This window comes from Aulonocara sp. 'chitande type north' Nkhata Bay, linkage group LG1 (assembly GCF_057382095.1).
Source record: "Aulonocara sp. 'chitande type north' Nkhata Bay isolate Kocher_YH1m ecotype deep benthic linkage group LG1, A_spYH_male_GT1.1, whole genome shotgun sequence".
NCBI lineage: Eukaryota > Metazoa > Chordata > Actinopteri > Cichliformes > Cichlidae > Aulonocara > Aulonocara sp. 'chitande type north' Nkhata Bay.
In genome coordinates this window covers 12,765,287-13,053,644 of record NC_141344.1, presented here as the reverse complement: position 1 = coordinate 13,053,644, position 288,358 = coordinate 12,765,287, and the positions used below count along the sequence as shown (strand labels likewise).

At 39.0% G+C, this 288,358-nt stretch overlaps 10 protein-coding genes, 1 non-coding gene and 1 pseudogene across 23 annotated transcripts; 4 read left to right on the top strand and 8 right to left on the bottom strand.

Moving 5' to 3' along the window:
* Window positions 1-155: 155 nt before the first annotated feature.
* On the top strand, window positions 156-4,762 carry isl2b (ISL LIM homeobox 2b). Of its 4 annotated transcripts, none has more exons than XM_086276145.1 (6): window positions 156-291; window positions 651-840; window positions 1,235-1,497; window positions 2,579-2,862; window positions 3,557-3,724; window positions 4,008-4,762. In XM_086276145.1, the coding sequence occupies exons 1-6, from the start codon at window positions 234-236 to the stop codon at window positions 4,122-4,124; spliced, it is 1,080 nt and encodes a 359-aa protein (XP_086132271.1). In that variant the 5' UTR covers window positions 156-233; the 3' UTR covers window positions 4,125-4,762. The 4 variants fall into 4 exon arrangements, with proteins under 4 accessions (XP_086132271.1, XP_086132118.1, XP_086132182.1 ...); XM_086275992.1 differs by having other exon boundaries at window positions 2,579-2,874; XM_086276056.1 differs by having other exon boundaries at window positions 2,576-2,862.
* Window positions 4,763-90,036: 85,274 nt separating this feature from the next.
* LOC147338770 (proline-serine-threonine phosphatase-interacting protein 1-like) lies at window positions 90,037-101,155 on the top strand. 2 transcript variants are annotated; one of them, XM_086275731.1, is made up of 15 exons: window positions 90,037-90,163; window positions 90,738-90,838; window positions 91,473-91,547; window positions 92,349-92,383; window positions 92,472-92,578; window positions 93,030-93,092; window positions 93,328-93,420; window positions 93,795-93,840; window positions 94,034-94,113; window positions 94,775-94,873; window positions 95,586-95,682; window positions 95,897-95,993; window positions 97,517-97,605; window positions 98,262-98,377; window positions 98,535-101,155. In XM_086275731.1, the coding sequence occupies exons 1-15, from the start codon at window positions 90,131-90,133 to the stop codon at window positions 98,664-98,666; spliced, it is 1,263 nt and encodes a 420-aa protein (XP_086131857.1). In that variant the 5' UTR covers window positions 90,037-90,130; the 3' UTR covers window positions 98,667-101,155. The 2 variants fall into 2 exon arrangements, with proteins under 2 accessions (XP_086131857.1, XP_086131784.1); XM_086275658.1 differs by lacking the exon at window positions 90,037-90,163 and having other exon boundaries at window positions 90,654-90,838.
* On the bottom strand, window positions 98,148-108,201 carry LOC147338769 (tetraspanin-3-like). The gene is made up of 7 exons (XM_086275844.1): window positions 108,018-108,201; window positions 106,546-106,737; window positions 105,489-105,563; window positions 105,013-105,114; window positions 102,967-103,119; window positions 102,767-102,850; window positions 98,148-102,282 (listed from the first exon to the last, which is right to left on the bottom strand). Exons 1-7 carry the CDS (start codon window positions 108,078-108,080, stop codon window positions 102,190-102,192), a joined length of 762 nt encoding a protein of 253 aa, XP_086131970.1. The 5' UTR covers window positions 108,081-108,201; the 3' UTR covers window positions 98,148-102,189.
* Window positions 108,202-115,523: 7,322 nt separating this feature from the next.
* Window positions 115,524-116,485, bottom strand: nmbb (neuromedin Bb). Its single transcript, XM_086298558.1, has 3 exons — window positions 116,302-116,485; window positions 115,887-116,074; window positions 115,524-115,791 (listed from the first exon to the last, which is right to left on the bottom strand). Exons 1-3 carry the CDS (start codon window positions 116,456-116,458, stop codon window positions 115,738-115,740), a joined length of 399 nt encoding a protein of 132 aa, XP_086154684.1. The 5' UTR covers window positions 116,459-116,485; the 3' UTR covers window positions 115,524-115,737.
* A 1,868-nt stretch (window positions 116,486-118,353) lies between these two features.
* On the bottom strand, window positions 118,354-123,347 carry sec11a (SEC11 homolog A, signal peptidase complex subunit). Its single transcript, XM_086275536.1, has 6 exons — window positions 123,169-123,347; window positions 122,625-122,734; window positions 121,520-121,669; window positions 121,071-121,190; window positions 119,077-119,134; window positions 118,354-118,988 (listed from the first exon to the last, which is right to left on the bottom strand). Exons 1-6 carry the CDS (start codon window positions 123,217-123,219, stop codon window positions 118,938-118,940), a joined length of 540 nt encoding a protein of 179 aa, XP_086131662.1. The 5' UTR covers window positions 123,220-123,347; the 3' UTR covers window positions 118,354-118,937.
* A 5,622-nt stretch (window positions 123,348-128,969) lies between these two features.
* alpk3b (alpha-kinase 3b) lies at window positions 128,970-142,949 on the bottom strand. Of its 4 annotated transcripts, XM_086275248.1 has the most exons (14): window positions 142,617-142,949; window positions 142,278-142,447; window positions 140,969-141,090; window positions 139,542-139,659; window positions 138,152-139,406; window positions 134,609-136,652; window positions 132,482-132,629; window positions 132,242-132,369; window positions 132,097-132,132; window positions 131,734-132,008; window positions 131,440-131,528; window positions 131,113-131,330; window positions 130,543-130,591; window positions 128,970-130,415 (listed from the first exon to the last, which is right to left on the bottom strand). In XM_086275248.1, the coding sequence occupies exons 1-14, from the start codon at window positions 142,617-142,619 to the stop codon at window positions 130,100-130,102; spliced, it is 4,971 nt and encodes a 1,656-aa protein (XP_086131374.1). In that variant the 5' UTR covers window positions 142,620-142,949; the 3' UTR covers window positions 128,970-130,099. The 4 variants fall into 4 exon arrangements, with proteins under 4 accessions (XP_086131374.1, XP_086131295.1, XP_086131456.1 ...); XM_086275169.1 differs by lacking the exon at window positions 142,617-142,949 and having other exon boundaries at window positions 142,278-142,599; XM_086275330.1 differs by lacking the exon at window positions 142,617-142,949 and having other exon boundaries at window positions 142,212-142,409.
* A 3,979-nt stretch (window positions 142,950-146,928) lies between these two features.
* On the bottom strand, window positions 146,929-151,518 carry LOC147338765 (cryptochrome-1-like; annotated as a pseudogene). The gene is made up of 11 exons (XR_015126412.1): window positions 151,151-151,518; window positions 150,475-150,691; window positions 150,177-150,371; window positions 149,956-150,074; window positions 149,662-149,816; window positions 149,427-149,567; window positions 149,045-149,212; window positions 148,749-148,882; window positions 148,422-148,573; window positions 148,118-148,329; window positions 146,929-148,014 (listed from the first exon to the last, which is right to left on the bottom strand). The product of XR_015126412.1 is annotated as a cryptochrome-1-like (transcript).
* A 68-nt stretch (window positions 151,519-151,586) lies between these two features.
* Window positions 151,587-151,658, top strand: trnah-gug (transfer RNA histidin (anticodon GUG)). Its single transcript has one exon. It is a non-coding gene; the product is annotated as a tRNA-His (tRNA).
* A 1,067-nt stretch (window positions 151,659-152,725) lies between these two features.
* LOC147338763 (FERM domain-containing protein 5-like) lies at window positions 152,726-246,376 on the top strand. Of its 3 annotated transcripts, none has more exons than XR_015126382.1 (15): window positions 152,726-153,083; window positions 222,158-222,262; window positions 224,115-224,157; window positions 224,281-224,359; window positions 227,086-227,183; window positions 229,501-229,624; window positions 230,934-231,021; window positions 231,136-231,224; window positions 231,878-231,941; window positions 232,366-232,457; window positions 232,539-232,613; window positions 232,720-232,788; window positions 232,904-233,010; window positions 237,491-239,749; window positions 242,131-246,376. XR_015126382.1 is itself a non-coding variant. In XM_086274650.1 (14 exons), exons 1-14 carry the CDS (start codon window positions 152,982-152,984, stop codon window positions 238,081-238,083), a joined length of 1,728 nt encoding a protein of 575 aa, XP_086130776.1. In that variant the 5' UTR covers window positions 152,726-152,981; the 3' UTR covers window positions 238,084-246,365. The 3 variants fall into 3 exon arrangements, 1 of the variants encoding a protein (XP_086130776.1); XR_015126379.1 differs by having other exon boundaries at window positions 237,491-238,323; window positions 239,507-246,368; XM_086274650.1 differs by having other exon boundaries at window positions 237,491-246,365.
* wdr76 (WD repeat domain 76) lies at window positions 242,788-248,463 on the bottom strand. 2 transcript variants are annotated; one of them, XM_086274846.1, is made up of 15 exons: window positions 248,211-248,461; window positions 247,902-248,012; window positions 247,729-247,818; window positions 247,472-247,564; window positions 247,147-247,205; window positions 246,692-246,809; window positions 246,444-246,545; window positions 246,185-246,225; window positions 245,892-246,045; window positions 245,498-245,656; window positions 245,306-245,421; window positions 245,096-245,194; window positions 244,815-244,967; window positions 244,672-244,725; window positions 242,788-244,568 (listed from the first exon to the last, which is right to left on the bottom strand). In XM_086274846.1, exons 1-15 carry the CDS (start codon window positions 248,253-248,255, stop codon window positions 244,313-244,315), a joined length of 1,650 nt encoding a protein of 549 aa, XP_086130972.1. In that variant the 5' UTR covers window positions 248,256-248,461; the 3' UTR covers window positions 242,788-244,312. The 2 variants fall into 2 exon arrangements, with proteins under 2 accessions (XP_086130972.1, XP_086131054.1); XM_086274928.1 differs by lacking the exon at window positions 244,815-244,967 and having other exon boundaries at window positions 248,211-248,463.
* A 240-nt stretch (window positions 248,464-248,703) lies between these two features.
* LOC147338761 (pro-cathepsin H-like) lies at window positions 248,704-253,363 on the bottom strand. 2 transcript variants are annotated; one of them, XM_086274318.1, is made up of 12 exons: window positions 253,237-253,363; window positions 252,332-252,363; window positions 252,075-252,180; window positions 251,741-251,811; window positions 251,536-251,640; window positions 250,745-250,831; window positions 250,589-250,644; window positions 250,387-250,468; window positions 250,228-250,296; window positions 249,826-249,932; window positions 249,264-249,392; window positions 248,704-249,178 (listed from the first exon to the last, which is right to left on the bottom strand). In XM_086274318.1, the coding sequence occupies exons 1-12, from the start codon at window positions 253,310-253,312 to the stop codon at window positions 249,109-249,111; spliced, it is 990 nt and encodes a 329-aa protein (XP_086130444.1). In that variant the 5' UTR covers window positions 253,313-253,363; the 3' UTR covers window positions 248,704-249,108. The 2 variants fall into 2 exon arrangements, with proteins under 2 accessions (XP_086130444.1, XP_086130535.1); XM_086274409.1 differs by having other exon boundaries at window positions 252,332-252,360; window positions 253,237-253,326.
* Window positions 253,364-253,503: 140 nt separating this feature from the next.
* LOC147338760 (ras-specific guanine nucleotide-releasing factor 1-like) lies at window positions 253,504-285,092 on the bottom strand. Its single transcript, XM_086274208.1, has 27 exons — window positions 284,208-285,092; window positions 278,742-278,848; window positions 273,935-274,082; window positions 273,081-273,173; window positions 270,979-271,232; window positions 270,773-270,852; window positions 270,169-270,362; window positions 269,813-269,922; window positions 269,307-269,425; window positions 268,757-268,917; window positions 268,468-268,531; window positions 267,578-267,720; window positions 266,966-267,048; window positions 266,008-266,256; window positions 262,395-262,768; window positions 261,875-261,991; window positions 260,022-260,192; window positions 259,567-259,673; window positions 259,314-259,426; window positions 258,791-258,851; window positions 258,585-258,691; window positions 258,288-258,372; window positions 257,992-258,189; window positions 256,766-256,845; window positions 256,573-256,690; window positions 256,376-256,444; window positions 253,504-255,246 (listed from the first exon to the last, which is right to left on the bottom strand). The coding sequence occupies exons 1-27, from the start codon at window positions 284,481-284,483 to the stop codon at window positions 255,154-255,156; spliced, it is 3,774 nt and encodes a 1,257-aa protein (XP_086130334.1). The 5' UTR covers window positions 284,484-285,092; the 3' UTR covers window positions 253,504-255,153.
* Between the last annotated feature and the right edge of the window lie 3,266 nt (window positions 285,093-288,358).

Genomic DNA, 288,358 nt, shown 5'->3' with positions numbered 1-288,358 from the left:
ATACACATCAACGAGATTTATTTATTATTTGCCAGAATGGAGGAGAGGTGCGGTGGAGCGATTGGAGAGTCCGATGTTGACGTAATGACGTCAGAAGAACAGCGCGTGGGACCCTGCAGCCTCTTCGGCCCCCCTCCAGTCCGGAGAGACACAAGTTATCAGGGAGGCAGGCGAAGGGGCAGTTCATCTTCTTACATCTTTTCCTCGTCTACAATCCCCTCTACCCGTCCTGTATGGTGGATATTATTTTCAGCTCTTCTTTCTTGGGTGATATGGGGGATCATTCCAAAAGTAAGTAAGCCAAGCTGTTCGGTCAAGTTTTAAGTGGCAGATTTTGTTTTCGTCGCTGTGGCTACATGATATATTGGGCAGTGCGCCGATTATTTCACTTATTTTCTCAGTAATACTAAAGTAATTTGTGTGGCTGTGTGTTTCAGGTGAGATTGTGATAAACGAAACGATTCCGTATTTTGCTTTTTGAGTACTGGCTAAAGTCCCCAGCTGTTACATAACAGCAAGTGTTGTCAAGTCTGCAAAACAGAGAAGTTACTTTAAAACCCCCCCTCACAGTGAAACATTATAGAAATAAATGGTGCAGCTGTTTGTCGTGTTTCTTTCGGGTGCATTTTCAGTCTGTGGACTCTTTGCAGAGAAGCCAGGATTCGCGATGTGTGTAGGATGTGGAAGTCAGATCCATGACCAGTACATACTGAGAGTCTCTCCCGATCTGGAGTGGCACGCAGCCTGTCTAAAGTGTGCGGAGTGCAGCCAGTACTTGGATGAGACCTGTACTTGTTTCGTCCGGGACGGCAAAACCTACTGCAAAAGAGATTATGTAAGGTAGGATTAAAAAAAATCCCCTAATTATCGAGTGATATTAGTCGGTATAAATTTAATGTTGGATGTATTTAGGCTATTGATTACAATTTCTATTATGAAAAAAGTGCGTGAACTGTGGACACAAAATAAAATCTAAATCACAAGAAAACCTCTGTAACATACATCCTAAATGCGCAATTTATTATAAAATTTTGCACTAACGAAAAACATATCTAGGCCTACACACTGCTTTAACATGTTATCAATGAAAATATATGATATGATGCCTTAAACGCTTAAAAGAGCTAAAACTTACATCTTTGACTGAACACCCCAAAGTTTGTGTGTGTGTGTGTGTTGTTATTTACATTTCCCGCAGATTTTTAATGCTATTCAATGAATCTATTCTTGCCAGGCTGTTTGGAATTAAATGCGCAAAATGCAACCTGGGATTCAGCAGCAGCGATTTGGTGATGAGAGCTCGGGATAACGTGTACCACATCGAGTGTTTTCGGTGCTCCGTGTGCAGCAGGCAACTGCTGCCGGGAGACGAGTTTTCTCTCCGGGAAGAGGAGCTGCTGTGCCGGGCAGACCACAGCCTGCTGCTGGAGAGGAGCTCCGCAGGAAGCCCCGTCAGTCCCGGACACATCCACTCCAACAGACCGCTGCACCTGGCAGGTCAGTTATTATTATTATTATTATTATTATTATTATTATTATTGTTCTTGTTGGCCCTGTGCATTTATTGAAACTATGTCCTAAAAACGCTCTTTTATAAAAACTTGTAAATTATAAGAGTTTATGTACAAATTATGAATAAAATCCTTGTAAAATGGTCAAGGTTTATTCTTATTATTATTATTTAAAACTTCTTCCGCTCCTCAGCATGCAAGTAATTTGTTGTGATTGGACTGTGTGTGTGTGTGTGTGTGTGTGTGTGTGTGTGTGTGTGTGTGTGTGTGTGTGTGTGTGTGTGTGTGTGTGTGTTTGTGTGCGTCAGCTGTGTGCTGCGACCTTTCTTAGGGCTAATTTCATAATTGATCTCGTTAGGAGTAACCTGCTCTGTTGCCATTATCTGAATAATCTGGTATTTGAGTCGGCTGTGACAGTGTGTGCGTGTGTGTACGTGTGTTCGCAGAGATCCTGAGGGCGTTTGACCACAGAAAGAAAATAAAGTAAACGTGAGAATTATGCTCACAACTTCCTGATTAGTAAAACAGAACAGGTTTGTACACGTCAGTAAAACACAGGTCTCTAGCTGTGCCATAGCTGCTCCTTTTTCACATTTAATAAAAATGTTCCATTTTATGGCGACAGCGATTCACGACGTGAGTTCAGCCGGAAAGTGCAGCCTTGAAAAACAGTTATTAATTGTAACAAATCGATTTTTACGCTTATTGTGCGTTATTTTATTACACTGCGAGAGACTGTAGAAATCATAATTGTTTTTCTTATCTTCAGATAAAAATTAAAGCAGCGGGCATTTCTGGCAATATTGATTTAAAGCAGTTTACTGGAACGTGGTTTAAAAACGTTGCAGAGTTTTTTTTCTTGTCTTAGTTTAATTCACGTCAGGCTGATGAATATGGCTGGTTTTTCCTGCATAATGCAAATCCATCTAAAGTGATTTAGAAGGCGAAAGTGCACAGATTGAGACGAATGGGCTGCAGAGTAATTGTATCAAAACATTAATGTTTCCTGTACAAGACCTTCTTAGTGTGTCACAGTCACTGACAGACCCTTTCTCCGTCCTCAGCAGATCCTGTAACGGTGCGGCAGGCTCCGCATCGGAACCACGTCCACAAGCAGTCGGAGAAGACAACGCGGGTCAGGACGGTGCTGAACGAGAAACAGCTCCACACGTTGCGGACCTGCTACAACGCCAACCCGAGGCCGGACGCGCTGATGAAGGAGCAGCTGGTGGAAATGACTGGCCTGAGCCCAAGGGTTATCCGGGTCTGGTTCCAGAACAAGCGCTGCAAAGACAAAAAGAAATCTATCCTCATGAAGCAGCTCCAGCAGCAGCAGCAGAGCGATAAGACTGTAAGCATCTTCGTAAGTTTGACCGCTTAATTACTATCTTCAATCGTTCTTTCATTTAAAGCCATGACCTGAATGTGAACTCGGTTATTTGTTTGATGCTGCCATACATCTTTGTGACATACAAGTTCTCCTGCAAAGTTGCAAACAGATGCAACTCCCACGAAAATAACCTGATAGCTTGTGAATTTTTTCTTTTTGTTTGCTTTGTGAATTTTTATTTTTCCATTAGTAGAAGCTAATCCTTTGCGTTTAACCTTTTGTAAACTTGTGATTCGACTTACCTTTACTTAGAGTGAGGCCCAGTGCACCCTTGCAGTGCTATGCTGTATTCAAACTTTATTTCAATGAATAATAAATCACCTACTTTGACTTCAGCTGCCTGCCATAAAAGATAAAAAGGGTTCTCTGTATACAAGCTTTCTCTGTATTAGATCAGTTTTTCTGTCTTTTTTCCGCCCCTAAAAAAAACTTCAATAAAAACCCCGTCCTTTATTTATTATTTATTATTATTTATTTTCCTCCCACAAATATTGCACTCATCACAAGTGGTCCATGAAGATGAGCATGTGCAGGGTTTATAGGGGTCAGAAGGATAAACAGAAGTTCTCTGGACACCACAGTTGTTGACAAATTCTTCCTTGCAGAAAAAAGACACATCGTTCTTATTCTGTGTGTTTTTGTAAAATATTCTCAGAGCCTGCAGGGCCTCACGGGGACGCCACTTGTGGCTGGGAGTCCAATTCGACACGAGGGGAACGTGCAGGGAAACCCAGTGGAGGTTCAGACCTACCAGCCTCCGTGGAAAGCTTTGAGTGAATTCGCCCTGCAGAGCGACCTGGATCAGCCAGCTTTTCAACAACTGGTGTGTGTGTTCAGGACAGACTGAATGTGACATGATTTATACAGGCTGCTGGTGCACTGCATGTGCACGAAAACAATAGCCAGTAAATTCTGTAGCATGCGGTCAAATACAGATATGCAACACATGCACGCACTCACATGCAAAGTAATTATATTGGGCCACGTGTGCGTCGTGTGCTTTGCAAAAGTAAAGCTGGACTTTCACACTTTCACACTTGCAAAAAACAAAAACTAAAAAAAAAGGTACTAAAGCAGTATTCTGGTACGTTGTTTTCTGCTCTCAGGTGTCTTTCTCTGAATCGGGATCTCTCGGGAACTCCTCGGGCAGCGACGTGACTTCTTTGTCTTCTCAGTTACCGGACACCCCGAACAGTATGGTACCCAGCCCGGTGGAGACGTGAAACGGGGCCATCCATCGTAATGGTCATCCCTCCTGCAAGGACAGTTGCAGCATGATCCCGGTCCCTTGCATGTGACCAACTCATCACATCGCCCGAATTTTCAGTGGAGAAAGCATTTTTTTTCCTGACACGCAGAAGTCGGAACCAAGAGAGCACCAATTGACTCCGACTTTTCTTTTTCTTTCTTTTTTTCCGGAGTTTTCATTGACAAAAAACTAAGCAGAACAATTGTTGCATGACTTGATACGGAGAACGAAGATGTACAGAATACCTCCCGATGGATATATTACAACAAACCAACCGTCAGAAACAAATTGGAAACATTTCCACGGTGATCCAGATGGACATCTTGCAATTTAATGTGATCATAATGTGTCTTGTTTTTTTTCAACATGAGAATTTTTGATACATTCATTTCGTTGTCGAGTCCAGTTGACGTTTTGTCTTAAGGTCAGAGCATGATAATCTGCAAAGTATTCGTGTTGTAAAATATTTTATCTTAAGGGCAAGAAACAGGTTGTTTGAGCTTCTCGAACAAAAAGTAAATTATTGTTATATTATTTATTGTTAGGAAAGCGATTCGCTAAGGGATTATTAACTGAGAAAAAAATAAAAACACTGAATACATAAAGTGTCTTCGTGACCAGTCATTGTACAGGCGCATTATTATTTCACATGTGCATTTATAAAGCAATGCAATTTAATATATTTTAAAAAACGCTTTAAAATTAGTAACTACTGCCCATCTGCCACTTTATGGACCTAATTAAGATTTTCAGGCGCTTTTATTGTGATAAAAATAAATTCAGTCCAGTCCCAAATACAGGGAACAGATTTTCACTCTTCCTGACAGCGTGTAATTTCTGATTAAAAAAACACAGCAACAAATTACCTACAAATTTCATTCTAGGGCGTGTTTCGTATTTTAAAAGCATTAATTTCTGCTACGCTGAATATGTTGTTTGTCCTGTTCAACCTAAGTGAAGCTGGCTCTGTGGTCTTATCACCCCCCTCCATCTTGCGGTGTATTCCCCTTCGGTTATATGGCAGGAATCGGCCAGTGGTCATTTACTATCTCGGGGGCAAAAATCTGCTGTAAATTCTGCTCAGTCCAGTTACTCTAGTTGAGTCACAAGCCGGTCTAGACAGCGCGCAGGGATCGGCGACCTCTTATCTAGTCCTGGCATCACCTGCAAACGATACACTGACTGAAGCCACAACAAACTAAACACCCCCCACCTTTGACACACTCAAACCCTCAGCAAAGCCCCTCGTAACTGAGGGGAACTGAGAGCAGCTCGTAAAGGGTCACTTCTCCTCTTCGGTTTATTTTCCTTTACTAAATTGCGTTATTGCACTCGGGTCAGCCGAGATGACAGCTCAGACTAAATGGACTGGCATATCTTGCACTGTGTAACAAACCACACACAAACCAAAGTCATCATTTATGTGAAATCTGTGGATAAAGCATTTTAAGATGTACGTAGGAATTTACTCACTTTAATTTTTTTTGTTAGGTATTTAGTCTATTACATTTGCTCTAAAGAATTTCTCACTCAATGCACTTTTGGTTCTGTGGAATCTAAAACAAAAGGGAAGATACAAGAGTGAAAAGCGTCTTCAGTGCCAACAACAGACTTAATGGTTTCGGATAATTCTCTTAATCGATTTCTATCGGAAATAACTAGAAACATTTTGAGCATCGTTTCCTTTCTTTTAGACTCAATATAGTGATTTATTTTTCGTATTTACACCGGGCGCCTTTTCACCAAAACAAATGTTTGCAGTTTTTGTTTTTCGTGCTCTGTCAGTGTCTTAATTGTGAAGCTGAATGACAAAGGGCAGATAATAGATTTGTAATCGAGCTATTTCAAATAAGATAGGCAAACAATGCGAGCTGATTAAGATAACATAGATAAGCGAGGAATAACAATGGCGTTTACAGGCAAGAATGCGAGGCCTATTAACTCTCCCTCCCAGAAAATCATTAAGGGACGTTTTCCTATAATGTATGGACGCTGTTGCAATTTCTATTATTATTTTAAAACAATAATAATAAAAAAATAATAAAATCAAATCGAGCCACATTTGTTAAAATAACACAAACTCAGGCTTTATTTGTGGAGTTACATCATCGATTCTGCTTAAAGTGAAAAATAATTCCTTTGTTGCTTAGATGCTCTTCAAGTCTGTTTTAAAATCCGGACATGCTTCAAATGTAACTGAAAAAAAGAGAACTTTCACTGAATTAGAAAAGGGCGAACTCTTCAATAACCTTTAAACGCACAATTACACTCGACAAAAATCATTTGACTCAGGCGTTCGGGTGTGAAGTTTATTTTCCATCTTGTGTTTTCAGTTCTTATGCGATCCCGCGCTACCAATACAGATCAGAGATCAGACCCTCTGACATCTATACAATGAGCTTAAGTAGCCCAGCTGCTGGGAGTACGATCTTCTATCACGTCCATCAGTTGGCGTTTCCTCCCAGTGTGTTAAATAAGAACCAAAATAAACACCGCTGATCCCTGCTCAGTAGACGCACTAACACACACGCACCTAAGGCTACTTTGTCTGCAGCTCTCACTCTTTTCCATACAGACTTAATTTTAATGGAGACATTGTAGGCTTTGTTGTGTCCCGGTTCGTTGCATTAAAGCTATGACAGATACCCTGTTAAATCTATACCTCCCAACTTTGACCCAGAACCACCGACACCCGATGAACTTCTAGCAGAGCTGATAACGAGTCTGCGCGTGTCATGTTGCCACAGTGCAACTAGATGCTGTTGGAGGGAGTGACACGATGTCATTAATGATTAAGAGGAGGAGTCCATTTAAAGGTGTGATGTAATTCTCTAATTGGTGGAGGGGTGGGCGTAATTAGATCAGGAGGGAAGTAGCAGTGCCGTCCTCCTCAAGACGCATCTTTCACGAGTGGATCACTTATTTATTTATTAGATTTTTTTTTCGACAAGTTTTTGTTCTGTTTTCTAGAGAAAAACAAGAAATGCACAAGGAAATAACAATGCCTCGTTTTGGATTTCCACATCCGTTTTTGCGTTCGTCCCCCCCCCCCCCCCCCCCCCCCAAACAACAACTGTAGCTAATATTCAAAATGGCACTCTATATGATTTAATAGAACGGGTCAGATATTTATGGACCTTCATCACTTTATAATTATTATTTATTCTTATTAATGATCCTTAATTGCTGTTAAATTTTAACGTTTTCTAGGTATTGCTACGGCACTAGTTTATCTTGAGCTCTTTAGGCCCCAATGAAGTCATTTCCTCATGAAATTGCTGCTTTCTTTCTTACTTTTTCTTGCTTGGTAATTTTTAGTAATAATCTACAGTAATCCTGCACTGAACACGAACACATTCATAATACACATTCGCGTTCATCAAACGTAGCAGTTTGCCGTTTACTAAATGTGATATTACATCTGATAAAGTTAAAATAATAATACAGAAAAATAAAGACACTCCGAACTCGTTTTTCCTTTTCTTTTTTTTCTTTTGATGAATTTTAGGTAATCAGTGGTTAAAGTGAAGCTATCCAACTATTTAGGCACATAGACAAAAAAAAATGGGACACAGAGTAAAGAGATTAATGTACTTTGTGTCGATTTGACTTGCATAAGTAATTTTAAAAAATGTAGAACTGTCATATTATGTGAACCACCCACTTAATCTAACAGCCTTGCCATTGGTAGACCACAAATTATTATTATTATTAGTATTATTGTTAAACTAACATCCTCATGTTGACCGTCTCTGATTTTCTCATCAAGACAGTTTATATTCTGCTTTTAGAAAGGTTGAATTTCGTACGGATAGAAAAACAAAAAGAAAAAAAGTGAACGACAGAAAACTGCTTTTAGAAAAAAAAGTGAGCTCATACTGTTCAATTAGCATTACTACATAGTCGAAATTTTGTAAAAGTGGCGTGTGCATGATTTCTGTGAAGTCTCTGAGTTCCACTGTGACCTTGGTGTAGCTTTGGGGGCCACCAGCAGAGGAACAGCCGGGACGAACTTCAAGTCCGAAACTCTCAAGGGAAGCTTTCTGACAAACTGACTTAATGCAGAGACATATCTGGACGTTTTGTTCTATTTTAAAAGAGGGAGAGAGAGAGAGAGAGAGAGAGAGAGAGAGAGAGAGAGAGAGAGAGAGAGAGAGAGAGAGAGAGAGAGAGAGATAGAGAGAGAGAGACAAGACAAAAGGGGGCTCAGTGTGGTGGGGTAAGAGAACACGTTTGGAAACAATGAGTTGACTGAGATTCTCAGTAGATTTATTAAAATTAAATAATTTAATATGACAAAGATGTGAAGCAAAGTCTACTTATTCTGGCATTCTGGCTAACTAACTAGGAAGCAAACCTAGAAATGAATTACTCCTTTAAAAATTATTGATTCCTATGAAATAAAAAAAAATCTTTATTTGTCTTATTTGTTCTAATGTGAAACAGCCAAAAAAAAAAAACAAGCATTGCCCTCAGTATGAAATTCAATGCATCTTATTCTGTATTTACACGTTTTCTCCACCTCTGGCAAGGTGTTAAATGTGAAATTTAAGGACCAATTTATCTTAGATGGGTAATAGCCAATTTAACATCTGGTGACAAGAATTTAATCATCTGTACTCTTAGGTTACAGTGATGATGAAAGGATAGTGTCAACATCTGTGTGTATTACCTTGCATCTTGTGCACTATTGATCCTGGAGAATAAATGCTGCTTTTACGGGAAAATGACACAGTGAGTAAATATCCACATATTATCCTGTAAACATTTTAAATCCCTGAGGTGTGATGAGATATTTTAGAATGCTGAATTTAAAAAAATTGTCCCTTTATGTGCTGTGACCTATTTTGACCGACATGTTTTATTTTTAAGGCCAATTTTCTATCTCGATTTAAATGAGTTAAAACTGCAAAAGGAGGGAACTTTGCATGCAGCAAAGTTTCTTTCTTATATTCTATGGTACTTTAGGTGAATCTGTTGGGAAAGACATTGCAACAGTAGCAACTTGCATTACACCACAAAAGCCATATGTGTGTGCACTGAAGCATGCATGCTCTCATCCGTGCATGCAAAAGTTTCTGGGCATGTTGTGTGCGTGAGCAGGGATGGTGAGCAGACCTCAGGCTTACCTGGAACACACACAGAGAGCCACAATCAGCCTCTCTGGTATCGCTGCTGAGACAGTGTCAGATCTCTGTAAATCACAGCGCCCCACCCACACATAAATCTACTGCAAAAACAACACACCAACACCCATTAGGAGGAGAGAGAAAGGCTGGAGCCGCCCCGCTTTACAATGACTTGCTATAAAACACAATGAGGGTTCACCTGTACTTGCCACCTCCCTTTGAGAAGGAAAACTGTCATTAGCCGAACAAAAAGGATAAACAAGTGTCACTGGAAGCAAACAATGAGGCAGTGAGCGTGAGTCACTTAAGATGAGAAACGGCATCAAAAGGTTTGAGGGAGACACACTGGCGTTCGTGAGGGTCATATCAGTGTCAGTTCAGGAGTTCAAGAATGTTTTGTGTTTTAGATTTAGGACTAAAGCTCAATTAACCTCCTGACTCACGAGTTAAAATTTGGAAAGAAATAACCTTTAATTATAGCATTCAGAGCAGAAAATGAAATGTAAATGCCGCTGAAATACTGTTCCTGTCAGCTTCAAATACAGTGACTCATCTTTTCATGAAAGAGGGAAATTAAGTTCAAGTTTATATTGATCTTTTCATCCAAGGGAGGCCATAGTTTGTCAAAAACACATATATATGCACTCACTGAAGTATACGTAATTTTATATATGTGTGCTTTACATCTATTTGCATCTGTTGGATGTGGAAATATTTTTAAATATCAATGCAAAATCGTTCCTAAAAAACAGGCGTTAGGTCCACCTTTTCATCAGTGCCACAGCAGCAGCAGCAGCAGCAGCAGCAGCCTGGAAACGCCCACATACTGTGACCAGCTTAAGAAATGGTCCTCGGCACTGAGGACACACAGGGAGCAGCACAAATGGTCCTGAGTCAGTGAGAGATAAAGAGAACAAAATGAAAAAAGGGGGAAGAGGGTACAAAAAGGGAGGGGAGGGCTCTGTATGCCAACTGCTGTGATCCCCTCGTCCCAAGACAGTCCTGCCACTTTAAGAAATGAAGCAATATCATTAATGGAGGCCTCTGAGGGCTGACATCTTGCTCCAATTCACCAGTCCCCCGTCCATCACACTATTACGGTAGGCCCAGCAGTATTAAAATCCAATCACTCCTCTGGCTAGTTTGATTAAGGAGGGCAACTGCACAAAGGAGGGGCTCTGACCCATTGTTGCCTTTGCCAGGGAGTCCCCAGAGGCTGGAACAGGTTTTGGCCACAGACAGGGCCCAGTCACAACCCTTTAGACTGATGCAGAGTCAGTCCAAAATGTTGAAATTTTTTGTTTTGTTTTCTCTTACACTTGTCAGCATGGGCAGAGGCTCATGTCAAACAATGGTCAGACATAGCTTGCAGAAATGACTCATGCTGGATGAAGCGTGTTTATTTGGGAAAAGGAAACTGAATTTTTCAAATTCACTGTGGGTTATGTGAGGCCAACATCCAAGAGTTATATTAAAAAAAAACCAAATACAGCGCCACACACACTTAGGATATCAAATAATACAGAAAGACAGCTACTTAAAAATGCATATGCTGTTTTTATTTTTATTTATTTATTTATTTATTTTTACATCAACACAGCGGATCTTTCAACTGTAAGAATATGGCCGTTTGCAACTTTGATCCAGACTCATATATCTTCATGTCTATTTGATAAGTAGACATTCATGATTCCCAGAGGATAAATCCAACAACTTTCAGGTTCCCTCATTCTTCCACCAGTGACACTGATATTTCACAACAGTGGATGAATAAGTAGCTGGGAAACATTTTCTAGTGCTCAGAGGATGTAGTGGCTTTGACTTGGTGATACTGTTATATTACTACACTATCAGCACACTACACAAGTCAAGTTTTCATTTATTCTGTCAATTATAGCATCATAGCTTTTAGATTTAATGGACTGACACAAAGTCTTTTACAAATATTTAAAGGATGAGTCCCATTAACTTAGGTGATGATGGGATTTTTACTCAAACGACATCATCATGATGTACGCACAACGCTTCTAATTTAAATTAATTCTCAAACCACCGCTGTATTCTTAAACACTTCATTCTCATACAGGTGCTAGTACTGTGGACTTATTTGTTACTGTTTTCGTTTTCATTAGAAGTTTCTGGATTCCCTGTCTGCATCATTATATTCAACATCCCTGTTTTTTCTCATTTTGTATTCGAGTGTCTCAGTATTCCAGTACTGGTGAGAAATGTGACATTTAAAAAACTAAATATTGAAAGCATCTTCATAATAAATCATCATCACCAATATAGATGCAGATTCCCAAAATAGAGAAGAAAACACTGTGAATGAAAAGACTGATGTCCGTTCACAAATCTTTTTGACCTTTTTTCCTTGTGTTGTTATTTGTTATGGAAAAGTGATTAATTGGTTTTTTAGCCAGTAAATTGCTTTTTTTGTTCATTTATTTATTTATTTTTATACAAGGCCACTGCTGCTCTGCTTGGGTTCCATTTCATCGGTCAGATTGTGTCTGGGAAAAAAGGCAGCATCACAGGTACAGACCCTAGAGCAAATTAAAACCAGAAGGCCAGGGCGAGCCTCTTCGACCACAGTGACATAAATTACTGGGATTTACAAGATTTTTAAAACACTTTTAACAATACTCCCCTTTTAATGTGCTCTCTGTTTAATAATGCACTTTAGGTTTTAAGAGCATGATAAACAAACCAATAATTCACTTTTTTATCATCTGAGGGTGAAGCCCTTCAGGACTGCCTTCTACAGCAGTGTTCAAAGGGTCCACAAACAGATGAAATGAATGGCTGTCGCAAGATGTTTTGGGCAACAGTTGAGACGTAACTGGTGATCACTTTTCTTTCTTGAGGATTAAAGTACACTAGGGTTCATTTTCCCAAGAACTGGGCAACATTTTAAAGGGACACCGATACTGAAACGAATAAACAAAAGTACTTGTAACAGAAGTTACTGGCTTGTGTCATGAGATGGGGCAGGAAGACTCTTCGGTCATGTGCATGGTCCTCTGGATATTCAACATTAAAAGGCGAGGCAAGTTTTTAATGTAAGAAAAGAACCTATCACTGTGCGTCTGTTTAAGTGGTAAAAAAAAAGGCAGCAAAGAGCTAGAGAACTATAGATTTACATCCTGCTCCCCCTGTAAAAAACTGCATTTTTTTAGACTCATGTTAAGTCAACATGGCTCCGTTGTGCTATACACTCATTTAAGTGTGTGTGTGCGTGCGCGTGTGTGTGCGTGTGTGTGTGTGTGTGTGTCAGTAGGTAAGTGAGATCTGGGAAAGCTCACGGTAGCGTTTGGCTGGACTTTTCAGTGTGCAAAGCCTCACAGGATAAGTTAATGATTCTCCTGACTGCCAAGACATATAAAGAGGACTCAGCAAGGCTTTCATAAATCTTCAAACAATGAAATTCAAAGATTAGTCATCTTTCAGCAAGCAAAGAATGTTATAGTGTGAAAAAAGGATAAACATAGAACAAATGTCTTCCTATGGGAACTGAGACGCTATTGTCATAAATGTAAGCATAAGCAGTGCAAGACCTAGTCTGTGCTAGAGCGAGGAACTGGAACTGAACGCACACCCACACTGACACACTCACAAAGACTGATGCGCATGTATGCTTTATGGACCTACGCTCTCCCCTTGCACTAACACACATTACCCAACCCACTACCAGCCACCACAAATCACTAGGCCATCTCATATAATCCTACGCCAGGCAGTGCCACAGCATTAAACGTCCAAACAAATTGTCCTTCGTCAAGTGCTCGCTGCAGGGGAAGACATAAAGCAAAACCAGATAGCTGGGCAGAACTATAGGCTTGGATCTAGAGCAGTGGCAGTCTCTTCGTAGCTTTAGGAAACAGAACGATAAAGTCTTTGCGACTCTCAGCCTGTCAGCCTACATTAAACTTCCCTTTGCAACTTTTTGTGAAAGAGATTTCAAGGATAACAGAGGCACTGAAGGACCACTCGATAAGACAAACGGGCACATGTGCTCTTCTCTCATCTTATTCCTGCAACGGTTTATCAGAGTCAAATAAAGTAAACTCCTTCAGTTCTTTAGAGTCACAAGACTACAGTTTCACAAATAACTCCTTTTTAGACTAGATTAAAAATAAAACATGCATGTATAAGCGAGCAAATCCTTTGAATGCCTGCTTTCAAGTAGATTTATAGATTTTTATCTGCTCTTGTTCTGTGGCTCTGGAGATGGAGATCCACTAGTGGATTATTATGAATTTTTTATACAGATAGCCATGGTGCCCAGATGGTGACTCCAAAGGATGATTGTAACTTCTGACTATTCATCTAGCACCAACTTTATCAAAAAAGTATTTCTGGGAGTTGGGTGTTATGTGAAATTGTTACCTGTATTAAATAAAGAACTATGAACAATTCATCTAAGATAGAGCTAAATCTACACATATTTAAGCTGGTTGTTGTTAGCTAGTATACTTTATTCACCTTTAACGTTAAGCATCAATAGCTGTACAACATTTGATTTTTACTTTTTTCATATTGTTTTTTATTTCAACCGTAACCCATAAAGGAAATGGTCATCCCCTTGCTTTATTTGGTAATGTGCTGTTTTTTGCAACAATGACACGAAGCACAAACAATAACGCAACATATTAAAGAACAAAAGAGATACATGTTTGTTCCTAGTGTAGACATCCTGGACATCCTTTACTGGGAGATCTGAGATATGCATTGGTCTAATAGGAGCTGGAAGTGGGCATGGTCAGGTTTCTGATAAGAGTGAGGGCACGGCTGTATCTGGGAGATCTGAGAAATGCCGAAGGCTCTTGTGAAAAGGAAGCTAGACTTAAGCTGCTGAAGAGACTTATCTTTACAGTTTCCTATACCACCTGCTGACAGATCCCAAGACTGTGTAAATTCCTCTGCCCCTTGAAATGACTCCGACCAGACAATGAGACGACACTTTGTGTACTGATGTTTACTATAACACAGAGAACAGAAGAGATTTTACAAGGTATGTGGGACACAAAGACAAACACAAGTTACATGTGTTGCAAATTGTGTTTGAAAATGGACAATCCTTGAAGTAAACTAATGGAGCGTGCTTTATACCCTGTCTGCATATACTCACTCTGTGATTTAGCACAAAACTCCTGCAGGATACATCAGTATATTAAGTAAGTATATTAATTTACTGTATTTATCAGAAGCTTTGCTTTGATGGCTCAGTAGCATGAGTACATTTTACTTAAAAAATCTCCTCTAAATAGTCATACAGTTTTGTTCAAATTTGTAGATGACAAGAGGATGATTCAATGTGTGAAGAACTCCAGGGTTGGAAACATGGCTCAGTGTTATTGTAAAATGACGGTGTATAAGTCACTCCTGAGATGGCTTTTGTACTATTGGAAAGAGTTATTTACATCCGAAGAGCTGGGGGCATTTATCATCCGGGGATAGTGGCTCCCCTTCAAAGTTTTCCTTTTTATGACGTGCATTATTTCTCGTGCACACACATAAACAAAGCCAGGGCTGCCGGCACTGAATCAGCAGACTGTGTCACCGAGTGGCCTCTGGGTCAGGCCAGCTTTCTTGTGCCGCCAGTGCTTACATTAGCATGTGAAAGGCTAAAGCTGTTCCAAATATTCCCTCTAAACATTTATCCTGCCTGAACCCCGCATGGAAAAATTCCAGGGAGAGGGATGGATGTAGGATGCAACTACTAATTAGCTTTTGTCATGACAAATCAATTAACAAGGTGACAAAATGCATGTTCAACCAATAAACAGAGAAAAAAGGATTCTTACTGACTGAAAAAAAAAGTTATTTACTCTTGGGTTTGATTAGGAAATAAGTTTGCGTAGTTGGGATTTAGGAGTTTATATATTTGCATTTTATTTCCATTTTCACATGGGTTTAAAACATGTTCCACATGTCTCTTCCTTCATCAGAAAAGTCCAGCCTGTCTATAGTATGGCAGGCAGGCAGGCACCGGGACTCTGTGTTTACACTGGAAGTGCCTGGAAATGAATTTCCCCACACTAGTCTCATTTGTCTTATCAATCTGTAAATGTGCTGCCTTGATGATGGAGAGGCACATTTAAAACATTCAAAAAGGTGTTTCTCATATGCTCGAAACTGGCTTCATTCCTCTTTATGCAAAGCAATAAGCACCAAGGAGCAGCTAGAAGTGAAAAAACAACATCCTGTTACTTGGAAGCACCCAATTTTTGCTGCTGCACTGCTGCACATTTTTTAAATTAGCAGAGTGCGTCTGCTGGGGGAGGACCTTGGTGGGGCGTATAAATATTCAAAAGGTACATGTCGTATTCCCAGTCTGCTCATTCTGTTAACTTTTCCACACTGCGAGCTGAATCATCTGTCATTCACCCTAATTTAATCATCAGCCACTCTCATTCAATTATCCAATATAATATGCAAATGAGGTGAACAATGGCCAGCTCGTGCTAATTATGTACATCAGAATAATTAAATTGGATAGAAGTGGTGGAGGGGAACTGGACAATCATAAAATGGGGAGCAGATTCTTTAATTAAGGCTGCAAAAATTTTATTAGAATCTGTAATCTGCCCGTAAATTGTTGAATGGTGGCCATGCACAGGGGGGACATTACTCTTATTGGAAAGCGCTCCCTGAAGACTGGTTCACGGAAGCACAGTGGCTCATATCAAGGGCAAATCCATTCTAAAACAGGATTCCTATTTATTATAGCAGTGATCCTGGAATGTGAGCATAAACAACTTCCCTCAAAAGACTGCAAACCGTAAAACTGTTATCATACTAAAAAATCTTTTACAAAGAGAAGCGATGACTATTGTTGGCACTGTGACAAAATAAAGCAAATAAAATGTCAATACAACTTAGTGAGCAAAATGTTCTCTTTTCTTCTTGGTTGTTGCCCCACCTTAATGAACAATCAGAACTCTATTTAAACTGGATTTTCAGTCAGCAATAAGCAGAACTAAATGATGTAAATTGTGCATTCTGTGCCAAGTCAGCAGAGCATGCCTGGCAGCCAGTTAGACAGAGAAACACCACCCCTAATCCTCTCCTCTGCTACTGCATGCATGCAGGCACTGCTGCCTTCCTACAACAGCACAGCCATGTCCAGCAGCACAACACAAAACAGTTTGCCATGGGACACACAATGGCTCAGTCCGAGGACCAGCAGACAGCGAGCAGCAGGGCTCTGGACGAGGTGCTGAAGCCACTGAAATATTTACAGAGGAGTGTTTTGTTGCTTTTGTGCTGAGTGATTGAAGGGAGCTGTTCAGGCAGTCTGTGTGGTGCTGCTGCTGTTGAAAAGGAAGTCACTGGATTAAATACAGGAAAGGGCAATACATAGATCACTTTTTGTCTTTTAAAATTAAAAATATTTGTATTTCAAAGATTTATCTGTTTTTCTGCCTTGAAGAAAAGAGCAGGGGCGTTTGAAGTTTGAAGAAGTTAGAATCCTGCATAATCCATCACCCTCTGTGGCGACAGACAACAACACCTCGGTAACACCGTGGTCTATCCCGCCTGAACCAGACAGTATTTGTTAAACATGTCAGGGTGACAGAACAGCAGCAGGTCAGGAGCTCAGTAGATTAAAGTGGGAGTGAGTTTGAGTGAGGATGTAGAGACATGTAAACTGACACATGACAAAATACACTGCAGTGATAGCTTGTCCACTATCTCCCGCTCTGCCAATATATCCACAGTAGATGTGCCCATAGAGAAATACGATTGTTTACACTGCACATCCTCTTTGTAGTGCATAATCTTTATGTTAAACCAACATAAAATACTAGTAGATTCTCTTTTTCAATCAGTGAACTTTTTTCCTTATTTAGGAAATTTGCAACATTGACGGTGTTAGGTGTGCAAATAGCTTAAAGACAGACATTTTCTGAATATTTTTTTCATTTTAGATCATAAATGCTGCTCTTAAACTTTGTTTCAGTGTTTAGTGACTATGTTGCATATATTCTAGGATAACCAGCTAACAGTCAGTTGACGTGACAATAAGAAATCACAGTTTTGCGTCCCAGTAAACTTCAAAAAATAAATCTTAAATTCATCTTTTTTTTCTACGTTTGGAAGAAATGTAAAGTATATTGACTGCAAGCACATATTTAGCATCTAATTTTTAAAGTCAGCTGATTTCATTTTGTCACCATTGTCGCTGACTGAGTGAATGCTGTGCTCCTCCTTTTAACATTTTTTCCCAAACCTTGTGGGGATTAGGTGTGCCTCAGTGTCACTACATATTGAAATAAAGTGTAGTACCTTTAAGATCTTAAATTGAGTTAGTGTAGCCTGCATATTTTTGTAAAACTACTCCAAAAAGTCATCACTACCATCTGAATAAATATTTTCATTCAAATGGCACTGCATTTAGTAATCTCGCATGAGTCATTCCACTCGTGTCTGTCACACAGCTTATTGTCCAGCCAGCTGTACAAACTTGGAAATATTTACTCTTCTCATCGTGACTGGTTCTGTAGTAATCAAGTTAAAGAAACCGTATATATTATAGACAACTGCAGTCTGACTTTTGGATTTCTTTAAACTTGAATCACTGACCACACATTCAACCTTTGCGTCACGTCTTTGACTGGCTCTGAGTCTGTGCTGTCTAACAGATTTTTTTTTTTAGGAGGAAATATTTCACAAGTAAGCTCTGAGTTACAGCAGGGGCAAGGGAGGAAATCACATTAGAATAATTCAAAGTAATCACACTGAAACTCTGATATATGGACTCTTTCTCAGCTCTTGTTCCTCCTGTTTGTTTGTTTATGGCTTAGTGCCTGTCTTTCTCAACAGAACAGTTTGCAGATGATCTTAAAAAGCAAACTTATTTATAGACACTTCTCCTAAAACACCCAAAGCAAATAACAGAAAAAATGTGTTCTCTGCCTTCTCATATTACTCAGGTTGCAAGCTTGAAAAACAGCAGGTTTGCTGAGTTTGGCTGACGCAATAAACAACACTATCTCATAGCTCTGTCTTATCCACCCTGAAGATGGATGGGCGGGGGCCAAAGGTCACACTTGTTCATTCTTGCAGAGGAAACATCTTATCCTAATGACAGTTTAGAGGTAAAATGAGAATACTTTTCCCTGAGTACTGGCACATTAGGATGGACTTGTGGCAAACAAGACTTAGTCCCTCACATATGTATTAATATTAAGGCAACAAAAAAGCGATCATTTGGTAGTGATTTAAAGCGATATACTGAAGAAGTCATACACTGTGTTTTTTGTCCTAATGTCTGTTAAGTAATGAGTATAAAACGTAATTTACACATTGAGTAAAGCATAAATATGTAACGTAAGTAGAATTGAGTGACTCAAGTAGAGTAACATCTCAGTGACATATTGAACTGTGCTTTCAAATAAATATAAGGTATTTATTATTTTGACAGCAGAAAATCTGCTCATTGTTCTAAACATTTTTCCAAGATACTCCCTTTGTGAGAATATTACTTGTGCAAATCATCAGGGGTGTAACTGACTTACATTCAGCATAATAAAAAAAATGTTTGCAGTCTGTCGGCAAAGAAGGAGACGTTAAATGTTGAGGTTTAGCTGTCAAAGTCCACATCCTGAAAAGAAATCACTGTGCTGAGATGAAAGGATGGAAAGCAACAGGCTGGACAAGCGATTACTTGATTTCACCTAATTATCCAAGTTGTCTAAACTAATTATGTAATTAGTGTCCAGGTCCAACCCAATAAATGTTAAACTTGTTCACAGCAAGTACACAAACAAACACCAACATGTCTGATCTCTCAGAGTGCTGTGACTTAAACCCCTTTCAGGATTTGTAATGAGTCAGCAAACATTTTCATTGCACATTTGCACCACTTTCCACCCTAAATCAGAGAGACGGACTTCCTCCTATAAATACCATGGACAGGTATCTCTTACTCAGTGGCATGCTTAGCACAGGATGGAGACCTGTATGCCAATACCTCCACAGTGTAAGGGACTGATTGTGTGTGGGGTTGCCTGGTCACACTTAATGCTGCACTAAGACATTTGAGTATGGAGCACATCTATTGTACCTCAGCCAACGGTGCTCTGTGGCACTCTTGTCCTCTCAAAACCAAGGCAGGAAAGAGGAAGAGAGAAGAAGCGCTCATTTCCACCTCCTCTGCCTAAAATCAATGCATCTCTTGGACACCACAGGGTCAGGGCTGTCAAATGGCACTAAAGAGACATCATTAGGTCTCCTAGATGCCACGGGGTACTTCTTGATGGACTCTTCTGAGACACTATCAAAGACAAGTGAGCCTCTGTGCAAAAGGTAACGTTTTAAAAGATAGATACACACCAGGGTATGAGGACTAAATCTTGGATAAATGCATAGTGAAGTGAAGCCTCTTTTCTCCTTCTCACCCGGCCATGCTGCTGTAAGTAACACAGCTCCAGAATTCCCAGACAATAACTCTCTCATATCCATGACTATAAGTTACATTTACTGGCTACTGTGAAAACTGCTGTTATGATGTGACTGTGGAATGAACAAGGGAACAAGGGGCAGGTTTCTCACACATATTCAGTGACAGGAGCACAGCCGATCAAACAGCTGGCTGTCATTAGAGCATGGCAGCTGGGGCTGACATGGTAGCTGGCAGGAGCAGACAGTGAGGGCCGACGCTGACACAGACAGGAATCAGTAACGTAGATGTAAGATATGTCATACTGCTGGTACAATTTCTTTTGAAGAACTGGAATAAACATCAGGCAAAAAAGAAAAGTGACATTAATCATGTTTATTAGTAACGTACTGTGCAGTGAGTGAGAGGCAGAGTACATCCTGAACAGGCTGCCAGTCCACTGCTTTGCCAAACAACAGCCTTAGCATAATATCTCAATGGACTACGACTAAAATGCAAACCATGACCATCAAAATCCGAGGAAATAAGGGGATGTACTTCTATTTCTCCTAAATAAACTTAAAAAACCCTTCCTCACACTTACATTTGTACCTGAATGAAAAATTGGCAACTTTTAACTGCTACAATGAAAAAACAAAACAAAACAAAAAACCCCAAAAATAAAAATAATGAATAATGCAGACAGTAAATGAAAGGCACCTTTTGCTGGATGGCAGTGGAAAGTGACAAAGGAAAATTTGATAGTCGAAGAGGAAATAGAGGAAGTTCTGTGCCAAAACGACTGCTTCTGAAGCAATGCCAGCAAGCTGTAGTGGAAAGAGACAAGACAGATCCTGGAAAAGTGGATATTCTTGGGGAAAACAATTAGACATACATTAAATAAAAATAAACCTTATATCATATTTCTCTCTGTTTATTTATTTATTTTACCTTTTTAAAAAAGTATTTATTTTTTGTTCATATGAAATGTCCATCTGGCATATAGCAGCAAAGTACAGAGGAGCAGGGAATGACAAAACATTCTCCAACAATGGGAAAATCCACCAACAAAGGGAAACTGAAACTCAATACTCTAACCTTTAGAAAGAGTCCACCATGACAAAGCACTATTGGGATATCACACATTTGTCTGGCAGTGACAGTTCCAGAGAACTTTCTCTCTCCGCCCACTGTAGGACAAATCACTGGTAATTGGCCTATTACCCTGTCACCAGGTCTGCTTCTGTAGTCAGGCTCTATGAGCCCTGTGACGAGCCAGTGGAGGGATCTGTCTCACCTTGTCTGAGTGGCTCAGGTATGTCTGCCCCCAAGGGACTGCAGTCCACTTCTCTTAAAGGTATACCCTGCAGAGAGAGCTGTCCATCACCAGACCTCCCAGTGTGTCAGAATACATCAAGTCAGCTCTGCAGGCTGCGCCGCGTTCGATCATTGCTGCTAAGAGCCCTTTTTCAGCTTTCCCCTTCTCCAAGACAATTCCACTCATTCACATCGTTGTTAGAGCTGTCAGTCACTGCGGACTTTACATGCAGCAGTAATTACAATTTCAAACTACTCACAGTCTCCCTACTCTGTGTGTCACATGTCACGATAGGACTTAAGCTTGTTGTTATGACAATCTTTACCTAAAAGGGTTTGCTAAAGCATCTATTGTCAGTTTGTCAGTCTTTGGACATGAACGTTTATTGTGATTTACCTCAAATTACAGACTTCTCTGTGATCTTTTAAGAGGTAGGTTATGTTAAAATGCACACCTTTATGATGCTATGTCACTCATTTTATGTAATGTGGCTCTAGTTTCAAATTTCCAAACCTAAAAGATATCTTTTGCATATAATCACAATAGTAATTTGTATATCATTTGTATATATTTACAAATTACTATTGTGGAGTGACATTTACAATAATCATGAAGATTTGAAAGTCTTAAGCATCTTAAAATAACATGTTTATATTTCTCTGGCTTTTAAGCAGAAGAAATATGGCTCTTGCAATTATATCATCATAAACAATGAAAAAACTACATGAAATGTGAATAGCACAAAAGTATTTACAATAACTAATGCTGAAATCTAAACAAGCTGAAATGTTTACAGGCAGCAAGCTGAGAAGAATAATCCTTCAAGCACTGTCATGTAAGACAGTGCTTGAAGGATTTGAGTCATTTACTGACTGACCAGTACTTCACACTTGCTCTCAATTCAGCCGCATTTTGTTTATTGTGGATTAAAACCCCTTTTCCTCGGCCTCTCCAATAATGGATGGCTGGCCTTTCCTCATTCCATTAACTCAAGCATAATTTGATCTCTGAATAAATTTTAATGAACACAAATTTCACTGAGAGTGACAGTATCTGTGCGTTACCTAATTGTATCTCAGTGACTGGCCGTGATCATTTACGCCACAAGGCATCACTAGAAGACTCTGCCAGCACCCAGTGAAAAGTGGGCTCAATTAAAAACTCTTCATAAATATTAAACACTATCTATCAGCAAGTTATTCATATAAATGATGTATCCACTTGTAAGCACAGACGATCAACATCTGAATGTCCTCTGTAAATACAGCTCAGTCATGGAATCCTTGCTCTGTTCTAATTCCAGAGCTGGCCAGTTTTAAACAGGCACCGTGCCAGGCCAGCACTTCGCCATGCTAGCTAACAGAGAGGTGGTAGTACTAATGTTTGGCTCATGTTCATACGGTAAGTGATCGCCTTCGTCAAAGCAGGGAAACCCTGCACAGGGCTGATTCGTCTGTCACCATGATGAAGGAGGCCTGCTGAAAGACAGAGAAAGCTTGGAGGGAAAAATAGGACTGGTGAATTTATTCATAGTTACAATAAAGCATGTGATATTTCACAGCTGAAACTCATAATAATGCAATTTGCTAGAGTTGTTTCCCCACAAGACAGATGTCAGATTACTAAATATGAAAACAAAAAATTCTACTAAAAAGCATCAGATGATACTTTGATAAATAAAAAAAAAAAATGGCACAATTTTAAATTTAAATTACTTACATTTTCATTGCATAAAATTTCAAAGCGCATTGTATCTTCTCATAGATGATTAGTCTCGGTGAGAATCCCACAGCATTGCAGCATGAATAATAGCACATGTCTCTATATTATTAATAAGCTCAGGGCTGAAGCTGGTTAGTAGAAGTCACGGTGACAGATGCTTTCTGGTTGGGTGCCAAAAGAAAGGCAAGTGAGAAGTCTCGGAAGTGTTTGCAGCAGGGTATAACAGAGCCCTGCAGGTCATGTTAGCCCTGTTCAGAAAACCACGGCTAAACACTGAGCCAAACTAGGGAAGCTTTACAGAGCCAACCTTCCAATCCCAGAATTAACACTTCAGAAGGACATTATAGTCTGAGCTCAAAGGAAGCTTGTTAGATAGAAAGAATGTAAAGCACAGACAGAAAAGGACAGAAGCACGGAGAAATAAAGAGGAGGAAAACCAGACAGTACAAGTAACAGTGGAAAATAGGAAAGTCATCTTTTAAACTTGATATCAACTGGAGTTTTTGGGACTGTGACACACTTACTGTAAATGTATAGGAGTCTAGTTAACAAAAAATAGCGAGTAATGTCAAATGAAGAACTGTGTACCACACTTTGTGATAATTAGGAAATAGGATTTAAAAAAAAGAACAAAACAAACTTTTAATAATATGACATCCTATCATGTTCCCTCGATTCTAGCTTAGATATTTTTAATACCTGATGATACATTATAATAATAATTACAATAATAATTATTTTGCATAATAAATCACATAATCTCTAATGCTATCTTTATACAATGTGTAATTTGTGTTTTATAGTTTTATGGTATTTGGAAACACTTCTTAGAATCAACTTTCTGTTAGACTCTCAATTCAGTGGCCTCACAGACCACAAATGCAACAGTCAAAGCCATTTGATTTGGGTGTTTTCTAATATGAGCCATGTGTGTTTCATTCTTTTGAATGATTCTGACAAGTCCACATTGTTTAGTCTGCCTCGTTCCGTTTATATGAAAATGTGACAAATTCAACATCGCTGCCGTCTTTTGATTAAAAGATAGGCTTTAAAAATAACCCATTATTGCACCGTGAAACAAATTAAATTACCAGAGAAAACAGAGAATTTCTTATATAACCAATAAGGATTCTTTCAGGGAGGTATTTATGTGAACGCTACAAATGTGTGGCTCAAATTTTTTAGCTTGAAAAGCTATAGACGAGCTTTGAGCCGTTGAGATTTAATTTTAAGAAATCCACGCAAACAGAGGTGACTCTATCTTGCATTTATACTGTTGCCGGATTCATTTGTGACTCTGAATGCAGTGCTAATTCCTCAGACACTGTATTCAATTATTCATGCCAAGTACATAACTTTTCAATTAACTAATTGCCAGGCTCTGGAGAGCTCTGTGTACATGGTGCCCCGGGCAGGTCATCAGCAGCTATGAAGGCAAATTCTTCACCTGCATCCTTAATACACACTGACTTTAAGAGAAAATAATTTCATAAATATTTAAGAGAACAAAGTGAGCTTTTAAAATTATATACCCACAGAATGAAGTAAAACCTTGATCAGTCAAAGATTTTATAATTTTGCAGACATGCCATTCAACCACCTGCACATCACCTATGTTATCTTTATCTGAAAAAAAAACATAGCCAGAAATATTTAATGTTTTTTAAAAATATGCTATGTATCCTATTTTAATTATAGTAGCATTCAAAGATTTCAATAAGCACGAAATGGGTTGGAGCAGTGATGGGTGAGGAAGTAGCAGACAGCTGTAAGGAAACTGTTTGACTCACTTCCCAAATTCTGCCATGTTCCTCACAATCTAATCTCTCTGACCTGCTGACCTGCCCACAGAGATAAGAAGCAAGAACAAAAGGGGGTTCCCATGACCAAGCGAGCCTGCGGTTCTACATTGACAGCTATGATGGATTTGCATGGATTCTGTAGTTTCTCATCTTCAAGGACTTGCAACACCAGCACATCAAATAAAACCCTTTTTAAAAAATCTTTGTGTTTATGAAACATTACTAATATATCAAAACAAGACACATATAATATCTAAAATCCAACGGCCAGCTGCGGAGATAAAAAAAAAAAAAGGAGCCAGGGTGGAAGTGGCAAAAACTGCAGTAACTCCCAAGACTTGTAACATTTCAAACTTTACAGCAATAAAAAAGCATGTATAGAGCCTGGTACAGAATATAGTTTTGGCCATATGGATAGCTTACCCCGTCATAACTGCTTTTCATGGTATTTTATTATTATTATTACTGGATAAGTGAGTTAGGGATGTGGCCTTGCTGACAGACAGATGTCCAGATATAGGCTGCAGGGTGTGTGCTAGGCCTCATTCATTGCTCTGAGTCTTTAAATAGTAAATCTTTACCTTGTTGATATGCTGTTTGTACTTTATGGATTTTATAGGGTTCTATGGCTAATATTTTGAATTACTTTGTGGTACAGGCCATTCCAAAAGTTTGTGCTTCAGTATTTGTAAGTGAAATTCTAGCGTTCAATAATTTGTTAAGTTGCTGATACTAATTAGCTGATATGTGTGTCTGCTCATTTCCCATAGAGTGTTTGAATATAGCTTGCTAACCCAGCTATTTAAAGAGCACTAAAAATGTAGCACATTACCCTTTCGTTCATACAAGGCAACTTCTGGCTCAGAAAAAAAAAAAATCAGCTTGGTAGAAAAATGGTCACACAAAATAAGTTGAAAAAAAAAAACCAGCTGCTATGTCCAACTTTTGCAAATCCTAATTATAGATAACTTCATTTTGCAGTATATAAAGGCTGGAAGTTGTGAATAGCAGAAACTTTTTTCATCTGTTTTTCTGCAACCATTTAAGATTTCAACATGAGCGAGACCTCACTCAGAACAAAAAAATGTGTCCAACATTTCAACCAGAAATAGAAGTCAAGGGGAGAGGCTGAGATTTGTGATATTTTAAAGCAAGCTCCTGTTTATTCCTTGTCATAAACATCTCAGTGTCCATGATAACTTTCTCCATCTGGTCCTCATTCTCAAACCAATACTCACTGGAATAACAGCAGACATTATAAACCACAAAATATATCAGCCTAAAGAAGCTAGGCACGGAGCTGTGGCCATTCCAGATCGAGCAGATTTGAATATGGTTACAGTACGACTGCTTCCTCCTCCAGGCAGGTAAACAATGTAATAGGAAACTGTCACAACTGATTTGAGGGGCATACAGCCAATGAGGGGGGACGATATGACATGTCTCCTCAGATCACAGCTTTCTGATGGCAATCTGTTTAGCTGGAGAGTGTGTAAAGAGTAGCAGATCATGCGAGGGGAGGGAGAAGTGGAGAATGCAGGCAAGGGCAAAAAAGAGAAATGATGATGGTAGAAGCGTAGAACGGGACCAAGATGACGAGACGAGAAAGAGCATGAGGAGGAAGCAGAGGAAAAAAGAAAGGGGAGGTGACAGGGTGAGTGCTGGATAGTGATAATACTGGCTCCTTTCAGTCCATGCACAGGGGTAAGGTGAGACTCCCTCCAAACTGTGCTTTCTGGGCAGTAGCCCAAACCTGGGGCTGCCTGATTGATTTGCCCAGTAAAAAGCCCACTTGTGCAGCTGTGCCATAGCTGATTTCTCCCAACCAGCCTTATGCAGCTCCCACTGCGGAGAAACCACATTAACCAACATGTAGAAAAGGCTGCTGAGAGCAAATGAAGGTGACAGCACTTTTCTTGACAGCCAGAAGATTTAGAAACAGTTTTTACTACATAAAATACAGTGTAATCAGAATAAATAAGACATGTTTGACCTGCTTCTAGGTATGTAATATGTTGGATCTATTTTATTATGAAATGTATAATGTTATTTAATGAGACAAAGGATAAAATGCAGAAATATTTATTTACCATTGTTTTTATTGCTGTAGTAACAGGTACAGTTTAAAGCACAGTGGAAAACAGCTGAGTATAGGGGGATGCTACAGGAAGCTTCTTCTCAGTTTCTTACAGGTGGGCAACGTATTCCCTAGATGTACATCTCTCTAGATGTGCTGGTAAATCATAACTTCAACCAAAATTGATCTGATATCCATTATTGTTCCTTGTTGTTCCCTCCTTTGCCACTGATACAAAAACATAAACATGGTTAAAATATGTCTAATGTCAGTTAATACACAATATTAACAATGTCTTCTTTTGGCTGAATAAGTGAGTTTTTACATTGAGATCTGTGTGCAGAGATGTGCTCTTTCTGTTCCTGTGTGAATCAAACCTTCCCCGATTAGACATTTAGAGTGGATGGGATAAGGCGGGCCCCAGGTGGCCCCCTCTGTTAAATGGCAGATTAAAGAGTGCACAACTAATTTCTTTAGGCTAATCTTATTAAAGGAAAAACAGCTGTCAACTGTCACCATGTGAATACAAACGGTCTGCAACAAGCTCAGAAGTGCGTCTGCGCCATGTTGGTGGGATGCACATACAAACACTATTTCATGTATGTTTGTTGCCTGCAAATTTTAATATAACACATATTGTTTATTCAAAACCAAGGGCATCCTAAAAGCTGAAACACAATATTGCAACCTCTTTGTCTTCCATTATATTCGCCCCTAATCATAGTTTCTAGGCTACGCTAAACTGCATCAAGCAATACATACAGCCTTTTTTTTTAAAATCTGTAAATATAGGCAAGGATTAAAACTGGCTCTTTGTAAAGCAGTAACTCATTGTGAAGCTAAGGTATATTTAAACTGTGATTTTACTACACTGCAAGTAATTAAAGCTATATTTCCATTGGAAAGAATGAAACTTTTTACAAGATCAGCATCTTTTCATGGTCATCACTCGCTCACATTCACTGTAGTTGGAATTTTGGCCCTGTGCCCTCTGACATGAGCTGACACCAGGTGCTCAGTACCCCAGGGTATTTTGAAGACCCCCCAGTTTAAAGCCGCATCACCTCTGAATCCCCACCCACATAATCCCACCACTCAGATACACACAAACCGACAGGATCCCTTTTTAACACTACATTTCTTTCAACATTTTACATAGGACCATTATTATATTCTTTTCATCATTTGAAAAAAAGGTTTGTTTGACTAGCAGTGGCTTATGACACCCAAGTACCGCAGCCTACACACTTCAGCGCCGCACCATCACGGCCTTTTGATTGCTCCACCTCTCTGTAATTGCTGGTGATTAACCCTGGCATGGGAGTCGGCCAGAAAGAGTTCCTCTCCCTTCTCTGCTGACAGTTCTTGTCAGTGGGTTTGAGGGGCAATTTGGCTGCAACATGCCTTCCCCAGTCTCTTGTTACTGGGGAACTATGCTGTGCTTGACCCAGCACTGCGAGACTATCTGCTGAATTTCTCCCCCTCCTTCTTTCTCTTCTCTGCATTTCTCCTTTTTGCTCTCAGTTTGTTCGTCTCTTTTGTGTCATTACGTCTCTTATCCTTGCTCTAACCTTATTCTTTTTCTTCCACTTTTGCTTCAACACTCCTTCGATCTCTCTTTCCCTCTTTCTTTTTTATATTTGTCTGTCTTTCTGCTAGAGTTCACATCGGACAACCCGACTCCATGGCTTTAGTGCCTGGGCTGCCTGTGCCTGCCTGCTTGCAGGACTGCAAGGGGCAACAAACAATGGGCATATTGTTAATCTGTCCGTAAGAAAGCCTTATCTTGTTGTAGACATGGTATTAAATTTCGGAGTGGCCCCATGCGGCCAGGCTGGGGGAGGGACGTGTGAGGGGGGGGAGAGAGAGAGAGATGGGGGGGGGGGGGGGGGGGGGGGGGGGGGGGGGGGGGGGGGGGGTGAACGATGTGAATAATAAGCTGTGTAATCTCTTCACCTACTCCAAACAGCTTAACCCTGTCAGTAGTTGCTGGTCCAGTGGCACCCTGGACCTAGGTTAATATTTACTGTATGCAACCCAAGCATGTATGACAACACTGGTTACAGTTTAATGAGTGAATGTAGATGTTATCCAATAATTCAAGTGTTTTTGTTTTTGATTTTGTCAGGCAGATTGTAAAACTGTTTGTTTGCTTGTATATTACAATACTGTAATTTTGATCCTTTGGGTAACTATCATAATATCATTTCAGCCTCAAAATCCCTAAAAATAATCTACAATAATAAGCAAACAATAAATATTGATATTTTCAATGTGCTGGAATGATCTTAAAATTGTGGGATATTGTCTGTTTAGCTCATCTTTCTTAACTCTAAGATCCAATCCAAATTCCAGAACAGATGCTTTATCTGGTTGAGGGGAAGAGGATTAGAATAGCTACAAATTACATTTTATAGTTTGGGGACAGTACCCATTCTTCCCTGAAAAATCTTTACTTGTCATTTGTTCACTCACACAATGTCATAAGGAAGACGTAAATATTTAGTTTGAGATGCTTACAGTGGTTTCAACATTTTTAAACTAAAAAGACTAAAGATCCCACCTGTGGTGAGGGATCATTCAAGATGAGCTTACTCGGGGGTGTGCACCCAAAGTCCGGATCCCAGAGTTCAAAGTGGACCCCCTGTGATTACAGGAAATAAGAAGGTGGATCAGGAGATCAGAAAAGTGTGGAACACATGCACACATTGCCATCCTTTTTACATCCAGGACCACAGCGCATTGTTGAGTGAGATGAAAACCATGATTATGCTACTTTAACAAGCAAAACAGATGTTGTACAGCAAAGATTTTCCAAGCTGCAGATGAGAAACTAAAAATGACATTACAGCAGTGTTGCAGAGTTATAAATTCGTCATTTGTTTCATTAAGTAAATGAAATAAGTAACATCACAAATCAGCAACTATGTCAAGTAATATTGGCGCTACTTGTACCTGCTGTCAGGTGTCTGGCAAACAGCAATGATAAAGTTGATTTTTTGTTTTTTTGAGACAATAAAAAAAAGCTGACATTAAATTGACACATCCGCTGTGACAAAACACCATTTTTGACTTGTTCTCCTCTTATACCACTGCTGATGAGGAGGTATTGAAGCCTATCATCCGCGAGAATGCTGCACTGAGTACCTGGTACCTGATTATGGTCAAAAAACCCTTTTCAAAGCCCTCTGTGAAGCAACTGTTGCTATTTGTGAGAAGGCACATCATGAAACAAACACATCAGTAAAATAACAGAAAGCTTAATAATAACAAGCTTGTCTTTATTTGCATGCAATTTCCAGGTATAAGACTGTACTGTGAACTTCCTGTGTGGCATAGTGTAGAGGGAAATTTGCAGGACTTACTTAACCTGTAAGGAATACCAGACTAACCTGGCTTGACTATAATTTCACAACTTTCCTCACCATGAAATAAACTGCCTTTATTGATTTGTTATGAACATATGAAAGAGGTTTATGTTTATGACATGCATGCAAAAATGAGAATCTTTTATTGCTTTTATTTCTATCTGATGCAACAAAATCGCACACACTATATATTGTAATAAAAGCATGATAAAGTGTAATTTGCAATTACTGTCTCAGGTGTGAAGTGGCACTCAGTGTTGCTGCAGCGTTTTCTATCAGTGTCTCCCTGGAGACGATGTGATTCGTGGTCTTTTCTGCTGACAGGAGGTTGGTGGCAAGCCCAGACAGCAGAGACAGAAACACCACTGTCAACTCAAGCTGCTCTCCAGCAGCACCTACTGGAGTATGCATGAGCCTACAGACTAAATACAGAGTCTATGTAGAAACACAGCCCATGCCACCTATTGCACTGTTTTTTCATCTTGTTATTTAGAATATTAGACTTCCTTAAGGCAATCAACTAATGTGTACTGACAGCAAAACTATCTATACCTAAATGTGTTTTCATTTCAGAATCCTGCAGTGACCTGTTGCAAAATTGTTTGGCGTTATTAGTTGAATAAAGACTGAACATTATCACAATTATAAAGGAAAGAGGCGGTGGACACTGTGTGTGTTACCGTGAAACCCTGGTGAGAGACAGTACAATAGGGAGAAGCTGCTGTTCCAGGTTGGAAGGAAGAGGATTATTGTAAAGAGTGGATACTTGAGCTGTATAAACTGTGCTTCATCATGTCTTACCATTCACATGAATAATCACTACGGAACACACAATAAAGCTTTGATACACAACAGAACATAGCAGAAGTGAGAATTTACCGATATAGATATAAGAGCAAATTCAATTCGAAACTGGAAATAAAAATGATAAAAAACATACACAAAAGTACAATGATTATATATGAGTCATGACCATCTTTTTATCATACTAAATGCATGGGGGTAATAAAAAGTCCAAATTTATACAATTAATATCATAGTTTTCCTAAAGTCCAGTCTTTGCTCATCAGTGTATAAATATGGCAAGTAGTTATTATCTCGCTCCCAAATGATTTACAGCAATAATGGGAAGGCCAGTCTGCTGGGTCAGTTCAAGGAAACCTGTGGGGAAGCAACATTACCAAAATAAAAATCAGTCATTGTCCATTTCAGGCTTACAAAGAATCAGGAAGAAAATTTTTGTGTGTGTGTGTGTGTGTGTGTGTCTAAGAGGGAAAGACAGACAGACAGAAAAGCAAGCAAGAGGATGGATGGGCACATCCCTAGAAATGGCAAATGCTACTAATGTGTTGTGTGTGAGCTTGTCTTTATTTATTAGGGACGTTTAGGGTCAATGTCTTGGAGACTGTCCATGTACATTACATGCATATTCTGGCTGCAAGTTCAGGAGCTGGTTATTTATGTGGACAAGAGCAGCTGCTTCTCCCTTTGAGAACTACAGTCATCACTCTTTGCAGGGAGAGAGAGGTGTATTTTATTTGCAGTTACTCAAAAAACTGAAGGCTCTCATACAGATGCGCAATAGCTACTGATACAAAATCTAAGGAACTGCCTCTCATTGTCATTATAGCTGCAGAATAAGGCTAATGCAACAAGAAAAAAATCATGATGAGCAATAATAATAAAGAAAATATACATAAAATGTTGTACAGGCCACAGGTTTAATATAAACTGATATGTATTTATAACATGTTTTCCCTGAGTCGGTCTGTATTTTCTGCTAGACTCATGTTATTTGTTGGATCAGTATAAGTCGATCACAAAACACTCCAAGCTTCAGTAAAGATTTTGAATCAGTTTACTGAACAATGTTCAAGAATCCAACAGAAATAAAAAAAACATGAGAACCATGCAATTTTTTTCCCCTTTTTTAGCCTCTATTTTGGACATACTGAGGATGATGACTTTTTGTGCCTATTGCATGTATTCTGTTTGGCAATGATATCTACCTATGAGGTGCATGACTGGAAATTAGAAATAAGAAATTACAAGTCTGGCTTTCTTTACCTTTGTCTGAAATCTGAAACAGAACAGTTGCTTCAAAAGTTACTCTGAATATTAAGTTTTGCTTTCTAAGTGAAGAGAAAGCAACAACTATAAGCATGATAGGTGCAGCTTAATGAACTCTCAGTTATGTCTGTCTACTCTCAGTCCTGGCACTGAAGACAAAATTCTCCAGGTTGCATCTTTAGAGAATAAGCAGATTAACAAATCCCAGAGGTTCTTTGAAAGGCAGTTGTTGTGATCTAGGTATCTTTTTTGCCTCTGTAGTCTTTTTAGTTAATGACTTGACTTACTTAAGTGGTGCTGATCAATATGCACCGGAGGTAAACTTGCTGAAGTTACTGTCTGGGCTGGCATCAGCACACTTCACACCAGTAGGAAGTAAAAACACAGGATTAGGAGGGGAGAATGTGTTGATCCAAATGTATCATTCATATGAGTTTGACCTTGGTGACGGAGAACACGTAATAAAGACAGCAGTCTTTGGTGGTGCATTCAGCAAAAAATGAAGTTTGAACTGAGTGTGAGGGTATGAGAGAGACAGGGAGGCAGACTGAAACATTAACAAAATATGAAGGGAACAGAAAAACAAGTTTTACAAAAACATTAACCAACAGTAAATAAAATAAAAGAGCGCACGAAACAAGACAATAAATGACTGAGGATAGTTGTTGCATGCAAATACAGAGAAAGAATGAACGATGATAAAACAATATGTGTGAGAATGATGTGGCTTTTGTGTCCTTCCTGTGGTCCATTACTGTAAAGACAAACCCCGAACGAAACAGATCCCAGTGGACCACCATGGCTGTTGTGGGTTTTTACAGCTTCCTGGTTTGTCTCAGTGTGAATGTGTGTGTGAGTTTCTGTGCTCCAGGTATTGCTCATATTGTGGGGACCTACAGTGGCAATAGGGGGATGTGTCATCCCTACAAAAAAAACAAAACAAAAAAAACCAAACAAACAAAAAACCCCAAACAAATTCCTATTATATAAATATGTAAAGTTTAAAGTTTTTAGGTGAGGGTTTGGTTAAAGTTTGGGTATCTGTTGGGTAAATTAATGTAATTGCATATAAGTTATTATGTGTAAGTGTGTGTGGGTTCCCCTGCTATTTTATATGCACTTATAAACAAAATGCATAAAAGTATTTTTTGAGGTCTTAGAAAATTATTTGTAGTCGATGGCAAATACCAAAGATACAAGTATGTGTGTTATTGTTTACCCCAGAGCGTTAGCACCATATCTTTATGAGGAATAGCTAGCAACTAAAGATGGGATCCCTCACTAGCATCACAGTCCTCTCTGGCTCACACTACTCAACATTAGCGATAACGCAAGAAGACTAATCTCTCTCACACCACATAAGCACACACAAACACTTCACACATGGGAAAGAAAGGTTCAGGGGAAGCCCACTTTAGATGAGAACCGTACCCACTTGCTTATCTTACATACACTCTTCACACAAGAAGATTTACAGGAGACTGTCTTCAAGAGCCAAAAAAACACAATAAAGTCAACTAACTTTTGTAACACTCGACAGCCTATAACTTTGGCTAATGTTTGCAAAATGTGCAGTGTGTCAGCCTTCCTGACACACTGATCAAATTTTAAGTGGTATTCATCCATTTCGGGTAGTCTGCATTTTCTGTTTTGGTTTTAAAAAATGAATTAGTAATTGCTTGGAGAGCTCAAAAGTTCCAAGATTCGATAGAGCAAACTTTCGAGCCATTAATAAGTTTTTCAGTAGCATAAACAGAATCTCTTTATTGTTCTACCTATTGCATTAGGATTCATATATCCCCTTTAAACAACAACCACACCCATATCAAAGTGTTTTCTTGTTTTGCAGCTCAAACCAATACTTTCTCCCTAATGCACACAAAAACCTTACTTCATATTCCACAATCGTGTAGATTATGATATTGATCGCCCTTCTCTGTAAAAGCATTATAAATATAAAGAGCATTTCTCCATTAACGGAGAGTAGGAAGCTGGCTAATGCTAATGAGCCTCAGAGTGGCCATTCCAGTCCATTAAGGGCTCTTAGCGCTGGGAAATGATTGTGTTTTTGTAGGGAGAAAAACTAACACAGTCACGCGGACTCACAACTTACACACAGGGAGGTTAATGATAAATGGTACTAATGGACTTTCTGTACATTTAAGGGGAGAAAAAATAGGAGATTGGAAAATGAGAAAATGTATTTGTTGCTGTAAACTTGAAAGACTCAATTCATTTGAGGATCTAATTTGATTTCTAATGCATGACATGGAAGTGAAGGAGTTTTATGAAGCTCAGGAAAGTTACACTGCTAATGTTACGTCATGGATTTTAAGAAGTTGTTATAAGATTAACTTTGTATGGCAAGGATGCTTCAGTAGTTACTGATGTAATAATAATGCAAAATTATATACTAGGATACAAGGGTAAGAACACCTTGAATAATGATGTATGCAGTCATGTCATAAAGAAAATTTCCACAGGACTCTAAGCAACCTAATGAATCTTGGAGTGTACAAGTACACCCTATAAATTAAACTTGAATCATTAGCTTGAACCAGCTTTAGCAGCAATAACTTAAAAAAAACATTTTCTCTATTACTTCATCAGTCTCTCACATTGTTGTGAAGGAATTTTGGCCCATTTGCCACATTGCTTCATTTCATTGAGGTTTGTGGGCATTTGTTTTTGCATGGCTCTCTTTAGGTTTCACCACAGCATTTTAAACAGGTAGAGGTCTGGACTTTGACTGGGACAGTGAAACATCTTCATTCTTTCCATTCTGTTGGAGATTTGCTGCTGTGCTTTGGATCATTGTCCTGTTGTATGAGCAAATATCAGCCAAGCTTTAGCTGTTAGATAGATGTTTTCACATTTGACTCTAGAATACTTTGGTATACAGGTTTTATGGTTGACCCAATAAAAGCAAGGTGTCCAGGTCCTGCGTTTGCAAAACAAGAAAAATCATTACCCCTACACCACAGTGCCTCAAAGTTTGCATGAGGTTTTTGTGGTGGTAAACTGTGTTTGCAGACTGGCCATAATGTGGTACTATGCATTATGGCTAAATATCTCCCCTTTGGTCATTATTCCAGAAGTCTTGTGGTTTGTTCAGATACAACTTTTTCTCCTGACAATCCTTCTAAACAAGCTATATGCATTTTTACAACTGTATTGTAATGAACTTAAACATGTAAAAATGTTAACTGAGTTACAGTGGGGCAAAAAAGTATTTAGTCAGCCACCGATTGTGCAAGTTCCCCCACCTAAAATGATGACAGAGGTCAGTAATTTGCACCAGAGGTACACTTCAACTGTGAGAGACAGAATGTGAAAAAAAAATCCATGAATCCACATGGTAGGATTTGTAAAGAATTTATTCGTAAATCAGGGTGGAAAATAAGTATTTGGTCAATAACAAAAATACAACTCAATACTTTGTAACATAACCTTTGTTGGCAATAACAGAGGTCAAACGTTTACTATAGGTCTTTACCAGGTTTGCACACACAGTAGCTGGTATTTTGGCCCATTCCTCCATGCAGATCTTCTCGAGAGCAGTGATGTTTTGGGGCTGTCGCCGAGCAACACGGACTTTCAACTCCCGCCACAGATTTTCTATGGGGTTGAGGTCTGGAGACTGGCTAGGCCACTCCAGGACTTTCAAATGCTTCTTACGGAGCCACTCCTTTGTTGCCCGGGCGGTGTGTTTTGGATCATTGTCATGTTGGAAGACCCAGCCTCGTTTCATCTTTAAAGTTCTCACTGATGGAAGGAGGTTTTGGCTCAAAATCTCACGATACATGGCCCCATTCATTCTGTCCTTAACACAGATCAGTCGTCCTGTCCCCTTGGCAGAAAAACAGCCCCATAGCATGATGTTTCCACCCCCATGCTTCACAGTAGGTATGGTGTTCTTGGGATGCAACTCAGTATTCGTCTTCCTCCAAACACGACGAGTTGAGTTTATACCAAAAAGTTCTACTTTGGTTTCATCTGACCACATGACATTCTCCCAATCCTCTGCTGTATCATCCATGTGCTCTCTGGCAAACTTCAGACGGGCCTGGACATGCACTGGCTTCAGCAGCGGAACACGTCTGGCACTGCGGGATTTGATTCCCTGCCGTTGTAGTGTGTTACTGATGGTGACCTTTGTTACTTTGGTCCCAGCTCTCTGCAGGTCATTCACCAGGTCTCCCCGTGTGGTTCTGGGATCTTTGCTCACCGTTCTCATGATCATTTTGACCCCATGGGATGAGATCTTGCGTGGAGCCCCAGATTGAGGGAGATTATCAGTGGTCTTGTATGTCTTCCATTTTCTGATGATTGCTCCCACAGTTGATTTTTTCACACCAAGCTGCTTGCCTATTGTAGATTCACTCTTCCCAGTCTGGTGCAGGTCTACAATACTTTTCCTGGTGTCCTTCGAAAGCTCTTTGGTCTTGGCCATGGAGGAGTTTGGAGTCTGACTGTTTGAGGCTGTGGACAGGTGTCTTTTATACAGATGATGAGTTCAAACAGGTGCCATTCATACAGGTAACGAGTGGGGGACAGAAAAGCTTCTTACAGAAGACGTTACACGTCTGTGAGAGCCAGAGATTTTCCTTGTTTGAGGTGACCAAATACTTATTTTCCACCCTAATTTACGAATAAATTCTTTACAAATCCTACCATGTGAATTCATGGATTTTTTTTTCACATTCTGTCTCTCACAGTTGAAGTGTACCTCTGGTGCAAATTACTGACCTCTGTCATCATTTTAAGTGGGGGGACTTGCACAATCGGTGGCTGACTAAATACTTTTTTGCCCCACTGTAGCTGACTCTGAGGCCTTTAGACTGTGAATGCTCCAGACCTGCAAACATCTAAAACATATGGTTTTATAGAGGCGCTTAAAAGTGCATTTCTTCTAGATAACATCTTGATTCTTGTTTTGAAAAGGACATATTAAAGACAAAGGACCCTTATTGTGAAAAGGTCTGGTAAAGGTCAGGATATTAAACAAAGGGCAAACAGTGTGTGCCTGTGCTTTATTCTGAAACCCAGCAAAGGAATGCACATGGGACTGTGTTAAGGATTGGTGGTGGAGGTGCAGTTGGGGTCTGACTAAACAGTCTGTCTATTGAAACAACAGGAGACTGAGGGGGTGAGAAAGGGAGAGAAATACAATGAGAAAATAAGAATCAGGGGGGAAAAATGGGAAGAAAGATCATCCAGGGGTGAGAGCAAGCATGTGAGAAAAAGAGTTGGAGGTAGTGTGTAGCTGAGTGTGAGAGACACAGGAATAAATGGTGGATGCAGGGAGGAGGAGGGAGGGGCAGTGACTACCTGTCTGGAGAATCAGTGTTCCCTTCCGACCTGTAACGCTACTCCATCTGCATTGTTCAGTGACGGACAGAACAAGACACAGTCAAGAACGGCTAGCCAAGCTGGGGTATCAAATTATTCTAAGGGAGGAAAGATTTACCCTGCACCCCCGCCCCAGCCAGCCCACCCTCATCTACCCACATTCTCCTTCCTTCCTTTTTCTCCCTCTCTCTTTCTCTCTCCCCCTTCTCTCTCTCTCTCAGTCTCCCCCTTTTTGATCCCTAGCCATTCCTGCTTAATCTCAAAAGGCAACGCATGCGCTTAACCTCCACATACACACACAAATGTCCATGGACAAACGCAACAGAAACAAATAACATACCAGCACACAATTACACACACGCTGAAACATGCTCACGCACTACAATGCATGTGTGAATGCAGACTCACAGACACACAAAGGGGTTAGAATGGAGAATGAAAAGTTGAGAAGAAGCAGGTCTGTGTGAGACCAGCAGCAGGGAGGTCTCTTCTAATCCTGGGAGTCCAGAAAGAGAAGGAGCAGGAGGAGGAGGAGGAGAACACGCAAGGAAACTGTCAGAAGGAAGGCGTTAGTCAGCCACCTGGGAGAAAAGAATACATACATAGAATTATTTTTGTAGACTTTAATAAATGAAGGAGGGGATCAGGAAAGTGTCCACAATGAGCCTTCATATTTGATTACCAGGCTCTTATTCTTTGGAGCTGCTTCTTTTAAACACAGCTGTTGTTTTTGAGTGTTAAATGCTCATTGCTGATAAGAAGTCTGTAGTAATGAGTTTATTAATAAAAAAAATCAATATGTTCCATGAGAAATCATTCAGCTCCAAGGTTTTTGTTTGAGAAGGAGTTTAAAGTGAAAACAAACTCTTTAGCTAACCCTAGAAGTCAGATCATCAGATTGATACGAAATTCATCAAATCTGTGAATGTAATGCTGCCAATGAAACTTTCTTCAGATATGATATGCAGCTTATAACATAATGCCAACCTGACAGATTTTCAGGGTGTCCTATAGCTTTTGTGGAAGACCTGTGTGGAAATGGTGAACCCGCTAAAACTGCTGGAAAAATGTATAATGTGTGAGTTATAAACACCTCCCACTTCAAAGGGCTAAGAGGTAGAAAAAAAAAGAAATATATGCTCAAGGCTTAAAAAATCCAAACTGATAAATTATTCAATTAAATGTTTAGATATAAATGAAGGTACTGAAAACACTGTATGTATCCAAATGAGTATATTTTATCCTTCTTCCTTTAATAAAAATCAGATTAAAATAAAGTATACATGACACAACAAGTAAAAACGCTTAAAGTGTGTCACATCTAAAGCCAAAATCTCATATATCTTCATGATTTTCTGTGCCAGAGTTTGTTTTGCAACACCTGGACTTTGGCAAAGTTGGCAATGATAAGCAAGCTTTGTCTTAAACAGATCTGAAAGTTCAAAGATGTACAATATAATTTTAACCTGCCCTGCCAACTTCAAACAGACACTATGACAGTCTCACAGTGTGGGTGCTTTGTTTCCGACATATTGCAAGTCCCAACGCGTTACAGATGGAAACATGGCAAACGTTCCCCTCAATTGCATCTGTGCAGCTTCCTGTCTGTAACTTCAGCAAGCCAGTGGTTTCATCATTCTTAAGTCACCAGCAAAATGACATGTTGGCATGCAGCAAAACGCTAAGGTTTCAGCTGGCTGGATTCCACTTATTCTGTCGACTACCGTCTGAATGGTGATTTCCTGACGGGACATGTATCTTTGAGAACAATCATGAAAGTGTTTACTTAACAAAACCCTGTGGACGTGTGTTTCTGTGGGTGATTACCACAATGGCAGACTCATCCCAGCACAGGCGAGGGCAGGAAAAAGTTTACCATATAAAAGACATTTAAATACACATGTAGGGAAATCAATGGTATAAAGATGTTTTTATGTTTAAAAAGCTGTTCCCAGTAATACTGGTCTGTGTAGCTAGAGTGGCCATTGTGTGGCCATCTGATCAGTTGTAGATTTTAAGAGACATACTGTAGTTTTTAAGGTCATCAAAGCATTGTCCATATACATCTGGTGTTTTCCAGGAGGAATCCTCTAAAATATGCTGTTATCCTCTTATTTAAATGCTTGTCTTTGCAATGTCAGTTGTCTTTGTTGTACAGTTGTCTTGGTAGTTTATGTGCATTAAGAAAGAGCATGTAATCAGAGGACATATAACCATAGGGCTGGCAAGAAAAACAATATCTCTTACAATGACAGACAAAGCACAGAGACAGAGACAAAATGTTTCCTTCACTGACCAGCGATTAGATTAGAGGCTCAGTTCTTGAGCAGCAGACCAAAGATAAGCAAGAGAGGTGGACGGGGTGGGATGGGAAGAACGCTGTCCCAAAGGTAAGTGACACAACTCAGCCTGTTGTACCCTATGATTAGCCCTTTGTGTCCAGTCATTTTTGGCTGTAATAAAAACACTAAGGCAGGGCTAATAATTAGAGAACTTATGCCTCGGAAAAGGTGGAACAGGGTCAGCGGATGGTCCAGACAAAGTCTTTGTACTGCCTATTCCTCACCCCCCACTAATTAGCTGGAGGGTAGAGGAGGGTGGAGAAAGAGAAATACAGGGGATGGGAAGAAGTGGGAGAACTCAAAAGGATGGCTGGAGAAAGAAGTGGAAAACATGACTATTCAGTAAGATCTCGGGCAACAGATGGAGAACAGCTAGGAATGAAGTCGATCAGACAGCAGTGGGAGTGGTGAAAGGGGCCAGGCCTGCTACTGTTACAGTACAAGACACGGGAACACACAGTGTGATGGAAGTTGACACGCCATCACACACATTTTAACATAGCTAAACAAATCCTTAGTCAAGTAGCAATGAATGCCCTTAGGTATTCCATTCAGCTGTGCCAGAGTCCTGCTGTTTAATTTACAGTAACATCAATTATAAATGTACTGCAGCGACTACATCAAAATGTTTACAAAAGCTAAATGCTCTGAAAGGTTTATGGATTCATGAAGAATGAATTCAATGTACGAGGTGGGGGGTACTAATTTTAAAGTTGTTGTCATTGTATATAACAGGACATAGACATTTCACTTTTATTATCCATTCTTTTTTCAAAATAAAACCTTATTGTGACTATAATCAATATTGCCATAGCAGTGAATTTTTAAAAAACGTGCACCTAAGAAAGCTATTCCTAAATATGCATATGCAGCAGCCACAGGCTTAATGCTCTTGGTTACTTTTCAGTACTCTCAGGACATATTGTTTACATCTGTTTTCAGTGAAAAAGTTCCCGAATGTCAGTACAAAGACATTATTTGGAACCAGATACTGAACATAAATGAGCATTTATGAACTAAAGTTGTACATGTTAAACTGCAGAGTTGTAAAAGACTAAAAACCAAGCAAACAACAGAAAAACAAAAAAACAAAAAAGGAGGACTGCTTTTGGTTGACTTGCAAGTAACCAACTTCTTTATTAAACAATGATATTGTTGGTCAGTGTTGTGTATGTAACTTGTCTCTGCTGAAGAATCTAGTAAACTCCCACCGTTTAATCTGCACAAATATCACTAACTGATAACCCATCTCTCATGTGACTTTGGCATACATTTCCTTGCACTGTCTATACCATACCAAACCAATCTCCAATGCCTTTCAAGTAGAAAGTAAATGAAACATGAGAAACCTTTTTCTACCTTTTTGCAGATGTAATATTCTTTTGGCTTCTGGAGACCCTCTACTAGACTTGTGTTTTGTCAGAGTGAGGCCATTTTTCTTATCATATTGTTCAATAATAGTCAGGTAGCTGAGGAGCCAGGGAAATCTGCACGGCTGTGTTGAAAGTCAACAAACTTAATACCATACCACCTTTATTTATAAAGCACTTTAACATAAAACCAGAGTTCACAAAATGCTGTACATGCTAATAGCATAAGTAAAGAAAATTAGAGAACAGATGAGAGACTTGGCTGACATTCAACTTCCAAAAAGATTATCACTGGGTTTATATTCCTTCGCTCTAATGATTATAGGTTCAGGCAGTAAGAGCCCCACTGCATAATGCACAGGGTAGTTTTTTTTTTACTTTGTGCTACTTGAAACATGTTGAGAGTCTGAACTGTGGCTGCCTGAATGGGGTCCTGAGTCGATTTGACAAGGGAAGCCTATAATCATCTGTTTAATAATAGTATTTATAAAATAGAATAAGGGACAAGGGTCAATGCAAACATGCCAGAAGCAATAAATTAACACTTCCTGTTTTTCATGAAGCCATAGTACTGAGGAGTACAAAGCAAATGGCCATAATCTATTAAACCACTGTTTACACCACTATAACTTACATGCCATGAGAGTGACCATGAAGTGTCAAGACAGGCATCTCTTTGCCGCACAAGGGAGGTACGGGAAAGCTCAACAATCATCAAATTAGCCTCTAAACACCCTCCCAGTGGACAAAGCTGCCAGCTGTTGTGCCCAGCAGCCCCCAGCAGCTCCCGGTATCCTGTAAACACTGTCTATCTTGGCTACCTTTTATTTGAAAGGTGTGACAAACAATGGCAGCCCTGCATTGTAAACATGTGAGCTCATGACTGGTTTGAATTGCACAACTGCTGAATTTGTGCTGCAAATTTGAGCAGAGTGGAACCAAAATGCACTTTGACACAAAATAAACCATTACCGGCCACTGAGGGAGCTGCACTTGGAGGGCACGGGCTTTGCCAAACAAGTATATGGGTGGAAGGAGAGAGGGGCAGACTGTAGGGATGGTGTCTGCATTTTCTTCTCTCATTGCTTTTAAGCAGAACTGGAGCACAAGGTCAGATAATCCAGAAAAAAAAAAAAACTTGATGTAAAGGTGGCTCCAGGATATAAGAAACGGTAGTTAAGTTTAAAAAAAAAAAAAGACTTACATGAGTTGTCATGAGAAATGTGCACAAAATGGTCAATGTTTCCTGGAGCATAGATGGTTGATTCAACTTCCTTTCCTGCGCACAACTTGAACTACCACGAGAAGAATGAAAACTGTGATGCCAGATTAGCATCAGTACATCCATTTTTTTGCTCTATTAGGATTAGAACTTGAAGTGCTGTCCACTTGGTCCCTGATTGCCAAAGACATGAGTCGGTAGTAGCTCAGAAGTAAACTAATAAAGTTTCAGTCAGCCAAAATGAACAGAAGTAACTAAGGCAGGCACATTTTAACACCACATCATGGCACCAGCTCAAAGATCAAACAATATTCTTATACATATTTGAAACTTAAAATGCAAACTATGTCATTTATATAGAAAAATGCTGTAGTAAAGTAAGTAAGAATTAATAAATGTACAGTAAATCACGGCAACAGATATCCAAAGACAGTGAGTCTTTAGAAAAAGGAACAGTATTGTTGGTGTCTGTAACAGTGACAGCAGCCAGTTTATTGACTGAAGTTGATATATGATCTGAGTGTTCTGCAGGGGGATACCGTGACCTTTGACTTTGTAGCCCTCCGGCATTGCCCTTGTGCTCAATGGCAGATGTGACTGCAGCAGACCTTTCTGCTGTGTGACAGCTTGTTAGCCCCCTACTCCTCTCCCCACCCCATTCTGCACTCACACTCACAGTTTTAAGCACAAAACCATCACCAGTGCCTGTGCTCTTATTGCAGGTCTTCTTCTTACATTGAACCCACACGATTTCTGCACCCCCCGCCCCAACCTCCATCCCACCCCAGGAGATTGACTAGAAGGTCCAGCTCCTGTGCATTTAGCAGTGATGGATACTGTCTACCACCTATGCACTAATCTCCACATACAGGATCAGTCCTAGGCTCTATGACCGACCGTGATATAAGGTATCCAAATAAGAATGGTTATGTCTCTAGTAATAAATGCAATAGTTATCTACCTTGTCTAGCCTTTTTGACTAGCACAAAGGGGTGGGAATAAAAATAATAAGGTTTTACATCATGATATTGTTTACTAGCCTGGCTGTTGCTTTGTTCTCTAATTTAATTATCTGTCTTTTCACATGAATGCCAATGACATCTTATACATTTGTTTCTCATTACGCTATGGTTCTCATAAAAAATAAGAAATACAGTTTGCACATATAATAGTTGTGTTTTTTCTTTACATTTGTCATTTTAAATACCATCTTTTATCATTCTAGATACTGTAACAAGTTTTTGTATAATCAGCCGTACAATATTGCACTATAGTCTCCACGAGCATATCTTGTGCTACTCTGCTGTGGCTAAGTGGAAAGAAAACAGTCAGTGCTTGCCAGTGAGAGGTGTCACTTGTTCTCAGTATTAGCAGTAGAGTAGATAAGAAAACAGATGGGACAAGGGAGGTCAGAGGGCTATGCTACGGCTGACAGGTTTGTTTATTTGGCCTGTCTCTGATATCCTGCTTTCCCCCTCCACACCCTGAGCTGACTCTGCCTACAGTCTGACCTGGAAGTGACCACGCAGAGATGGATCAAGGCCACTTTTCACCAAGAAAGTCAACACTAACTGCCCCACTCACCACTCAAGCCAACTCAAAACACATGGGGCAAGTGTGGGCCTATTACCCCTTCTCTGACAAGAATAACAATTGACTAATTTGTAGTTGCATAGCTGAGCTAAGTGTAAAAACTGTAGGGGGGATTTTAGCCAAAATAAATATGGCTGACTCTAACAGCAAATACACATATCAAGTTAAATGATGGAAACTGGTTGAAAAAAGTCTCTTGACATTTTGCAACGTACTGTTACTATTACATGGATATATGTTACTTAAGAACTTTCTGCAAGGAATAACTGGCTAAATTCCAATATCCAGTGTCTGTGTGAGGTCTGAGGTCCTTATTCCTGAGGTAGGCCAGAAGTGATAACCCTGCCTGGGCACCAAGATAAGACCATTTACCAAGATCCCACTAACACCAAGCCTAAGAGGCTCTGTAGGCAAAAGGAAGATAAACTGGATCCAAATTCCCGAAGACTTCTAGAGTTGACATGACTCATTTCCATTAATGACAGATGGCACTAAACAGATGGCTGAAGTCGGAAAAAATTTATAAAATTTCTAGGGAAACCTTTGAGTCTTATCTTAATACACACTATTTTCCACTAAAAGTTTATTATAAGTATCAGATCCATTCCAGACTCATTCAGTGAAATCCCCCTCCTTACATTTATTCTCCAATCGTCTGTAGTCTTGGTTGTGTATTTAAGAAAATAATCATCAGTCGTCACAGAGTAGTGCAGGAATGACTAACACTCAGTAACTGGAATTTTACTGTGATGTAAGATGAAAATCCCAAAATTGAGTAATCTCAGTGTGTTACCATGGAGTGTATAAGGATTAAAACAAAGACTGTGTTTTGTAGTATAAGCCCTTTTTGAAGTGTACATTATATGTAGGCAGCATCAAGTGCTGTATAAACACAGGCAAATAATTTTCTAGTCAAACTTGAGCTCTGCTGAAAAGCTGGTACAACTTTTCTAGAATAAAAATAAAAGGTCAAATGAAGTGTTTAAGATGTGTTTAACATACTATGCCATGCTTAATGTATTCCAAAGAAGGATAACAACTGAGAAAGCTCTTCTTTTCATCTGGCTTAACCTTGTAAATCCATGTTTGAATGATGCCAAGATAACCAGATGGCACAGACAGGGTTTAACTAGCACCTTCAAACGTCCCTCAGTAGATGGGAATGGGATGTAATCCCTCCAGTTCTAAACAGACGAAGGAAAATCAAAAACAATGTAGAGCTAAAAACAACCAAAACATCTGCAGGACAGCCACACGGAGGCAGAGGGGACAGCAAGCACATGATTTAGCCAGACAGATGGTTTTGCTCCACCATCACTTTTACTCACATAGCCTACTCTCTCTCTCTCTCTCTCTCTCTCTCTCTCTCTCTCTCTCACACACACACACACACACACACACACACACACACACACACACACATTAGGGCAGGGCAGGAGTGAGAAGCGGAGCCTGGGAGTGTAATGCTGCAGTCCAACCCACCATTCAGCAAGGGGTGGGAATGTACTGCACAAAACACCAGTTGGTTTACAATTACCAGTCGAGTTGTTCAGTTTACAAAATTACACTCACCATGTGTGCAGTAGAAGTTGAACAAACACCAAATTATATCTGCACTGCACATGTGAAATAAACACATATGACTGCAGAAACATAGAGTTACTTACTTTATTCTGTACAAGTGTCCTCAAGGTCATCATACTCATTGCGACAGTAAGAACATTGCATTAATAGTCTCCACTTACTAACAAACAAATAGCATGTGCATGCAGGAGGAGATATGTGTGTAAAACATGGGGAAGATCTGAATCTTGATTTCTCTCTCACTCCTTGGTATATGCTCACTGTGAATCAGACCTGCTCAGACAGCCAGCAATGACTCCTGTTTAGACTGGTCCGGCGCCAGCCATCCCCGCACTTCGCCTCAACAGCGACAGGTGAGAGCTTTCGGCTGACTATCATCACACTCACCACTGACAACACCATTGCACATCACAGTCAATCCATCATTCTTGTCATACAACAAACTTGTACTTCTACTGGTGTTAAGGAATTAAGCAGGAATAGTCTCCAGGAATAGTTTCTCCCACTCTAAAGGGGTTTTCTTTGGAAAACAGTGGATGTAGCAAAGGACAAACTGGAAAAATTGAGAAAACCCCCGCAAATACACAATAAAGGACAAACATGTAGGAATTGTTATGGTTAAATTTTTAAATGTTATTTTATTTAGAAATATGTGGATTGCAGTCATGAGATGAAAACACCAGAAATACAATTTTTGAATTTAAGAAAAATAATTAGCACATAAACCTGTGTAAAACTTTGCAAGACAGGCACTCTCGTCTCTTTCAACATTTAAAAAAAATGTGTCAGTATATTGTAGTATGTAAGGCAGTTTAAAAATCAGACCACACAGTGGTCATGAGAACAAAATGAAAGGTGAGGTACAGTATGTCAAAAAGATGAGCAGCTGCAGCCAGTTCAAACACAAGCTTTAAACATGGCTGGCTTAAAAATAGCATCTGTATTGATAGATGAAGTTCATTAGAGACCTGTGTGCATAGCTTGGAGAATTGTTTTGGGTAAGTTATTAATAGTCATGTGATTTCACGTGCATAGATGGTTTAGATTTTCCAGATCTATGGTGGTGCAGTATTGTGTGTAAAAAGAATAAAAGTGACACATAAGTACAGACAAGCACACTGAAACAGAACAAAGATTAGAAATGCATTTATTTCTGGCCCTGGATCAACTGTGTTCTATTTCCGTATGACTAACTTTTTGAGGAGGAAGTGACCGATTAATAAGTGGATTAAAAATATATCAAGAAATATCACTGCCATAAAATCAGATCAATTTCAATTTAACAACAGAAAACTAAACCCAAGAGTTGGATAATATAGGAATTACTGAGCAGCATTCTGTGTTGTAGCTGCATAGTTTTCTTAGTAACGTTTTTATGTTATTTTCTTAAGACCAGACAACTGAAAAAAAGTCTAGAGTTATATAATCCACCTTGTCAATACAGCCTGAAAGTGTAAACCAAAGTTTTAGTCTTTAGTCACCCACTGTGACCTTTATAAAGGTGAATATTACACTATTCCTTCATGACAGCTTTACAGTCTTCTAGGTGAAAATGAAGACCAAGTGTGAAGTAATATATTGTAGCTAGTCTGGACTCAGTTAAACGGCTGGTGGTTATAAATATTAGCAATCAGCTGGGGCAAAGAGGGGGAAATATGCAACTTCAAAGCTGAACTAATAATCAATTAATCAAAGTGTCCCTGCATTCACCCCTTTGTGGGACTGATGCAGACAATCCTCGTCATAAAAAGAGATCAGTGAGGAATTTGGGTTTAAAGGCTGGCTGCTTATCAAGCAAGTCAGTAGACATCTGTTTCCAAGTCTTTGTCAGTGCATGCATCCATCGCGTTACATTTTCATAATGTGTAGTCACCCAGTCATGTGTGAGAAACTGTGTAAGATTTATTTTGTAATGTGAAAATTAATATTTTCACTTGGTAACATGTGTGGGGATTTGAATCAGTCTACATGTGAAATGTCACACAGCTATCATAGTGATTCCAGATGACAGACACAGACATTTATTACCATAGATGATGAAAAAAACAAAACAAATATTTTTAAATTTTTTTTTTTTTGCTGATAATAAATTGTTGTAGAAATAAGTGCAGATTGAAGAATCTGCATTTATTTCTATTTTTTAGCTTAAAACTGGTCGTTAGTGTTAAAGACAGGATAAAAACAGTAATGTCAGAAAGGCACAGCAGTGTTTCATGTACTACAGAAAAAATGAAAATAGTCACAGAATCACCTTTTCTGACATTTGAGTTAACCTGTCTTGCCAAATCCCTGCTGTACATACTTCCTATGTGTGCAATGTACATGCACAGACTCACATAAAGTTGTGTCTATGATTTCAGACCACCACTAAACTGACTCACAATCATTGTTCTAACCAAAGCTATTATTAATACCTGTGAAATGCAAACTCTTACTGTACTGTATGCCAAAATGGAAACATTATAACTTAGAACATGTGCATACTGTACACTATGTCTAAGCATGGCACATACACAAACATGAATGAGACACACAATGTGCACAAACATGAAAACTGACTTTCTATCTCTTTCTCGGTCTCACACACACACACACACACACACACACACACACACACACACACACACCGAATTGTCCGCTGTGACCCACCTCCCTCGCTCCTTCCGCTCCCCATTTACAGCCTCTAAAAGCCTTTTCCATTTAACAGTGGGCCTGGGGCTGTGAGTGACAGGGAACAGAATGGACCTTATGTTGTCACTTTCGCAGCGCTGTGGCCTGCAGGGAGGCCTGGCACAGCGGTCTGCTCCTGGTGGCAAAGTGGGTGGTGGGTGAGAAAGGCTGTGGGGGAGTGGAGGAGGGCAATGCTACACAGACCTGCAAGGGCACAAACAAAAACTTTGCTAGTTTCAAATTTATGTAGAAAGTGTAGCCTGAAGGGAGGCATGGTATGGCTTTCTGTAGTTTTTTTATATATATGAAAGGAATGAAGGTGCCATTGATTGACATTTGACCAGAATTAAGTGATCGTAATGGGAAACCATTGGTAGCACCTGCAGAGAATTATTGTCAAAACAATATTTGATTGATTCTTGAGTTCAGAGCAACCCCAGTCAGGAAACACGCTGTAGAGTAAAAGCTTTTAGAATGTTTCCCTGCTGCTCGAGAGTTTGACCAGGACTTATTCTCACTTTTGAGCTCAAACCATGTCCTGAAGTTGCTTTGAATGCCAAGTACAGTGTTAAATGAGTTAGAGGTTGAACACAGTTTCATTCAGAGGAACATAATATGCTGAAATATCTCTCAGCCTGACAACTTTTGGATAATTTTACATTTGTTCTTTGTTCCTTCAAACCAGACACTTTCTGTAAAGTATGCTTTTCATTTTTTTGAATCTCAGTTTTTTTTTAAAACTTTTGCCATTATTTAACACTCACCACACATCCAGATAAGAAATGTAGAAACACATATGCACAACTCTACAGTACTACAGTGCTGTTAAGCTTCATGATGACCAGCTTCCTGAAATCCCCAAACTGAATTTTATTGTGAAAAAGAAAAGTTTTCCTAAAAAGTATATCCCTCCCTGGAAACTGTGAGGATCAATGAAAAAAAAACAAACCTGGATGAATCATCTCAAAAAGATGCCGGTCAATTGTTTGGCACCCATGTGTGTCTGCCCAGATCTATTAAAATGATATAAATCAGTTATTCAGGGTTTGGTTACAATTTTCTTTTACTATGGGTCCAAGATTGGCTCAACAGTCAGGCATGCAGCGAGAAACGGGACATGTGACATTGACATATGACTAGGTGTTGACAGTGAGTGGCAGGTAGACTACCTGTTTCACAGTTCACTTGGAGATTCATTAAGCATTTTGGACAGGATTCTTTGGAAAGGGTCTCTTTGGTGAAATCTGATCTCCGGCCTAAGGGATACTGTAATGTTTTTACATGAATTGCCCCAACTATGGGTGAAGGCTCTGCTGCAGGCCAGAGGAGCAGAGGAATAGTGAAGCGAAGCGGAAAAGGAAGGAGGTGGATAGGTTTGTGCAGGGTAAGCCCTACATCCCTGTCTCTTTATCTCTCTTCCTCTCTCATGACAAATGGCTCATCCTGCAATTTACTTTCTATTCAAACAGGTTCTCAACTTTTTTTATGTCTCCCCTTCGTCCCCATGTTGTGACAGGCATCTAAATTGATTAAGCTGTGCCCCAGGATCTGACACTACAGCGTGTTGCCTTCTATTTGTTGATTACTATTGATTTTCTTTGATACTTCATTTAAAAATCAATGGTCAGAGCAGAAGAAAAATAGGCACAGTTTACACATACTTTAACATACTATTGTGCGGCAGAGAAGGCCGCAGTTTTGGCAGTCGCTGTGATGGCAGCAGCCAATTACGAGGAAAGCTCTTAACAGGTGAAAGAGAGAGGGCCCCAGATCGATTCTAAGCTTTCTTCTCCAATCACAGAAAGTGGCCATAAATTAAAGCGCATCTGTTTTGTTCTGAAGACAGCCATGAAGCATGGAGGCAACTTTTTATTTATTTATTTTTTATTTCTTGATATCCCTGGGTCTTTATACAACCACCACTGAAATAGTGGCTCTATCCTCCAGCATTACATGACAGACAGAAAGGACAAGCGTCAAATAACAGGCAAACAGTGTGCCTACAGCTTGATATATCAGTGAAATTTGACCTGTCCCACCACATTTGAATTTACAATGGCAGCATAAAGTAATTTACAGTAAGTTATGCTTGAGATCAGCCACTCAAGCTGTATTACTTCAGAGTCAGTAAGTATGAGGTATCTGTGTGTTTTCCATAAAGCTCCGGTCTGTAACTCTTCACTTAAGTTCATGGATATATTCAACAGTTACTGTTTTTGTTAGCAATAACAGAAATAGTAGTGGTTGACATAGCATGAGATCATTTGAGGGCAGTAAAGATGAAATTGACTGACAGATGCATGCAACAAAACTGAAATGCACTCAGTTGTTGGATGCAGTTAAAGCTCACTTAACTTCTAACTTCTTCAGTAACACACAAACACATGCTCATACGCACACACACATACAGAAGCTCTCTAAATGGCTTTTAACTGCTAAGTTGACCTATGCTAAACAATTAATGTTAATTATTAAGGTTCTTTACTGAAATACAACAGAGGTGATTCTGATCTAATGTGAATTTTAACAGAAAAATCTATCTAAGATCTAGGTGTCTTTTGTATCTAGTATGGGCCAAAGCACACTTGCAAGTCAATTTTTTAGTTTATTTTAGAAACCATTGTAGTGATAAACTAAGTAAAAATTTGTGCACTTGTGTTGATTATGTATGTTGCTGGAAATTATGCTCTTGAGGTCAGAAAACACAATAGTTTTGAAGAAATCTGCCTAGAGCCAAGGGGAACTGGAAATTGTCTGTAGATTCACTACTTTGATGCACAGTCAATGATCCGCTGCTACTATACAAATATTACAAATGTGTTGGAGATGACTTTAGATGAATTAAACTATGTTTGCAGTGTTTATAGCATCTTCAGTTGTTCAACAGTTCAACTGACTAATAAAGAGGCTCACATCTTATCACTGCTGGTGCTATTTTTTTCACATGTGTAACTCCCACTTTATCTCTCTCTTTTTTTCGCCCTGCCCATGGCATTCGATGTCTGTCATTTCTCCTCGAATCCCTTTCTCTCACCTATTCTTCTCTCTCTACCCTTGTGTCACCCCTTTCCCAAACTCAAGCAAGCAGAACGGAGCACGCAGGTCTTCTCCAGTGGACCAGAACACTCTGTTCTCAGAGTTCTCACCTTTCACCCTGGGTGAACGTGAGGCGACACTCAGGCCCCCAAGCCCCGCGGAGACTAGAACACAACACCTACCTGACTAGCTGGGCTGTATGGAGAATCGGCAGTACAGTGAAAGACACAGGCTTGTAGGGAGAAATGAAGTAGAGCTAACAAGTGACCGACATTATAGAAGAGTGTAGGTGATGTACAGACATCAAAAGCTGGTTTTAATGCAAAAGTTTTCTGTTAAAGTCCCAGTTCTAGTGAGATGTTGAGATCTTCAGTCTGGAGACAACATTGCAGAGTGGTATGAATATGCATTATGTAGTTGTCCTGTTCACCTGCTGTCCAAGAATAGAGTGAAAAAACAAGTTGTCACAAAGACATATCAGAACTGTGAATGTATGAATACCTGTTTGCTATATAAAGTGATTAATTGTGTGTGAGTGCTGGGCTGCTGGTTTCACATTGAACCAACATAAGATTTTAGCTAATTACACTCACTGCTAACACTCAAGCAAACTGTGCTAAAGCGTCATACAACACACACTATACATTTTTATCACACTGCCATAATAATTCTAAAAAATCTGTGTGCATGATGGCCTGTTGGCCTGTATACGGTGTGACTGTGCAACTGTGTGCCAGCAGTAGCGACCTTGTCCCTGCCCCCTCCAGCAGGAGTGCCAGATGCTCAGTAATCTGTGTGAAAGGCGATCCACCACTTAATGGGATTGTTTCTGTTGCACCTTAAAGAAGAGGCGAACAGCAGACCAGAGCTGAGCAGTCATCCTCCATAACTGCTGTCCTGGGACCTCAGGTGGACACAGTGGGTGAAGATACACCACAAGATTGCTGGGGAGAAAGGAGGGGGAGCTTCACACCTCGGAATCATAAAACAGAACTGAGCTCCTCTTCCCTGCAGAGTGCATTGTCTTAAAACAGATGGCTGACATATTGACAAGGCGGAGAGAGATGATATGGTTGCAAGTGTGAAAACCCTCGAACATATGGAGGCCTGATTATCTCAGTTAAATATGTTTTGAGGCTATGTCAAACAGGTGTCTTTTCATGCTAATCAATAGGTAAACTGCTCGTTATAGAAGGCAGCAACAATAACCTGATCTAATTAACACCTTGAGAACTGTTCATATCTTATTCATCATGGCTGGACTAGCAGTTCAGCAAAATGAGCAACTGTCATCAAGGGTCTAGTTTTTAATTAATTTTATTTCTGCAAATTGATCGAGTGATTTGTTCCCAATTGCTTTGGTAATTTGTGCTACTAAAAGCACAGCAGCAACCTGATTTGTCCACTGAGTCTCAACAATGAGTTTTGTAGAAGGCACAGTTTGAGTTTTTGAATATAGCTTTGAGTGCCAGTTGTTCTAAAGAAGAAAAATCCAGCTGCTGAAAATTATGATCTCACTTTAGCAATATATGCCACTATTGAATATCATCAGTGTTTTTCAACGTTCTTCACTTTCTTATTTGTGATCGATCAGCGATTCCGCTCTCTGAGCCCAATCCTGCTTCCTGTTAAAAGGGAATTCTTCTTCCCCATCATCACCAAGAAGTTTTGATAGAGATTGTCTAATTGTTTGGGTCCTTGCTCTTCATTTTTCGCTTTTCCTTTTTCGGTAGTTTTAGAAAATCTGAAATTATTATGTATATAGGAAAAACCCACAACTAAATAAGACCCTTAATGGATTAACTCTGCATGTTAAAATGGGACTTACTCATCGAGCTCAATTAAAATGCCAAGAGACTGTCTTTTTGATGTTCAAACTGGGCACATCTTGGCAAAAATCCAGGACACTTTTCCATAATCTGAATACATCAGTGACTTTGACAAAACACCACTATTTAACACCCTGGAAAAAAGAACAGGTTGGTTTTATGCAGATAAGCTTATGTGGTATTATTTACTAGGTTCTGTTGGGCTGTATCTGGCCCATGTTTATTGTACAATTTAGGTCCACATGTCAAATTTAGGACTTATACATATTTAGCAGTTAGGCCTACTACACTTTCTTCACCATCAAGCCCAGTTCTGTGCCAAAGTACAATATCTGCATTATACAGTAACCTATTTATGACATCAGACGCGTTAAAAAGCTGTAAATTCCTTTTTATCTCTTACGCACAAAACAGTATCAGTTCTCATCCTGTATTGCCATATAAATATGGGACTAATCAGATCCTTTCCTAATGGTAATTTGTGATCAATAAATTGTGGCTAAAAGGCACAGTTTGAAACCAGTGGGGTCAGCAGGGGCCAAACACCAACTGTTTGCCCCGGGGCTGCCTTATTAATTATTCAAGTCTGGTCATTATATACAAAGTTTATTATTATTCTGCTTAATAGATGTGGGGGTGAAAATGACTTTGATAAACATAATAAAAATTTACTGAAATACATCTTTTAATCATTATTGTCACCAAAGACGCACGGCCTGGGACAGAGACATGAACAGCAAAGAGAAGACAGAGAGAGACCGGATCAAAGAAAAGAGCAGATACATAAAAAATATAGAACGAGGCAACAACATATTTATCTGTATGTGCGTAACATGAGAAGTGGTTTCCTTCCTTCCACCTCTGGCAGCAGTAAAACTGTCCGTGTCATAACGCCCAGCGTGTCAAAATGATATGTTTAACCATCTCCTACTTATTATGCAGGACAATAGTTGCTCAGGATGGATTTCCTCCCAGTGTGAAACGACAGATTCTTCTTCTTTCTTGCCGAATGCCCACTCGGCTCACCGCTTCTCTTCAAAAGACCGCGACTATGTGTCACCTGTGTAGAATGCAAAGACACGTTAGATAGAATTTCACAGCAGACCTCTATTCATGCTTATGATTGCTTTGTTTGGTGGAGAGATTTCAGTATCCATAGGGGATGAGAAGGTGGGACCTTTGCTTTATAAATGAGCCGTTGCTTTGTCAACAGAGGAGTGGGGTTATCTCAAGCAGCAGCTGAAAGAGTGATAGAGGGAGATGATTATCTGGGAGACACCGGTATGGCTATTGGGCCATAAGGATACTGTATGCATCGAAGATAAAAGAATAAAGAATTAAAACTCAGTAATTCTATCACTGTTCCAGTGCTCCAGTGGGGACGGAATAAATTCAAATCAGAGCTCCAATCAGTTACTAGTTGATAGTTTCTCAACTGAAAATTAATCTGCAGCTATTCTGATAATTAAATTGAAACAAAGTTTGCAAAATGCAACATTTAGAGGGTTCATGCTTCTTTTCATTTCTTTTGACATATATGCTGCGGACTGAATAATGTGTGGTTTGTGAATGTGGGAATCGGATATGTTGGCTAATTACTTTATGCTAATGACATCCATTACTGACTCATTCAAGAGTAGGCAACAGGTCAAGGGGATAAAAACTGCGAGTATGCTTTAAAACTGTATTGAATTTATTTAATTTTGTCATACATTTTGTGTTCAGACATTAGTTTTTGCCTGGTTTAAGCACGTTGTTACTTTTTTTTAACAGTTACTATCCATTAACTACAACCCCTGAGTTATATAACACCACTCTATGTTTACATCACTATTTTTTCTTTACATTTTGTATAAAAGAGAAAGATATTAACAATTGTGTATTTTACTGAAATGTGAAAATTCATCTGAATTTCTTCTTGAATTGTATATCTTGATGAAGAGATCAATGGATGATATGAATGAACAGGAGAGGGAAAATGGAAAACAATAAAGAACTTTAATTTTAGTTAATTTTATTGATTACAAGTTAATTCGGGTTATTTTTAATTACAATTTTTATAAACTAAATAGACCAGTTTATGTTTTCTTCACAACTGATAGTTAGAATTTTGAATAAAAGCAACACCAATACAGCAGATCCAGATCAATCCAAATAACTGTAATGAGACCTGTCCACTCTACAGAAGCTATCATTAAGATGCATTTATAATGTTTCAAATGACAAACAAATAACAGGAAAATAAACACACATCAGAAGACTGCAGATACTTCAAAGTATTTTTAATGTCTGAATCCTCATTTAAACTTAGTCTTTATTCTGAAAGACAGAAAGAGACACATGCACAGTTGAATGAGTGAAGACCAGAGGGTCACAAGGGAGGGGTTGGGGGCTACAGATCAGGGGTCCTGTTCCTTTTCCAGCCTTTTCAATTAAGCCCCAGCACACTGGTAACAATTTATGAACATGACCTTCCAACTTTCCAGCTCCCACACTCAGCTCTGGGAGCCAACCTCTCCAACCCCCCAACAACATCAAACCAGCCCCCAGTGCACCTCTGACACTCTGACCCACTACACATAGCCCATCTTGACAGGAAAAACCTACTGCTACATGCAAAAGCATATGTGCATTATGTATGTATTCAATGCAGGCGCAGAACCACACACTTGCGCACAAGACTGGGCCCCCTGCGTTCACTTTGAGGGGTCAGTGCTTATTCTTTAGCACAGGCTCAAAGGTGAGTAATAAAAAAAAATCCAATACAGTAAATGAAGAGGGTCACCGGCATATCAATATATAATACAGAAAAGGGACAGATGACAACCCATAAGCCGATGGAAAGCAATTGAATTCTCTGTTTCTCGCTATCTCTGGATGCATCAATCTGCAGCTGTTGATAATTGAATTAAGAAGGAGACGTGATTAACAAGTTCTTCAAAAAAGCTGGAATTGCCTGCAATCTGACGCTTGAAGGTCTTGATGGGCTTCCTCGGGTGCAGAAACTATTTGTGACATCTCCACAGTTCAGCCAGCTGTCTTCATTTTAATTAAAAATCTTTCACGGGTATAAGAGTTATGGAAGGTGCAGCGAGGGCTCCTGGCAGCCGCCTGAATGAAATACCACATAACAAATTGTGTGTGTGAATATAGTAAGCAACAGCTACATCAATCGAATGAGACGGAGGATGCGATTTCCCAAAAAGGGGCCATATCCGAGGCAGCCAGTGTCCAGTGATGCTAGACAACTTTATTGAAACTATGAAACTTTATATGATATTATAGGACCTGCTGTCATTAACCTGAGCACATTGCATCACCGATAACTTTACTGCAGCGCTGTTTGACTTTGGCAGGACTGTAATAGATGCCTGTTTCATATCTTGACTTTTATTCAACCTGATACATGTAGTCAAATATCTATTAGAAGTATTACCTTAAAGAGCAACTAAGTTTTGGTGCCAGCACTAAAAGCCTGTGAATTTTTATTAAGCTGCATTAAATAAATGTTTCTGATGTTACAGTGTTTTCATGTCTTTCATTCTTCTTTCTTTTTCATGTACTTTGAAGTTGCAAACTTAAATGTTATGAATAGAGAGGCTATGTCGGTCAGAATTTCAGTTAAAATAATTCATTTTAGATATTTATTTTATTCAGCATACCTCTCGTTAACATTAGAGGTAATTGTACACTGTTTACTTACTTATATTTGATTTTTAACTGTGATTTTTAACCAGAGAGAACATAAGCATAATGAAAACGTGCAAACATAAATCTTGTTTTAAAAAGTTATTTTTTATGCTAAATGGAAAAAAAGACAGAGAACACTCTACTGGGCTTATGAATAAGATGTCAAACAGATACTGGATTATAGGAACAACTTTGCTGTCAAAGTAATAATAATAACAAATACAATTAACACTGCTGGCATAGCAGACACATGACATTGTTCATCACAAAACAAATTAGTTCTGATCTCATTGCTTATTATGTCATGTCTGTGCAAACCAATGAATATAAAAAAAGACTACATGCTATAGCTACAATATATCGACTGTGGCAGTAATCCGAGACACCTGTGTTTAATGACTATGTATGTGGGGGCCACATTTGCAAATCATTTTAAATACCAATGAATGAGACATAACTCACTGACCCTATGAGTCTTCTAACAATTACACCTTAAAATGTGTCTGTTCTGCATGAGAATGTAAAAAGGAAGGTAATTTTTTATAGTTGGTTATTATCCGATTTTTATTATGCAAAACAAATTACACTCTCCACAATTCCACAGTCTGTCATCTTTATTCAAGTTCACTCTCGAAAGACCTCCATCCAACTCGCCACTACTCCTTAATAGACTCGGGTCCTCTCAGTGACACCATAACTCACACACACATCTCTCCTGAAGCTATTGTTCTCTTCGCTATATCGCTACAGCAGGACTTCTGCTGCAGGGATAAAGAGTCAAAAGTCTGTCATGTGTAAGTTTACATTTCTGATCGCATAAATTTTTACTTACATTAATACAGTACGTTTCTTCAGTCGTGAACACACTGTCTCAGTTCTGCCTTCATAAAAACAAATATCAGATATCAGAGAGATGCACTAAAGATCAAACAGGCCCCAGCCATAACAGGGTCCAGTGTTGTGCATGTTATTAACCCTTTAATGTCATGACCCTTGCAGGGCAGTGGAAAAGGAAGTAATGAATTAGAGTGGAGCTGGGAAGGCATTAGAGATTAGGTAGTAGAGAGGGCTCAAGTGAGGAGCAACTGCAGGGTCAAGGGTTAGGTATATGCCAAGATTTGTCAAACAATCCCAGCATGTGTCGTAGGTCGAGTTATTGTGCTAGTAAGTAAACAGACTGTTGTACCGCAATGCAAGAAAGATTTCAAGTTGTGAAGCTCAGTCTCAAAGTAAGATCAGTAACCGTGAAAAATTAACATTATTTGCCTGTAAAAATGGAAAAATTGAAAGTCATGTATTATTTGCTCAGGCCAATCAGAAAGATTTGGCAATAAAAATGCCTGACATCCCACAAGTTTATTGCTTTTTATTGTGCCCCAGCATGGCTACTTTTAATCGGGTTTTTGAATTGAACGTTTAATTTCCTTGGTAACTTTTAATTTAATTTAATTTACTTTTTTTCCAGAAAGTGCCAGCGGTTCCTTTCTTTTCCATATTCCATAAGACTAGGCATCCTAATTGTTTTGGGGTTTTTACTTATAATTTTTTTTTATTGTTATTTTTTAATTTATTTTATTTCTATTACTTTTAATGTAGCAATACTGTCAATGGTAATTTTTTAAAATTTCATATGCACATCTAACTCTAGCTCAACCTTTGAAAGTAAATTAATGCAGGATTCATTGCTTTGTGCAGCTGATCCTTCCCCTTTCGAATGTAAAGAAGCACTTTAGAAAAAACCCTGACGAGGTATAAATTGCGCAATGCTCTGTGAGAAAAGACCTAATTGTCTTTCCCTGCATGCCTGCCATCATAGGTGCCATAAGTAAAGCATCCCAATAAATCTGGCGGTCATCAAAGAAGTTCTGCTTCCAAGACTCGTAACAACAGACTCTGATCTGAGAGACAGAGGGGTCAGTCACCAAGCCTGACTCACACAGAGATCGTCAATAACAAACTCTCCTCAACTGTCCAGCTTCGGGACTTGGTTCCTCTGATACATCATTTTGTTATTCTTATGGTGAAACATTACACACAGAACAGCCAGACATACTGACGATGTCATAAATGACGACAAGCCCCAGATGTGGGAATCTAAGTAATCTTCAAAGGTCAGTAGATCTTGTTGTGGTGTCTTTCCTGGCGGCAATGACGAGAAGTCATGTTATGTTTTCTGCTCATCATTTGACATATCTGACAGTTATTTACAATGGTGGCGTGGTAAAAGGCAAACCCTGTTTAGGAAAAATGTAAGTACACAAAGCAACAGTGTATAAACTGCTTTGATACATCTGCGGCTGATAAAGTTTTTCTCACTGGTGTTTAAGTTAGATACTAAACTGGGAATGGCCTGTTTCTTATAAGAGTTTACATATCGGCAGTGCAGCCATCTTTGCCGGGATCAACTGACTGTGGGGATACAAGCACTTTCTCTTAATATTTAGTAAGGCATGGTATTTATTATAGCATTTTGTGACATCTAAATGCTATACATACAGGGAGTGCAGAATTATTAGGCAAGTTGTATTTTTGAGGAATAATTTTATTATTGAACAACAACCATGTTCTCAATGAACCCAAAAAACTCATTAATATCAAAGCTGAATGTTTTTGGAAGTAGTTTTTAGTTTGTTTTTAGTTTTAGCTATTTTAGGGGGATATCTGTGTGTGCAGGTGACTATTACTGTGCATAATTATTAGGCAACTTAACAAAAAACAAATATATACCCATTTCAATTATTTATTTTTACCAGTGAAACCAATATAACATCTCCACATTCACAAATATACATTTCTGAGATCCGGCGGGCAGCCCGGATCTCAGCTGACCCTTCTCACCCTGGACACAGTCTGTTTGACCTGCTCCCCTCAGGCAGGAGGCTCCGGTCCATTCGCACCAGAACCTCTCGCCATAAGAACAGTTTCTTCCCCTCTGCTGTTGGACACATGAACAATAACCACATGACTGTCCCCGCCACTAACACATGACCCTACGCTGTGTCACTGCATCATTTCATGTTTGGCACTGATCACCACCTGCACTCATGTATATATCTTTCTACGTAGCACTCATAATTCTTATTCTCATGTATATATCTCATGTATATCTCATGCACATATCTTTCTTTCTACATAGCACTTTAATTCTTATTGTTTGCACTGAAGCACCGCAGCAATTTCCTAATGTTGTAAACCTCAACATCTGGCAATAAACCCATTCTGATTCTGATTCTGATTCTGACATTCAAAAACAAATCAGCGACCAATATAGCCACCTTTCTTTGCAAGGACACTCAAAAGCCTGCCATCCATGGATTCTGTCAGTGTTTTGATCTGTTCACCATCAACATTGTGTGCAGCAGCAACCACAGCCTCCCAGACACTGTTCAGAGAGGTGTACTGTTTTCCCTCCTTGTAAATCTCACATTTGATGATGGACCACAGGTTTTCAATGGGGTTCAGATCAGGTGAACAAGGTGGCCATGTCATTAGTTTTTCTTCTTTTATACCCTTTCTTGCCAGCCACGCTGTGGAGTACTTGGACGCGTGTGATGGAGCATTGTCCTGCATGAAAATCATGTTTTTCTTGAAGGATGCAGACTTCTTCCTGTACCACTGCTTGAAGAAGGTGTCTTCCAGAAACTGGCAGTAGGACTGGGAGTTGAGCTTGACTCCATCCTCAACCCGAAAAGGCCCCACAAGCTCATCTTTGATGATACCAGCCCAAACCAGTACTCCACCTCCACCTTGCTGGCGTCTGAGTCGGACTGGAGCTCTCTGCCCTTTACCAATCCAGCCACGGGCCCATCCATCTGGCCCATCAAGACTCACTCTCATTTCATCAGTCCATAAAACCTTAGAAAAACCAGTCTTGAGATATTTCTTGGCCCAGTCTTGACGTTTCAGCTTGTGTGTCTTGTTCAGTGGTGGTCGTCTTTCAGCCTTTCTTACCTTGGCCATGTCTCTGAGTATTGCACACCTTGTGCTTTTGGGCACTCCAGTGATGTTGCAGCTCTGAAATATGGCCAAACTGGTGGCAAGTGGCATCTTGGCAGCTGCACGCTTGACTTTTCTCAGTTCATGGGCAGTTATTTTGCGCCTTGGTTTTTCCACATGCTTCTTGCGACCCTGTTGACTATTTTGAATGAAACGCTTGATTGTTCGATGATCACGCTTCAGAAGCTTTGCAATTTTGAGACTGCTGCATCCCTCTGCAAGATATCTCACTATTTTTGACTTTTCTGAGCCTGTCAAGTCCTTCTTTTGACCCATTTTGCCAAAGGAAAGGAAGTTGCCTAATAATTATGCACACCTGATATAGGGTGTTGATGTCATTAGACCACACCCCTTCTCATTACAGAGATGCACGTCACCTAATATGCTTAATTGGTAGTAGGCTTTCGAGCCTATACAGCTTGGAGTAAGACAACATGCATGACGAGGATGATGTGGACAAAATACTCATTTGCCTAATAATTCTGCACTCCCTGTAAATAATTATGAAATATGAAAAACTATCAGTTAATGGTATTCAATTTGATCATATATGGACATTTTTATGAAATTTGAACCCTGAAAAATCTTCACTGCCTGATTCATGTCAAATGACACGTGCATCCATTCTGCAAGCAAAATGAATCTTGGTGAAGAGCAGCAAGCCATATCCTGAAAATGTCTTTTAAACACAAAGGAAGGAGGAAAAAAGGGGAACGAAAATAGCCAAGCTACAAAAAATTTGTTTTAAATTAGTAAAAAAAACCCTGAATTCCTGATCTGTTTGTGTTGTTTATACACACCCATCTTCTTTGTCAATAGAGCTCAAAAAGTCTTATACACGGGCCTCTGAAGACATTGAATATGTTTTTTAAATGAATCTTTTTTTCTCTTTAGTGATTTTAAATGAGTAAACGATTAACATCTCATGACAATAGAACTAAAAATGAAGACACAAAAAACATCATATATCACTAAGCAATTATTGAGCTAACCTGCTATTCTTTAAATAATGATAAATAAGTGATTAGTAGTTGCACATGTTAACTTTGCTGTTTTGCTTGTAACGCTGTAAAATTCGGTTCATTGTCATTTTACTGGTAAAACTAGTGGTCGGCATCTCCCTGAGAGAAGCATGAATTGTGTAGGTTCTCCCTGAATCTCTGTGAAACCATGCCTAATGTCAATTAAACAGAGTGGCTTAGTGACTATGACCTAAAGATGATAGCTGGTGTCAGCTGCTGGCCAAGGTCACGCCACAGCGTTAACAAGATTTGATCCTCTGTGCACTTTCCTCGCTTCGTTCATTTTATCCTTTCTACTTGTCCTCTCTCCAGTAACAATATTTCACTGTCAGCTTTTGATGCTCTTGGTTTTTACTATACACACACTTGGACTCTTTCCTGTCCAGTTTATGTCTCCAGTCCAGTCCAGTCTTTGTCTCCCCTCTTGCTCCTCTGTCTCCATGATCATTTTAATCAACAAGATGCTGGGTGACATTCATTGTCTCACCCCCCATTTCATTTTGTCCATTTGCAGATAAACGTTCAACATGTTTTGATTTATGGCTTGCTGTCTCTCTTTTATAAGCATAAACATAAAAGATCATTTATCACCATGGACACTTCATGTTCAATGTAAGTAGTTAAATGCTCATTTAAATATGTTCTCAGCAATAATGAGAGAACTCTATATGACAGTAAGCATGCTGAAAGAAATGGAAGAGTAGCATCTAATATCTAATAAGTCTCACAAGTCTCAAATTTTTTGGTAAATGGTAAATAACTGTGTTATTTGAATTTAAATGTTTAATTTTTCCCTTATTAAAACCTTAATTTTTATAGTCATTATTTACAAGCAGGAAACTGATAACATTAAAAACATTAAAGGCTTCACATTACTGACATTTAACTGCACTTTCAGAGAGAAAACAGTAAAATATTAAAACGGCATTTTTGTGCGTCCGTTAAAGCGTTGTTTTTTTTTTGTTTTTTTTAAAAAAAAAACTTTTATAATGAAATGCTTTTTGGCATTTGTTAAAAACGGGATTTTGAAATCCTGTTCAAACATACTTTGAACTTTAACTAGTCTGTATGCATTTGAAATTTATTCGATATTAAACTTGTGATAAATTTTACGATACTTGACCACCACCTTATGTTTTAGTGATTTTTGGCTGTGTGATTTTAAATTGGTTGTAATGGAGCAGAATGCTTATTTCTGAGTGGGTGAATCAGCGGTGACTCTAGCATTTAGATTGTTTTACTTTTTAAAATTTTTGCTCCTCTTGTTGTGCCCACAACTTTTACTAAAGACAGCTCAAACATTAAAATAAAGACAAATGTGTTCTCTTGCACAGAGTTTAACTTCCAAAGCATAGTGACACACAAAACACGGGCAAGTGTCCTTCCTCTTTTTCAATTCTTTCCCATGTTAAACTTATTATACTTTTTTCTCTATGAGTTTTATTTTCATTCTTTTGGTGGGAAAAAATTGATTTGACTGGCAAATGTCCATTTCAACCATCCATCAGTTCATTGGTTGAACAGGCCCATTATGGCTGTATCCTTGGGGCTGTGTAACATATTAACTGTGTCCTGTTTTTGCACAACAGATCATAACATACTTTCAAAGCAAATCAATAAAGCTCTTACCAATTATATTAGCTATAAATAGCTTTTTAAGATTTAACTAACAGTTCAAAACTACTGTCGTTCACATGCACACATACTGGTGCATATCTCCATCTTCAAACTAAAAGCCTTTACTAGATAACAGAACCTTGATGAGAAGGAAATTCCTAAAATAAATTGAATTTCAAAATGCTTGTGCCAATAAAAGCCCATAAATATTAAAAGTAGAATAGCATGGGTTAGTGCACCAAAACAAATGGGTTAGTGATGCACTGTGCAGTAGTAGTTTTTTTGTTTTTTTTTTCCATAATAAAATCATTCATTAGAGGGAATGCCTTGATTCTTTGAAACGTGCTAGACTGTCAAAATAAAAGCTTCCAGATGGTAAATACATGCAGAGCTGAAAAAAAGAAACCAAAAACAACAAAAACTGCATTTCCTCTGAATGTCAGGCAGCAAAAGAAAGTCAGTCCCCACAGATTCCCTTGTTAAATGTCCAACTTAACAGCATAGAAAATTATGTATAAGCCTGGTACAAAAAATTACAATTTTTTTTTAGGTCTTGTCCACTACATTCAGTTATACCTCTTTTGGAGCTTTTTGAAGTATTTGCAGTGAATTATCTGGTAAATGGTAAATGGCCTGTATTTGTATACTGCTTTACTTAGTCCCTATGGACCCCAATGCTTTACAATACATTCAGACATCCACCCATTCACACACTGGTGATGGCAAGCTACATTGTAGCCACAGCTGCCCTGGGGCGCACTGACAGAGGCCTTAACTTTGGTACAGGCCATCCAAGGCTGTACTTTAGTTTTGGTGAGTGCAATTCTAGTATTTTCTTATTCTGTGTTACGTCCCCTGGCTAGTCTAGGGGGTTGAAGGGACGAACATAAAGGTGGATAGAGAAGGAGGAGCCAAGATGGTAATTTTAGAAGGTTTATTTAATACTGGTGATGGGATCAGACTGAGGTATAACGTCAGGGTGAGCCAAGGCCAACATAACAAACAAAACATCCCTGATGTTGAAATAAAAGAAACTTACCTAACTCCAAAGAAACAAAATATACAACCCATAACCATAACCTACCTAACAACACATAAACAGGAGAAAACAGGGTGTCAAAACAAAAGGCAGCTCTCCCCTACAAGCAGTCCGAACATGAAACAACAATGCTCACACAAGATACAAAGGCATGCAAGCCTGCACAAATATGGCAACCAAAATGGCCAGAGGGCCCAGAAGCACAGCTCCACAGGCCTTAAATAGTGCTCTGCTGATTACCAATTAGCCGGACTCTGCGCAGCATCCAATCAGGACAAAGGATGTGGAGCCTGGACAAAACAAAGGGTTAGTAGGGAGAAGAGACATCCTCCTGGGGGATGTAACATTCTGTTACATAGCACAATTTAGCAAATTGGCGTGTCTCTGCATTGCACTGTTCATGAATGCAGCTTGGTGACCAAGATTCATAGATGAGCTGCTAACATAGTTCCCTTTCCTCCATATAAGGAAACTTCTGGCTACAAAATACTAACAGAGGCCAAAATAGTAACACTGAAGCTAGAAAATGCAGGGTCCAAAACCAATGGATCACATCTTTTATACTGACTGTGTAAAAGGAGCTCTTAACTCTGTTGGCTTTTAAAAATAAAACATACTTTATCACAAAAAACAACTTACCCTTGTTTACCATGTTATAATATAAAAGCTCTGTCTGGTAACAGAATCATATAAGAGAGTGAGGTCAAGCTATTTAAAAATAATCATAAGAAGAACTGAGAGCCAGTGAAACTCTAAGAATAACAATATCTCATTTCTCACTTTGAACACAAGATTTGAAAAGATGAGGCACACTCATAAAGCCATGTCAGTGTTTCTGTAGATATTTGCTACAGTTACTGAGTCATCATCAGAAAATCAATTCATTTTTACCAGACATACAAAAAGCCATACATTCATCTCCGGTAAGTAATGCTTAGCTCATCACTCAGGCTCAGTAAAAATGATTACTCTGCTCAATAAAGACATTTTTATTAAAAGAAAAAAATCCCAATAAAACATGGTTTCAACAAACAAATGGCACAAGGAAAACCACTTAAACACAGGTATACACAACAACACAAACACATTCACTGTGGACTCAATCATGTATGTGACTTGAAATCATCATGTTACATTGAAAACGCATTGCTCAACAGAGGTTCAGACACACAAGGATGTGCACACACAAAGCTCACAATCCACAGTCTTTTTTGGGGCCTGAAGCAACACAAGTATTATCTTTAACATCATCATTATCATCAGCAGCAGCATTAGAGGCCTTGCCAGGCTTTACAGGTCTGACTCAGATGATGTGATTATCTGCTCCACTGGCCACTGTCTCCTGGCTGGTTAGAACATATTAGCAAGTGGGATGTTTCTGCCTGGCAGAGCCACCACCCTGTGTTTTATATATATGGTTGCACTGGCCCGATGAAACATATTACCCCATCCCTAACCCTACCCACCAGTAAAATCCTGCCCAGGAGGGTCAATACGCCATACTGCTTTGTTTCAGCTGTAAGAAGAGATATGTGCAACAAAGGAGAGGGGAGCAGAGCTTATGTGTGCATGTGTATTATTTTACACTTGTGAGGAACATTTCTGATATAGGGTTAGTGTAAGGGGTTAAAAAGTGGCAGGATTTTCTTTCTGGGTAAAGACGTCATGGGTGATGATTGGATGATTTCATGTCTTTGTTGCAAACACAGATGTGCATCATGCATTCATACATACAGCATCTACTATGAGGAGGCCCCCTACTATGGACAAAGCAACCAGACCAATATTCTCTCAGTCAGAGAAGCAGTGAGATGAGACAAGGATCAGTCAGCCATAATGGCTGAAACCTGTCGGAGCGCCGGGCTGGCCCACCAGAGATTTACTCCCAGACACAGCAGCACTGTACAAGAGCCTTTAGCACACCTGCATGCTTCACTGAAGCCATGACAAGTGTGAATATCTCAGCCCAGGTTCAGTAAAAGTGAATACCCCAGTGGAAACATGATAAAGGTTTCACAGTACTAAGAGTCTAAAATGGATAATCATGATGAAACCACCTGTATAGAACTATATTTGCCCTTTTGGGAATTTCCAGGTGTTTATTTAATTAGACACGAGGCAGATTTTCTACCAAATTTACTGGGAAGGCATGCAATTGAGCAATAAATAGGAAAGATTTTTATTTTGTGTTTCCAGAATGTAAATTAAAATCCACTCTTAGCTTTGTTCAAACCTTTAAGTAAATGCTACCAGTGATTTCAATACTTCATAGGTATGCCACTGTCAGATTTTTCCTGTGTTTGTTTCAAGTGATTTCAGGTGGAAGACATCAGAAACTTAAAAATTGATGTTTCCACATATGAGCTACTGCATAGACAGTAATAAATGCAGGCGTGAAATCTATCCAAACATTCCTTGTGAAGATTTAAGCATTATTTTATGAAACTAAAATGAGACTACATGAAAGAACTGATAGGTCTACTGGGTGCTTTGTATCCTAACAGCCACCTTAGCCAACTTACTGTGAATGAGCTCTCTGTTAAGTCCTGCAGTAAATTTCTCACCAGTTAATAGCTTCTGGAGGGCTTTCACTTAACCGCTTTCACACTTCTCACTGTGGCTGTTACTTGGCTGCTGCTGATGCCAATGTAGCCATCACCCATCTCTCAGCTGCTCTCCATCTATGGATGCCTACACTGTTAACTTTATGGCAGGTCTGTCTGCGAGGGCGGTACTACCACAGCTCTGTCAACATATTGCCAAGAAACCTGTTGCCTGAGGTAAAAAGTGGACACACTCGTCTTTTTGTCTATTTAAGTTCTTTCACACAGCTCTGTGCCTTACATAAATTGCCTCCAGCCTTTGGTTTGTGTCTACTGCATACCCACATGTAAGACCGTCAGGCAGCATACACAGGCCAACACATACAAGATAATAAACCCTCTACTGCAGACATCAAACTACCCTGTACTACCGCAGGGATCGAGGAAGTGTTTCACATCAGATGGTATGAATTATTTGAAGGGGTTTTTGAAGGTGAAATATTTATGGGGCCAGTGTTAGCCAGTGCAGATGGGCACCTCAGTGTTCTCTTGTTGTGTATTTGTGAGGAAATGAAGGTAAACCACAAACAGGGCGTTGGTCCATGTGCTAGATGATTTCTGACTGCTCTCTCATGTGTTATCAGCACTGACTTGTCAGCTATGGTTATGTTAGCTGTCAGATAAGTTTAGATCAGGCTATGAGGAGAAGCCTTTCATGAACACAAATGGTAAGAGATAGGCCATCTCACTGTGCTTCAATCTGCCAAGACTAATATCATCTATGATATGAAAGAAACCTCATCTCTCCAGAATAGAGTCTCAAAGTAGCATAAATAATTTCGACATACAAGCTGAAATTACAGTTAATAGTATTATTATAATGCATTTGGCATTTTTTCCACTTAGAAACTTGGTTGCCTGGTACAGTGGGTCAGTGCATTTTCCTGTATTGTATCAATTTACAAGGCCACTAATTTAACATTGTTGCAGTTCATTAGGTTAAAATATACAACTGACCTCAAATTAAAGATGCAGATAAGACCAATAAATAAAGCTAAGTGAGGAGACTTTGCAGCAAATATCTTACTGAAATTTCTGGTTTACTTTAACCCTCAGGCTCAAATTAAACTGTTTGTTGCTAATGCACAACCAAGTCCTGCAGTGGTACTTCTGAGTAAAAAAAACCCCCATAAAACATGTATGTGGGGTAATCAGGTTGTTAGTTTTTAACTGTTGCAAATCGGCAACGCCTGCCTTGAGAGGGTTAAAGAGAAGCCTCAGTAGAATATGACTCTGGCATAAGGCTAGCTTGTTGTGCATGTCCATTAACAACAAGCCGTATTTTGTGCATTTATGTCTCAGCTTTCATATATATTAACTTTCAGACCTCTAAACAATGTTTTAGTGAACCATATATAAGTTGTTATGGAGGCAAGCTGTCTGAGCCTCATGCATTTAGTTTTGAAACACTTATCCTGCTGCTGACAGATAAGACTAGAGTTTTTCCATGACAACCCCAGATTCAGACCACCTAACAATAGCTCCACAACACTCATTGTGGCAAATGGACTACAACAGGCCTTAATGAGGACAAAGAGAAACCAGCTTTTTCAGTGATCTGATTGTTGTCACGGTAGAAAAGTTTAGACTGAATCTTATACTTTCTTCAATAGTTTAACTATAAATGTAAACATACAAAGGGCCTAAAAACACCCTAATTTACTGTTTTTTGTAAGAATTTTGCTGAGACTTGATTATTTTGAAAATTAAGAATATATAAAAGTGCTTAGGCTGATGCTGATGTCTGTAGAATTGAAAAGATACAATCGCTCGCAAAACATTTAATTGAAAACCCAGTTTTATTAAGTACAAGAGAAAAATGTGTATTTTAATTATTTGAATCAAGTGCAAAATTTTACTTTGTTATAGATACGTAGTGTGTGGTCTTTCATGTCTACTGCAACTCTCTGTATAATTTTACACCATGGATGTAAGCTGGGCAGGAAATAGTCCTTGTTTAACTCCTTTCTTTGAGTAATGAGTGGATATTGTTTGGGTGGCATTCCTGAAATGTGCTGGATAGTTTCAGAATTGCTGGACAGTCTGTCCTTGTTGCCACCTAATCTGGAGTTATAGCCCACACTGAGAGAAAGAGCTTGACCAGCTTCCTTAGATTAGTATCAATCCCAGAAGGCTATTAAAAAGCCATTTGTCTCAATACAAATGGCAGGCAGTCATATGTGACCCAAGTGTTGCTTGTTTTATTTTAACCCTATAGAGTCTCTGTCTGCCACAACACTGCTTGTGTTACAGCAGAGTTGCTAATTTAAAAAGGCAAAGGGGGCCGTTTTACCTTACCTATATTGGATGTGCATGTGGCAAGTCCATGTGAACTCCTCTTGTCTAATTATACGGATGAAGCATAGACTAAATAGGCTAAATTGGGAAACCAGAAAATGAGTAACTGAGTTTGAAATAATAAAGCTGTTCTGTTATGACAAGTCAAACAATTCCCATTAGACCATAACTGGGTAAAGCTAACCTTTATAGAATATATGGATTGTGTGATTATCCTAGCCAAACAATGCATGACACAAGAGTCAGCTATGCTACAGTTGGTAGTGTGTATGTTTTCAAAGCTAACTTTAAAAAAAGTAAGCAATTTCCCCCAGTAGATGTTAGGCTACATTTTAAGCATTAAATTAAAGGCATTTTCCAAGATACTCTACACCCTGAATGTTTTTAAAGGTCTTTTTGACATCTGATTGCTACGATTTTTGCCTCATGAGAACACTAATGCTAACAGTCTGATAAATTCACTGCTAGCAAGTGATCATTCTGTATCCTGCCCCCTGCATGCTTATACACAGGTAGCAGTCTTGTCTAAACCAAAGCTGATGCAAAATTTCAAACAAAGTCCCACTATGATTCACCTGACATTTTCCAGAGTGTGCTGCAGTTACCTTGGTGAAAAATGTGTTATGTCTGGGGTGGCAAGGTTGCTCATGTAGCAAACCAATACCCAGGGATCTTTAAAGCAGTAGAGGAGCAGCGCTGTAGAGAAAGAGAGCGAGACAGATGACAAAAGCAAGAGAAAAGAAAAAAGAGATGAGGATAGAGACAAAAAGAGGGCACGAGTGAGAGTTGTAGAGAGCAGGCAGGTTGGAGTGTGCTGGCAAGGCCCCAGTGGAGCCATCGATCCAGGCTGGCCTTACATCAGAGACAGGAAACCTGAGCTGCATGCTTCATCACCTTCCCCACGGAGTCCTCCCTCACTTCTCTCTTCTCTTCTAAATCTCTCCCCACAACCATCTTCTCTCCTCAGCTCTCCTACACAGCTTACTAGCGAGTACGCAGCTCCATTTTTACAGCCTCTTCTCTCCTCTCCTCTCCTCTCCTCTCCTCTCCTCTCCTCTCCTCTCCTCTCCTCCCGCCTGATCTAGAGCCTGTCAGCTTCTACTACATGCTTCTGTCAATTCATCATCTACGGCTGAGACTAGCTGCACCAGGCACTAAGTGCACATAGCTATCCATCCACAACCACTCATTCATTATACTCCATGTGTATGCGTGCACTTGTGTCATTCATTGTGCGCACACGCATGCACATCAGTGTGTAAATAATGCACAGCTTGTCTCTCCTGTGTGCTGAAGCGATTCTTTTGAAAGTGGAGGGGTATTATGGGGGCCAGCGCAATGCAACTTGGGGGTAACAAGGTTAGGTTATCGAATTTGTTTAGGCGTCACAGTCTCCTGAGGGAGCAAACCCAATCCCCACACCACCTCAATTTCATCTCTCACCCTGCTCAGTCTAAAATATCTCACCAGCACAGTGCTAAGGGGTCCGCTGAGTGGCAACTTGGGAGTTTGCTTATATATGTTTCATGACACTGTAAGACTCCATTTACCATACAGTTTAAAAGATGTTATCATTTAAACTCTGTAAATAGCCACACCAAATTAAAAGCGGAGTGTTGTAGAGTTTCTTAAGTTTCCTTGGTGATTATGGTAACAGTGACTATTGTAGAGCCAAAGTGGCTCTACAGTGTGTGTAAAGCACTTGTTTTGATCCTGTTTTTTTATATCACCAGTGTTCCAAAAACTTTGCTGTAACTAGTAGCCTGTATTGCCGTCACAGTGAAAGCAAAGCTGCTAGTTTAGCAGTTCACCGGTAAAAGTGTGTTAAATACCGTCAGAGTTGCTGAAAATAGGAAATATCAGGATAATTAAAATGATTTCATACACTGAGTGTAAAAGAACAGCCACTGAAGTATTTACACTAAATTAAGATTCAGATCAATTTGGATTAAAAAGAAAAACAAGAACAGGTTTATAATACTCAGAAATATTTATTTACCATTTTACCAAAGCTTCTTTATCAGTGAAAGAAAAAATATTTGTTGCCAGTGTGTCTCATATGGTGAATGAAACAGTTGTGATTTGGCCACTAGAGGAGAAGCCCACTCTTGCATTAGTCATGCGAGCTTTTTCAACTTAACAGAGCTGTAAGCATATAGCTTCAGTTATTATATATTAGCAATGATAGCTGTGCATTCAGCAAATGAACTCTAAATTTAAATGTCCCACTAAACACCTATCCATTGTTATTCATCAGTTAAACATCATCTTTCAGGCCACACATTCTACACAGCACTCTGTGAGGAACTCTCATCTTTCACAAGGAGACATGAGAATAATGAACAACCCAAACAGGACAAACACACGTTTTCTTATTTCTTATACTGTATTGATCTTTTCTATTGATATCATCCCCTTCCTCTCTCTGTGTATCTTGAAAGACACGCAGACACACATGCACACACATTTTCCGTCTTTCCTCACACACCACTCTCCATCAAGGCTATATTTCTTACAGTTTATAGTAGTATTATAGTATAGTATTCCCTCCCTGTAAATTCCCTGCCTTCTTCATCATATTCCCATCCTGTGCAGCCTGTTCATCTGCCGTCCAAATCAATGCTGATGGAATTCCCCGGACGAGACTGTTGGAAATATACCATAAATATACTGTATATACAGTATCTGTCTCAACTAAATGTGATTACATGTATCTCTATAGGGTATCTGCCTAATATATATATATATATATATATATCTTGGTGAATGTTGCTTACTGAACTTCAAAGAAGGGCTGCCAGGATTGCAGGTGGTAGACTCAAGGAATGAAACACCTTCTATGCAAAAATGTAGACGTAACAGAGGAGAGCCTTCATGAAACATTACCCCCAGGAAACCAGTCTGGCTGTTATCATGGCTACTCTAAAAGGGCATTAGCCTGTTCTTTTTACATGCATGACTAGTTGGTGCATTTGGCCCCTCCAATGAATTTTTCAACATCACAGGTATGTTCAGCATCCCGATAAAGAAAAAATGCAGACACTAACAGAAACTGAAAGGCACGGTTTTAGATTTAGGGGATCTGAATAATATAAAACCAGAAGAGAGAAGATTCATAAATAGCTCAGAGAAGAAGAGGATATGGCTACATCACGTGTTGATGGCATGTAACAGAAAAATAGCTTTTTTGTTAGTTGTGCCATTAGTATAAAAAATTTTATTCATTTTAAAGTGGCACCTAATGTTTGCTGAATTTGTTTGGGGTTTTTTCCCAAATTTATCTGTTCAGCCTGGTCTTAATTAGGGACTTGTGAAATAGTGATGAAACGTGTAAAAAGGGGATTTGTCTATCTGAACAGACATGGATTTAATATGTGTAGTATCTTGCATTATACTTGAACAAAATTGTCTGAGAAGAAGCAAGACAACCTAGAAACTGAAGCTTTCAGGCTTGTGGACACACCATCTGTTTCTTAACCTAGCAAAGAGTTTTTGGTTAAACTAATTTTTAGTCTTTGTTTGTCCTCTGCTCTCGTTTCTCTTCTCTTCCCCTCACCCCCAACTGCTCATGGCAGATGGCTCCCCCTTAATGGTTCTGCTGGAGGTTTCTTCCTGTTAAAAGGTAGTTTTTCCTTTTCCCTGTCGTCTAGTGTTTGATAATAGAGATTGTTTTGATTGTTTGTGTTTTTCTCTCTGATTCATTACCTTTACCACAAACTGACTGTTGTGATTGCGTGCTGTTTAAATAAACTTGAATTGAACTTGAACTGAACTGAATCGTTTTATGGACTAAAAGCCAAATTCTAAATTTTTTAAAAGTGGTCTTGGACAATAGTTCTTCAGGGTTTCTAAAGTACTCTTTGTACTTAACCATTTTCAAAGTAATGTTTTTATCTACAGATCTACAGATCATTCAAGCACAAAAGAAGGATAAACATAACAGACAACTTAGGGAATAACTGATTTTAAACTGAATCTTTAGGGATTTTTTTTTACTATTCAGTTCAATTCATTTGAATTTTATTTATAGCGACAAGTCACAACAAAAGTTGCCTCAAGACAATTTATATTGTAAAGTAAACAGAGACTTTAGACTTGGCAGACTGCAAGTAAAAAGTAAAACAAATACTTTTCTTTACTTTAGGCGTTGGACACAGATTCGAATTGTAGGCAGATTTTTTTCATTGTTTGTTTGAGTCTTTTTATGTTTTTTCTTATCACTGGATTTAATTATTAAAGATACACTTGTCTCTTTGAGAACTAAGAGTTAATGGTGCCATCTTTACTAACATCTTGGTAGGCCTTACTTTGCCTCTCATGCAGCCACACAGTGAGTAAATGGTAATCATGATCAATATCTATTTCCTGTGGTGTCAAGTTTCAGAATAATGTCCATATTGAACCAATGTTTCAGCAGACTCCAACCACAGTTTTTCTCTCCCAGCCATCCACCGTTTCCGTTGCTGAAGGAGAGAAAATCCCTACAAATCAGATTAAACAAATGATTTTCAGACAAGCCATTGATCATCCATCTTGTTTCACTGGCCTAACTAGGAGATCCTAACAGTGCAGACTGGGCATCTGAGAAGGGAATGTGCCTCTAATAAGGTTTGCGATTCCTGTTTATCCTGCACAGATCAGCAGTGTTAACTTAATCTGTGGAAACTCTTGATCTCACTCCTGCTCTGAGAAATTCCACCCTAAAACTGAACTCAGCTGTTATGCTCTGAGCACAAGTGTTTGATGTGAGAACACAAGTCTTTACAAGGCAGAAACTCTAGCATGTGATCTCAGTAAAACCAGCTTACGTTCATGACATTTCTGTGGACACTAATTTTGGAAAATTTAGGGTAGGTCAGGTCACATTTTCTTGTGTTGCTGAACGCTGTAAATCAAGGGATTCGTGATCTGGCATGATTTTGGGGTTTTAACGGTGGGAAAGAGTTAAATTCACAGACATCTCAAGATCAAAGATCCAAAGGCCATATATCCTGCTCAATATAGATCTTTGCTTTTAAGGGCAGTTAATATTAATAGAAATCTTTGTTGAAATGTATGAATGGCATCTATGATGGTGAGTAGAGCTCTCAGTTACTAACTCACCCCATTGGGAATCTTTGTAATACTGCAAAACAGCTCATGTAAAATGCATTTCTACATCAGTAAACTGAGTTATTACTCTTGGGGGAAACAAAAAGACTAGAACCCATGCTAAGGACTAGTAAGGTAATCAATGTACAGTCTGTGCTGAAAGCACAAATTGGGGGAGGGGATACCTACTTAAAAGCTTGCACTTTTATGTCTTAATCAATTTATGGGTGTACTGGTCATTCTGTTTAAGCCAATAAACTGGTGGATTACTTTGAAATACTGCTTAGTCCATTGACCACCTGTGTTTATGACAGAAGCTACAGAGGTCGTGTGTGTGTGTGTGTGTGTGTGTGTGTGTGTGTGTGTGTGTGTGTGTGTGTGTGTGTGTGTGTGTGTGTGTGTGTGTGTGTGTGTTGCGAGTATGTTTTTGTCTTTTTTTCTAGTTAGTTGAACTCCTAACATGGTGACTGGTACCAAGACTTCAGTGTCTTGTTGGATTGTTTACCACATCATTAAAGAATTGAGGTGAAGAAGCAAAAAGCTGATGTAGTAATTCTACACCTACCAGATAAGAAGGCTGACATACATTTTTAATTATGTGTGAAAATGCCATTTAGCTATTGGAGATTCAGGTGACACAATAATCCACCATTTTCTGCAAAACTTAGAAGTCCTGTGTTATATAACACTTATCTATAGCTGCTCAAGACTGACTTCTAAAATAATTACAATTTATTGTGACTAACTAACTGTTGTTAGCTGCCATTAACCTCCACGAGTTAGCAGCAGGCACGAAATGTCGTGAATGTTTTTCTTTTTCCAAATATCTGTTTGTTTAACCTACATCAGACCCACAGGGTAACAATATAATTTTATGATCACTTGGGTGTATGGAGGCTGTGGACCTGCCTAAACTTTTGCTGCATGAGGATTTGTTGTGTTCACCTAAGTGGGAATATTTATGTTGATGAGTGTAATAAATGAAATAACGAGAACTGCTGGTATCCTAAATTTCACCAGTCAGAGTTGAGCCACAACCATCTGTTTTAAAAATGCTGCCAAGATGTAACTGAGTTGCCATTTTCCTGCAGTTGAAACTGCCCCATAACCTTATAGGGTTATGTGGATGAAAACATTAGGTAAAGGTAAAACATTAACATATTTCCCAAGAACTTCATCTTGACTCCATGAAAGATGTGTACTATGGACAATAATTTACAAATATCTTAAACCTTCTCATAAATTTTATTTTATATTTGTTTCAGTGTAGCCATTTTTCTTAAATTTCAGCATTTAAGAAAATCCGCACAGGAGCAGACTGTATATTTGTATTCCAGTGACTCCCTTATAATACGGACTCACTTGTTCCATTTTACAGACAGGTCCAGGGCTCCTTTCACTCTCCTCCTTTCAGTTTCATTTTTCATCCTTCACACTTTCCCTTTTGCATCCTGCACTCCCACTCCTTTTTCGTTTTCTCATGCTCAGGCACACAGGAAGTGTCAGGCCAGGCCAGGTTATTTCAGGCCTAATTGGGAGATTGATGTTCTTCCAGAAACCTGGCACCTTGACATGCCTTTCATCCTCCCTCGTGCACTTCCTCCCAAATGGCAAGAGCCAGACATGTTGACGGCTGACTGAAACACAGACAACTGTCCTTTTTGGGGACTTTGCTCAGTCAATCAAAGGCAGGACTGACATTTGAGTGAGAAATGACGTCACCAGGAGAAAACCACAAGCACCAATGCACTATTTTAAGAAATTACAATTTGTCTTGAACAACTTTATCTAAGACGATTTCATAGCACCATTTATACCTATTACTAAGGCTATAGAAAGACGATAAAATAGGATATAATTTATTTATCCCAGAGTTAGGAAATTCTTGAATGGGCCAGAAGGACTGGGGCATCCATTCCAGCTAATGGGCTTATTTGTGGGGAATGTCGAGATGGGATCAGTAGGAGCAGTAGCTCTATCATGCCCTATCATTAGGCCACGTCGGAGTGGGCTGTAACCTGAAGCTCGTGTCGACCACTTCTACAACACAAGCAACAAGAAGCTGGGGCAGGCAAGGGCCACTGGAGCATGTCCTGACTGGTGCTGTCTGCCTAAATAAGATGTGACTTTGAGAGGTCTGGACCAATTTGAAATGGTTAGTTCACCTAATTACAAAAATCACATTTTGTCACAAAGGGGCCAGTATGACTGACAGTGTGTCTCAATGCCAACACGTTGCCAACCCTTCCAAATTCAGGCTTTAACTCTATGGAAAATTAAATCTGAAACCAATTTTATTCTAGAGTTGGCTGGACATGCAGAGGTAAGTCTCTCCAAAGTTTGGAAAAAAGGTTTTTAATGTGTTCCAATAATATTTTTGTTAGAAACAGTGAGACCCTCTGATGCTTTTGAAAGAGAAATATCCAAAAGAAGGACTAGTAGTTGTCATTTGAACCATGTCAGTATGTCCTTGTCAGTGTAGCTGTTGGTTCTTATTTTGAGATATTGATTTGTGCTATGTGAATCAAATTTAATGTATTATTATTATTGTAATTATTAGAAAATATGCATGTCTTTACCAAAAATATACAAAAAATGTTTCTGACAACCACACCCTTCACATAAAAAATGCTAACAGGCAGAAAAGTGAACTATGACTGAACCAAAGCTGTCATCGGTTATTTCTGTAACACTCTAACAACTGAGCTTTTGGCTTGGCCTAAAGCTAAAAGGTTTGCTTTGTGTGGGACAGACTACAAAAGTCCATCTGAAGGGTTTCCACCGAGAACACCAGCACCAATGGCCACAGCTAGATGCCCATCCATGGCTAGATGGGCAGCTGAAATTACCAATTAGTTTACCAATTGGCTGCAGCAGATTCGATTGGTTTGTAATTAATTCTAGTTACTGGCCCGTAGAGCAGGACGGATGGCGCCATGCCTTTGTCCTACTGACACACTATCCCACAGAGCTGGGCCTCGGGGGGGAAGCAGCGGACATCAATACAGGGCCCTGCAGCTACTGAGCCCTCCACCTCCTCCTCAACACACACACACACACACAGACACATAGACAGACACACACATACAGGGACACAATATACCTTACAGACTCTGCTACGCAAACACACATAGATGGACCCCCTTGCAGCGCACAACTGATTCCGGAGAAGGCGAAACCTCAACCGCCTGAGAAGGTGCTGACGACAAACAAAGACAACAGAAATCTTGTGTTTCGAGACCCTGACCCTATCCATGTGTGTTATTGTGTGTATGTGCTTGCTTGTGTGTTTAGATAGGTAGGTAGGTAGGTAGGTAGATAGATAGATAGATAGATAGATAGATAGATAGATAGATAGATAGATAGATAGATAGATAGATAGATAGATAGATAGATAGAAAGAATGTGGAATGTGCAGGCAGAGATGAAAAAGAATATCATATTTTCAACATTTTACCAATTTTTTTTTCTGTTATTTCATCCACAACACTCAAGTAATTTTGCATGTGCAAGCAGGTGTGTGTGAGACTCTGTGTGTATTAGCAAATTGTGGCGTAGCACTGGCCCAGAGCGGAGGTCACATGGCTCACTGATACCTCCCACACTGAAGGTCAAGGCTTCTACACCCAGAAGGAGAGGGGGGAGGTTGAAACAGATCGATGATCCAGATAAAAATACACTGCACCTCAGCGAGTCTGCTTTATAAACACAAAGGCACACACACATCCACAAACATATTCACACACCCCCAACAAATGACTTCAGTGCCACTACAAATGATCCTGGCCTCTTCTTAATGAAAGTGATATCAAAGTGAGACGCCACAGCAGTGACTGGTGGCTTTTAGCATAACGATACAGTAATAGAAGACCATTAAAAGATCATAACAGCTTAAATGATGAGAGGTCTCTGTTGTTGCTCTGGCCTAAACCTCCTGCAATCAAAGCACTGTTTGCACTCAATATAAAGGAGAACAAGTTGAGAGGTAAAGTTACACCTCATAATGATGGTGTATGAACCTCCTCAGAGCATGCAGGTGAACAAAGTCCGACACAGAGCGGAAAGAGCGACTGTGGGGGCCTGGAGAGAGACCAGAGAAAACCAGACAAGACTGTAGCTCATGAAAGACGACAACGCGTGATTTATGTAAGCTGTGAGAGGAGTGGTAATTGGAAGTAAAGCTCCACAATGCTTTTAGTTAATGACAAGTCGACTAGTGAAAGATGTCTGTGCCACCACCGCCCATTATTAAGGATGCTGGTTAACAGAAGCAAAAGGGCCGAACCGGTGAGCACTCATCATGTAATAAATGAAGAGCAATGCTGACAAGGAATAGAGACCTTGGCAGCTACAGTCCCAAACAAAATGTGACTAATCCGGCTTTGCTTCTTAATGTCATGCCCAGCATAGTACACTAATGGCCAGCTGGTATTCTTGCTTTGGCTTTTAAAATATGAAAAAATATTGCAAATTTTAGTCTGCTCTCTTCTGGTGCTCTACATAATTGCTGTAAGTCCCAAACTTTTCAAATTTGAAAAATAACCCACAGAATTAAACACAGGAAGCCCCGAATGACCAATAGCTCTCAAGACATCTGTGTAAAGAAATGACCACTTCATCCTAGAAAATGAATGAGCAACACATCTGATCTCACCGCACTCCTCATCATTAGTATGAGCCGCAGAGACAGATGAGTAAAATCACCAAAGAGAGTTAAAATCAATATTGTTACTATCTTTCAGCATGAGACGACTGCTGGCATGACAGTATTTATTAGTACTATAACTAAAACCTATGTTGTTTATTAGCTCATCTGTACAATCAAAGGAAACAAAATTGTTCTGAATTTGAATTTTAATGAGTTTGCTGCATGAGGTGCTGATGATGAGATGATGGAGAGCTTTCATTTGCAAGACAGTGCGAAGTGCCTCTTGTCCTGTAATGTATGAAGTGACATAAATCAAGACAAGGCAGGAGAGAGCATTTGATAAAAACTAATTAGGCATTCAAGCTCTGGGTTAAAGGGGTCCTGGTGTTATTCAAACAAATTCATTAATCACAATGTGCATGTCAGTAGACAATATACAGACAGAGGCATAACAGCTTTAGCTAATTCGTTTGCTGATGTTAATAAAATATAGATGAATTAAAACTACAGGCTCATGATATATTAGTTTATATCTTGATAACAATACTAAGCACAGCTTTACATGCAGGCGTGAACAAGGTTTTGTCTACAGACATATAGACTACTATACATTTACAATTTACAACCACAATTCCAAAAAAGTTGGGATGCTGTGTAAAAAGACAGAAAGCAATGATTTCCAAATCTCATAAACCCGTATTATATTCACAATAGAAATTAAAAAGCATATCCAGTGAATTTTTTTTTATAATTTTAAAGAAAAATATTGACTAACTTTGGGTAACAGGGACATGTTTACCACATCTTCTTTAAGTCCATAAATATCTGGGAACTGACGAGACCAGTGACTGAAATTTTGGGAGACCTGGAGTTTTGTGGTGTGAGGTTTGTGATAGAGGATTTCAACTGCTAAGCAGTACTCGGTCTTCTTTGTCATTTTTCTTTTTATGATATTCAATTCAATTCAATTTTATTTATATAGCGCCAAATCACAACAAAAGTCGCCTCAAGGCGCTTCATAGATAGAGAGAAAAACCCAACAATCTTATGACCCCCTATGAGCAAGCACTTTGGCGACAGTGGGAAGGAAAAACTCCCTTTTAACAGGAAGAAACCTCCGGCAGAACCAGGCTCAGGGAGGGGCGGCCATCTGCTGCGACCGGTTGGGGTAAAAGAAGGAAGACAGGATAAAAGACATGCTGTGGAAGAGAGACAGAGATTAATAACAGACATGATTCAATGCAGAGAGGTCTATTAACACATAGTGAGTGAGAAAGGTGACTGGAAAGGAAAAACTCAATGCATCATGGGAATCCCCGGCAGCCTACGTCTATTGCAGCATAACTAAGGGAGGATTCAGGGTCACCTGGTCCAGCCCTAACTATATGCTTTAGCAAAAAGGAAAGTTTTAAGCCTAATCTTAAAAGTAGAGATAGTATCTGTCTCCAGAATCCAAACTGGAAGCTGGTTCCACAGAAGAGGGGCCTGAAAACTGAAGGCTCTCCCTCCCATTCTACTTTTAAATACTCTAGGAACAACAAGTAGTTCTGCAGAGCGAGAGCGAAGTGCTCTAATAGGGTGATATGGTACTACAAGGTCATTAAGATAAGATGGGACCTGATTGTTTAAGACCTTGTATGTGAGGAGCAGGATTTTGAATTAAATTCTGGATTTAACAGGAAGCCAATGAAGGGAAGCCAAAACAGGAGAAATATGCCAAATGTTTTCAGTTGGTCAAAGATCTGGACTCAAGGTAGGTCAGTTCAGCAACCATGCTGCTATAATAGATGTAGTATGTTATTTAGCATTGCCTTGCTGAAATATGCAAAGGCTTCCCTGTAAAAAGTTGTCATGTGGATTGGATCTTATGTTGATCTAAAATATAACCATAAGCAGTGATGGTGCCCATCCAGATTTGCAAGCTGTCCATTCCATAGGCACTATTGCAGCATCCTACCATCAGAATTGCAATCTTTTGACCTGAGTGCTGAAAGCAAGCTGGAGGATGCTGCATTCAGGAATTTATATTTCAGTTCGTCTGACCACAGAACAGTTTTCCACTTTCTCTAAGTTCTTTTTAAGTGTGCTTTGCATGATAGACCTTTAACCTGCATTTGTGGATGGCACAGCAAACAATGACTTCTGGAAAGTTACAGAGCCCATGCAATGATTTCTATGACAGAATCATCCCAAATTTTTATTCAATTCAATTCAATTCAATTTTATTTATATAGCGCCAAATCACAACAAAAGTCGCCTCAAGGCGCTTGTGTGACATATTACAGTGCCACCTGATGGGATGAAGATCATAGTTATAATCTTTAGGAATCTTCTGATGTTACACACTGTATGATGAGAAACTGAAATGTTTTACAGTTTTATACCTAATCATTTCACTGCTATGTTGCCAATTATCCTAAATGGTTTCAAACTGTGGCAGCACGGTGGCACGGTGGTTAGCACTGTTGCCGCACAGCAAGAAGGTCCTGAGTTCAATTCCAACACCAGGCCGGGATCTTTCTGTGTGGAGTTTGCATGTTCTCCCCGTGTTTGCGTGGGTTCCCTCCGGGTACTCCGGCTTCCTCCCACCGTCCAAAGACATGCAGCTTGTGGGGATAGGTTAATTGGATAATCCAAATTGCCACTATGTGTGAATGTTTGAATGAATGTGAGTGCAAATGGTTGTCTGTCCCTGTGTGTTGGCCCTGCAACAGACTGGCAACCTGTCCAGGGTGTACCCCGCCTCTCGCCCTATGACAGCTGGGATAGGCTCCAGCACCCCCCGCGACCCTGAAAAGGATAAGCGGAAGCGAATGGATGGATGGATGGATGGTTTCAAACTGTTCCTGTAGCTGTTTCTTTTCACTTCCTTTTCCACTGAATTCAAAATGGTCCAATATAAAAGTACATTTTCTCAGTCTAAACATTCAGATTGTTTACTGTTTCCTATTGTTGATAAAATATGGGTTTATGAGATTTGCTAATCTTTGCATTCTGTCTTTATTGACATTTTACACAGCTTCACAACTTTTTTGGAATTGAGTTTGTAGAAACCAGGTCACCAGATTGTTCTTAGGTCATGCGTTCGGAAGTGCGTGATGATTAACTAATGTTTGGCCAATAAAATGCTTGAACAGAAATATTTTGTGTAAATGTATTTATACAGTCAATTTCCATGGTTACCACAGATGACTGTAGCCTCCATCCATTCAGGCCAGAATAAAGCCTTCTAGTTTCAATTGTGTTGTGAAAATTTGTGCAAAAGTGCATTAACTACACTATAATCAATAGCACAATGTGTCATGACAAGAATCAGGCAAAGTAAACATTAAATACATCACATCGGACAATTGACTTGATGTTGAATAAGATGTCCCCATTCCACCACGGATGTATCGAAGCCACTCAAGCTTGCGAAACATACTGAGGGAGGACAGAAAAAGGATGTTTAGGGTGCTCGGAGCATGCCTGTGGCAAACCTCCGTCAGATATTGTTTGTGTTTAGTGCTTGGCCCCATGAAGAATTTATGAAGCTCTCTGGAACAGTGGTATCATCGGGACAGGGGAGAATCAGAGCATAGCAAAAACTCCATCTCTGCCTTTCCTGTGCAAAGCTCTTGGCATTTATGAGAGCCATCCATTAGCGTCAGCCAGAGGGCCCAAATCTTGCACATGTATGTGGTCAGTGTGGAACGTATATGTTGTGTATGTGCAGAGAGGAGGGACAAAAAAAGAGAATGGGGTTAACAAATATTACTATAAGTAAGACAAACAAAGGAAAGAGGAGGAGGTAGAAGAAGAACATGCTCAATTGACATATTTTATAGTTTTTTTCTATGACAACTCAGTTAGTCAAGCTGTAAGATGATTGGATAGAATGTTTATTGCATATTAAATTATACGCTCTGGTACGGGCATAGACTCTCGGGCAGCAAGGCCATTAGTACTGGTGGCTTGTTTGAAGCCTTAGGCAATTCCCAAATGCTCAACAGTGAAAGTGCATGTGTATTTTAAGAATCTGTGCAAATGATGTGGCAGGAAATTGAACAATTGCACAAAGATTTAAAAAAATTAAAAACAAAGAGACAAAACTAAGTCAAGCAGTAGAAAAATTAGCTTGGAGTGGAAGGAACAAAGCATGAAGACAATAGACGAAGAGTCTAGCACAGTAGAAGAAAAACACACACTCATTCGCTCACACAGATGATCTTCTTACACAGCCTTGGCTGTCTGTAGACTAACCACAATCCTGCTCCCTGCAGTGCTGACCGCAAAGCAGTCAACAGAGGCACACTGGGCCTTATCCTGCATGACACGCTGGTCGATAATCATGCACACCACCGCATAGCACAACACCACTGTAACTGCGATACCTGGGCCTGCCTGCCTGCTTGCATAAACAAACACGCCTGGATGGAGCCACACTCCATCACTATTTTGTTGTGAGAAAATAAAGATATATGTATTGAATATTTGATATTTTCCACCCACATGGCTATGTACAGTACATCTTTTGTAGGTTATTTTATTTGAAAAGGGACCATTTACAATATTAACATAAGTGTTGCCATTCAAGGCATTGTACCAGAGCTAGCTTAAGCTAAATTGCATCAGTAGTCCTATGCAGAAGATCATAAAAGAACACGCGAGAGAATGGTTTACAGAAAAACAACAACAACTCTGAGCCTCTTGAATTTGAGTGTATGGAAAATTAAACAGGACCCAATTTAAACTCCTACCTATCACATTAAAAATAACAAAACATTTATATCTGTCGTACAAAATCTACAGTTTAGAGGTACTTTTAAGATAAAAGTAGTGGTTTCACTGGTACCTCTGCTGAGGCCTTCCACCACCAGTGGTTTCTGTGTGGGTTTGTTTCAGTTCTAGTTTGTATGAATGTTTACATCTCAGCAAGATTACACACAAACCACCTGAAGGAATATCATGAATGGAGTAGGCAAAAGATGGAAAAATATGTGGCTCCATACCAGATTAAAACCTAAAACACAGACAAATCTCTCACCACCGCACCTAGAAAAACTGAATGAAAAGCACAAGAAATTTTCCTCAACTCAAGTCGGGGTATCTTTTACTTTGATAAGAATGAAATAAAAGATACTACAATAACTATAAAAAATGCTACAATCCCAAACAGTAAATGTAAAACGTCTCAATCTTAAAAAAGCAAAGAGAGAAACAGCAATAATTTGCTGATACGCCACCATTTAGATAAAGACCACAGAAGGATGAAGTTAGGGTTTAAGCATTTAATAATTAATTTTGAAATCTCTTTTCTGTGAGCAGCACAGGCTTCCCTATCTTCTCCACTTATGGTGGATGAGTAGAAGAGGAAACCTTGCTTTCACTGCTAAAACTGAATGGAAAACAAAAGGAACATGGATGGGCAGATGGCAAGAAATCCTTTATACTACAAACCTAAAACAAACCTCAACAGTCCCACCTGCTGTTCCATATGTGCACTGCCCATAATAATATAACATAACATAACTTGTTGTCATTTTCATGTAACACTGGAGTACAAACAACAATTGAGGACTAAAATAATTTAATTTAATTAAAAATCAGGCTACTATTCAAAAATATTTTTGGAATAATTTTTGGATTCCATAATCACCGAGAGCAGAAATCTAACAAAAAAACTTCAGGTAGTCGAAAATGTATTGGCAGAAGAACCATAGCCATGAAACAAGTGTACGTAAAATGTTAGTGTTTTATTCTTCACAAGATGAAACTGATAGAGCACCCACAACTGAAATAAAAATGCCACAATTTTCATCCACTCTAAACTTAACACATAAATCACACAACCATTTCTTATGGCTTCCATCACCTCACAACATCAAGTCATTTTGCATTTATAAATGTTTGTGCTGCTAGCATATAGTTCTCTCATTTAAGTCCTCTGAGATCAGTTTGTTATGTTTGTGTGTGTGTTTGTGCGTATGTGTGTTTTAAAACACTTTTTGAACTGTAAATCACTTAGTGCCTTACAATTTTTTCAACAGGTTCTTCTTCTTTTTTTCTTTAATAAAATTAATACTGCTATAGGCTGCGTTGGTAAAGATCATTTCATTTCATATATTGAAGCTACAACTTTGAAAACCCTAACCACTAGAAGAGAATGAATGAATGAATGAATGAATGAATGAATGAATGAGTGAATGAACGTTGGGAGTGAAACCCTAACACAATGCTGGCTATAAATGTCGACCTTCTGTTTTTTAAAGGGTTTTTTAAGGACCGTGTGTATTGTAAGATTAGACAAATTAGTAAAGCTGTGTTAGTTATGTGGCAAAAAGCAGCTGTACTGTAGATGAGACAAACAATAACATTATGCACAACTCTCTGAGTTACCCACATACCACATAACACACTGTCAAAATGCTATAGCTCAACTTAAGAAGATATAATAGCCTAAAAATGTAACTTGGATATTAGACTTGGGTGACAAAACACTTGCTAATTTCCATTCTTTCTGCTGATAATATCTCAGCTCTTATTGTCTAATCCACTTTTAGTAACCTGAAGATATTCATTAAAACATAGTTCTGGGATTTGCAGTCTTCTAGCAGTACATCCAACTACACTGCAGCTTTTCAGACATTTGTCATCATTTTACTAACAGACTGAATAAACAAAGACACACCTTCGCATAGAAATACTCAGTGTGAGACAGTAAAATAAAAATTTAAGACGCCTTACTTAACAACAACCTGAAATTTTAAGAGATAACACAATATTTTGAGTTAGAATTGGCTGAAATAAATATATAGTTTATAAAAAATAAACTATAAGAAATAAAGTTCTTGCAATGAATTCCCCCTTCCCCCAGTGAAGCTAATTTAATTTATTTGAAATGTCCTGAATTAAAGAAGTAGGACAGCAACTGACAGCATCAGGATGAATGTACTCAGTCCATGTCAAAGAAAACAAACTTGATACCTTTAATCAGTTTGTCAAATAACAGGGTGCTTTTCACTTTATGGCCCTTTAAACCTTTCGAACAAATGCAAACAAAGGATAAGTGCAGGTATGCACACGCGCACACATGCAGCCCATTTTCTTCCACTAAAACGACACAGTCCTACATGCATGCAAACACACATAGCTACACTCTAAAAAACATTTTTTAGTCTCTTTGAACAGCAACAACAAAGCAAAGGTGGGACCTGGTCAAAACAGAGTGGCCACCTGTCTTCACCTCCATCAGACTTTGACTTGCCTTAATTAGGGCAGTGAAGCCAAGCATAATCTCTGTCCTATGTCAGTAGATGAAACCACTTAGCAAATTAGCAGCCTTCTCTTTCTAGATTCACAACACACACGTGGACAGATGTGGATGCATAGTATAAACACATACTGTAAAAGCAAAAGTACAGGAATGTGCGAGTACATACACCTGCATGCACAAACAAGCACCATGGGTTATTAAAAGGTCTGGAGAAACTATAGCACCAGGAACATGTAGAGGCTGGATGAAGAAAAAAAGTAAGAGGAATGGAGTGAGAAAGAAGAGGAGAGCATGAGGGAGGTGAGAGAAGAAGGGAGGACGATGACATCGGGAGTGGAGGTGGAAGAACTGAGGCGAGAGGAATGGAGAGGAAACAAAGGCAAACAAAAAGTAATAAAAAAACTGGGACTGGGAGGCAGGTGAGAGGGACATGATGTGTTGTAGCGGAAAAAAATGGCCACTGGTAACACCACAGTCCAGTCTGCTGAAGGGACCATGTGGGGGGAAGAAAGGAGAGGAATAAGATGGAGGGGGAATTGCTTATGGCACGCAACCCTCATGCAAGGGTCAACACCAGTACACATCAGCTTAAATGGACAGCTACATCCAAACAAGTCCTCATGCACCTTTTCTTTTTTACTAATATGGTATCCATGTATAGAAATTCACTCAATCCACTGAAAAACAGATGTCAATGCTAATCAAATATTTATGCAAACAAACAAAAAAATGTATGTGCATTTATACATGTGTGCACTTGCTGCGTTCATCTCAGTGTCCAGGGAAGCACACCGGGGAATAAAGAACACATGAGGATCAAATTGATTAAAGCTGGAGTTCTTAGCAGTAATACTGAGGATTAGGACAGCTAATAAATGTTTCATTCAAAGCCAGACATAGATCAAACGTGAGAAAGGTCTCAGCTCACTCTCAGGGTTTGGTGTGACTCTGCTCCTTTCGCTCCTCTTCCTCCCACTTCTCATTCTCCTCTGCCTCCTTCAGCTGTTAGTTTTCAGCTGTATTATGACAGCCACTACAGATCATCTCACTAGCAACTACAGGCCCTGCCCTTGCGCCTACACATCATTAACCCTCCATCTGTCAGCTTCCTAACAGGTTCCCACTAATGTGGCCAAGGATTCATTTCATTCCATTCTTAGCCAACAGGCAGAAGAAATTAACTTTCAACTTTACTTTGTCCTGTTCAATCCAAACCTGCCTTTTTTCTCTGACTTTTACTCCTCTCTCATTTACCTTCTGATTCTGCTTCCTCTTTCATCTTTACATCATCCCCTTCCTCACATTACCTTTGCTTATCCTTTTCCATCTTTCTCTGCACTCCTCATCCACTTTTAACCTTTCTACTGAACAACTCTCACACCCTCCCCCGTTTTCGTTCACTATACCTGTTCTGTATCTGGTGAGATTTAGGGCTGGGGCCAATGGTCAGCCGGGGATTAACAAGATGGAGGATAGAGAATGTGTGAAAACCAGTTAAGTCACACACCACTCTGCCTGTGAGAGGCTAAAATGCACAGAGAGAAGCGCAGATGACTTACATATATGTCCAAATCCAAGCAACCAGGCAGAAGCAGTTTCTGACATCACTCTCAGCCTGTGCACACTGTTTGGACCACTATTAAGTGCGAAGACACACAAAATCAATATAAAATTATTGCAAGTCTTGTTGCAGAATTGATCTAGAAAATCCAAAAATCAAAATGTACTGAAATTTGATACAAAAAATTAATTTTGTGTAGAATGCGCGGTAGGATGTAATGGTTCATGGTAGCGCTGGTGACACTGGTCTTGGCAAATGGGCTGTGTGGCTATGTGTGTAACTCTATCTGTGGAGGGGGAATACAGCAGTGGTTGGGTAATGGAAAGGTCATTTAGCCAATCCCCCAGGTAGGGGGGCTGGTCTGACACGGCTCGTTTGTCACAGTTCAATAACTACCACTCCGGAGAGTGTGAGGGAGACAGAGAAAACATGTGAGAGAAGGGTAGGAAGTGTGTGTGTGTGTGTGTGTGTGTGTGTGTGTGTGTGTGTGTGTGTGTGTGTGTGTGTGTGTGTGTGTGTGTGTGTGTGTGTGTGGGCTTGTGTTCAGCCCCTGGAAGCACAGCTGATTCCCAGGGCTTGTCCCTCCATTTGAGGCTTCAAACGGGGTCACAACGAAGGCCAAGCATGATGGACTCAGACATCATGATGTGAAAACTTGTGAGCCTTGGCCTGGAAGAATTATTTTCGCTCTAACTGGTAAGTGTTTTGGCTTTCCAAGTGGGAAAACTGAATTATTATTCTCCTCTTGAACCCAGCAATGGCCACTCTACTGATAGCTAGCTTTAATCTAAAGCATTTGGTAAATAATCAGAATGAAAACCAAAACAGCATTTCCTGAATACAAATTTTCTGTGGTTTGGAACTGATGAAAAAAAAAGTTATTGTAAATACTGACGTAATTTCCTACTATTTTATGTCAATTTATTGGATGCTTTTTCGTTCGTTATCTATGTCAGCATTGGTATCTGATATTCCACCATTTCAAATCTGAAGGAGTACCAGAAATTACTTTGAGAAATGACAAACACTGATTAACTGTTACTCAGTGAGTTGATGGGATTTTAATGCAACCTATTTAAAAAAGAACACTAATTGGATAAATAAAAAGAGTAATTATAGAACAAAATGCATATGCAATGCAAATAAAAAAACAATAAAATAAATAAAGCCCCATTATTCTGAGTTAGATGTATTGATTTGTACAGTCCCTTTAGCATGTTGTTCAGTGTGTGACAAAATGATTTTCCAGCTTTGTGAGAGAGTCAAAGATTTTCACACATCTCACTGAGCGACTGGTGAGAGACGCCACAGCCTGTCCTTCTTCTCACTTTGAAAATCAATATTAACCTTCTATGTGTTCATTCACGTGTCTCTGTGGCTTCCCTTAGAGATGCCCGAGGCACAGATTTGTATTCATCTCAACTGGGTCGAGAGATTTGGGATTTTATGTCAGACATCCCATACAGATTTAGGAACTGTTGATTCAGGTGGGTTTGATTCCCATAAAGTAGACTTCTTATATTTAGCCAGTATAATATTACAAGCCTTGATGTTTTACAAAGATTTTTGGCTCCCTCTTGTGGTAATCTCTGGAATGTACATGGCAACAATAGTTTCTGGAGCTCTAATGACAGAAGGTTAATATGCTGATGATGACATATTATTAAAAATAATATTATCTAATTTTGCAGCACTTCATAATGTCATCTTGCAAAACAACATGGTAAATGATTTAAGGAAGAAAAGAGAGAATCAAAGTAGTCTAACATCACCTTAAAGCACATTTAATTGTATAATATTAATGTCTTAAAATACTGATAAAAAATGTCACTGCAACATAATTAAAATAAGACAATTATGATTTACCACTAATGCTACTTGCAGCAAGTAAACCATCAACTTTTGGTTACAGTATGTGACACTTAAACATATTGCTTGTCTCTGTGTAAGTGTTGATTACATCAGCAATGCAACACATCACACATAACACATAACAATGCATAACAATACAAAGACATACTGACACCTTTACCTAGCAAGGCACATGTAACTGCTGTGCTCTGACACAACTGTTAGACCAAACATAAAGTGAAAGAGTTGCCGTTTCACAAATGGGCTGAGCTGTCTGTGGTCAGTGACATCACGGGACAAAAGCTCTTCCTCATTCAAAGTGACTCACTGACGTTTCAGCCATACAAGGTTGTTGGTAAGCTTTTAAATTTGGAGAAATGTCCTGTAAGTGAGGTCGGCACTAAGAGTTGTGCTTAGTTCAAGGAAGTAAAAAATACAATGGCTCCTTTGATGTTTAAGGATGCTTTCTGGGTAAGTATATTTTTGTGGTATTGTTGTCTACTTGCTTTGTTATAGTTTCTAAACTATAGTATGTATTAATTATGTTGAACAGACTGTTTTAGGAACCCGAGAAACACCACGAGAAACACCACGTTACAGTCAGCTATCGCTTGTTAAAACATTATATATTTTACACCCTAACTGTCATCTGTAAGTTACAATTTGCCAAATCAGGTAAACCACAAGTGATTATAGTTTATACTAGTATAGACACACAGCAGTATGGGGTGGGAGTGGGGGTGGGGGGGTTAAGGTAAGCTTTACAACTTAAAAAAAATACTTAATATGCACAATTATCAACATCATACATGTAAAGACACTGTAACGTGTTGAATCACCACTGCGTGCACTTGAAGCGATCTAGAGGGTTGGTTTACCAAGTGTATTAACTCTAAGGCTGCCATGCCACATACAGATATCTTTGCAGTACACAAGTGCTAGTTCTGCATTTTACCACAAAATGAGCCTAGAACATGTTGCAACACCTTTTTCAGAAATGCTGTTTATTGCAGCAGTTTTCGTTTTTTGTGTTTCGTCAATGCAGGGGTCTGACATCACTTGCCACGCTGGGTATGAAGCCGTGACCCAAAGGTTACGAGATGGAAGGCAAATGTGCAAAGATGTGGAAGAGCTATTGAAGATGAGGTTGGATCAGCTTGTATTTGTGCAATCAAAATAAACTTAAAATCATGGGTTCTGTGATTTTAATCATAGCTGCGCTTCTCTTTCCATGATCTTTACTTTACATGACTTCATACATGGAATCAACTTCCAGCTTGATCATAACATTAAGAAAAAAATAGCTATCTAGTTGTCATTTCACTCATTAAACACCACATGTGGCTAGTCATGTATGAAAGATAGCAGGCCCATGACTCATTTAGGTCACAAGATATGAGAATTTAGCTATTTCTTCTTTTAATTCTGTGTCTTGAAATATGAAAATATTCTGCATTAACACTCATTTGTGATTGTTGAAATATATTAATTGATAATGACAAGTAATTCAAGATAAACCTTAAGATGTCACCAAAATCATCTTTGTGATGTTATGGCCTGAATAGAATGACGTAACATAAAGTCAGTGATCCTTTAGGTAAAAGAGCAACAAGAGTTTAAGTAGCAACAAAATTTCAGGTAAAAATGTTGGTATATGCATGTCAAGGCAAATGTTGGACTGTTATAACAGACTTTATATAAGCTAATTCAGTTTTACAAATAAATACTAAAATATACATTCTGGGTTCTAATGATTTGTCTGCTTATTTATACTCCACAGGGCACTGGCAGAGGAAAAGTATGGAAAGGAACTGGTGACTATTGCTCGCAAAGCTGGAGGACACATAGAGATAAGGTGAAAAACTTGTTTTGAGGTCAGCATTATGTATTGTATAGACTGCCCAACTAGTACATAAATATAGCAATTTGGACAAAAACTTTTATTTGGAAGGGTTTTGGTAAGGGATGGACATGTTAAGGGTGACTGGCACTGACCAGGAAGACTACATATAAAACTACAGTCAGGCACATCATCGCCACATTCTTTAAGAGGAAACACATTTGTGCGTGATACAGAAAGTGAGACACAGAAAAAAAGAGACTGAAGTGTAAGTATGTGTGTGTGCATGTGTGTGTGTGTGTGTGTGTGTGTGTGTGTGTGTGTGTGTTTGTGTGTGTGTGTGTGTGTGTGTGTGTGTGTGTGTGTGTGTGTGTGTGTGTGTGGTAAGCCCCTCGCTCAGTGTACAGTAGGTCATAACTTGTCAGTTTCCTGTTCCCTGCTATCTCAGACATCTGTACTGAACTCAATATATTCTAAGAGCCGCAAAAAGGAAACAATGAGCCTCCAATAAAAGAATCATCTAAGTGCAGTAAAACCAAATAAATCTTTTTCTTTTTTCTTTTCTTTTCTTCTTTAAACAAAAAACAAAACAAAACTAGGGCACAAAGTCTGCCTGTTAAGGTTTGGGTGTCCTCACGGTCTTGGCAGCTGGTTAAACAATAAAACACAGTGCAGAGTTCTAGCAATAAAATTGTACTCAGCTGCTATTTTGCTTAAAATTTTGCTTTAAAAATGTTAATCTGCCTCTTTGTGAAAGAAACACAAAGTGCAAGCATGGTGAATAATTTTGATTATGAATGTGTGTTGTTTTTCCAGCACTTTGAGGGCATCATTCGAACAACTAAAAACTCGTAAGTCCATGTGCTGTGTAAAGTTACACCCATATATGTGTCAAATGTCAAATGGTTCACAGTGCCATTTCGATGTTTTTTGTTGCAGAAATTGAGAACATTGGAAACTTTCACATCCAACTATCTGATATATTGAAAGAGGAGGTGAAAAAGATTGAGAGTTTCAGAGAACGTCAGAAAGAGCAGAGGAAGAAGGTATTTGGGAAATGTGTGTTGCTTAACAACTGACTTATTAAATAACCCCCACCCCAAAAAAAATGGTTAAGGTGTGAATACTCTGAGGATAATATAATTCTTTATTACTTTTAGTATTGCACAAGTCATTAGAATAATATTGTAACTAATGGCTGTTTCCTGTTTGGAAAACACTGTGTTACGTAAGTGTTGACTTAATCCTGCAACCATTTAAATCACTTTACAGACACTGAGTGTGATAGCAGCTGATAAGGGGAAACCTATAGTTTCAAAAATCAAACGATTCAAGACTTGAGTAAAGACTAATTCAGTCTTTATCAAAGTGACATCAAGACTTTTATCACATTAACAGTAAAAATCCAGGTCTTTTATTCATTAATGAACAATAACTGCAAGTATCAGGTTTGCATTGAAGCAACATATGCAAGTAATTTCAACCTTTTATCTTTAGTTTGAAAGCATCATGGAGAAGGTTCAAAAGAAAAAAGTTTCATTCTTCAAGAAGACCATGGAGGTAGGAGACACTTCCACTCCTATCATTTATCACTAACACATGGAACCAGCGTGATTTAGAAATAAACATGAAAACTTAACCACATAAAGGTTGTTTAATTTATGTTCAAGCAAGCACAAAAAATAGAAGTCAGATTTTTTAAAAAATAAAAAAATTTTGCATCACTTACAAAAAGTGTTCTTCCTGTTGCTTTGTCGGAAATAGAACTAATAACTTTTGTTTCTCTTTTTCTTAGTCTAAGAAGAACTATGAGGTGAAGTGCAAGGAGGCCGATGAGGCAGAGCAGGGGGCTGAGAAAACAAATGCTACGTCCAAAAACCCTGAAAAGGTAAAATAAGTGCATGAGCTACCTCGCTAAAAGACAAATGCTTTTATAAGCAACAAAATACAAACTTTTAGATTATTTGAGAAATTCACCACAAAATATGCAAATGCCCACTGTCAGTTCTATTTATGAACTACAAGTTTCCAGCTGTCAGCGGTGCAGTCTTTATGATGGGACTTTTCTGCAGTTGTGCAACAGTTTGCAAGGCGGAACTAAAGTGTGTTTGTGTGCTGGTGTGAGATGTTTTCTTTTCTTCTTCTATCTCTTTCAAGACCATTCCCTATACAACGTATTTATATATCAGTCTCTCTGACTGGTGTTAAAATGGTTACATAACTCACTGAACGTGGCTTCCTGTGCACCGATTTCATTCACAGGTACGTCACAAGATAAAGCAATGCAGGCAGGCGGCCAATGATGCTGGTATGCCTTCACATTTTATTTTTAACTTGCATGCATTTTTAGTATATTGCATTCATTGTCCACTACTTTTTTTGAGAATATTTCATGGAAAAATAAATTAGGAGAGTGGAAAACAGTGCGGCGGTCATTGTTGTGTTCTTTACCAGTGTTTCATTTGTTAACTGTAACTATTAACTATGCTCTATTCTCACAGAGAAGGTGTATTTTAACAACATTGTTCAACTAGAAGCTGTTCGCCAGGACTGGGAGGGGACACACAAAAGTACATGCGAGGTACTGCAGAATATTTTCTCGTTAACTGCTTTCTAATCATGTCTCTATTCAAAATAATGGCTTTTAACCACAGAAATAGCTTCACACCACAACCCCTATAACTGTGAAAACCTTCCTGGCAGCGACCATTTGCAGAAGTACATTTCATCTTGCGCTGAGAGAGCCACAAATGGAAAAACATACAACCATGCAGAAACACACTTAATCACACAAAAGTTCTGCTTTATTTTTTTCGAACGACAGCCTCTTTGTGTTGACTTTGCTGTCACTAGTGGACACACACACACACACACACACACACACACACACACACACACACACACACACACGCACGGCACCGCTTGGTGGTGCCCCTGTAAGTAAGAAGAGAAAAAAGAAACTATAATGAGCTTTGTATATGTTAAGGCAATTCAACCCTATGTCACGGCAAATATCACGTTTTGCTGTGATACTGAGTTGATCATTACCCAACAGGGTATCATTTCAAAATGCGTAACAAACACACAGGTTCACTGTGCCCATTTTGCCTCTCTGAAACGTGAAATGGGCACGCATGCAGAAGTTGCATTACTGCAACCCAGTATCATGGCAAATCTTGAAATAGTACATAGTACAATAATACATTGTTGGTAATAACACAGAATTCATTTGATAATTATAGGTGTTCCAACAGTTGGAGGGAAATCGCATCAGCATGCTCAGGTGTGCTCTCTGGGACCACTGCAATCATTTCTCCATGCAATGTGTCAAAGATGATGAGGTGAAGTAGTTTTCCCTTTATTTAATATTTAAACAGAATAAAAATGTCAAGAAGAATAAAAATGCAAATTTCTATTCTTAAATCAAGTATAAGTACATTGTCTTGCTGGATAAACCTAAAAAAAGTTTTCTTAAAAAACAAAATGAAACATGTAAGTTCGTAACAGTTACAAAAAACTGATTTTAAAATTTTATTCCCAAATGTTCTTTTAATGAGAATTTATCAACCAGAATTGTAATAATAGTGCAGTTTTCACTCTTTGTCGTTCTTCTGATCACATTTTAGTTCAATGAGGCTTTAATTTTCAAATCTTAAGTGTGCTTAAGTTGAATGTCAGACCACAGCTATGGCCTGCTACTGGATAAACTAATGGATTGTGACTTGAAGCATGTTAGTAGGCTCATGTAGCCTTGACTTCTTCTTGAAAGTTATTACAATCACTTGGCCGATAGTTTTATGGGCTCCGTACTTGCCACTTTCTTAACCATTCTAAATATAAATAACTGGCAGACAGAAAAAGTGTGTTTTCCAGGATTTAGGAATCTAAGATTTTGTAAGAGCTGGTGAGCAGCATTGGTTGATTGTATATAAACCCAAACCGGGATCTTTTCATAAACCTAATTAACTATCACTTATGCATAAACCTAAATGAAAAGTGAAAGTAATATAATAGTAATATAAAATGTACTGAATTCCTCCTTTTTAAAACCAGTCTTACGAGGAGGTGAGGAAATTTCTGGAACAGTGTGACATTACCAAAGACAACAACTCTTTCATAGAAATGAAAGGCACTGGATTGAAGCCACCAGGTGAGCTTTCACAATTTGTATTTACTGGAAAGATGGTTGTTTTGTTTCCTTTACTTATAAGTACAAAGTTGAAGTGAGAAAAGTTCCACTACAAAATAACAGGATATAAAGAGTGCAGCTCAGCTTCTTGACTTTTTCTTTCAATTGACAGACAGGCAAAAAGTATCACTTGGCCTCATTTCTCAAATGAGCAGGTTCACTTTTCTTCTTGCAGAGCCCATAGTGTTTGAAAGCTATTACAAGACGGGGACAGTCAGGGACAACAATGGCCAAGCTCATTCTGTAGGAGGAGAAGAAGATCCCTCAAAGAGGTGAGACAGAATTAAAATCTTCTTCTTCCAAGCAGTTCATATCCTGCGATGCAGGGTCCGATGTTTTGCATGTCTTCCTCCAATTCTCCCTATCCAGGGCGTCTTCTGGTGTAACATTCGCAGCCTTCATATCATTTTTGATTCGGTCCATCCATCACTTTTTTGGTCTTTCTCGTGGCCTGTTGCCACCTAGATCTAATTGCTGTGCTGTCTTGTCTTTGCGATGGAGTTCTTATCGCTACAGGCAACATGGCTGTACCATTGGAGCCGCGCCTCTCTTGTCCGTGATCGGTGTCACTCCCCATCGTTTCCTGACATCTACGTTCCTCGCTCGGTCTAGTCATGTGAGACTCAAAGGCCACCTCAGCATCTTCATCTCCATGGTGTAAAGGGCTTGTTCGTGCTTGGTCATCGCTGGCCAGCACTCTGACCCGTAGAGTGCCATTGGGCGCACGATCGTCTTATAAACTTTCACCTTAAGATAGATTGGCATTCTCTTGTCGGATAAGACTCCACTGATCTGACGCCACTTCATCCACGCTGCGTTGACACGGAGTCTAGCGTCTGGTAGAGTTTTGCAGTCCGAGGTGACAAGGGACCCGAGGTACTTGAATTGGGCAACTTTAGTCAGTGGCTCACTGTCAATAGTGATGGTACTGTTAGTCTGGGGGCCGCATTCAAGGTATTCAGTCTTCTTGATGTTCAGGTGCATGCTGTTTTTGGAGAGCCGATCTTTCCACACTTGTGTTCGGGTTCGCAGGGCTAGGCAGAATTAAAATGGGAAAAAGAAATCCAGGTGAGGCCCCCACTTATATCACTGAGCTTCTGCAACCCTACTCTCCAAACCGGATCCTTAGATTCACTGATAGTGGTCTTCTAACCATTCCACGGACCCATCTGAAAACAAAGGGGGATCGCGCTTTTCAAACCTTGGCTCCAATATTGTGGAACAGTTTACCTCCCCCACTACGCAACATCAACCCTTTAGCTACTTTTAAAACAAAGCTCAAAACACATCTGTTTAGACAGGCATTTAGGTAATATTCATGTGTAGCAAACTGTGTTATTGGATGTGCTATTATACTGTGTTTTACTGTTTCAATTGATATGCTTTTATACCTTTTTTATACCATTTTTATTGTTTCATTTGATATGTTTTTATTCCAATGTGAGTTACTTTGAAATAACTTCCTGTTTTAAAAAGCGCTATATAAATACATTTAACTTACTTACTTATTAATTCCAGAGGAGACCTGCTTCAACAGTATTTATAACATACTATATACTATACTATAGTGTATATAATATACTATATAATATACTTTAGTTCATATAATGTATATAATATACTTTGTACTCTGCAAACTAAACACAAACCATGTCCTGAAAATATTCTCTTTGTTAATCATCATCTTTATCTTCATCGTTTGTTGTTATTTTTTTAATGTTAGAAATTTGGACCTTTGCTCGGTGAATTCACAAAAGTAAACATTTGTATCTTAAATATCTTTCTTGATCTAAAGGTGTTCTGATCCCCTGCTTGGAAGGTCTCTGAACATTGGCATGGACAGTCCACTCAGCCCACGATCTACACTGTCATCCATTGGAGAATGTAAGTACTGCAACTGCTCACTCAGTTATATTGTTAAACTGTAGGAAAGACCTAAATCTTCAATATTTTGTTGGTTCTGCTATATTTTATGAATTACATATATAGAGAGTTGGTCTTTCTATTCATATATTGGAGGTTAGAGCAGTCAATTAATTTGAAACATTTCACTATATGAATCAGAGATAAAAATGATATTCTAATATTATATCAAGAAAGTACACTTTAAAAGTAAGAAAGAACTTTAAATTTGCTATAGTGGACTTGATGAGAGGCCAATCTCTTCTCCAATGAGTCATGTATGTGCCAAATGTGTAAAACTGTATAGACTGTTGGTTTTGAACAGTAACACATCACAGGCCCTGTTGGTCTCTTAATGTATTTGCATGCATACACACTGCAATTATAAAACATGGGGCTAGAAAAAGTATTATATGTAGTCATGGGTCAAACACATAGGTGTGTGAATTTGTTGGTTTTTGTGCTATTTAAAGTTGGACTCTGTGGGTGGATGTGGGTGGCTACCTTTGCCCTTAGTGTGAGAAGCTGCACTTTGAAAATCTTTGTCATGGAGCTTAAAAGACATAACAGATTAATAAATTTATTTATTTATTTTTACATTTTGTGTTTGCACTTTCTGACATTTAATTCTGCTTTAGTTCAGCTTTCAGATGACGGATATGCACCCCTTCCATGCATTCACCAAGAAGTGCCACTGTCCACGGGTCCACCTGATGAAATCTTCTATGTTGTGCTTTATCAATACACTGCAAAGGTGATTTGCATGATTATTTTAAAACCTACAGCAAGAAAGTGAACATTGAGCAAGATGATCGAGAAAGAAAAGAAGAAAATAGACAATATTAGCAGTACTGTATTTAAGCGATATTTGCCTGTAATTAAGATGTGCTTTCTTTACATCGACTGATCAGGAAGAAGATGAGCTATCTGTGAGCCGAGGAGAAGTAGTTCGAGTGCTGGACCAAGAACAAAATGGGTGGTGGACGGTGGAGAGGAATGGGTTTAGTGGACTGGTGCCAGGAAATTATCTAGGCAAAATTTAAACATGTACGCAAATACAGTAATTTTCTTTATATCTCAGGAGAAATTCAATTTATTTATAGTAATTTCATGAAAAAGAACCGTAAATCCAATTCTTACTTGCCTGCCCCTTTACCTTAAAAAAGTAGTTCACAAAATGTGGGTGGGCTATTTCACTGATAATATGCAACTTTATTTAAGTAAAATGCTATGTGCATCATTTTTTATCGTTAATATAATTAATCAAATTAAATACTGTGGGGGGTGGGGGGTTTATAGCTTATGATATAGAGCATGCAAAAAAAAAAGAACTTTGAGAACCACTGCCTTACAATGAGTTTTATCATAAAATGCAATAATTTATGTTATTGGTATCTGATTTTTGCCCCCAGAATGACTGGTTTTGGGGGACAAACACACTGTGATTGTGTAAACACAATTGTGCCCCCACAACATGCGTGGTATACACAGAACAACAGTTGCAAATGCAAGAAAGTAGACACAAAGAATGTCAACACATCAAAACAGATGTCTCATATGCTTAAAAACTTGCACGCTTGCAAAGACACACACCAAAGCGAACACATGCCACACACAATACAGCCTACAGACACACACATTTTTGCCAGGCTTTTTTTCCCAAGTGCTCTTACAATACTGGCTAACATGAAAAACTAACCAAAAACCTGAACTAAAAAAGATCATTTAGTAAGCAGTAGACTACCTAAGCAATTAATGCAAGTTAAAGGAAATGCATTCACCAGCTTATATCAGCCTCATTGTTTAAACTGGTTTGGATAATCAGTATAGCTATACTGTTTATCTCATCTTTAGTTCCTATACTTGTAATATATGACTAAAGAATGGTTAGCCATCTACTTTAGAAAACCAATGAAGAATTTTAAAATTCCCTTCATTCAGTCAAGTTACCATGTTTTCAACATGAATCTGTATGTTACTAATAGTAGCAAACTAGTACTGCACCAGTACATTCTAAGCACTGTAACATCACATACTTTTTTCATTAAAATTTGAACTTAAATGACTTGTGATAAGATGAATCATCTTATTCATCTCAAATGACAAGAAAACAGAATGAGTACCATGTGTAAACCACCAGTGACTGCTAAGTTTAACAGCATTAAGCAGCCACATATATACAGCGGAAATGTATATGCTTCTGGCTGTCAATCCTTCTTTGTTTAGAAATGCAGTTTGTGACTAAACTATGACATAGTCTTTTAAATCATCCATTTATTTGGTGCACATGTGAGCTGGTGAAAATAGAGGGCTGGATTTCTAGGAAAAGGAAGGTTTTCATAGAACTCTATGCTGTCCTTAACAACTGAGTACAAATTATGATTCACTACCTTGTAGAATCACCTTTAGCAGCAATAACATGAAGTAATCGTTTTTATACTTCATCCGTTTCTCACGCTGTTGTTGAAGACTCATCGTTACAACATTGCTTCAGTTCATTTAGGTTTGTGAGCATTTCAGTCATGTTGAGGTCTGGACTTTGCAACATATTTTCTATTTCAGCCATCCTGCTTATGTGTTTGGGATCATTATCCTATTGCATAGCCCAGTTTTGGCCAAGATTTTGCTGTCGGACAGATGGCCTCACTCTTGACTCTGGTGTTCTTTGAAATACAATGGCTGCAAAATGAGCCCAAATTATCAGCCCTCCAAAACCATGCTTAACAGTGGTATGGGGTGTTTGTGCTGATGCGCAGTTGGCTTCCAATAAATGTGCCCCTTTGCATTATGACTAGGCATCTCTCTTTGGTCTTGTTCTGGAGGTCTTTTGGTTTGCTCAAATACAACTTTGCAAACCTAAACTATTATTCCATCTTCTCCCTACAATTCTTCCAAACAAGCCATACTCGTTCAGGAATTGTACTGTCAGGAACTTAGATATAACACCCTAAATGAGGAATGTAGCTCTTGGCCTTTTGCAATTTTTCTAAGTATTGCATGGTCAGACTTTGGGTGAAATTGCTGGGGAATTTACTACTGGGAAGTAGATGTGGTCTTGTAGCGTTAACATAACAAAACTAAATGCTCCAAATTAGTAATCTGCCAAAACTTCTTCTTTTACAGAGGTGGTCACACTTGCTGATGATCAGTTGCATTTGATTAGCAGCACCAGGCTGATAATTACCCACTGTGTAATGTGTTTTTCACAGGACTGCATAAAATCCTGCAAAAACGTTCCTTTTCATATGACTGTAGTAATCATCATTTATATCTGCTGTACATAAAAGTTTTTCTGTAAACCTTCCACAGACCATCAGCTACAAAAGTAGCACATACAGATGAACAAACTACTAGAATAAACTATTTTTATGCTTGTCAAGTGACGGCACATTTAAACATGTTTAATATAATTCCATGCGCCTGATGATATAGCCATATGATATTGCTTGTTTAAGTACTTTGTGTCGGTTTGGGTTTTTTTGGTAGCATATTTACTGTCACGTGAAAAAAAAAATTAAAAGAATCCAGTTGAGGTGTATGAGTTTATTTGTCTCCTTTTATCGCTCATATTTTTCTGTGGAACTAGCTAAATATGGGATCAACTTAACAGCTTAAAAATATTAAAAGGGTACACACTTTCACTACAAGGTACAAAGAATGTGTATTTTTTTAAAAATCAGGTTTAAACTTAACAAATCAAACTAAACAAGTAAATGTGTGACTGTAACCGATTAAATCTACATATATAAATCTTTAGGTAACACTGATAATACTCCTACTGATGGCACTGGAGACCAAATAGTTAATTCACAATTTATATCTTAGCAATGCCTTGTTAGTGAAGCCTGATTTGGAAATTTACAATCGGAATATTTGTGAACATAAACAACTCTTTCACCAAACATCGCTTTGAGAATGAGATGCTGCTCCAACACCTAAAAAAACCAAACATTCATAATTCTTATTCTGCAAATCTTAAAAACTAGACTGCATTCATGGAACAGCTAAGATTAAAACGTCAGATCTGTACTATGCTAAAAAGATTTGTCTGGTCAAACCAAGGCCTTGGTAACAGAGTACATGTTATTTTTAACACAGCTTATACATTTGGACAACCACTAAATATCTCCAGAGTTCCAGCCATGGTGCAAAATAGCACGCCAAGAAAAAGCTTTCATACAACACGACCAGTCTTATTTTCACATTTAAGCTTCTCGTCATCCTTATTGGGCATATACACAAATTTTATGAAGCCACAATTTAAAGAAAAAAATTGCACATCAATAATCAGAAATCAATTAGCCATATACAACTTTGGCTTTTGTAAATATTTCAGTATTTGTAACAAAAGGATAAACATTTAAAAGTAACAGGAACTTGGAAAGCATGTCAATAAATAAATGGTTTTCCCTTGAAGCCCCCACCCAAAACGTCAGTGTTCGCTACTTTATCATGAATTGTGCAAGGTGTGCTTGAGCTTATATAACTATAGCTGATAACTAGTGTGAACATGTCCTGTGACGCTCCTGTTGATTTTCTTAGTGTTTTGTTGGCCGGCTGCATTCTTCATGCATAGCTGTTGGTTGTGACCAGCAGCTCATACGCTGGGTCGTGGCTCCTCCTGCACAGCACCACGCAAGCACAGAGCATGCCCAGCATCTGCAGGCAGACAGCACAACTGTGAATTTCATTAAACAGCACAACTCAACAGTTTCAAATTTTAACAGGAATATTGGGACACACTATAGAACATACTCTGTAATGTATAAGAACTATACTTGTATTTATCACTATATGGACTCTGGCTGTAAAGTTGGATGTTATGCTGACAACAACCACAGCATAGATGCTTTGTTAAACATAGATGCTTTGTTAAACATAGAGTCTTTGACCACATTTACTTTGTCTCAATTAGGTCAGAGCTACTTTCAGTTCACTTGTTACCAAGACAACTGCAGTTTCAATAATACACCCTACTCACCTGAGTCTATTGCAAGACTCTTTAAATATAGTTCTGATTATAAGCTTTAGCTGAGAGATGATGCGGCATATAAATATGTAAAATCTCACTATAACTATCTGCAAGACAAAATATAGGTGTCAACATTTTAAGACCCTTGTGTTTGCAGCTTATATTCCTTACCTGTATAGATGCAAAAGTCAACGCAGCCCATATGACATACATCATAATCTCCTTTAATTTATTCACAACAAGAGCTTCACATCCCTAAAGATGAAAAATAAAAAAAGTTCTCCAGCTATAAACACACTTGTAACATGCTGGAAAATACTTACAGTCTCTGCAAACGATTTAATTACAGACACCAAACTAGTGGTGTGTACCTCTTGGTAAAGATCTGCTGGTCGAGTGAGCGTGCCTGTACAGTTGCTGATGTTGGGCTGACAGCAACTGACGGGGACGCTGTTGTTCTTGGATTCTTTAAACCAGTGGGTGTTCTTCCAGTCAGAGTAGTTGTGAATGCCGCAGCAGTGAAGCTAGGACAAACGGTGGATGAAAATGTTTAATTACAATTTTAAAATTCATCACCTAATATATATATATATATATATATATATTAGGGGTGCAACGATATTCGTATCGATATTGAACAGTTTGATACAGTGCTTTCGGTTCGGTACGCATATGTATCGAACAATACAACATTTGTAATTTATTTTATCAACTTTCCTTCTGACGATGCTGTCTGTGTTGAGCGCTCAGTGAATCTGCGTTTGACTACTCCGCCTAGGCTGCACTGTCGAGCGCAGATCCACTGAGCGCTCAACACAGACAGCATCGTCAGAAGGAAGAGCGCAGGGCACCTCCCCCACCCTCATTCAGATCTGGCGTTTGGAATTATTTTGGTTTTCATGTGAAGTATGACCCTGAAGGTAAGCGAGTCATGGACTAAAGTAAAACAGTATGTTGGATGTGCCATACAATGCTTAATTACATTGGTGTGAACTAGTGTGTTAGCGCAGTTAGCTCGTTAACGTGTTGGCCGTCTAGCCCCACGCACGGGGCGATCGGCGGTAGCTCGTTAACGGAGATTTGCCGTGTTGTGGCGTTAAGGTCATTTCAACGAGATTAACCTGAAAGCACTAGTGGGAACACAACGAATATGACTGCACATTTACGCCGACATCATCCTAGTGCAAAGACAAAAACAACAAGCATGCTACTAACTTTACCCGAGTCATTTAGACAGCTGTTAGCACATGATTCTCCTTATGCTGCTGAGAATATAGCCCAGAAGAAGTGGATAGTATAGCTTTTATTTTGGAAAGAGCCATTTCTCTGTAATAAACTCTCTTTTCCAAAGATGAGTGATTCCTCAATCAGATACAGGGCTTGCAATATCGCTAGCCCGACGTCCCGGAGCTAGCGAAAAGTCGGGCTACCAAAATCTATCTCTTCCCTGCCCGTCGGGCTATTGTAGGAAGGAAAAATATATGTCAATGCTTTTGCATTCTTTCAGAAATGTAGCTGGGTAATTATGTCATTGGCATCGGTGAGCCACTGTCAATATGTGACATATTGAAATCGCGTTTGAATTTGCGCTTGTTTTTTTGCTTTCACTTTGCAATCGTGCGAACTGTGTATAGAGAGCGACAGCACTGATCTGTGAGTGATGATAATTTGTGCACCAATGCCTCTGACATCGTCTTATTAATCGTTAGCTTACTATGCAAACATGACAAGTGAAATCTCCTGCAGCTTAAACATGTGAGAGGTTGATCGCGCAGAGAATCGCTGAGCTTATGTGAGTGCGTGTGTAAAAGCAGCAGGATTTATATTTGACTACGATGACCTGGATGACTGAGAACCTTCACAGACAGATATATATTTTAGTTCTGCTGAGCCAAATAAGACAGGTCAGGGTGAAGAAGTGACAGCCAAAGAAAAGCTTACCACAAAACGGAGAAGTTATGACAAATCAGACTATAAGGCAAAAAGAAAGTGCAGCTTTATGGTTTCATGGACAAAAGAATTTCTGTGGCTGCAATATGATGAGCTAAATAACCAGGGCTGCACATAAGTGGTCCGCAGGTGCGCATTCGCTGTCAAAATAAAAAACACGCACAAGGGTTAGGGTTAAATTTAAAAACTGTACTTTTGAGTTAAAATATATATTTATAATTTTAATAAATGACAAATTAAAAAGGCATGAACATTTTTTTTGTATCGAAAAAATATCGAACCGTGACACCAAAGTATCGAACCGAACCGAACCGTGAATTTTGTGTATCGTTGCACCCCTAATATATATATACACACACACTACCAGGAAAGCATAAAAAGTAACGTAATTAAAAACTGCACGCACTCACTTTTTCCTCAGTTTTAGATGACAAAATCATTTGTCACAATAGAAGTTTTTTTCTCACCTGCCTCTGCACATAATCAATCGCCCGGCTAGGAGCATCAGTGTTGGTGCCGCTGTATTCATTGTAAACTTTTTGAATGGAGTGATTCACCTCATCTTCTACCTATAAAAACAAAGAAAAGAAAAGAAAAAATAACACAACTGTCACTATTCACCACTCATTGCTCACTCAAAGTAATTTGCTGACTTAGTCTTATAACATTGTCAAAAAACTAATTATAGAAGCACTTTAATCCAAACAGATTAAGGATAAATGAGAGCGGCTAATTTAATTACATTTATTCTTCACAGCAGAAGGAGCTGTTTTACACACAGTAATAAACCATTTATTTGTAAATTACATAAAAACTTCCTTGTTCACAAGGGGTTGCCACAGTGGGTAATTTATCCTGAAACAGGAGACAAATTAAGATTTAGCAGCAGCATTACATTGTCGCCTTTAACAGAAGAGAACGTGACCAGCAAAACAGTGTTTACCTTTGCTCTGTATATGTAGCCGAGCACCACCACCACACACTCCGTTACAAATACCAGCAGGAGTATGGCAGCAAACTGAAAAACAGGGACAGAAAGCTGATGGTAAAATTGATCTAAAATTAAAGAAAATATTGAACATAAGACATTTCCTCTCTGTCTTAAAGCCTATATTAAAACTCTTAAATCAATAGGCATTGGCCACTGAATGCATTAGTAATTAATAATAATAATAATAATTGTCCCCATTTATAAAAAGTGTCTTTTCTAATGTAATTTCAATGCAATGTGAGGTTGTATCAATCAAAATTGCCAAAACAAGTGAAAATGTCAAATTATTGGCATTTTATTTTTAAAATCCCTCCCTGCATTTTTACCGCATTTTAAGTATTTTCTTCCACTACTGCAATTTAATTCAATAAACTCCCATTAAAACCCATATTGCATTATTATTGCTTTAGCAAAGCCATGTATGTACATTCCCAGCAAGAGTCGGTTGTCAGCATCCCCCAGTAGTAAATTAAAAAAGGGAGTTTCTTCACCAACTTTCAACAAAGCAAAAAGTTCTCAAAATGTGCAACAAACTGTTCTCACTAAAGACATAAACTTCTTTCAGCACTTGAGGCAAAAACACAACCATGCTATGAAGATAATATAAAGGCTATGATATACTAGCAGCTGCTGATGTCTGACTGAAATGTAAACAAACGACTCCCCCAAGCGCAGCACTTGCAAGTTATGCTCAACACCACCATTAGTGATGGTCGAAAGGAAGGGCTTTAAAATGCTAGTTAAGAAGCTCAAAGCAATATACAGCATCCCAGGTAGAAATGAGGTTTTAGTGCCAATATTGTGAAAATGCCCTTCCTTTACTTACAATATTAATGGTGCTGCCTGAAAACTGCAAGCATGAAAAACACCATTCAGTATTTTTTACTTTATCATCAGAAATATAGCTATTGCAAATTTTCTTGATATATATCACCCACTTTCCTTGGCACTTCTTAACATGTTTCCTACAGTTTCCTACCATAGGCATACAACCACTTTTTTCACTCACCGTTGCCAAGCCACAGGAGCTTTCACGTATTGTTGCGCAGCAGCCAATCAAACCGATGATGAAGAGAAGAGTTCCGACAGCTATGATTACAACAGCTGGAATCAACGTGTACACATCTTCAAAGAAGTGGTCATAGTCATCATATGTGATAAACACATAAGCTCCAATGTAGCATAAAATTCCAGCTGCAGCCTGCAGAGAGAAACAGGGAAAAATAACCTGCTTTTCCAATGCTTCAATTTATGTGAGTGCAAATCATTTAATAATACATTTTCGGCCTAAAAGAATTTAACTGACACTTCTTGCAGTTGCACCACCTGACTTAAGCCATCTTTGCAACTTTTGTAATTATTTTCAATTCAGACAGGCTTTTACTTAATCGTCTGTGTTAACGTTTTTATTTGGTAGCAAAAGCATACACTTCTCCCCTATTATTAGTTTTTTGATTTCATAATTAAACTATAGTTTTTGTATGGTTGCACCACCCTGACATTTGAGAACATGCAAACCATTAAACAATTATTTTAATGAGCTGAACAGCTTTAAAATGATTGTTATATCAGATTTTGAATGTATAATAATTTAAACCCCAGCTTTAAAAGTGTTCTTAGTCTTCTCTTTTTTCACTACTTTTATTTAACCAAGAGAGTCCTGGACAAGATAGCAGCCTTACAAACTCAAAACATTTTTTCAAAATGCTACAAACACAACATTATATATAAGATCTACAACATGATATCCAATAGAGAAATATTCCTTATGCTGCTTTTATACTCACACACAAATATAGGCATGTTTACCAAAACGGAAAAATTGTAAATCATATATATTTTTTGAATAAACTCAAAATATAAATATATTATTTATTTATCAAATTAAAAACCTACAAGTAATTCATTTAATAAATGATTTTAAATAGAAATCATGAACTTGGACACAAAAACAAGACATTTCAATCACCCACATGTGCTATAACGACATCATAGCTTCACATGAATAATGGTAATTCAGGCTCGCAGACAAAGCACGCATAAGCAGTGTGGACTGGGCCTCACGTCTCTATATTATTCAGTCATCCTGCTTGATCGTATATTTTGAATTTTGCTCATCTATACATGCTTTAATTTAGCTCTGCTGTTCTTTTAATATACTAGCATGATGCAGCTCAAACTGCGCTGGAGGTTAACTCAGCTGCTGCTGCATAACGTCATAGCTATAAGTTGTGGGCGGCAGCTAAAGAACACGCTACAGCTACAGCTACTGCTAACCACTCAAATGGGTTTCCAGTTAAGGTCCGTGCATCTTACAGTAAACACTAACGTCAGAGTGAGTCTGTACACATAATTACCGCCATATAATGCATCTGTTTTATCGCCTAACTGCAGTGCATCTCTGGCGCAGTTTGCTAACAGTCTCCATCCTTGGCCTTACTGGGATGCTGCACATTGTTCAAGCATCTGCCGTTTCCTTACCCAAAATATTAGATTGAGGAAAACCAAGACGGTTTTAGAAGACGTAATCCCACACTGGCCCATCGTATCGAGAGAGCTTAAATGGAAAGACTTAGTATATATGTATATTTAAAAAATAAAATACTGATGCACCTGCACCTTTGCTGTTAAAATAATAAAATGGCTTCGTCCTGCCCCACTGTGCAGATTCTTCTAGGTTTGACCAATAAAATAGCCGCAAGGGAGCGCTGCTCGGTCACGTGCTCTGGTGACGTCACCATTCAAAACAAACAAACTGGGGGTAATGCTGGGACGTTTGTCTACAACATTGTACTACATTTGAGCTAATGATCTGTGAGTCTGTAAATCTATCGTGCGGTGTTATTTGAAACAGCATCTATTTCATAAAGTTCTGACACAGCACCAGAGTTAAAGTGAGCTTGATCAGTCTTTTAGAAGTAACTCAACAAGTTTGATATTTAGAATTTGCATGTGGGGTGTTTCTTTCTTCTCCCTACATGCTGCTCTCCACAGCTGCAAGTTTCCTTCATGCCAACTACCAGCTGTGCTACTCCTATTTTACTGCAGCTTTCCAATATTGTAGGCAGGAGGTTTCTGAGAAACATAAACTGGCATGAATAGACTAATGCATGTATGTATTTTTTAATTTTATTTAAAGTCTTATTATCTTGATGACTGCACTCATTAAACAGTTTTTCCTTATCTATGTCCTTTGAGTTTGTTAACAAAGCTAGCAAAGTAAAATAGCTTCATGGTGTCAAGCTCAACCCTGTCTTTAAACCTTAAACCTTATCACTTAACTCATTAATGACTGAAAACTTTGGGAGTCTTTTTTTTAAAGCATGTTAACACCGATATACAATGAAACTACCTAACATGAACTGAGACTGAATGCCTTGTTTTTTATTTTGACCTATCAGATTATATTATAAAACTCAAGTGTGAACAGATTAACATTTGGTATTTTGCTGTTTGTAATCTCATAAATATACAGCTTAGACAATAGCAAACACACTGAAACTTCCTAAAATCAAAAACACTTAAGTGGGTGAAACTGAAATGGTCACAACTAGTATTTAAGCATCATTATAGACCAGAATTTGTCCTTTAAAACTCATGTTGAAAAGCTTGTGTCCAAACTGAACTTTTGCAAACGAAACTGAAATTGAAAATTAAGTTTATTTTATACAAATAAATACATTCCTCCAGGTGAGGAATTTTTATTAGATTATGATGATCTCGTTATAAATGCACCTGGCCTAGCACCTGTACCTAAAGAGGTTAGATAATGTCTACCATTGTGCTTTACATGTTATTACTGGTTGATGAAATTGTGTGTGCTGCTGTCCGCAGACTTCCCTTTGGTTGTTTTTTCATATATAAATCTCAGCTTGGGCTCTTTCCTTCTTATTTGTCTGTTTTTATGTGTAAAACCTGCTGCCAGTATGCCCTATCCTCTCATAATATTTTACAAGTGTTTATCTCTAGAGTCAGAATGGAATTAGAAAAAATGCTTTTAGATACCCTGCACTGTTTCCTTGAATAATCTACACAAGGACCTAAAATTGTCAGAACTGGTTATGATGTGGGAGTAGTAGTAGTAGTAGAGAATAGTTCTCTTGTGACTGTTTTTGATCCAAGTATTGTAACAATCTGCTGTTGCATATGATTCAGGTTCAACTGTGTTCACTCGCCTGTATCAAATGTCAGTTTTATATGTTTATTTACTTACATATAGACTCCCATAAAGACAAATATTGATTTACGTGTTTTTCGTTTTATTTTTTATACTTTCATCAGCACCTTCCTTTGAAGCTCTTAAAAATCCAACAGGGAAATTCCACACTGAGATGTCAGTGATGTGTAATGAGTGGTTTTATGCCAGAGGGTGGCAGTGTATCATTGCTAGTTTTACAAAGGCACACAAATTGTGAGACAGAGATTTATCAAGAATGAGCAGTTGGCAAGAACAGCCTACAACCATATAATAATCTGTTTTTCAACTCCATGAATTTTTTAGGTGTTCAGTATCAGGCTTGAATAAATAATAACAAGCACAGCGTGCCCACACAGTCCCCTGGCAAAAATAAACAAATGTAAGAAATACATGTCACCTATGAGGCTCGCATGTTTCTTAAGAGTGCAGGATGGATTACACAGGAGAAAATTAGATGCAACACTCTATCAGTAATGACCTAAAGTGGTGCCCAAAGCCATGGCTTTATTGCAAGAACACTGGATAAATTCGTCTCTGTGAGCTTTTGGTGTTCAAACTAACAACAATGGAATTTACAAATTTCACTAGCAGAGATTGCCTGTTTTGACACAACATATATTCACTATGTGAATTATGCATCAGGTTTGCCTGTGGCAATCACTTAATTCATGATTAAAATAGCACAATATAAAATATAAAAAGAAAAGAAAAGACAAAAAATGGAATACCAAATGTTCCAATGGCAGAGGCATACATAACTGTAACTTTGGGCCATATTCTTAAAACTAATTACCCCTCAGTAAAATCATGAAATTCTATATTTTTATCTATGTATGTGCAAATTTTATTTATGGGCAGCACGGTGGCACATTGGTTAGCACTCAGGACCTCACGGCAAGAAGGTCCTGTGTTCAATTCCGCCACCAGGCTAAGGTCTTTCTGCTTGGAGCTTGCGTGTTCCCCCGTGTTGGTGTGGGTTTTCTCCGGGTACTCCAGCTTCCTCCCACAGTCCAAAGACATACAGTTAGTGGGGTTAGATTAATTGGTAACTCTAAATTGCCCATAGGGGTGAATGTGAGTGCAAATGGTTGTCTGTCTCTATGTCTTAGCCCTGCGACAGACTGGCGACCTGTCCAGGGTGTACCCTGCCTCTCGCCCTAAAACAGCTAGGATAGGCTCCAGCCACCCTGTGACCCTGAAAATGATAAGTGGAAGAGAAGGGGAGGTACACATTTAAAAACAGGACCACACTGGGACTTGAAATTGACTTGAGATGCAGACTGAGTTGCTTAGTGAGGATGTTTTTTTGGACAAAGCTTTAATAACAGAATGATTTCATAGTTTTGCATTATTAGGTTCGGTTTAAGTAATTTCCTGTTTTATTCAGTAATGACTGGTCCTTGTGCATTTCTATTGTTTGCACTTCCTCTAGATGTTAATTTTCCCTCCTTGGTATTTCGATGTGGTCAAGTAGTCAAATTTGCTCCAGTGTGAAATGTCCAAGAAGTATGTATGTGGCAGTCATAACACAATCTGGTCAAAATCTCTAACTACCAAGGAAAGGTGCTTCCTTTAGCATAAGATATACTGGACCATTCTATATGAAAGAAAAAGAGATAAGGTCAGAACTCATAAATATAAAATAATCAACAAAAATAACAAGTGATGGACCACTCTTGTTCTTCTTCTTGTTAGCAACAGGGATGAGACCGACTACAGAAGTGAGGTGAGACGCCTGGCCACGTGGTGTGCTGACAACAATCTCTCTCTGAATGTGGAGAAGACGAAGGAGATTGTTGTGGACTTCAGGAGAATGCACACCCAACATGCTCCTCTGACCATTGACGGAGCGTCTGTGGAGAGAGTGAGCAACACCAAGTTCTTGGGTGTGCACATCACAGAGGATCTCTCCTGGACGTACAACACCACAGCACTGGCCAAGAAATCACAGCAGCGTCTCTTCTTTCTCCGCAAACTAAGAAGAGCAGGAGCTCCAGCCCCCATCATGTACACTTTCTACAGGGGCACCATCGAGAGCATCCTGTCGAGCTGCATCACTGTGTGGTTTGGAGCCTGCAATGCGTCCTGTCATAGAACCCTCCAACGCATAGTGAGAGCTGCAGAGAGGATCATTGGTGTCTCTCTCCCCTCCCTCCAGGACATTTACAGCACCCGTCTCACTAAAAAAGCCCTTTGCATAGCGGCTGATCCCACACACCCAATGCAAAGCTTCTTCAAGCTGCTGCCGTCGGGGAGGAGACTGCGGAGTCTCCAGGCCAGGACCAGCAGGCTGAAGGACAGCTTCATCCATCAGGCTGTCAGGAAGCTTAACTCCCTCCCGATTCTGCCCCCTCTCCCCTCTCTCCTCCACGGTCTCACTGAACTCTGTCACACACACACAAACACACACACTCTCTGACTCACTCACTGGCCTGCACCAGTTACCAGTCACTTTGTGGAGCATTGGACTGCCATTACCTCATAAGACTTTGTTGTTACACTTTCTCTTACTGTACATTACTAAATCTCCATTTGCACTATTTGCCTATTTGCACTACTCTGCCTGGTTTACACTCAATGTCACTTACCCATTATATTGTATATTATATAGCTTTCTTGTTATATGTAAAATTGTATTTATTTAAATTTTTACTTTTTAATTATTTTACTTGCATTTTTTAATCACTTTTATATTTAAATATATTTAAATGTTCATTTGCTATTTATCTAGGGATTGAAGAGTAACGCAATTTCTATTCTCCGTATGTCCTGTACATGTGGCAGAATCGACAAATAAAGTTGACTTTGACTTTGACTTTTGACTTTGTTTCAGTTGGTCCCTTTAGCATCGCCACAGCAGATCTGTCAACATATCAATATCCCTAGCATCCTCTTCTGTCACACCAATGCTCTTGATGTCCTTGTTTGCTACATCCATACACCTTTTCTGTGTTCTTCCTCTTGTCTTCCTGCCTGGCAGCTGCATTTTCAACACTCTTTGCCAGTATATCCACCATACCTCCTCTGCACATCTCAAAAATGCTCAACTTGACCTGTTCCTGACAGTGTGTTTTCCATTTGATGCCATAAACTTGTGACACAGTTCACATTATCTCCAAGAAAGTTCTGGCCTACTCCTACTGATACATCTCTGAATCTTTCTGACACAAGCTTTTTCTGACACGTTGGCTCAGAGATCCTTCTCTATCACTCTCTAGTTCTATCCCATCTATAATCAGCATTCTTTCCTCAGTTAAATGAGCAATGGAACAAGTGCAAAGTAAACAGAGAATAGAGGAACAGTGTTTCTCACTTTCCTAGTAGTAAGTAAGCACATGCTCAGATTTTATTAAAACATCACCTTTCTCAAGAGTTAAACATGCAACATGTTTGGACTTTACTAATTATTTTACCACTACATCAAACTGCAACAGTCACTTGCCTCACATTTAAAATAAATAAATAAATAAGAAAAATACCAAAATTCTCATAAAAATCAAATGCTTGTACATTTTGCATATCTATGTGATGACTGCAAAGTTCCAGGACACATGTTCGCACTTTTAAACAAAATAAAAATGAAAAGAAAAGAAAAAGGAACGAGAATGTTTTTTTTATCGATTTTCCTTTTGTCATTTTAAAAGCATGTTTTAGTGCTTTTCATTCTCCTTTAAATTATTGTGCAGGCTTATTTTCCTGTAAAAATTGTGGCCAATTTTCTAGCCTACTAACCTAGTTGGACACAGCATCCTGCACCTGAACATTCCAGGATCTAAAAGCTGTTGTTTACTGGACAAAGACTTAATTATAAATGTGTGTGCTCCAGATTCTAATGTGAAATACAAAAATCAGAAGTTACAAACTTAAGGGTCAATTTTGATAACCCAGTTTCTAACAAAAATAGACAAAATGTTAACAGCCTACAGCAGTCTAGAATTTACCACTCAATAGAATATGGCACAGTTACAATTGTAGCCAGGTAACAACAGTTTGTTATTTGCAGTACTGTGATTTGTGGTTGAATTGTGCATGTCAGTGGGACTCCCACACTACTAAGAAGCAGACACATCTCCACATGTAACTTTAGCAAGGAAGGAGCTCTATCCAGAAGTAAAGTAAATCTCAACTCCTCTTTATCTATAGTGACCCTTCCCTGGAGTTGATTGTAAATGAAAATGTATTAGAATTAATTATTCATTCATCTGTTTATTGGAATAGCATTTCAGCAGTTTCTGAAATACTCAGGCCACCCTGTCCAGCATCAACAATCACGCTATATTCAAAATCACTTCGATTTCCTTGTGTTTGGCTAAACACTCGTTACTCTTTTTTTAATGAAGAGAAAGAGAATTGATTAACTGCAAAATAATTCAGTGTTGATTTGGTGTCATGAAAAGTAGGTTTTGAAAGCGTGAGCAAAAGTTTTGAGGATTATGATTTTCTGATCAGCACTAGACACGAAGCAGCCATCGTTGTATTTTTACTCAGTTGTATATAGTATTTGTATTTGTATTCTATTTTTATCTTAATTGTATATTTATTTTATTTTATTCTACTGTATATAGTATTTTATTTTATTCTATTCTGTACAGTTGTGTACTGTATTTATTCTTATTGTATTCTAATTTTTGCCTCATAACTTTTGCACTGTCCACTTCCTGCTGTGACAAAACAAATTTCCCACGTGTGGGACTAATAAAGGTTATCTTATCTTATCTTATTGAGACAGAGAATCATTTGGTTGTAGGCATTTTCATGAATTACATGTTTATCTGAGTTTGGCACTAGTTCTTTTTTCGTGTAACAAACTCAGTGAGCCAAGTGCCCAACAAAAGAAAATTATGGATTTTTCTTTTTCAAGAAAGCTTCCCACTTTGCACAGGGCTCAAAATAGTTATAATATCTGGTTCTTACCCATCTTCAAATGTACATATTCAGCAGAAACTGGCAATAACTATCATGGATACAGAATTATGTTTTTTATGTTATGTTTTTGCATGACTATAATTTTAAAAGTTTTGAACAAATGGTGTATCATAGGTAATAGGGTTCATATCGTACTGATATCAAGATAACAGTTCTTGACCCTCTCAAAAACACTGCCGGAAAGGTGTATTAGAGCTTATAAAGACTTCCTCTACTCACACCTCTCACCACGTTGGATTTGATGCACAATCCACACCTTGAAATGACACAAAGCAGACAAGGCATTGTGGGAGAGAAATTGAAATAGCCTATCCATTTCAAATACAACAGAATAGCTCAAGGCAAAGAAGTTGCATGGGCCATCTCACTGCGCTCGACCAATATTGATCGAGAGAACAGATCATCCCTTTATGCAAAGGACAAAAAAAGTACAAAGATTATATTGATTTCATGTCGAAATATTCAGGAAACTAAGAAGTGTGATTTATGTAAGCTTCCTACATTTATATTTATATAAGTGTTATTTTTATAAGGGAAAAAAAGGTTGACGCAAATGTTAATGAAAGGTGTATAAATAAGACCTTTATCCATATCTGTAATACTGTGTTTTAGGCCACAAGTGTTACCAAAGTATGAATTCAACTCATCTCAATGAAAGGTGCCCAGACATTATAGCATTATCAACCTGCATCTTTTCTGTGTTGCTCATTCTTGTGCAAGTGGACACCAGCGGTGTATATATAATAAAATCAGTGTTTAGGCTCACTAATGAATTGTTTGGGAGGGGCTTTTGCAATCAGAAAGAACAAATCGATCTATAATTTATCACACATCAAAGTCAAAGCAGTGCAAATCATTATTTTATTTAATACAAATAACTAAACAAATGACAAGAACATGTAAAATAGATCCATCAAAATAATTGGAAAAAAAGATGTATTGCAAATGAGCAAGCCAGTTACAGTAAATTACAATCATGATGAGCATGAGACTGTACACGATTCTTATTTATTTTAACTCATAAGCCCAGGTGACCTTCGATCCATGTTAATGCGTGCCAGGTTTGTATCCTTTACATCACTTTCTGGTTCGGATGTAGTTCTCTAAAATCTTCATCAACAAGTCCGCCTCCTGAAAGAGAGAGCATGACATTGCGAGTTAGTATATTATAACACAGAAACAGCCTTTTGACATCTTATATCAAAAACGTGGGAAAGTTTTCTCGCCTGATTTTTCGAACGACTTTCTTGTGTATCCATCTGCGCTTGCAGCGCCACCCGCAGAAACTCTTGGAAAAGCTCCCCGAGCGCACTCTGCTCTGCAGGAAGGGTGACTTCCAGCGCATCGGCACCTTGGTCCTCATTTGAAGGCAGCATAGGAGTATCCACGACACTCTTCTTGCCCATGAAATGTCCTTCCAAATCGAAGAAACACCCATTAATTATTGCTTAAACTAAGCAAAAATTGGAAGACATAAGACATAATAACTTTTCAAAAAAACATAACACAATAAAAATGTTTTTTAAAAAAAGAAAAGAAAAAGAAGGAAACATGCTATCTATTAAAATACATACAAAGATGAGATGGAACCCAACATAAATACGACCCATGTGTCTACAGTGTAACTTCAGATATTCTTACCTGTAGCCCAAAGATTGCCTCTTGGATGCACTTTGATTTTTGCAACTTTATTTCTGAGCTCAGTCAGGTCGAAACTCACTGCAGCGGTGAAAGAAAATAAAACAAGATATGTAAACAAGCCACACTGGCAGACATTATTCAGTGTAAACCCTCTCATTTCAGCGTGTCAACTAGTGAAGTGTCCTCCAGCGCGCAAATTTCCAAGTGTCTCCTGTTGGTTGTAGATTGCTCCGATGTATCCAGCTTTTATAGGCTCTCCCGACCGGGGTGGGCTCTTTGTATGATGCTATATTTTTCAGTCAGCTTGCTGCATAAATTGAAATGAAGACAGTTGAGTCATTCTCAAGGTTTTGTTGGTCTGCGCGTCGGGCTGTGCGTATTTCACGCGCCACGCGGTTATTCTTACTCAGAGCAGACAGGAACCTTTGCTGAAAAACACTGCTCTGACCAAGCTATGAACAGCAACATACCGGTACACATATGTGTGTTTATTAACTGAAATAAAATTCTGTATTTGGAATTGTTTTCAGAAGTTCCGGAAAATGGAAAAGGTATATGCGTGGATGCATATGGCATTTCTTTTAAGAGAATTCAATCAAATGCGTCATCATGACCTTTTAGTTTATTTTTAATCTGTATGATTCTATATAGCATCGCAGTAGACTATATTTTAACTATTAGTATAAAAGTGTCATAGGTGACCAAAAACTAATGATTTTTTAAATGTTGTGCACTGTTGGTGCAAATTGCTGGTTAGAGCCACAAAATTACACAGGGGGTAGCTAATGCTTTCCTCTCCAGCATAATCACACATATAATCATTTCCTGCTAAGGTCCCTACACCCCTTCTCTCTCCCATGGCCATGCCTAGCCCCTTACAATGAGCAACATGACATTTGGCCAGTTGCAACATGCCACTGTGATCACCGTCAGTTCTCCGTGGACAAGAGAACCTGCTGATTCTCACTGCTAATTTAGAGCTGAAAAGACAGATGGCCTCTCTGTCACTTCAGGGTGCTAAAGTTACAAGTATAGTGAAAGAGCTGCAGTTTTAAATCTTGCTCTTTTATAACCTTTCACATTAGCACACAATCTTGTGATTTCATAAATTGTGCACAGCTGAATGTCAGTTTAATTAGGAAACCACCTCACCATCAAGACAAACCTATGTTCACAGATTAAATGGTAAGAGACAGCCACGGCTGCCTTACGATATGTGGACATCAGCATCTAAGGGTCAAAATAATAGATTTAGACACGAAAGTCTACAATTAACTTCATGGATTGACTAATGCTTGGGGTTACTTGGATTTGCTTTGTTCATTGAAGGCCAAACCAAAATTAATTAACAAAGCTTGGTTCAAAAATCAGGGTTTGAGAAAATACTTCTTTAACACTTCATAACTCATATGAAAGTTTAGTGTCTGAAGTCAAGACTGCATCATATTTATGAAATATTGGTTTATAAATATACATGGCTTCAAATGGAAGTGGCAATCCACACCTAACAAGGTCGTCTCTCAGGTCAAAGGAAAACTGCAAATGCAATCAATTTCAATCCGAGTTCAGGTGCCTTAACACAATTTCAAGTGGATCCATAGTAAAATTATAGTTTACACCTCCCACTATATGATTACATATTAAAGCTGGATATCCAAGATTTGATTGCAAGTGTGTTGATGTCATCAACAACCATTTCTGCAGTCATTAAAGCTCAGCCCATAGAAATAAAACACTGGACCCCACTCCACTGACCTTTAAATAGAAATTTACCAAACAAGCCATTACACCATTTAATTTGCAACAAAATGTGCGAGCAGCAAATTATCTCTGGCACAGCCCCAGTTTCTCTCTCTCACACAGCCCCAGTTTCTCTCTCTCACACAGCCCCAGTTTCTCTCTCTCACACACACACAAGAATCAGATGGTGAATTTATGGGGGGTGGGGACACACAAACAAACCCCAAAACCAGAAAGAACTAATTATTTACCATCAAAACTCTTAACTTTCTTTACCAATTCCACATGAAGAAATACATGAATTCTATAGCATTACTAACAATGCTTGAAAACTTTAATGACAACCAGCAACAGAAATACAAAAACTCATTTTTCAAATATTTGAAGAACTCCAAACAAATAGCAAATAAACTGTATAATTTCTTTTTTACGAGAAGGTATAAGATGTTTGACACTGATTTCAACAGGCAGAGGAAAAAAGAAATCACAGAGACACAGAGTAAAATAATTCATAGTGGATGGTAACCAGATTTCATATTTAATTTTCATTCATATTCAGTTGTCATAAAATACTTCACATATTGGTCACATAAGACAATGAATTTAACAGGAAAGAAACGACTGAATTAGTCATTAAGAACGCCGTTTCACTTTCCAAAGATTACAAATAAAGAGCGACTACATGCTAGTTTTAGCCTAATTCCCTCACAAAAATATTTTTAAAGCTTGGATATTTCAAATGTAAACACCCTATCCACATTTCTACAAAATGTTCAAACAAATGGTACAAAAAGCCAGTTGGGTTTGACAAAGTCTAACTTAATTCTGTTCTGAAAGGCATGACTGAGGTTTCCTGGACGTAGTTTATCCTTCTCAAGTGCTGAAGCTTGGGCACCTCACTCCCGATGGACCAACACAAATAGACCCAGCAAGAAGAGCACAGCGTACTGCAGAATTATAGCAGAGGAAGAAGAAATCAGAACACATTCTACATTTTTAAGCCTAAAAACCAGAGATTGTTTGCAGCCAACATACTTTAAACTTGGGGTAATCATTCATGAGGATGGTGACAATTCCGATGTATGGCACAAACCTGGAAATGATTAAAAAGAAAATGCTGTTAAATGTTATTGACACATACTGTAACACAATGTAATCCACATAAACAAAACGTCTAAAACTTCCTTCAATGAATTTTAGAATGAGCAAGTATGAATGTTACACTGGATTTAAAATGCTGTTTTAAGCACTTACATTTACTTGTTGTAGCTATTAAGTGCATAAGCTTCAAAGTCAACAGAATAAACTTCTATATTCAAGCGAGTGGCCTGTTATTCAGTATCGAGACCAACCTAACATTAAAGCTTCCTTAGATGCATTTGTTTTTTAAACCTACATGGACTGTTTTCCTGCTTGTACTGTTCTGGACCACTCGCTATGTAGTATGTGTGTGTAAACTATTCATATTGTTCTTCTGGCTAGATTTAGATAAGGAAATGTGTTAATTAGCTGTCACACAACAGTTTCCTTTTGGATCTTGGCTTTAACCTGGTTCACAAACAACACCTAAAACTTTTCATTCGTTTCCATGTCCAGCAAGAAGTTTTTCAATATTCCAGGATAAGCAGAAAAAAATGTAGCTTCACAATGGGACTTCACCAACCAATAGTGGCTGTTATATTAGTTACATATATTTATAAATATACAGTCCAAGTGTGGAACACCCAATCATCGCAATATAACACAAAGTTGGTGAAAAGCAAACGATACTGATGTCATATGAAGCATAAACCCTTGTGAATTCATTTATCCTGCTTTGATCCAAATGAAAGTGACAACAGTTGCACTCGAGAGCCAATAACAAAGCAGGCCACAAAAACATTTAAAGGTTATGGCCACAGTACATTGCTTTCTCCTTATGGTGTTTTTATGCTCGCCGTGCACCCCCATCATGGGTAGTCACATGCCGATTTTGATCTCACATCACAATGCCTGTGGCACTTTTGCCAAACATGCACCTCGATTTTGTAACCTGGCACATTGTGCCACAGCCGCTGCAGCAGGATTTAGACAACAAGTCTATCACAGTGTTGATTTCCACTGCTACTTTAATTGATATTCCACTACAGAAGCTCAGAGATGCACAGATATACAGAGGGAGATGTTGATTTTGTTGATAAAATGCTGTGCAAGTGTTTCCTTCCAGTTTTGACTTCCTCTCTTCCTATATCAGCGCTTATGTGGCGCTATTGTCTGAGGGGCAACACCTATCATTCAGGGTAATACTGCAACAGCTTCCCGTGCCTTAATGGCAGGCATAAATAAAAGCAACTGTGTGACAATATCGCAGCAGCATGCAAAGCAACCACTGCGAAGAGTATATCTTAATACCTTATCCATCGAGGCTGATTTCTTTCTAGTTCTGATTTTTTGCTTGTGTCCTTCTCACTACTGGTAGCATAAGATGGTACACGCAGCACCTTTGGGCTGTACAGGTAAACCATCTCTTAGCACATCCATATACATACCATGCAGGAGCAAAAACCTTACAAGAAGGTTTACTGTGTCTTCAACTACAGTCGCAAGCATTATGTAACTTCAATCGAATTCTCTAAGAATATGGCTTCCCAGGCTATCGCTGAGCCTCCAGAACTGGTCATGCTAGATGATGTTGCAGAGAGTATAACATCACCACAACTCTGGACTCTTTCACATCTACACATGTTTATTTTGAACCTGCTCTCACCTGTGACAAGACTAGAGCATCAGTCGACATAGCGTTTTCAGTGGGAGAAATGTGAAATGAAAAGTCATTGTGCAATGTATTGTTTCTAAAGTTGGAGAACCTGCAGTCAACTGAGGCTGAAAAAGTCACTTGGATGAGTGACGAAAAGTTTCTCCCACTGAAAACGCTACGTCCAGATGAACAGAATCAACCTTTTGGGATACATTTTATTGGAGTTATCTGTATCAAATATGTTTTAGGACATCTGTCCTCCTATGCATTTTTTCCCAACCAAAATACTTACCCCCTAGCTCGTCCCACCACATCTTTTTTCTCCAGCCAGTGTTGACCCTGCTTGTACAGCCCTCTGTCATCAACTGCGTTGTTGTCCCCTTTGGTCAAGAACTTAATGTCTCCATTTTCCCTGTGAACAAAGTATCAGCATGATTTTCAGACCGCAGCGTCACTAAATACCCATTTCAATACTGTGTAAGGATGAGGATTCATGTGTGTAATATAACAGAGGCTTCCTAGAACATTAAATACAAAACTGGTGACAAATCAAAGGAAATCCAACAAAGTGCAGCAAGGTGTTAGATCACAACATGCTACATTAATAGCTTAACTTTCTGCTGCTCTTGAGTGCCCCATCCTTTTCACCACATCAGTCAAAATATAATAAAATTCCGGTTTAACAGATGGGAATGGGAATCCAACCTAACAAAACAACACTCATAAAATACACATTCATACTTTTCATGAATCTTTAGTACTCTGTGTACTATTGGGATCTCTCTGCCTTCTATCCTGAAGACAACAATCTCTCCAACTCTGATTGGATCCTCTACCCGGTTGGTCAGAAACAAGAGGTCTCCTCTGTGGAAAGCTGGCTCCATACTTCCACTGAAATACAAAAGATGCCCACATTAGTAAAGCTGGCAACATTTAATTTTTTTAAGTTTGGAATAAGCATTAATGCCTACTTTAAAAATGACAGTTTTATGCTGCATAGCTTATATAAGGTTAAAAATAAATCAAGACACTAGCTAAGAAATTTTTAATTGGGTTATAAAACAAGTTTACCTATGCCAATATGAATCTTACTTACACAGGGTCATAAAGTAATCTGAATCACAGTCATTACCAGCTTTGGCAAATAATGGCGTACATAAAGTGGTAAACATGCCCCTCGCTCAGTCTTGAAACCTGTTGCTGCTATCAGATGTAAGTAAACAGTTAAAATTCTAACTTTCAGCATCTTGATTTTCACTTAAATATACGCTTTACATGATTTGCAAATCATCACATCCTGTTTGAAATTAACAGTTTACACAGCTTCACAACAATGAAACAGTTCATTTAATTCATAAAGAGTATGTTGTCAACCCCCAAAACTATACAAAACGCCATATAAGAAAGAGCTAATAAAAGTATACAGGAAAACTGAGCTTTGCATCCTAATAGGATAAGGCAGTGTTGAGTGTACAGTAAAGCATGGAGAGAGTGAGGGGGGAATGACACATGGTGCATCTGAACTCAGTCTGCTGCACATTCTTGGACAACCATGTGAGCTCAAACGCATTAAAATGTAAAGAAGAAATGTGCCTTTTGAAGGATGTGTACAACTCTCCTAATATGTACTTCAAAAATCATAACGTTACCCACTTCTAAGGTATAAAGCTTAATATCCTTGGAGAATATCATTGTTTTTTTATCTGCAAGAAAGTCCAATCACCACCATATGGAACATGGTTCTTTACTACACAGAGGAATTTCCTCCAGTTTACACAAACATAAATTATCAGCAGATATTAAAAAGGGACAAGATTTAAAGTAACAACAAAAACACCGAACTCACCTGAGAACAACAACAATAGGACTCTCACTGCCAGTGACAACCATGAGTCCCTTCCAGATCATCAGCGCAGAGGAAACAATCATACCAAAATTCAGCACCTGATAGTAGAGCTGCAAACAAAACGAGGGAAAAAAACTAGTTATTTCAAAATACAAGTCTGCATGCTTAACAAGTATAAACTAGCCCAACTTACTGAACACGGCAACATTGCTGTGCGTTTGTGAATTCAGTGGTGATTCATTTTTAGCACATTCGGCATTTGACTTTTGCTAGCGGTGCTATGACAGTAATGTTAAACCAGGAAACCAGCTAGCTACACCAAAGTCATCTATTTTTATTTTATTTTTTACACGTGGTTAAAATAGGCCCTTCGTAATGCATTAGAGAGGACGAGCTTTAAAATATAAATGCGCATGAAACAAAACACTTTTGATGGCGCAGAGAGGTTGCAACGGTAAAAACGGGGTCGGCGGCTAGTCATCATTAGCTATGAGCTCACTTGCCATACAAAGAGGTGGCCGTGAACTAACGGTCTGGTACCTACCTGCCGCTTATTCATGCGACGAACATCGTCGAGAAAGTCTAACGATAACATCTTTGCAAAACTAGGGTGTAGAAAAAGTCCTAAATCACATTAAAACGTTTACAGTGACGACCATATGGATGCACGGTCGGGCAGTAAAACTTGCATCCGAAACTTCCGGGTGCGCTCCACCGGAAGTCCCGCCCGCGCAACAGTGCTGTGTTGAGGTGTCAGTTCAGGATACGAGACGCGAGCAGAGGGGGGTTTCCAAAAAAGGACACCACACTGTCTGCAAGCGTGCAGCTGGCTGCTGTGTTTTCTGTTGGAGTTTACTGTAGAATTTAAGATATGTCCTGAAAATGAAAACAATGAACATGGACACTATATTGAAAAAAGGACAAAAAAGGACACATCCATTTTTCATTCTCTTTTTTAATTCAAAATGAAATATATACATAACAAATATATACATAGATATATATTATTTTAAATTAGTTAAAAAATAAAAGTCTAGGAAATATATAAATATATTTGCACACTTTGTCCAAATAGAAAATTCTAAAGTAAGGCTCACTTTTGGGGGGAATGGGTGTTGGTTAACTGTGTGGCAGAGCTTTGGTGCTTTTTCACAAACAGCTCACATTTTGACAGATTTCACCTTGCGTTAACCAAAGGAATTTTAAACATCTTCTGTGGGAGAAAAAAAAAAACAATAATCAGAACACATCACACTTTATAAACCATGTCTGTGAAGGTTCTCAGTCATCCAGTTCTCGTAGTCTAAGGAGCTTGGAAAGAAAAGCGCTTGGACTTCTTTAAGTTGCTTGAAGACGTTTCACCTCTCATCTGAGAAGCTTCTTCAGTTCATTTTTTAAACCACTTCCTTATGTTGCACACACACATCCACATACCCACATTTCTTAATTATTGAATTCAATATTGCTATGGGGTTGTATTTCTAGTGTTTGACACGGGCCCCTTAGGCCCAGCATCAGGTTGGATGAGTTTGGTGTGGGAGAATGTGACTGGCCCGCTCAGAGCCCCAACCTCAAACCCTGAAAGCTTTTGTGATAAACTAGAAGGGAAATTGCAAGTCAGGTGTTCTTGTCCAACATCAGTGTGTGACCTCACAAAAGCTCTCCTTAGATAGGAAGACATTCCCACAAACACACTTCAAAATCTTGCAGAAAGGCGTCCCAAGAGACTGGAAGCTGTTGTAGGTGCAAAAAAGGGTAAAAGTTTAGAAAGGGCTCTCAGAAAAGCTCCTTTAGTAGGTGTAATATGTAGGTGGCTCAATACTTTGGCTGATATAGTGTATGGCAGTACTGAATGTTAATAATCATTTTCAGTGTCCTGCCTTAGAAGATTTGTGCAGGTTAATTATTTCTTTGGAATAAGATTGATTTTCAATATTCACTGGCGTGTGTTCTCTGCTTCCTTTTTCACCAAATCCTGGCTTATTTCTAGACCCCAATTGCTCTGCTTACATTATCAGTTATGTACTAACTTTGGCTGATATTTGGTTTGTGGACAGGTAGTCCTCATTGAGTTTATAGGATCTTTTTTAGTAGCAATTTCCTGTTACTCATTTGATTTGAAAACCAGCACAATTGGCTCATCAGTGCAAAATCACTACAGAGTTGTGATGTCCTAACCTTCCAGATTGCATCAGAGTCCCTGAGTCATTACTTTCACATTACTGAGTGCAGCTTTAAATGTTCACAGTGCAAACAGCAGCCATCCTGTTTCCACTTGTGATCCAGATGAAGTAAAGCTTGTAAACTGTGATGTACTTATTGTGACTGGGATAGTGTCATTATCTAAACAGCCAACCATAAAATAATCACTTAAACTAATAATTTATTACATTAATTGCTGCCTTAAAGGTGGCTAAAGTTTATTCTGCAAATTAAATAGCAAATGTAATTGCATTGACTTTCCACTGCAACTTTAAATAATGCGTCTCCTAATTAAAAGTGCAATAATGTAACAAAAATGACCAGTAATTATTAACCATTTTCTTCTATCATAGACTACATCTAATTTCCTAGAGGAAGTGCGTTTGACTGAGCAAGTGATAACATAATTAGTGGACACACACGTGAAACCTACAAACATTGCTTGGTTGTTGACTTAGTCTGATAACATGATCAGTAGAATATATGTCACGTGTGTTTGAGCCACAATTAAAAAGCCATTTAATTGTGTTTTTGTTCCCAATTTGTTCCAAAGTCCATTTTAAATTCTGCTTTTTTCCAAATAGGGTTATGTATATTTGGATATGTGTTTGAGTAACACTATTGGATTTATGTGACACATTGTCATCTGATATGTATGCATATTATTGACAGGGCTGATCTCATGCAACTGTGGGGGCCTAAATCTACAATAAAAGGTAAGCTTTAAAAAAAAAAAAAAAAGCAAATATACTATGGTTTGTGCTTATTATGCACAACCTCCAAATGCAGGAAATGCAGCTGTCCAGTTCGCACACACCACAGAATTTAGTTATTCATTAATGTCTGTTTGGCTTCACAATTGGTAACCTCTAGAGTAACTGCTTTTGTTTATTCCTTAAAGACCAATGCGACTTAAATTCTGTTTGAATTTATATTTTCGTAAAAGCACAAATTATCAAAACAGACTATTGGACTGAATTTGTTTGTCATGTCTTTACGCTCTGTTACAATAGTTAAATTGTAGTCTTGTAACTACTAAAGGTTAACATTATGATGCAGAGAATGCTGTTGTTCCTGTGTGTTGTTTATTGGTGTTAAAGCAGTCTTCCTCCTTTGAATAAAGGACAGCTTTAATAAGGTGATGGGTTGTTCTTTCCAAGTCATACTAAATATAGCAGGGGTGCTGATTGGTATTGTGAAAATTACATTTAGCTGATTTACTGAAGCCGTTCACCTGCATTCTACAATGAACACGAATATCCCTACAAAACTTTTACATGATATCCCAGGGATGTTGTAGACATACCCTTTGACTCCCTGTTGTCAAAACAGGTTGCTGTCTCCTCTATGTATCATCACTGCTTTCTTGTCTCCAACATACAGTATGTAGACAACATTGATTTTATTTAGATTTAGCCTTTAAGCTCTCCTGTGAGAGAAAATAACCCGAGATATGTATCAGAACTGTTTTGTTTCATAGTCAGAAAAAGCTTCCTGTGATATGGTAGAATAACTCACCACTGGCAGTCAACTTAGCGATGCCACTGAGACCACTGGCAGCCTGCGACTTTTGGAGAACTGGAGATAAAACTTTTTTCAAATGCCAGCTAGTCTGTGGCATTTAGGAATGTGTGATCCTTTTCATATAATCTACCTAAATGGTCACACCCATGATGAACCAGCAATGGTAATTGAGGTCAGTCAGCCACAACAATGTGAGTCAAATAGTCAGCTCTGTAAGAGAGCACGGTCTCTCTGTTTCTGCTTATATCCTGTTTTTCTATTTTAAACCTATTTTGAACCTTGCACAGCCTGTAAAGAGCATTTTTATTCTTTCACAGGTTTCTGCCAGTGTTCTCTGCTGAAAGTATCGAATGCAAATAAGCTCCTTTGTGATCATCATGTTTTATATATTGCCACATAATAAGCCAGAGTGTGAAAATCAACGCTGCAAATGTGTTTAATGTGCTAAGGATCTGGGTGCTGAGTGTGAGATCTTGACATTAACTCAACATTACGTCCTATTAAGTGAAATGGAACTTCCTTTGGCTTAAATGTGCCAGTAAAATTTCTACAGTTTGTGACTAATAATTCCCTCATTTACTGTGTCATGTCATGAGTATTAATGCTTAGTTCACGGCTAGTGATCGAGCTCCTTATTGCATTTTATCAGAGCTACTCAGTGCACCATGAAGAGCAGTGTCAGTGCAGCTTTTCTCTGTAATTTTCTCACCTCACCCATACTTTTTTTTATTAATGTCTTGTAAGAAACAGTTGGATCATATCATTAGTGCACATCATTTTCTGACGCAGAACAAAGGTACAGAGGTATAGAGCATTGTCAGAATGAAGATGATGTTAATTAAATTCTTAAGCAACATTAATTTTAAATACATTTTTTTCATTCGGTGGCAGTTTTGTGGTAGAAATATGATTATTTAAAATATTTAAAAAATGCTAACTCTCTCAAGTAGCATAAAAATGTACTCAGTAGTTTTAAGCCCAAACAAATGTGACATTAACACTAAGAGACACTTCTCATTTTGGCCCACTACAGCATAATATTCACCTAAAAATTAGTCAAGTTTAAAAGAGACATACTTTAGATGTCCAGTTAAAACAGACAGAGTTTAATGTCAGTGTGAAAGTGTTTTTTCTCTCTCTTAGTTTTTGTCAAGAGCACAGTGATTGAACTAACAGTAGGTGGCAGGAGTGTTGTGTCTTCCTCATCTTGTTACCACGCCTCAGTCACACTTCATCCATGGTAAATTAATAAAGTAATGAATGAAGCAGACCGTCTTCAGTGTCATGTGAACATGATAGCTATTTATTAATCTGTATAGCTCATGGGCCAGTCGGTTCGTTTTTTTTTTCTATTTGACATTAAATAAAGATTTGCTCTTATTGTTAAGATTGTTTGTTTTTCCCCAGCTTGCTGGAAAGTCTTTTATTGCTATTATCCATGCTTATGTATAGTTACCTGTTTTTATGAGGCTATCAAAGACCTTTTTTGTTCATTTCCATGATATAAAGATATATCAGCTGTAAATTACCTATGAATTAGTTACATACTGTAGTTGAATAAGCTTCAAGGAAGTATATTTTACTTGTGTCAAGTGAAAATATATTTCAAAGCTGCACTTAATTGCAAGCTATTATATTGTTTATTAAAATTGTAATGAAAGGTTTCTTTTACAGGCAAATTTGTAATGCAGTACATTCATGGTAGCGTGTAGGAAGTATGAAATGTACAACATAAAGCATCAGGTATTCACACCAATGTCTGTCATCTCTCCCCTCTGGTGACAACCTCTAACCCTCTTGTGCTACTAGACAACATAAGAGGTGACACTAAGTAACACTTTTTTGCATGAATTTAGCTTTCCAGCACTGTTCACACTTATGAGCGAGGCCACCACTTACATCAGCAATGACTCACAAAATCAAATATGATTAGTGTGATGAAGTTAGCCTTTCACGTAGTAAACACACACTGCTTGTGTGATCCTATCAAAGATATTACAGAATGTAATTGCATTTGCCCCTCAGCGGTAGTGTTATTAAACATGCAATGGCCAAATTTGAACACTATCCTGTTTCACAGGAGCCACAGCATTTGATTAGAACACAAAATCATAGACATTACAACACATTTAATGTCAGCACACACTCTTTTCACATTAATGCACATTTTTGCCACCAAGTGTTGTTTATGTTGGATTTTGTACCATCAGTTAGATGATTTACTCATTCCAAGATGTGCTGTATACTGATGCTCCACTAATGTGACTTGAAAGACAAGACAAATATATTGTTGTATACATTTTCTGCTGTAGGTAGGAAAAATAAAGCTAAAGCATTTAGAATTTTAAAAACTGTCTTAAGCTGTTCTCATGCTGTAATTAGAAACTTCATGCTTTGATGAGATTTCAAAGAGTCTGCATTAATAACAAGGGTCACTGAGATACAATCTTACTAATCTTTCTAAGTAAAATACATATATGATAATGAGTGAAAGCTGATGTCTGAGACAGAGTGGGATGGCTTTTATTAGTCAGCCCACTCCATAATAGGCACATTTGTAAGAGAGACACTCCAAATTTAAAAGGTACATTTTGGACTAAGACAGAGTCTCAGAACATACAAGATCATATCTTTTATTGTGCAGCCAGTTGCATTCAAATGTGCAATTTCTAAAAATGCAGTGCAAATTACAGTAGCAAGTAAACATGTCAGGTTATAATATAAAAGCACAGCACCGTTAGCCACTGTACAACAGTGTCACGTGAACAGCTGCATTTGGCTTGATATTCCTGAAAGAGAAAACTGGCTGGTTACTCTCAGCCTTTAAAACCTGCATTGCGTGATTGGCTTAATGCATATCCTGTTTCAAATATCTTTTATTAGAAGCAAGTATCACAGTTGTTACAAATTAATAGAACTTATGCCCCCTTTTTCTCTAAACAAAACAAGACAAAACAGACAAAAAAAACAAAAAAAAAAAAAACAAAACACCCACTAGGAGCCCCGGTCCCCCGACTGCCAAAAATTTATATTTTCCCAAGATATGCAAGTAAAGGGTGCCAAATTAGTTCAAAATCTTTCACATTGCCATTCATGGTATATCTTATTTTTTCAAGGTGAAGAGTATTTGTAAGCTCTGCAAGCCACATCTTTAACACAGGAACCTCTTTGCCTTTCCAAAGCTGCAGGATCAGTTTCTTTGCGATGATCAATGCATATGAAATAAACCTTTTTTGAGAATGTTGTAAAAGGTAAGTGTGACCTCCCTGTGTTAGATCAGGTCGATCGGCTTAATGCATATCCTGCTTCCATTTTTCTTCTTGACTTCATTTATGTGACCACAAAAGAGTAAAGTTGAGAATTACACATAGACAACATAGAACACAATTCCACTTCAGTCCAAAGTGTCTGACATTCATATAGGATGAATACACTGACCTGTGAGAGGCATCCACAATCAGTAACCTATGGTATTTGATGAATAGAACAAAAGCTTAATGCATTTCTTTACAGAACAGCTTTAGCCCTAGGATTTGCTACACTAGATAAATGCCTAAGTCCACATTAAATAGCAAGGAATGATGGCTGTTAATAGTAAAAAGTTATATCATTAATAAACATCTTTTCCTGTCTCTGTAAGATTTATACTTCCTAATAAGGTACCAGCAGGCTTCTATCATTCCACAAGCTCTTCCTGGGCTTGCTGTGAATATATCCAACATCTCACGTCTCATTAAGAGATATTTATTCTATGCCATTTTCATTGTTTTGGGAGCATCAGCAGCTTTCTGTTTTGTTGCCATCTTGCTTCCTTCTTGCTCAGTCTTCCTCGACAGTCTAGGGCTACCAGCAGCTTTCCTCCCAGTCTGTGGGCTGGAGGAGCCTGCAGCCATCTTGCGCTGAAGCAAGGGACTCCTGGAGCTCTTTGGCTTTGCTGGTGTCAGCAAAGAGTCCATAACTTTTAGTGACCGCAGGCCAAGTAGACCACAAAAGTAGTTACACTTGTGCTGAGAGACAAACTGTTCAAAAACTTTGGGATTCGCTTCGATAGATAAACCTTGATGCCTGTAGCAATGCAAAACAGAGAGCAAAGCTAAATGTAACAGACATGATTCCTATAAATGTAAATTACCTGTAAAATGAGGTGTTCGCAGTATAATTTGCAGAAACGAACAATTCAAATAATACTGACCCTGTTGATTTGACTGAAATTCCAACACCGGTGATCTTAGTGTCAACACCTGCAAAATGACACCCCAAAATTACTTGTTCATGTAACATAGTCATATTGAAAGATGTACAATTTAAATACCCTCTGCAGTTTTAGAAATGTGAAAGACAACATGCACATTTTCCAAACCTCACAACCTAAAATATATCAAAATAAAATAAATGTCCGTATTGGGCCTGAAAGTATCTGGAATACTGTTGCTACTCTTTCAATTTAAATGTTAAAACTGAAATATCCTTTCATTATTGCAAGCACAATTTTAGCCTATGAGGTCATGTATGTAAGCAATATTTTCTTCAACCAGTTTGAGCTTCATTTGCTCACTGGACCTTTATTATACTGGAGAATTTAACACAAACTTGTTAAATGTGAATCTTGTGATGTGGGGTAAGGTGGGACATAAGTAGACAAGGTGGCCTCTGGTAATTTTCTGTGCCAAACCACAAGACATATTCCAAATTATAGCAAGTACAGGAAAAACACAAACGTTTTACTTATTAAATATTACTCTGGCTTCATGTGTGACCATACCTTCAAGTCGAGTGAACAGCAGATTTCCATTGGTCCACTGAAAGATCCAATGCTGCAGGGTACAGCACTTCTGCTCCACCTCAGAGCCAGTCCTCATGTCTATTCTGCCAGTATAGTCCAGGTCAGAGAATTTCTGATACACTCCTGTGAGATCTGTCTCCACTGTGGCGTATGGTACAGCGTTCGCTGGTCGGTACATCAAATAGACTGGAATCACCCTGTTTAACAAAGATTGTCAGGGTGTAGGAGATGCTTAATGGTCCCTGTTGTATAGATAGATATACAAAATTATTATAACTTTTTCAAGAAAAAATAAAGTGTACTCACTCAAGAGAGGGACCAAAGTTTTCTATAACTCTTGTCTCTGCAGCAAAGATTTTACAGTATTCCCGAGCCAAGTTCTGAATTTTACATTCCTGTATGTAGAACATTGGAGAATAGCCAATAAACATCAGCTCCACCTACACCATTTATTCAGTCTTTACTGGATTAGTGCCATAGTAATCCTATTAAGGTGGCAGAATTGACACCTGATCCACTTTAATACGGGAATTGCTGTTTATCGAATGACATATTTATGAAGGCATGAATAAATTATGACATTAGCCCGTTCTTATATACCTGCTTCATGATGTCCAGGTTTGTATCTATAAGACAGCTGTCCTCTTTGCCTCCATAAGCGATGGGGTTGCATACTTTAATGATACATGTGTTACCAGACTCAAACACAGGCTCCAGACCGTAGATGACTTTTGCCCTCCAGACTTTATGAGAACAGCCATCTCCAATATGAGATTCCTTCATCATTATGCGACCAAAGAATTTGTTGCCCCAGACACCAGAATCAGCCACTCCCTTGCTGAATATTAGGGGTGTCATTTCGATTTCCTCCCCAACTGCATTCACAAGTTTTTAATGGTGATAGTTAGAAAAGAAAAGCACAGGAAAAAAAATGTTATCTTAAGATGTGAAATGTCATCTTACCCCCAAGGTCCTCGCGTATGGACAGTCCAGTCAAGACTGCAAAATAATAAGAGAGAATACAGAAAAGTAATCATGTTGCAGACAGGAAATGAAAGGAAAAAATTAAGTATCTAGTATTCCAAAGTTATTTTAAAACAGTACATACTATCTGCACTGAGCAGAATGTCTGTGGAGTCTGTCCCATAGTCATTTGTGATTGAGCATCCGTAAACACCGGCATCTTTGGAAGACGCCTGAACAATGGTAAGATTGACCTGGGCTTCATCCCCTGCTCTTGAAGACATACAATTAAGAAATAATATAAAAATGTTTAAGAAGACCTAAACTTACAGTACATATTGAAAGAATGTAACATATTTCCAAAAAGATCACTCTGAGAACTTACTTTCTTTTAACCTGAGTAATCTCCACCTCATTTTTGTACCATTTAATAGTCGAGTCACTGAGAACGTTGAAAAACTGGCACCACAGTTTCAAGTGTCCAGAGGCATCTGCAAAAGTTTCAGCCCTAATCTTACGGATAACTTGAGGAGCTGGAGAGAAATAAAATTAAACAAACAGACACATTTTTCCATAAGTGCCCAGTTTTATAAGTTTTCCTATACAAATTAAATAGCAAAGGTCTGTTATACAGTGGGGCAAAAAAGTATTTAGTCAGCCACCGATTGTGCAAGTCCCCCCACTTAAAATGATGACAGAGGTCAGTAATTTGCACCAGAGGTACACTTCAACTGTGAGAGACAGAATGTGAAAAAAAATCCATGAATTCACATGGTAGGATTTGTAAAGAATTTATTTGTAAATTAGGGTGGAAAATAAGTATTTGGACACCTCAAACAAGGAAAATCTCTGGCTCTCACAGACCTGTAACGTCTTCTGTAAGAAGCTTTTCTGTCCCCCACTCGTTACCTGTATGAATGGCACCTGTTTGAACTCATCATCTGTATAAAAGACACCTGTCCACAGCCTCAAACAGTCAGACTCCAAACTCCGCCATGGCCAAGACCAAAGAGCTTTCGAAGGACACCAGGAAAAGTATTGTAGACCTGCACCAGACTGGGAAGAGTGAATCTACAATAGGCAAGCAGCTTGGTGTGAAAAAATCAACTGTGGGAGCAATCATCAGAAAATGGAAGACATACAAGACCACTGATAATCTCCCTCGATCTGGGGCTCCACGCAAGATCTCATCCCGTGGGGTCAAAATGATCATGAGAACGGTGAGCAAAGATCCCAGAACCACACGGGGGACCTGGTGAATGACCTGCAGAGAGCTGGGACCAAAGTAACAAAGGTCACCATCAGTAACACACTACAACGGCAGGGAATCAAATCCCGCAGTGCCAGACGTGTTCCGCTGCTGAAGCCAGTGCATGTCCAGGCCCGTCTGAAGTTTGCCAGAGAGCACATGGATGATACAGCAGAGGATTGGGAGAATGTCATGTGGTCAGATGAAACCAAAGTAGAACTTTTTGGTATAAACTCAACTCGTCGTGTTTGGAGGAAGACGAATACTGAGTTGCATCCCAAGAACACCATACCTACTGTGAAGCATGGGGGTGGAAACATCATGCTATGGGGCTGTTTTTCTGCCAAGGGGACAGGACGACTGATCCGTGTTAAGGACAGAATGAATGGGGCCATGTATCGTGAGATTTTGAGCCAAAACCTCCTTCCATCAGTGAGAACTTTGAAGATGAAACGAGGCTGGGTCTTCCAACATGACAATGATCCAAAACACACCGCCCGGGCAACAAAGGAGTGGCTCCGTAAGAAGCATTTGAAAGTCCTGGAGTGGCCTAGCCAGTCTCCAGACCTCAACCCCATAGAAAATCTGTGGCGGGAGTTGAAAGTCCGTGTTGCTCGGCGACAGCCCCAAAACATCACTGCTCTCGAGAAGATCTGCATGGAGGAATGGGCCAAAATACCAGCTACTGTGTGTGCAAACCTGGTAAAGACCTATAGTAAACGTTTGACCTCTGTTATTGCCAACAAAGGTTATGTTACAAAGTATTGAGTTGTATTTTTGTTATTGACCAAATACTTATTTTCCACCCTAATTTACGAATAAATTCTTTACAAATCCTACCATGTGGATTCATGGATTTTTTTTTCACATTCTGTCTCTCACAGTTGAAGTGTACCTCTGGTGCAAATTACTGACCTCTGTCATCATTTTAGGTGGGGGAACTTGCACAATCGGTGGCTGACTAAATACTTTTTTGCCCCACTGTAGGTACTATAAGAACCAGCCTGTATACAGAAAACGAATTCATGAAAAGGAGAAACTTCTTTTGTTAGATTCTAATGAGGAGGTTGTGAATCACGTCTCTCTGATGACCTGCAGCATGGATTGCTGCCTTTCACGGTGTCTTGTCTGATATGGCCAGAAAAGATGCAATAGTGGCTTTTCAAAAGTAGTAAAATACAAAAGTACTAAAACATTTCCTTTGTCTCACATGAGTGAATTCTGATAAAGCATGAGACCTTCAGGCCTTTTTTTTCTTTTTACCTTTGAACGGGTTACGCTTGTCCTTCTCTTCAGGTTTCCTTTCAGTTTGAATCTCCTCAGCAGGCAGCTGGCTGGGTGTTTCTGATGCCATCTTCTTTCTGCTCAAGATGGGTGAACGCCTTTCTAGTAGAGAGGTTTGTTCACCTGTGGGCTGAAGTGCAGATGACCGTCGCAACACGCTTGGAGATACAGAGAGGGCCACAGCAGTTGTGGAAAGCTTGCTGCTCTGCGTAGATGCTTCCCTTTTCAGAGTCTGGTTATCAGTTGCTGATGTGACCTCTGTGGTATCGTCAGGTTTGGCCTTGGGTGTTAGGATTTTGCGGCGAGCCCCAGAGGCCAGCTCTTGTGGAGTAGCAGAAGGGATGGGAGAAACACAGGTTCTTTTCTTCAATGATGGGCTAGGTTCTGCAGTTTGATTGGCTGTGGAGTCTGACGGTAAACCTTCCTTAACCTCCTTGAGAATAAGTGGAAGATTATTCCCTTGAGTGTTAGACCCAGTTTCAGAGGGAAACCTTTCATTACTTTGCAAAGAACTTGTATTTGTGTACTGCTCTTCCATTTTGCACTGATCAGAAACTGTTGTCAAATCCCTTTCATTTGTGCTGCTGAGCTTAATTTCTGGAGTTAACTTTTGCGTGAATTGCACGTCTTTGCCTTGAACATGTTCATCTTTGGTACGCTCCGAATTTACTATATTTGCCTCTTGAATACTTTGCTTCTTATTTGTCACTGTAAGTGGAGACTCAGGTTCCTGACTGGCAGTTCCACATAGATTTGAAAGTGTACTGATCAGTTTGACTTCAGAAGTTAAAGAGGGAAAATTTAGTTTGGGTGTTGTTTGTTGAGAAACAACAACAGAACAATTTTCTGGCTGAACTAGAATTGAAGGTTGGATTTCCTTGCCAATATCCATGGCACCTCCATTATACTTTTCAACACTTCCGTGAAGTCCTGCCATGACTTTATTTGTTCCACTGTCTATAGCAGAGATGGGTGGCATCAAAAGAGCCTGAAGAGGCTGTGATGTTGCACTTTGAGTCTTAGATTGCTCGTAGTCTGTTTTATGAAGTTGATGATAAACCTCCATAAGTGTTGCCTTTATGGTTGTGGGGGGTGACTCGTCAACGCCTTTCTTATTTTCTCTTTTAGGCATGAACTTTTTCACCTCCAGCTTTCTGTTATCTTGTACTAATTCCTGGCGTGCCCTTGCTGTTACACTCTGATTTTGTAGTAAGTTAGAATGGGGTGGTATGTCAGATACTGGATTAGCCAATGCTGATTCAAGAGCTTTTATTTGTGATCTTAAAAGTTCAGCAATAGAAATTATTTTTGTTTCAGGTTTTGAAATTTCTTGAAAACCTTTGATGTGTTCTACTGAGGTTGTGTTCTCTGCGCTTTTTGTTAAGCGCGAGGGAGAGGTGTCATTTATATCTTCCATCAAATGTTTTAAGTCTAAACTAGATTTCTTCACCACTTTTGATATGTGCTCTTTCTGCCCAGTTTCATTGCAAGGTGCATCCACAATGATTCCTCCAGTGTATTTGTTCCTTGCATCTTTGCTCTCTTCTGTTTTAGTTTGTTCAGTCACATTTACAGCAGCAGTTTCAGTTTCCATCTTAACTATCTTCTCATTTGGATTGTCACTCTCTACCAACAACTTAGTGAGCTCTGCCTTCTCATCATGTTGTATTTCTGTCCCTTCAACAGCTTTTATAGTTGTGTTAACTTGACTCTCCAGGATACTGAGCGAAATATTACACCCTAAAGCGTTCTCGCCACTGACAGGGCTTTTGAGGGGTGACTTCTGCACTTTTGTGGAAAGAACTTCATTTGATGCCTTGGGATGATCCCATGCGTCCTGTGTCATTGTGTCAATGGCTGTTTTAAAACCACTATGCAAAAGAGGGGTCTGGATGTCATCTGCCACTGTCGGCCTTTCTATTGCAGTCTTTTGTTGTCGCGAGCTGACCATACACTGGTCTGGTGGTAGCTCAAGGCTGACAGGTGCATCATTCCTGTTCATCTTTGTGGGATCTTGTGTAACCTAGGGACATAATACAAGCACAGATTTTCCAAGCTGTAAATACATATTCCCTTATCCCTGGCTATGCTGGTCATGGATAAACACATGCAATTTTTATCAATAGCAACTGTGTAACCAGCAACAAACAGGGAAAGGAATGAGAAGACCTTAGGACAAAGAGAAATTTATGAACTGGAGAAAAGTTTAAGTGTGTTAATCTGCTCCATTGCCAACGCCAAACAAGAGTTGAGTTTTAGTCGATTCTTGAATTGATAAATAGGTTAAGAAATATTGCTCATCATTCAGTAGACAACTTGCCAATATACTGGAAAACCTCAAAGAAGTGTGATTTCAATTAAGCATAATTAATAAAGGAAAACATAAATATGGTATAAAAGCACGTTTGTGGAGAGGCAGTTATTAAAGTCTGCTAGTGAACTGAACCATGGATGACATAAGCCTTAATATGACCCAATATAGTCTAGGATATTAAGCAATACTGTGCCTCAAAAAGCAGCCTTTAGTCTACACAATCAAGAGAATTACTCTATATTTCTGCTTCTTTCTCTTATCCTCTTTGCAAGTCTGGTATGGGAAGGCCTGTTTAAAATGAAGGTTGCTATCCTGCACGCAAGACTGGCCTCAAAGGAATGCAAATTATTTTAAGTGCCGCTCCAGCCATTCAGTGTTTTGTCTCAGTCATAGGTGCCGTCAGTATTCAGCTATGCAGTAGAGGTTGATGTGATTGCGTAAGCAGTATAAAGACTGACAATCAGTGATAACTTTGTTTCCCAGCCAGTCATTTATTTATTTTTTAATGCAGTGAATTAAAATGACAAATTTTGTTCCTATCACAATTACTTTCATTCAATTGCAAGGAATGATAAAACTTTTAAAGGATGACACTTTTTTGTTTTCTAGAAAAGGATCTAAAGAATGGGATGTGATAACTGATCCAACTCTGCATCATTTTAAGCTGCAGCTGGCAGTGAAATATTGACAGGAAACAGCTAACCAAAATCCATTTGCCAGGATAGTCGGCTTACCGAATAACATATTACATCTCAGCTATTTGATCTGTGCAAAAACATTTTACAAATCTTGCTTTACCCATTCACAGTCTTTCTGCTAAGTTAGACTAACTGAGAGAAGCTTTAATTTACAGACATGAGAGTTGTGTCGATCCCTCAATAAACCAAAGTGTAGGCTTCTTCAAAGTCATTACTTTAACTTTCTGGTAGTCTGCTTATTTCTTGTAATAATGTTTCAAAGAATAATAAAATTGTTTATATTTAAAAATGTAGAAAATCTCACTTTCAGACCTTTAAACTTAAAACAAAATCAGACCCACTACATCAGTATATCTACTGCAACTGTCAACATGTGCGTCATTTAATTCTTGTGACCCAGTGGGGGATACTTGTAAAAGCTGTAAATAGATTTTGGATGCCTGTGTTAGTGATGGGACTGATTTTGGCAGCACAAAGCACTCATGAGCTCATGTGAAAAGGTTCCCTCACCTCACTTGGCGTGGGTAGTTGAGACGCAGGCCCCTTTTTTTGGCTGTGGCTTGTTTCCTTCTCAGACAGCTGGTGTCCAGCCGGTTTACATGGATGCTGAAATAAAGCAGTCCTGCTGTCACAAGGTGTATCCACTGACTCACTGTGTTCGTGGACTAGAGATCCATCAACTGAAGGCTTTGTCTTTACATCACCATCCATGATTGTTGCGTGAATGTCCTCTTTTAATTTGGTTAGGAGTGTTGATCTAACACTTGACAGTGGCTGTGTTGAGGAAATGTAAGGTATTTGCTGTTGTCTTTTCAAACTTTCTTCTGTACCATTACATCCAATTTTCGGCTCATGTTTTGCAGCATTTTCACCTTCGGTTTTTGACCCAGGATGGCGTGAAGAAGCAAAAGCAACAGGGGACAGTGGCACAGTGAGTTGCTCTTTCTTTGAAGCCACTGTTACCTCTGTACATATCTTTTCACCCTGTGACGGCCTTTGAGGAAACACTGCCACCTCTGATGCAGATTTCTGATCTTCTTTTATCATGTTTGTCACTTCTGAATGTGTAATTGATGAACTAGAAATAATCTCTACTTCCATAATCTCATCTGAATTCCTCTGGATCTGGACTGACTCTTTACAGGTCAGAGCTGCAGAGACCGAGGGCTCATCTTTCAGCCTTCTCTCCTCAGACACTCTCTCTGCTAGACCATCTGCTTTTCCAGCTTTTGCACTGTTGGAAATTTTAATCTTTTTCTTGATAAAGGGAGCTTTCGTTTGGTGTGTCGTAAAAATCTTCTGGGGAGCGTCATATAAACATTTCTCAGCCTTACTGCCAGTATTATTAACAGGCTCTCCTTTAGATAAACTAGACATTGTGCCATTAGGGATTGGGACTGGCTTTTCTTTAACCTCCTCCCCAGGGGCCCCTTGTAACCTGGGCTTTGTCTCTAGAACAACAGCTTGATGGTTCTCCTCGTTACCATCATCCTCCATTGAGCTTGGTGTGCTAAGAAAAGCCTCCATTGTCGAGCGGCGTTTCCTCTGTGTACGATCGGGACTCATGGTTCGTGGTGGCTCCTGGTTTTCTTTGCCTTCTGCTTCCCTGCGTCTGCTCTCAGCCTTCTGTTTGACCTTGGCAAAGTAACGCTGGTGGATTTTGAACTCATTCATCTCACCCACCTCCAGAACACCAGAGCAAGAAACAATACCTTTACTGTTGATGGCTGAGGCCTGGTATATAGCTGCATCCTCCACAGTGCACCTGGAAATTAATCAATATCACATCAAGCAGCAGTTGTTGGAAAGGAAAAACATTTTAGATGGCAAAGCTATTATTTGAATTTTCTTTATATCTCCTTTGTGGATTTCATCAAACAGCATTTTCAAGTATACATACTTGTAAATATGCAGGGAATGATTTTGTCCATTGTGGAATATTTCATATTTAGGAAGTCCACAGTATCTATCCAACTGCATGTCGTCTTTATACCACGTAACCTGAGGGGCCGGGTATCCTAGAAAACAAAACAAACAAACAAAACTGCAATCATTTGTAAATAGATACTGGAATACCATAGGTCAACAATATAATTTAAACTGAGACATTTTAATATTTCATAACATGTATTAGCTTATTTTGATTTTGATGGCAGAAATATGTCTCAGAAAGTTGGGACAGGGTCATGTTTACTACTGTGTAGCATCTTGTTTCACAATACGCAAAATGTTTTCAATTAATGAAAAGTCTGGACTGCAGGCAGACCAATTCAGCACCTGGAGTCTTCTACTACAAGGCCATGCTGTGTTAGATACAGTGTGCAGTTTAGTACTGTCTTGCTGAGATAAACTGAAAAAGATACAGTCTGAAGGCTGTATATACCTTTCAGCATGCTGACTTCCCAGATGTGCAAGCTGCCAATTGTTGATTTTTGGAAGTGTTTCTGAGATCATACACCTGGATCATGCAAAGCTGCTTCATGGCCTAAAGATCACAGGAATCCAATATTGATGTTCAGCCTAGCCCCTTGTGTAAAGATATTTTTCAGATTCTCAGAATCCTTTGATAATATTATGTATTGCAGATAATGACATTTTTACAGAACTAACAATTTTATGTTGATGAGAATCAGTCTGAAATTGTGCTACAATTTGTGGATACTGTTTTTTGCAGATTGGTGAAGCTCTGCCCAATCTTTGCTGCCAACAAACTGCCTCTCTACTGTTCAACTTTTTATACCCAGTCATGTTTTTGACCACTTGCGAGTTAACCTAATTAGTTTCTTCTCTTTTGTTGCCCCTGTTCCAACTTTTCAAAGATGTTTCTCTGCCATCAAAATCAAAACGAGTCATTCAACCACCCATCCATTTTTTTTTTTTTGCTTTTCCGTGTCAGGGTCACGGTGGGGCTGGAGCCCATCCTAGCCACCAGAGGGAGAGAGGTGGGGTATACTCTGGACAGGTCGCCAGCCTCACACAGGGATAGCAGAAAAACTAATACACATCAAGATTTTTCATTAAACTGTAAAATGTCACAATTTAAACAATTAATGTGTTTTCTATTTTTAATGTGAATAAAACATGGGTTTATGCAATTTGGAAATCATTGCATTTTCTTTTTAACTTAAATTTGACAGTTTCCCAACTTTGTCGGTGTTCAAAAGGTTTATCTTTGTATTATTCTTGTCTTTGACCTTCTTTAAAAAAAAAAATGCAGCATAAGCACAAAAACGTACAGTGCATTGTTTTTTTTTAGATTATTATTTTTGTTTCTTTGTGCTATATTTCAGTTCAGTTGCTCAGATGTATGGAGTAGGCAATGCTTACCTCTAACCACACAGGAAAACTTCACGTTTGAATTTTCGGACACAGCTTTTGACTTCAGGGTAGCTTCAAAGGACGGCTGTGTTTCTTCAGTTAAATGAGCAATCACACTGCAGAGTGTGCTCCTTACAAGAAAATGGAGTTGGTCAGTCATGGTACTTATTTGGATTCATATGTCTTTTATCATTTAAAAAACCTTGTTTATTGGAGTTTTTTATCTGTATATATTGGGCTTGATTGTTTGTTAGTTTTTTCATATCATTTAAAAGAAAGTCCCAAGTCAAAATATATGTAAAATGATGAATGTAAGAACTGAAATCAAAGGCCAAAACAGTTGTGAGTTTTGGAGGCAAATACAATTAACTTGTTTTGTTTTTTTGGTTTTTTTTGGTTTTTTAATAAAATGTTTCTTTGATCTTTCACTACAGTATTCAGTATAAAAAGCTTTACATTTAGCCCATATTTACATTCATTGCATGAAAAATTTGATCGTCCAAAGATATGAATGAAATATGAATATATGAATGAAATGATAAAGGCTTGAGTATTAGATCAGTGTACAGTCAGGTGAGATCATTACGCTTCACTGAATATTACTCATGATTAATAAACAAGGTACTAAATGTTATACAGTTGGTACTATTATTGTTTTGAAGCAAACACTAAACAAGATATTGTGAATATATATACATTTAGCAAAACAATACAGATGGAGAACAGAAAATTAGATTCAGTAATGATTCAGTAACTAAAATCAGGAACACAAATCACTGGTAATTCTTGATTTTAGCTTTGGTAATACACTAGATATGATAAGTAAAGGACATAATCAGTGGTCTCTGCAAAGTTCAGCTGAGGCTGACAGAGTGAAAGTTCCCCTAAAGCAACGATGCAAGATAACTGGCAGATAATGTTACTCGGTTTGTCCTGCGTCAGTAGTTTAAAGAAGAACAGCAGTTTAATCAAATATTACACAAGATTAATTAAAAAGGGGACCTGAAGAGCAACACCTACTTGTGCTATAAACAAATCTTCCCATGCAGACGCTGTCGTGTATCCTTGATGTGAAAAGGGGCCAATGGTGCATAGCTGAGATTGTGCTCTTAATAAGCAGTTTATTTAAACTCTGCCGTCCATGGCAACAACAAACAAAAAAACACCATGCAACACATGCTCATCCCAGGTTAGGTAAAACCCTGAATTATAGATATATTATAGAATAAATACATGCTGGGATCATACATACTGCATGTTCCCAGCAGAGATGGTTCAAGTGGAAGGACAGCACCCTGAGTTAGTCTGGATTCTGTACCTGTTTTCTGGCCTCACATTAGAGAGGTAGCTGCAGCCACCAAGGCGGCCACTTCCATTGACATCTTCCCCATTGGAAGACCGCCCATTCCCATTAGACGAGCGTCTTGTTGTCCTCCATGAAGTCATTTTCCACCAGATGTTGTTTTGTTGCCAAAAGAAGAGTTTAAACTTTAAAACAATAAAGTTGTAAAACATTAAAAACAAATGTTGTATATTAAAAACACAATTATTCAGCACAAGAGATGCTAGGTTAAGATATACTTTACATCTTCTGCATGTGCTTATCCAGTAGCTACATAAACAACATTCAGCAGTCTATTTTACACAGTTAACTCACCATACACAAGTTTCATTCCTTCCTTTGACAGACACCCCACAGCAATGGCTTAAGGCACTGCAATTTCCAATCAAACATGAGCATGCGTAGGTTCCTGGACTATTTATAGTTGGCCTGCAAATAGGCACAAGAGCACATCACACTTTCCAAAACTCATCTTTATAGCTGTTTTATAAAGAGGGGGGAAAAAACTCTAATGGATTCACCAAATATATATCTTAAGTAGAGAAATAAATGTAAAAAAAATCAAGAAGATGCTTTAAAAACAAAAACAAAACAAAACATTTTCCATGTCCAGATCTGTTAGTTCACCAGATACCAGGAAAAGAATTTAAAGAAACACGGTTAAGTCTTTTTTTCTCATTCTGTTATTAGTGAATTACAGTTTCGCAAAGACAAAAAAGATTTTCTCTTTGGGTATCCTCTGTCCAACTTTTTAGCTGTGTTTACAGGCTGTGGTAAAGTATCATTTGAGCCTGTCAGTCAAAAGGATGACGCCTTTAGTTTTGAGTGCATTAACATGAGCAGCACATTCTTACGGTCACGTAGTTTCCTATTTAAAAAGTGTGGCGTTAGGAAACTCTCGAGTATAAGTAGAACATAGCAAAAACAGCTTGAAGTCATCATGCAACAGCATTTAGCCCAGTATTTCCCAGAATCACCTCTTGTAAAACCATTTATATATATATGTTTATTCAAGACAGTGAAGTTTGCTAAGTTCTCAGACATGTATTGTTCAGTGGCTGACAATTGCATTGTGTCCCCAGAGGAAAAGCAGTAGGAATAGAACAGCCTTATATAGGCAGATCCCACTGACTCCCAAAGAGATATGGGCTCTAATCTTCATACAAGGATGCACAGACACATCTACACACACTTTGCTGCACACACACAAACAGAGAGAGAGAGGGAGAAAGAGAGAGAGAGAGAGAGCGAGCATTTATGAACAAGTTCATTTAATTTTTATTTATTTAGTCAGACTAATGTGGTTTTATTCTCCAGGGATTCAAGACTGATTCAAATACTTGGCTCAGTCTGAAAACAAAATGCTGGGACAATCTCAATATTAAGCAGAAATTAAATTAACTTGCAAGGCTGATAACTGGATGCATAAGTGACATTAACAAATGTTTTATTTGTCACCTATATAGACTTCTTCCATGATAAACACACTCCAAACCCCCAAACTTGTCTTTGAACTGACTGGCACTGATACTACTACAATGAGTTACAGCTTCCCGAGTGTGTTCGTCCAAGTTCAAAGGTATCAAACTGCATTATCTCTCGGGTTACTACGTATGCTCATCATATTACACATGCCTGCATGACTTCCTTACATCTATTTACATTTTTCTGTTCCATCCATTCGTCATATTCTTTTGTAGCTCCCTGCCAGGGCCGTGACGCAGTGATTTGATTTAACAACCTAGATTAAATTAAGAATTTAATTTTAAAAGAACATTTTTAAATGGAATATGTTAAGACTCTTGGAAGCAATGGAAATTGAACACACAGTTGGGCAATTCATTATGGATTCCATTAGTTATAGCATACCACGCACACACACACACACTGGTGACTGACATGTATAGGCTGCAGGATCTTGTATTTGGCTGTACGTCAGTCAGCTGTAGAGAGGCTGGAAAACACAGTTGCGTGTTGTGGATATTCTCCAGTGGGGTGTATACAGAGTGATGAAAGCACATCAGGGCGGTGAAACAGAACAGAAACCAGAAGACTCTGGGGATACGTGTTCAAAGACTCTGTCATGTGACTGTGTTTGAACATGTATCCCCTTAAGCATGTAGGAAACCTGCTGATGGAAGAGGAATTTCCAATATATAATAACTGGAAATAAAAAAAAGAAACATATATTTATGCTTCTGGTCAAGTGGAGAAAAATCTTAAGTACACCAGTTTATCTGCCTGCAAAATTACCATCCATATAAAAAATAAAGACCTGGTTAGATACCAGCTAAAACATCAATAACCATTCCAAGGTTTTCTCAGAAGTTTGTTTTCCTTACTATTTGGAACATCCCAGGAATGTTATGCCCTGTCCCATGTTAAGGTCTTAATCTCTCTCCAAATCTCAGTGCACGTGAGGTCTGTAGTGGAGTGCATAATTTTAGCATTGCATGTCTATTGCCTCATGTTTTGCCATTTATAGCTCTACACAAAATCCTGTAGTGGCTTAGTGGTGCAGATTTATAGGGGGGCTACTAATGATGCTCTCTGAGATCACTACCTCTGGCTTTGTTTATACCATTATCTCTTTTGCAAAGATAATTGTGCTTCTATCAGAAAATAAAAGGGGGGTCCTGTGGGGCAAATGTAAATTGTTATAATCAGTCATTAGAACCTGTGTGGTAATGGACATCCCACGACAACAGGACCATTGTCATTCAGGATGTGTACAGAGGGGTGTGTGCGTGTGTGTCCCCGATGGTGACAAACATAGAGCAAAAAAACTGAAGCAGATTGGACACCCATCAGCTCTTCAGTTTCACTGTGGCATTTATTTACCACCTCTATGGACTTCTAATAAATAGTGACCTTTCAGCACGTGTTCATGAACCTTTTACTCGCAGCTTCCTCTTGTCCTTCAATGTTTCTCCAATTATAATGTCATTGGTACAACAAAAGAGATAATTAGATTTTTCTTTTAAAAAAAAAAAAATTAGCTTCACTATTCTTCCTCAGCTTAGTCTTACTTGGCCACCAAAGAACGTTACCCTTTGGTCTTTAACAAATAGTTATGACTGTTTATGTACTTTTTTTGCAATTTAAGAGTTATAACATTTGTTTATGAATAGATGGTCTGCAGTTTGTCATGTAAAACCATATTGGTACCTTTGTATTGATCAACAGAAATGTATGTCTGTTATTTGTCTGCTTTGAAGCCTATAAATAGACGGGCATGTTCACTGGTGTTGTGGTAATCCTCATAAAATGGTGATGTAAACTTACACTGACCCACTTGACCCACCGTGCAGTAGCTTGTATTGAGAGCTTTGCTAATCAAGTGTTAGATTGAACTCATATTATTTTGTAATGTAACCTAAAGAAGAACCGTTTTTGAACCTTGGAGAGCCCCTGTCCTATTATTATGGCCATAAAAATTTGTTGCATAAAGTGGGGATTAACTCTTTCATGTTGCTGCCTGTGGAGCAGCCTCCTGAGATAAATCACTACTATTTCAGCTACATGAAACACCAGCTGCATGGGAACACACTGTTCTAATTCAGCTGGGATGTTACAGTTCCCAGATCCAAGATGGTTTGAGTGGTGAGGTGACGACGTGGACCCATGGGGAGAGGGGTACACCCACGGACAAACAGGAGGAGCCAGCTATTCTTGGAATTTTGATTGAAAATTAATTATTCTTTTTGGGATTAAGGCTAAACATTTTCATAATATCAGAAAATGTTGGAATGCATGCAGGTACATTGTTGAATAGGTGATTTCGGTTCACCCAGGCTTGCTGAGCTCTGCTATGAAAGTTTACCGGAAGAGTGACCCAATGCCAAGTGTACCCCAAAACACCCTTGTACATTAATGCACAGTCAGAGAACAGATTGTTTTGATGTTTGACAGGTCTCTGTGGAAACTGAGCTTGGCTTTGTATGGCCGCCTGGCCTGCTACTGAGCCTGTGACATCATCCTCTGGTTATTCACACCAGTGTCAACTCCAAGGAAGCAGAAACAGGAGAAGACTTGAGCTCCAAGAACAGCTGTGTGCCCCAAACACACTCACTTACATCTTTGCCTTTATGTCGCACAGCCCTGTTCATACTGACTTTCACCAATTGTGCACTGACACAATTAGTAATTGATTAACAGGCCTTATGTAATACTGCATCTCAAGCATAATCCTGATAAGAAAAAAAACTGATGCTCATTGCTACATTTAGAAAAAAAAAGGAAAGCAAAGTTTTAGGAATGAGGAAGCTGGAAAAATGAATTTCTTATAGAAAGCAGACAAATGACATTGTAGCTAGAATCAAATTAAATAAAATTAAATTTGATTGTTTTTATTTTTAATATTCATTGAGATTAATTGAGATTCAATATTATTCACCAAAAATATTAACAGATCACTTCTACTTTCTGTTTCTTTTCTGCAAAGAGTTAACATATAAAAGGTCAGATGTTCTGTGCTGACCACAGATACTCTAAAAATTTATTTCTTTATTTCTCATTTTTATGACAGTTAAATTAACTCCATTACAAATGTTCCAAAACACATAACAGATTAAATCTTTAAATAACTTTTAAGAATATACTTGGGGGAATATTCTCTGTATACATGTACTTGAGTTGAGTTTTTCTTCAGGTATTGCAGCGCCATCTAGTGGGAATAACAGTACATAGACCTAGCAGTTTTAGGACCCACACATTTTATTAGTTAAGACACAATATTAATTTTCCATTTTGACATTTTATTAAAGAGCAACAATTTTGAATGATATGGAAATGACATAAAACTTTGCAAGCTGATAAAATGAGCTGAAAAGATCATTTCACCTAAACAGTTGTCTTAGTTTTGAGTATATGAGACAGCTGTACGATTGGACACAATCCTCTGTGTAGTCACGTCCAAGTTCTAAGTGTAAGATTTTTTTATTTTAATGGCAGCAGATAGAAGACAGAAGTGTATGCTTACTATTAATATAACAAGAATCTTATTTGACAGTGATACAATCTGACTCATAAACAAATCATGTGTAAATTGTGTCAGTTTGTTTGCAAATGTCAACAAACTGACACAATACAATTGATGTCTGATGTCAATCAAACTGAGATGTTGGATTATCTTATCCAAGATTTAAAACTTTAAATTTTCCACTTTTCTTGATTTTCTATTTTTTTTAGAACCATTCTTTCATTGTCTATAATTAATGTACTATTTTCTGATGTGCTCCTTGAATTGTATGGTGGGCGAACTGACCGAACCATTAAAGTTAATGCATATCTACCATATTTACTGTCTGCATTAATTTTGTTTTTTAACTTAAGTCTATTTTTACACCCTTCTAACATGGAGACATTCAGACCTGCTTATTTTTTTCCCTATGTAACATAATAACAATTTGACACAAGGTTATTAACCTTTAGAAAACATGACCTAATCTCTGTGCAGTCTCTCACCTGACCTTTTTTAAATCCAAGAGGGACTTTTAAACACTGACATAAATACAACATAAAAAGTAACAATAATAATGATATAAAAAAATAACCAATGAAAATCCCAATAAAAACACAATATAGAAAACTGTGGACTGAGATAAAACTAAAGTACTGGAAAGATACCAAAACGTGAACATGATTTCTAATTACTTTACTTTTGCTTTCTTCTTGATAATTTCAATGTTGGATGGAGCCTTCCGCTTTACACCTTGGAGCAAAACAAAGAAATAAAAACAAAAGAAGAAACAGAATTTAGTTGAAGCATGACTAATATAAAAGGACATAATGCTCCTGTATGTTTCTTGCAGTACCTTTGCTTTTGCTAGGTGACTCTGGGGATCTCTTGGCATAAGCAAGTTTCATCCTCTGAATATTTTTCTTGCTGATCACTTCGTGCTGTACAATGGGATGTGGGTAGTCTTTACCCACAATACATCCTGCTGCCTGCTGGATACTGCGTGGAGCTTTCCAAGGTTCATAGATATATTCTGCTGGGAACTTCTTCAGAAGAGGGAGGTACTTCCTGTAAACATAGGAGAAATGCTAAATCATTATAAACGATACATGTAATGAATGTGAATTGTTTAGGTAATACGTTTGGCTGATAGATCTTACCTGATGTAGTCTCCATTTTTGTCTGTCTTCTTCCCGAAGGCCACTGGAGAGTAAACCCTAAAATACTGGTGGAAGAAGGTGCTCGCTGATAGCCACTGCCAATTTCCAGCATTCAAAGCCCAGTCGCCATCTAATAAAAGCTGCTCAAACACCTTCATGAGCAGTGAGAAAATGTTACAGGTACCATACTGATTTAGCATATGTACTGCTGGACTCATGATAGAAAAAAAACCCACAAGTGTTGTGTATAGCTAATAATAATTACTATTAGTAGCAGTAGTATTGTAATATTTGTGATATTAGCAGCTGCAGCCTTTGCGAGCTGACCTTCTGCCCTTCTTCCCAGCTGATCCAGAGGTCTCCCCTAGTAAGGAAACAAGCAACAGCATGTCTGGCCAGGTGGTGGATCCAGCCCTGAGCTGAGTCATGATAGCATCAATGAAGGGGTAACCAGTCCGAGCCTTTAAGGAGAGTGTGAAATAACAATGAATCATCTATGACACAGAAAATTAGATTACTCCACATTTAACAACAATTGCATAAGTACATCAACATGAAAACTCCTCTTCTCGCACCATCAATTTTCTCTAGAGACACTTCATTCAAGGACTCAATCTCAATACCTCTCTCCAAGCAGCTAGATAATCAGGGTTTGTGTCCCAGTCCACCTGAGTACACACGCTGTTACCCTCCATCTTGTTAAAGCTAGGAATGCCCAAACTGGCTGTGTAGAAGAACTCTCTCCAGAGTAACTGGCCATGCAGAGAAACTGGAGGATCTGAGTGTTTATTCTGCAAAAATCACACAAGTCAAAGACAAAGATTACTGCAAATACAAGCACATTGCACGTACAGTGTCTCACCACAGGAATCACACAAGGAAAGTATTTGAAGTGGCAATGATTAATTCAGTTTCTTTCCTGTTGAAATGTATTAAACAATACTACAGCATAATTTTCCTTACCATTATTAACTACAATATCTGTATGTAAAGTGCATCACTCACCCCTCTATACACCTCTGTGAGTCTCCACCAGAAGGTTCTGACTGATAAGCATCCAAAGGTGACATAGGGACTGAGAACAGTTGTACTGGGGCTCAAAGAGTTTGGAGAAGTCTGTGGCTTCTCAAAGGTGCAGACCCATTTCTGAAAGGCATACACAGAAATGTTTCAGAGAATGTAGGCATGTCTGTTGTTACAATCCTGCAAATAACAGGATGTAGATGTGAATCTAATTTACCGTTCTTTTCATATGTTCATCTAGTCTCCTGAGAGCCTCCTGTTCTCCTCCTGGAAACAGATCCTCTCCAAGAGGAGCAGTGTCCAGGCCAAGCTCCTCCAGTGTAGGAATCCCATATTCCTTCTCGTGGTTTTCTGAGGATGGTGTCTTTACATCTTTGACAGTGGGGATAGATTTAATCTAATCACTTCTAAATGTTGACATTTGCTTTTTAGATAAATGTCCATACATCATTGCAAATAACTTTGTCTGACAATTCAGTAACACTAGTCTGTTTTTCTGGTATTGTGATACCTTTCATATCGTCCATGGTTGGAGCAGGGATTGGTCTCTTAGGGGGACCAATCGTCTTCGCTATTGCTTGCAACTTGGTATAGGTAAGTGGGGGTTTTCCATTATTTTCCTCAATTATTCTATTAAGACAAAAAAACAAACAAACACACAGTCAAGAAATGACAACACAAGTAGCACAGAAAAAAAATCCCCTGTCTGAAAATGCTCAGCAAGATTTTTACCTTTCAATATTATAAAGAGTGTGTGAGACTTTGTAGATGACTTCAACTCCACGTTCTTTGGCCAGTGACGTCACTTTGCTGTCGCGCTGCAGGCTGTAGGGCTCTGTGTCATACTCATAGGTCAGCCTGGTTACTTTCCACTTGGTGAATAACTTGGGGAGCACATCTTCTGGCTTCCCTCTCACAACAAACAGCCTAAGTAGATTAAACATACCATAACATGACAATATAGGTTGATGGCAGCTGTCTGACTTTTTAAAAAGTGTTTAATGTTGCTGAGTGTCGACTGTGTCTCTACCTAGAGTTGAGCTTCCTGAGGCTTCCGTCAAGGTCCTTCAGCGCTCCAATGAGGAACCTCCAGCGGTTGATACCCACACACGCGTTGTTGTGGAGGTAAGGGTCCAGTATGAACACAAGGTACAGCTGCTTACAGTCCTTGAGAGCAGCCATCAAAGCTGGGTTGTCATGCAACCTGAGTCCCTTGCGGAACCAGTGAATACACGTGTGAGCCATACCTGCGGACACGTGAATCACAAACATAAGGCACCAAAACATCAAGTTAATGATCTTCAGTGAGCTTGTGTCAACGCGTCACATAAACTAAAATTTTAAAAGAACTGATGCTGTAGGTTAACATCCATTCCTCCTCTCCACCTCATGAATTTCAGTTAATGGAGAGCACATCCTTACACAGACACGAAACCTCAGAAATGTAAACGACTAAGAGTTAAGATCTTTAAAACTACGGTAAATACAGCACAAATCTTAAACCAAACAAAACAACATAACGTTTCACAAAACAATATGATGATTCCTTGGAAGTTCTGAGCATCCGCTTAAATTTACACTTCAGCGGCAGAACCTGCAGAAACCTCTAAACTGCAACTAACATGCAATGCAATAAATCAACGGTATGATAACTACAGGATATAATAACATTCAAACATTTCAAGCCAAAAAAAGAAAAACTTTACCTTCTTAGGGCTTTTCAACTTTGCGCGATTCAGATCAACTGCTGTAGAAAAATTCAGTGTTTGGTAACAATCACATTCAGAGTGTTACAAAACAGGAAGACGTGTTACGTCTGCAGCAAGGGCAGCCAACCAGAGCGAGGAGGCTTAGCAAAACCACACGTGGTGCGGCTGTAGCAGTTTGTCGGTTTATCCACCAGGTGGTAATGTCGGGCAGACAATAACCGAAGTTATGCTCTTATAATGTCACACTAACTCCATTTGCTGCCGATAATTATTAAAAGTTGTGCAATGTATGTGTGTATATTGCTTATTTAAATCATATATCTGAAGCTTACCTCAATCACTAACAATAGCACCACTTTGACAAAGTTCCGGGGAGGGTTTACTAAAGAGACCTCGTTTTTGCCTCTCTAAACCCGTCAGCTCATCGTAGCTCGCCGTGATCGTATAGTGGTTAGTACTCTGCGTTGTGGCCGCAGCAACCCCGGTTCGAATCCGGGTCACGGCATTGTGAAACAATGTCACGGCAGATGAGTTTCTTTTCGACTATGTAAGAAAAATATGTGGCTTCGTGATTATTTTTTAAAATTCCGGCCGTAAATGTGTACGACATGAAACAGGTCTAAAATACGTGGTAGTTCACTCGTTTCCTACCACTGGGAGTATTTTGGAAACCGTATCCAGCCACAATACAAAGGACTAGGGCCCTGTTTCCCCCATTGCTCCATTGTAATTACCATTAAGCACCCCCAGAGAGAGACGTGGTTGAAGAAATTTGAGTTTTCAGTTTTCTGTTTGGTCCAAACTCATCCAGCCGAGATCTTTCTCTGTACAATAAGCTGATCAGTTGTAGGATAATAAATACCGCCTGTCCTCCGCTGCTCGTGAGCAAGGCATGCCAATGAATTATGTTGGGTCGCACTCGGGCATAAAAGCAGGGAAATAATAAACAAAAAATAACTTGTCATTTAAAAATAGCCTGGCAGAAACACAGATACATAAATATTCTACTTTCTGATAAACAAAGTGCATTTGAGTTTAACAGCTTCGTCATCTATAAACAATGCGTCTCTCTGACTACATAATTAAAGACTGGAAACCAACCTGTGGAGGTGAAGCGGATTGAATGCTAATATGCTGTTGCCTTCACGTTCTGTCGGAAATATCCATTTTAACACACACAATAATAAATTAACTGGAAAATTTGGCACGTGAGGTGTGACGTTGAGCGTAAGTATGTTTCGGGAATGTTCAGCTGACGCATTTCTTCTTTTATTGCGTTAGTTATTCGTTTATCACCTTGAATTAACTGAGCAACTTCTAAAACAGGACAAAGCACCTGCCTGTTGTTTTACTTGTGAAGCTGTGTTATTATTCCATGTGGATTTAGTCACGACTTGCGGCAGCCTATCGGAATTTCGACTTCTGTTTTTAACTCTGCGAAGGCAGCATCAGTTCCCGCTCTGTTGGCTGACAGATTCGCCATTCATCAACCAGCCCGCCCAGCACCATTGAGAGCGGCATGGCAACGGCGGAGACGGGGGGAGAAGGTGTGGTGAGGGGGTGACAGTTTAACCGGACCAGAGAGGAGCAGCAGCAGCAGTTACAGCAGTGTTCCCACTTCTCATTGACTGGAGAAACGCAGCACCCCGCTCAGTCCGCGCTCACACACTAATAAAACGATGCACCACCGCCGCCTGTCTGCACACGCGCTGCCGCTGACCAGGTGTTGGAGCAAAGACCAGGGACGCCGTTAACGCCTCAGAACATAAACTTGTATGTATGTGCTGTGTGCACCTCTCTGTGGTCCCGTTCGCAGACGATCGAGAAGATGCTGAGCCGACTAATGAGCAGCAGCATCAGGAGTCTGGACAGGGAATGCAATTGCACCGTGAGGCTGCTGGACGACTCGGAGTACACCTGCACGATCCAGGTCAGTGGAGACCAACATTTCCTGTTTCTCAAATCACCTTGTTGCGGAGGACGTGCTTTTGACACGTAACAGGGTGGCGATCAGGTAAAGTGACGTTTTCACCGCTCGCCCGTCACATTCAATGTGATGCTTGCAGGAAACATTCAGATTAATAGAGGTGTCATCTACGGCAGGTCCAATCATCTTCACATTACACCTGATTGTATGTTTTATGGTGCAGCCTGTCATTGTGTAGCTGCGGATGTTAGGCTTTCGTCAGAGAGATACCTGTGTGGACATGCCATGATGAGCGCATGTGGTTCGTGCATTGCGTAGCAAATATCAAGGATGGCCAGATGACTCTATATGCCAACAGAAGGAATACACTAATGTTAAATAAATACAAAATAAAATATCAGCATGAGCTGTGTTTCTTGACAGCTTTTTGCATGCATTGATTAGAATGCATTATAAAACTAATCTGGATAATCTGATCTTGAACGATTTCAGTGGAAGAGACAGTCAGGATTTCTAGATTCTTTAGCTACATCAGCCAGTCTGGTTTTATCATAGAATGACAGAATGTTAGATGTTTATATACTAATTATGTTTATAGTTAGTGTAACCAACTCAGGTGTCATAGTCCCAAAGGTGGTTGACCTTCAGACTGACCTCATGTTTGGCTGGTAAACTGCACTTGTGATGAGAGGGATGTACATACATTTTTGCATTTGTGGTTGTTGTTTTGAGCCATTTAGAAAGTCTTTTATATCTGAGTCAGCTTTAACACAGAAATATTCTTTTCCAAATCTATAACGAGTATCATATTTACATTTTCAAAGAGTTCTGCAGCACAAACCTTAACGATCTAAAAATTGTTTGAGTTTTTAAAAATGTGAACATAAATGACAAATACATGGCTCCAAAAATTATTTCTCAGAAAATCTTATCTTATAGAAAAGGTAAAAAAACAGAAGCCAGTTTCTTTCTATTGTGTACTTTTGCGTCATTAACTGACATTGTAAGTAAAATAAAAATCACATTTTCCTTTAGTCTGAGTTACTTTAAATAAAATAAATTGGCACGAATAAAGGCAAAACATGATTGCAGTCAATAAGTGCAGTTTGTTTATAATGAGTGAATGCAGGAATAAGAGTAAGTGATTAATGTGCACTACCTCCTCTGTAAATCAAGTGTGTTTGTGTCTTTTGTGTTACTGCATACATTATAAAGTATGATTTGTGCGTCGTCTAACCTGGTCTTTGATTTGCTGGAGGTGCGTTTGATGCCTCTTACTGGAAGAGATTCCAGCGGTGCTGAATTAGAGATGACAGCAGAGAAAGGCCATCAACACCTGCTCATTTCTACGATCTGACAGCAAAGGCAAAGCAAGGCTTTCAGCATGTAACAACTTAAAGTGGCGGTGCTCAGGGGACAGATAAAATAGGGATTTTGTCAGTATCAGGTCTTTTCCTATCTGTAAAAAAAATCAGCATTATCAACAAGTTGGGAGAAACATGAATGTTTTTCATTCAAATTATTCAGTTTTTTTAGTGTAGCATGTTGGTGAGTACTCGTTTAGATGACTTTGAGGCTGTCCTCATAGCTCAATACACATTACTGTTGAGAGAAAATGATGTGCTTTGTAGATGAATTGACTTTTGACCAGCTTGCCAATTTACCTGAGTGAGTTTTAACATTACTGTTTAACAAGCAAAACACCATGTACCATTTGTTGGGACGACATGGTGTCCTTGTGCTTTCTTTTAGTTTCAGCCTGTACTTTTTCCCCTTTGACTTCTAAGCAGCTCCTTCCCCTGAGTGTGATTCAAAGTGTTTGGCTGTCAAGATATGCTGATCCCATCCTTTAAGCAACTGAAACCACACAGCAGGGACAGAATGCCTAATTTCTAGTGGAGCTTGTATTGAGAAGGATTAGCGCTCTTTTGGCGTATGTCATTATTTCCAGCATGGGAAATAATGACATACGCCATTATTTCACACTATGGGGCCCTTGATGAAGCACAACTGGTCTAAATGGAGACATAAATAGGATCATCGGCTTAATCAATCGTCTATTATTCACAACAACAATGCCATTTATTTGCTGACATCCGAATGGGTGAATGCAGTATTTAGGAAACTCTATTTTATGTCTTACACAAAGCATCTCTAAAGCTAAATAGACACTGGTGTTCACTTCATTTTGCATCGGAGTAAAGGACATTACAGTGTCCTTAGTGCAGGATGACATAATTGTGGGCTCAGGGAAATTGAGAGTGGATGGTAGCTGTCCTTTCCTGGCCCACCTTACAGAGGTGGCCCAGAATAAAGGGTCCTCGTGGGGCCCAGTGGTCACATTCTCCATTTAGCTCAATTAGCCTACACCTTTAACAGCTGCTGTTAAGAGTGAAATAACATCTTTTGGGAACAATGGGAGATACAACCTCCATAATTGGGAGAATTTCTCAATGTGAAGACAAGCTAAAGTGGAGTAGGAGAAGGTGAAGGTGTCCTGTTGTTTTAACATGGACTTCTAACTTTGCCTGTCAGTTGGCCAGGCCTGCCTACAGTATAATCAGACTGAAGAACGGAGAACCATGTTCACTCATCTGTCCTGTTCTGACAAGACTGCCCTTCACAATATTCACAGACGTCGCACATCCACAGATGTTTAAGCCTCAGCTCATGACTGAGCAGTTTATGCAGGGAAAAATTAGGAAGGTAAATGGTTGCTGTAATGAAAAGGTGGAAGGTGGTGCTGAAAACCCCAAATTTTAAAGAATATCAAGTTCAGTAACCACAGGATCAGGACTGGGACCACCTGTTGCTTATGAACCCCATCAGGAAAACTTTGAGATAGTTTTGAAAAAGCAAAATTTCAGCATTTAAAGGTAGAAATGGCCGTGCAGAAGGAGTAACCTAATGGACATATAGAGCTGTGCAGTTAATTGGATTTTATGTTCAGTTACATTGTGTAATAAATCCAGTGTTCCCCTTTTCATTACAGTTGAGACTTACTTTAAAGGCTAAAAGGTCAAATTCACTTTTCCACAGGCTGCTTAAGATTTACTTTAGATTTAGCCAAGATAGAAAGACATTGGTTCAGCTGAATTCAGCTGTTTAGAAACACTGTGCTCAGAGTGACTATAGCTACACTACCAGTCAAAAGTTTGGGCACACCTCCTTTAATGGTTTTTCTGTTTACCTTGTAGATTCTCACTGAAGGCATCAAAACTATGAATGAACACATAGAATTATGTAGTAAAGAAAAAAATGTGAAATAACTCTAAACATGTTTTATATTTTAGATTCTTCAAAATAGCCACCCTTTTCTCTGATTACTGCACAGTCTTGGCATTTTTTCGATGAGCTTCATGAGGTTGTCACCTGAAATGGTTTTCCAACAACCTTGAAGGTGTTCCCAGAGATCCTGAGCACTTGTTGGCCCTTTTGCCTTCGCTCTGCGCTCCATCTCATCCCAAACTATCTCCATTGGGTTTAGGCCATGTGACTGCGGAGACCAGGCCATCTGGCACAGCGCTCCATCATGTTCCTTCTTGGTCAAAGAGCCTTTACACAGCCTGGAGGTCAATGTCCTAAAACTAAATGCAAACCCAATGGGATGGCATATCACTGCAGGATGCTGTGATAGCCATGCTGGTTCAGTGTGCCTTCAGTTTTGGAGAAATCCCCAACAATGTCACCAGCAAAGCATCCCCACACCATCACATCATTCCTTGTGTTTCAGGGCTCAACCAAATCTCTTCTGCTTATTGCTTTTCCTTAGTAGTAGTAGTAGTTTTTTTTTAATCAGCTATTTGTCCATAAAGGCCTGATTCATGCAGTCTCCTCTGAACAGTTGATCTAGAGACGTGTCTGCTACTGGAACTCTATGTGGCATTTATCTGGGCTCTAATCTCTAACACTTGATGGCTTTGCGACTGCACTTGGGGACACAAGTTTTTGCAAGTTCTTAAAGTAATGATAGACTGTTGTTTCTCTTTACCTAGCTGATTGGTTCTTGCCATAATATGAATTCTAACTAATAGGGCTGTCAGCTGTGTACCAACCTGACTTCTGCACGGCACAACTGGTGGTCTCAAAACTGGAAAGGCACACCTGTGAAGACAAAACCATTTCAGGTGACTACATCATGAAGCTCATTGCGAGATGGCCAAAGGTTTGCAGTGCTGCCAACAAAGCAGAGAGTGGCTACTTTGAAGAGTCTAAAATATAAAACATGTTTTGAGTTATTTCATACTTTGTTTACTACATATTCCACATGAGTTCATCAATAGTTTTGATGCCCTCAGTATGTATTGTCACAACCTGGCTCAAAGAATGTGACAAGGATAAGGGAGACCACACCACTGGCTGTCACAGTATCTACAATGTAAATAGTCATGAAAATAAAGAAAAACCATTAAATAACAAGGTGTGTCCAAACTTTTGAATGGCAGTATATATGGAGAGGTATAGCTTGTATAACCTGAGAAAGCTTTAGTATTACTGGAACCAGTCCTTTTATTCTTAGTGATCTTTGGCCAAATATAAATCGACTGGATTTATGATTTTATACACTTTACCAAGTTCTATTGCTGTTTCCTTTAGGGGTATCCACAATGAACCATCTGCCTTCATCTAATCCTATCCCTGGCATCCTCCTCTATCTCACCAATCCTCTGGATGTCCTCCGCATCCATTAATCTTCTCTGAGGTCTTCCTTTTTTCCTCATGCCTGGAAGCTCCATATTCAACATCCTTTGTCCCCTATCTCTCATCTGCACATGTCCAAACCATCTCAGCCTTGCCTTTCTAATTTTTGCTCCAAACTGCTCAACCTGAATTATCCCACTAACTTTCTCATTTTTAATCTTGTCCATCCTGGTCACTCTCAATGAAACCCTTAACGTCTTCGACTGTTCCACCACCAGCTGTGCCTTCCATGTTTTATTAGTGCCATTATCTCACAGCTATACTCTCACTACCATCTTGTGAACCTTTGTCCTCTCTGGTACCTGCGTCTTACTGCAGATCACAATGTTGCAAGCATCATAGTCCACGGGGCCCCTGCCTAATCTCATCTGTCCACTTCTCAGTGTTATGGTCCTTGGGTCTCGGACGCAGGTTTTTGAGTTCTTTTAAGGTTTAGTTTTCATTTGTGTTTAAGCATGTGTTATATTTGAGTTTGTTTGTTGTTTAGAGTTTTTCCTTTACAGTTTTTCTCAAATGCTAAAACACATGTCACAAACGTTACCACCAGGTCCCCCAATGTCCAAACACAACACCCTTCTCTAAAGCTACATAAACACAACCACACCTTCCCACTGCAAAACTCAAACTCCCACACCAAGAGAGCAGCTCGAAGCTGTCAAAACTGTAAACACTATACACTGCATTACACACTACAGCAAAACAATTGAAAACACAATGCTCAATTTGTGAGAAGGTTCTTTGTTCCATAACTGCCAATGCATATTTTAGAAACTATACAGTAACGGATCGTCGTAGATCTCTGCAGAGGATTAGGCATTTAGATTTGTGAGTTTCATATGAGTAGTATAAATCTATAGAAAATCCTGCATGTACGTACACTACTGTAACACAACTCAATGCAAAAACAGAATCTATTGCACACAACAGTAATCTTGAAAACATGAACAGGGTGTGAAGTGTATTTACGTTATTCACACCACACACACACCACAATCGCTGTGCGGCATCATGTCGCTGAGCTGTTGCTCGCATCTCGTCCGTAATGATGGTGCGAGGTTGTCTTGCTCTCCCTCCTGGACCTTCTCCTCTCCCATGTTGGCCTTCTCCTCTTCCTCGTTGGTCGCTCCTCTTCCTCCTCTCATTTGAACTCCTCTTCCTCATTGGCCTGCTCCTCTTCTTCCAGGGTCAGCTCTTCTCCCTCCTCTGCATCAAATTCCTCTTCCCCTGACTCTGCCTTCATCCATTGTGTTTGTTTGGAACCTTCAGCATACTGTGCACTCTGAACTTGCTTTTACATGTGGGTACAGCATTAGCAACAAGTGTCTTCAATTTTGAGTCATTGTGTGTAGTGAATGACGCCAGGTGTGTTCCCTGTGTTCAAAGATTGGTGACTGTGGCAAGCATTTTGCATCACATGGGCTTTCATTTGAGGATATGAGCAGAGTTGTTTTGCAACATGTGTTTTAGCAAGGAAAAATGTGTTTAGATTTATGAGTACAGAGGGTTGTGTTTTGTGAATTGTGTCTTCATGTGACATGTGTTTATGGTACTGGAATATGGTGGCTACATTTAGTAAATGTGTTTAGACTACTGGTCATTTGGGTTACAGGATTGGCTTTTGTGTTTTAACATTTGAGAAAAACTGTAATTTAGTTCTTCTTATTACAAGACTTTCAAGTCTTGTTTTCTTATGTTTTGTATAGATTCTTTATCGTTTATTATTTATTTTATTGATTATAGACTCTTCATCATTATTATTGTTATTAGAGTTGTCTGTTCTTGCTCACTAAGGAAATTCTGTTTATTGTTAATTGATTATTCATATTTGATTCCTTGTTTTCCTTGATTCCTGCTCCCTCTGTGTTCCTCATGTCCTGTGGTTGTCTCAGTCGCTGTGTTTGTGCTCATATTTTGGTAGCTTCCTATTTTATTTTGGTAGTCCTTTGTGTCCTCTTGTGCTCTGTATTTAGTTTTATTTCTCCCTTTTCTTGTTATCTTGATTTCTGTTCGCCTTGTTTTCTCCAGCAATATTTGCTCTTTCTGATTACCTCATCTTTCTAGTTACAAATGTAAGTCTACATATTTGTGTTATTGTGTAGCATTGTTTCCCTGCCTTCCTCTTTCCCTGTTTGTTCTTGTTCTTTGTATTTTTGTTACTTGGACTCTGTTTTAGATTTGTATTATTTTTCAACCTAATAAATGACTCATCATTAATTTTTTTGAATCCCACCTTTGCGTCCTGCATTCTGGACCCTCACTCCTTCTGAAAATCACATTCTTGATGATCTGCATGTTTGATTTGGTAGTGATTTTACGCCGGATGTCATTCCTAACACAACCTTTCTCATTTATCTAGGCTCGAGCGCTAGAAGTACACTCACTTGTGGCCCCCTGTGGTTGAGTTTACCCACAAACACATTGATGGTGGCATGCTACCATGCAAGGCATTGCCTTAACCAAAGGGAGTAATTTGGGGTACTTAATGTAAGGCAGCTCGTGAAGAGGAGGAGCATAGATCGAATCACCAATCTGCAATAAGCAGATGCCCTCTACCTGCTGAGTCACCCTATCCCAATCAATACGAGGATGAATAGTTTCTTCATTCAGTATTACAAAAAATAATAATAGTATTTTATCCAGACCATTCAACAGTACAGGCATGATTGTCTAAATCAATAAGATGATAGGACAGGGATTTAATCTTTAAAACCTGTTAAAATAAGTGAGACACACTGTTGATTCACTACTGTGAATTACATTTTCCTCCCATCTGCAATGCCTTGATGCTTCAGGTACCTTGCAGTTGATCTGCAATATACATTAAAAAGAACAAGTTTACATTTAACTTCAAATTTTATTGCTTGACCAGTTTCCTTTATGTGCGTCTTTTGCCTTTTATTATTTTTGTCCTAGAATATATTGACAGTGTTACTCTGGTTTGGATTTAGCCTTAGCTCATGAGTATCTGTGTCGGCTTCTTTACTCTTCTGAATTAATCACTGTAATTAAAGAGGTGTACAAATACAGGGATTATTTGGATCTACGTGTTGTTTGGCAGTTATGCCCTGGATGCCTTTGAATTATGTAGTCAAGGAGTGTGGTTAAACAGCCACGGTCTAGCACTAGTAATAAGCAGTGTCTCAACACAGAACAGCAGAATCAATTCTCCAATAGCTCACAAACCAGTGAGTTACATTTCATGAGATTATTCTATGAAAATACAAGCTATGTAATTCACTCAAAGCTCAATATAACATACAGTTGAGCAAATATCATCCAGCAGTCAGGCAGTTAATATTTGGAGTTAAATATTGCGGGCCATTTGCTCTAACTTAATATTCCTGTTGTGAACCAGAATATGTATGTATTAGTGATTGAAAGCTAGGTGAATGATAGAAATGCAGTGATGCAAGGAAAGGTACCTTATCACTGTGATTAAGTGACTCAGTCACCTGGCACCAACTCAAGCCCTGGATAAGTCGCTAATGAAATTAGGATTGCTGTAATGCAGCCAAATGCGCAACTTGGAAGAAGCTTGTCTTGTTTGCATTGTGAATGCATTATTGAAATAGGCTTCCGTCATCTCCAAAGTGGTCTCTGTCCACTTGTATTGTTTTCCACTTGGTGTACTCTGCTAGAATTTGAGTAGACGTTGTAATATTGTGTTTGGATACATGCAAGGGCCTCTACTGATTATGGTGTCTTCATCAAGGTTCCACACTAAAATAATGAACATAAGAAAAATAGCAAATTACAAATTTTTGAGTATCTCTCACAAGAGACCAGAAGGCACTGGGGCATTCAAAAATATCAATTTGGTGTTAAAAGATTGTTCTATAGTAAAACTGGCAAGTTTATAAATGGTCTTCATACACTGAACTACAGCAGGTATTGATTCACTCTTGATAAATATTATACTTTGGCTCCCAAATGGTTTGGGTTTCAGGTTGTTTTCAGTTTGTACCTTGAGGACAAACAATAGTCAAAGCACTTATGCTGTGCTAAAATTTCATTTGTATTCTTCGGTTAATCCAATTCATGGTCGTGGTGGGGCTGGAATCTATCCCAGCTGTCATAGATTGAGAGGTGGGGTACACCCTGGACAGGTCGCCAATCTATCACAGGGATAACACAAGGAGACAAGACAACCACTCATCCTCATATTCACACCTACGGGCAATTTAGAATTACCAGTTAAACTAACAAGGATTTTTTGGGGTTTGGGAGCCTGAGTACCTGGAAATAACCCACACAGTCGCAGGGAGCACGAGCAAACTACACACAGAAAGGTCCCAGCTGACCAGTGGATTCAAATCCAGGACTTTCTTGCTGTGAGACAACAGTGCTAATGCCATTGTGCATATTACTACTTCTGGTAGTAAAAATCTTGATATTTCATGGCACTCCATCAAGATATTTCACCAAAAAGCACAGACATAAACCTCCTGGTGGCCCTTGTGGAAGAGCTAGGGGATCACGTAATGATTCATTATCTGAATGTCTGTGCACAATGTCATAGCAGTCAAACTAGTAGGTACTAAAATACGTTGTTCAGAAAAAATGTGGTGCAAGTTTTTTTTTGTTTCTTTTTTAAAAAAAATGCCATTCTTATTGCTTCATATTCTTGTTCATTTCAGGGGTTGTAATTTAGATTGCAGTTACTGACGAATATAATAGTAATCATGGGTTTTGCCCTAATTGAACAGCCCTGGACAAATCTGACCAAATTTCTGGGACTTCATTGATTCAATAGACAACTAACCAGCCTTCAATTTGGACTGTGCATTCTGTAAATGTTTGCGCATCAGATCAGCTGGTGCAAGCACGGATGCTGTCACTCCTGTCAAAATATCTTTGATCAGAGCTTTCAGTCTCAGCTCTGTTGGATCTGCCAGCTGGAGATAACAGAACTGTCTTTGAATTTGGAAGCTCCCAGATGTTAAAAAAGAGCTAAATGAGGTGTTCAGCCTTTAATTTTTGGACAACTTAACAATGAAAAACTGTTGATAGCTTTGTTCTCTCATCACAGTTCGTGGCGCTTCACGTAGCACCTTCAGAGGTGCTAAAAGAAAAGCCCAGCATGTAACTCTCCTTTGATGAGTGTTTGGGATATACTATTGAACATATAGTTACAGAATATGCAGATATAAATTTCAACTGATGGCCAAAAAAGCACAAGCATAACATTCAGGGAAAGAATTTGGCCTCCTAAGTAGATTTATTTCTAACCTGTAAAGGCTTAATATAGAATAAAAGTAGGATGTGCTTTAAACAGAGCTCTTGCTTATCTGCCTCGCTTCCAGCTATGTGCCACCCTGCTGACATGTCTGTCTGATGAGAAGGCAAACTGCTAAATAACATGTTAATCCATAATGTGCAGAATTGATGGGATGAGCCTTCAAGGCTTTGGTGTGCTTTAATCCTGGGACTTTAGGTGTTGGCAATGACACTAATGTGTAGGACTCCAGTGAAGTCAGGGCAACTCTGATTAAGAGGCTGATTCATTGTCTTAGTCAGATATAACCCATAATCCATAGTAGATTGTATGCCATTATGTATTGTATGCCACAACTGTTCAGCAGCTCACATAAACTTTTAACCACTGATGTACTGTTCAACGGTTAATTGAAAAGTGGATATTCTCTGTGTACACTAGTACCAGCAGGTAACTGAGCTTAATGTAATTACTTTTATTAAGAATTAGAGAAGAGAATTTAGTATGTGAAAATTAATCATAAAGTGAATCGCACAGGGACAGATCTTTTACATCCAAAACTGAGACTCCTAAAAAACATTTTGTAGCTCTTGTTGGCTCTCAGGTTGCTTTTCATGGAGCTCATCCCACACTGGCTAACCAGTATTTGTATAAGGTGTAATCAAAAAGTGACTGTGACTATAAAAATGAAACATTATACCTGATTTAAATTTGCTTGCTATCCCCTTCAGTTTAGTCTCCTTTAGCAGCTATACACTGCTCTCAATCGGCCATGTTTGAGTCGTTCCCTTGAAGTTCTGTTCTGACCTTGAATGTGATAACAGCCATACTGAGATCCAGTGAAGTTTTTAGTTTTTCTAGGCATAGTTTGGGGTCTTCTTGATTGCATCTCATATTTTAACACTGACACTGGCACTAAGTTGCTCAAGTAGTAAAAGGAGAATTTTCCAGTACACATAAAGCATTTGTCTTTGTTATGCCATTTGACTTGTTGTATAAAAGCATATGAAAAGAGCCGTATAGTAAAACAAATCTTACTCTCAATGCTCTAACACTCTTTTTTTCTTTGTCCTCTGTCTCTTTATCAGTCTTGTTCTGTCAGCCCCGTTTGAAGTATCTTTCATCTCGCCTCTTTTTTTGTTCTTTGTCTCTTGCCTGCCCCCTAAATTCTGTAAAATCCCCTCTTTGTTCTGTCTCACTTTCATTCCCCACTTCTTCTCTATGCCTGTCCTCTCTCAGCCCGTAGCACTGCAGCTGAGCAGATTAATGAGCTTGGCCTGAGTGAACCTGACACCAGTAAACATCGCAGCAAAGACATTCTATACATGACACAGCAGATAGGATGGTAGAGGCACTTAACTCAAGACTAGAGATTACAGCCATTGTTTCATACATGGAGGACCCTGTGTTTTATCTACACTAGCAGCATGATTCTAGAAATGGCCACTTCTTTGGTTCTTTAACTCACATTGAACTCTTAGGGTAGACTGATGTTAAATTTTGTGCAAGATTCAATGTTTACAAGTTACCTTTTTGACCACAGTGTGAACATCTGGATATCCATACCTTGGTTCTTGACCAAATTCCAGCAAAACTGTTGACATCCCTGTGAGGGTTGGGTAATTGAGCCAGTACAGTGTCCATTGGCAGAGTTCATGATAGGATGACTTTTACTTATTTTACTTTTTTGTGATGAGGAGGTCAGTATGTAGCCTACTGTTAAAGCACTATGTTGGAGCTCTATTCTAGATAAACTATTGCCTGTTGCTAGAAGTGTGTCTGGTTGTGGGAAAGTTGTGTTGCACACATGTCAGCAAATATATTGACAATTAGTGGTGGTTATACTGATGGTAAGCTGAAGGTTTTAAGAATTAAAACAGTTTCTCTTTCAGACAATACTAGCATGCTACAGTATGACAGCAAACTGAAGCACAGTAGCATTGTGCTCAAGCCTAATAGTGCATTCCAAAGGTTGGAATTGGAACACCTGCTAAAGTCGAATTTCCAAATGGTAAAGCTGAAGTAGAGCTACCAAACCCAGCTTAATCCAAAATGCTGTTGCGTATTTGTGACAGGTTGAATAACATACATACATGGATCACTACTCTGTCCACAAATGTGCTGTAGTGGTGTTTTTAAGTGCCAAAAACAAGCATTGTGTTGTATTGCTCGAGATACACTAATGGAGCTACCCTGCTAAGAGGGACAATAAACTGTATTTTTCATTGCATTACTGACTTTACTGCTGGAACTGCACCTCGAGGTCCAACTTGCACGATAAATGAAATGCACCATCTGTACAGTGTCATGGAGTCAGTAACATGGCCTGGCATATCAGCGTTATTTTAATGTCTAGCATTCGTACATAACAGACAGCAGTTGTTGTTTTTTTTATCCACATACCTATCACACTCAGAATGCCAGAAAATGAAATACAATATATTTATTCTCTGCTTCTTTTTCACGGTGGTGATTTATGTCTCTCAGGGAGCTGGCGTGTCTTTTGCTGATGCCTTTGAAGCATGCAGGAATAAAAATATGAGAAAAGGTGTAGAGAGCCGTTCACTGTTGGGAGGCAGTAAATATGAGTGTTTCTGAAGCCTGCTGATACAACCGAGGTGTGCTTAATTCTCAATAAAACATAAGAGAATGCCAATGTGATTGTAGGTCAATACAATATTGACTCAAGGTGAGATTCATCAGTTTAATTCTAATAGTTACGCTTGGCGTTAGAAATGATCTGCATAGTATAGTGTGAATAGAAGACACCTATGTTGCTAATTTTAATTATGCAGCTGAAACACAATCAAGTAATTTTCCTGTCGTACTTGGGAGGCATCAAAAAGATTATGGTATAATGTGGGGAACTGAGTAACAGACAGACTGTAACCACCCAAACTAAATCACCCCTCTGCATGTATAGAAGCAGTTGTAGCTCAGGGATTATGTACTACGATTCCCATGAGACTGCAAACACCCTCAAGGTGATGGTCTGTAAATGGATGTTTCTCACTTTTGCAATTTCCTCTGTCTGTCTCTTTGTAACACCAATTTGCACATTACTCAATTAGTGGATTCTCCATCTGCAGCGTTTGGCTGCAGCTACAATCAGGTGTTAGCGGTACTGTATCCCACATCTTCACAAAGAAGAAAAAGGAGAATGAATGAAAAAAAATAAGCAGAATGGATGTGTATTAGCCTTTCAACACTAGTTGATATCAGAAGCACAAAGAAATCTTCTCACCCTGGCACAGGCTTTACAGCAGGGAAATCTTTAAGACTTTACAGAAATGAGAGAGCAGTCTCTTGTTCTCGCCGCAGTCTTCTCTGGTGCTCCTATTCCCCTTTTGTCTTTCCTTTTATGTCAAACTTGAAAGGGGAGACAAAGCTTGTTTTGGAAATGCAGGGGCTTGCTGTGGAGTTGAGAATGTTGCTTGAAAGGGCGAGCTGAGGCACAGTGGCAATTCTGCACACGCTGATGTTGGCCTCACTGATGTCGGAAATCGTTCCGTTGCGATTTTTGCTCAGACACGGGTCAAATGTTTTATTCATGACTCAGTTCCCTATTTAATCATCATACTGATGATGTTCTCATCGAGGTGCTCTTAATTGCCAGTGTGAGTATTAGTGTGTGTGTGTGTTTTCTTTGCCTGTGTTTCTGATGTGTAATTGTGTGTGTCATTGCTGAACAGTTTATTTGCGTATCTGATTTTCTTCTTTTCAATGTTTGTGTGCAATTTCTGCGTTAATGAGAGATGGCACAAAAGATTTTGCTGGTGTCCACTGGTGGAGGGTGCCTCATAAACAAAAGGCATAGAGCTTTAATTACACGTGGATGCTGACATCCTGTTGGGGGGCTGCTGGCTTTGCAGATTGCAGACAACAGTATCCTCTGTTTGTGTGTGTGTGTGTGTTTGTGTTTGCATGTGTGCATCCAAGTGCTTCTGAATGGAGGTTTTGGACTGGACAAAGGAGAATGGAGACATAGCACCATAAGGATCATTATAATGACTTTGGGATTCTCACTTGGGTAACACTCTGTGCGTGCTAATTACTTTGTTGCAGAGACAAAATGAAAATGCTAAATAATTAGCGATGCTTCAAGAAACAGCCGAGATCACTCAAAGCGGTAAAGGATTGATTTTGGGCCTGTCAGTTAAATCATTTTTCCTTTAAGTGAACACTATGTATATGTTGCATTTTGCATCTCTGTGGGCTGAGATGCCTGTTGCAGGGGCACCAACGAGTATTAAGGCTGTACATATCCATGCAAGTTAGTTAACTAAGAGTGCCTCGGTCTGTGAGGTAATTATTGAGTGTGTGCTGTGGTTTGTGGTGTATGTTTGTATTGTAGCTGACTTGTTTGTTGTCTCTTGGGAATATGCGCTTGTCTGTGCCATACTATGAGATGATGGTGTGCTCTTCTTCTCTTCTTTGTCAATTCACAGGACCAGTTTAAGGGTAGAGGTGGAAGCCACACAGTATTCAGCGCAGTCTGATCATGTTTGAAAAGAAAATCTGAAATATGCATGTTGCATCGCTGAGCATACAAGAACATAATGATGCGAGCAAATAAAATATAAAGTGTCAATATCTTATTAGTTAAGGTATAAGAGTCAGCATGCAACAAGTATTCATACACTTATTTACAGTATTTTCTTTTTTAAAAATTTGTGGCCTGATAAAAAATTGAGACAGATACATTTTTAACCTCCTAGGACCTGGCGTCTACATATGTGGACATCACATTTTGGGTTGTCTAGACCAAAATACTAAATTTTGCTCTACAAGGGCCTGATATCCACTTACGAGGGCATTATACAGCCACTGTTCTATCAAAATTTAAAACAAATGTCCTCTTATGTGGATCTCATTTTTCTCAGAAACAAAAATCAGGTAAAAAAAAATAAAAAATCAGGTAATTCTTTTTTTTTTCTTCTTTTTTTTACATTCATCAGGTCCCAATCAGCCCAAATAGCAAAGAGAAATTGAAAATGCATGCCACGAAAGAGTTCGGGTCTTAGGAGGTTAATGCATTTTATGATGTATAACAATACTGTGCACAACATTTCAACTAAAATAACCTTCATGGATGTACACAGAACTGCAAGACTGTGGTATGCCATTTATTATATTTATTTATAATAATTATTTATAATACCTTTCAATGTGAAAATTAAGAAAACGTGGCCATATATGTGTTTCTCAGTATGTAAGGTACTGTATATGTTCTGAGACTGCAGTTGTTCCACCTGGCATTTCAGCAAACGTCTAGCAGGGATCTAGCTTCTAGTTTGTGTTGTTATCTTGAAATGCACATTACCATTTTTTTCATCAGCAGTGATGGTGTGAAATCATCTGTGTTCCATCAGCTAAATTGTTTGCAGTGGCTGCAATATAACAAAGCTGAATACACTATTGTAGTGTACCTGTAGTTGTATTAGGAGTCTACTAACATGTCCTTAAAACAGAATATAATGCTAACGTGTATACCAGTCACCCAATCACCATGCTAGTGGTTTTTTAAATGGCTTCTTCTTGTTTTTTAACAAAATACTCAAAGGCTTTTATTTTGAAGCAGCTAAATAATGTGCAGATTTAATTACAGATAGTAGCATGCTTTTTTTCATTAAACCAAACATTAAGCAAAACCAAGTTAATGCTGTGAACCATTGGGCTGGACAGAGAGGCACACAAAAGAAAGCGTCTTTCTCTGGTGGGGAAAATATTATTTTATTTTTTTCATTGTTTTAAAAAGATAATTCGGCATGCTTTCTTTTTTTTCAGAATCACAAAAGTTACATTCGACTTTTAGTCACAGTTATGCAAATGCCAGTGGACATGTCTTCTAGGAAAATAGAAGTAAAGAGCAGAAGTTAAACAAATCACTTCAGTCCTTCAGATGGCTGGATTGAGATTTTCAAGAGATCAGCTGGGAAAAGAGCAAAACTCTGGCTGTGGTTTGCACTGATATAAACTGTATCTAGGCTTATGAATCTTTTACAAGGCTTTGGAAGAGAAATGCTGCTCCCATGGTCCCATGGCATTTATTAACTCTGAATTTAGATATTTCTGCAATATAAAATGGGTTTATTGTTTTCAGTTCTGCTGTTGTTTGCATACAGAGGGTTTTTTTGCCCATTAATAAAATCAGCCCTCTGATCAGATCATTTTCCCTCAACATCATATAATTTAGTGAGCTCAGTAACTTCAAAATGCATTATGTCACTGTAAATCTTTAATAGCTTACTAAAACACATTAATAAATCTTTAAAATTGTGATCAATGTAATTCAGTAAATAAATAAATCTACACCAGTGCACTTTCAAGTATAAATCCTGCTCTAGTGTAAATCCTAGACTTCACACTCTGACTGTTTACTTGTGGTTCCTAGGCTATTTAAAAGAAGAATGGGAGGCAGACCCTTCAGCTTCCAGGACCCTGTTCTGTGGAACCAGCTCCTAGTTTGGATTAGAGAGACAGACACTCTCTATAAAATTGGCCTTCAAACTTTCCCTTTTGATCAGGATCAGGTGACCCAGAACCCTCCCTTAGTTATGCTGCAATAAGCCTAGGCCGCTTGGGGCTTCCTCTGATGCACTGAGCATTTCTTCTTCACTCACCTCTTTTCTCTCTCTGTGTGTGTTTATACAACAGTCTGCATTCAATCATTAATCATTATTAAAGTTTCTCCCTCTTTCACAGTGTGTCTTTTATTCCGTCTTCCTTTCCAACCAGTCACAACACATGGCTGCCCCTGCCTGAACCTGGTTAATCCAGAGGTTTCTTCCTGTTAAAAAGGAGTTTTTCCGTCCCACTGTTACCAAGTGCTTGGTAATCAGGGGTCGTCTGCTGGTTGGGGTTTTCTCTGTATTATTGTGTCTAAACACACAGCCTCAATATAGTTTACTTAGAATAACAGCCAGAGGCCGCGGGACTGAGCGCTAGATTGATTGTGCTCACGGACTCCAATAAAATCCAGAATTATTAATTTTTTTCTCTCATTTGTTTAAATATTTAAGGTATTGATCAGTTCTCAAATTTGTTGAGACAAAGTAAGATAAATTACTGCATGAAGTAACCATTATTTAGGTCTTGCCACTGTTTTCATTTTATGTGGGTCTGTTTAATCTTAGCACCCATTTTTTTCTTTTAAATCTTTTATATCAATCAGTATATTATAGAATACTAAATTAATACAATACATTTCTAAGGAAACAGCATATTCTGATCTCACATTGATACCAGTGTCATGTGTTAGGTCAAAACTCTACAATTCATTAATTATCATTACGAAGGACTAAGCCATTTACTTCCCTCCCCTTCACATCATCCAGAGCAGTCTGGATCCCCCTCTTCATACGCTACAGCGCCTCTCTTTTTAGCTCATCTGCGGTCTATTTTTAAACTCTTGCTATAGTGGAGAGAGTCTGTGTGCATGGAATATTAAGCGCTCCCCCTGTTCTTACACACTCTTGCTCTTCCCCTCTCTAACTGTGGGTAACTGTAGTCATCATCGGCTCACTTCTATGCAAAGAACAGGCCACACTTCAGTCAAGTATCATTCAAAGAACTCTTGCTTTTTCCTCCTGGATCTGTTGCTTTCCTTCTTTTGCTCTTCTCTGCACACAGAAATAGACAATCTATCTATTTTGTTTCATCTTCCTTTCATCACCTTTCTAATATTCCTTTTTATCTCTTTGCGAAACTTAGTTTTTTCAACACCTTCTGGCACGGTAAGCAGTATAAACAGTGAGCAGAATGGCTAACTGACTATTTTGTAATCTTATGACGTCTTGGCGAGCGGCTGTTCTGATGCACAGGGCAGCTCAGCGTTGCCTTCCACTTAGAGTGTGCGTGTGTTTCTTAAAACTACAAGAGGGAAGATTCAGCAAAGGTTTGTCTGCACTGTGAGAGCTTTCTTCTCCTTTCTTCACCTCTCTCTGAGTGAGGTAGACAGCATGAGAGTGACTCACTGAGAGGGTTTGATCTCCTCTACATATAGCTTCTGGCATTTTGTATGCTGCTATGCTAAAACTGAATTGGTGTTTTGGATGTTTACAGACCCAACACTTGCATTGCTAGTGGAATGGTTTGTGAATTCCAGTAGGGATGCACCAGTATATTGGGAAATCAGCTGATATCAGTCTTATTGTTTGATATCATTCTTCCTGCAAATAAGATAATAAGATTTGCTGGTAGTTATTTGTGGTGTCACAACAAAAAAGAGGAACCAGTTACAAAAAGTAAAAAATTTACTGCACATTTTTATTTTAAACATTGTGATCCATATTGGCCCTGTATTTCAGAATCAGAATTTCTCTAGCATCAAGGGATTGAGGCTTTTGTGTGTGTGTGTGATTCTAAAATAGTTGACATACACTAAAATACAGATGCAAAGTAGGGAAAGTTAAGCATATTATGTTACATAAAAGTTCTCGATTTAGTATCATTTCAGAAGCAACTCCTCATACTCATGTCACACAGAGTCAAACGTGATCGATGGCAACAGTTTCCTTCATTCATCAGTGCCAAACACACAGCACTCATTTTCTTTTTGGATGTGACTGTAGTATACAATAAAGATCATTTGTCAGTGTGCACATATTTGCATAAAGAATAAGTGACAGACACACATACACAGCAAAAATAAACACACACACACCTTCTGTCATTAGCACCGCTGCTGGCAGTGAATCTATTTCAGACACATTTTTCATCAGTTACTGCTGATCCAATGGTCACAGTATGAAATATGGATTTGAATGTCCACTGAAAATGTGATGGCTTAGATTGGCTTCCAGCCCTGATGAGAAGAGTTTCAAGTTGCCCATCAAAACAGATAAGAAATGGGGAATGTGGACTTATGTTTGTGGATATATTTCCCCCTTGAAAGGCACTTGGAGAATCGAAGACATTTAGGATTTGGATTTTTAGGGTCAGAGTTTTGTGTAAATAGCATCAAAAATATGAAATCACGGCTCCATTCGGCCTTATATCAATTGCTTAAGCTGCTGCTGGTGATATATTAGTGGGCAGGATATTTTCTTGGCACATTTTGGCCCCCTTAGTACTGACAGAGCATCATTTAAATGCCATGGACTACCGGAGGATTGTTGCTAATCTTTTTGACCACAGTGCACCCATCTTCTGATAGCTGCTTAAAACAGGATAACGTGACATGTCACAAAGCTCAGATCATCTCAAACATGACAGCGAGTGCACTATACTCAAATGGCTTTCACAGTCACCAGATCTCTACCCAGTAGGGTGGAATCTGGAATCTAATTGGAATCTGACAGAATGGGAGATTCACATTATGGATGTGCAGCCAACAAATCTGCAGCTACTGTGTGATGCTATCATGTCAAAAATGGACCAAAATCATTGAAGAATGCAATTATATTGTCATTATGTAGCTAGGTACATAGTGACATTATGTACCTAGTTACTTCCAAATGTTGTTCTTGGGCGACAGAAATGCTCCTAATCCAGATTTTAAATTATTCATTATGTCCCTCAGTCAAGGCAAGAAATGATTTAAGTTAGCTCTTCAGATGAAATGATGTCCAAAAGCTCCTGAAGACATTATGATATGCTGCTTTACAATGTTTTCCATTTCCACTTTTCAGTTACACTTTTGTGTGGATTTAAAGAATGAAGCCATTAATCACAAGATGATGTTTATCTAAACAGACGTCTACTTAAATTCCCGGGCCCTGTTTCAGGCCTCAGAAATCATGACTCCCTTTGCATGTTTAGTAACAAACCCCAGTCTTTAATCAAAGATGTGATATAGAGCTATAGTCCTGTTTTCTTTGTTTTCTATTGTTTTTATTTTCTCGCTGTCCGACTGTCCATATTTTTAAACTCTTTATTTTCCAGTCATTGCAGGGACTCTGTACCTCATCTAAATCAAGAGAACAACAAGCTTCTCAGTCTTGATCAGTGGTGTGTTAGGTTTGTGCTCTGATTTCAGGTTAAAATTTTTTGCTTCATATGGCTTATGGGATGAAAAACAGAAGAGACTTTCTTTACCGCTCCCCCTTAACACAATTGCACACAGATGTTTGATTGAAAGATTTAGTTCCTCTCTATTCGCTGTGGATTTGGGCTTTCCTGATTCAGCCGTTTTGACACCAAAGCATATTTTAACAAGGTTTCAGTGACTTGGCATAAAAGCCCAACCGTTTTCCAGTAAAGTCTTTTTCCTATTCATGTTTCTTATGAAGCAAGTGGAAAAACCTTTAAATCTAAAAATCTTTAAAATCTTATCCTGCATGGATTAATAATTGAGCTCCTATGACTCTGAATGTGCAGCCGTGCATCGTCTCATCACAGCAGCACTGTGTCCCAGCCAGCCAGCCAGCCTAGTGACTTTCCACCGCCCTTGAATTTTTGGAGATGCTGGGGAACCACTGGTCTCCATGGCAACAAGATTATTACATCACTACTCTCCAGCTGCTGTCGTCAGGCTGGTGTTTGGCCAAGCTCTGCGGCAGCCCGGTAGTGACTCCACACACTCATCACATACACTCACTGCTGTGCATGTCAGAACCCTCACTGTGAACTCTTCCAACTGTAAAAGGAGGTCCATATGTCCACAAATATCACGATTTTGGTGTGAGACTTTTAGCTGTGATTAGCATAAGTTAAAATGGATTTGTTTTATCTTATGAGTAAGGTTTACAAAAGTTTGTTAATCCATTTTTAATGTTTTTGGGACATTTTACAGACAGAAAAGTGTTGGTTAGTCCAGAAAATTATTTGATAGAGACAAAAATAGGTAATTTCATCTCTTCTTGAGGTTATATATATAATCAACATTCCTATGAGAAAAAATAGTAGTATGAATTAATAAAATAAATACAATAAATATATGAATACATCTAAAAGGATGTGTAGTTTTATATTTTACCATAATTACAAAGGATCCAACCAACATCAAATGACTATAAATTGGAGATGTTATTCCTCAGTGCTTCTGAGACTTCTAGGCTGTCTTTACCCCAGTTTGGCTTTCGCCTCAGGGAAGGTTAGTTCCTAAAACATTTGGCACTATTTAAATGGGGTTAACAGTTTGTGTTAGCCCAGTTTTCAGTCAGCTTGGTCCCTGTGGGTGCCTGTGATAGATGGCTACATGAAAGTAACGTACCTACAGTTGGCTGTAATGTGCAAATGCAGAGGATGGGGTTATGATTGGTACAAAGTATTCAAGGCTTCAGGCTTGTCATCTGTGTAGCTTCAACAATCCTGTCTCCCTTTCCTTAACCCCTGTACCTGCCAGCCAGGTTTTCTCTGGTGGAAGTGCATGAAGGCAGAATAATCTACTATGTCCCTCAGCTACATCATTCATCAAGTTGTCATTACTGTTGCAGACTGGACAGCATATCCCAGAAGAGCATGTGTACTTTCAGCTTTAGCAGAGGTCAAAGTGACCTTGCTGCCTGACTGAACTCTTCAGTCTGACTTTGGTCCCTTGGCTATTGAACATTTATTTGCATGCAGCTTGCTGCATGCTCTAGGGTCTCACTAAGAGGAGGGAGTGATGGATGGATGAGACAAGTATCAGGTGAGCTGTAACTGGAATAAGAGTAGAGATGACAGTGGGAAACAGTCGGTCGAGGAGTGAAAAATCATAGTCAAATGGGTCTCTGTGACTGTGGATCATAATAAGTTTAAAAACACTGTCCACTTGGCATTTCAAGGCAAAAGTCTTCTTATGTAGTTTAATCTAAAATGAGAACACATCTCTGCAGAACGGTCATGAAAGGTACAAATGAAAATATATACATCTTCAAGAGAGGTGAACAATCTCCTGAATCAAAGGTAAGGTCCAAGCTGATGTGCCTAGAGAAGAAGACAAAGAAGAAAAGATAGAAAAAGCTAAAGTGAATTTAAAAAGACCCATTAATTGATGTATTTGTTGGTAAGCCTTTTCACTGTTGAGCTGCTTCTCTATCCTTCAGCATTTTTCCATCCGAGAAGGCTTATGGATAGCTTTTTACTTCAAACCACAGATCCGATAAAGCTTTTAAATGTTTTCCTCCTTTGCTTTGATTTCATGCAGTGTGGACTAATAAGTCTGAGAAGTTAAGATTATAGTATAGATTATAGATTTGAAGATATATAGTAAACTCTTCTTGCTGAGAATAAATGGAAACTTGTTAAAGAAATGTTACTGCCAACAAATTATGGGTTGACAGCGCTTTCATTTTGAAATCTTGCTACAGTATCTTGCAAATATTCCATCCTTCCACTTAAACGTACCGGGAGAGGGTATGCAGAAATCACGCAGACACAGAGCAAACCATTCACCTCTTTGTTTTTTTTCCCCCCAGTAGTTAAATAAATATAAATAGTAATATTAATATTTTAACTCATTTTACGTGAAGGGATTTAAATTTGGCTACTCTCCAGATCAGTTTAATCTCTTCTCATCAGCAGTCATTTACAAATCATTCCATAAAAGTACCGTTATATCCCGCTGAATTTGTGCCTCCGCAATGCAAGGTGAATCTCTTCCAATGTTTCAAAATCTTCAACTTCACCTTTTCAGGAAGTGGCCAAAGTCACAAGGAGAGATAACTGGTAAGCAGTCCTGGTTGTGAGCAATTAAGTTGTGCTGTGGTAGCTAAAAAAAATACAACTATTCTTTATTTAACTCTTACATTTAACAAATTAACTCTTTTAATGTTCAGTTTTCAGTTTTGTGCTATCTTGCTGGCATTATATTCTCCACCAGAGGCATCAGGATATTTCAGTAGAACACTGAATTTAAATCAGGCAAGGTTTGTGATTTGTATATATAGACGAGTAAATAAGCAACAGTTTGTTGTTAACTATGTCTAACTACCTAAAAGCTGATGATAAACTACATTATTTACAAAATCAAACATGAAAACGTCTTTCGGACAGCTGTGGTTCACGAGGCAGAGTGGGTCATCTACCGAATGGAAGGTTAGTGGCTCGATCCCCAGTTCCTCTCCACTGAAGCGTTGCCAAACCACTGTGGGGTGAGATGCTGATACTAATTACCTCCGATGTGTGTGTGTGATAACTAGAATGCACTTAGGGGAGACTAAAGTGCTGTGTGAGTGGGTCTGTGAATGAGGCTTGTAGTATAAAGTGCTTTGAGTGCTCATTTAGTCTAGAAAAGGGCTATATAAGTACCAGTTCATTTATCTTGCTGTTTTTACCTTTCTTTCCTCATTACTTCTGGATTTAAAATGCAATTTTATTTATGCAATTTTATTATTCTTTACTCTTCATCATTCACACTCGGATCCATTGAATCAAAAACTTAGCTCTATGTTATATTCAGTTGACCCATTACTTAGTTCTTCTATATCTATGGAAGGGTAAAAACACTATTTTTTTTAACTATATCATTATCATTAGTGCACTGGTGATGTGGTTGCCGCTCAATATTCAGATGTGAAAAATCAATGAAAACAGGATTCAGCTGCTGTGTTACTCATACATGTTAAATAAATAGTTTCAACAGCCAACACTAAACTGGGAGACATTATATTTAATCTGTTCCTTAAAACATATCACATTCAAGTATTGAGATACAGAGTTAAGAAAATCCACTAGCTTGGTATTAAGAAAATCAGTTTTTATATCAGTGGTTCTCACTTCTGCAGAGTTACATGGTGTTAATTAAGGAAGTTGTTAATTCAATTAATGAAATGTCACCAATTTGACATCAATTTAGAAAGACGTTTATCTTAAAAATGATAAATGAGCAGTTATGCCAGAATCTAGAATGAGTACATAAATTAATACATACTCGAATTTGCTAATTGAGTGTATTAATGAATATTTACACTAGGGTGGTTCATTTGGGATGAGAGGGGAAGATTGGATAATGGAAAAAAGAGTAAACATGTGAACAATTTTTGTATGTTTGCATTAATCTGACAAAAATCAAGAGAATTTGCACAAAGAAAGTAACTTAGATGGGTGAATTTAATATTCTGTTTTTTTTTACACTAAAATGGATAAATCATAAAACCTATTCCTGGTTCCCCGAATAACTTGAAAACCCTTGAAACTATAGTTGTTCATTAAGACTATCTAGGTTTTTGTGCAATTGCTGTTAAGCATTTCTGTTAAGATTCTGTTACCATTGTTGTTAGTTGGTATGAAATAGTGTCATCTGCATGTGATGACTTAACAAAACTTATTTAAGCTTTTGCCTTGCACATCTTTTTTATCTTCGCTGAGCTCTCCTCTGTTCTGCATAAGGGTGGCTCAGCTGTTGGTAATTAGTCACTTCTGACGTTGCAGAAACACCTGACCTCAGTCTTACCTGGATACTTGGATGGATCGCTAATTTACTCTGGTGGGGATAAACCACTATGAAAGTGCCTGTCATGAATTCCCGCTCTTGCTGTAGATGACTGTACTTGTTTAGCTGTTGATTAATCAGCAACATTATTCTCATCCAAGGGCAAAACTTTCACTGGGGACTGGACGCCAGGAATGTCCCACCCATTGCTAATTATATTCCATCACTTTTAAACCTTGACTTCAATCTAGTGACATAAATGTTGTTTTTAAAAATACATATATTTGTTCTTCATGAGTCATCCAAATAAATAAATAATTATATAAGCAATCTATACAGGCATTCTTATTTTACAATGTGATAACCATAATTTTCAGCAATGAGTGTTATTGGGATATAAAATTTCAGACCAGATAGAAACTAAACAAAACTACTTGCATGGATGAAAATGCAATCCATTCGTAATAAATAATATTTTCTCCAAAGAAACATCAGGAGTGATAATCACAAATAAATCTCTAAAGGTCAAGTGCTGATTTATTCAAATACATCATTACTATTGGAATAATATGGGGGACATCCTGCAGAGGTGTACGTCTTCTTCTACCTCTTAATTTTCGTATTGTCTTATATTATTTTATGTAAAGCACTTTGTGACTGAGGTCTGTAAAAATCTCTAAACAAATGTTGTTTCCTTGTTTGGTTACTTCAGTTGGCTTTTCATTAGCCATGGTAATTGATAAGAATGTAATGTGATTGGAATTGTAATTCCATTGCTTATCGATTTGATTCTTTAATGATTCATTTACTGATTCTCATTGGGTTTTCACTGGCTCCACTTTGATAGTTATCACCATCTCAAATGTTTGTGCATGTTGGAGGCATTCATTGTTGGGGTCACTACTCAAAAAAAGTAATGTATTAAACATATAACACTAAACACTTTATTTAAAAATAATGCAAAGTGTTACTTAATTGCTCTCAGGAGAAGGTAAGTAGGTTGTTACACTACTCGTCACATTACTTTCTAGTTTCTCCATAAATGACCTGAAATGCATGTTCTCATAATTACCATTTATCAATATAAACCTGAGGCTACACTCCCGCACACCAACACAAATCCCTTTCCTAACAAGGACACAGACGTATGAGCACAAAGCCAACAGCACAAAGCAAAGATGAAAACCAGCAGAAACAGACTTCAAAGTGATCGCCACAGTGATCCTACTTTAGAAACATAAACAGGTAGAAACAGAGGCTGCAGCCTGACTGCTCATCCCTTTGTTACCTGTTGAAGTTCAGGGTCTGGCTGCTGGGCGTGGGTCAGCATTCACTTAGCTTTATCATCACTCACAGTCTGTGCAGGGGTTTGTACGCAGTTTGCACGTCACCATCTTGCTCTTGTCCTTTTGTGTAGGAAAAATAAAAGTAATGTCCATATCCTCACTGTAAACAGCAACACTATTTTCCTCCTCCAGCACACAAAATGAAATCAGCTGAGTGTAGTGCAAGTGCAAGTGGAGCCGATAAGCGAAATCGATAGGCAAGCAGACTAACAATTTCAAGGAACCAAACCTCTTTGATACAACTGGTCTCAAGTCCCATCCCTACTTAAGATGCTTGAAACATTTCATTTCATTTAATTATGGAGATTTTGGAGTGTTTAAGTGTTTCTGTGATTGTTCAGGGGATAAGAGGTCCAAAACACAGGACAAAAGGATGGGTAATAATCCACAATCCACATCCTTAATGCAGTGCTGGGTCATTAATAAGTTAAGTAGCATAGCAAACAGTTGAGTCAAAAGGAAGGTAAAAGGTCTCGCAAAGGTCAGGGACAAGGAGCAAATGGGGGAATACATATAAGATAAGATAAGATAAGATAGAACTTTATTAATCCCTCGGGTGGGTTCCTCTGGGAAATTCGATTTCCAAAAAAGCACAGCACCGACAGAAGTTACAGAGTTATACACACACACATATATATAAATACAGAGACAATATAAATAAAATATACGAAGGGGATAAATAGAATAAATAGGAATAAAAATAAAAATACAAGTGAATTGCACATTTCAAGTATTGAGTCTATTGCACCGTTGACTATTTACAAAAGTATTGCACAAAAGTGAGGTGAAGAGGCACTACAGCTTAGTTGTTCCCTCCTTTGTCCTCCTGTTTCCCCTCCCTCTCCCCTCCAGAGAGGAGTTAAACAGTCTGATGGCGTGTGGGACAAAGGAGTTTTTAAGTCTGTTAGTTCTTGTCTTTGGGAGAAGCAACCTGTCACTGAACAGACTCTTCTGGTTGTTAATGGCCGTGTGCAGAGGATGCCTGGCATTGTCCATAATGTCCATCAGTTTCTTTAATGTCCTTTTCTCTGCCACTGTCACCAGAGTGTCCAGCTTCATGCCGACCACAGAGCTAGCCCTCCTGATCAGTTTCTCCAGCCAGTATATGTATATACTGGGAATATTTTAAACTAAAATGATTCTGTAATACTGTTTAATTTTTTTTTTACCCACCAAACAGTACGACTGGTTTGATATTTTTCACGTCAGCAGCCAAGGCCATACTTGTTTGCTGTGTATTAGGACAATCTGTATGCCATTCATGCTGTCTCTCCCTTCCATGGCCAGCCTTGCTAACATCATTTAGAAAGCATCTAAAAGTCAATTCCACCATCCCTGGACTCGCACCAGTTTGCATACAGGGAGAACCGGTCAACCGAGGATGCGATCGCCACAGTGCTGCACACATTACTGAAGCACTTGGAACACAGGAACACCTATGCATGGCTCCTCTTTGTAGACTACAGCTCGGCTTTTAATACCATCCGGCCATACAAACTCCGTCCCAAACTCCACCAACTGGGACTTAACTCCTCTCTGTGCAACTGGATTGTGGACTTCCTCACTAACCGTAGACAGAGTGTCAGAGTGGGTAAGAACACCTCTTCCACCCTTGTGGTCAACACCGGTGCCCCTCAGGGGTGTGTTCTGAGCCCTCTGCTATACACTCTCTTCACCCATGACTGTATTTCCTCCTGCGCGTCCAATCTCATTGTTAAGTTTGCAGATGACACTACAGTGCTCGGACTTATATCCAACAATGATGAGACAAACTATAGGACAGAGGTGCAACAACTAGAGTCATGGTGCCACGACAATAACTTGGTCTTAAACACCAAAAAGACCAAGGAGATCATTGTAGATTTCCGGAAGAGGGGTCATAACAACCATCTGCCTCTCTTCATTGGCAGTGAGGCGGTGGAGAGGGTGAGCAGTTTTAAATTCTTGGGGGTAACTGTGACCGAGGACCTGTCCTGGGGCAACCATATCACCTCAGTTGTACGGAAGGCCCAACAGCGCCTCTACTACCTGAGGAGACTGCGGAGCGCACACATTCCCAGATCTCTGATGTTGAACTTCTACAACTGTGCCATCAGCAGCGTTCTGACGTATGGATTTCTAGTGTGGTTCCCCAGCTGCACCAAGGCCGATCAGCAAGCACTCCAGCGGGTGGTGAAGGAAGCTGGCAGAATTATTGGAACAAGTCTGCCAGAGATCAGTAATATCTTCCCCACTCGCTGTCTGAGGAGGGTGCACAGTATCCTGCGGGACCAACATCACCCTGCGCGCCACATTTTCCATCTGCTGCCCTCAGGGAGAAGGTACAGGTCTATACAGGCCAGAACATCCAGACTGGCCAACAGCCTGTATCCACAGGCTGTGAGGCTCCTGAACTCTCTGCCCCCCTCTCACGGACAATAACCATATCCAACTTCTTAATAGCAATGAACTGGTCTGCATTGGTGCATCATATCTTTATTCTCTTCCCCCTCCTGCCCCCCCCCCCTCTTTCTTAAATAGATAACTATCATATCTGATATCATATCTCACAGTACAATAATATTGAATGGGTTGCATTGTTGTATTTTGTCATGTTTCTCAGGTCTTTGTCTGAATTTCTACGAACATTATTGCTAAGGATTGTCTTATTGCATTGGAGTCACACTGGGTTAAATATGTACACTTGGGTTTTAAGGGGTATTTATTATTTTCTTCTTTTTTTTGGGTTGTATGGAAGCCCCAAACGCAATTTCATTGTTCTTGACAATGACAATAAATAAATAAATACTAAATACTAAATACTAATTACAAACTCAGAGGATCAATAATTGCTCTGTTCTTTACAGCAAACGGGGTCTAATAACCAAGGCCTCAAAGCCCAATTTTCTCTAAATTAGTCTATGTTTGGTTGAACAGCCTGACTTCTAAATCTAGTGGGCTACTTTACTCCAAACATCACATCATTTGTTAACTTGACATTCCTTCAATATCCAAAATTGGGACAATGATGGATGATTAGTAACCACAGCTATTACTAAGAAACACAGTATAGCCTTGCTTGAAAGATCTGACAATATTTTTACTGCAACTAGTTATCAAGATGCATGTGCTTGGCAGTTTATTTTCGCATACATTATCTGTTCTCCATCAGATGAAAGAGCAGTGTGCATGCAGACATTGACGCTATGGACGTATGGCTTAAATAGGGCTTCTTTAAGTGTCAGTCATCCTTCCTAATACAGTGCATCAGAGAAATGAGGCCCGCTATATTGGCAAGAGTTGGCAGCACGTGATTGCAGAGAGCTTAGCAGTCAGCCTCCCTTTCCTCCTCAGTGCACAGCTAGAGTGACACAATTGTCTGAGGTACTGGAGCTTTTAATTGAAAAACTTGTACTGGAAGTATCTTTCCTAAATGAAGTGTCATCTCAGTGGGATTTTCACTCTTACTCCTCAGCTTGGAACACTCGAATGAAGAGAGAGAAATCATTTTAAGCTATTTTTAAATATCCAGCAGGGTAGAAAGATGTTTATTTTTTACATGGCCTCTAAGAGAGGAGTGTATGTTTATATACTGTGGGACCAGTTACTTTTCATTGCAGTGCCCTTGCTCTGTACTAAAAGGAAGACTAGAAATGAATCAGCCCATTGAGCCGTGTGAAATAATGAAAAATTAAATGAAATACTTTAGGAAGAAACCGTGATATACTACTGTGTACACAGCTATCATTACTGTCTGCCCATAATTTTAAGCCCAACTAAGAGTCAGCTATAACAGAATATTCATCTTTCACCTAATATTGTTGATAATGGACTTTATTAGAATTCATTTAGAGTCTCATTTCTGTCCATTTGATGAATATAATTTCAGCATTTACTGTTTTTTGCTTTAAGTTATTAGCTTCTTAGGGAGGATAGAGGTTTTTAGCAGTTAGTTGCTCGCGGACTGCCTTTGTCTGTTTAGTGCTAAGCAGGGAGTATCATACAACAGGTAGTATACAAACTGTTCAAACTGTACTTATATATTGTTAAGCGCTGGTTCTCATCCAAATCAGACCCTAAGTGGTCTCAAGAAGGGATCAAAACATGAAAGTGGCATAAAAGAAAAAAATAATGATGATTTTAAGGAATCTTATTGACAGGCCATTACAAGTAGAGATGAGCTCAGTTTAAATGTTTGTAAGCTAAAATGTCATCCAGCTCATTTTCCATCTACATAAAAAGACAAATACTGAAGAGAATGGACTGTTAACTCTCTTGTTGCATTGGATGCTTGGTTGGCAGAGGTTGCCTGTCCTGTGCAGCTTGCCCATTTACAGTAGCCTACAAGAGGAAGCTGGCATTGAATGCTGGGTTTAGCTGGGCATGTGCCTTCACTAGAGGCTTTGCTCACACTAGGATAACAGACAGTGTGAAATGTGAAATGAGCCATCTTAGCCCTGTGTGTACTTTTTCGCTTTAAATAAAATATTACGTGAAGTCTGACCTGAAGAAACAAAATGACCTCCTGTCTTAAGTTGAATTTGAGCCCTGCAGGTTTAAAAAAAGTCAATTTAGGTTAAAAGACAAAAAAACAAAAAAAAAAACATCAGTAATAATGTCAAGAGGTCAGGGGCTAAGCTGTAGCAACATGAAAGCAAGGAACAACATAAACTGTCAAACAGGTGAAAAGCATCACAGTAATCTTCTGGTTATGTGAAGGCATCCCCTTCTTGACCTGTCTGTCTTGTTGGACAATAACGTCGGGCCCAGACTTAAACAGTCTCAATCACGGCACAATCTGTTTCCCTTTTACGACTGTCTGATTTTTGTGTGAGGAGCGTGTTGCGGAGCTCGGGGCAGTGTGACAGGAATAAGAACGACTCCTGCTTGTCCTCTCAGGGGCTCGGTGAATATCTGCAGCTATGCAGCTAATTGTCTCTGCCGCTTTGCGTCGGCATTCTGAATAATGCTGCAGCAGTGTTGTTCCTATCACAGGCTGCTGTTTGCCTCTGGCAGTGATGAAAGGGAGGGCCAGCTTTACCTGTGAGGATTTAATGAGCATATAATATAATAACAATAATTACTTTTAAGAATTGAAACATTACCTTCCTCCTCAAGTGTTTAAATTTTATTTCTGAGAATAAAAACATTATAGCCTCATAAACCCTCAAAAAGCACAACTGCAGGAGTCAGAGACTTTCTTGTTGCCTTCCTTTAACCCTTGGAATTTTTCACAAGTGTCATTGTGTGCTCATGAGGATCGATGGGTCTGTGTGTGTATGTGTGGGCATCCCAGTTCCAGAGGGATCTCATGCTCCACTGTCATTAATGAGACAAGATTTATTCTAAATATCACTGCACCCTTGTTCAGCCCCAGAGTCTAGCATGGTGACTGGAGTAAAATAAATGTGTCCACCTCAATCCATCTCAGACCTCTCTGCAGCACACTTTGGTTCTTTTTTTAACCACAAGGGCAAATATTTATGTTAAATTAAAATCAAATTTCCACTGTGCCTTGTGTTGCAAAAAATTCAGTGGGATTTTGGACTGGGCTGGCACGCTGTCAGTTCACTTCAGCAGACAAGCAATCAACCCGACTTTTCAGCCAATATAATTGTTATGCACATATTTTTAAAAAATGTTAGGAAAAACCTTCTTGTACCTTTTAATCAGTCTCTCCGACTGTCTTGTAGCATTTTAATTTGAAAGGGAAAAATCATGCACTGTCGTGAATGTATGTCTGCTGTACCAGGACACTTTTTCCTGTCATATTTGAAACTGTTATCATGTGAAACTAATCTGGAGCTGACTTTTGCTGCTATACAGCAGCAGACTATTGTTTAGTTTTAGCCCCCAGCACTATATGGACCTCATATCACATGCATGCATTCACAATTGGTATAGTTGACGGGTGTAATATTGTAGGCTAGCCTTGTGTAATTTGTCTGTTCATTGCCTGGACTTGGCTGAGCATTAGTGAATGTGTTTCCTTTCCAAATATGTTTATTTATAGCTTGCACACTTGCTGTATTGCAGCTGAGCTGCATTTTAATGATTCAGCAAAATTCTCTTTCTGGCTTTTTTTTTTTTTGCAGCCCTCTTGATATTTACAGGCCTCTGTGATGGGCTTCCAACTATATCTTTGAAGTTGTTGTTTACATGGACCCCAGGAGACCCCAGGCAGAACAAAAAGGTGGAGAGGGATTAATCAATAGTTTTGGTAAAGGAAGGGGGAAGGAGGGTAATGTCTGCGCCCCCAAAACCTCAAAATTCCCACTCTTCCCTCAGGCAGAGATGATCAGGGTTTAATGAACAGAATTAGTTGGAAAAAAAAACTTAATGTAACAGAAATATTGCCTTAAAAGAATAATAATTTTGGGAAATAGACATATTGGCTTTGTTGACAAGTCCAGTACTTCTTTAATGTCTGTACATAAAAATTAAGCTGGAGCCAGGATTTGTAAGCTTTGATTAAAACGGAGACTGAAAATACTGAGAAAAAACTGGCATGGCTATGGACGAATGGAGGCAGATATTAAATAAAGTAGCGTCTAGAATTAGTAGCAAAATGAAGCATTACTATAGCTTTTCATGCATATGGTACATTTCTATGTCTGAATAGATAAAAGATTATTCTATTTTTCGCCAAGCAGTATAATTACACTTCAGGATCAGATTTAAGTTACTGATGTTTCTCTGTAAGAAACTTAGTGAGTTTTAAAACTTATGCAAATTTTCTATTTCACTAAGCCTGACATGGTGAGTGCTCCTCAAAGGTCCTTCACTAATGGAATCCAGCAGTCTGAATATATTGATATGATGTGACTAGACTTTCATGTAGTTGTATGAGTTGGTGTGCAGTAACTCTTGTCATCAAAGATATTTAAATCTGACGCTGCAGATTTAATGTGACAGGGAAGCTGGAGGATGAATAGATCAGCAAAGAAAGGAAATAAAAGACTGCAGAATTTGTGTCTAGGCAATGGTGCAAATATGGGATATAAATGTGCTTGTATACTCCGTTCATATCAATAACTGGTGATGCTACCATTCAAAAAATAGCAGTGTCTTTATCTGCACCTGCTAACACTTAGACTATATGGCCATTAGTGTGATAGGTTTCTCATATTGATGCTAAAGGATGTAATTCTATCACAAGGTTTTGGATAAAAGACAGCTGGCTGTGTCACTGTTGGGTTGATTTGCTTTACTAGGAAAAGCTCCAAAATTGTACCTCAAGCTCTCTCGAGTAAATAGAGTGCTATTTTCTCTCCAGTCTTCTTTAGAGCATGCCAGAAAAACGCAATATGCTTTTTCATCCTACAGTGGTCTTCATGCACTCACCCTACTGTCTGGCTTTCTTCTTTAATTTAAGTCCTTTTAAAAAAAATAATAAAATAAGGACAGAGGTGTAACATTGCTCCTTTATTTGCTGTTTAATTAAAGAATGAAAAAAGTAAAACTTATACACATATTATCTGAAAATAAATCTCTAAAAGCAGAGTTTTAAAGGTTAGACTTTCAGAGTGCTGCCCTTCAGCAGACAACCAGAGTTTACAAAAGAAAGGTTAGAGATGGGCATAACATCACAACATGATAAAAGAAATTTTTTGGGGTTTTTTTGTCCTGCAGTTTGGACATGAGAGGTTTTTTGAGGGACCTTGTCCCCCTTTGTCTTTGTTGGTTTTCAGCTTTAAATCAGAGTTTCTCAAAATCTCTTCCCCTTTCCAAATAACTTAAGATACTAAAAGCAAATGTTGGAATAACCAGATTTCCAGTAGGATGATGATTTTCTTAAATACAATCACTCCGAAGATGCCACCTGTTGTTTAACATTTTTGCTGTTTACACTGAAGCAGCAGCTCCCTCTACACATTAATCATGCTGTTTTCGAATGTAAAACCTTCCTTTTCTTATCTGCTTGAGGCTGTTCAGTGGCGTTTGATCAAGTTGTCCAGCTCACCTGGTACACAGAAGAGCCTGTGTGTTTGTGTAGGAGATTTAATATCACAATGCAATAGGGCGATTGCCCCTTTTATGAATGTGGCGAAATCGTGGGAGAAAAATTATAAGGTAAACCAGACAGCAGATTTATATATAAAATGCAGTGTAGGCTCTCAAACTGGAATAATATGAAATAATATGAAATAAGTGTATGTACATATACACTTATATGTTAATGAAATGTTTAGATTTTATTATTCTTATTTAGGGATGAAACACACCACAAACCTAAGTGTTGATACTGGGGACCAACATATGATTATATTAAGTCTCTGAAAGAGTCCAAGTGCCTTTATGTGTGTGTGTGTGTGTGTGTGTGTGTGTGTGTGTGTGTGTGTGTGTGTGAGTGACAGAAAGAGGACACAAAATCTATCTGAAAGCAAAACAAACTACCTGTGAAAAACATTCTAACTAGGTTTTTAATATTGTAATAAACATAAATTTGTCTCCCAAAAGCAGCCTGAACTTGTTTCTCCATGATTTATTGCCACATCTGTGGATTTATTTTCTTTTGTGGATTTAGGCACACACTTATTTTTCCCCATTCACTTTGCACTGGGTTTTAAAATTGTGCCAGTATATAGAACTTTAAATTTATGTAATGCCACCAAGGCATAAAATTTCATTTGAACATGGTGATGGTCTGGTTGCTTCTCTAATTTGTCTATTTGTTCTACTTTTAGGCTTCAGCAGATGGGTGGAGATCAATTTGAGTCACCTGGGGCCAGTGTTTCTTCTATGTTGGGAGGGACTCTTGCTTTCATATTTTATGGTCCACATAGGTCACTAACACAACCTCATAATTCATGCAAATGTGTTTATACAAAAAAAAATAAATGCAGATATAAAATACTATAATTTCACTCCGTTTCACAATAGACCTGCAGGTTTATTGCTCTGGGTCACAAAATAAACTTTTAACATATTTTCAGGCGAGAAAGTAGCTGTGTAAACATCAAATATCTGCTCGGTTTATCAAGATATCGCATATTTGCAAAAGTGCCTCGACGTTTTCGGAGACGTCTATACCCACCAGCTCGATAGCTAGCCGGGAGTCCGAGGGTCACTGAAGCCGCCGAGAACGGCACAACTCCCAGCACACCATTTTCAGATCACCGCAGACTTTTGCTACTCTGGTTAAACGTAATATATAAGTCACTTAGACAACCTAAAAATGTTATTGTTGGGCTTTTTTTAGTGTTTTGTTTGTTCGTGAGTAAATCAGTTTGGCTGAGATTAAAGTTATTAGATTAGATAAAATAAAACTTTATTAATCCCCCGGGTGGGTTCCTCCTTGGTTTTTACACAGCTGACTAAACGTCAAACAGAAAACTGATTAAACAGAAGTATGAGACGGTCGAGAATTTACGCCAGTGTCCTGTTATATTTTAGATAGCAAGGAGCAGACGGCTGAGTTTATTAAACTCCACCGAGACAGCGGTGACGCTAATCAGAAGGCTAGACCGTCTAATTTCCCCAGCCGTTTACTTCCAGCCTACCCGACCTTCTGAGGACCCGGCCCACGTAGACCGCGAAGGCCGGGTCCTCAGGAGGATGCAGCCCATGAATTTGGACACGACCACTAAACTAAAATAAAACAGGAAGTAACTAACAGAGGCTGGACACACACACACATAAACAGTAACTTTACACCAATAGAAACAATGAGGAAGACCAGGAAACTTACATTAAAACTATATGCAGAGAACCCCTACAGAGTACATATAGGAGCAAAAAGAAAACAAACGTCAACAAAGTAAACTAGTGACTAAAACAATGAAAACAGGAAGCTGTAAATTCCAAGAACTCCAAATAAATAAAAGCAAAAAGACCGTGGGACTCTGACATATGCATTGGTAAAGGTTCTTTGTGGGCGGTTAATCACTGCTCATGTGCTGAGGATGAGATGAAAACAGCAGGCAGCTATAAATGCCCACAGATTAAAACACTGAAAAATATAATATTGTAAAATTGTGTATGAAATAAAAAGATTTTTATTAGATTATTCAGAATTGTAAAGACAAAAAAGTAATATGAGTGAGATTTTAGGAATAAGAGCATTTTCTGTAAGGTACTGGGTAAACAGGAATTATTGGTCATGAATACAAAATATGTCCCCTGTGATTTATGTTGTATGTAAATAAAGATAAAGCTGGTGAGATAAAGATGGTCAGCAAGGTGGCTGTTTTTTTTGTCTGTGGGCAAGTACCATGTGGGCATTAAGATAGATATATAGCTTTTTTTGGAAGTAAGTGCTCACGGAGATTCAGATCAGAAAGACTAAACATCAGTTTAGTGTGCTCTGCACGCTGGGGACAGTTAAAAAAAAATTACAATCATTGATATGTAATGTCTATAATTTTGTTTATTCTTTTTTTTTCCTTTTTTTTAAATTAGAAACTGGAAAAATTAAAGCATGCTAATTTCAGCATAACATAACACTTAGAGAATGTCTAGAATTATGAATATTAAGACGGATGTTAACCTTGGTTGTGGTTTACTGAGATTAGATTACATTCACTAGACACTTTATTCATCCCCAGGGGACATTCACAAATTCCAGCACATCCTCCCTTCTTTGCTTAATGTATATAAAGTAAAGGTCCCTTTGGTTTTTCTCAGGTTTTCCACTTGTCTTTATCAGCACATAAGTTAGTAGAAGAATGAAGCCGCTTTAGTGCTTCTCTGGCGCAGTTTTCCATTCTAAACCTTTCTGGCAACATCACGAGTGTTATGACGGTCCACTGATGGCCACTTTGTCCCCAAAGGGAAAATAAACAATTCATTCAACGCACAAGCGTGCTCATTGTACATTCTGAGGAGCAGGGGGAAAGCTAATAAAAAATCTTTTGTGTGAAGGATGCATTAGCGTGACTTTGTCTGAGTGAGAAGTCTTTGTGTGTATTCGTGTGTATACACACACACACCATCTGGTGCATTTGATGAACGCAGATAATGATAGCGTATGGGAATGTGTGCATGTCTGCATGTGTAGCATGGTTTTAGGAAAGCCAATTCCAAGTGGCTGGTGTCTGTGAGCCCTAAATCACCCAGTGTCCTTCCGAATCCTTGTCTAGATGCAAGCACAGCAGATGCAGGGCGCTTGCTTCCATCATGGACCGTGATCACTAATACATTTGACCTGCTGACTGTTCGGTCAGGGCAACAGTATTGGCTGTTAGCACTTTTTACAGAAGGACTTCTCTGATACCATAGATAGAACACTGTCTATGGTATCAGAGCTCAAAGCATTTTGTTGCAGTCCTGCCCTTAGGCATGACAGTGAAGCTGCTTTTACAGGAAGAAATATTTCAAAAAATATATAAAGTATTTGTACTGAATATTGTTTTTCTCAGTGTCACAAAGTTTTTCTTTTCTTATTGTTTTAATTGGGTTTTGCTGACCCTTTCCTCTCACTAATTTCACCACAATCTAATCCTATGACTCTTATAACTTAACGTTGTGCAGTGAGCCAAATAATCACTCAGCCAAGTAATAACATCTGATTATTAGAAGTCCTCCTTGAGTTATTCTGTTAAATGAGCTGCCGTTACAGTGCCTAGGAAACTGAATAATTATTGGGCAAAGTGACTTCTGGGCATTTACTGCAGTTACCTGAACAAGTATTTTTTTTCTGCCACTTTGCAGAAACAATCTAGGAGCCATGTCCACAATAGTGTGGTTTAAACCCCTCCTACTATATACAGAAGAAGTTGTTTGTACAGGGATATGTCAACCTTTCACAAATGCTCCACAGGGAAAAACTCACCAGATACATGACATTTGTGCTGCTGCTTTACACCACCGTTACATAACAAGTGTCACGGAAGGTAAACACTGCTTGATGCTAATCGAGTAGACGTTGAACACAGACAATCATTGCGCTCCTATCATCTGTAGAAAATTCCACAGATTTTTGTCACTTACAATTTGTTATTTTACAAAAGTGAGAAGTGGGTTTTGACAGCAAGTAATATGTCCAAAAGTATCCTGCATACATGTCTATTTTTAAAAATAATAAGTGTCAGCTTAACAATGTTTTAGTTCTCTCCTAATTGATCTGTTTTTCACACAGTAGCTATAGTTTTGCTTTATTTAACTGTTTTTATAATCTGTGCTCTTTGATCTGCAGTTCCTCTTGGTTAGAGACTTGTGAGAGAACTGCTTAAAAATTGCTGAGCTCAAAGCCGTTGTATACTACAGTAACACATTTTTCACTATCCTACAAGTATGGGTCAAGTTTGTGCTGCCTGATTGGCTTAAAATTGATTTGAACATTGTGTGAAGGTTTAGCTTAATGAAAATTAAAGGTTTTCTGCATTGTAAGGGTTTTTAACACTTTTTTTAAAAGCCTGACTTCTCCCTTTTTCTCTGGCTTTGCTGTATACTCTCAGCTAAGTCCTTAAACTCTTTAACAATCAATGAAAGCCAGAATCTTTTTGCCTTGCCATGTTCTCAGGTGACAAAGTGATTAGTATCCTGATTTAAAATGTGCAAAATAGCCATGATAGCAACATGGTAGTAATAATAATAATAATAATAACGGATTGGATTTATATAGCGCTTTTCAAGGCACCCAAAGCGCTTTACAATGCCACTATTCATTCACTCTCGCATTCATACACTAGTAGTGGTAGTATGCCTCAGTCAGTTAGTTAGTCCTTCTCTATATGCTATACTGCTTTTTTCAGGCAACCTTAGGAAGGGATAATGAGTCCACATATATAATCCTGTTATGTTTGCACCAAACCAAACTTACGATGCCATAGGGGATACCACAGATGGCAGAAGAATGTGATGGTGAAAAGGTACAAATACTCTATAAAAGACATAGAAGCACATTCAAGCCAAAAAAGGGCAAGAGCAAGTCCAAAAAATGAAAAATAACCTTCATGGCTCAAATTTTCACCTATTTATTGACCAACCCCCCCCCTCCCCAAAAAACCCCCAAAAAAACCAACATGATTACTCCTCATCAGAGAAAACTTTGGGTGCCTATGCAGCTTCTATAGCTGATCCTTGTAACTTTTTAATAGACTGCAGTAAACATTTAATCTACCATCTTCTTCACAGGCAGTTTATGCTTGTTGTCATAATCTCTGTGCAGCAGAAGGCACCAACAGAGACATTATTACTGTTGGTGCACGGTAGGGCTGGGCCATATTATACCGTTCACGGTAATACCGGTATAATGTTAGGCAACGATAGGAAAATGAAATATCGCGATAGAATGGGAGTAAAACGCACATGCGCAGTGCCTTTGTTTTCATACGCACATGGCCGATTGTTGAGTGAAACAGATGAACCAGAATTGGTTTGTAAAAATGGTGCAACTTCCGTGATGTGGAACTGGTTTGGTGTTTGTCCGTCAGATACACAACAAAGCACATTTTTTGCAGAACATGCAAGCGGCCGTTGTTATTGTCGTATTTGTCGGACTAAGATGCTCTTAAATCTGGGAGTAATCTGGGTCCTAAACTCCGTAAGCTTCAGGTCAAACAACACTGCAGCATCACTTAGAGTTAAAAACTGTCTAAATTCTTTCATCTTTAATAAAACGATCAGCATTGCTGCTTTACCAGGTGTAACTATAAAGTTTAACTTCCAGGCATCCATGAAAACAAAAGTTATTACATTTAACGGAGTTAGAAGTTAGCAGGAAGCTAGCGGAAGTTAGCTCGCTAGTTTCGCTAGTTACCTAAGCATGATATTGCATGTTCTGACTGAGAGATTTCTGAAAAAAAATCAAACGTACAGCTCTGCTATCACTTCCAACATAAATGAAGACAGGAAACTAAACAGCAGTGACGTTTGTAGGGTTACTGAAGTTGGGCTAGCTGGTATATAATGATGTGCTACGTAATCGCTAGCGACACAGCTATGTTAGCATAACATAAACAGTGAAGCTGGAGGACTAACACTAACACTTTTCCACTTATAAAAGTTAACGTGAAGGTTCTTCATGGTTAGAAACAAATGCAATCGCATGGCAGGATGCTGTAAACGGACCAAACTTCAGTCAGGAGAACAACTGAGATAATCCATCCACAATATGAGGTTAGTCATTAATATACTGCAACAACATGGGAATAGAGCAGCTGCCAGAGAATTCAACATTAATGAAACAATGGTACAGAAGTGGAGGAAGCAAGAAGAATGAGTTTAATAAAGTTTGATTTATCTGACTGCTTTGTTTCGCTTAATGTGCCTTATAATCCTGTGCACCTTATGGTCCGAAAAATACGTACTGCACACTGCAGTTTAATGTTGCAAAGCACCTCTTTTTAACTTCAGTGGATATTATACATGGTTATGCTCAGGATATGTCAGCCCATTTCTACTGGAAATGCCTTTTGGTTAAACTTTCAGCAAGGAATTTGCATTTGCACTGTTACATTTTTATAAAGCTTTAATGTACATAAAAACCAGCTTCTTAAGTGAAAATGAATGGAAGGTTGTCTTTTTGCGCTAGTAATGTTGTGGAGTTGTATTTTGTCTCGCATCAATTATATCGTCGGTTATATCGTTATTGCAAATTTTCAAATATATATCGTGATAAATATTTTTGGCCATATCGCCCTGCTCTAGTGCACGGTGAGTGTTTGTATTTTGACTGGTCATTTCCTGTAAGTGCTGAAGACTGCGCAGAAGCACAAGTCTGCATCAGCAGGATACATTAATGCAGGAGGATTGATGGCACAGATGCCAGTTGCTGGAACAGGTGGAAAACATGGGACGCACTACAGAAAACTGCTGAAAACCATCTGTGTTTGCTTTGTTTCCTGTTTTGACATTTTCGGTTCCTGTTCCAGCTGTGAAGCTTTTTTTTTGTTTTTTGTTTTTTTGCAACAACACCCAAAGTTTAGAAGAAAAGTGGAGCAAGCAAAGATATAAATTATTATGCCGCTGTGTATTCTGAATGTTTATCAGTGAATGAGTTGAACTGAGAAGGTGAACATGGTAAATAAAATGCATACTTTATCATTGCACTTGTTATCAAAGTTAATTTTATTAAAGCCATCCATTTTCTAAAATAGCTTTAGAGTCATTAATTAAAAAACATGCATGTGTGGGGAGGAGGCTAGAACCGCCTCTGGCACGAGGAGATCATGAAAACTCCATAAAGAAACCGCTCAGCAGATTTGAACCCAGGACCACCTTTTTGTGAGCCAACAGGACTTACCATTACACCAGCTGTGATAAAACAGCAACATATTTAACTGACAATTGTTCTAGTATAACATTGCTTCTTTAACAGTAATGCAAGGGTTTTCAATTAAATGTAGGTATTGCCTGATATTCCTCCACAACTTGCACGCCTAAACAGACATGCACACATATTATTTGGGGTAGTAATTGTAAAATGTAATTAATTTCTCTACCATTATTTCAGAAGCAAGCAAAGGGAAAGCCAGACACCCAGTTTTCTTGCAGGTGAAATGGAGCTGGATGTTAATCTGCATCTACATTTGTAAGGCTAATACAAAAAAACAAAGATGTATACACTTACCTTGGTTCTGCTGTAGTTTAAATTCAACAGTGAACACCATTTAGCAGCTAATATAGGTTAAAGCTAGATTTTTAAACACCATTATATAAGACTCCAAGACTAAAGAAAACGTCAGTCTGATGAATTAAAGTGTGAAGCATATTACATTACTATTTGAAGAAAGTCTCTTGTGATCACAAGCAGTGTTCCAGATTTTTGGCACAGTTTAGCGAATCTAATTTAGAGTATCCCTTCATTTTTTAAAAAGACTAAATTCAGAGAGACAGTAATAGCTTAATATGAGACAAATGACCTGTTAGTAATGTCTTGAGGCCAGAGTTACCTCCAGTGATTTGTTTCGGCACAAAATAATATTGTATTGTCAAGCCAAAATTCAAAGATGGCCACTCAAATTAAATTGTATTTTTAGGCTTATATTGAACAACCGTAGCCACAGGGATGTTCTTGATCTGTCATCTGTCCACGTGGCCCACCCTCTTCTCAATATCTCAGAAACAGCTTTAGGGATTTCTCTGTGATATCTAAAACATAAAAGACAAGCTTCAAAGGTTAGATATCAAATGAGCTGTGTATGTATGCATTACACTTCTAAAAATGTCCACTGAGACCCCAGTTACCAGATGGTTGTTAGTGTATCTTTTACCCATATATAATGAAAGAATGAATTTCTTCATTCTCTCTCTCTTTTTGTGAGACATATCAGTCATAATCTAACAAATAAAGAAAGGAAGTTTAGGCAGAAATAACTCAGATATAGCTGACTGTGTGTCACAGAGAGCAGTAACTGGAATGTGATCCATTTAATTTATCCAGCCTTACATTTGCCCTCTGTGATCTTCAGTATCAAGATCATGAGCTATACAGTGAGCAATTCATGTATCTAAAATGACCAGGAAATTTAAGAACCTTCTGATTGCCTTTTTGATGTGCATGTGAAAGAAAGTACATGTACAGCAATCATGTAGCAATAAAATGTCTTTCTTCAACTTTATATGTCACATATTTATAACGAATGCAGCTAGATAGAATATATATTTGTTGTATGTGTGTTTTTAAACGAAACTTTGACTGTGATCCTACAGTAAAAATGCTGACAGGGCGTACACTGCTGCAGAGCTTGTTAAATGCCAGACACGGCTGCAGCTCTTTCAGCAGTGATTCAGCAGCTGTGCTTCCACTTGACTTTAAAATGTTTCCCTGGTCTCGTACTTGTAGTTGCATGGACATAGAATAACACCATAATCAAGTTTTGATATAAACCCTCAGTGAAAAATTTGAAAGTGTAGCAACTACAAGGAAAGTTATACAGAATTTTAATGAAGACTTTTTAGGGGCTCTGCTCAGTGTTAAAGGCAAAGGCTGCAAAGTCTGTGCAATGAAAAGTCTGATGCTATTTAAGAATTTAAAATGTTTCTTAAATGACTGATAATCAGAGGGTGGTAAAAAGGCATTTAGGTATTAATGGGGACTGTGCATTGGGAAAAAGTTACAAACATGTATTTTGATTGCATGGAGAATGCAAATTAGCTGCAGCTTTCTTCATAATGATATATTGTCTTGTAATTAATGGGTTAATTATTAGCATTTTTGAGACAAAAATAAGTTACCAGTTTGCTACTATAGTTGTTGCTGATAGGTTGAGGGCATTTAATGTTAAAACAGTGCAGAAACTATAGTCTCACATCCTATAGAGCAGTGGTTCTTAACCTTGTTGGAGGTACTGAACCCCACCAGCTTCATATGCGCATTCACTGAACCCCTCTTTAGTGAAAAATAAAATGTGATTTTTTTTTACTGGTGCACAAAATGAGCCATGCATGTCATGGCGGAGGCTCTGCCGAACCCCTGAGACTGAGTCACTGAACCCCTAGGGTTCGATCGAACCCAGGTTAAGAACCACTGCTATAGAGCATACTGTATGTAAAGCATTTCTCCCACACAAATTACTGTGTATATAGCAGAGCTGAACTGTTGCCAGCTACAAAGCCCAGGTGTTAGCCGTGAACATGAATATTATTTTGAAATGCAGCCTATTTCAAGAAGGTTGGCCGCTGTTTATGGTACACGTCACCATGTTTTGTTTGCCTATCTGGTCTGAAATATGGAATATTGAAAATATAAGATTGGACACTTGTAATTAAACTTTTTAACTTTCAGCCAAAGTTTTGAGATTGTGTCAGGCTTTATTGTGAGAGCAGTGCTCAGTGCTTTGAATCAGAGGTTAAAGGAAGGACGAAAAAACAGGTGCTCTGTGGTTTGGCTTGTTTTCATCTCATGCACATCACAAGATTTTTCTAAGAGAAAAGACAGAGAGACTGCTCAGCTGGGGCTACAAGACATCTGTGAAGGTTGTCTTTCTTTTTGTACTGGCTTCCCTCTATTTATTTCTTTTCCTTTTTATATCCTGCACTATCCTGCGTTTTCCACATAGCCTTTTATCTCTCTGTCCAAAACTCTCTCTCCCCCTCTTCCGTCTTCCACTAACAGCATGTTTAAGCAATAGCGTACACTGAGTATGGTTGTCCTAATAATTCTTATGGGTTTCCTGATCTCAGGGACACTTCTCCACTGTGGCATCTCTTTAATGAAGGCCCCAGGAGCTCGAACCTCTACCCAAACAAGAAAGGATTTATAAGACCAAGCCGAGGAGTGATTGCGAACAGTCCCAGCATTGTTCAGTCCCACTGGGCCACTTCAAGGGCAATAAAGATGGCAGCCTGCTGACAGTGAACATCTTTTTAAGAGGATCACTGTCTTTTCCCCTTGCAGCTGAGGGTTGTTTTAGGGGCATATGAGTGAGAAAATAAAATATGTGTATTAAACTGTAGTCAAGCAATGTCATAGCATGTTAGTGTCTCACAGATTGACACTACATTGTATATAAATTTTTGCTTAAGCATGTCTTTGTGCAACTTTAACAGGGTTACATCACCCTACATTATATTGTTAGTTATTCTCTTTTTCTGATGAATAAAACACCCACTGAACTCTTTGCGTGGGTTGGTCGTCCGCGCCATCATCATAATGAACTTGAAAGGGTGGTGTTTATTCTAAACCTTAAACGAATCCATTCATTTAGAGCCCTAATCTATTCAACCACATTGTTAAGAATAAGAAAAGGTGACTAATATTCTGAACAATCATGCTGCGTCTTTTTTTGCTTGTTTCCATTAAACACTGGCTTGTGTGTCTGTGTTTGTTTTGCTTCCTCTCGTTGGGTTTATTTTTCTCACTTTTTCGATTGTCACCTCTGCCCTCATTAATATCACCTCTAGTGTGCTCCTCTTGTGTAGTTACTCTGTGTGTTGCCTTGTCAGTTGTCAGTTTGTCTTTTCGGCTGTTTATCTTTCCTGTAATTCCCCGCATAACCTCCTCTTGCTTTTGTTAGTTTTGGATTTTTTTTCTGTGGATTTTTCTTTGTTGGCTTTTATTCAGACTTATCTGTTCTTTCCTGAATCACCAACCACCTTTTTTGTTTGTGTGTGTGTGTGTGTGTGTGAGCGTGTGTGTGTGTGTGTGTGTGTGTGGGTGTGCGTGTACGTGTATCCTTTTATTTGGTTGTCCATTTGAAAAAAAGACTATATACTGATCAGGCATAACAGTATGACCACTGACAGGTGAAGCAAATGACACTGATTATCTTTTCATTATAGCACCTGTTAGTGAGTGAGACATATTAGGGAGCAAGTGAACATTCTGTCCTCAAAGTTGATTTGTTAGAAGCAAGAAAAATGGGCTAGCTTAAAGATTTCACCGAGTTTCACAAGAGCTAAATTGTGATGGTTTGATGACTGTGTCGGAGCATTTCCCAAAGTGCAGCTCTCTGTAGGCATTACTATCCATCAAAAGTGGTCCTAGGAAGGAACACTGGTGAACCCGTGACAGGTTCTTGGGCAGCCAAGGGTCATTTATGCGCGTAGGGAGAAATGGCTGGTCTGATCCAACAGACGAGTTATTGTAGCTCAAATAGCAGAAAAAGTTCATGCGCGTTCTGATAGAAAGCTGTCAGAATGCACAGTGCAGTTTGTTGCGTTTGGGGCTGTATACCTGCAGACAGGGTGCCTATGCTGACTCGTGTTCACCAATGGTTGCCATGTGTGCATCAGAACTGGCCCACGGAGCTATTGAAGCAGGTGGCCTGGTCTGATGAATCATGTTTTCTTTTCTATCATGTGGATGGCCTGGTGTCACTTACCTGAGGAACAGCTGGCAACAGGATGCATTATGGGAGGAATGTAAGCTGGCGGGCAGTGTGATGCTTCGGGTAATGTTCTGCTGGGAAACCTTGGGTTCTCCCATACATGTGGATGTTGTTTTGACACGCTGCAGACCCTTTCATCAAAACAGTACTCACTGATGGCTGTCCCCTCTTTGTGCTCTGCCGCAAAGTAAGAGGAATGGTTCAAGAATGGTTTGAATTCTCCAACAATGACTTTGAGATGTTGACTTGACCTCCAAATTCTCTAGATCTGGACAAAAAAGTCCAATCCATGGAATCCCTATCTTGAAATTTAAAGGATAACGTATTAATATTGTGGTGCAAGGTACCACAGTACATCTTAAGGGGTCTAGTGTAGTCCATGCCTCAATAACTGTTTGGGCAGCAAAACCAAAGAAATGGGCACTTACATAGCATTAGGTAGGTGGTGATAAGGTTATCCCTAGTTGTTAATATGTTTTCAACGTTTTAATGATTTGATCATGAGAGTTTATACTGTGAATCACCCATATTTTTTTCATGAAAAAAGCCATATTTCACGAATCCTGTTCTAAAAGCTAAGATTTAATTGAAATGTTCAGCTCAAAATGAGTCACTTTACTCATGTCAAAAAGTCCCTCTCCTAACATGACTTCATACTCACTGTGTTTTTCTTGTGTTGAACTGAGATTAAATCTGAGGACGAGCAATATATTCTGAGCAATTTAAAGTAGTGTCACTGTGCTGTGCAGCAAGAATGAATCACCAGTAAATTAATGGCTGTAGAGGAAAATAAAGACCCAGTCTCATGCAATTTGGGGGAAAATACATGGAAATGAGAGAGCTTTATCCACAAGAAGTGGTGTGAGTCATCCCCATAGAAATGCCATTGAGTACGGTTTTATTCAGTGTGTCTACTTTCTTTTTTCCAGTGTCAGCACGGGTCTGCATAGCCTTGTGCTTTTAGTTGAGCTCTACTGAATTCAGAGAAGAATTCCATGCTCTTTTTAATCATGCTGCTGAGAAAGAAAAGTGATGTTTTGAGTCTTGAGTTTGGATCCATTGAGTTCTGATACAAATCCTTAGCTATACTTTTAGATTATGCACTTTCAAAGAGGCTATTCGTGCAAGATGTCAGGGATAAATAAATACTGTTCTTTAATACTGCTCTCACATGCGTCCATGAATTATGCAGCTAGAGCAAACAGCTGGGTGACTACAGCTGTTATGGAGACAGCCTATTTATTTAAGTAATGTAAGATATACTAAGCAAACATACAGAGAAGCTTAATGAAACCTAGTATAATATACAGTGCACATCATCACCAGGTTATTTAAATGTATAGTAGTACTATTACATCACCATGGTGCTGGTGCCTGTTGTCTATTTATTTAAAGTAACTCGTGTATGTTCAGAATATACACGAGTCACTTTCTTTCTTTCTGCAAAAGCCATTGCAATATAGCTGATTTATTTCTTCCCTGAGATTGCCAGTGAAGGCATGTTGAGTGTAAATCTTCTTACCAAACAGCCGTTGACTGACAGGAACATCCACTACAGTCTTTCGCTCTGTAGAATATGGAAAGTACACATTACCATATCATAAGATTATACTAAGCCATTTACAGGCTTGCAGCTTTAGGGACAGCTTCTTAAAGAACAGCAAAAATCAGCGTAAAGATCATGCAGTGGAGCTTTGAGATATGCTAAATATTAACTTTGTTGTTGAGCTCCAAAGAAGCAGGCAACGTTTGAGACCACCGTGAACCATACTTCCATTTAATCGTCTGCTAACCTAAAGCTGAGAGCTGTGTGGCGTTGCAAAACTGGAACAAAACGTTGTCAAGCACCACTTTTACCAGACGCTATTATAAGCAGTAATTTTTTCAAAACTATTCCCACAGTTGTTGCAATTTCCATCCTCTAGCTTAAAATGACACCATTATTTATTGATGTGGTGTTTCCCAAGCTGATATGGAACCCCTCTCAATAATTAATCTAATGCAAGGCCTGGCCATGCTGAGAGAGCGGCGTGCTGCTGCTGTTGATGCTCCCACTAAAGGAGCACAGTGATCATTTGGCCCCAGTCTGGGTTATTTCCATCTCCCCGTTTATCACTTTTATTGTAGCTGTGATGAAACACGGCGCGTGCCTTCATAAAGCACTTACGGGCCTCTGCTTGTTTAATACATTCCTCTCCCTGTGGCAGGTCTGCACTAATCTAATTTACCCAGAAGTCACTGTGGCTAATATCACAGTGCACACATGCCCATGCTACTACACTTATCACAACGCATCTCATAAGAACCCCGATACATACATGAACATGTATATATGTAAAATGCTACGATTCTTATTACTCATAAGTTTACTGCTATTGCCACAAATAATTCATTCAGCTTTCCCAGATTTATATGAGTTTGAGCTGAGCCTAAAACGGGTTAGTGTACTTTAGCCAAACTTAATCCCACTCCTCCAGGACTCACCATGGAAGAATTAGGATGTGCAGTTTTTGAGGTCAGCTGCTTGTATTTGAAATCTCATTGTTTCAGATGTTAGCCAGCATTCATGAGCCTTGTGAAGGTTAAAACGCTTGCATGTGGTCAGATTTAGTCATGCACTTCATTTAACCTCATTCACTGAAGTATAGGCTAAATTTTATTTCAGTTATTAAAACTATCAAACCCATTTGTGTAATGACACTGTGATGAAACCAGTAAGAACTAGTTTATCATCACTATAAAATAAAAATTGTAACCATGACATTCGCAGACAAAACATAGCAAAGATCAAATGGCTCAGCGCTGTGGTCTTTCTACCCTATGTTCCTGCTGTACATCTTCAACTATACATCCTGAAGGATGCTGTCATAAGCTTTAGTAAGTGCACAAAGACTGGATTAGCAAATTCCCATAACTGCTTGAGTGTCTTCCCAAGAGCAAAGAGCTAATCCATCGTTCCTCAAAGGCACTGAATGTGAGTCTTGAATCTGAAGCCAGTCTGTCTCGATCCAACTAAAGCTTTCTCTGGGAGGACTGATAAATGGAGCATACTCAGTGGACTTCTTTCTAAAAAGCGGGAAAGGCAATTTTCACCTGTAAGAACAGTGTGCATAGTCTTCTCCTCAATTTTTGAGTTATATAAGAGGCAAAAGAAAATCCTTTTTCTGATCCTCATCTTTTCTAGAACTCAAAAGTTGATTTCTGTGACCATAAAAACTGGTTTTGGTCTACAGATCTCTGTCTGCTTTTTTGTGATTTATCACAAGTCTTGAATGTTCCCCTTGGCTCGCATAAAATCCATATTCATGAGATGGTTGTTAAGATTATTTGATCTCTTACATTAAATTATACCTGAGGTTGCAGGCACTCTCAAATACACCTGAGCAAGCACACATGCAAGTGTTGGGGAACAGAACCTCTAGGCCATTCATTTATTCTGATCAGGGAAGACCAGTGAAATCAAATGCCAAAGCTTAATGATTTTTTCAGTGAATTTAATGTAAGCTGACAGGATAATATTAGCCCGAGCTACTTTATCGGTACAAGAATACACACATAATTAATTAATTAATTAAATAATTAATAATATATACTCATATATGTACTCATTTTAACTGATCATACACTGTACATCACAGTATAAAGAAAACATAGTTAAGGCCTAAACCTTTAGAAAGTAGAGTTATTCTAGGAAAGTGGTTTTAATGAATATGTGTGATTAGTTTTTATGCTTTTTTTGTCTGTAAATTTGCTATAAAGCAAATTTAATTCTAACAGTCTAACCCCAGGGTTCTCAATGTGCGACCTGTGGGCTAGTGTTAAACTTTACTCATGTACTTAATAAGAAAAGAGTGGACTATTAATCTATAGTTTTTATCAATATCATACCATTATATAGGAACAGAGCAAAAGAAAGGGGGATTCTCTTCAATTCAATATCTAACAGACTGAACCTTTAAATGCTGAAATACACAGCTGCTGTAAAGAAATATAACAAAAAAAAACACTACAGTTACAACAATTACCACAGAAATCATCACCCTCTGAGCAGATATATGACAAACACTACAATAAAAGCAAAGTCGGTGAAGCAGTCAGTTATATGATGGCTCCCTTAATTGACACTCAAAACGTTGAGAACTCCTGATCTCAACCCAAAATATACTTGCATGAGAGACATCAACTGGACAATAATAGAAAAGATATTTCAGAGTGGCTGCTGACAGAGGATGTGGTAAAATTACCGGAGCATTTTACTTCAGCCACATTTCGATACTTGACTTGCACAAATGGTAAATGGCCTGTATTTGTATAGCGCTTTACTAGTCCCCAAGGACCCCAAAGCGCTTTACACAACCAGTCATCCACCCATTCACACACACATTCACACACTGGTGATGGCAAGCTACATTGTAGCCACAGCCACCCTGGGGCGCACTGACAGAGGCGAGGCTGCCGGACACTGGCGCCACCGGGCCCTCTGACCACCACCAGTTGGCAACGGGTGAAGTGTCTTGCCCAAGGACACAACGACCGAGACTGTCCAAGCACGATTGCCCCACAAAGGCATGCAAGCAGTCTGGTTGCCATTTTAGCTACAGGAAATAAATGTATTCATGTCATTTCAGCCACTTAAGAAAAGTATGAAGTGTGTTAGCAACTGTACAGGGAGTGCAGAATTATTAGGCAAATTTTGTCCACATCATCCTCTTCATGGATGTTGTCTTACTCCAAGCTGTATAGGCTCGAAAGCCTACTACCAATTAAGCATATTAGGTGATGTGCATCTCTGTAATGAGAAGGGGTGTGGTCTAATGACATCAACACCCTATATCAGGTGTGCATAATTATTAGGCAACTTCCTTTCCTTTGGCAAAATGGGTCAAAAGAAGGACTTGACAGGCTCAGAAAAGTCAAAAATGGTGAGATATCTTGCAGAGGGATGCAGCAGTCTCAAAATTGCAAAGCTTCTGAAGCGTGATCATCGAACAATCAAGCGTTTCATTCAAAATAGTCAACAGGGTCGCAAGAAGCGTATGGAAAAACCAAGGCGCAAAATAACTGCCCATGAACTGAGAAAAGTAAAGCGTGCAGCTGCCAAGATGCCACTTGCCACCAGTTTGGCCATATTTCAGAGCTGCAACATCACTGGAATGTCCAAAAGCACAAGGTGTGCAATACTCAGAGACATGGCCAAGGTAAGAAAGGCTGAAAGACGACCACCACTGAACAAGACACACAAGCTGAAACGTCAAGACTGGGCCAAGAAATATCTCAAGACTGGTTTTTCTAAGGTTTTATGGACTGATGAAATGAGAGTGAGTCTTGATGGGCCAGATGGATGGGCCCGTGGCTGGATTGGTAAAGGGCAGAGAGCTCCAGTCCGACTCAGACGCCAGCAAGGTGGAGGTGGAGTACTGGTTTGGGCTGGTATCATCAAAGATGAGCTTGTGGGGCCTTTTCGGGTTGAGGATGGAGTCAAGCTCAACTCCCAGTCCTTCTGCCAGTTTCTGGAAGACACCTTCTTCAAGCAGTGGTACAGGAAGAAGTCTGCATCCTTCAAGAAAAACATGATTTTCATGCAGGACAATGCTCCATCACACGCATCCAAGTACTCCACAGCGTGGCTGGCAAGAAAGGGTATAAAAGAAGAAAAACTAATGACATGGCCTCCTTGTTCACCTGATCTGAACCCCATTGAGAACCTGTGGTCCATCATCAAATGTGAGATTTACAAGGAGGGAAAACAGTACACCTCTCTGAACAGTGTCTGGGAGGCTGTGGTTGCTGCTGCACGCAATGTTGATGGTGAACAGATCAAAACACTGACAGAATCCATGGATGGCAGGCTTTTGAGTGTCCTTGCAAAGAAAGGTGGCTATATTGGTCGCTGATTTGTTTTTGTTTTGTTTTTGAATGTCAGAAATGTATATTTGTGAATGTGGAGATGTTATATTGGTTTCACTGGTAAAAATAAATAACTGAAATGGGTATATATTTGTTTTTTGTTAAGTTGCCTAATAATTATGCACAGTAATAGTCACCTGCACACACAGATATCCCCCTAAAATAGCTAAAACTAAAAACAAACTAAAAACTACTTCCAAAAACATTCAGCTTTGATATTAATGAGTTTTTTGGGTTCATTGAGAACATGGTTGTTGTCCAATAATAAAATTATTCCTCAAAAATACAACTTGCCTAATAATTCTGCACTCCCTGTATGTCAATGAAAGAGGGTTAGATTTAACTAATTAATATGTCTAATTCTCTGCAGTTCAATGGGATGATATGGCAGCAATGATATTTACTCTGTGTGATGTGTAATGTTATGTGGCATTACCAATTAAGAGAACTTAATAACTCTGTTTTTAAAGCCCAATTACTATAAACTTCATGAGTGTTAAATCTTGAAAAAGAGGATGCATAACAGACTTCGTTACTGAAGGAAACTGTTTCCAGGGCCTACTCCGTGGATCGGCTTCCTCCGAGGCGTGGACGTCTATCAGCAGAGAATGTACCTTCACCTATCAGCAGAGAATGTCCCTTAGTCTGTAACACAGTCAAATATATTCTCAAGTAATATTCAAGCATGCCATTCAGCGTGTTAGTACGAGCAGCTCGGGAGCAGCTTGGGAGAACAAGAAAACAGAGACTGCTTTAGATTGTCTTCCCAAAGTGACTCAACTTTATTCACAAGTACAACAGTTTATATAGAGGGTAAAATTCATGAGACAGCAGATTTATCAGTTTAAACCAGTACAGACCAAGATAAGGCAGCGTCTTCCTGCCCTTGGGTGAAGAAGCATCCTTTGTGTAGTTTATTAGTTCAGCTACAATTGTGATTATCTCAGCGACATATTTTCAAGGCACAAAACGAAGAGTTCTTACATTAGTGAAATCTGAAACAAACCATTTGGCCTTCAACAGGCGTCTAAAAGATTAAGAAACTAATGTAGCTGAGGGAGTGATCTCTGTGGTATTTCAACCTTGTACCAGCCTGTGATTCTCACACATCAATTCTTGGGTCAAAGAGAAAAATAACTAAAACAAAGGGGCCTTATTGAATGACAGAGTTTTCCTGCATAATGTCACTATAAAACAATATCCAGTAAATGCTCCCATGGTACTAAAATACCTAACAGTTCCACTCTTTTTTTATTATTATTTTTAAAAAAAAATAATAACTCAAATAGAAAGGAAAAATCACAAATGTAATAACATAATATAAAAAGCAAATCATAAAATGTAATAGTTCACAACCTAATGTTCAATATACACATCAGGAACATCATTGGTAACATCTGGCACATCCTCAGGATCAATTTGTGCTAATTGCAAATACATTGAAGTAGCTGTACTGGTAGCTATATGGGTTATCATTGAAAATGTGGCTTGCAGAAATGTGAACAGGGTTGCACTTTACAATACGAAATAGTAAATAAAAATCCTAAGGTTAATGCAGTAGATATGATTAATAACCTAAATATATAAAAAAGACAGTTCTTTAGTCGTCTCCTGGCCTGGTCCCAGGTTCGAGAGACCCCGTATAAGCGTCGTGTGATGACAATGGGCATTTCATTTTCTCCATTATCAGGATGAAACGAGTCTATCTTTATCAGGTTAGACATTGTGTGGTACTCTAGGCTTTCTGTTCCTGCTGGATGTTCGAGTACCTTGTTGTTGTTCAGGTGTTGTGTGTTAATCAGTGATTGTGTGTGTAGGTGTATTGAATCCGGGCGCTGGCTCGCCTGAGTCGTCATCTGTAGGTGTATTGAATCCGGGCGCTGGCTCGCCGGAGACGTCATCTACTTGATCCGACGCCTTAGGTGGTTTGGTGGGGCTGGTCTTAACCCTGCTGGCATGAATCCACTGAGGTTGTCCGTCTGTTAGGATGCTGGTTCTCGTCACTGCAAGTACAGTCTGGGGGCTGGAACACGCGGCCTCCCCGAGTGCCCTTGTTTTTAGCGACTTTACCAATACCGCATCTCCTGGTTTCCACGGATGGGTTGGATCTATGGAAGGGAGAGGCTGAGAGAGACAAACTTTCTGATAGTTATTATTCAGTGTTTCTACCAGGTTATGAACATAGTCAGACAATGCAGTGTCTATGTCCCCTTCCAATAGCGGTGCCCCTCTGGAGGCTGACCATGGTGTTGGAAACGGTCTTCCCATGATTATTTCAAATGGAGATAATTTGGTTGCTGCGGATGGAGTCATTCTAATCTCGCAGAGGATTTGAGGAAGTAGTTTGATCCAGGTCATTCCTGTTTCTATCATTGCTTTAGTCAGGCGGTTTTTTATGGTCCTATTCATTCTTTCTACAACTCCTGAACTCTGAGGATGGTATGGCACATGATATTTCCAGTCTATTGCTAGAGTTTTAGCACACTTTTGAATTACTTCTGATGTAAATGAAGGTCCTCTATCACTGTTAATTTGGTGAGGTATTCCAAATCTGGGTATTATTTCATTGCACAACTTTTGACAGACTACTTCTGCAGTTTCTTTTGAGGTTGGATAAGCTTCTACCCATTTACTAAATTGGTCCACTATTACCAGTAAGTACTTGATGCTTCCTTGTGCTGGCATGTGTGTAAAATCAATTTGTAATGTATGAAATGGGAAATCTGGTTGTGGTAAATGCTGATGTTTTGCTTTTGGTTTTCCTACATTAGTTCGTGCACATGTTAGACAGGTTGCTAATATGCGTTTTACTGCGTGTGATGTTTTCTTGATTACAAATCTTGATTTTATTGCTCCTATTACCCCTCTTTGTCCGACATGACTCACACCGTGAAAATGGCGGACAAGGATTGGCAGTAGTGAAGATGGGAGGGCAATCAAACCCTCAAGGTTTTTGTATAAGCCGTCTCTGTTATCTAAGGTACAATCATTATTTTCCCAGTAAGTGTAATCTAAGGCAGAGGCCTGCTCTTGTATGAATTTTAGGTCAACATTTGTTTCTAAATAGTCTGGGAGCGTGACAAGTGGCAGCTGTAAAGGCAAAGATAATACTTCCCTTCTGGGTGGTTGCTGTGAGGCAGCAGCTGCTTTCGCGGTTACGTCTGCAAGAGCATTTCCCACTGCTTCGTCTGTGTCAGCCGTGCTGTGCCCCTTCGTTTTAACAACTGCAATTGCCGATGGCAGCTGTATAGCCTGCAAAAGTCTTTGAACAAGGTCAGAATTAGCGATCGATTTTCCATCAGCAGATCTAAATCCTCTTTGTCTCCACAATGTGCCAAAGTCATGCACCACACCGAATGCATAACGGCTATCAGTGTAAATTGTTACCCGCTTATCCACATGTAACTCACAGGCGCGTATTAAAGCCATGAGTTCTGCTTTTTGTGCTGAGTGAAATGGTAATGAGTGAGCCTCTAGTATGATGTCAGGCAATGTCACCACCGAATAGCCACAAAGAAATAAGTTGTCATTTGGTTTTGAACAGGACCCGTCCACATAAACAATGACTGAGTCTGGGATTGGTGTCTGCTCTAAGTCTGGGCGTGGTGCTGTGGATTCCTGTATACGTGTCATACAATCATGATCGTCAGGGTCGTCTGAACCATCCTGTCGGTCAGAGGAACACAGCATACGAATGAGTAAGTGTGCTGGCGAATTGGGTGTGCTGCTTGCTTTTATAGTGAGATTTGCTGTTGAAGTTAGTGTAGCTTCATAACCTGAGCGACGTTGTGCGGTCATGTGTTGTGTAGTTATGTTTGCTAGAATGGTCGTGACCTGGTGATTGGTGTGTAGAATAGTGTCATGTGAGAGTGTGAGCTTCTCGCAGTCCCTTATCATGATAGAGCAAGCTGCTACTGCTCTCAGGCAGGCCGGCATCCCCTGAACTACTGCTGGCAGCACCTTTGAGTAGAAGGCTACTGGACGGTAGCCACAGCCATGCTCTTGGGCCAATACACCTGCACAGGTTGTGCCGTTCTCTGTGACGTACAGGTGGAACGGTAAGTGGTAGTCAGGCAGACCCAAACAAGGGGCGGAGGTCAGCGCTCCCTGTAATGCATTGAAAGAGGCAGTCATTTCTGTGGACCACAGTATTCGAGGAGGCTTGTCTTTTTTGCAGCATTCACGCAGAATGTGGTCATGAAAAGAACAGTCTGGTATCCACTGTCTGCAATAGTTCACCATGCCTAGGAAAGACAGCATTTCTTTCTGTGTAGTGGGCTTAGGGACAGAGGTCACAGCTTTGACCCTGTCTGTAGTCATAGAACGTTGTCCGTGAGACAGTGTAAATCCCAAATATTGAACAGAAGTCTGACAGTACTGCATTTTCTTTGCTGATGCTTTGTGGCCAGTCTGTTGGAGGTGCTGGAGTAGCATGTGTGTGGCAGTTTGACATAGTTTTTCACTTTCAGCACAGAGGAGGAGATCATCTACATACTGGATCAGAGTACAGCCCTCTGGAGGAGTGAAGCCGTCCAGGGTAGCACGTACTACCATTGAGAAAGCCGCAGGGCTGTCTACCATGCCTTGGGGTAAGCGAGTCCATGTGTACTGCTTATCTCTATGTGTAAAAGCAAATATCGGCTGTGTGTCTTCATGCACAGGCACTGAGAAAAAGGCGGAGCACAAATCCACCACAGTAAAATGTGTAGCTGTTGCTGGAATAGATGTCAGTATGCTGGGAACATCTGGGACCAGAGGTGGCAGAGGCATGATGACTGCATTAACTTGCCTTAAGTCTTGTGTGAAACGCCATACGCCAGGTTTGTTAGGCTTTGGCACAGGATTGACAGGAGTGTTATATGGAGATACTGTGGGCTTTATTACTCCAGCTGTCAATAAATCTCCTATGATGATGTCTAAGGCTGCGGCTTTTTCAGCGGAAATGGGATATTGCTTGACATATACCGGCTTGTTGTTTTTCAGCTGAGCATGATAAGGTGTACAGTCAATAAATCCTACATCATTCTCACCTCTTGACCATAATGTCATGTTTTGATATTCAGCTGGCAATGTGACAGCAGAGATAGTACAGTGTATGGGGTAGGTTAGATCTATGTGTTGACATGGTGCAGTGATGTCATAGCCTATGTCTGAGTTATGTGACAAAACCACTGTTTGGCCTTCACTGGTGTGAGCAGTTATCATGTTGTTGAACAGTGTGAGAGAAACAAATATGTGGCTTCCAGGCATGGGGCTACCTGGTAACGGTGTTTGCACATGTTTTTGACACAGAGTGTGACGTGGGATACCAGTCAGATGGATATTGAGTTCATTCTCCGCTGAGGCGTCCAGCTGACACAGAGGCTGTTCCTTCTCCATGGTGTCAGTGCATAGGGCAGAGAAAACATAGCTGTTATCAGTATCTGCAAACATTTCACCCTTTGTGTTAAATGAAATACACAAGTTCATTTTTGCCATTAAATCTCTGCCTAATAGATTCACAGGCGAGTTTGGAATAATTATGAATGGATGATATGTAATTTCGTCTGGTTTTGGGCCCCAGCGTGTTTTTAGAGAATGAGTTTTGGGGCATTGCACTAGAGTTCCGTTTATTCCCATGGTGTTGATGCACACAGAGGAAACAGGCCCACTATAGAATTTTCCAGACAGTGAACTTTTAGTGGCTCCACTGTCAACTAAAAAGGAATAAATCTTTTCACCTATTTCTATATCTAACATGGGCAAGCTTTCTGTGTTACGGGACAATTGCAAATGCAGCATCGTGTGTAGTGCTTCACACTGTCCCTCATCATCACCTGGGCCTCCCTATGGTTGGTCCAGTCTTTCGTTATCATATGGGTGGGGATTAAAATGTGGATTATAAGGTTGCTGCCTAAGTGCAAAGGGGCCATTATTTTGATGTGATTCCTGTCTGCGTTGCCAGTTACCTTGTCTGTAAGAGCTCTGCTTACGCCTAGTGGCAGGAGCTGGTCCTGTGTTTTGTGGTTGAGATCTACCTGCTGCTGATTTGCATTCCCTCCTCCAGTGTCCTATTATTCCACAATAAAAACATACGTCTCCACTCCTATCTCTCCTTCTGAAATCTCCCTGCTGCGCTTGTTGAGGGGACGGGGCCCCTGCATACATCATTTTTTCACTTTCCTCTGAGCCTTCAACATCAAAGTTCAACATCATCTTAACAGTTTTAGCCTTCGTGCTGTTGGGGAAAAGATCTGCACCAGCTTTTGTTTTGACAAGTGTGATAAAGTTCTTTATTTTCATGTCATAGAGATTATCAGTGGCAGTCAGCTTCAATAGTTGTGAACATTCTGGATGAATATTGTTTAAGAATGTTGTTATGAAAATCTGATCATTTCCTCCTTCAGGCATGCATGCCTCATTAGTCCAGCAGTGTGTGAAACGTTTCATAAACACTAGAATGGATTCATCTGGCTTTTGCTTACACATGGTTACTGCATTTAAATCAATTTTATCTCTAGACATTGTGAGCAGAAATTTCTTTAGATTTTGAAAAAAGGCTGTGATTTTGTCATCATTTATCCACAAAAACGAGGTGGTGTTGGCTGCTTGGTCGTTTTTAGGGTCTAGTTCCTCTACTTCTTCAATAAGCTGAGATTCAGTCACACCTGGGATTCGTTGACATAATATATATCTATAGTCAGGCCCACCCAAGTGGTGGTATCTGGTACTTCTCTGTAATGCAGAAACAAAGGCTGTAGGATTTTGTAGAGGATCGGGAAGTTCTTTAATGGTTGCTGCTAACTCTGAAATTTTAGGGGGTTGAATGCAACACATGTCCCCTATTATCATGAACGGGAGGGAGGTGCTGACGTCATTAAATTGTGATCCCTGCTTTTCTTTATAACGGGTGTTTTTGTGGGGGCCCTCTTGAGTTTTTTCCTCTTTTTTCTGCTTTAAGTAGTTCCTTATTAAATTTCTGGTGTTAGTTATTGCTTTTGGCACAGTCAAACCATTCGCTACTCTAGTGTGGCGCTGAACATGATTATCTATGACAGAAACGGCTTCCTGCAGTTCAGCTTCCGTACGTTCAGTTAAAGGATCTTTCATGATTTCCTCACACTCTGTCATTAACTGTTTTGTTTGCTTTTTATGTTCCTGTAACTCTCTTTCTCGTTCAGTGTATTCTCGTTCCTGTCTTTGATCTAGGTTAAACCAGTCATCTTCTTCTGATTTAGGTGTCATTTCAGTGCCTTCCTCACTCCTTTGGGATTCTGCTGTTAAATCAGGATATACGCGCTGATGACGTGCAGCCGCCGCAGCAGCTATTAATTCTGTTTTTTCATCATAAGGCGGCGGAGCCGTAGGTTGAACGGATGGGCATATAAGGCTAGTTTTTTCTGCAGTGGATTTACTAGAGCCTACACTGGCTTGATTTAAAGCATTTACGTCTGGCTCGGGTCCTTTTTTCCATAGTGGTAGCATGCGATTGGTCACATCACGACATTCTATCATATATTTTTTACAGGACTTTTTAATCAGCCTACTTTCCTTATCACAAATAGTATTTAACATTTCTACTGACCTGTTTTCTGGCGATAATCGCTCGGGATAGGGCTCCGGAAATACATTAGGATGCATTAAAGTTATAGTTCTTAAGTTCGAGACGAAATCAGTCACGTAAGCACTTCCGCATGTTCTGGCTACGTAATCATGGAAGTCTTCATTGATTCGCGAGCGTGGGTTAAACGTAACCGGAAGTGGGAGTCGTACTGAGCCGCTATTTGTGATTTTATATTTTATTTTTTTCGGTTTTACAGTTAATTTTGATTTTTTATCGGACCCGTCTAAGGTCTTTGAATTATTCTGACCCATGGTCAGTGATTTCCAGAGGGGTTTAGACGCTTTGAAGGATTTAAGTTAGTTTTTATTTTTGCTGTGGCACACCTGAGGTTACTTGATTTTTTGCTAGCAATTTTATGTTTTTAGTGAGCAACTTCTCACTTTTTAACGAGCAACTTCTCGTTTTATGACCCCAGGCAACTTCCTGTGTCCTTTCTGCTGGTGAGCAACTTCTTAGTTTATGACAGCAGGCAACTTCCTGTGTCCTTTCTGCTTTTATTTTACAAAACAACAGGCAACTTCCTGTGTTTCTATGTGGGCCACTAAAGAAGGCTCCTCAGCGTATCCCACTTGTTACTATGTGGGCCACTGAAGAAGGCCTTGTCAGCGTATCCCGTTTCTATGTGGATCACTGAGAAAGGCATAACACAGTCTTATAAAATAAAAGACGAGTGCCTACCTTCGTCAGGATCCCACTTCTGACACCAAAATTGAAGGAAACTGTTTCCAGGGCCTACTCCGTGGATCGGCTTCCTCCGAGGCGTGGACGTCTATCAGCAGAGAATGTACCTTCACCTATCAGCAGAGAATGTCCCTTAGTCTGTAACACAGTCAAATATATTCTCAAGTAATATTCAAGCATGCCATTCAGCGTGTTAGTACGAGCAGCTCGGGAGCAGCTTGGGAGAACAAGAAAACAGAGACTGCTTTAGATTGTCTTCCCAAAGTGACTCAACTTTATTCACAAGTACAACAGTTTATATAGAGGGTAAAATTCATGAGACAGCAGATTTATCAGTTTAAACCAGTACAGACCAAGATAAGGCAGCGTCTTCCTGCCCTTGGGTGAAGAAGCATCCTTTGTGTAGTTTATTAGTTCAGCTACAATTGTGATTATCTCAGCGACATATTTTCAAGGCACAAAACGAAGAGTTCTTACATTAGTGAAATCTGAAACAAACCATTTGGCCTTCAACAGGCGTCTAAAAGATTAAGAAACTAATGTAGCTGAGGGAGTGATCTCTGTGGTATTTCAACCTTGTACCAGCCTGTGATTCTCACACATCAATTCTTGGGTCAAAGAGAAAAATAACTAAAACAAAGGGGCCTTATTGAATGACAGAGTTTTCCTGCATAATGTCACTATAAAACAATATCCAGTAAATGCTCCCATGGTACTAAAATACCTAACAGTTACCAAGGCCTTTTTTCAGTCCTTATGTTGAATATAAAACAAAAGACAATCTCACTACAAAGCCTCTTGTACAAGGTCTTAAATGTGTGTCTGTTTATCTTAATAGCAGGTTATTATATTTCAAAGTTTCATGATGTTTTGACTATAAAAGGGTTTTAATCCAAATATAGCACAGATCCAATTATTTCCTCCACAGCAGTAAAACCAAAGGAGAGAAAGCAGTGAGAGAAGCAATTCCCACAATGAAATCACATGACCACAAACCACATAACAGAGCTGCAGTTTATCTACTCAAAAACAATAAAACTGTGCTTTAACTAGAAACATATAGCATTTCCTCCCTGTAGCCAACAGTGTATTGCTGCTTAACTCTGAGTTTAAGGATGTTGAAGAACACTTAACTTCAGATCGATAATGTTTCAGTCTTTGTCTCCCAGTGGAGCAAGTGAAACCTTACTGAAGTTCAGTGAATCTTATTAGTATGGAACACAACACCATCCATACATTACAAGTGTTTGGTCAGCTGCCTATGGGCAGTTTTATTCTGGTGCTTTATCCTACATAGTTTAGTCAAAGCAAATAATGAGCACGGGACAAAGTTACAGTGTGCTTTGATTTCAGTAATACAAACTGCATCACAGTGCAGAGTCAGGTAAATTACTAGGGACAACAGGATTATATCATAATGCACAACAGGAAAATCAAGGTCAGAAGTTCTTTACTTAGTCAAACCACTTAAAATGTGCTGTAAGAGACACTGAAACCATTGTAGAACATGTATGTGTTTACTTCTGCTGCAGCTATAAAAAGCACGTCTGCTTGCTTACCCAAGTGAGGAAATATTTTCTCGGAAGACTAGTAATCTTGATGAATGGCTTTTGCAATTATCTTTCATTCCTCTTCATTTATATTCTAAAGTGTTGGACAGAGACAAATCATCCTGCTTCTTCTTTTGTTGTTTCATAACTTGTATGGATATTGACCATCAGTTACTCACTCACACACACAGGGAAACACAGGCAGACACACACACACACTAAGATATGGCATATACTAACACTCGAGTGCACATATTAGCATAGCATAGTGATTAAGTGGGATTGCATAGTTTACACTACAGAGCTAAGCAGATGGAGCGAGTGGGAGGTACAGGCTCTGAAAATGCTGTGGATTTAGAGGTTTCACAGGTGTATCACCATCCATTATAACAGTGAATGTGCGTGTGTGTGCGTGTGTGTGCGTGTTTGTGCATGTGTGTGTGAGAGAGAGAGAGAGAGAGAGAGAGAGAGGGCAAGAGGGATGCGCCTTTCTATTTTTGCTCCTGGGCTGGTCAGCAGGCTTGTCCTGGTGAGTCTGGGTGTCTGTCATGACAATGACATACAGACACACTGACAGAGGAGATGGAGGGTCAGCCTGGTGCATCCTGGGAAAGGTCTAGTAAGTGCACATCTTGACACAACTAAACATGATTCATGTTAGGTTGTGCTTTGGTGTTTGCTAAAGAATGGATCAAATACTTCATTAAAAACACGTATTAATTGCATGCTTCTAAGTTATTTCTTGCGGCAGATTTTTCATTATAGATTCATTTCGTAAAGACTGTTCTGAATTAACTGACAAATTAATTGTAATTTTGTCTTCGCCACAGTGGATTTTAAATCAGACAATTCAAGGGCTTTACAAAAGCATTGCATCAAGTGTTTAGGAATCGCAATAATTCTAATAATCACCCATTTTCAAATAAACTAGCATATGTTTACATGTAAGGAATGTTTTTAATACTTGATGAAAATCCTTTGCAGTCGTTGACTGGCTGTCTAGTGTCCATGGACGCCAAATGTTGTTTTCTCCTTTGAAGTGGTGCCTTCAGTAACTGAATAGCATGCTTTCCTTTTGTTGAAATCAAGGGACTGACTTGCCCGTTGAAGAACATCCCATTTGTTTCCCTTGAACAAGTCTCGGGTTGCTTTTACAGTGTGCTTTGCACCAGTATACATTTCCACTGTGAAGAGCTGGTTCTTTCTTCTCCGTCCTTCCTCTTCCTATCATGTTAATACAAGTTCATCTTGGTTTCATTTGTAAAAAGAACCTGTGGCGGTTTTGTTAGATGCTTTCTGGTAATGTGGCGTTCCGGTTCATGATTGTAACCAGTGGTTTGCACCTTGTCATAAACCCTCTGTATTCACATTCATAAAGACTTGGCTGTAAACTTTAACAACGATACATCTACGAAGATATTCTTGACTTGGCTAAATATTACGAAGTTATTTTTGTTAACCAATGAAACAATTTTGTAATCATCCAATTTAGATGTCTACTGCGGACTTTAAAGATTTTTAGTGTTGCTGGGCGGTCAGTGCATGCTCTCTTTTTAAGAACATACTAGATTACTGATATGTCCATTCCCAATGACCTAATGATAGCTGATAATAGCTCTATCGTGATTAGCACGCTAAGGAGCCACAAATTCAGACTTTGGAGGAATATAAGATGTAACAAAAATAAGCTGTTTAATTAAGATGATTTAAATAACACCATGAGAGGAAAAGCGCACGTGTGCACACACACACAAAAACAAACAAACTTCTACAACAGCCATACAAGGGAACAAGGGAATTTGCTGAGACAGAGACTGTTGGAACAGTCCTATTTAAACACATGAGAGTAATTAGAAGAAGTGGACACAACAGGGTAACAAGACTCAGACAATAACAATCAAAGACAATGACACATGAGGAAGTAAAGCTAAACATAAGACACTAGAGACAAGTAACAATACTAGATAGGAAGAAACTGACAAATACAGACGCCAGACACACATATGCACAGTCATTTAACATTCAGGGAAACTAGAAAAAAATGAACCAAAACACAAGCAATCTGGTAATGCATGTGAAAAGCTAATAGAAGCTAGGTTTCAATTAAACAATAACTAAAAATAATAATCCTAACAAAAATCCTCAACTAAGGGCTAAACCTGAAAAACATAAGTAAAAAGCTTAAAATAATAGACCTAAAGGCCATAATGGCCTCCTTACCTTGTATCAACATCTCTTTGGACCTCATATTGAGAGTTCTAGTGAACATCTACCGAATGTATGCTCAACCGTTAGAATCATCTCAAGATTTCTTTATCTGCTTAATTTGTCATGAAATAAGGAGAGAACAGGCCACACTGGTCATTTAGCATTCAGCATGTGATGTAGCTTCACTGGCACAAAGAAGAGAATGATGTTGTCAGCAAGGCTTCATGTTCAGACAGAAACCAAGGCAGATTTGTTAAAGTGGAACACCACACGAAACAGAGTAAATAAAATAATAAAATTGTTCAAAAATCTGATCTGATACTGAGTGATATGAAAGTGTGGACAGGATTCATCATAGATTCACACATTGTGCGACATGATATGTCTCAGCAGGCCTGAGCATAGATTGTGGTTCACACATGAACCAGTCCTTCAGTGCAGTTATTCTCCTATCCCCTATTGATTGTGGTGTTGGATAGAGACATATTAATCAGAGTCATCTGGCCTTCTTTGTTCTCCGTCGTCTCCCTGCGTTCTTGTCCTCTCTCTTAATTTGATCTCACTTTCTGTTTGGTTTTGCCTTTCCCTTCTCTTTCTCCCGTTCTCACATATCTGCCTATGACTTTCTCTGACTCTGCAGTTTTGTGACACTTATGTGAACACTGTGTCTTCTGAAGGGCAGAGTCAGATATTTTATAGTGTCCTTTACAACAAAGACAAAATATATCCTATATGTACAGTACAGTGTACAAGGGGCAAAAAAAATTCCCTTGCTGTACATCCAATCCATGGTGATACGCCTCAAAGGAGACATTTTAAGACATACTGCAATAAATCTCCATTATTATATAGTGAGGATATCAAGGGAGAGGTATAACAGTGAGTGTCTGCAAACAGAGAACACGGTGGAGACTCTGTCAAAGCCTGCATTTCTTGTCAACGTTGTCAAAATTGATTCAATTATAAATGCAGAAAAGTACCATCAGACTTTGATCCTACTGTTAACTGGAAAGTGTTTCAATGGCAAAGAGTTTGATTTTTAAGGATATCAGTGTTTCCAAATACACTGCCAATGCAGTAAAAGCATAACTGGTAGGGAAGCGAATTGATAAGAATTTAGAAATTCCGATCCCATTATCGATATCACTTATCGATTCTCATTGGGTTCTTATTGGCTGCACTTTGAGAGTCACTACCATCGCTAAGCAGCATATCAAAGACATTACATTTGTGCAAATTAATTGCATGCTGTTTGGTCAAATGTTTGTGCATGTTGGAGGTATTTTGCCTGTTGGGGTAATTACTAAAAAAGTAATGTATTACATATATTACACAGAACACTTTCCTAAAAGTAATGCAGAACATTACTTAACTACTCGCAGGAGAAATTAATTTGTTACACTACTCATTACATCTGTTGTTACATGAAACACGTTGTCTACATATGCTACAGTCCCACACACCAACACAAATCCCTATTCTAATGAAGGCACATATATAATCTTTCTCCTACTATTTAAGTATGAATACAAAGCAAAGATAAAAACCAGTATAAAGAAACATGGAAACATTGTTACCTGTTGAAGTTCAGGGTCTGGTTGCTGGGCGTGGGTCTGCATTCACTCAGTTTTAACACAGTCTGGGTTCTGGGCTAGCTTAGGGTTAGCATGCTGTATATGCTAGTACTTGCAAAGAGCCAAAGTTGTGTTGGAAGTATAATGCAGTTAGGGTTGCCAACCGTCCCTTAAAATACGGAATCGTCCTGTATTTCGAAACAAAAGTACACGTCCCGTATTGAGCTAATAAGGGACGCACTTTGTCCCGTATTGAGCTAGAATCAAAAGTAGTCTATAAATGTTAATGGAATTAACGCTTTGTTTGAAAACATAATTCCCAGCCCCTCTCCTGCTTTGTGACCAATGAGCTGACAGCACACTTATGACAATTCGAGTATGACAATTCAGATTACCGCTCATCTCATTGGTCGAGGAAAGGTCGCTTGCGGAGAAAATACCGGAAGACAACAGATGACCACAACAACAAGCATGGCCAACAGGGAACCAAACGCCGACACTGCGGTGCAAGTCTCGGACGACAGTACACCTAAAGCTGTGCGATTTTTTCAGTCACGTTATTCAGCTCCTGCTCAAACTGCACGATTGACTCGCAGAGGTTAGAAGTTCATAGGTCACGATGCAGGGTCTCACACTATACCGCCCGATGCGACCTGAGTGCTCACACTGTGCCTCCATAAAATGAAGGTTATAACAGAAAATCTGTCGCTCTCCCTCTCTGTCTTTCACTCACACAGACACACCACCACCATCAACTTTGCTAAACTGATAATGAAAAACATTTATCAGGCAGCTGTGATTGAGCAGCAGTGTAAATCCAACTATTTTCACGGTTGTTGTGGTCGTGATAATTTTGTGATGCCACATCGAAAAGGCTCGGATGAGCTTTCCAAAGTTCTACAAGTTGTGCCTCCATCGCTTGTGGATAGTGCACACGCTGCACAGCCGTGCTGCTCCGTCTTTTTCACCGACGTTTACGTGTTTGCGCGTGAGCAGTGTGAGCGGCTGTGGTGAGACCCTCACGAGCGATTGATGATCGGGAGCTGGTCGTGAGGTGTTAATCACTTCTCGTTACCCCACGTATATTACACGACGCACGATGAAGGCCAAAATCGGTCTGATCACCAAATCGGTCGCACTACTCAAAAATCGTCTCAAAATGGGCCAAAAATCGCACAGTGTAAGCCCAGCATTAGAGCAGCAATGTTTGTTCCCCTCAGAGAAAGGGAAGAATGGGAAAAGGAAAACACCTGGCTGGAAAACGTTAATATGGGCATGTGCAGTGAATATCAGCGCTATGTGGCCAGAAGTGTGATAATATAACTTATTTTGTGTAATAAACAACTGCAAGGATAGATGATTACAACAAATTGATGACTAATACATAAAAGTAATACATAGATGAATAATGATGATGAGTTAAGATGCGTAATCATGGGAACAAGCGGGTTTACAAACAGGAGCAGCTGATTAGCATTAGAAAAGCTGAAATAATACCTCAACTGAAGCCAATTGTACTAAATGCACTAAATGTGCACTGTTACAAGAATGTTTTTCTTTCTATTATTTTCTATTATTTTAAGTTAAGCAGGACAGAGTTCTTTTAAAGAAAGATTTACTTATATTCCCAAAAGTTAAGCATGACAGGCTTCTGTTTAAGAAAGAGACCTGTTTTATCGTGTTAATGTTGTCATTTTGAGCTAAAAATAAATGGCTAAATGATCACTTGTTTCACATGTGTTCATATCACAAAGAATAGAATATGCATCTACTTAAATCAACTTCAAGTCAAATGGTTAAAAAATAATAATTTCACACACAAAAAAAGAGCTAGAAAATTCACCACACTGGGAAGGGTGAAGACAACTGGGTCGCCCGGCCCTGGCCACGAGGTGTCCCTTATTTATTTTTCAGAGAGTTGGCAACCCTAAATGCAGTTGTGTCTGTTCTGGATGCAGTTTGCACTTTACCATTGTGCTCTCACCCTTTTGTGCAATAAAAATAAAAATAATGTTCATATCCACGTTGTAGATGTCACCACTATTTTTCTCCTCCAGCACACACACTGAAGTCAGCTGATTGTAGTACTTGTGCCGGAGCTGTGAATGGAATTGAAAGGCAAGCAGGCTAACAATTCCAAGGAATTGAACTGCTGGGAGCCGGACGTCTAAAAGTACTGGTTCTTGATTCCCACCCCTAATACCTGAATATAAAAATACACAATGGAACATTATCAGTCATAGACTGGCGTCCTAAGAGCTTGAATTTCAACATCATTGAATCACTGTGGGATCATCTTGACATAGAATGAAACAAAAGGCAGCAATAGCCAAAGAAGAGCTTTGAATGTCCTTCGAGACGTCCTGTAGACTACTTGAAGAAATTACAGCTTGCCTAAGAAAGTTCAGGCTGTGTTGAAGAATAAAGGTGGTCAGACTAAATGTTGACTTTCAAGCTTGTTAGAATTATACAAACTCTTTTTTTGCCACATATACTTAATTTCCATTTACAGTGCTATTGGACCACCCGTATAGTAAAAAAATAGTAAAAAATATATATATTTATTTAACATATTTTTAGGCAAACTGTAACAAACTAAATTCATGCTTTTATAACCAGATTTCAACCAGCACAGCAAACTTCACTGAGAAGTCAAAAATTAATCAAGCATAACGTTCAACCACTAAATTAATTTACCTCTTTGAAATGCAAGTAAATTAATGCAATTTTGGTGTTTTAAAAAACCCCGATTTACTGCTTTACTATTTGTTCTGCTTTTTTAAAACAGAAAATTTAAATATGAATGGATAATAACAATAATTTTAGCATTAAAAATATCATATTGATTGTGCTAACTGATGTAACCATTACAGCAACATAAAAAAATATTTTGGTAATTACTAACACTGTGAGTTTAGAGCAGCTCTGATATAAACCTTACACTGGGTGGTGGTCTAATAAATGTTCACAATTCGTTTGCATTTTTCAGTGCATGACCACACCTATTGCTCCTAGCTGACTGAAGTCCATTCATTCAACATAGGAGAAGTGTATGTGAAATGCATGTGTATGTCACGAAAACCCCTTTTTAAATCAGTTAAGGTAACTGTTCCCTTTTCTTTCTCAACATCACTTTTGGTCTATACTACAAGCCCAAGAGGGGTGAAATATTGCAGTGTTGTCCATCACAGATGATTTTTGTTGGCACTGTTATAACACACCAAATTACTTCTCACGGTTCATTTTGCATTCAGTGGGAGCTATGCGTCTTAATGATGTAGTTAAATCTAAATAAAGACTTCACTAAAATAGATTTTCAATGAGTCACATTGGGTACATGCAGCTTTTTGTAAAGCCATATTTACTCTGAGTTAAACTGCTAGTTCCAAAAGTGAATAACGTTAACTGTCACATCTGATATATATGTGTGTGTGTGTGTGTGTGTGTGTGTGTGTGTGTGTGTGTGTGTGTGTGTGTGTGTGTGTGTGTGTGTTACAGTATCCTGGGGCTCCCCCATATCACACCTGGCTCAGCGTGTCTACCATTCACTTAAGACTTATTTCTCCATGCAGTGACCTGACTTTGATTCATCCTCTGGCCCTTTGCTTCACTTCATCTCCCCGTCTATCTCTCCCCCTTTCCAGTCCATCTTCACTCTTTTGGTCAAGTACAGGCCCACAGAAACAAAAAGAAATCTAAAAAAAATTGTCATAAATTTAGATTTTTTGGCTGCATTGCATGACAAGGCCTATATCTTCTTTCCAGTCTGCAGTGAGCCTACTCACTGTCTTGCTGCTTTTTCGGGACTTTTTCTGCTGCAGTAATGTTTCAGAGCGTTCACAGATGGCTGCTGCCTCCATATGAATATTTGATAGCCTTCATATATCTCCCTTGAGGGTAGTAAAATATTAAAACATTTTCTGGTGGCCGTTTTGACTTTTCAGAGGCTCAAAAAGAAAAGAAAAAAAAAAGATTGACTTCCTGATGAGACAGAAATAAATCAGCTCGATGTGGCACTATTATTATGTCTTTAAATGTCCTCTTCATTTTATAATGCATGATGCTGTTTGCTGCTCTGTCTGTAATGTGGAGTCTAGATTTTGATTCCACGTGTTTGTGTGCACAGTAAACAACATTGATCTGCTTGGGGTTCATTAACTGTGTCCCAGTATGCAACTACTGTGAGGGAGGATGGAGACTGTTCAGTCATGTCTTTCCCCTACCCTTCTGACTTTAATATCCCTCAGTAATGGGCACATTGGTTGAATCTTCTAATACTATCTCATGTCACGTCTCTTTCAGCGGGACGCCAAAGGACAGTACTTGTTTGACCTCATCTGCCACCATCTTAACCTGCTGGAGAAAGACTACTTTGGCATCAGATATGTTGACCCAGACAAGCAGAGAGTAAGTATGAATCTTCTTCACAACCAGGGGTGCACATAAGTGGTCGGCAGGTGCGCATGCGCTGTCAAAATAAAAGACGCGCACCAGATAAGAAGTTGCAACGCGCGTTTGTGTACAGAAGATTTTCTGGAGGAGGACAGACATTTGTTTAGAACTCTTAAAGATGTCGAAGAAGCAAGCTCCTTTAAGCAATTGCTTTGATGCTCCTCCGCCTTCAAAGAAATGTCAGAAGGAGCCCGAACCGCAAAAGAAGCGCGTATTCTTCGAAAAGTGTTTGCAGGAGGTGAGCTGGCTTCAAACAAATGATGAACGCACAGAGATGTGGTGCGGAATGTGCCGTGAAAATCGTATGTACGCAAACGCGCGTTGCAACTTCTTATCTGGTGCGCGTTTTTTATTTTGACAGCGCATGCGAATCTGCGGACCACTTATATGCACCCCTGTTCATAACAAACCCATCAAATAGAAAAATAAAATAAAACAAGTTAAAAAAATTTCCCTCTGTCAATAAAACCCAACCTTTTAATATCTACATTTCCCAGCAATAATTATCTCTTGTTAAGTTTCTTACATTATTTGAGGTTTTGTTCACCTTTTAGATCATTTGTGAGCACACGTTAGCTGGGTCCTTGTCCTCAAAAATCCATTTTATGCCTCAAAAAGGTTATACAGCATTGAGATTCATTCGCTACGCTGGATTTAAAGGATAACCATATTCAAATATAAATCTTAAAAGCGCTGAAGAAAATAATGGGAAGCTGATGCAAGGATAAGAAAGCATTTGGGTCTATTTAAGGATTCTGAACAGATGGGTAGATCTACAGATTAATAATAAAAGCTGGCAAAAAGCCAACCTCTTTGACTGAAGTGAATGTGAATTAAAGGGAAAAATGATACAGTGATAGGTAGATTTGCAGAGCTTGAACTGAGGACTCCTTAATTATTCAACCTTTAACTGTAAATAAGATTACAAATTCTTTAAAAGGTCTAAAAAGCTTTGTTCTTTTTACACTCTCAAAGGTCACTTCAGTATTTTACTTCAGTGGTGATATTTTTACATTTTTCAGCCTCCACCAGTAATCCAACAACCACCCATTTTTGGATGGCGGTTACTTTACAGCCTCTAAATACACAAAGTCATAAGCGAAACATATGCTATTTAATGCTAAGAATGTGCAATCCAATAGGCTCTGAGATAGTGGATGATTCAGAAATAAACCTGGAATAACGATGCTTTGTTGTACAGCATTTCACATCACCATTCCCATCATGTATGACTGCATTTGATAGTCAGACATGATAAGACTTTCTGCTGGATCTTTGTGTAAATCTTTCAACTCTAGCTCAACACAATGAAAAGATAGGAGATACCTTGAGGGCTATTCAGCATTGCGTTTTACACATGCATTATTTACCAGGTTGATATCTCAAGGAGGCAGATCTTGTAGAGAACAAAAATCTTCAAAAAAAATTGCCTCAGCCAATCGCCCTTTCTTTATAGCATCTTTGGCTACCCTGTGTTGACTTCCGTGCCCCATTGTCAAACTGTAATTATCTCACTGATTAAAACCACTAATGAATCTTGATGGTTGGTGCTCAAAATAAACAGAAAAGCAGCACTGTCCTGATTATCTTCTAAATGTCTTTCTTTTCTCTGCATGGTGACTGTATTGGAGGGAGTCTAAACAAACAGAAGGCGAGGCGATGGGAGTAATTCTACTGTGCCTTCCAGCTATAGATTTTAAGTCATCATGCTCAGCTGCTGAGTAATCAGACCCCAGACTGACAGTTTGGCAGATATCGAATCAGTGTTAAAAGTGCAGGTCTTTACTTCTCTTTCTCTTCCCTACAGCACTGGTTGGAGTTTACAAAGTCAATTGCCAAACAAATGAAATGTAAGTATTTAGTTTGAGATCCCTGATGAGTTTGTTGATACTGTTTTTGGTTTATTCATTTTCCAAGATGTCCAGAGTTGATTAGAGTAAAACCCCTGAAAGAAATATATCTCCTGTTTGTAGCCCAGCCTCCATTCACCATGTGTTTGCGTGTCAAGTTTTACCCACCTGACCCCGCTGCCCTGAAAGAGGAAATCACCAGGTAAGACATTAAGATGGCTTAGTCGGCTCCACATGGGAAAAGGTGGGGTTAATTTATATCATATTCTTCTTCTATGGGAGACCTTTTGAAGTTTAAAATATGATAATTTTATGTCTTATACCTGAATTTGCTTAGAGCTAATTTTCATCTGCAGATAACAGTTGAACTTTTTGCACAGTAATCGAGCGAATACAAACAAAATGACACATTGCAGAGGTGCACACAGTAATAAAATATGCCATCAACAAATGATATTTGACTGTAAGGTGTCAGTTTTTACAACTGCCTGCCAGTTCACATCTCTTCACAGTCATGTTTTGCATTTCTACATGACTTAAATGTCTTCATTACAACAAGCAAGTATGCTAATGTCACACTGTCTGCAGCCATTTGTATTGACTACTGGGAAAACTAGAAAAAATAAATAGTTAACAAACGTAAAAAATTAAAATAAAAACCAGATGTGCAAGAAAAAAGGGGGATTTAATGCATACCAAGAAAACTGAGCGACTCATTTTCACTTGCAAATTTCCTTCTATCAGGTCACGGGGATCTGTCACTTGCAATTTCAGAATAGGGTCAAGACGTCTGCCATTACACTGAAATGGGACTGCCAATCATGACGCTCATAGAAAAGAGAGAAAAAACAAATTACAGACACACAATGAAAAAAAACTGCAGTGTCAGCCTCGTTTTATTTGGAGCTCAGGGCATTAGAAAATACTGAAGGGCAAACTTGAGTTCCTTTTGTTGTGCTTCAAGTTAGCTTACATTATTATTATTATTATTATTATTATTATTATTATATGTGTGTGGAATATTCCTTTTTAACACAACTTAAAGCAGGAAATGTGTATAGATGTCTACCTTTTTGCTTCTTACACTCAACAATCTAAGAAATGCTGACACAGATCAAACTTAAATGGCAGATGTAAAATAATAAAAGTCTCCACAGCAAAGAGAGACTTTTATTGAACCAAAAAGGGGTGGGGAAGACATCTTTTTCTTCTGCCCTTACTTATCTCATAAAATCCAATCAGATAATGCCTTTTTATGCTTCTGTAGCTGGCTTTTACAAAATGGAAGAATGAATAATACCACTGCAACTTAAACGAGATTTTTAGGAAATCCTATTTGATTTTAAATAAGGAATCCTTTTCAGTAAATTGTTATTCGCTTAAGGAAAAAAAACCCTGGAAAGTATAATAGCAATTTTAATGGGAACGTTGAAAATGGGTTTCAACTTGGCCTCTTTATTAATGAGCCAAAATGACCCTATAAATTATCTAAAGTCCAGTATTAAAATGGGCAAGTGGTTATGAAGGGGCAGAAACCCACGCTTTTCAATTTGTAAGAGTACTCCGAGTTCAGCACAATGGCCTGTGTGCAGAGAGGATTTGAGTGTTTCCTTTTGTGCAAGCCGTGGTGTCATGAAGCTCTGTGCCACTACTGTATGGCGTGCAGCATCTGTGACAGCTGAACAAACTGCTGTGAGGCGTGAGCCGGAGAGCTTCCAAGTGCACAGATCCCTGTAAATCACATCCCTCGACTGGTTGCCATGCAATGAAATCTCTTATTCACAATCCAGCTCATTTTGATAGACCAGCGCGCCGGCAAGGCAGAGCCCCTCCATCCTCATCCATCTGTTCCGACTAGAGGCTTTTACAGACAAATGAATGCATAGCGGATAAGCAAAAATATATCTAAATAATACCAGTTATTTCACAGCAATCCTGCTTTTGTGTATTGTAAAAGAAACTTGGGTACCATGCAAGATTTTGTGAGCAATGAGGTGGCAAAGGCAGTAGAAATTACATAAAAATGAACCTTGTATGAAACTTGCACACATTGAAGACAACAAGTAATAACCTCAGTAATGTAAAATGCTCAATAACCACACTTTTTCCCAGCAATGCTTAATACTTCTATGCTATTTATTGCTTTGCTGCTTGGAGAGAAGCAGAATCACAGCCGTATGAAATGAATTTAGGGTGAGCAAAATGACAGACAGGAATTCTTGGATGTTGTAGAAGAGACCAGAAGATGAAGTTGTACCCAGAGGGTTTGTCCATGAAACTGCAATCATATTTTAAATCAATCTCAATTCCCAAAATGATTATGTATAAGCTCGAAACTCCAGCGACAGACTGGTCCAGACCTGTCCAGGGTGTGCTCTGTCTCACACCCTCTTCAGGCTCTTCATGAACATGTAGAGAAGCTGGGAAAGGCTGAAGCAGCAGAGGATGGATGGATGCTCATGCTCTGTGTGAAATTAGAATAAATTTTCACCTTCTTAAATGCATGACCAGTCCATTTTAGAAGCCTGGACATAAGATGATGACTCATTTTTCTCATAAAGTGAATTAAAAAATGGGCTACAAAAAGGCCTGAGTATTCTAATAAGGTTTCAAAAGTTACATTTATGTATTTTACATTTTACTGTGGTTGTGGTCTACAAGGTTGCTTATTCGTAGTAAACACAGACATACAATCTCAAGTCGCCTTAAAACACTCGTGTCATAATCTGTCATCATGTCTTTCACTCTAAACACTTTATAGAAGTCAGCCTCAGCTCTTATTTGGTACTCTCAGAATTTCATCTTCTAACAGTGACTTCCCATATACTATATACGCAGCCTCAAAAGGCACTTTAATTTTAAATTGTAAACATCTAGACGTCCTATGAGTAATGACCCAAATCAGTTTCTCTGTGTTCCACTCCACAGATATCTTGTCTTCCTGCAGGTTAAGAGGGATCTCTACCACGGCCGCCTCCTGTGCAAGACATCAGATGCAGCTTTGCTGGCTGCCTATATATTACAAGGTATGACAAACAACCTTTTTTGAGACGAGTATGTTTAATCATACTGTAAACATATATTTCACTGTGTGGTTGTGTGCAAACATGTGAGCAGAGTGTGTTTAAAAGCTGAAGACTCATAGGGTTCATACTGTTGTTTGCAAAGGGAATCGGAGTTTGTTGTTTTTATGCTGAACTGAATTTTTTTTTTTTTAAATAACAGTATGAAAAGCAACTTAGATAAACTCAATGTAAAAAAAAAAATCATCAGTTTAATTTAAGATGTTTACATGCTTTGAAACCAAATCTGAGAGTTCTGACAAAAAGACTTCCTGGTTCCTCTGGGTGTTAGACTCATCAACATGCAGAGGGGTGAGGTGCATTAAGAAACAGTTTCCCTGTCACACACACTACCAAACATCTCTGCTGCCAGGATTCTGTCTCTCAGACATTCCCTGAATCTAAATGTCCTCTGTGTCTCTTTATGTTCCTACAGTAAATAATACAAACCGCAGTGTGCCTTAGAACGCATGCATTAACAAAATTGTGCATTTCACACTAAAATAATGTAGACGAATAAACAGAATAACAGGCCAGAAAAGAAATGTAATTTTTTTGGGTGAACTGTGTCTTTTAATTATTTAGCAATAATCACTTGAGAGGGAGAATAACAGTTTGAATAAGAAACAGCAGCCTTGAGTGGCTGCAATACAAATGTGGTTTCAACCACACCAGTCTTTAGAAATATTGTATTTTTATACACCAGATAAAGAGAGTTCATCTGCGGGGGCTTAAAAACATTACATATATATAATATACACTTAATGCAATGTATACAGTTTATTTGTGAGTTGGAAAACATCTCAGCAGTTACGACAATCACAACTCTGATACTATCACATGGGCAAAAAACTTCCCCAATCTTTTGCAGCTGGCACTGTAATTAAGTTAGCTGTCATTAGCCTGGTTATCATAGCACCTATTTTTATGGTGGATCTACTTTTCTTAACCTAACCAAACTAAACACAACAACAGCTCAGATGAAACTGAGAAACTTTGCAGATTTACATGCTTTTTAAATATTTTTTCAGTCACATTGTCTTTTATGCTCTTTTTATTAAGTCTGTCTTCTTTTTTCGGTGGGGGTGGGATGGCTCTGTGAAGGCTGTGAAGCCAGGAATGAGAGCTATTCCACCAGGATTTTCCACCACTGAGTCACACTTTTCACCATCTGAGGTGACATGTAATCGCCAATAGGGACACCATTTCTCTGAAAGGACCTATATTGGCCAGAGTCCCCCTTTACAGTATAGAAGAGTCATATTCTCCAAGACTTGAAAAAAGTAACCAAGAGGAAGAGCAAAGTATTCTCATCTCAAATCACTCGTTTTACAGTGTGCTTAAATTTTGTTATTGACTTTTTGCCCAATTATGCTAAATAATTACTACCTATGTTAATTTGAAGTAAATTACCATAGCTGTCTCGTGCTGCACATCAATCCTTTAGACACAAATAACACATTTGAAGGTTTCAACTCTGATAAATTCCACTAAACTGATGTTTACATATTACATTGTGTTGATCTTTGTTTGAATGTCAAAGTTTTGATTCAGAATAAAGATTCGTGTATTCGTGAGCAGATGTTTTAACCTTGAAAAATTATAATCTAAGTTTAATCTTTTTACTACTATTAGTTTAAAGAAATGTCTTTCAGTATCATGCACCCCAGCACAAACTCTTTTCTGTCAAGGCCAACCACATAAATGAGAAAGTCAAACATTGTCACTGGTAGCTGAACACAACATAAACTGAAATAATTCTGAGTAAAAGGAAAGACCTTTTAATGTCAAAATTGGCAAAGTGAAAATATTTTTCACTGTTTTCTATGTGACATTTTCATGCTCAAAGATATGCTGGGCAGCAGGACGGAGATAATATTCTCTTAATACTGAGAACACACTGTCTCTCTGTGCATGATTATTCAACTTGTACAATTTATCTTTAAACTGAGCTAATAAGAACAACCCCTGTATGATGAACATAATTTAGTCCAGTTGTTTGTTTGAAAGTTCAAGCAATAGCATTTAGCTACGATTTCTTTATCCCATAGTTGGTTGAAGGGTCTTACATCACAAAAAAGTGACTCATGGGCCAGCTGGTACCACATACACCATCTAATTTATTACCTCAGCAGTCCCAGTTCCAACTCTGGCCTTTTGCTGTATGTCATCGTTTCACACTTAGCTTTACCTATCAAATAAAGGCAAGGCAAAAAGCCAAACATAAAATCATTTAAAAAAGTCATCCTTTTCTTTTATTTCTTTCTTTTTAATTTTCCAGCTGAAATTGGTGACTATGACCCTGGGAAACATCCAGAGGGCTACAGCTCCAAGTTTCAGTTCTTCCCGAAGCACTCAGAGAAGTTGGAGCGGCGGATTGCTGAGATCCACAAAACTGAGCTGATGTAAGGTGGCATCTGTCCAGATGCCTGCATACCTGTGTAGTCTCCTTCAGTTTTATCAGAGGCAAGGTGCAGGCATCACAAGAGCATAGCTGACTTGGAGCACCTATGCAATCAACTATTCTATATAATATATAGCTTCTTATTTAACTTACATGAGTGCGGATGCTTTTAGATCAACATACGGCAACATTGGAATTCTCATTTAGGATATTAAGACAAGATAGGCAAGCATAATTTCTTATATATTGTAAAAAGTTCTGAACTTTTAATTATGTAGCAGGTATTGTGAATTAAAAGCAGTGATGTAGAGGTACCTAGATGTTTTTTCTGTCATGTGGTACAAAACCTTTAAAGAATGTTTAAAAAAACATGAATACATTTTTTTTTTACTGTGCTGGTAATTTGTTTTAAGATTTTGGAAAAATTGTAGTTCTTCTGTGGATTTAGACTGACTGGATAATTTAAGACCAGCTCAGTGATGTTGAGACTAGGAGTACATTGTACAATGTTCTGTACAATGTTGGAAGATGAACCTTGCAGATAGTATTCCTGGGCAAAAGAGGATTTAATCAAATAAACAGCTCCACAGTAACTTATACTTGCTGTATATACAATGTACAAAACCCAGGAGGACGCTGGCACTGGGTATAGATTCAATCCTATACTGCCCTCTGTTGCTCATTTCCTTCCCATAATTAAGTACATTCCCTGGAGTTAAGTGTCAAAGGTTGTCCGTAAAACATTTTGCATAAGAATAACAGTGTAATTTGCTAAGATACAAGAAACTTGAGTGTGGCAAAGGGATAATGACGTTAATTCAGTTTATTTCAGACTGCCTGAGCAAAAACAAAGAGCTACAGTATGTTCTCCAGCTGAGCTAATGTGACTCATACACTAGTTTCATCAAGGATTATTAATAGAAGAAAATGTAGACAGCAGATTGATTTATAATCCTTTCATTCCTGTGGTCAGTACAACAGCTGTTAGAACATTCTAGTCACTGCCTTAAAGTTTGACCTGCAGGGCTAAAAACTGAAGTAAGCTTTTGTTTGATTCTTTACACACAATGAACAGATTTAATTATGTATCCTTGATCTGCACAGTTTACACCCTGGTAGCTATAGACATTTAAAAGAGTAAGTAGATGGTTAGAGACTTTTTCTTTAGGAAAATTAAAGCATCCAAACCTTTCTGATGCTACACATTATCAAGTTTGATAATGATAATCTTCACATAAGTCTGTCTCCATGAATTAAGAGTTGTGACAGAACCCAGTATGTTGACTTTATTTATTTAACTTTTTTCTCAGAGGTCAGACTCCTGAAACATCAGAGCTCAACTTTCTTCAGAAGGCTCAGATGTTGGAGACCTATGGGGTCGACCCACATCCATGCAAGGTTATCATTAAGATTTACAGTAAAGTGAACCCTAACATGAATGACTGAATGTCATTGTGATTTAAAATGTTAACTCAAATCCATGTTTTTACAAAAACACGGATGTGCTGTCAGGATGTGTCTGGGAACCCGGCTTTTTTGGCTTTCACCCCTTTTGGATTCACTGTGCTGCAAGGAAACAGGAGGGTTCACTTCCTCAAATGGTGAGTAGAGATGAAGAGTTGAAACTTCACTGGATAATCATATTCATATCAAAGGTTTGTACTAGCAAGACAGTGACTTTATTTTAAATAAAATCTCCCCATCAGTTGCAGAAAAAGCTCAAATATGAATTAAGCATCAAAAGACTTTAACATTTAAACTTATTTTAAACTTTTATGCCCATGAATATATCAGCTACATTCCACTTCAAAATGACCTCAGTGCTTTAAATAAAGAAAAGAACAAATAAAATCCTAAACTTAATACAATTTCACGCATTGTTGGAAAAAAACACACAAAGTACAGTACAATTTTTAAAATATTGTGAAATGTGATGCAAGAGAGTCCAAAGGAAAAAAGTAACCAGTTATCCATACAAGAAGATAACAGTAACCTTTGTAAGACCGCAGAGAAAGCTTCGAGGTTTTCACAGCATCTGACTTGTTTTGTTGTTTCCAAATCAGCATTTGAGCTCTTGCAGCTCTTGCACAGAAATGAATCACTGTTAGCCCTGTTAATTTACCTACAGCTCTTAATATTTTACAGCCTTTTTTGGTTTATGTCTCTCCTTTCTTTTGCTCACTTTCTCCCCTATTCTTTCTGGTCTGATTTCTTTGTTACTCTGTTTGGTTTGTCTTCTTTATTTTAACCTCAGGGAGGAGGTGACCAAACTTAAGTTTGAAGCAAAGACGTTCCATATATATGCAAATCAGAAGGAGGTATGTGTATTCATTATTAAAACTGCCTATTCTAGCCTGTGGAGCTCAGGAAGTTAAATGAGTGCGTCCGTGTTTTATGCATGGAGACTCTGCCACTGGGGAGCCACTGTACTATATTCTTAATGCGGAAATAAATGAGGAAGGATTTGACAAAAATGTGTGCTACCCATAGGTTTTAGCAGACAAAAGAGTAAAATAAAGACACTGTGTTAGAGGCGGTTGATGTTTAGATCAGAAGGATTATTTCTTTTGGGTTTTCTTTGGCTGATTGGTTACAGTGCCCTTTAAATATATCTGTATAGACACCTTCTCATATTCTAAAACTCAATGTAGGCTTTGGTTTGAATGAGAATGTAAAGCCTTTAGATGAAAAAGAATGTTGCTTTCATCACAAATATGAGTTAATATAGTGGACTGGTTACAGGATAAGAAGATCATACTGACTTACTTTGCACCTACACCAGAGGCCTGCAAGCATCTTTGGAAGTGTGGGGTGGAGAATCAGGCCTTCTACAAGTGAGTAAAATTACATACAAAAACTGAATAGGTATCTTTTCATTTAAGCTAATGACTGTATTTATGGTTTTTCACTCACAGGCTGGAGAAGTCAAGCCAAGTCCGCACTGTGTCCAGTAGTAATCTCTTCTTCAAGGGTAGTCGCTTTAGATACAGGTATCAACAGAACAATATGTTTATTGCAAAGCATGATATGGGAATACTAAGTACAATTGGGAGTTTTCAGTGCTTGCCGTAGTGGTCACGTTTATCTGTTTTTTAGCGGAAAGGTTGCAAAAGAAGTAATGGAACAAAGTGCTAAAATTAAGAGAGACCCCCCGGAGATCCACAGGTAACAATCATAACAATCATGCATTGATTAAATTATGTAACAAATTGATTAAGCTCTGAATGCACTGTCAAATGTGTTTGTTTGGGGCTTTATGCATACATGTGTTTTCTCACAGGGCTGGTATGGTGCCTAGTAGGAGCTGTCCATCCATCACTCATGGCCCTCGTCTAACGAGTGTGCCAAGGACCCGACGAAGAGCTGTGCACATTTCCATTATGGAAGGTAAACCGCACAAACACAAGAGCAAAGTGTAGCTGAAGCTCTCACTGTGTTGGTGGAAGTCATGGGAGTCAGTCTTCAAACTGCCAAACAATATATGTATTTGCAAGTGTGCAAAAAGAGGGCTGTTTAACCAATAATTTTACCTAGTATATGCTCATACTATAGCATTGTTTGGTTAGTGATGTTAGTCCATTAGTGGATGGTTACTATTAACATGCTGACATCATAATATATCATTTTTGTGGATATAAATTATTTGCTATTGTTACTTTATGAAATACAAGTGCTATTATTGGGCTTTATAAGTGCACAAATACTGCACATGGATCATTTTAGACTGTTGGTTGCTAGGTAACACGATGGCGTCACAATATCTATAGGTAAGTGATGGCTGTGATGGTAGAGCGGGTTTTCTACAAACTGGAAGGTCCACTGTTGTTATCCCCGGCTCCTCCATACTGAACCCTGAGGAATCCATTTGAGTGTGAGAGTGCTTGTGAAAGTTAGATAAAACACTAAGACATAGATAAAGGCACTGTATGAATGTTCATGTGACTGGGTAAACGAGACTTCTAGTAGAAGGTGACATGATTGCTCACACTGAAGAGAAAGGCGCTATAAAAGTATTCTTCTTCTGGCTGCTCACTTTAGAGGGCATCTGCCTCTATTTCACCCTATCCACAGGTCGTCGTCTGTCACACCAGCCCTCTGCACGTCCTCCCTGACTATATCCATGAATCTTTTCTGTGGTGTTCCTCTTCTCCTGCCAGACAGCTCCATTTTCAACACCCTTTGTCCAATATATCCACTAGATCTCCTCTCTTAAACAAAGTACCTGCACATCCAAACCATCTCAGCCTTGCCTAACTTTGAATCGAAGCCGCTTGATCTGAGCTGTCCCTCTGGTATACTCATTTCTAATCTTGTCCATTCTCTTTGTTCCCAACAAAGAAACTTCAGTTCTGCCACGTCCAGCTCTGCCTCCTGTCTTTTTTGTTAGTGCTACCATCTCCAAACCACACATCATAGCAGATATCAGTACCATCTTGTAAGCCTTCCCATTCACTTTTGCTGCTATCCTTCACACAAGTCACCCCCTGACACTCGTCTCCACCCACTCCACCATACCTGCATTCTCTTCTTCACTTGTCTTGTGCACTGTCTGTTGCTTTAGATGGTTAATCCGAGGTGCACTATAAATCTATCCCATAAGAACCATCAGAGTTCTAAGAGGAACCTGTGTGCCATATTTGGTTGCTCAAATCCTGATAATACAGGAGGTATTAAATATGTTGCTATAGCTCAGATAGTTTTAGTTCATTTCTTTTCCTTTAGTTTACTAATATAAACACTTTATCCACTGTGCTTTTTTTCTTGTTTAAACATATAAAGTCTTCCCAGTTAGGCCAGGTCTTACTGTAGCTACCTAAACTTCTTAGCTAAATTGCTGATTTCCATTAAATCTTGGGCCCTGGTGTTGAGGCATTACACTTACCTCAAAATATAGATTTTTATTATCTTTTAAAAAATTATTTTATTGGTTAATTTAGAGATATCACAGTCTGCCTTATAGTGTGCCCTGGGGGATCAGTCCCCCAGGGCACATAAGAAATCACTGTCTTAATCCTGTGATTTGATCTGGGTTGCACAGCAATGGCACAGCATTTTTTTTAGATTCCTTATAACACTATCAGACATAGTTGTGAATACCTGCATGGAGAAAGAGCGCAATCTAAGTGCTTTTCCATGTTAACAGCCTACCTACTTGCAAATGTCAGTCGCTTTCTCTGTATTTTTGTGAGATCTCACTCTTTCTCTAAAGGGTGTGCTTTACTGAAAAGTGCACACACTGCAGTGCCCATCAGCAACTGGCCTCAGGTATTATTTTGACATGAGAAAGTCATCCTGTCAGTTTATAAAGGGCACTTACCATCCTGCCCATCCTCCAACAGGCTATTAACCTTTTGCCAATGCTGCCACTGAGAGTAAGTTTACTCTTTGCCGATCGGCCTCAGTCACACTAATAAACTTACAACATAGCCTGTCTGCAAAAAAGAAAAGCAAATAGAAAAAATGTATTTTATCAAACCAGCCTTAGTTCTTGTCCTGGACTCTGACATTGCACCCCAGTGTATCAGCAGGGAAGCAACCCCCCTGTGTTTTGTCGTGTTGCTATATTTGTACTGGTATTTCAACTGGCAATGATATCTCAGCCTGAAAAAAGCTCCTGCTGTCAGGGACCATGCTGTGTGTGTCACAGCCGACAGCACGAGGGGAGGTCGAGGTGAACTGTGGCACAAGGGGACCACATTCCTGGGCCTTGTCTTTCACTCTGACTGTCTTTCTATTTATCTACCGCTGTCAGCCCGCCTTAACAGCATGTGGGAGCTTACTGCATAGAAGGGAGTAGTGCTGCTTAGCTAGACCAGTCTCAGTTGGAGACAAAGACAGGCAGCAGACAGGCAGAATACAAAGAGGCCGTTTTAAGATTTAGAAAGCGAAAGGATAGCAGTTGAAAACGTGTAGAAACTCAATTGGAAATAGTGCTTTTGCTGTTGTGTAATCATGGTGAAGTGTTTGATCCGCATCAAGACCAAGGTGAATGTTCATCTGCGTATGATCAACCATTGTTATCGGGATGTGAAGGTGCGTGTGCTGTCTTTGGGACCCAGGCTTTTGGGCAAGGCTCTGGGAGTCCTTCCCCTTTTCCCCGCTCTACCGGGGGGATCTTCAAACTCAGGCTCTGGACCTGGGTTAAGACAGGAGTCCAGGGCTCCTTCCAGGCTAGCTGTTCCACTCCAGTTACATGGCTGCAGCCCAGCAGGCAATCGTGCAGGTAAAAATCAGGCTGGTTTTGTTGGATTGAGATATTTTGTGATAGATTTCCTGATTTTTAAAAGTGATTTTTTTGTGGTTATATTTCAAAACATTACAGTATTAAGTGACTGTAAGACCTATTGCTAAAATCTAATGTGATAGATAGAAAGTTTGCACTGTGATGAACCTCCAAAAAGCAGCTGTGAGAATATGAGAACTGAGTAAGTTCCTAGAAGACATCGGTTTTATGTTGCATGCTTGCTTTGGGGTTACAGTTGCCATTTGTATTTCCTTGGACATAGATTACATGATGTGAAGGCTAATTTTCTTCTGCATAAGTTGTGAAAAGCTAGCCATTAAAAAGAAATCCAGCTTCCCTTATGACTATATTAGCATAAGAGATGTCAGCACAGTGTTAAAGAAAGCACAAATGTACCAGAATATTCTGGCAGCTCAGCAAGCCAAGCTCCAGAGGCTTGTGGAAACTTTGCTTCAGAACTAATTAATAAGGAACAAATGAACGTAATTTCCCTTTAGACCTCCTCTTTTATGTGCTATAAGGGACAGGTTCTTTATATCCACTTTTATATCTATAACTTTCAGACATAATAAGCATGTCTTTTCCAGGCATCTACTAGTTATGTGGATATTCATGAGCAACTATTAATTGCTGCATACCTATAAAAACTGCCTAGCCAATGCAATGGCACCTACATGTGTAAAGCTGTTATTTCCAATATTACCAGATCAGCCTGCAAAAACAACATGATGGATAGTCTGTAAGTCAGTCCTCGATTCTAGGTATTTTAATACCGCCTGCTTTCAGAAGAGAAAAACAATACAAAATGATGACTTAACAATCAAGTAGGTTTGCAATCTACAGTCTATTTTATGGGGTAGTGGTTCACACATGAAAGATCCATAGTTCAAGACCAGAGGGAGACACAAATCCTACTGTACTCTTAAGTGCTGTTTTCCAGGCTGGATAAATAGGAGGATTGCATCTGGAACGGTGTCTCGCACAAAATCTGCGCCAAATAATACATGTGGATCCATCTACATCCACGCATTGGGGACAGACAACCTCTCTATGTTTAAGATTAGGGTTAAAGCTTTCCTTTTATAATATTGTTTAATTTAGTTAGGGCTGGATCAGGTGACCCTTAATCCTTCTTTAGTTATGCTGCAATGGGCCTGTTAGAAGAGTATTTCTTCTCCCTTAGTTCTTCACTCTTCTCCACTCATCTGTTTTCATTCTCTTTGTGCTTTCACACAATCTCTGCATTTAATTATTAGTTTTATTAGTCTTTGGTTTTCTTCCACAGTGTCACTTTTGTCCTGTCTCCCTCCCTTCACGCCCCAACCAGTCACAGCAGATGGCTGCCCCTCCCAGAACCCGTTCTGCCAGAGGTTTCTTTCTGTTAAATGGGAGTTTTTCCTGTCACCAACTGCTTGCTCATAGAGGGTTGTCTGATTATGGGGGGGGGGGGGGGTCTTCTCTGTATTAATGAGAGTGTTTAGTGCTTTTTAGATGAAAGTTCGTTATTGTCCTGGATCCCACATCTAAGACAAAATCCCTTTTTTAAGTGGTGCAAGGAGCACCAAACTTCCTTCCGGTTATTGAATCTTATGAACTCCTGTCTTTCCCTGCTGTTTGTGTCAGGTTTGGAGTCCCTTCGAGACAGTGCTCACTCCACACCGGTGCGCTCAGTTTCGCATGGCGACTCCTTCATGCCTTCAAGGAGCCAGACGGTAGATGGCAGTGAGGCAAGCACGTCAGCAGTCATCTCAGATGAGAACTACAGCCCCTCTGACAGCGTGCTGCCTACACCCGTGGCAGAACATGGAATGGAGATGCCTTTGGCTCGTCACCTCAATGGTGCCCCCTGCAGCATTGACGAGGAGGAGTCAGAGGCAGGGACATCGAAAGAGGGGCAGGCCACAGAATTTGGGCACAGCAGGAGAGAACAACGTATGGTCAAGAGGAGGCCCGCAACATCTAGCGAGGTAGAGGAGCTCAACAAGTTTATCCTGAGCGTGTTGCGTCTCTTCCTGGTTACCATTGGACTTCTGTTCGCCCTGCTGCTGCTTCTCATCATGCTGACAGAGTCGGACCTGGACATTGCCTTCTTAAGAGACATCCGCAAGACACCTGAATTCCAGCAGTTCCACTTTGAATACTTCTGCCCTCTGCGGCGCTGGTTCGCCTGTAAGTTACGATGGATGGGAGGTTTCCTTGTTAGTGAGGCAAAGTGAAAACAGACCAAATGACTCAACAAAGGCCTGCGCTCATGGAAATTGGATACAGATAACAGACAGGTCAGAAGAGAAGGCAAGAGGAGAGAAATGGATGGCTCTGTTCCTGATTTCAACTAAGCTTCTCCCAGGAATAATCCTGTCACAAGCCACGTACTGTCCCCTGAAGAGCCTTGTTTATTACGTTTGACCATCACTACGAGGAAAGGAAATGTTACTTTAGAAATTCAGGTCATCAAGGTATTTTATTTTTTCACAAAATCACAGGAGCTGGGTTTAATTTGAAAACTGTATCAAGTATGCCTGAGTTCTCTTCTTCAACCACAGATAATAGTTGCCTTTATTTTTTTATTAATTTATATGTTGTATCATCACTGTAATACAAAACGATCTGAGGTGTTGGGGTGCAACTGAGAGTTTAAGACATTTAAAAGATTTAAAAATGGAGGGCAGACTATATCATCAGTTTTTTATATCAAATCAACAATATTCATGGTGATTAAATGTTATTATGGCTGCTGTTTTCAGGTGGTGGGCTTAGAGAAAGCGTGAAATTGACGAATAAGCATTACTGAATGTAGATGAGTCCTGAGTCAAACGTGTTTGCAAATATTATAGTTTTATACGATTCTTAGGCAGATGCAAATAGACGTTACACATTTCTCCAGATGTACTTTACAATCCCAGATCTGAAACATTCAATTTAAAAACACTGCTAAACGACTAGTTGTAGTAGCTTTGTGACACGGGTGTGTGATGGTGCTGCCCTGACAGAAGACTTTATTAGCGGCCAAACATCTGCTGACAGTTTTTGTCCAGACACTAGGGAACTGTTAAAGTTTCATCATCCAATGACTAGAAATTAAGCCTTTTTAAGGATATAAATAAGTAATGGAGTTTATAGGTTTACTGTTTAAGAAATAGCAGCCAAATAACTCTAATAACTACAATGAACTTCTGTGCGTGAGGAACAGTTGTCACTTTGCTGTAGTTACTTTTACAGTAGTTATAAAGGTGATGGGACTATGTGAGCTAGCGCTATAATGGTAGTCAAGTGTCTGGTCAGTTCTTTGACTACTGCAATCTGTAGGAGTAGTTCATCTTGATGTGCAATACTGTTAATATAAAAAAGCAGATCCTTTCTATCAAGGGAAATTTGACTTTGTTTTACCTTTGTAAAGTGCAAATATTAGTGCAATTTTCCAACAGTAAATAGTTAAGAGTTTGTTTTTAGTTGAAGACCCATGTTGAGTGACTGTCCTTCACCTTTGTTTAGCTCTGCTCTGTTAAAAAAAGTTATGCATTTATGTGTAATGGCTGAATATATTTAAATCATTTTTGTACCATCTTGTTAACGCACTGACAGTTCCTCACAGTGACTTTTAATGTACTTGAAGCTGTTTTTCGTTTGTTTTTGTTGCAGTGGATCTATGGTTTTCAGCCCTGCACTCACAAATGAGCCTAAGATAAGTCATGTTTACGTCGTTCTGCAACCTTCATCAACACCAACCAAAGAAACCGCTGTTGTCCCATACTTCTGTCAGTTTGTGTCAACAGATGGCAAAATAGTCTGCTGTCCTTCTCCGGCCTTATTTCTTGTATTTCACAGGTTAGCCTACAGTGTGTCTTTACAGCCCAGAGCAACAGAATCAATTCAAACTATGAGGTCAGTTTGCCCTTTCAACAAGCCTACAAGTGCTTAGGATGCTGTGTGTATACAAGGAGCAATCAAAAGATTTTGTGGCTCTGCCCATAAAAAAGCAAAAAATCATACCTGATATTAGCTTGGCTTAGGTCACATGTTGCACACATCTGAACGTCTTTCAGTGCTGTTGACATTTTGAGAATGCTCCCTGGAAGTGGTGTCTGACCACTTGCACTTACCTGTGGGCAATGTCATCATGGACCTCAAACTCACGCAGAGAGCTAAGATGAACTTTCTGTTTTCACCCAACCATCATGTTGACTTTCATCACTGGAGATGAGAATCGCAACTCAAAGACCAAACAGTCAACAGTGTTCAAACCTGCAGGCGCCACAACAGTTCAGGAGCTGACCAGTCTATTTTTCATGAAGTTGCACACTGAATAATTCCCCCAGGGTCGACACCGGGTTGTCCCTTAATGCCCTGAAGCTTTAAAGGAAGCACATTTGAAGCAAACCACCTCAGCTGTGGCAACAGCCAGAGATCCATGCATGCCTTCCCAATTTTGTCTCCCTGAAAAGTTCATAGATTCTAAAAATGAAATTCAATCAATCCCTGTGAAGGGTTTTATTGCCCCTAATAAAATATCTCTGTGGAGCTGCAAACATATTCAGACCTTATGATGAACATGACACAGCCTGTTAGCTATGGATTATCAACATTAATAACTGATACCACATGCTTGGGGATTTATATGAATATAAATATATCAAATAAACCTTGTATTTTTAACATTAATACCATGTTTTTATTGTATTAAAACGTTTAGAAATTTGTTAACAAGAAATAAAAATTTTAAAAAACTACTTCCATGTAAAAGCCTAGAGTCCAACCTCTGTTTGGGCAAATTATTCAAACTGAAAAAAGTCTATTTTAATTATTAGTTTGAATTTGAATTATTATTTTGATAATTGGCAATGAAAGAAAACAAACCCTAAAAACATAGCCATTGCTCATTTTCATTTCAAAGTATTATTTGTCACAACCACACACACGTGTAAAGAAGTTTACCTTAACCCTTAATCCCTGCGATATGTCAATATCAGAAGAAAGTGAAATTTCAACAATGTGTTTCAGTTTTTCTGCATGATAAAGAAATGCTGCTGTAAGAAATGAAAGAAATCTGTCAATATCTTTGGACTTAAATTGTAAGAAATAAATGCATGAAATTACATCTCACCGCCCAAACTTAATGTAATTATCAAACAAAGTGACCTAATTTCTATCAGGTATGGTTTATACACTGTTTTTTTTTTTTTTTGGCAGAGTTGCAGAATTTTTGGATCGCACCTGGTATGGTACAACATGCTGAATAGACATATGTCATACAAAAAAAAAAAAAAATTAAGCATGAATTATGTATGCAAAAAAGGATTTCAGTTTTGCAGGTTCCTGTAGGTGATTTAGAAAGTTGATGTGTTCAAATCTTATTCAAAGTTAACACAAGAATGATTGCTTTGAGAGTTGCTGTAGTGTTCAATGTGGAGCTTTAAATGCTGGTTTTATTTTTGTACCCAGAGTGAAAAAAACAGAAGTATTAGCACCAGTGTTTTCCCCTTTTACCACAAAGTTTAGAGAACAACATAAGCATCTAATGAAATATTTATATTTAAATTTAAAAAAACAAAAACAAAAACACAAAAATAGATTTTGGGGTTGTTTTCAGACTTGACTTATTTAACCTCCTAGGACCCAGCGTCCACGTATGTGGACATCACATTTTGGGTTGTGTAGACAAAATACTAAATTTTCCTCTACAAGGGTCTGATATCAACATACGAGGACACGATACTGCCACTGTTCTAGCGAAATTTAAAGTGAATGTCCTAATATGTGGACCTCATTTTTCTCAGAAACAAAAATGAGGTAAAAAAAAAAAAGCATGTAATTCTTTGTTTTTACATTCATCGGGTCCCAATCAGCCCAAATAGCAAAGCGAAATTAAAAATGCGAAAGAGTTCGGGTCTTAGGAGGTTAATTTAAATGGTGTTCTGTGGTTTTTGATTGATGCGAGGCAATTGTGTATTGAAAACTACGGCTAGTAAAGGAGAACATTTAGCTTTTTACTCACCTTTATGTCAAAAAATCTACAACTAAAGCAATCGGAGCAATAAATGTCAGATGTAATAACCGTAAACTACAAAATGTTTGTCTGAGTCACACAAACTGTTTTAAATCCCCTCAAAAGGTGAAACGGTTTGCAGATGTATGCGTGTACCAGCAGTGGTAGACCGCTCTCTGCGATACAGAAACTTCTCCAAAAAAATCTTTTCATGTAAATCGTGTTTGGTTGTCTATCTTAGACTAATTTTTGACTGAGTTTATAAATGTATCACATACAGGTTTACTTGGCAGAAACAACTTAACACCTGGCGGCATGGTCAAGATTTCCAATGGAAGAAAACAGGTATATTTTTAAATAATTTAAACAGCATTAGTAGCATTTTTAAACTGCCTGAACCTTTCCTTGTGCAATGTAGTTCACTGGCACGGTGACCAAGGGGTAAAAGTTCCTCTAATAAGCAACTCTTGTTTTCAGTTTAATGAATGATGTAAACAAGGCCTCAGACATGGCCTTACTGTAAGCTTCCTTCCTGTACCATGGCCCTGCACATGGAAATGTCTCTGTAAGCATGTGTCCTGCATTTATTACCTCCAAACAAGACTGCTTATTTCCAATCACTGAAGGAGGACTCGTGTAATCTATTTATGAATAAATATCATCTATTCTTGACAACTGGGAGCTAGTCTGGCTACAAGTTCAATTCTGAAGTCACAGAAGCAGTAAATAAAAGCATTTAGTGTGAAATTCAGTGAACAGTGCAACCCAGATCAGCACCATGTGGAGTTTTTCATTGCATCCCTGCTTGAAAACAGTAAAGTGTGGTCAATCCTCTCTCATTCTCACACATGCACACACACACCTTATTTTACCAGCTTCAGGTGATAATGATGCTGTCACTACTGGTGAGATTCACAGCATTCATGTGTACAGTATTTTGTAATAAAATGTCTATTTATTATGTTTACTTTACAAATGAGAAAACAAAGGAAATTAACACATAACAGGCATTTCCAAAAGCACTTTCACTGACAGAGAGACTCAGTGCAGAAATGACATTTACATCACATAAACCTTACATAAAATAATAAACCATGAATTTTTCGAATTGGACTCTTATGTTAAAGAAAATCCAAATAAACTCCAAATATCAAAATAAACCAGTCTACACACTGACCTACTGTAACTTGTGGCAATATATGACATTAAGTTTCTCTGTCACTAGTTGTGTCAAAACTGGTTGTGATCATGGAAGTGTACCTGTCAACAACAATAGATGAACAGTTGGTTAGTCGTTACCCTGCCAAATAAACATGACAAACATGATAAATCTGTCAGAGTAAAAGGTTTCAGAGGAGAAAATGGATATTTGAAGACACTAAAAACAGTCAGGAGGCACTAATAGAACGCAGGTCTACATGTGCCAGAGAGCAGCCACACAAGCTTTAAACTGAGCTTGTATGACTACTCTCTGAATACTGCCCATGGAAAAGAAAAACAATTAAGGTCTTGCAGCGGCAGCACCCTGCTGTGTGCATGCTTCTTTGCAAGTCTGACAGTTTTAAGAAACACTGGGTAGAATAAGTGAAAGAAGAAGAAAAAAAAAAAAAAAAAAGGCAGCCATATGAGGAAAATGTGTCTGACATCCACCAAGGACACAATTGCAAACACAGGAGTGGGTTCAAAACAGGCTTATCCTGGAGTTAAGGCTTCATGTCATTTGAGAAGTTGAGCTCATTCAGTCTTCATGAAACTGAAGCATCGACTTACAGTAGGTTGGAGAAAAGAATACATACGTTTCCTACACTTTACTGAATAAGATTAATGCAAAGATTTAGTGAGACAATCATGTGGCAGACATCCAGTGTGCAGTATAATGTCTGGATGGGGAAAAATTAACAGTAAAACTGAGAAGAGCCAAGCTGCTTTAAACTGACAACAGCAACTTAAAACAACACATTAAACAGTGCAACACAGCATGTTGAGTCAAAGTGGATACAACAGTAGAAGACCACATCCAGTTCCATTCCAAATTTCAGTTGGCATGAAAGTTTTAACTGGAACAAATCTAAATATTATAAGGTGTAAAATGAGAGGAAGCACAAGATAATCCCTTTGTTTAAATCTAATGTAGCTATAAATGTGTATTTTGTGAGCAATGAGGAAGAAAATTCTGCTACTTTGCTAATGATCCTGCATTGCCTCACTGCAACATGTCTAAGAATATGACTCACAATTTGATAGGATTCATTTCACTGCTTCAGGTGTGTTACTTTGCTTTAGTATAAGAATAGTAATGTATTTAAAGCTCTAGTGAGATACAGAATGAAGATGCTATATTGGAAGACTTGTCTAGTTAGAAGTTGATAGGCTGAAAATCCAGATTGTTACCAAACTGTGTCCCTGCTACCTTGATGAACCGAACCAAGACCGGCTGATCAGACATTTTTTTGGTCTTCAATTTAGTCAGAAAAGACGTGAAGGCGTCCCGACGCATTTCCACCCAGCAAGGCATTCCTTGTAGGATGGAAAGCAGTGACAGAGAGGACTGTGCTGAGATTCTCACTGTCCATGAAGGAATGTTGGAGTTGACCGCTTTCATGGAACACCTGCACCCTCCTAGGCTTCATCATGCTCCCCACCACGAAGCAGTCTTCCAGTTTGGGGTCCCACGCAGCTGATAGTTTGGTCAGCCAGCGACCTGTTTGCATGTCATGTCTGCCAATTTAGATTGAGAAGGCATGTTGAAAGTACACAGTTATTAACACAGAGATGACTTAAAAGAACAGGAAAAGTTTAAAGTTCAATTTAGTGGATGTACCTGATGGTTGTCAGCAAGGGAGATTTAGTAGTCAGTGTAGATGTGTCATATATCCTGTTAAAATAAATAAAGAAAAAAGGACATTGTGTTGGAACTGAAAAAAATTAAGCATATACAGCATGTCAGTGATCCATCAGCTTCACCTTATATTGTTATCCATACAGGAAGTAAGAACCCTGTTTCCAGTACAAGGGGAGAAATAAGCACTGGATATGCTTAAAGAGTGGCCATGCAGCTGGGACACTGCCTGGCTTTTGGTCTTCTTCAGATTTCGACTGTCATAAATACTAACTACCCTGCCAAAAAAAACCCACACACACACACAAAAAAACAAACAAAAAAAAACAAAGCATACACTTAAAATTTAAAGACAGATTCACATAAGAGATGTGTAAACATTATAAAAAATTTAAAAAGCCCATACTTGCTTTCAGCCACCACAAAGTACTGCTTCTGTAAAGGGTGGACGTTAACACAACGCAATGTCTTGGGGTCCAGTGTGTGGAGGGATTCATGGGAGTTTCTGCAGATGAAATAACATACTTATAAAAATGTTTGAGTGCAACATTAAAGTTGTTTAAAAGAAAAGAAAATGTACTACTTTCATTACTTTAAGACTATGTCATTATCTCACCCTGGGGTGCGCCTGTCAACAATGGCAACCTCTCCATACCAGTTCCCGACCACTAGTGTCGAACAGTCATGTGACATGAAGTCAAACGTTTTCAGGCCATCTTCAATATCATACACCTAGAAAACGGACAACCTTTTTTATTCGTGGATCACAACGTAACCAGATTGAACTAAACTAATGAAGGTATCTTACATCATCAAAAACAGCCTTCTCTACGTCCATGCAGCGAAGGGATCCATCGTAGCTGAGGCTCAGCAGTTGTGTGGGATGAGACTTGGAGAATGCCATGCAGCCCACTGGACGGGTGTGGGGCTCAAAGAGCAGGACACCATCCTCACCCCAGTCACCACCCTAGAAGAGCATACACATGCAGTAAATCAGTGGTTGGAATTCATTTAAAATAAATAAAGATTTTCAGAGCGAAAAAACCCAAAAAACAAACCTGAATTCAAACATGAAGCAGGCCAATTAGCCTGAGGAGAACACTTGTGAATTTTTGCAGCCTGACATGAAGCTTTACTGTTGAGACACTTTCTACCATCTAGTGGTCAAGAACTAATGCATAGTTAAGGCAAAGAAAACTCACCAACTTCCAGAGTCCCACTTTCCCCCACTTGTCGCCCGCAGCCAGCAACAGGCTGCTGGTGCAGGGGTGGAAGGTTGCAGAGAAGATGCGATCCTTCACCACTTTGGCCACTTTGTCCTCATTTACCGTCATATTCTTCAGAGACGAACGGTACCTGTGTTCAGACATCAGTGCACTTGTTTGTTCATCTGTTTCTCAGGTTCTTCCAAAACATCTGACCCTCAGTACATCAAGAGTCACTTTTTGTAAACTGTGCAGTAATCTTACATCCAAATAAAAATATTAAATCTTACCCTTTTAGGTCAAGCTGTATCTTTTTATCTACTTTTACATCCTGTGAAAAGAAAAGCATTTTCATGACTTCCCAATCGAATAAGAACAGTTACTACAGTGGATATGCATAAGAAATTATGCTTGTGGCTAATATGGGCAGTATAAAGTATTCACATTTAAGTAGGAAAGAAGGGGGGCAACATGTTAAACTGAGTGAGATTGTAAATAAATATTGTATAGGAAAAAAAAGGGAAAATATCATAGAAAGCTGACTCTTACCTCAGAACAGAGCTCAAGAAGTTGTGGAGGCAGCTTGCTTCCTTCTTCCACATTCACTGGATCCATGGGCAAAGGGCCAGAGGGCTTCTTTGCTGGTGAAGACTTGAAAGCAAGTAAACAACTATAATGAGTAACATACCCAGAGAGGAAGAACGAGAAAAAAAAAAAGCTAAAGACACTTAAGATGCAGCAGTGGAGCTGTGTGAACTGACACATTACAGATGCATTATTAGACTATATGTTGGCACCTGTTCATAAATAAGTGTCCCTCTCGGTTCAGGAGGAAGCTCCAGGATCTCTGCTTCTTTTTTTTGGAGTCGCAGTGATTTGCGAGGTGGCACGACTTCTTTTACAGCAGCATGTGCCCTGCAATCAAAGAAATTTAACATTACAGGAGGCCCAAAAAGATATGTTTCCTATTTTAACATGACACAGGGTCAGGATGAATTCAAACCGTTTTTCCAAACATAAAACTTTCATAAAAGTTACTTTTTTCTTGTACCTAAGGACGTTGAGTTGACAAGTCTAGTCTTATTTCCTGAGCTTCAAAAAGTTCAGTCTCAAAAACAAATACAAAGTATATTATAGGAGCACTGTGATGTTCCACAGAATACATGGGAGGGGAAAAAACATGTTGTTCTCATAATTTCTGCACCACTGTGGTTTTCCACAGTATCACGATGCCTGATTACTCCGACTGTACCGTGTGAGACCTCGCTGTGATGGCTTTGGTCGAGTCAGCTGCTTGAACTCCTCAGTGGCCTTTAAACAAAAGAAAACAATAATTGATACTCTGATAATCCAGACAAATGACAGAATCACAGATATGGTCCTTTTCATAAGGATTTATTTCTCACTCAGTCTACCTGGGTTAATCACACCAGTAAATATGGCTTGTAGCTGGTCTAAATATCTACTGTTGCTGGTCGAATTTAAACTTTATGTTGATGGTGCTGATAGTGATAGGTTTAGGTCCATGAAAGATTTGCAATGCAGATGATAAAGGGCAGATTTAGTCAATAATATACCTGGAATAAGTTGATAGAAGACAGAAAAGCTTGGTTCTGTCTGATGTTCTCCAGGCGCTCCAGTTCATAGGCAGAAAGTCTCCCATACCCTTCCTGTTACACAAAGATACAGCACTGACACACTGCAAGAAAATTGCCGATTTCAAGTCATTAGAAGTTCCTTAAACTACCATGAGCTGGATGACTGAGAACCTGCACAGACACCTTTCTGTCAGTCACAAAGTCGAATTCAAACTGTGCCAAGTTTCCATACTCACAGGTGCATGCTCCACGTCACTGTTTTCAGCATCCTCCTCATCTTTTGGTTGCTTATTCTGACTACCATTTTCAGCGACAGCTTTTGTTTTCTATCAAGAAATTACGACAGAATTAACAAATCGTCAAGTTTTAAAATGACTGTTCGACCCCATCACTGTGAACGAGCTCTCACCCTTTTTTTCTTGGGAGTTTCATGTTCGGGAGAGTACTGGAGGCGCTTAGGTGCAAAACCGTTTCTAGATGATCGTCGCACTGTCGCCTCGAGATTCTCAGGGGTCATTTCCTACAAGGTGTCCCTCGTTAACATTTTAGTCAGAGACATTAAGGCACTCATTCAACTTTCTCACCGAAGATTTAGCGAACTCACAACACACCTCCACTTAAAACTGTGCTTCTTGATGCTAATGCTATGAGGTCGCTGCTTAAAACAGGGAGGATAAGTTTAAAAACAGGAAACCACATTAAAACAAAACTACTGTACCTTCACAAGCACAACAGCTTCGCGCTTTGTTCGGAGAGTCGCCATTTTGGTTCATTTACGACGACAGGTACGACTTTTGTTTGAGAGAAGCGAGACGTGAGCACCTCACAAGTGACAACTATTACGGTCATGATAATTACAAGGGGGCGCAATTGGCGCCACATGCCGCAAATGTTTTGTAACTGGTCCTCCCCTTCTGTTGTGAAACAGAATCCTGGCACCTGATTGGTTTATATTTTTACGTCACGAGAAGAAAGGTTTAGGTCCCTCCCGCCAACAACCAAGCTGGCCTCAGCTTCTGCTGGGATGATGTCGCCATCTTATGGCAGGATAGGGGAATAGCAGTGAGAGGAAAGTCATGGTTATTTATTCACAAATTGGTTAACGTTTAACAAACAAACTGCCAACGTTTGTCAGTGGATAAAACAGAAAATCTATATATATATATGAGAGAAACACACATTACATTAACTTTTTTATTTGCAAAGTATACAGAAATAGATTAAATAGATAATCAAAAACCTAAAATATGATTAATTGTCCTGATTTTGGGCCTCATAAGATTCTCAACAAATGTTCTATAATCAACAATGGTGCATAAAAATAAATGCTGCTGTAAAATCAACATGTAATCTTTATTTGTTTAGTTTGGCATGTAATTTGCAAAGGCCTGCAGGGTCTTGAGTTGAAATATGTGGCCTGTATTGTTTCCATGGAGCACTCAAAATTTTAATGTCTCAGTTTTAATAAAAAAAACATAATAAGGTGTTTAGAAATTAAACTTCCAGAAAACATGTTAGAAACCCTAAGTTGACATCAGGCCTTTAGGCTGAATAAAATACATTTCGATACACACATGCTCAAGAGTTTCCACTTTGTTGCCCTTTTATTCAGATGCTTAAGGTAGCGGGTAAGAAGAGCAGGCAGCCAGTCCACACATGTTTTTTCCACGCTCAATCAAAAAATATCTGATGAAATAAAAAGGAGAGATATCAGCAATTCTTGCAAGCTGTTACAAGTCATAAAGCTCGGATACACACAGACTATATTTACCCATCCTTTCCCCAGGCTGTGCCCCAAGAGTTCTTCACAATCCAATACGGCACGTCGTTCTTCTCAGTGCCATACCCCACCGCCAGGACTGCATGATTCACTTTGTCTGTTGTGTTCTTACATTGGGTGCTAAATAGACAAAACTAGATCAATAGAGCACATGTCTTTTGAAGGTTGAGTGGGCAGATTGTCTCTTTCAATATTATATTACAGCCTACATTTGCAAAATATGTGGTGTAGCTGACTTATATGCATAACATATAAAATATTTTAATCTTTTCAAGCTAGTACTATGACAGTCATCATAGAGACACTTCTTTATACACAGTCCCCCATTTGTAGTTTTCAGAGGCTTAAAAACAATTGTTTTATACTTCTTTGCAAATGATTTTATCCAAATAGTAAAAATATGTTGTTTGTCTGTCTAAATTAGTGTATAAGTAACAGAAACAAAGTGGGGCTAGTATATTCTGGTCTGCTCTTAAAATCCCAGACCAGCTCTACTTCTTGAATAGTAGTATGTGCATAAGCGCTTGTTGAGTTATCAAGGTCCTGATCTCACCTGGAGTAAACACCTTCTTTGTAGTGCTTAAAATCAGCTGTAACGTCAAAGCCAAAGGTGACAGGGTTGAGCCGGGCCACTGCATCGACCATGGCCTTTTCATCATACTGTGAATGGGCATACACAAATTATAACATGTACCTGAGCAGGTCGATGTATGAGGAGTTCCCTATTTACTATAAAACAGTTGCTTTTTTTAATAGTACAAATTAAACTTCCAGAAAACATGCTTCAGACAAACTGCTTCAGATTATTTAAAACAGTTACTCTATTTCCCCCAACAAGTAACAACAAAGACACATTTTACTGTATTGATCTGTTATTTTGTTAACCAGCATATGCAAAGGCACATTTATTGTACAATTTCATCCACAGTGCAATTTTATTTGTTCACACACTCACACTCGTTATATTGACAACATCTCGGACAAACGCAGCTGCAAGTGAAGGCTCAAAATGGCATTTTCCCTCCTAAAACAGGAAAGATTAAACTTTTTTTATTGTATATTTTATCATATGTAAAATATAAATAAATTAAGATTTTACTCTCAAAAATAATACAAAGGCTTTGTAGGGATAATCCTCCTCTCTCATGAGACCTTTGCTGTATTTGATGTACTCGAATGCCTGACTGGGGAGCCCACTGCAATAAACCACACAGCTTTTGATTGGTTGAAATTCTATACTTACATTATTATGCTGTTTCTATAACATAAAATGTCCCACATGTTATAGTTACAGGCCAGACAAACATGATTCCTACCCAAAGCATCCATAGTTGCTAAAATTTCTGGAACAGTCCAGCAGCTGCTGCTCCGACTAAAACAGAGATAAATAAAGAGCGTTCATCATATATACTCAGAAACAGTGGATACTTTTCTTCTGCCAGCTATATTTGTGTATAATACTAAACTCTTACCAACTGTATTAGTTTCCCAGTAGCAATAGCATTCACTGACTCCAGACAGCCAGTGGTGGAGAAGGTCCAACAGCTGCCACAAAAACCCTAAAGATACAAACACGACACAACTCAAGCAACTGATAATGCAGTTATGTTAAAGAGGCACTTCACAAATATTTAAATGCTTACCATGATAATTTTTGGTGCTGTAAAATGTAAATGAAAACAGAAGGAACCATCTGTAAATCAAACTCTCTATTTGGAATATTTAATAATATCATATATTACAGAATATATTCTCTCAGAGGTTGTGACTGAGGTATGTTGTTTAAAAAAATTTGCACATGTAGAAAACATATATCTTTATTTGTTTCTCACTTATCACTTTAGTCATGAAATGTGTCCCATCACATGTTTCTCATAGAATATAACTGTAAAAATGAAAGTCAAAAAAGGGTAAATATTATAACTTACATGCAATAACTTAAATGCAAAGTTGTTTATGTTGAAGCAAAAAGAAATGTCGAAATTTTTTTCCTCTCCTTTCATTACATAAAAAAATCTGACACTGTGTATTTGTTCGGAAAGGTGCTACATGTTTAAGGTTTAGCAAAATATTTCTGGAGATTAAACACAAGACATAATGTTTTTAGTAAAGCATGGTTTGTGCTTCAATGCAACTCAAAGAAAGCATGATAAAATACAGGCTTTGTACGACTTTGTAAATATTGTACTTTGCACAATATTTCTTTAACAAAAGAAGAATATGGCTATAAAGGCTTTAAGAGCTATAGAACGTATCAGGATACCTGATTCTTCACAGGAGTCACAAAGTCGCCCTTCATCCTCCAGTCTACAAACTCAGGATAAGGACCTGTCCTTTTGACATGACTGCCTTTAGTGACTGAGCAAGTCTAAAAGATGCGAAAAATCAAAAGATTTTAAAGGAAATAAAAGACAAACTCTGTACATAAGCACCTGTTGTGTGAAGCGTTATAAAATTAGGTAATTTACCGAAGGTTGCGTGAAAAGGTAGAATTTCTTGAATTCCTCAAATGTCATGTCTGAGAATTGGTTCAGACCCACTAGATTAAAACATGAAGAGCAGGGTGAGAACTGGATGATAATTTTTATAACATTCTATAGCAGTAAATTTTTTTATTTATTTGTTCTTCATTCTTTGAGGAACATTTGCAGCATTTTGTTGAATCTATGGCAACAAGAACGAATGTTGTTCTGAAGGCCAAAGGAGATCCAACCTGGTACTAGTAAAGTGTACCCAATAAAATATCCAGTGAGTGTATATTGCGTATTTTAAGGCAGAAATTGGAGCAGAACTATACTGTACTTGTGAAGGAGTGATTCCCAGCATTGTGCTGATCAACTGTCCTCTTATTTTGAGTGAACACATGGAGTCTGTGGTGATATTCCTCAGTGCCATAAACTTTGTTGTGCTGCACAAAACCCCCACATAAAAACAGACATAATGAAACAAAGGAAAGAAAATTTTAACTATGTTTAACTATATACAACCCCCCCCCCCCCCCCCCCCCAAAGCATCAGAATATAAAGGTCAAAATCTCATTAGTTTAAAAATGCACATACCTCTGAAATCCACTGCTTGAAAGCATATTCTTCTAATGGGAAAGAAAAATTTTAGTGGATTAAGTAACACATAAAATGGACCTGTTATGCTTTTCTTGATTTCTAACAGACAAAGGCTGTTGGAAATATTAACATCAGAGGTGTATGTACAAGTAACCCTTATGAGCCAAAAGCTTAGGCTTTATCCTCATCTCAACACTCTTCTAATCTTACATGAACATCATTCAAATCATTAGCATCATTGGATCTGTATGATCTCTGTGTTAGCGAGAGCAGAAATCCCTAATATGATCATCTCAGGCAAATATCTCTGGCCCCACCCAGCTGCTGTTTAAAAAAATCCCCTGTCTAAAACAGCAGGTTTTAGAGGATCAACTACTTACTGGGCTACACTGAGGACCAGCAGGAAAACTACAATCTGAATCATGCACAACTACCCAAGTAGAATTAAAATCTGGTTACCAAGTACTATGCCTAAGTACAAATTTTAAGCACGTTATCCATTCCTCATGAACACATCAGCAAACTGTCGTTTTCATTCGACAGCTGTAATTTCACATAAATTGAGCACAAAACATTTAGAGTGCTCATATGAAATATGCTTTCATAAACCTTTTAGAAAAATGGAAAATAGTATTAGCTTCATCTCTTCAGTGAAAAGTAGCAAAATTAAACTTATCCCACAAAAAATGGAGACGTTGGTTTCTGCATGACTGCTTTTACAGTATGTTACTGATCATTTTGTTAACAGGATCCAAGGACTGTTAACAAAATGCTTCACCCTTTTCTCTGCCTTTTCAATTTCAAGCAACTGAATTTCAATTCTAGCAACTGCTGCTGCTGAAAGAAATGTCAAGTTTTAAAATAAACAACAATAAACTGCTGAGAACCTGGCAAACACTTACCTTTGACTGAAATTAAAGGTGATAAATGGACGAAGCTAAAAATGGCAGTAATAAACCACACAACAGTCAGAGCCATACTCTCCACAGCAGATTACAGCAAGCTTTAAGGGCATCACATGACTTGACTTATTTTTATGACTGCTTAAGAGCCCCTACTACTGAAACCCCCCTTTGAATTTCCCCCAGCAAAGCAACAGTCGTAAAGGTTATGGTCCAGTGCACCCAGTTCAGAACATAGTGTTAAAACAAACAGTGCAGCCTGTGAGACACTTCTCCCCCTGAGAAAGAATAGATTTATTAACAAGAGGTAATCAGGAAAGAATACACTTTTATACAAAACTGGAAATACTACTCAAGCTTTTGAAATAGACTGAAAGATAATTCTCATATCACTGGGTATTGCTCACTGCAAACATTTGATGTGCCTGTTAGAGAGTAAAGATTCATGTGCAAGGGTGGGGTTTAAATACAGTACACATACGGTTCTAGGTATAGATTCCATTTGAACACGTCAAAGTGGTACATGCCTGCCACTTAAGCTTTAGATGTTTTTCTATACAAAGCCTGTAAAAAATACATATAAATATTTCAAGAAGAAGCACAATATTACTACTGTATAGTTCCTGCTAACACATTGGAATAGACAGGATACAGAATGTGTTACACTTATAAGTTGTTTTCAACATTTGTTTTAAAGTATCATACACAGAAAAGTTATTACAGAGTTGAACGATCATAAGGATAACACATTTCGAGGGATATGTTTTTTTTTTTAACACATTGCACGTTAGGAAATGCATCAGACTGCCTGTACACAGTACTGTACACAGTAAATATTTCTGCTTTATCGGCAAATCGTAGAACAAAATAGTTTACATACTTTTGTGGAATATAATCCATTTCATGATTAAGGCAAAACCATAATGCACTGGCCAAAGAGGATTAACCATAACAACTATGCTATCACTGTCTGAGTGTAAAAGCTGGGAATTTAACTTCCTGAAGTGGCTCAATCTTGGTTACATCTGCTACATACATTGCCTGGTGCTTATACTGTATATACATCATGTTGCCCACCAGGGGAATTATGTGATAGTAAGCAAAGCATAAAAACCCATCTCTCCAAACAAAGAAACAAACAAGCTTATCAGCCAATCGGCAGGTGTCAGGTTGACTCCAGCACTTTCAAATCTCTTGTTACTCTGCGGCTACATAAAAACATCAGAGCACATGATTCAGCTTCATCCGCTGCAGCGGTCTCACTTTTCCTCCCTCTCTAAGGTGGGACAAGATGGACTGAAAGAGGAAAAATGTTATCCAGATTTGATAGTCTGATGGTTTTAATCATTAAGATTTTCATAAGATCAAATCCTATTTTTGATATTATTACTTGCCTGAATTTTGTTGCAGTAGCATTTTAATATATTTACATTCAGCAAGTCCCTCATGATCATTGCAAATATTGTTATCAGCCTTGTTCAGTTCAAATCAAACAATAAAATCCTCAAGAATCACACAGATTTATATGGAAACTTGTTTAAAAATAACTCCAGTTGTGTTCGGTTCTCTCTTGATTTGGGGGAGTTAATCTTTATGTGGTAAATGTCAACGTTTCTTGCGAATGAGAACCATTTGGTGGTGCACGTTCCCTTTAGGATATGGCTAAACGAATTTAAAAAATAACTTAATGTTAACATGATATTTAAGACAATAAATAACATATAAATACTCTGTAACTATAGAAATAAACCTCTCTGGACTTACACTCAGTCTCTAATAACGAATATACACGAGTCCGTGGGGAGTATATACTAAAAGGGCACTGCCTACTCTGTCTAATACAAATAATAGTAAATATACATTTTGATATATTGTTTATGTACACTCAATATGAAAGCAGAGTGAGAGAGATCATCTTCATGATGAAGTTTTGGGCTCGATTCTCAGGGATGCTTCATACAGGCTCTCCTCATCCAGCACATTACTGCGGTCGAGCAAGTACTTTGTCACCTAAAAAAAAAAAAAATAATAAGGAAGACACAGAGAGGGCGGGTTATTCACAGTTTATCCAAGGTTTCCTTTTCTTTACACATTTTTCTTTACACATTTAAAGTAGGAAATGTTGTGTGAGAGCGAGTTCTTTTAAAACAATAGCTGCACTGGTCAGAAAGTACACTGGTTACTGTGGCACAAATCCAGGCTATAGTCACTTTCTATTATAAATGTTGCATTCTTAGGATTCACTAAAATGTGTCTGCAAGTGTACAGGTTTCACTAATTTTCATCGTTTTATCTTATTTTCAGTTGAAAGGCACGTGTAAGATGGCCAAATCAGATCGGACTCATCATGATAGTAGATGGTACGCACAGCTGCCCACAGAGCAAGAAGATGACTGCTGTTTGAACAGTTTGGAAAAACATGCAGTCATGAGGCTTTGTCTGAATTGGTGTAGTAATGATTACACAGAACATTGGCTGGAACATCAGCTCGTTGAAAGGAAGAAAGTTTCTAGTTTTGATAAGTTTTTTTCAACTTGACACATTAATTAAAAGGCAAAAAAAATTAAATAAGACCAAAGGAAAACTTTCTGACTATGAATAAACTTCGGCTAATCCGAAAGTTGCAGAATTTCAGCAAAGCTGCTCATAGATCATTGCCTGAAAGTCCAGTTTGTCTTTCTTGCACTCGTGTTTCTCTAAAACTAGCTGGATCTTGAGAAAATAGTGATCCTTCAACTTGATTTCCATATCAGTCAAGAAGTAATAAAAAACTTGTTGCACAACTTGTTTCCACTCAGCGTTCTCCCTCAGACTCCTCCTGAAGTTACAGCAATACTCTCAGTTGACAGTCTCACCTTAGGGCATGACTTCACACTGCACAACCATGTGAATAAAAAAAAAAGGTCTCATCACCAGTGATGGTTCTCCACACAAAATTTGAGTTAGACTGAAACAGGACTTCCAGGAAACGATCTAAAAACAGCAGCAGAGCTAAAGGCACAGAAGCATTGTACGAAGAAAATGGTCTGGCAACAGCCAGTTCCTAGAACGTTTTGAGCACGCCTCATAGAGCAATACTTGACAAATCCAGACAAGAAATAGAAAGCTGCAAAACAATGAAAATGAACAGTAACTTCACCTTTGGTTGATAATCAATCTTGTAAGCTGTTTGCTGAAATTGTCGTATCTCTCTGATAATGTGAGATATCTGCAGAAAATGACAGAAAATCACATAAAAGTCAAACGTGTCCAACCATGAAGAATAAATAGATGAATCACACGCATGTGAAAAACACCTTACACAACAGCACAAGGTTAAAGTTAGATGTTCTGTACCATTCTCATCTTGGAGAAGTTGACAAGGTTGTCTTCAGTGTAGTTGGGTGTTCCCTCCTCAATGAAGGCCAAGTCAGTCAGGTACATTCCCAGGTAGGGGACACATGGGGGGTCACAGCTGAAGACACCAGGCAGGTCAGAGAGCCAGTTAACACAAAACGTTTTTAAAAAAGTAAAAAGTTGGTTTACTTACTTCTTCAGAGCTTCTCTCAGGTTTTTGAATCTGCCTTCTGATGACACCAGCTTCTGTAACTTGTCAATCACAGTCTTTGTCTAGAACATAGATCAGGGGAAAAATGTTACTGTCACAAACTCGAAATTTAATCGGAATCTTTATTAACTGGAGAAGACAATGACAGGATTGTTTGAAATTACCATTAGTAGACTCTCTTAGAGCATCCTGACTTTCATTCATTTTGTTCAACTTAAAAAAAAGTCCTTGTTTCATCAAGGCAACATACTGAAGCTGCTAGAAATGCTGATTGCATTCATGAACTGTGTACATGTTAAGTATCGCTCTATGCATCTCTGACTAATTAGGACGTTTTATTTTATTTATGGTAAATGGCTTGTGTCAGCTTGGTCGAGCGACCATGGAGGAAGACATCCAACGCAAGAACCAAAGAGTCAAGATGACCTTTCAGGAGTATGCAAACTGTCATTCAAAACACCTTCCACATCACCATCCTACAGCCTTTTTGACCGAATGGAACAGACAGATTTAAATAACCTCACAGAATATTCCACTAATTGGACTGAACCATTCTGCTTTTACACTCAGGACTCTAGAAGATACCACTAGTTTAAAACATTTACAACTCGCCCCACATAAAAAAACCCCCACCAATAATCAAATTATGATAAATAAATGAATAAATAAATTGCCATGCCCTATACTCGTGCCTTACTCTCCTTCTCCAACCAATAATTGTTATTCCCAGGGCACAATTTTCCCCCCTCACAACACTGGAACCAGGAAGCAGCAGACTTGTGACGTTCTAGCTGACGACTATCATTTATACTCGCTAACATGCATATTATTTAACCAACAGAATTTGTGTGCCTGTGTACTTCAATGTACTATAAGCATGACAATTGGAAATATAACAAGAGAAAATGTCAGTTAAAATATTTATTCTATGGAGGTAATCACAGCTTTTTTCTTACCTTTTTCTGTGTAAGTACTTTTTATCTAACAGTCATACACATTCATACTCTGATGGATGCATGGGAGAGCAACTTGGGGTTAATATCTTGCCCAAGGATATTTGGTACGCCGACCAATAATCAAATTATGAATAAATAAATGAATAAATAAGCAGCCAGGGATCGTACCACCAACCTTCCAATTAATAGATGACCTGCTCACCCTCCAGAGGCACACCAATTATGAAAGGTCATATGAAAAATTTCTAATACCTGCTTGGAAACTTTGAGCCAGGTCTTCTTGAGGCGAAAGATGGAGCTGCGATTGAGAGACGATGTGATCTCCAGCACAGCATTGTAGTTGTGGAGGCAGCGGCCGATGTCGGCCACTGCCACCCATTTCTCAATCACGGCCACCCGCATGTTGACATCATCCCATTGCAGGATCTCTGTGGCAATCTTGTTACTGATCTAGCAAGAAAAGAAACAAATACACATTGATAATATCTACAAATGTTCCGTATCTTGCCCTAAGATATCTATCTAAATATCTTTAGATTAATACTTACATCATTAAAATGCTTGGTAGTTGTCATTATGTATGGAGTTCTCTCATTCTTGTCGTTCTTCATCCAGCCCTGACCGAAGAACTCCCTGTACAAAACAAAATGTTTACACAGAATGAACAAACACATCACGCGAAAAGATATTTCAACATTTCACGTGTGTCCTTCTCTCTATCCTCCCACTCTAACCTCTACAATTTTTATCTGTTTACCTTTGTTTGTGTTCTTGTATACACACCTGAGTGTGTGACTGTATGCGTGTGCACTGTATGTGTGTGCACTGTATGTCTGTGTACTTACTCATATGGGATGGCCTTGAAGACCAGGTGATCCAGCAGTGTGAGTTGCTCAGCTATCTCCAAGGCTGAATGGCTCTCGAATGGTTCAGTCTTAGAGTCCTCCATGGCCTGACCACAACAACAAGCAGAAAAAAGCATTACCACAACTAAAGTATAGAAAAAGAAGGGTTTTATTCTGAAAAGGCTTTTTTTGTGGTCTTTTCTCACCATTTGTGTGATCTCTTCGAGGGTGACCTGGTTGTCTCCAGGATCCTCCTGGGTTAGAGTTCTACACCAAAGAAGACATAACTGTTATATGATCTTTGATACATGTTTTTTTCCAAACAATTCTATAACATTGATATAAAAACCCCACTTAAGGAGCTATTAATTTCTCGATTTTATTCCTTTTTAGTTTGGCTTCATAATATTTTGCACAAATACTTTATAGGGACAGGTGTTTTAGATAGCTCCTGTTTTGTGATGTTGCACCCATTTAAAAGTCTAGTCTGTGTTTCACAGAGGAACAGATAATACTTCTGGGGCTGACGCTCAGTAAAACAAAGTTGAAAATTTAGGCCGAGTTCTGGGCTGATGGATTGTGTCTCCGGTTCCTGTTGTTACTACAGAAAACAAGTTTTTGTCTTGACAAATCCACTTGCAGAAAGCTTTTTTTTCCACTGGGTGCTCACAAACAGTTGTGTCATACATGACTGTAAGAGCAATCAAGCAATGATAACGGAAAACCAACCTGATAATGTTGGCAGCTGCCTTTCTTTCCTGTGTAAGCAGCTCTGGGTCATGCATCACCTCCTCCAGGAAGCCAATTACTCGCATCTTCAACTCTGTGTTCAGCTCAAAGTCCTGAGGATCCACAAATGAACAACCACAGTGTCATTACTGAAGTGTTATGAGCTTTTTTGTTGTTGTTTTTTTATCCTGTGAGGGCACAGAAAGACAGAACCAAACAAGAAAAAGAAAAAAGAAAGAAAAGGGGACTGCACCTGCGAATGTTTGGAGACCCAGTGACGCAGCACATTCAGGACTCGGTTTGTGGCAGCTCTTCTGATAACAAACTCTTTGTCCCCATTTCTCTGGTCTGTAGGGAAACCTGGAATAAAAAGTGAACTCCTAAAGCACAAACTTGTGTTATATACCATCAATATTTTATGATCTTTCTTTTAAAATCACCAGGGGGCTCCTATTATTGTCTGACTTGTCTGGGTGCACCCTAGTGAGGAAGACACTACCTTGATTATATTGATTAACTGATCTCTGTTAAATCTAAACAATATCTAAACACAAGCATGGATTTATAATCCAGTATGGCTAGATTACTAGATTAGAGACTGTTTCAATGAGTAGGCTCCAGCAGATCATCAGCAGAGAACAAAGGAAGCTTCCAGGTAGCCAACAGGCGTCGCTAGGAGTAAACAGAGGTAGTAGCTCTGTAACTGACCTGTGCTGGCAAGGGACATACGACGATACTTCTCCTTGGTTGGTGTGCCTTCATTGGCACCAGCGGTAGCAATGGCAAAGGCTGAGGCAGCAGAAAGAGCACTCCTGTTGTTGTCCAGCTCCCGGCAAGATGACACCACCATGCCATTGTTGAAGGAAAACAGAGAAAACTCTGCAGACAAGAACGCAAATGAATTTAATTTGAAATCATACTTAGATCAATATTGACATAAAAGAGTTGAAGGGCACCTCCTTTGGAAGACAACCATTACAAAAACACTTTCAGTTTACCTTTCTGAGCTTCTTAAAGATTAGGCTGAAAGGTAATTTGTTTATGCTGTACACACAGTACCGCATGTGCATAATCAAACTAAGTTGTTGACCATCGGAGGGCAACAGAGAGCTAAAACAGACGCAGCACAATGCATCATGCAGCTTGTTGCAGTTACATTGTACACTCCACTGTGTCTGCCTCTCTGCCTCCTTCCTTCACTCCCTCCCTTCCTCCCTGCCCTCCCCCATTCAGCCGGGGGCGGTATAGAAGAACACGCACATCGTTGCCAAGGTACAAGGTTTCCTTCCACCTACTCACACGAGGCACTGGCTTCCCTTGTATCCAGCACCGTGGGAAGAGAACACACTGGGAATGAATTGCGCCTGACTACCTATGGGGTGGATGCTCCTTCTCTGTGTTCTACGGGGAGGGCCACGAGGCTGTGGGTGGTTTTTACCAAGACCTTATTTGGCAATTGCTACGCTTATCATTTCCAGAAAAAAAAGTTTGATATAAATCCGCTGTGGCTATATTTATTTACCTGCTCGTCTCATCTCCGCCTTTAAACACGTCTCACACAACTTGACTGCTGGGTGGTAAAAATATTTCATGCTGACTTTGATTCTGACTTCACATTTTTAAACATTGACAAACCCAAACTATGAAATGGGAAGCAATAATGAAAGCTATTTTAACATTTTGTAACATTTCAACAGTTTCATATCGGTGACACAAGCCAAGAAGAAGCAAAGTTAAGCATTTCATAAGCATTAAAGAAATTATTTTACACACATTTTTCACTGATAGATGAGGAGATTAATTCCACTCTCGTATTCTCTCTACAAAAAATTTTGAAGCTACAGCCAGTGACTTTTAGTTCATTGCAGAATGAGTACAGGCATAGAAACAACAAAAACCTGCCTAAGTGTTGTTTCAAAATTCATGAATTGATAACATCTTCTCACGTTCTTGTGTTTGGCTATTTCTTGGCAGGCATGTAACTCTTTTTTGCAAAGATTACAAAAAGAAGATTAATGTTAAGTTTACGCACTGTCTCAGCTAAGCCAACCAGCTTCTGGCTATAGCTTTGTTTTTCTTCTGATGAAAATACAAGAGTCAAAACTTTTACATGTTAGAAATGAAGTGCATTTCCATTTTTAGCCCTCCTGACTCTTAAAAAGTCAGGAAATATAACGTCTAATCTGAAACCTGGCCTGTATTACTTCTACTATGTCTCCAGTGCAATTACACTAGGCAAATCCTCCTTTGATTCCATTTTTGTACATTTTATGGAGGATGAAGCATATGAACAGTAGGCCTGTGGATTTTTTTTTCTACTGACATTATGCATTATTATTGATTTTATTTTATCCCTTTTTTTGCCAAGACACTCCACTGTCAGTAACACTATCCAGTAAACTGCTCAAATTTGCCAGCTCGTACAATCTTGCCAGCTCATTTGTCTTTTTAACTGGTGGGTGTGAATATAAAAGTAGATCACCAGACACTCTTCAACAAGCCTCGGACATGCAAGCTTAAACAGCTTCAGCAAGATTTGCAACACAATTAAATTACTCTACCAGAGTTTTTTGCCTTGACGTTCTTGGGCGTTGATGGTGACTTAGGAGGAGACATTTCTGCTTCTGCGTCGTCACTCTGACTTGGGTCTTCATCGCACTCCTCTCTTACAGACAGATCTGAACAGACAGAGTAACTCACCATTGGGGAAAAAAAGCAACACAGAAGAAGACTGCTAGAAATTTACAGTCATAGGAAGCAGTTCACCCCAAAATAGACTTTGTTTAGGCTGGAGTTTATTAGGAGATACTGCTCATACAGATGTTTGCACTCTTTTAAATATAATGGGACCAGTTGCATCTTTTTTTGTGGTGCCCTAAGTGCCAAAAGACCATCAACATTTGACAAAAAAATAAATACAAAAATGAATCACAGGTGATATGGGGTAAACTGTCCCTTTAAGTTTTACAAAACTTGGCTGATCTTTTACTGTTATGTCACAAAGGATAAGGTTTTAAATAGGCTTTTTAAAAAAAAAAAAAATTTTTTTTCTACAATACTCCCTCGGACAGAGGCTCTGACCTTGCTTGTTGGCAACAGACTCTTCAGCTTTGCCTTCAGCTTTGGATTCTCCCTCATCAGGGATTTTGCTGGCCATGGTGCTAGAGATGTAGAGCTTGTTGATGTCGAGGGTGGTCTTACTGAAGGGTGACATGGTGGAGTGCATGCTTGCATAGCCATTGGGAGAACAGCTGAGTGCAGCCAAGTCCAGGGCTTTGCCACCCGTGATGATGGGGATGTTGAGTGAAAGTTTGCGGCGGCGGTTGGGAGAGGATGACTTGGTGATGGAGAGTGGAGGAGGAGAGGAGAACTTGCGGCTGGCACGTGGCGATGTGGGTGGCTCGCCGTAGAGGAGTTTACTGTTCTGACTGCTGGCAAAGAAAAGCTCCAAAGAGCTACAGGAGAGGAAAGGGTGAAAGAGAAGAGAAAAAGGAGGCACGTGTGAAAAATGAGGGGTAAAAAGAACATTTTTCACAGCTAAAGAGTAACTTTTTTGAATTTGTGGAGGGGAAAATTCCCACAATCTGACTAGGAACTATAGGAAAGAGGAGAAATGTTAATAAGGGGGGAATGCATGGTGCACTCTGTGTCTGTACACAGAAGCAGTAAGGGAACGCGTTAACCAGAAGGCTCTTTGGGAGCTCCTGACTCTTTTATTTAAGCTACATTGTTTAAGACAGCATCCTCCTTGCACTGAGAGCCACCCCCTCTGAAGGCCTATAAATAGCATGTCAAGTGACAGTGTGGGAGGCACGGGTGCTGCCAACAGCAACCAGCCCAGGGGAGGCCCACAGAGGCATGGAGAGAGAGAGAAAGCCAGATAGTGGGGAAAGTTGGAGAAAGAGATAGAGGTACACCGCAAAAAAAAAAAAAAAAAAATAGCAGTGGCAAAAACAGAGATACAGAGAGGGAGGGGGTGAGTCGAGCAACATAGTGGATATGGATTCCACCACAGCAAAGGCTGGTGGCTGAGAGTGGGCGAATGGGAAGCCTCCAGCCCTGTATGGTGTTAGCTGCAGCCATGTTGTGTCTCCTTGCCTAAAATTATAAGAAAAATAAAAGCAGTAATTTAAAGAGATGAGCAAGGAGCATAGATTGGAATGATGAAGGCTGGGAGCATTAAGACAGGAGAGGGGCAGAAGTACAAAAACAGCAGGCAGGAAGAAAATAAAGGCATAAGGCAGAGTCGAGATTCAAGAGAGGAAAGCAAGTAAAGCAGGATAGAAGAAAAACAAGAGAAGATATTTAAGTAAGAGATTAGAGAGGAGTGTGACAAAAAGGAAGAAGGACGAGGAGAGTAGGGTCTGGGTGCAAAACACCACCATCAATATTTAATACCGTAGAGCCGCTGCAGATGATGGGAGAAAGGGAGAGAGGGAGGGAGAAGACGAGGAGAGAACGAGAGGGTGGGGTCCTGCAGCAGAGTAAAGGGTTGCTATGGTGACAGCGCAGCGAAGAGAGGGATGGTCAGACTTCTGGAAAGAAAGATAAAAGTGAGAGAATGTGAAAAAAAAGGGCAGGAAAAAGAAGAGGAGGAGTCAGGAGGAGGTGGGTGGACGCAGGACTCAATTAACTGTGATGGCGGTCAAAAGAAGTCTTGGTGTGACCTCTTGCTTGCCTCCTCCCCAGTCCCTTCTCACCTGGGCAGGATATGATGGGCGACTTACAGGCACTCCACGTGAGAGACTAATTCTGACACTGGGGAAGTCCCGTCTCTTCACTGCACCATTACTGCACTGTTGCTGCATTCTCGCGAAAAAAAAATTACTGGAAATGTCGAACTTTGTTCATTTTTTGCATTTGTGACAGGGATCGCCCTTGCAGTGAGGTTCTCCTAAGGGTTTAATGTAAAAGGCCCTTTTACCCTGCTAAGTAAGCTGCCCACTTAAATGCTAACAGTGAATGTGGAGAAACAAGAACATAGACACAACTCATGTGAATGTCTTACTTAGAAACAACCTAATCACAGTTTCTGCTACACAAAAGTCGAATTAATCAAACCAGTAAAATAAAGTAAAGTAAGTATCCAGCTAGAGTGTTTTGGTGTGAGTTACCCAGTTCGTTATCTGTAGAGATGTTTTCCTTCTCTTGAATATAATGGAAGAAAATGGAGCTCGCTTTGTGGTGCTCTAAGCACCAAAAACAACATCTGAAAATTTTAGTAGAAATTTCTCATTCCAAGGAAATGAGAACAAAAGAATGTTAATGAGACTGATCTGTGTCATGTACTGATGATGAAGGAAGTATGCATTTACCAATGCTGCGAGGCTCATGCTTGTAACAGTAAACTACTAGGCAAGGGTCCCTCTAGGACTTAGCATCCATGTTTTTTAAAAATAATTCCAAATTGTGATTTTACTGAGCACAGAACACTTTTCAAGGTCACTCTTTTGAGGACGCCAATGTTCACATTTTGGACAGAGAGGACAGATGGTTTTAAAGAGGAGTGAAAGAAGCCATTTATGTCCACTGTGAGCGACCATCTTTGAACAGAGGCGGTGGTTTACGACACCAACTGTCTGCCATCTATAATCCGGTTTTGAGATCCCTTCCCAGACACCTTAACGCCCACTCACACCCTGGGCCAACTGACCTCAGGAAATCGCATGATAAGGTGGGGCCAGGTTTCACAATGAGCTCACCCGAAACCCTGCGTGATTGTGACCCACACCCGTTTTCACACCTTGGCTCATGTGATTAGGTAGAGGATCATCAGGGTGTCCTTTGTCCCTCTTTGGGGGGAAACTCCCACTGGGTTTAAATCTGGGACTCTCCACCATTTGACTCTTAGAACTGAAGAAGTTTCTCGGATGAGAGGTGAAACGTCTTCAAGCAACTTAAAGAAGTCCAGACGCTTTTCTTTGCAAGCTCCTTAGACTACAATGACCTGGATGACTGAGAACCTTCACAGACAACACTTTTCAACTTTGTTTCAGTCTATTTTAAATGTGCTTTGGCTCTGAAAAGACGACAGAATTTATGGATCATGTTCGCATATCGCTTATTTTTTGCCTAACAGAGCTTTAACCTGGATTTATGGCTGGCATGGTGAATTGTGTTCACTGAAACTTCTTGAGCATGACAGAATTACACCTGTTTTCAGGGTAGTGTCTCCTGAGATCATGGGTATCCAATATGGATTTCCAGCCTCATCCCATTCACACAGCAATTTCTGCAGATTCTCTGAATCTTTTGATGATAGTATGTACTCTTGAGATACACAAAGTCAAGATGCCTTAAAGAGGCAAAATGTTCATCCAGCTGTTGTTAAAAGGAGAGGGGATGCTACACAGTGATAAAGATGGCCAGTGACCCCGTTTTTTGAGAGGTATTACTCCTATCAAATTCAAAATGAACCATTGTTTATCATGAAATAGTTAAATATCTCAGTTTAAACATCTGATATGTGTTCTATGTTCTACTCTGACTAAAATATGTTTGGAATTGGGGTTGTACTTCAGTGCAAATTAAGAAATATCGGAAATGCAACTTGGTATAAAAAGGTTGGCATTAAAAGCTCAAAACTGATGAAATAAGGTTTTGGCCAGCAACTAAAATGCAGTTAGTGTGAAAATGTTTATACCAGGGAGCTCATAAAATCCCTCATTAAACCTCCTGGAATCATTTCACTTACCGTGCAGGGATGGCACTGATGGGCTTCTTGTAGATGGTAATGAGCTTGTCCAGTACTACATCAGCGCTGGTGAAGACACGGTAAGAGTGGAGGAAAGTGTTCAGGAAGTCGATGGAGAGGAAGCGCAGGTCGGTCAGCCTCTCCAACAAGCGCTCCACACTGGCATAGCGGATCTGCAGCACCTTGCAGGAGTTCATCATCTTGCTGAAGCGAATGTCGACATCATCACAGTACAAACTGGTGTCTGACCTGTATTGGATTAAAAGTGAGGTTAATAAAGTTATATAGAGATGTAGCTCCAGTTACTGCAATTAAATGCCATTTAGTGGCCGTGAATTCTTGGCCTTCTTTCAGTTCGTGCATTAAGTTTATTATTTCTCATGTTTGGCTCTGTGTTCTTCTTGATCTGTGTTAGGTAGTTGTCTATAAGGTTGTTTCCTGTTTTTCTTTGAGTTTGTTTTCTCTGGTTTCACGTTCTGGGTTTTACTTCCTCTCTGTCTGAATGTCTTAATTGCGTTTTACCATGTCTCATTCCTCTATTTCCGATTCCCAATTAGTCTCCAGTGTATAAATAGTGTGACTGTCTTTGTCCAGTTGTCTGTTGTACTCCATGTTTTCCTCCCATGAGTTTTCTGTGTTCCTCATCTCTGTTCCTGCGTTTGCAGCCTGTGAATGTTAGATTTTTGCTCATCTTTAGGTGGCGTTTCTGGACTGATTATCAGCTTTATAAACAAAGCTCACTTTTTTATACTTACCATTTTTAGTCACGTTTGAAGTCAGTTTTCTACTGTGTGAATATTAACACAGCAGCCCTATACATTTTTAGGGATAATGTTAGCATTAGGCTACATCATGAGCCTGTAAGTATGAGCATGTGCAAACATCTGTGATTTTTATGCAGCCTTTTGAACATACTTTGTATGTGCTTTACTATTGCTACAGTGTGTCCAAGTCTCACTTGATCATCTGTGGCACAGAGACTTTGCTGTTTTCCTCAAAGGCATTCATCATCAGGCCATTGCAGCGGATGTTGTCAATGCACTGTAAGGCAGAAAGCACAGTGAGCATAACAGTGCAAGAAGACGAGCATGTTTATAAACATATGAATGCTCCAGGCTCCAACATTTATCAGATCATGTGTGTAGCTTCAGTAAGTTTGGTCTCTTTGCGTGATTCATGCTCCGTATGTCCCCTGACAAAGTCTCTGGAGGCTACTCGTGTAGCCAGGTAATGTATAACAGACATCCAGTTCAAGACTTCCTATTCTTTGCACTGATCACTGCACTGGTGTTCTCTCTATTTTCTTTCCACACACAAATTGTTTACTTGCACTTGATCAAAATTTTATTGGCCAATACATCTTCAATTACAGAAGCTTAAAACAGCAACTAAAATCTTGCCCATTCCCAATCGAATTTGTATATTGAGATTATTTATCATTCGATTACCACTTCATTACAAGATGACTGACAAAATCTGTAGATTTACAGAGTTTGAGAAGTGTTTTTTTAAAGCTGCAGCAACAAAAAAACGTGAAATCAAATGTCTTAACATAAGCGGCGAGACATACCTGACTGATATCACTTGTCCACGCTGACTTCTCCAGTCGGGAAGAAGCCACAAGGATCACGGTGTAAGGCTGGACGTCTTTGGGTTCCACCATCAATTTAAAGTCCAGGTGTTCTGTGTCCTGACCACTGCGCTCCCCTTTGGCTGAAAGGCAAAAATAAAATAAAATAAAAATTCTAAATAGGAAAGAAAACAATATGCTGCACTTTAGAATAGATCAGCTACTGTTTTATTTATTTTTGTTTCAGTTTGTTCACATTATTTTTCTGCATACGTTATGCTTATATTTTATATTGATTTTATATTCCTAAATCTTTCCACAGTAAAGTCAATAATTAACCTTGTAATACAGCAACGCAGCGGTAATGTTTGATTTTGCAAATACTGAGCAAAGCACAATAATGGAATAATCTTTGCTTTATTCATTGGGGTTATTACCTTGATTTGGAACAAATATCAGTCAATCAACAATTGTGAGTAATTGTTTTGGCTAACTTTAATAGCAGTAAATTTAAAAAAAAATTCTGACACCTCAAGTAATGTGGGGGTGAAGAGGAAACGGTGGAAATCATGCAAAAACACTTTCTGTAGAGATAATGTGTTTTATATGCAGAGCATTTAATCCAGCCACACCCCACAAACACCACATTCTGGTTTGTAACTGTGAAAATTTAGTTGGTAAAGTGGAAAACATTCTTCGTCCGCTTTTAGGGTGATTCACTAACTGTTACAGCCCCCCGTTTGTTAGATTGTTACGCCTGTATGACGATGCCAAATAGAAAAGTGGTATCACTTCATTTTTCAAGCTCTTCATACAGTAAACACTCTGCAGCTTCTAGATGTATGTATTTATAAAGGAAACATTTGAATCCACTACACATAATAACTCACACTCATCATCAGTCCCCTCCGGCTCCTCAATCAGAGTGCAGTCTATGAGAGACACCACTCCATTCTGTAAGAGGCATGAAAGGTCACAGGGTCACATTCACCATGCTGCCAGCTAACAGATCATCATCAAGCCCATCCTTTAAGGATAACATACTTAACAGTATAACATTGATTATACATTTATAAACAAAATAGGTGAAGTGTTTTATAACTGCACCCTACACTCATGTAGAATGAATTTTTACTGTTTTTCTACTACTTGGCCTACTTTAGGTCAATCCTGCCATACTTTAGTGATGTGAAGTTTTCCTCCGGAGCCTCGGGTGCAGATGATAAGATGTTTGGAGAAGAGGAAACACTGTCTCTCTCCTTCCTTCTTCAGAGACAAAGAGCCAAGCCGGCCTCGTGTGATCTTCCCTTTCTCGCTCATTGGCACCTGGATCAGAGAACCTATGAACACAAACACGTGTGCAAGAAAAACATATAAGCAAATTTTGAATTTGCTCTCTTTTCCTTCGTAATCTGAAAACTGGCCATACAAGAAGAAAAAATAAACTACATAATTTAAATTTAAAAAGAAAATCCAAAAAAACCCAATGTCCATACATTTTGGTGCAAAAAATGTGTTATTTGTGTCATCATTTCATCAAGGATTTCATTAGCACCCTAAATTAATAAAAGAAACACCCATGCTTGAATACACCAGCAACTTTTACACTTAGTGAGTTTTTTTGGTTTTTTTTGCACGATAAAAACTCAGTTTCAAGTTTGTTTTTATTTGTTGACCATAACTGCAAACCTTGTCATATAAGAACAACACAAGAAAACGTTTTCTTTACCTTGTCTAACAAAGGTCTGGCTGGTATCAAGAAGCACTTCACAACCTTCCACAATCATTCGTTCAATGGCTAGATTCTTCCTGATGTTCTCCGTCTCGCTTACCTCATCATGCATGATTCTGAAAGGACAACAAATACTAATGATTTCAGGTACTTCTTAATTAAAGCCATATGTTTTTTCTTATTGTTTCTATAGAGTTCATCAACTCTTATAGTGAATTTGCTCCACTGTTCTATTACGTGAAATGAGAACAGTGACCACAAAATCAATTAAAACTGTTAGAAATGATAGACACTGTGTCTGTGTCTGACTGTGTTATATTTTTGGTACTTTGCGTCGATTGGATGAGTCACTGGCTATTATAGCTCTGTTTTCTGTATCCTTATGCCAAGTACAAGATATATTAAAATACAGGTACTAATTCAGGGTTACTAGTTTCTGATTTACATCAGACAAAGATCCCACTGAGTATGTTTGTGTTGTCGAGCTACATTGATAGTTCTACCTGGAAAGCTCCTCCAGTTTTGATTTGGCATAGTCCAGACTGTTTCTCTCCACATGCTCATGGGGAGTGTGAGCAAGCAACTCATGAAGAGTCAGGATGTAACGAGGAATCTGAAAGAGATGCGCTTTAAATGAGTTTGACTGAAAATGTTTTATTTTGTGTTACATGTATCTTTTCAGTCCAAATTTAAAACATTACTGCATTTTAAACTATTTCACCACAGTGTGTTGCAGCACTAATGCCTCGTGTATTTTATGTGAATTTTAACTTTAGCATACAGTCAATATATATACATCACCGAATCATAATATGTGTAGTAATGTGTAATAGTGAAGTCATCCACATTGTAATTTTACCTGAAACATGGGGTAAGTGAGGAAGGTCTCCAGCGTCCTCTCCTCACAGTCAGGCTTGGCCTCGTACTGCTTCAGCAGCTTGTCGAAGTCACGGTTCTGTTTGCAGTGAGCCAAAATCTGCAAGCTGTACTGGTGGTTCCTCACAAACTCTTGGTAGATGTTTAGCATTGGCAGTAAAATGTCAAACAGGTCAGCTAAAAAAAAGAGACAAAAAATTCCATAAACCATAAAAATTGGAAGAATCAGTGCAGACACAAAGTACCATTGAAGGAGAAGTCATGTGCTCGGTATCTGTATATGTTCAAAAAATGTTTTTTATACTCTCACCCTCAGTCGCCTACCCGACAGACAATAAATCATTATTATTTTTTGCAAGGAAGGAAGGGCGTAGATTCATTATTTTTAGTTGAATTCATATCTTTATGGTATGATTTCAACTATGTGTGTAAAACTGACAGTGCTTCTCAATGATGAAAACACTTTCATTGTGTTGTGTTGTAAGAAACCTCTGTTGTATCTGAAAAAATGTATACATTTAACCAAATGAAATTATTTTTCTTAGTTGCAATTTAGAAAAATTAACTTATTATTCTGTGCCTCTTACCTAGCACCAGTGTTGGCCAGCTGGCTATCCTGGCCTTCAGGCCCTGGTAGAAGATCTGATGGAGGAACATGATGGTCTCACTAATGAAACAAATAAGCAAAATGGCAGTCATGAGCTATTGTTTCTCCTTCTGCTGTCCAAAAATGTTGGCAGCTCCCGCCATGCCGAGTCACACCACTCTCACAAACAGCATGACCACCAGCCACCTGTTAAGGAAGATGCTGCTGACATCATCGTGGGTGATGGGCGGTTTCTTGGAGCTGGCGGCCATTCGGAGTGGCCGCAGGAAGTTGTTGACCAGGATGTGGAGTTGCTGGACGTATTCGGCTTCGGCTTCCAGCATGCTGAACACCACCTGGTTCCTCTTTCTCATGCTTTCAGCGTGGGGCGAGCGAATGTAGTCTTGGATGATAGTTTTCCACTTCCTGCGGCAAATCCATCCTCGCAGGAAACTTTGGACCTGTGACAAAAAGATTTATCAAACATTGAAAAAAAAACACAATTTTTTATAATTTTGGAGATTTGAGTTTTAATGGATTTCCATGACTTCCGTGGATTTTTTTTATAGGGTTTTCTCTGTATTATTATAGTCTTTATCTTATAATATAAAGCACCTTGAGTTATGCAGTGAATCAAATGTGTGTGATGTCGTGTTTCTGCTCATAGCTGTTACACTGACGACACTATCAGCACAAAAAATAGACAGAAAAGTGGATCTAATAATTTGCCGTTAAAGATGCTTAAACATTTTTTGTGATTAAAAGCCAGATAAACAATTTTATATTTAGTAGAGACCAAAAGGTGCCAAAAACTGTACCAAACTCACAAAATGCTAAAATATTTGATAATTAGCCTTCCATTAAGACACAAAATAATGATCTTATAATTTACATATATATATATATATATATATATATATATATATATATATATATATAGTTTATATCTTGTAAGTGCTGCCCCAAACTGAGCAAACATGAGTCAAGGCAAGTTTAGACGTGTCCATTTATTAGGTAAGTTCAAATTAAATAATGCCTCAGTCAAAGGCGTTGCTTTCCACCAGGAAAGGCAGGGAACTATGCCAGTGGCAATGTGCAAAGTCTGCACTGACAGTAGGAGAGACCTGACCCCCCTCAGAGTACCCCACCTGACTCGACTCACTTCTGTCGAAAGTGGTATGCATACACTCAAAGTGTAAGAGGAGTGAAAAAAGAAGAAAAAATAGAAATATCAGCAGATAATAACAGTTAAATATAATCTTAATTTACTAAACATTGCTAGGCTAGCCTTAGCTGTGTGAGAGAAATACTTGAGAATAGAATAGAATAGAATCGATCTTTATTGTCATTGTACATGTACAATATGGTCACTTCAACTACCATCACTAGCTAGCAGACCAGCCTACTGTGTCCACTTCTGCTGGCTTGAGATCAGATTATTTATAGTGCTGAATGCTGGTGGGAGGGGCCCACATTGAATTATTGCACTGGTTCACATCTATAGACTGGTAAGTGAGGTAGAATGTTTATTCCCCAACTGGGTGGTAAATGTTTGCTTGAGGCTGGAGGTGAAATCAGTCACAAAAAGAGTGGAGCACCAAATAAATCTTTGTGATTGATTTGGTTCCTAGCAGATTTGTGCAGTTACACATAGTTTACATGGAAGATGCCAACTTGCCCACAAACACGTCCCATCTGTTCACCAAGTGGCGCTGAAACTCTGAAAAGTGTACTGTAACCCAGAAATGTAGAACATTTACTTTCAAAGTAAAAGTTATGCCTTACAATGAAACCAACATATATTACATGATGGAACTATTACTTTGAAGGTGAACAATGTCCATCTTGAGTTTGCATCACAAGTTTCACGGTTTCTCTACCACTTAGGAAATAGGAAATAGCAAATATTACCAGACAAGTCAACATTTTCTATGCAAACTATGTTCAACTGACTATTAGTCATCATCTTTTCCAGCTGTACAGTAACTAACATTTCAAAGCTTTCCAAGCTCTCCAGCCTTAATTCAGATCAGGCAGCTCCTCAGTAGAACTGAGGACAAAAGAAGCTGATGACTGCAGTGATCTAGCGTGATCAAGTGTGAGCTTCCCTGAATTTATTAGGATTTTTTAAAAAAAACTGCAGGTACCCAAAGATGTCAAAAATCTGTTTCAGAAATGAACAACATCCCTACTGGAAAAGATCATCAGTGCTTTACCTTTAGCATCTTTGCATTAATTTAGGTTTTCTTGATTAAAAAAGGTAAGTCAGGCTTTACCCTTTAAAACTGTGCAATACTGATACAGATCACCTTTTTGATCTTCTTGATCTCTGTATCATCCTCACTGGGGGGCACCTCTGGATTTGACTGGATCTTCTCATTGTCCTTCAGAAGTCCAGCAATCTGAAATTCATCATAACCAGTACAGGACTCAGTAAGAGGAATATAATATGTGGCCAGATAAACTCTACTCATGATCATCTCTTATTCCGAAATATGTTTCACTATGGTTGTTAATATCTCAGTTCATGTTCTTGAATTACTTTTTGTCCAGCTATCCATTAGCTGGCTCAAAGGAATTATAAACACAGAAACTGCACCAGACACATCAAAATACCAGTTTTGTATTTCATTCAAATCTGTTGCATTTGCTTCCATTATACACAGCATGTGAATACAAAACTTCTGATAAAAGACTGAAATTAAACAAAATAACACAAACACCATTACTAGAACACTCTTTAGCTGTGAAAAGTGAGATAGTAGATCATGTTTTTCAGCCACAGACTCCAGTATCATGTGCAACAAAAGCCGATTCATGCATATTGAAAACATTTGGTTCAGCTGAAGCTAGCCATTAGCACATTAAAGAGAGGTGCATTTGATTTAGTTTAGACTGAATAATTAGGATACAAAACACTCAACAGCATTACAGAGTCTCTAACAAGGACATCCCAGGGGCACTGCAAGCTACAAAGCTCATCATGAACTCAGAACATTGTGGTTTGGAATCTGGGTCATGACCTTTGTCCTGTGACCACATTCTCACTTTATCCTCTCAGCCTGCCTGTTTTTGATCGCTTCTCTCTGTATGCTATCCAGTAAACACACATCACACATATACAGGTACTGTGTTACTAGCATGAAATTACAAGGCAAGTTACCTCTGATTTCAGTCGCTCTATCTCGATTTCCCCATCCTCTATCTGTTGTCGAAGTTGCTTGGCAACCGTTTTCTCCGTCTCCACTATTTGGAGTAGATGAAGATACTTCTGCATGAGGGTCTCATGCTCTGTAGCCAGGTTCCTGTAACTATACAGACACACACGCAAAGACCTCATTAACGCATGTTTCAGGGGCTCTCCATAGCTTTATCAAATCAAATACAGACCTCTGATCAGCATATGTTTGGAACACGGACCTTAAATCCTCAGAAAGTGCAGGATTTACTTACACAACCAGGTCTTTAAATACTTGATGGGATAGCACTCCATATGTTGGATGCTTTTGTGTGAGCAATAATTAAACTGTTCACGTGCATGTTATTTAAGGCCTATATTCAATACAGTCAATTATGTTCAGCTTGCCTAAACCTGGCCTTGAAAATGTCCTGTCAAAAGAAATGTTTGGCAGGTGTTTTAGTTAAATCTTACTCAGTTTAGGTGTTTTCTAACATGCCCCACTTGCAAACCTCTAAAACGTCCCATATACAGTGGGGCAAAAAAGTATTTAGTCAGCCACCGATTGTGCAAGTTCCCCCACTTAAAATGATGACAGAGGTCAGTAATTTGCACCAGAGGTACACTTCAACTGTGAGAGACAGAATGTGAAAAAAAATCCATGAATTCACATGGTAGGATTTGTAAAGAATTTATTCGTAAATTAGGGTGGAAAATAAGTATTTGGTCACCTCAAACAAGGAAAATCTCTGGCCCTCACAGACCTGTAACGTCTTCTGTAAGAAGCTTTCCTGTCCCCCACTCGTTACCTGTATGAATGGCACCTATGAGTTCACCTGTTTGAACTCATCATCTGTATAAAAGACACCTGTCCACAGCCTCAAACAGTCAGACTCCAAACTCCGCCATGGCCAAGACCAAAGAGCTTTCGAAGGACACCAGGAAAAGTATTGTAGACCTGCACCAGACTGGGAAGAGTGAATCTACAATAGGCAAGCAGCTTGGTGTGAAAAAATCAACTGTGGGAGCAATCATCAGAAAATGGAAGACATACAAGACCACTGATAATCTCCCTCGATCTGGGGCTCCACGCAAGATCTCATCCCGTGGGGTCAAAATGATCATGAGAACAGTGAGCAAAGATCCCAGAACCACACGGGGGGACCTGGTGAATGACCTGCAGAGAGCTGGGACCAAAGTAACAAAGGTCACCATCAGTAACACACTACAACGGCAGGGAATCAAATCCCGCAGTGCCAGACGTGTTCCGCTGCTGAAGCCAGTGCATGTCCAGGCCCGTCTGAAGTTTGCCAGAGAGCACATGGATGATACAGCAGAGGATTGGGAGAATGTCATGTGGTCAGATGAAACCAAAGTAGAACTTTTTGGTATAAACTCAACTCGTCGTGTTTGGAGGACGAAGAATACTGAGTTGCATCCCAAGAACACCATACCTACTGTGAAGCATGGGGGTGGAAACATCATGCTATGGGGCTGTTTTTCTGCCAAGGGGACAGGACGACTGATCCGTGTTAAGGACAGAATGAATGGGGCCATGTATCCTGAGATTTTGAGCCAAAACCTCCTTCCATCAGTGAGAACTTTGAAGATGAAACGAGGCTGGGTCTTCCAACATGACAATGATCCAAAACACACCGCCCGGGCAACAAAGGAGTGGCTCCGTAAGAAGCATTTGAAAGTCCTGGAGTGGCCTAGCCAGTCTCCAGACCTCAACCCCATAGAAAATCTGTGGCGGGAGTTGAAAGTCCGTGTTGCTCGGCGACAGCCCCAAAACATCACTGCTCTCGAGAAGATCTGCATGGAGGAATGGGCCAAAATACCAGCTACTGTGTGTGCAAACCTGGTAAAGACCTATAGTAAACGTTTGACCTCTGTTATTGTAACATAACCTTTGTTGGCAAAGTATTGAGTTGTATTTTTGTTATTGACCAAATACTTATTTTCCACCCTAATTTACGAATAAATTCTTTACAAATCCTACCATGTGGATTCATGGATTTCTTTTTCACATTCTGTCTCTCACAGTTGAAGTGTACCTCTGGTGCAAATTACTGACCTCTGTCATCATTTTAGGTGGGGGAACTTGCACAATCGGTGGCTGACTAAATACTTTTTTGCCCCACTGTACCACAGTTTTTGTCTCGTTTTAATGCAATAAAGCTTGGTAAACTCTTTTATATTTTCTCCAAAAGTAAATAAATAAATTCCATATTTTCCCCTCTTTTCTCTTGACTAAACTTTCAGGGGCCTGCGCCACAATTCGAAAAACACAAATTTAACTAACTTTAACAATGCAGATTGTTAACCATAAATAAAGAGTAATTCAGAAATACTCAAGCCCCATGGCATTTACATGCCAGGAACGGCTGAAAATTTTAATTGAGATACCTTAATACAAGTCTTATTTACTTGCTAGCTATTACAGTGTTACAGTAAGTGCTGCTGCCTTGATGGTGCACTAATCAATTTAATCTTCAATGACTCTAATCAGTCGACCTTTTGTCACTGAATTGCAAACTGTTGACATTTAGAGTGATGGTATTGTTTTGCTTTCATTAACCTTCTTTGTGCCCTCATCATAAGTGGCCATTTCACTCATTAGACATGTGAGGACTCCATAAATCAAGAATCAATATTAATAACCACTTTGTTTTTTATTGATTTACTTAATACTTTAAATTGGTGTCGTAAATTATCAGTAAAACTGGTAAAGTGGCACTCACAGTTCCCTAGGAAATGTTTATTCAAAGGTCCAATCATCTAGAAGGAGATAAGTAACATACATGCATACATGTGTTACTCTCATTATAGTATGACCGCTGTGTTGTTTTAACATTACAAATTAACAAGCAATCATACAACAATACAAACCCAAAAGGGTCCAAATGATAGTTTGCGGCACACTGAGTCATAGCACTTGCATTTTCCATCAGATATACAGAGAAAAATCTATTCTATGCCCACTTAATAGAATAAAAACCAAGCAGCAACCTATGTTAAAAATGTAGGTAACACCATAATCCCTGCAAAAAAAACCCCAAAATCTAGTTGAGACTGACTCCAAATGCAAATTGGTTTCTGTAGATTTCCAAGTTAAAAGCCTATCTTTGATGCAAAAAGTTTGCAGACCAACAGCCTCCACTTGTTACTAATAGCTAGTGATAAGTGGAGACAGTTTTTCATGTTCAGTATTAGTAGTAAGCAGGCCTATGTTCGAGTCAGCATGATTTTCACTAACTGAAATTGTTATTTATTTATTCATCACAGTGAATTACACCTGATAGCTAGCCAGCCCTTACTAAAGCTGATGATTAGCTGCAGATGGGACAGTTATTTTCAACATTATGTAGAGTAGCTGTAATTTCAACTTTGTCAAATCTTATTTAAAAGTTAAGAAAAATTGCCCAACTTTGGCCCAAATTAAATTTTTGCTTTAATTTTAACACTTATTTTTGTACCACTGTCAGTTTTCCCACGGATTTCAAATCAGGATTCTTTCTATTTTATTTACTTTATTTGTTTAACCCTTATTTAACTAAAAAGTCTGTTGAGATTAAAAAATATTGTTTTCAATGTAGACCTGGCCAAGAAACCATTCAGCCTTTACTTAATCTAGTTATTTCAACCAGAGGCTGTCCTACTGCCATGTGTCTTTCTTATGTCTCTACTATGTACCCTCTGAGCATGCCAAAATAATAATAATAATAATAATAATAATAATAATAATAATAATAATAATAATAATAATAATAATAATAATAATAATAATAACCTATCCCCACAAGCTTGTGGGGATAGGTTAATTGGATAATTCAAATTGCCACTAGGTGTGAATGTGCGAGTGAATCTGAGTGTGAATGGTTGTCTGTCCCTATGTGTTAGCCCTGCGACAGACTGGCGACCTGTCCAGGGTGTACCCCGCCTCTCGCCCTATGACAGCTGGGATAGGCTCCAGCGCCCCCCGCGACCCTGAAAAGGATAAGCGGTAGCGAATGGATGGATGGAATGGATAATAATAATAATAATAATAATAATAATAATAATAATGATAATAATAATAATAATAATAGTATAAAAAAAACAACATACTTTGGACTCTGTAACACACATCAAGCTTACAGGTACACACAGGGAAAAATCGTAACTAATGACTGTTGTTAGGATCCTAACCAATCTGCTGGTACACTTTACAAATATCAGTAGTTAACATACTTGACCATTTTTATGTTTGCAAGTACAAACACTATCAGTTTCCACTTGTCAAGTTGTAAATTCAAGAATTACATGGTAATTTATAGTGGACCTGACTTTATAGATGGTATAAAAGACTGACTGAGCCAAAATGATGTTGCACATTCATTAAGGAGTTCATTTTGTGAATCCTTGAGCTGGCTGTTTTTCATCATCTTCGTCAGGTAAGCTCACACTAAAGCATATAATGCTTTATCCACCCTGACTCTAAAAGGGATCTTAGTTTGCTAAATTGTGGTTATGGTGCAAACATTTTCAATTGATTAAGAACAAAGGGATGTTTTCCTAGATGTCTCTACAAGTTGAATTCATTTTGCAGATACAGAAGTGACCCACTGTTTGCCATTTAAAGGATACAGCTTTTTATGCTTTTTTATACACTCTCTATATAAGTTCCAAACTAAATTTTCACATCTTTATTGACTGTAGATGTTACAAGCACAGTTCTCATCAAGATCTCCACCCCTCAGAACATCCTTATCTAAACAGCTGTAGGTAAAAGGTCATGTGTGAGAGCTACCTGGCCTGCGTGATGGCAGCCACCCACTCATCACAGTCCTTGACGTCCTCTGTGCGCAGCTCCAAAGCCTTCTGGTTGTCATGATTGAACGTGACAGTGAAATAATACTGGGAAAACAAAAGCATAGTGAGTGAGTCAGATATTTGTTCAGCATATAATAACCAGGATATCTGTTATTGTGCTATAAAATGTATGTTGCTACCCTTTAATCACTAGTAATCAGCAGCCACTTCCACTGATCTGTATTTTACTTAAAGGTGTATTTATACATGCATACATGTGCTGTATGTGTGAATGAGTGAGAGAGAGAGAGAGATCCTGAGGGAAAAGTCTTGAGAGATTCATTATAAAGCCTTTGTGCCTTCTGTCTGTAACCTGGCAACTCACCTCTGAATTGGCGGAAGCCTCTTGACTGACGCCATGTTTTGTTTTGTTTTGTTCGAGTGGTTTGGCTGCATTTTAGCGACACAACCACCCCTGGGTCCTCACCCCTTTTTTACACTCTCACCAATTATCATAGGGTTGAGTTATGGTAATTATGGCGAATGCAGTTCAATTGTTTTCTAATAGGCTTACTGGATAAAATCCTCAAATCACCAGAGTGGTGGTCACCGCACTACTAAACAGCTAACCTATTTGTAGTAGAAACACATCAAATTATATAACACTGATGCATTGTAAACAGACCCCCACAAATCCAATATATTGGATTTTTTTCATTTATCCTTCCCAAATGCCAAGAGCAATTCATTTGTGAATGAGAGTAATGTTCCTTATTTTCTGACGAGCAGCAGAACGGGCCTTTGTCAGTAATGTGCTTCCCATCTCTCACATCCTGTGAGCTGTTGTGTTAAACCTTTTAGGTGGCTATATTTAAATCCAAGTCATTACAGGGTTTGGTTTTTTTTGCCAAAGATACAGTATCTGTTGGTAAGTGAGACAGCACAACCAGTAAGTAAGCTCTTGTTAAAATAATGTGTGAACAAAGCAACTAAATTCCATCTGGAATACAGAAAATAAGACAATGTTATATTTATGTAAGATTAATGTTAAAGGCGTGTTTTAATCACAAAAATACAGAATGACTTCTTTTTTATGTTTTTATTCAGCTACTCATTCAAATAAATAAATCATAGCAAGAATAGCCAGTATCATAAACACAGTCTAGATGGGTGATGAATGAAAGGAAAAACCAAACTGTTGACCCCAAAAACAAAGAGATCTGGTGGGTGGTTCAGTTATGCATTGCAAGCAGTATTTTTGGTGGCATGGCTTGGTCCCCTTAGATGGAAAGGTTATTCAAAATCAATATGAACTAGTTCTGGGTGTCCCTTTGATAGACTGGCAGCCTGTCCAGGTTGTGTTCCACCTTTCACCTTATGCTCAACCCTAAGTTGGATAGACAGTCAAAAGTGAGGATGAATGGATGGACGATGGCTAGCTCAGGATAAGCACCTTCCTCCTATGATAAAATATTTCTATTCTTATGTTAGTGGTGTTCTTCAGGATGGTATTACACCCATACACAGGGTACGTTGGAGGGTTAAATAATGTTTTAACCCTCCGACTTTAGTCGTTACAGTATACATTTCTGTCACAAAGACCACAGATTCTATTTCAGTTTATATAATTGGCCAATTCACACTGATATTGTCCACTGAATATTGCCAGGTGGATTATCACGATTACTGTAAACTGGCCAAAGCCATGCTGTTTATATATAGATGATTTAATGTGTGACCTATATTTTCAGATTACATCATAAAGTCAATGAAGTGAGTATACACAGAGACTGATGGAACACCATTGCTGATTACTCTTAACAACAAAGGAAAACATATAGCCCATCCAGCATTTGCACTCGCCACTACCTAAGAAAACTCACCTCCCATTTCTTATAAGCCCATATTTGCTGTACTTGCTAAATGGAGTACAATGCCAAAGCATGTTGTTGCACATTTTGTTGGCCCCTTCAAATGTACTTTTTCAGATGCAAATAGGGGTTGCCATAGTAACTGTGGGCTTAAACGTAACTCGCCTTCTAAATGGGGAATAAGAACATTTAAAAAGTAGAACACTCCAAAGAACACAATGAGAACAGAGAGCCAGACGGAGAGGGAGGCAGAGAAAGATCTTCTGCCTTTTTGAGGAGTGAGGGCTATAAAAAGCGCTGTAGCCCAGCAAGGTGGCAGTTGGCTTGGCATCTATTCGCTGTATTGTCCCTCTCCCTGTCACACACAGATAAGATCCAGTGCTCTCCTGGCCATTTCTCCTGCAGCTCTGACACACACTCGGTGACATACAGTACATGCATACACACCACTGAAATCTGGAATCTGCTGTAATCCTTACATGAACCAGTTTCCACGTCAGGATTGTACAGCACCATTGTCTGTGACCACCTCTGCAGTCTGCTGGTTGACTTAGGTGTCATTTTATGTTTTTCCCGAGTGAGGATGGTGAAAAAGAAATCTGTGTGCCAACAGACACTTTGAGAATCGATCAGTCTCCCTGTCCGCATTTCACCTTTTCTGTGCAGTCTCTCAGTTTATGGATCAATACAGGCGTATACAGGAGTACACCGAGAGGCAAATATAGACTTAGTAGCATGCACACAGAATGAGCCCTGCAAGATTTACACATGTGGACACATAAAGACATGACTGATTGGAAACTACAAAGTGTGCTGTTCACACTGAGAGAAGGCCACATATTTGTGTGAATACATTTTCAAAATTTATATGTATATAGTTTTGCTAAACTAAGAAAAGAAGCCAGTTAGAAAAAAAACTGAAAGAACATGTTCCTGACACATATTATGCAAAGGGACATGTGTGGAACAGAAGACTGTGTTATGCTAAGTGAAGGCTTTCAAATTCATTTAATTCATTGTTGAAATAAATTCACTGGAGCAGTCTGCATGAACAGCTGTCATCGGAGATGTCACTCAGTACATATTGCACCCCTAGAATAGAGCATTTCTCTTCTCCTGATACGGTTTTAAGGGAACAGACAGTGAGCAGTAAACAAAGTTGAATAGTTCACGAAACGAAAGCAAACAAGTCCTCAAAAGTGGGTTAGTTGTCTCTATCTTTTAAACAACAAATGACCAATATTGAATTTTCTTGCTGACCCCCTCTTCCCACAGCTGTGCAATCCTCACGATTAAATTGCATAATATAACTAAAAAAAAAAAAATATATATATATATATATATATATATATATATATATATATATATATATATATATATATATATTAAATATATATATATATATATATATATATATATATATATATATATATATATATATATATATATATATATATATATATATATATATTCTTCGTAGTATCCCCTACAATCCTGGCTCCTCTGCCTGCAGACAGCAGACAGCAGAGGGCAAGAGCGTTTGAGGAACATATGACAGCTGAGTTCAGCACCATGGACAGCAAACTGGGTACAGCTGTACTTGGAGCAGAAGCTGTGGATTTCACAGATAATGGATTTACCCTGTTCCCATCCTTTATTTATTCTTCTTAGAGGCTATACAGTAAAACACAATTATTGCAACAGAGGGCTGTGATCCCAGTCTAACACAATATCAGACAATGTTGTTTTTGGAGAGATTGTGAATAATTTGACAGATTTTTACTGTGGATGGGAAAAATTGTATGGCACACATGCAAATATAACCAAGCAGTTCCATAATTGATTTATCAGTGTTTTGGATCAGATCCTCTGTTTGTTTGCTTATTTTTTGTGATTGTTGGGGGAGGGTTATCTAAGGAAAGAAGACCTCTGAGGCATCATTTAGCAACATTTTGGTTACAATATAGTGAAGCTTAGCATTTGCCACCAAATAGCCACATGGAATTTAAGATTTGGATATTTAGGACGTGAAGATTTTCTTTTATGAAAGTTCAGTATAGGTTTACCTCACTTGCCTTTTCTTCCTCTTCAGTTTATTATTATAGATTTTTATTGAACTTGGAAAAACACAAATCTTTTTACAGACATGTTAACTGGTTTCCACTTTTTTCCGTCTAACACTTTAGGTTTTTATCTCCTAACCTTGAACACCAAAATCGCCACCTTCACAATAACTATCTTCAAAACTATCAACAATTACTTCCTGGAAAGTTTTTTTGTGCAAATATACAATATATTAAAAGTGGAACACATCCACAAGACCAAAAGTTCAGACTTTCTAGAATTTTTTGCTTTAGTTCTTTTTTTTAAAAATTCCAGTGTAATTGGTTCAAAATCACATTCAGAATCTGTTTTATTCATAAACAAAGAATATGATTGCTGAACAAATAAAATGGCCTATCATTTTGACTTTTACCTTCAGTTCTTCATCCCCTCTGCTGCAGGGAAAGCAGAAGAGACTGCAGCTGGCAGAGCTGATTTCAGAAGGTGACTGCAGTCATAGCTCACAGCAGCTTGACCACTTCTCTGGCTCAAATGCGTTTATACACAGTTTTTATTTTTATATTTTTATACAGCACCAGTTTGCCTCAAAACACCAAAGCACTTCCAACATGGGAAACTACGCTCTCACTAAAATTATTTCTGAATGTGTTGCAGGCATAAAAACCCCCACTGTAAACTGTTTTTTTGTTTTTATCCCTCACACATATTAATCCATGGCACTAAACGCCAGGGGAATTAAAAAAAGAATAGGGGGATGCACTGAGAAAGAAAAGCATTGCTGGGACATCGTTTGGTTTTCATTCATGGCCGTCGTTAACAACCCATGATAATGAGAGAGCTATCAAATGAGCCAAGCCGCTATAAACCGGGGAGACACAGTTGCCAAGGTAGGATGCTATTAATATCAAGACAAGGAATTAAATCAATACGTCAAAACAACAAGGAAGGGGCAGCTCTCCTCCGCAAGATGGCAACCTACAAAGTTTGGATGCAGTTTAAGTTTACTCCTTATATGTGCTGCATTCCCGGAACATTTGGGGTGTCTAAAAATACAGCGTCTTGCATCCAAATGTGATGCAACAGATGAACAGAAAAGAGGAGGCTAAGATAATGTGCAAAGTTTGCAGATATTTGCGTGAATTCTGCTAACTTTGTTTGCTGTTGACGTGGTATTTTTCGTGCATTTAACCTCGGAGGAAGGCTGTGAGGCTATTTTGGTTCATAATCGAGAAAATCAATCGGTTAGGATGACGCCATTACGTAACTCTAAAACGTCAAGTCAACTGTAATGCAAAAGCATCTCTGGGAAATTGTTTGCGTGATGAATAGGCGATATCTTCTGGTGAAAAGTGTCTACACGATACCTCCTGTTATAAATGTGGCTGTAACGCAGAGCCCAGCTGATCAAAGGGATTTTAAGGGGGGAAAACAGTAGGAGGGGACCGCTCTGTGTATTCGTTCAGTGAGACTGACTGCCTTGACAGTGTCAGTCAGACTTAAGGGAGCTCCCCGTGCGATCAATATCTTACCTGCTTCTCTAAGCATTCCTTCGCTGAGAGAGACGGTTTCGGTGACGGTGCCCGGTCACAAACACATCCCTCCAACAGGTACAGTCCGGAGGGGCGTGAGCTCGAGTCGTTTTCGAAATAAAAAAGCATATTCTGCAACAAAGCGAACCACTTTGAATGCCATTTTGTGTTGTCTGAGCTTTTTTTACTCAAGCAACCTCGCCTCGTCCCGTCTTTCTTCGCCAAAAGAGCCAGATAGGTGATGTGGCCATCATTGAGTCTGATCCCTTTCTGCATTTTGGCTGAGAATCCGAAAGGATCTGCGGGGATGCCTGCGGATTCTTACATGTTCTCCTTCTCAGCACCTCCGAAACACAGTCAGACTTGGTGGGCAGCAGCCCACTCCAGTGTGGCCATCCACACTTGCTGCACTGATTTTTGCAACAGCCAAAGGAAAAGAGAAAGAGACGATGCGCGTGAAGAGTCAGTCACACACTCGGCTGCAAAAACCTATCCACGCTGCAAGCCTAGGCTACTACCGTAGCCCCGACGCCTTCTCAGAAAAGCCTTCCTCATGAGCGCAATCGCTCATGATGAGGACTGAAGTGTCCGCGTGCAGTCTACCGAGCGCGTGCGTGCACGCACACACACACACACACACACACACACACACACACACACACACACACACACACTCAGCACCCTGCTCTCGCAGGGAGAACGCGCAGTCACCTGACCGGTCCCCGGAGCTGCAAATTTCAGCGCCTTGGACAGAAACTCCGAGGATAAACACAGACGGAGAAAGACGGGATTCACGTCGAGAATCCCAAAGCTTATCGGGAGGCTTTTCAGGAATGAAAACACGCACGCACACACGCGCGTTTACGTACACACCTAATATCACACGCGACTAATGCAGTGAGAGCGTCTTTCTGTGTGTGCACTGAAACTCACAAGCACGAGAAAGTCCGGAAGGAACACTTGATCCCCCGCTGAATATCCAGTTGCTTAGCCAATTCAAAGCATTTTCGTAGTAGAATCAGTGTAATGCAATAACGTAATACTGCAATATTGCAATATTTATTATTATTCCAAAGAAGACTGGCTTGCACTGTTAATAACACAGAATGCACAGAACCACAGGCGAGAAAACAAAGCTGTTTTAAACAACATGAGCAATGCAAGTGGTCTGGAAAAAGTTGTAAGAATGCTTAAACATCCATGACATCCACCTGTCATAGGTGAAAGGGTGGGCCACACTCTGGACAGGTCACCTGTCAATCACAGGGATAATGTAATGAGACAGAAATCACACACATGGACAGCTGCAGAGTCGTTGTTTAACTTAAGAAGCACGTCTTTGGATAGCAGAAACCCATGCAGGCACAGGAGAGCATGCAACAAGAATTTTCATTCATCCTCTACCACTGGATGCAGAGGGTTTATAAGCATAGTGCTCATGCCAGGGAATATTCAATCAGGTGTTGCGTTTAAGTCCAGGTGTAAGGGATTTGCACTTTATGAACATATCTGTTTCCCCTAAAAGAAAATACACTGCACTTTTATTCCAAGTAATAGTTATAAGCTGTGAAAAGAGGGATACTGATTTTGCTCTAACCTTCTCAGCTACTTACCTAACTGCATGGCAAAGAAAACAATTTATATATTGTTTTTATTACAAAAACAGAAAACTATAACTGCTACGTGAATCTGTCTGTCTGTTCCCCATCTTCCAAGTTGAAAAGAGAAAAAAATGAAAGTGTTGTGAGAGCACAGTTTCTCTGGCTTTGCCCACATTCACATTTCCTGCTTAAGTGTTTAAAAAGTTCAGAATCCACGATGTCAGCAAGCCGGGCAGCTGCTGATGGTGAAGAGCCTCACAATAACCATATCATATGTGCCAGTGTCTTAACAATTTCAGTACAGCCTCTGCTCTTCCTGAATTTATTCCCACAGGTAAAATTGAAGCCAGATTTGCTGAGGGCTTGCACTGCTCTTTCCATATCACTGCAAATTCACATAAATTGTTTTGTTTTGGGGGGTTTTCCATCTTTTGAAATAACATGAAACCTTTGTCCTTGGCTTGCTTCATCCTGTTCTGCCCCCTTTTATAAAACACTGAGTTAACAAAAGCCTCTCAACACTGTCCACTGCTGGTGCATTTACATATCTAAGAGGGCGAGAGAGATACTCATTAGGGTTGGCCCATAATTAATCCTGGATTAGCATATTGGGGCGAGGACACACACAATGGTTTATTTCATCACAGGGTGTCTGACAGTGGGATCACAGTGCAGTGTCTATGTGCGATCATTAAAAGGATCCAGGGAGGTAACAGGGGATAATTGAGTGAGATTCTGCTGCTCTTGTTGTTGCTGTTTTTATTGAACAGGAAAGAGGACACTCCACTTTTCTCAAGCATTTCATTTCTTTATCTTTTTGGTAACAGGTGCAGTGAAGATTGGCAGCAATGTGGAAAGAGAGAGATCCAGTAGTAAGGAATGAGATGAGCTGCAATTCAACCCCATGCAGCCATTAGCAGACTAAGCCTGCTAGGACGCCCCAGGCTCAGCTCTGTTGCCGAGCTTCTTCCGTCCCATAATCAGCCTCTCAGACAGGAGTGGTAATGAGGTGGTGATTCTCCTCCGCGACTGGGACTGATAGTAAAGATTATTTTTATCACTTCTGATAATAGATGGGTTAAAATGGAAAGGGAATGTAAAACACTAGAAAGACTGAGGTGATGAGTTAAAGTCTTAAATGGGATTCAGACCAACTCTATCCAGTCGAAAAGCATTTTTCAAAAAGGAGACATCCACAGGTGGAGACATATTGTGCAACAGGATTTTTTGAGATATTGTTTCTGGGTTTCTGGGTTGATGGTGAAAAAGACAAGTCAGATGTGTTCATTATCAGAGATGGGATAAAAATGGGGTTAATGAAAAGTGCAGATAATGAAACAGGAGCATGATTATGTCTTTTTTGGTCACTGGTGCAGAAAAACTGAGAATTGTATAACTCTGATATATAAATAAGGGGGAGGGGGCGATAGAATCAAACATTTGACAGACTAATATTAGCAGTTTAGTTGTTGTGATTCTGTTCACCTAACTTCTGTACCTTCCCTTGTTTAAGCTCTATTTTTGTCTCCACCAGCATCCTATTGTTTTTGCTGGTTTTGCAGTGGGATAAATGTGCCACTTGCACGACATCCTTTATTCTGTTACTGACTGAATGTCCACTGTAGGTCTTTCTCAAAGGTTATGCAGGATTTTCTCAATTTTGTATAACTGGTTTAGCCTTTTTATGTAACCAATACATTTTATATACAGTATGAGTATCTCACAAAAGTGAGTACACCCCTCACATTTTTGTAAATATTTTTTATATCTTTTCATGGGACAACATTATGACACTTTGATACAATGTAAAGTAGTCAGTGTAAAGCTTCTACAACTGTGTAAATTTGCTGTCACCTCTAAATAACTCAACACACAGCCATTATTCGCTAAACAGCTGGCAACAAAAGGGAGTACACCCCTAAGTGAAAATGTCCAAATTGTGCCCAATTAGCCATTTTCCCTTCCTCATGTCATGTGACTTGTTAGTGTTACAAGGTCTCAGGTGCAAATACGGAACAGGTGGTTTGAATTTGCTGTTATTGCTCTCACCCTCTCTCATACTGGTCACTGGAGGTTTCCCATGGCACATCATGGAAAAGAATTCTCTGAGGATCTGAAAAAAAGAAGTATTGCTCTACATAAGGATGGCCCTAGGCTATAAGTATAATGCCAACACCCTGAAACTGAGCTGCAGCACAGTGGTCAAGACCATAGGGCAGACTAACAGGACAGATGGTGTTAGGGTGCGTGGCGGCAACCAGGTGAGGAGTACCAAGACAAGTGTGTCTTGCCTACAGTCAAGCATGGTGGTGGGATGTCATTGTTTGTGGCTGCATGAGTGCAGGGGAGCTACAGTTAATTGAGGGAACCTGAATGCCAACATGTACTGTGACATACTCAAGCAGAGTATGATCCCCTCCCTACAGGAACTGGGCCACAGGACAGTATTCCAACATGACAACAACCCCAAACACACCTCCAAAAAGACCAGTGCCTTGCTAAATAAACTGAGGGTAAAGGTACTTGACTGGCCAAGCATGTCTGCAGACT

Coding starts and splice junctions, on each gene's coding strand:
- LOC147338760 (XM_086274208.1), bottom strand. CDS start 284,483: ATGCAGAAAGGGATCAGACTCAATGATGGCCACATCACCTATCTGGCT. Junction 271,233..273,080: donor AGATCAAGAAGATCAAAAAG/GTGATCTGTATC, acceptor TTTTTGTCACAG/GTCCAAAGTTTCCTGCGAGG. Junction 258,852..259,313: donor GCAGCTGCCAACATTATCAG/GTTGGTTTTCCG, acceptor TCTTTGGTGTAG/AACTCTAACCCAGGAGGATC.
- alpk3b (XM_086275169.1), bottom strand. CDS start 142,474: ATGTTTTACAACTTTATTGTTTTAAAGTTTAAACTCTTCTTTTGGCAA. Junction 136,653..138,151: donor AACTACCCACGCCAAGTGAG/GTGAGGGAACCT, acceptor TTATGTCCCTAG/GTTACACAAGATCCCACAAA. Junction 131,331..131,439: donor AACTTTGGTCCCTCTCTTGA/GTGAGTACACTT, acceptor TTTGTTAAACAG/GGTGATTCCAGTCTATTTGA.
- LOC147338769 (XM_086275844.1), bottom strand. CDS start 108,080: ATGGGCCAGTGTGGGATTACGTCTTCTAAAACCGTCTTGGTTTTCCTC. Junction 106,738..108,017: donor TCCTCAATCTAATATTTTGG/GTAAGGAAACGG, acceptor TTCTCTCTGCAG/GCTGCAGCTGGAATTTTATG. Junction 105,115..105,488: donor GCTACATATACAGAGCAAAG/GTAAACACTGTT, acceptor TTGTTTTTATAG/GTAGAAGATGAGGTGAATCA.
- nmbb (XM_086298558.1), bottom strand. CDS start 116,458: ATGAGAGGGTTTACACTGAATAATGTCTGCCAGTGTGGCTTGTTTACA. Junction 116,075..116,301: donor AGGCAATCTTTGGGCTACAG/GTAAGAATATCT, acceptor TCGATTTGGAAG/GACATTTCATGGGCAAGAAG. Junction 115,792..115,886: donor AAAGTCGTTCGAAAAATCAG/GCGAGAAAACTT, acceptor TCTCTCTTTCAG/GAGGCGGACTTGTTGATGAA.
- sec11a (XM_086275536.1), bottom strand. CDS start 123,219: ATGTTATCGTTAGACTTTCTCGACGATGTTCGTCGCATGAATAAGCGG. Junction 122,735..123,168: donor GTCGCATGAATAAGCGGCAG/GTAGGTACCAGA, acceptor TTTTGTTTGCAG/CTCTACTATCAGGTGCTGAA. Junction 119,135..121,070: donor GTGGTGGGACGAGCTAGGGG/GTAAGTATTTTG, acceptor AATCATTTCCAG/GTTTGTGCCATACATCGGAA.
- LOC147338770 (XM_086275658.1), top strand. CDS start 90,654: ATGAGCCTAGAACATGTTGCAACACCTTTTTCAGAAATGCTGTTTATT. Junction 91,548..92,348: donor GGAGGACACATAGAGATAAG/GTGAAAAACTTG, acceptor TTGTTTTTCCAG/CACTTTGAGGGCATCATTCG. Junction 94,874..95,585: donor AATGTGTCAAAGATGATGAG/GTGAAGTAGTTT, acceptor TTTTAAAACCAG/TCTTACGAGGAGGTGAGGAA.
- LOC147338763 (XM_086274650.1), top strand. CDS start 152,982: ATGCTGAGCCGACTAATGAGCAGCAGCATCAGGAGTCTGGACAGGGAA. Junction 224,158..224,280: donor AATTGCCAAACAAATGAAAT/GTAAGTATTTAG, acceptor TCCTGTTTGTAG/CCCAGCCTCCATTCACCATG. Junction 232,614..232,719: donor GGTAGTCGCTTTAGATACAG/GTATCAACAGAA, acceptor TCTGTTTTTTAG/CGGAAAGGTTGCAAAAGAAG.
- isl2b (XM_086275916.1), top strand. CDS start 234: ATGGTGGATATTATTTTCAGCTCTTCTTTCTTGGGTGATATGGGGGAT. Junction 2,875..3,556: donor ATAAGACTGTAAGCATCTTC/GTAAGTTTGACC, acceptor AAATATTCTCAG/AGCCTGCAGGGCCTCACGGG. Junction 3,725..4,007: donor AGCCAGCTTTTCAACAACTG/GTGTGTGTGTTC, acceptor TTCTGCTCTCAG/GTGTCTTTCTCTGAATCGGG.
- LOC147338761 (XM_086274318.1), bottom strand. CDS start 253,312: ATGGCTCTGACTGTTGTGTGGTTTATTACTGCCATTTTTAGCTTCGTC. Junction 251,641..251,740: donor ACCTTTTCACGCAACCTTCG/GTAAATTACCTA, acceptor CGCATCTTTTAG/ACTTGCTCAGTCACTAAAGG. Junction 250,297..250,386: donor ATTATCCCTACAAAGCCTTT/GTATTATTTTTG, acceptor TTCCTGTTTTAG/GAGGGAAAATGCCATTTTGA.
- wdr76 (XM_086274846.1), bottom strand. CDS start 248,255: ATGGCGACTCTCCGAACAAAGCGCGAAGCTGTTGTGCTTGTGAAG. Junction 246,546..246,691: donor GGACACTTATTTATGAACAG/GTGCCAACATAT, acceptor CTTGCTTTCAAG/TCTTCACCAGCAAAGAAGCC. Junction 246,046..246,184: donor ATACAGCTTGACCTAAAAGG/GTAAGATTTAAT, acceptor GTCTGAACACAG/GTACCGTTCGTCTCTGAAGA.